This window comes from Halichoeres trimaculatus, unplaced genomic scaffold (genome assembly GCF_033239565.1).
Source record: "Halichoeres trimaculatus isolate MK-OKI-2021-1 unplaced genomic scaffold, fHalTri1.1 fHalTri1_scaffold_23, whole genome shotgun sequence".
Taxonomy (NCBI): Eukaryota; Metazoa; Chordata; class Actinopteri; order Labriformes; family Labridae; genus Halichoeres; species Halichoeres trimaculatus.
The window spans coordinates 20,924,020-21,206,494 of record NW_027437201.1 but is presented as its reverse complement, the minus strand read 5'-3'; the positions used below and the strand labels follow the sequence as shown (position 1 = coordinate 21,206,494).

Genomic DNA, 282,475 nt, shown 5'->3' with positions numbered 1-282,475 from the left:
TAGATACTTTACCTGATTAAGGTACATACATTTTTAATTTATGAGTGTTTACCTTGATAATACTTAAAAAATCTATCTATCTATCTATCTATCTATCTATCTATCTATCTATCTATATCTAAATCAGAGGTCTGCAACCTTTATTTTTAAAAGAGCCGTTTATCCTCAGCTCACCTTGATTAAGTCATTTAGGAGCCACAAAATCTACTTTATCTTTACAATAAAGTGGATGAAATTCTACAAATGTAGTGAGCAATTATCTAAACAAGAAGCTTTTTGAATTTATCCAATTATTCAATTATTATCTTTTAATTTTTTTTTTTTAAATGTGCAAATATTTAAAAAAAAATTGAGTAAAAAAATATTCCACAATTATATTGCAATTTAAAGAAAATAAAAAATAAAAAAATTTCCAAAAATTGATGAATGAAATCGAAAAAATGTGCAGAAAATTAAAATGGAATGAATAATCAAAGATTACAAAAGTTTAAATTTCAAAAATTTGCAAATATCTTTAAAAAAATTGAAACATTAAAATATGCAAATATTTGACACATTTTTGATTTTTTTTAGCGTCAGTGTCTTTAACCATCAATACTCTGTAAGAAAATTAAGAATATTTATTTCAGTAATATTTTTTTAAAGCTACAAGGAGCCACTGCAGAGGAGTCAAAGAGCCGCAGGTTGAAGACCCTTGATCTTATATATATAAACTAAATTAATTTAAAAAAGTGGAGGAACTAAAATGATCGTTCCATTGTCCTTAAAGATTATATAATAACAAAAACAATGACTAACACCCAAAAACAAATCATTAAACACTAAAACAGGAGCAGAGTCTGAGCTGGGTTTAACGCCAAGGAATTAAATCTGATTTTAAGACGTGTTAAAAAATGGACAGAAAAAAGGAAAAGCAAAATAATTTATCTCATAAAAAAATCAGCTGAGACAGAATGGAGAGCTGGACTGAATCCATAACGGCGACCGTCTGTGTCTACCTAAGTTTGTTGCTCACATCTCAACACGCCAAAAACCTCCCTATTACTATCCAACTCAACAAAAAGCTTCAGTGTTGGTGAAAAGGTGAATACGGTGGCTTAAAAATGCCAAAAAACAAATTATGTGTCATATCCAGAAGGGCGTCTGGAGGGACGGTGTAGGGTGGCACTGGGCCCTTCTCAGAACCTGATTGGCTGCCCCAGTGCCACCCCAAACTCTTGGCCTTGATTGGCTGTTTACTCTGACAGAGGCGAGCTTTCTCTAAACTGTGACTTTGGACGTTAATGTTTAGAATCTTACATAATCTGAGAAGAGCTCCATGTTGCTGCAGAGTTTTTGAGGAAAAAACAGGAAGTGTGGAGACAAACAGAGCTAACACTCAATGAATCATGAAGTTTTTCTTAAATAAAGATCCTGAAAATACTTCAGGGGAAACTCTGATGGGCCACCCCAGTCCAAGAAGCGGGACACACCCCTGGTTGTTTTACAGTATTCAGCCTGATGCAAAGACCCACAGAGAACTGACCAGGGAAGACGGTAAATACTCACGGCCTGTGATCTCTGCGGGCGACGAGGCCAGCTTCTCACACAGGATGTAGTCGTTGGGGTTGAGGAAAGGCAGCTGATCCATCATGGACTGTTTGGGGATCAGGTAGAGGACCTCAGCGACTTCACCATCCTCAATGATCGACATCCGCCTCACAGAGTTCTTCCTCTTGACCCGGTCCAGGACCACCACGTCGTTGCTGGAGCCGCAGATCTTGCCCAGGTTGCTGAGGTTGAGGAGGCCCGACATGCTGGCGCTGTCGGGGGCGTCGGCCAAACAGGTGAGGCCGCAGATGGACTCGAAGTGAGAAACCATACAGCAAACGCCGAGAAGCCCCGGGCTGAATGTCAGGTATTAGGAAGTCCTCTAAGACTCTGTGACTGACTCAGCGTGTGAATGTGTGTGTGTGAGTGTGTGTGTGTATATCCATCAGGTAGTCACAGACTAACTCCTACCACACACTCCTTAAGCAGATTAGTAAGGTATATTTTTAGGTTTGATCTGCATGGTAAACAGAGGATGAGGTGACCTTCTTCCCTCCATTCCCCTGACTTTGACTGCCACCACAGAAGAAGAAAGGCTCCTAATCTGGATTAATAACTATAGATTGGATCATATCATCCAGGCAGAATCAGATCATCTTTGGTAAATTACCACCATGTCTGTAAAAGCTGTGCATCTGTCCGGTCTTTCTCTGGATTAGGACTGAAAACAAAGACCCAGCTGGACTCTCAGTTTTTCATTTTAGGAGCTTTTCATAACCAGACGACGGCAAACACTGGACATGAGATTGATTTTTCCTTTTTCTCACTAATCCACGGTTTGATTCTGAAGCCTGCGCTCTGTAAATCCTGGTCTTTAGAGAAGTAGACTCTTCACCTCTGACCTGGAGCTGGGCCAGGACAAGAGCTAGTTTCTCTGAATCCTGGTCTTTATAGGAACTGTGCTGGAGTATTTGAGGCCTGCAGATTATCAAAGGGCAGACGAGACAAGAATAAAGATAAAGAAACACACCTTCATTTACACCGATCAAAGCCAAAACTCTCCCCATGGGACTGATTTTTTTTGTTTTGTTTTCTGATTTTTTACATTAACGCCCACTGAACTTTAAATCGCACAGTTCCACATTGCATCATTTATCATTTGATTCTCATTATTTCTATTATTATTATTATTATTATTATTATTATATTTATTTTCTACATTTATTCTTTGATTTTCTGTAAATATTTTATATTTATATTTTATTTCTGAATTTTTTCCATATTGTATTTTATTTAAGTAGTTGCTCAGCTGCTGTCCACTTTATTTCCTGTTATGTTATTAAGACTCTTTTTCCACATCAAAATGCTTCCTTTATTTTTTTTTTACTTTCCCCTTTTTTCTTGAACAGTTCATAAGCAGGATCTTAAATTCATATTTTTTGCAATTTTAATCTGTTCCAATATTTTTATTTTTTTCCTTTATTTGGTGGATTTTTGCCTTTTACATAATATACTTTTTTTGTTTCTTACGTTTCTCTTTTACTCGTCTTTTATTTATTCCCTTATTTTTTAACTGTTCGTTTCATTTTGTACAGCACATTGTAACTTTGCTTTTGAAATGTGCTATATGAATAAGGTTTATTGTTATTTTTTTCTATATTCTTAAATTTTCTATTTTTTATTTAAATTTTATATTTGATTTTTTTTCCATATTCTATTCTATCTAAGTAGTTGTTCAGTTGTTGTCCTTGTTATTTCCTGTTATATTATTAAGACTCTTTTTCTTCCTTTAAATCTTTTTTATTTGCCTTTATTTTTTTAACCTTTTACTTTTTCTCCAACAGTACATGAGCAGGTTCTTAAATTTTTATCTTTTGTGATTTTTATCTGTTTCAATGTTTTTATTTTTCTGATGTTTTCATTTATTTGGCGGATTTTAGCGGTTTAAATAATATTCTTTATTTTGTTCCTCACATTTCTATTTTACTCCTCTCATTTCTTATATATATATATATATATATATATATATATATATATATATATATATATATATATATATATATATATATATATATATATATATATATATATATATATATATATATATGAATAGTTTATTATTATTTTGTTAATTTTTAGTACCAATGCACCAAGTGAAATTCCTTGGAAATAAAACCTGACTGACAATAATAATAATAATCATCATATTAATAATTATACAATATTTTCTAAAATATTAAAATGTAAACATTTAAGGTGTTACTTTCTGAAAAACCTCCAAAGTTTTCTGTCATGTCTGTCCCAGCTCTTAAAACCCAGCCTCCATTCCTGCAGACAACTGGTGGATGAATGTGACTTGAAGAGCTGTTGACTCAAAATACCCACAATCCCTCACACCAAGGTTTCCTGATATGTTCTCCTTATTCACTGTTAAAAGCTACTAAAGTAAAATAAAACTAGTAAAGTGAAGCTAAAGACACAAACCATAACGTCCTCACTGTCACACGCGTGAGGAGAGCTCCATCTAGTGGCTGCAGGCTGTACTGAGTATTTCACAATTCACAATTCGACTCACAACTTCAAAACAGGTGAACAGTTTTTATTTTTGCTGTTTCAACAAAAAAAGTTTCAAAATCCCTTTTTTCAAAAACACAGATAATTTTGACCACTGTTTGAAAATCATACGACAACAATCACAAATCAACAGAACCGGACATTGTGAGACACAAATTTGGTCATGGCAGTAAAGTTATGACTGAGCGGTGACAGGATCCATAAAATATGAGTCAACTGCAGCACACAGAAAAAATAAGAAAGAATTAAATTATTATTTTTCTGTGGAATTTTTTTTCTTTCCATAATACTGACATTTTTAAAAACACCTGGTTCTCATTGAACATCAGGATTTGATTCTGTTTGAATGTAAATTTTAGTTTAAAAGAAAAAGTAAATTATTTGGTGTGAAAAAACAGTTAAATGTTTAAATGAGGTATTGGATAAAATCAATAATCCATCAAAACTATCACATTAAAAATATAAAGACAGAAAGACAGACGGAGATTAAATGAGTGACAGTTTAGGAGTTGATGGAGTGAGACCTGGCCCCCTCTTCCTCCTCCTCTTCCTCATTGTGCTCTTCCTCTCCCCGTGTCAGCGGCTCTCTGTCAGATTCTCTCGCCGCCTGCTCTGACCTCTTCGTCGTCTTGTTCAGGGTCCCGCCCTGCGTGAAGACACGAGCATCATGTGAACGCTGTTTTAACATCAGTGGATAACACACACGTGTGTAAACAAGCAGCGTGTGAGGCGTCTGACCTGTCTGTGATCGACCACGTTGAGCAGCACGGAGGTGACGATGCAGCAGATCGTGTTGGCGAGCATGAAGATCATCATCCTCTGCCAGCGCCACAGCGGGATTTTAGTCTCACTGAGGGAGGAAGAGGAAGGAAACGGTCAAACTGATTAAATAAGAAACATGATGAGATATCAATGCGTCGATGAATGAACCTGGAGTTAGCGGATTAGCCAGTGGTGGCGTTTTGAAAGCTGAGTAAAGCTCTGATTTCCTGACAACCTTCAACGCATCACATGGTGATCAGACATCTTTAAGCTAACGGCTCCCCAGCTAACCCCAGACGAGCTAGCTAGCATGCAAAATATATATTTCACAGAGTTAAAGCAAATAAAAAGACTAAAAACTGTATTCCTAAACAAAAGAAAACAACAAAAGTTTTTTCTGTTTTAGGAATAAAAAAACATCTTTTTTTTAAGCTAAATTATTACTTTTTAGCTCAAAATTTTGATTTTTAATTTCACAAGTTTTAATTTCTAATTTCATTTTTTGACTCAAATTTTTTGACATTCTATCCCATAATTTAAACTGTCTATCTCAAAATTTTGACCTTTTACCTCACAGTTTCAACTCTTCATCTCTTTATCTTCTAAACTTGACTTTTAATTTTACTAATATAACTTTAAATCTCATAATTTCAACTTTTAAATACCAACTTTTGACAGTCTATCTCATAATTTTAAACTTCTATCATAATTTCAACTTTTTGTCCCTGATTTTAAACTTTTAATCTCACAATTTAACTTCATATTCCATAATTTCAACTTTTTATCAAAAAATTTCAACTTTTTGAATAATAATTTGAACTTTTATTGCAAAATTTCAACTGTTAATCTCATGATTTTGACTTTTCATCTCAGATTTTTATCTTTTTATGTCATAATTTTAACTTTTTATCCCAGAACTTCAACTTTTTTATTTCATAAATTTGACTTTTTATCTAAGAATTGTAACTTTTTATGTGATAACTTAAACTCTTTGTCTCATAATTACAGCTTTCACTCATATTTTTGACTTCGTATATTCTTATTTTAACTGTTTATCTCATTATTTAACTTTTTATCCTATCAATTTGAATTTTTGTCTGTTTATTTTTCTTCTTTTCTCATATATTTAACTTTTTATCTTATAATTTCACCTTTTTATCCCTTAAACTTGGGTTTTTTAACTAAAATTTTTGACTTTCTATCTCATGATTTTGTTTTGTTTTTTCTTTTAAACTTGCAGAAATGGGCTTCCATATGTTATAGATTGATATTCTCTGGTATTTCTTTCTTATGTCGGGTAAATAAATTGCACACCAGAGCCCAAAGTAAAAGTCAGGACAGGACAGGAAGTGCCCGCTGATGCTCGCTACCACAATAAAAATACCAAACACAGGGCGGACTTCACGTCATAGATAAAAATACTGACTGCAGCCTACATCGAAAAAAATAAAAAAAATTATCAAGTCCTGTCCCGAAAATTTAAACATATGGGAGAATATGAGAAGTACATGACATTTTTGATGAATTTACGACTTTTTAAGACCTTTAAAGGATGCGTGGACACCCTGTTCTCATAAACAGTCGGTGTTCCCTACCTGGACTTGGTGCCCAAAATCTGCCCAACAACCAGATTGGAAACCCCGATCCCAATCATCTGTATGGACGTAGCCAGACCCATGGCCGTCCCCAGCGTCGCCTGGGGAACCACGAGAGGGATGGACGGCCACATGCTCGCCTGGAAAACCACAGAGAGGAATAAGCTTTTCCCAAACCTGAGTTTCTAATCCTGTATTAACCTGAAGAGAGACCCACAGCAGCGAAGGAGTAGGTGATTCCAAGCCACACGGTGGAGACCAGAGGGGGGACGAAGGTGAAGGCCAGGAGTCCGAACACGGGCAGCGTGAGGACGGCACAGGACACCGCAAAAATCCCCCGTAGACCCACGTAATCCTGGAGAGAACCACAAAAACAATCACTCCATAAACTAAACGTTTCTACTTCTTCTGCTGGATCTAACCCAGATCAAAATGTTTCAGATACTCACGATGAGGATGCCCACGCTGGCTGAGAGGACCAGAGAGCTGTCGTAAACCGCTCCGGCGATGTAGGCCGCCTCCTTCTGGCTGTAGCCGCTGTATTTATCCTGAATGAACTTACTGGGCAGAGGAGAAACACAGCAGCGTGTCTGAGCCTGGCTCACAATCACAACACGTCTCACAGGGTTAAAGAGTTAAAGAGGAAAACCCTGAAAAAATCACCAGGGAAAGCTTGAAATTTAATCTAAAGTAGAAAATGAGCCGAGCTGAGAAAGAAATAAAGAGGTATTTCATGATCTGTTGGATAACGCTGCAGTGAGCAGAAACGTTTGATCCCTGCTTTACATGAGCAGAGTTTGGTGGATTTCTTCAGATTGATTTTTATCCCTGGCTAAACTTTCCCAGGCTGATGATTCCCAGCTGAGGAGGGAATCAGAAAATCACAAAGCCCTCGAACCGTGTCGTGTTTTCCAGGCGAAGGGTTGGATTTCTAATTCAATCTGTTTTTGAAGACACCGTCCTTTCTGAGGCTGTAACACACTGATTCATCTAAAGTCTCTTTGTTTAGACTCAAAGGGTTTCTAAAACGAGCCGTACCTGGCGTCTGCGATGAAAGGGAAGATGCCGTTGTAGAAGAACATGATGGTGAGAACCAGGAGCCAGTATCTCACCGACAGGAGCTTCACATCCTGAATCCTCTGCACAAACAAACAAACAAACAAACAAGTGAAGAAGCAAAAAAACCCACAGATCTGAAGATCAAATGTTGGTGAAGTGATGGTTCGTACCACTTTACGGGACTCCTCTTGGATGGCGCCGTCCAAACCGAGCTGCTTCATTCCGATCTTGTCCAGCATGCTGACCAGAATTGCAGACGTGAAGCCAAGTACGCACAAAAACGCACCTGGAAATAAAGAAAACAGCTTAATTTGAAACACAGATTAACCTTTTTTTAATGATTTGTTATCAGGGGCTGGAGAAAAAAAATCTACATACCATATATCTGGACTTTTTGTTCAACTCTTGATTTCTTCATTTCAAATTTTTATGTTATATTATAACTTTAAGACTCAGACTTTTTTAATCTCAGAATTTTAACTTTTATCTCATAACTTTGACTTTTTTTATCTCTAAATTTTAACTTTTTTATCTAATATTTTGACTTTTTTCTCATTACTTTAACTCTTTTCTCATAATTTAAAACCTTTTAAGCTCAAAATTTTAACTTTTTATTTCCATATTTTAACTTTTTTTCTCATAATTTCAACTTTTTATCTCTAATTTTAACTTTTTATCTGATAAATTCAAAATTTTATCTCAAAATTTTGAATTTTTATGTCCTGATTTTAACTTTTTATCTTATAATTTCAACTTTTTATCTCATAATCTTACATTTTTATCTCATAATTTTATTTTATCTCATGATTTTAACTTTTTATCTCAGAATTTCAACTTTTTATCTCAGAATTTTGCCTTTTATCTCATAATTTTATTTTTCTATCTCATGATTTTAACTTTATATCCTATAATTTTGACTTTTTATCTCATAATTTTAACTTCTTATTTCATGATTTTATCTTTTTATCTCAGAATTTCAACTTTTTATCTCAGAATTTTGACTTTTTATCTCATGATTTTAACTTTTTATCTCATGATTTTAACTTTTTATCTCATAATTTTAACTTTTTTTCTCATCATTTTATTTTTTTATCTCATGACTTCAACTTTTTATCTCATAATTTTAACTTTTTATCCCATAATTTCAACTTTTTATCTCAGAATTTTGACTTTTTATCTCACAAATTCAACTCTTGTTTTTTTTTTATACTTTTAACTTTTTCACTCATATCTCTGAGTTCCCATATTCTTATTTTAACTGTTTAGCTCTTTGTTTTAACTGATTAAAAGTTTTTGGTTGACAATACCAAAATCGAAATTCTTTGTCTTTGTCAAATTCTTCATTTCAGTGTTTTTTTATGAACTGGATTGGAAAATAAGTTCCACTTTTCTCCAGCAGAGCGCGAAATGTTTCTCTCTGACTGGTGTGATGTGGATTTTATAGGAGGAATTTTTTGGGGAATATATGGCTCCTGATATAGTCTGTATTCATCATCATTCAACTTTTTCACTTGGTCTGATGATAAAAAAAGCAACCAAAAAATCAGAAACTGTCCTGACTTGTCATGATGCAGTATTTCTGTAAACTTTGAGTCCATCCTGTCGTTACGTCACGTACCACCCCAGAGCGTCCACTGCATGCCGAATCGTTCCTCAAACTTCTGGGTGAAGAAGAAGTTCAGGACCGACCCCAGGCGAGAGAAGGCCAGGGTCACGCCGAACGCCAACGCCAGCTCCTTCCCTTTGAACCAAAAGGCTGTGATGCGGTTCTGAACGACTGAGGAAGAAGAGGATGAGACCGTGGTTGAGAAAGCTTCCTCTGAGTTTATTTTGCAAAGACTGGGACTTGAGCTGAGAGGGCTTACTGGTCAGAGATCCATTCCCTGAGCCGAACAGCAGTCGGCCTGTGAGCATGAGCGGCAGCAGGTAGGGCGTCCCTTTGAAGTGGGAGCCCAGAGCGAAGAGCGACGAGCCCAGGACACAAAGAAAGGAGAAGAGGAATACTCCAACTGCAGAGAGGAGGGAGAAAGAGTCAAGTCAAAGTGTGTATCGTAACATGAGACGGCTGTTTGTCACTGATTTAACAAACACACAGATAAGATTTCTGGTAACTTACAGCGGTTTCCTAATTTATCGATCAGGAAACCAGCGAGGACAACAACTATTGCATTCCTGAGAGGAGAGAAAACACAAACTGAAGCTGTTTTCACATCAGTGATACAGCAGGATCAATGTGTGTGTGTGTGCACATACGTCCAAGCGTATATAGCGTAAAGCAGATTATACTGCTGAGGAGTCATCCCCAGTCCCTCCACACAGTCCACCGTCCCATTGATCACTGTGGCATTGGGACACGTCAGGTTCTGTGGGAAGAGAGGAAACCAAAGATTTAAACTGTTACATCACAAAGAAAAACTGAGCCCAGGATCTGTACTCACCCCCTGAAACTGATCCTGCAGCACGCTGGGGATGTCGAAGCAGAAGTAAGAGCCGAATGTCAGCAGGCAGTTGAAGAAAAGCACCACGAAGCGATAATACGCTGCGATGAAAGACAAAGAATCAGATTGATCTGAAATGTCCTGTCACAAAGTCAGACCCCTCTTTAAAATTTCAAAGAGGGGTTGCATTCAGTGGTGCATTCAGATGCACTGAAAAAAATCTGAAATCTGACCGACCAAGTATTTTTGTCTTCTTTACAGTAGAATATGTCTTTTTAGACTTAATTTGAGCCACATTAACCTGATCAGCCCAGAAAAAATATTATTTCGAGTTATTTAAAGACAAAATTGAAGTTACTTGTACTAAGACATTATTTGTGTTTCAGGGAATTTTTTTTTCTTGTTGCATGGGAAGATTTTCTAACTTGTTTCAAACAACTCAGACCTCATTTTTGTCCTTAAATAACTTTGAATAATGCTTGATAAGATTTCAGTTTTTGCAGTGATAGATTTTTCTTTTCTTACACGACATAAAGTTGTAGTTCATTGTGTTTCAGGTGATTATCATAAGGAAAAATTAGTTAGTAACCAATGTCTTTAAGAATAAATAAAGTTAGGTGTTTTGAACTATCCTTAACCAAAGCATGGTTTTATAAAAAACGATCCCAGTCCTGATTTTTTTTTGCATGATTTTTTCCTCTAACTAGTTTGAGAACTCGTTTTTCTCCCCGCCTTAAAAAACAAACAAACAGTTGGGAAGAAAAGCAGAGGTTGTTTTTAGCCTCAGGGCTGTAACGTTATTCTTCTTTTCTGTGTATTTTCTGAAATAGCAAACCATAACTGATGACCTAAGAGTTTTGGCAACTTCCCAGTTCGTCACATGAGCTCTTATGTGGACACTTGACGTTTAAAATGCTGAGTTGGTGCCAGTGGCCCAGTTTTCAGGGAAGACTAGTGAAGGAGACGCGACACAACTTGTTAATTCACGTATTTTTCTGAGACAGAATTTAAATCAGACGTACCTTTCTCTGCCGGCTGCGCCATGGCAAGCGAAAAGGACAATATTCACAGAAGAAAAGTGTTAAATCACATCCCTTCAGCGTTGTTTACATGAAGAAGCAGGTTAGCAAACCGCTGCACTGCTTCTCCTCCTCCCGCTGCTGCCGCTGCTGCGCAGTGCGCACACTGCGCAGCTCTTTAAACACCACGGATCGAATCCCGCCTTTACAAGCACGCGGGAGAGAGTTTGGAAATCTGTGCACTCGGCGGCCCCGCCCTCAACGTTCGTTCTTTTTTTTTTTTTTTTTTTTTTAATTTTCGAAAAACTTTATATACACATTTGAATAAATCCCTTGCACTAATTATTTACACAGAAAAAAAATATAAAAACGTAATATATCAAGTTATATTCCTTAATTAGCATGTGAGCAACGGACACTACAATTATTATTAATAATAAGATTATTTTTTTCTTAAACGTTTTAATATTTGAGGAGTTGATATTGGCTCATTCATTTTAACTGTTTTTTTGTTTTTATTTTTAAGAATATTTTGTGCCTTTATTCAACTTTAACTTTTATCCACATTTTTTATTTATTTATCTTATTGCTATTTCTAGATCTGAAATCCGTTTTTAATAACGTGTATCACTGCTGTGCACTAGCATCCACTCAAAAATATGTGTTTTGAATTTTTTAACCAGTGTTCTGTTTTTATACTATTAATTTTATTTTTTCCAGTCATTGTACAGCACTTTGAACTGCATTTTATTCGTACGAAAGGTGTTTTTTAAATAAAAGTTAATTGGTTGAATGAACGTAGATCGAGAGTTTGCAATCCCATAATCCCTGGACCAACTACAGCCGGAAGTGTCAGCTGTTCGTACGCTCTCAGCCTTCTGCGTGTGAAACGCGTTTTTCAAATGTACCTCGGCGGCCACCGTCCATGGGATTGAAACCACCATAACACTACCAGGTGGTCTGTACAAAAAGTGAAGCACGGACTGTTTGGACGCTAACTCTGGACTTTTGAGCATGTCTTAAGATGAGATGTCTGTTCTGCGCAGAGCTAACACTTGGGAAATATCTGAATCTGAGGACAGCGACGCTGAGACAACAAAGAGTTTAACTCGCGATGAGAGCAGCCACACAGCACAGGGCAGGAGTGCAGACTTTACAGAGGAACAAACTTTAGTCCACAAGCCTGAAATCCTCAAGTCAACATCCAAGTCTGCACTTAAGTCCTCACTGTCCCCACCGCAACGAGATCCACGTGATGGCACAACGAGTCCTGCGAGAAAACGCCGCAGCAAGGAGGAGATAGAGGCGGACAGAGAGAGGACCAGGGAGCGGAGGGAGGAGAGGGAGAGGCAGAGAACAGCCAGGGCCCGGGAGAAGGAGGAGAGGAGCCGGGAGCAGCAGAGGAGGAGGGAGGCTGCAGAAAACCTGAAGAGTCTGAGGCCGGAGAACTGCCTCAGGTGTCTGACGGTCTGCATAGATCCAGGTACAGGGGGTGACTGTGCTGCCTTCAGGGGCTGTAGGAAAATACCAATACGGAACCAGAAGCATGTGCTGTTGTGTTGAGTTTCATGTGATGGATTTCTGGTTTCATTTACAAACTGAATAAATTATTATTATTATTATTATCATTATTATTTTATTATCATTATTGTTATCATTATTATTTTATTATCATTATTGTTATAATAATTATTATTTTTTTATTATGATACATTTTAATAAAACACAACTTTCTTCAAAAGTAGACAATTACGATAAAAAATATTTTATCTTTTTATTATAATTATATATTTTTTAATTATTTATTGAAAAACAGCTATCTTTAAAAGTAGACATTGCAATAGAAATTATTTTTTTATTTATTATTATTATTATGATTACTGTTATTTATTATTATTATTATTATTATTATTATTATTATTATTATACATTTTAATAAAAAACAACTTTCTTCAAAGTAGACATTGCAAAAGAAATTATCATTTTATTTGTTATTATTATTATTATTATTATTATTATAACTATTATTATTATACATTCTAATTAAAACCAACTTTTTTCAAAAGTAGACGATTGCAATTGAGAATATTTTTTCATTATTTTCATTATTGATATTTTTATACTTTTTATTTTAAATGTCTATCTTGAAAAGTAGACAATGCAATAGAAATTATTTTATTATTTGTTGTTATTTTTAAACATTTTATAGTAATATTAATAATTTGTATTATTAATATTCTTATAATTGTTGTAATTATTATTTATTTATTTATTTATTTATTTATTTATTTAACTTATTTAATTTTATTATTTAATTTTAATATTTTTATTTGTCTTCTTTTTTTTAGTTATTCTATTACATATAGTATCCACAACCACAAATACAGTAATAGAGACCTGTTGATGGAGATCATGGCAATTTTAGTGAAGTTTTTCCAGCTAAAAGATGATCGATACAATATGTGTTGTATGTTCCCAGCTCTCCTGCAGCAGAATGGCTCAGACGTCCTATTGGACGCTTTGGTTTCCTTGGAGTGGAGGTTCAGCGTGGAGAGCCAGCAGCAGCAGCTCCCATACAGCATCACCTGGACAAGAGACTTACCTCAGGTATGTGTCTTTTTGAATTTAGGATGCAGATATCCAAGACATTTCGTGGTTTGTGTTGGTAATCTATGGTGGCTAATCTGTATCTCTAAGCAGGGAGTGGATGGTGGGAACATGGTGGAGGAGGAGCAGATAGTTCTGGTGCTGGATCTGACTCAGTTCATGGACGTGGTGATCTCTGTGAAGGCAGTAAGGATCCTCTCATGTTGTTTTTCTGCTGCACTCTCCAGACTCTGACACACTCTCATGTTTACGCTTCAGATGCTGGACAGTGAAGAGGAGGACACAGGGACAGGGTCTGTCCTCAGTCCTCTCTTAGAGTGTCTGAACCGTGATGCAGAGAAGGTGGTCACGCTCCTGGTGATTGACTCTGAGACGCACTACAGGTCAGAGAGATCAGTAAATCCCCAAGGAATTATATTTATTCTCTTAAACCAACTTTATTTACCTCTGTTGGTGACATTCTTATTTTGACTGATCCTCGAACAGGAAGGATGCTTATGACGCTTATTTACTGAATGAGACACTGCAGTCCAAACTAGGAATGGAGAACGTGGACATGGAGGAGGTTAGTCAAATTAAATCTGGTCTTTTTCCAGATTTTTGACAGAAAAAGGGTTAAAAATTTACCTTTGTGTCGCTGTCTCTGCTTCCAGGTTCTGGTGTACCTCCAGCTCTGCAAAAATATCTCAGTGGTGTTTCTGGACGGCTGGCAGGAGGTCACCGACCATGTGTGTGCTGTAACAAAGGCCTTATCCAAACGCCCCTTTAAGTACGCGACCAAACCCCGTCCCTTTAAGAAAACAGTCTTTACCCTTTTCCCCCAGGTTGGTTGTTTCCTAAAAGCTGCGCTCATCCTCTCATGAGATTTCTTTCCGTGTTTCTCACAGACTGCTCACAGAGCGAGCAGAGCTGCCCTTCTGCGTGGATGGCTCCTGGGCCAGCGGGGTCCGGGTGGAGAGGGACGGCTCAGGGCTGGGGCAGGTCTGGAGCAAACAGATCCAGCAGCTGAACAGAGTCAGCCCCGCCGTGGCCTCAGCTGTGACTGCGGCGTACCCGTCGCCTCAGCTGCTCCTGCAGGTGAGACTGAGGATGCAGAGGGGGGGCTGGGGGCGTGGCCTGGATCCCTTGTGAGACCGCCCACTTTATGCAACTCAGGCATTTTGGAAAAACAGGTTTATTATTTCTTTCATGAGGACTTTGAACGTGTGCATGATCATATCCTAAAGGTTGGAACACCCTCATCTGGATTTTGCAAGATAACATTTCTTAATCAGTGAAACAACAAACAATAGAAAGGCAGAGAAAGGGTTTTGTTGATTTTTTTGTTGATTATTTTGTTGATTTTTTTGTTTGTTTTTTAAATTTCTTTTGCTCATGATCAGTGGTCTACAACCTTCAATTTAATTGGCTCACTTGGATTAAAATCATTCCTGAGCCACAAAATCTACTTTATCTTCAGAATGAAAACAGTACAGCGAATAAAATTCAATACAAACTTAAAATCTAGTGAACAATTATCTAAACCATCAGTTTTTTGGAATCAATAAAATTGTACATGTGAATTTTAAGTTTTTTATTTTCAATAAATTTGCAAAATTTTGCAAAAACTTGCAAAATTGTATCTAAAAAATGTAAAGTTTTAAAAAAATTCAAACAATAACTTGACATTTTTAAATATTGAAATTTTACCCTATTTTTTCACAAAAAAATGCTATAAATTTGAAATTCTTTAAAATGTTTAAAAAATTAAAATTTCAAAAATTTTGACATTTCAAAAATCTGGAAAAAAAACAATAACTCAACATTTTAAATATTGAAATTTTACCCTTTTTTTAACAGAAAAAAAATAGATAAAAAGTGCTATAAATTTGAAATTCTTTTAAATATTTTGAAAATTTAAATGTAAAAATTGCAAAATTTCAAAAATCTGAAAAAAAGAAAATTATTTAACATTTTTGGATATCAAAATTTTACCAAATTTTTAAACTAAATTAGTGCCATAAATTTGAAATTCTTTAAATTGTAAAAAAAAAAAAAAAATCAAAACTTTTGAAAGTTCAAAAAAACTGAAAAAATGACATTTGAAAAAATTGAATAAAAATAATTCAAAAGTTTTGAATTTTCAATAATTTGCAAGAATTGAAAAATCAAAACTTAATAAATTTGCTTGCATTTCAGAATTTTTTAAAATAATTATCGAATCTGATAACATAAATTAGTGATATTGATCAAGTCATCATTTTTGTTGTTTGCCACATATCTGTCATGTATATTAATCTGCCAGGTTGTGAGTTAAATGAATCCATCCACACAGAATTAAAATCTGTATTTTCTTCCAGATTAGTCTTTTTGTAGATGTAGTTATCTTCCCAGGGCTGTAAAAGTTGAGGTTAGCCACAGGTGCATGGAAAGTTGGTGGGCTGTTGATGTTGTAGGAGGTGAAGTAGAGCGGTGGCAGGCTTTATTGACAGATGGGATGAAGATGTAGTTCAACTAAATGTTAACGCAGGATTTTATTTAGTGTCAGTGTCTTTAATCATCAATACCCTCTGGAAGAAAAATAACAATTCTTTATTTCAATATTTTTTTGTAAAGCTACAAGAAGCCACTGCAAAGGAGTCAAAGAGCCGCAGGTTGAGGACTGGTTTTTCATGGATGAAACATAAGCAAAGATGAGATACACAATTTTGTCCACAGGGAGGCGCCAAAAACTAACTCCTCACAGAAGAGTTGTCCTAACCATGATGTGCTTTTACTTGTCTGTTTTTTTTTTTTTCAGGCGTATCAGCGTTTGTCGTCAGAGGAGGAGAGAAAGGCTTTGCTGGCCGGTCTCTGTGTGACGAGCGGAGGAAAAGAAAGACGTGTGGGACCTGAGATTTCTGCCAGAGTTTATCGCTGCTTCACGGCTCACAACCCCGAGCTGGTCCTGGACTAACGTGTCCTCTTGAGAGGCGACGGAAGGATGTCAGCGTGGATTATTCTGGTTTCTGACGGTCACCACTTGGCTGCTAATGTGTTGATGTTTACACGCTAAAAATAAGCCTTAGATATCATGTGTAGCTTCCTGTAAAGAAATATTTTCCCTCCTCTGTCTCCAGCCGATGAAGGAAAGAAATTAGGTTTAATTTTGCTGCATTATGTAGCCTATAAAATGTATAAATGTAATATATATCTGGTTTAAAGACTACGGTTAGGTTTGATAAAAACGAGCTGCAACAGACGTTCCCAGTTTTTTTTATTTTATAGAATTTCCTGAGTAAGAAAGGTCGTTACAAACTGTGGATATAAAAACAAAATCATCTTTTCAGCAGGAACACACCAACCCTTGGTGTTCAAGCCAAACACTGATTACAAAACACACGTGAACTGTACAAAAAGATGCATCTTTGGTATCAAAAAACAAAGCAGATCATCTCCTCTCTGGACTCTAACCCTCAGAATAATCAGGGATATTTTTCAGACAATTTTTAAGATTAAAGTCTTTAAAATCTTACGTTTATTTCAGAATCTGAGAAACCAAAGTCAGATTTTTATAGTTTTTCTTTCCTAACATCCAAATAGTTTGTCAGAGGTTGTCATGGTTCAGTGACGCCGGGTTAAAGCTGGGTCCTCTCACGGTTTCTGACAGGAGAGGCTGATGGCCGTAGCAGAGAAGAGAAGTCTGTGCTCCCTGACTCATGTCCAGCGGCATCGCTTGCACTGGTAGTCCTCAGGCTCGGAGCAGCAGCTGTCGTAGTCGCTGCTCGGTGGGGTCGGAGGGCAGCGGCACGTGCAGGGTTGCGTCTGCGCCGACGTCTGACACGAGCACGGGCACTGGTACGGGACAGAGTCAGGGAACGGGCTGGTGCAGGGGCTCAGGGAGGCGCAGGCACTCAGGGTGGACACCGGGCTCGGGATGGGGCTGGAAGGCAGACTCATGTCCTCCTCGCTGAAGTCCTCGATCAAGTCCTCTTGTTCGGGGGCCTCGGGGGCCTCGGGCTCAGGGCCGCCGCTGAGGGTGAAGACCCAGCCGAGCTGAGTCTGGAGGAGGGTCCGCAGGCCCGGGGGGAGCCCCACCGCGTTCAGGACGTCTGGGCAGGAGGGCAACATTTGGCGGAGCTGGGCGCAGCAGAGGTACTGCAGGGAGGTGGGGGTGTAGCAGGCACGGATCACCTTCATACTGCTCTTCGCCGCCGTGGAGCAAACCATGGGGAAGAACTTCTTGTTCTGCAGCCGAGTGGCAGCAACACCTGAGGAAGAATCAGCAACAGTATGGTTAAAACACTGAAGGAGAGGAAAAAGGCTGAGGGGTGATTGTTGTTGCTTCTGTAAAAATCACACACCTATACAGAGTCTGTTCTTGTAAAAGGTGAGGGTGCCGTGCCAGGTGTCCAGGTGGACTCCGATGATGGAGCCTTGACCAAAGCGGGTAGAGAACTTCACTTTGTCCCCTTTGTGCTGGAGGTGACCTTTAAACACGCAAAACACAGAAATAAAAATATAGTTTTTTTTATAGGCTTCTTAAGTTTAAAATGTAGTCTAGACATGACCACTACAAGACATTTCCTTGGACATTTTCACAGTACCCCTTGCTCCGCTAACCCTAAAGAATATATTTTAAAAAAATAAATTAGTAGATAAATAAAAAATAAAAAAGGCAAAGCCAGAAGTTATATACATTATTATATACCAGCTATCCAGCAACAACAACACAAATAAACATAAAAAATAATTAAATACCTCATAGTTAATATTCATAAAATAAATCCATCAATAAATAAGAACATATAAAGATATATACATAATTTTAAAAAATCAATCAAATTACCTAAAATACATATAGATATTTAATGTTGATATATATATAAATATATATAATTTTATTTATTTTTTTAACTCAACAAAAAAAACATAAATAATATAAAGTATAAAATATTCAAATAAATTAGTTAAATATATATATATATATATATATATATATATATATATATATATATATATATATATATATATATATATATATATATATATATATATATATATATATATATATACATATATGTATGTATAAATTTTTTTTACTGAATTTCTTTTTATCTACAAAATTTAAAACACAAATAATATGAAGTATGACATAATCAAATAAAAGGAGTAATTACAAATATCAGTTTCTTTAATAACAAAATATATATTTTTTTCAATTTAACAAATTTATTCTTCAAGATACAATCTTATAATGCTGTGTTCATGTCCAGCATGGAAATTTGCCTTCTCTTCCAGGCCCTCAAATTTACAAGGATGCATTTAGGTACCTTTTTTCGCTTTTAAGAGAATCGGTGCCCAATACTTTTGGGAGAATTTGGTCGATAGCCATTCATGTACCTAACTCGGTACCCATTCCTATTTTTCACATGTTTACATTTCCTTCCCCAGTCTCCAAATCCCCAAAGCTTGCCCATTGTTCTCCAATCACATCATTTCTTGAGTCCATCTTTTCACAATCTAATACAGGTTATGAATCCAGTTATTAATATTCTAAATCTAGATTTCCTCATCTGTGGCACCAAACTTCTGTCCCCAGGAGACACAACTGGGCCGATCTTGGCAGTACACCCATTATAATATATCCAAGGACATAAAATATACCATTGAATGCTTTCTGAAAACTTTTATAAGATGTCTAATTGTGAATATTTCCAGAAATAGCCATGTCCCTCTAAATTAAGTTTCTCCTGCATTATATTAAGAAATAAGGGTTTCAGCCCTGACATATAACAGACATTCCCTTTTACATTTTCTCAGTTTTCCATTTCAATCTGACAAATCAAACTCTTAGTTTTTAAAGAACTGTGATAACTCTGTGTCCTCTGACCTGTGTATGAAAGCCCCCAGCTGTCTCCATCATGGCCTAGCAGGCTCCCGAAGCTGTACTTAAACTTCTCCAGGTTCACCTCAGAGGTCCCGATCCCCACCATCTGCGAGATGAAAGAGGAGAAACAGGATCCAGCAGGGTGAACCCTGAGCCTCTGAAGTGTCTCAAACTTAATGCCAGCATCAGAAAGTGTCGTCTACTCACCATGTCCGTCCCGTAGACCGGCGACGTCATCTTGACCTCCCAGAAGTGCTGGCCGTCTGCGAGCTCTTTGGTGCCGCGGATGGCTGCTGTGCCACAGCTGTAGTCTGAGTGAAAGGTGACCTTCCTGCTGTCGGAGCTGAGGAACGCTCCGGAAGATTTGTAGTGATCATCCCACACCCAGTCGAAACCTGAGAGATTTCACAGGGTCAGGTCTTGGTGTGTGTTTTAAAGCTGTATACTCTAACGTTTGTGATCTGTGTCTGTGTTCTCTGCTCACCCTGATCCTCCTCCCCACAGAGGCAGTCTACGCTGACCCCGAAGCCCGGGCTGAACTCCTCCTGTCTCTCACACCGGCAGAAGGACTCCCCCATCACCGGCTCTGTGCTGGGCAGGGCCGCCGCCGCAGATACCATCTGAGACCTGGCCAGATAATCCACCTCTGACTCCTGCGGGTCGCTGATCTGGTTGACACAAACATGGCAAACAGCATCTGGTGAGTTCATAGACGTGGCCATGGTCCAGGCAGAGACTCAGCTTGAGGCTTTCTGAGGCCTCAGGGAGGAAAACCAGTCTGGGTCTGAGTAAGAGTCCAATGAGAGCGATCTGGCTCGTATGCCATGTTTCAAACCAGGAGACGGTCTTCTCCCTAAATGCTGTTCCTGCTCCTGATTGGTCAGAGACCACACGCGTGCCTGGAGGTAAATTTAGACCCCTTCCAAATATACCGAGCCCCCCTTTCCTCCTTTGGTGACCTGACCTGGTCCTCCACAGCCTTTTCAGACTGGAGACTGTCCCAGTGGAAAACTACTGGCAGAAATCCTTCACGTGCCTCAGGCCGGTCCTCTGGATTAAACACCGATCACATCAAGCGATGAGACGAGTGGGAGCTGCTCTCTGCAGCGGGAAACACATTTTACACTCAGGACGTCCTTCTTTTGATGTTTTTATCTCCTAACATTTGCTTTGAAATGTGTATTTCTGCTTTATTTTGCCTCATTAACTGTTATAATCATGTCTTTTAATTATTCTTTTATTAGTATTTATTATAAATTATTTCTCATAGCTGACACACACTTGTTTGTGCATCACAAATTTGTGTCCCAGGCTGTTAAACTACAGTTATTTATTTCCACATCCTGAGTTTATTTCTTAAGTTTTTTTTTAAACTTTTCTTTTTTTAATACAGACAAAAATAATAACAAAGAAAATAAAAAATAAATCTGACAAGAGGTAATATTTTACATGTAATATATCATTACAACCAGTTTTTTCATGTTTAATAGCTTTAAGTGTATAGTTTGTGTTTCGAACAGACTCAGATTTTTTTATATATAATTGTTAATTAATTCAGTATAATATACATATTTATTGACAATATTTGTGCAATAATCTATAATAATGTCACTATTTTATACCATATTCTTAGTAAATGTTCATACTTTTATTTATCCTTATATAAAATATCATATTCTATCAATCAATATCTTAAAAAAAAAAGATCAAATCCAGATTTCTGAGAAAATACTGTGAAATTAAATAAGGTCATGCTGAGAGGCATAAATGGGGAAAAAAAAGACTTTTTTTGTTTGTTTGTTTGTTTTTAATTGGCTGCTTTTCTTTTTCTTTTTTGAAAAAAATGAAATGTTAAAATGCATGTTTTGCCTGCAGCTGTTCTGTTTTGTAACAGATACAATAAAAGTTTTCTTTTTTCTGCTCCTTTTCATTCAGTTTTGGGGATCTTTTGTTTTTCTTTGTATCCATTTTATCTATTAAAGAATGAAATAAATAAAATAAATACATTTTAAAAAATTATTACACTCATGTTTTCATTTTGTAATTTTTTATTTTTGTATATTTTGTACTTTCTTATATCTCATAACTTTGATGTTTGTGTTTTTTCAGTTTTTAACACTTTTAAAGGGAGTAACTAAAGAGCAAATTTCCCTCAGGGATCAATTGAATATTTCTGATTTCTGATTCACGTGTCCTAATGTTAGATCATGATTAGTTTTGTTTAAAATAAATAAATAAATAAATAAATAAATAAATAAATAAATAAATAAATAACAAAAAAATAATAATATATTGTACATTTAAAATAAAATAATATAAATATGAATAAATAAATATATAAATATAGATAAATAAAAAATATATATATATTTTTTTTAATATACAATCTCTACTCAATTTAGTTTTCATAAAAATGAAAAAAACATTTTTTAAATAAATAATTGTAAATGAAATCAGGCAGTTAGGGGTTAAAAACACACAAAAATAAGTTTTTCTATTGTTAAATAACTAGAACTGAACTGTAACAGTTAGTGTCCTGCTCAAACAGGGGCAGGTCCAGGGGACGGACAGAAGTAGCTCAAGCTGCCCTGGAAACATGACTCCCCACCCCAGATTCCTCACTCAGGCCGGGCTTTTTGTCTCCTCTCAGGTCGTGTGATAAAATCGGTTTTGGTCTTTTGTGAAGAGCTGCCTGAAGCTTTCAATGAGCGTTTGTAACATTCTCTCTACTTCTTCAAATATTGGATTCACTAAGTCAGAAACATCAACTCTGTTCTGTGACTTTTCAGAGGAAGAAAACACGTTGAAGTAACGCAGACTGTGACATTAATAAAGTAAAGTGTGTGCATACATACATGGCGTCTTGTTCCTGAACTCTTGTTGTGTATTTTCCCGTCATTTCTCTGACTCTCAGTGTTTACCCTAGTGTTTTTCCGTTTTATTTGCCGATGGAAAACTGTCTTGTCTTATTTCACTTCCTGTCTCAGTGTTTGTTTAACCTCACCTGTCCTCATACCTCTGTTTGAATACCTGGAGGATATTTAGGGAAAGCCTTCTCTCTTTGGTCACTTTGTTGCATCAACAGTTGTGTCCTTTTGAATTTTTGTTTAATAAATCATACTCTACAGTTTCCCTTTTCCAGATTCCAGACTAAACCAGGAGAGCTGCAGTTTTCCCAGGCAGTGACATTGCTCCTCAACATGGGAACAACAGAGAAAATACCAAGAGTGCTCACATAAAGGTTAAAGAGAGCCTAAAATATCCTCCCTGCTTTGACCCACTTTGCTTTGGCCACCAGAAATACCTCACCTGTGCTGCTATCCGGCCCTCCCACTCCTCCCTGTCCGGTGTCTGGATCCCTGCCATGGCATCTGTCTCGTGCCGTGTTTCGGTGGAGGCCACATGTCGAGCCCGGCCGCTCCTGCCTCTTCTCAACATGGCAGCTCTGTGGACAGCAGAACGGACGCCTTAACACCATATGTGTCACGTCAGGTCAGTGTTGATGCCCCTTTTTTACAGCTTTGCTCTTCTTTTAAAATCCATGCATGTGTCACGCCTCCAAAGCAGGAAAAGAGGAACAGGAACAACTTCCTCTCTCACAGTTAGGAGGGTTTCTTGCAGAGATCGCTATCAGACACTTGTAACGTGTTGGTGCGTGTGAGTTTCTCACATTTCTCACAAACTTGTTCAGCAGCTTGAAGAAGGCCAGCTGGGGTCTGATGACGACACATTCCTGACAGGCTCCTGCCTCCAGCTCTTACACTGTGACTATGAAGCTGCAAAATATCAATGTAAAGGAAAACTTACACACCTACAGCCTGTCCCTGAGTGCTCGCTGCCTCTTTTCCACCCAGACCATATGCCTCAGTTGGCAGCAGGAAGTGTTTCCATGGACTCTTTAAACTTTAAACCCCTGCCACTGAGGCAGCGTGTCTGTCAGCAAGCTGCGCTGGCTCATACACAGACGAGGTCACATGACCTACAGACGGCAATGTGTAAACATCAGAAATCTTACACTTTGATATCCGTGAGCGCTGACTGTTACACCTCTTTTGTGTAATTATCAAGCTATCTCACACACTTTCTCTGTAAAGTTTGAGTGTTTTTGACAGAAAGGCATATAAGTAAGCAAGTAAATTTGATTATCAGATAGAAAGATAGGCTTTATTTTCAGACTCAGGGTCAATATGTGAAAAAAAAATAAAAATAACAAATAAATAAATGAAAAGAATAAAAATACACAAAAACCAACAATCATTGTTTTTTATTGATAATAAAAAATATATGACTTTTTTTTAAATATAGAAATATATAATTGTATAAAAACATTTTCACTATAATTTTATAGATAATCATATATATTGACAGAAAGGCATGTAAGTAAGCAAGTAAATTTGACTATTAATAATAAAAAAATATATGATTTTTTTTAGATATAGTAATATTTATACATATACTTAAATATTTTTCAATATAATAATACATTTGTTTTAAATATAATCATATATAGTGACAGAAAGGCATGTAAGTAAGTAAAATTGATTAATTGATAATAAAAAATATTATTTATTAAATATATATTTTTTCCAATATATTTATATATATTTTTTCAATATAGTTATATGTATTGACAGAAAGGCATGTAAGTAAGCAAGTAAATTTGAGTATTGATAATTAAAAAATGTATAATTTTTTTAAATGAATGCTTTATTGCTTTATATATAAATATTTTTTTCAAATATAATTACATTTAAATCTTTAAATATATAAATTTAAATAAATAAATAAATAGACTAATAAATTAATTACTTTATATATATATATATATATATATATATATATATATATATATATATATATATATATATATATATATATATATATATATATATATATATATATATATATATATATATATATATTTATAAATGTTTCTTTAAAAAAATTAAAATAAAATAATAAGAATAAAATACAAAAAATAAAAAATCAATAAATAAATAAATAAATAAATAAATAAATGTGGCTTTTAAAGCTTTTTTTTAAAATGACCACAGAAAATTTACAAATTCACATTTTTCCATGAAGGATTTGTTCATTTTTTAGGTTATTCTGGGTCAAAGATTGCACTTAAATGGCTCCATGAGCAGTTGCAAAATGACATAATGAACACTGATAACCACAATTGCACTATCAACTGTTCTGTGTTTGTAAAGATAAAACAATCAATAAAGTCGGTGCCATTGATGCAATTACATCGACCAACACATTTAAGGAATTTGACCTCAGTCTTGTCTGTGTTAATACAATATGTAATAAAACATGATTTTATTTTTCTGTTTGTTTCCCATTTATAAACCCTCATCCTGAAGCAATGATCCAACATGTTTAATTAACTGTTATTAGGGTCTCTCTTTCCTCCACCTGATAGCATGTCTCTGTTAATGCCTCCTCTCAACACAGCAGCTGGTCACTGCTTTGCAAGCAGGTGCAGGAGATAACTGCCATTAATTTAGATTAGCTAGTCTGGAGCTAGTCTCAATTTAATTGGTCTTTACCCTACATACTGTAAATGCATCATCTGGACATCCCGCTGTAGACGCACTACAGTACGTCTGTCGGACAAAGTTTTGACTGACATGATTTCAAAACTCCAGCAGGAGCTGTCTGTTAAAGCATAAAAACATCAGATAGAGTCTTTTCTTGGTGATCCACTTCAGAAAGATATTTTTACAACACACAAGTCAAAGCATGTCTGTGTCTACGTCTCTCCCAATCTGACTTCCACCACCAGGTACAGTCCCCTGTGTTTACACTCAGCATTTAACGCTAAAGCTTCTGTTAAAGTGAGTTCACAAAGCTCCCACACATTTCAACAACATGTTCTGCTCTTACCTTACAGAAGTCTTCCTGTACACAGTCTTGCAGTGGCTCATTTGAAGTGCTGTGCCTCTATATCCAACTGTGTGACAGGTGCGGTTTGCACTCTGTCCCACTTCTGAGCAGGCGAGACGTAAACATTACAGCTCCACGCCCTAGCCGTCTTCTGATTGGATAAGAAATATAAAAGGGCGGGGCTTATGTTGACTTCGTCTGGCTACTTTTTTTTTTTAAGTGGATAAACTTATGGAACATATGGAAGCAGGAAACGTTGGCGGAAACGTAAATGAATGAAATAAAGATAAAAATAAAAAGTGCAATAATAATAATAATAATAATAATCATCATCATCATCATAATAATAATAATTGTTATTATTATTATTATTATTATTATTATTATTATTATTTATTGTTATTTATGTATCATTATTTATTTATTTATTAAGTTATTATTATTATTAGGATGTGTGTGAACATACTCTACAGATATCTTTTCACAATCGCCAGTCAGGTGAAAAAGAGCACCAGACCTACAATTAATTAGCTAAGTGAGGTAAAACATGAAATTTAGAAATATAAAATGACTTTCAGTCATGTTTGGTTTTTTAGCAAATGTGTTGTGTTATTTTTAATAATTTATCTATTTATAATTTTATTTTTTAGAATTATTTTTAATTGAACTTTACATCAATACAAACAAAAAAGGCAAAGATCAACATCATACAAAACTAAAAATATTCAGGTTGAGGAAATTCAATCATGAGTAAAGATATGTTTTAACCATAAGCAAAAATAAATTGCAGCATGAACATAAAACAACAGAAAAAGAAGCCATACTATTAAGATTTAACTTAAAAAAAAATAAAATGAAATAAAAACATAGGTCTAACTCAAAGAAAATTAAAGTCGTCAAGTTATTAATTAACTTTCATGGCTTTTTTTCCGTTTTAACCATAGACTGTAAAAAAAACACGTTCTAACACATTTCAAGGATAGGGCGGGGCTTGAGTGCATCTCGCGCTCAGTGGTTGGCTTAGAGTATCGTGACGTTATGCGGAAGTGGACAAGCTCCACAGCGTGCTAGTTTAGAGCCTCAAATCCCAAACATGGACCAAAATAACGGTAAGGCTTTGGTTAAAAAATACATTTTTTTTACAATTTTATAAGTAGGGCTCTTCTTCTTCTGTAGCTGTTCTGTAGATTTAATAATCATCGTTTTTATGAAATGACAGCCGCAATAAAGTGCTATGTATTTGATAGGTTAGCTAACTGGCTAATCACTAAGTAGCTTAAGTTTTAAAACTTAGCTCACCCTTTTTTTGAAACTTCCTTTAAGGAATGAGGTCAAAATGTTGTATCCTTGAAGATCTGTTACGGAACTTCTAACGTGAAAAATGATCCAGAAGAATGACCCACTTAACTTGTGAACTCGGGTGATGAAACATGACTTCAGCCCTCCACTGCCACATTTCTCCCTCATCCTGACCCTTGTCTCCAGTTTCCTGACACTGGACACTTGAAATGGCCTTGTCTCGTGATAGTCCTCACACAGTTTGCAGACAACTGAACCTTCAAGACCCCCTTTTTTCCTCTGCTGGATTTATACTAATTAAATCTCACCTTTATGTATAAAGCACCTTTCACAAACTGACACATGCAGCTCAAAGTGTTTTACAGAGTTCAGAGTTTGATAATGCGTTTCTCTCTTCCACAGATGAAGGTAGCTTGGCTCAGGTCCGTCATGTTGTCTTGATCCTGTCAGGAAAAGGAGGTGTGGGGAAGAGCACCATCACCACAGAGTTAGCCCTGGCTCTCAGGCATGCGGGCAAGAAGGTGAGTTCAAAGACCAGACCGAATAATACACTTAGACATCATGTGTACCGTTTCATAATCCAAAAAAACTTCATGTTACTGACTGGTTTACTAGATTTAAACTATGTTAAAAATTTAAAAAAAAGACTGAAAGAAAAAAATAAAGTCAGACAAATACAAATATACAATGAGAAGTGAAAAATATTAAAAGAAGGTAATATGAATATGGAAGGTTGTAGGATGATTTTTTAAAATAGATAAATAAATAAATAGAAAAATAAGAAAATAAAATTAAACCAAAGACCAGACTGGATTGTGTGAGTTTGACACTGGTTAACAAAGCCCATGTCCATCAGGTTGGCATCCTGGACGTGGACCTGTGTGGTCCCAGTATCCCCCGCATGCTGAGTGTGGGACGGCCTGATGTTCATCAGTGTGACTCAGGATGGGTACCCGTTTATACAGATGCAGAAAAATCCCTCGCACTCATGTCTATCGCATTCCTGCTGGATGACCCAGATGAAGCAGTGGTGTGGAGGGGGCCCAAGAAAACAGGTGACGTCTTCCTTCATTAACACTCTCATCAAAACCTGTTTTATTTTATCATCTTCCCCTTAAACTCCTTCTCAACCCTCTCTGAATCTCTCCCAGCTCTGATCGGACAGTTTGTGTCGGATGTCGCGTGGGGAGAGCTGGATGTGCTGCTGGTCGACACACCACCAGGGACGTCTGATGAGCACTTGGCAGTCCTGGAAAACCTCAAAAAACACAGAGTGGATGGAGCCGTGTTGGTCACCACACCTCAGGTACCAGCTACATATAACCACTTACATACATATGTTTATATTTCAGGGCAAATGGATGAGAAACTGAGCAGCACTGTGGCTCATTCAAGGTCAGTAATATGAAGGATCAAACAAAATGTCACCATCCAGGAAAAATTAGATTTTCTATCATGTTTGTTCAACAACTGCAGCTTATACTGATGATTTTTAGCAGCCTCGTCTTCCATCTGTTGTCTCCTGATAAAAAACTATTCACCCTCCTGGGACCCACCCATCCAATCTCGCCGGCCCATATTTGTTTAAAGACATCATGAAGCTCAAGGGTTTGCAACCTTTACTGTGAAAGGAGCCATTTTACCTCAGCTCACCTGGATTAAAGTCATTCCAGAGCCACAAAATCGACTTTATCTTCAAAATAAAGACTGAAAAGTGTGTACAATTCTAAACATAGTTAAATTATAGTAAGCCAGTCCGTAACCAAAAGTTGTTTTACTTTATGACACTGTACATGTGATGTCTAAGCATATTATTGTGAATAAATATACATATATATATATATATATATATATATATATATATATATATATATATATATATATATATATATATATATAGAGAGAAAATTAAATAATTTACAAAAAGTAAAAAAAAAAAAAAAAGCATTTTTTAACATTTAAAACAATTCAAAAATTCAAAAATCAAAAATCTATAAAAAAAAAAATTAAAACAGATTTGCAAGAATTTGAATTTTAAAATTTATTTTGGGGGGAATTTTGGGGGATATTTTTTTCTAATTTTTTAAAACCTTTTTTTTTTAATAAAGTGTACAACATTCTAAACATAGTTAAAATCTAGTAAACCAGTCAGTAACAATAATTTGTTTTAGGTTTATGACACTGTAAACGTAATGTCTACGAGTATTATTTTGAATACAAACACAAATATATAAAAAAAGACATTTAAAAAACTTGCAAGAATAAAAAAAGTTCAAATTAAAAAAATAAATTAATTAATAGTAAAAGTTTGTTTTTTTTCCTTACATTTAAAAATTTGCAAGAATTAAAAATTCAGAAATATATATATAAAAAAACTTAAACAACAGAATTGCAAGAATTTGAATTTGCGAAATTATTTTTTGCATTTTCTTTCTTTTTTAAATGCAAAAATTTCAAACAATTTGGAAATTCCCCCCAAAATTGAGGAAAGAATATTTTTCTTTTTAAATTAAAAATGTAATGAATTTGCAAAAATGTCAAATATTTTCTAATAATACCTGAATTTGATGTCAAAAAAATTGATAAAATTTCTCAACCCTTCATTTTTAGGTGTTTGCTAATATCTTGGCGTATGTAAATTAAGCTGGCATGTTGGCAGTTGAATGGATCCATCCACACAGAACTAAAATCTGTATTTTTTTCCAGATTTGTCTTTTTGTAGATTAAGTTTTCTTACCAGGCTCAACCACAGAGTGACAACATTTAAAGTTACAATATGTGCACTTCTGTGATTGCTCATGTGGCGTTTGCCAACAAGTCGACCCCTGTTACTGGTCAAACTGTGTACAGACAGATGAAGATCCACATAAAGTGGTTTTCTCTGGTCTCGTCTTGTCTCCAGGCAGTCTCGACCGGAGACGTGAGGAGGGAGATCACCTTCTGTAAGAAGACCGGCGTACGAATCCTGGGAATCATCGAGAACATGAGCGGCTTTGTTTGTCCACATTGCTCCGTAAGTTCACGTTCACACCACATACCAGATCAGTTCTACCCAGAAAGGTGCTCTTAGCCTGGATCAGTGTGAGAGATTCAGGCTTTACAGAAGATCTGTGACGAGTACAGATGTGAATATTCATCGTAACAAACGCTCTGTCTCTGCAGGAATGCAGCAACATATTCTCAAAGGGTGGCGGTGAGGAGTTGGCCAAGCTGACACACTCAGTCTTCCTGGGTAAGATCATCAGGACTGGACTTCATGTAGTGTCTGCTTTCTGCCACAAGGTGACGCCACACACTATGATCTCACATGGCTCCTCTCCTCCAATCCATTCATGATTTAGAAGGCATTTTACATCACCGCCACGCTGCTAAAATGGTCGATCCAGGGTGGCACTGTGATGCGTACGAATCGATAAATCTGTTCAAATTAAGAGGTTAGATCATTTCCCATCATGCTCTGCTGTTATCTGCTTTATGTGCGGATCAATCTGATGAGTAATGGTGCGGTTAATTCAGCTGAGCCCGTGGCGGTGAGGAGGCAGCTGTGTTTGTGTCAGCGTGATAAATCAGTGCTTTTAAATAATCGTTATTATCGTTAGCATGTGGTCAAAATCATTCGTAAACATCGATGTATCAGGTTTGAAACTCGTTTATTTCTTGATGTCTCGTGTGTTTCAGGCTCGGTGCCCTTGGATCCTCTCCTCAGCTCCAGCATCGAAGAGGGCAAAGACTTCCTACAGTCGTTTCCTGACAGCGCCACCTTCAGTGCTATCTGCAGTATTTCTCAGACTCTGCTGAGCAGCCTCCAAACTGCCTGAGTCAGACGTTGTTTCTGGGTCGTAAAGATAGAAATGTCACAATGTGACGGCCGTGTGCTGTAAATTTGTCCTATAAAGCTTTTTACTGTTATCTGGTTTCACAACTTGTTATTTCAAATCAGGACTCAAGCGTTTGTTATCTCAATTCAGAAAGAATAATACAAAAAGAGCAATACAGAAACTGAGCTCCTTTGTTTACAGCAGGTTTATGCATACCGTGATGAAAATCTGTGGCATGTACAGAGCTGGAAACCCTTCGTTGTGTGTGTTGAAGCCACTCAAAGCTAAGTTGGAATCTTCTTTAATTTGATTGTGACACACTTCGACACATCAGGAGAACTTCAACACCAGTGGTAATACAGGATTGTAGCTTGGCGCTTCAGTAACGCGTCAGCAGCAGCAGCAGGTTCGCTTCAGGAAACAAACTCCAGATCAAAACGTTCCCGTCTTTGCATGAAACGAGGCCAAACCTGAGCGCTAAATCTCTGGATTTTTCTGCTACACGCTCCAAAGAGTATGGGTTTTTTTTCTTTTTCGACCTGGGGTTTGATCTCCTGAAACTCTCCCGCTCCTCAGTTTCATATCCAACAGCAACAAGACACTGAAACCCATGCAGGAGTTTAATGGGTGAAATGTGGAGGGGATGAAGCACGGCACAGATGAGAGGAAGGAGGAAGGAAGGAGGGAGGAGGAGGTGAATAAGATGAGGAGATGAAGTTTTGGAAATTACACTTGTGAGACCCGACACGGGGCACACACACCTTTAATGCAAACAGCAGTACTACAGGAAAAACACTGAAGTTTGAGAATGTTTGCGTAATGATTAGAATACAGCTACACACAAAAACTCCCACTTCACCAGCAACATACTAAAGGCAATCTTAATTATTAAACCAAGAGTTACATCCAGAGGAATTCCAACCACTTATCACAATTACCCCACAGTGCATTAAATCTATCTATATAGATATTTATATGTCTGTATATAATATGTATAATATATCCTGGGGAATTAAAGACTTTTGCTGCATTAAACAGTTCAATGAACAATTTCTTATAAATAAAATCAGTGGAAAAAAATCGCAAGTCCATATACATTTCTCTTTACAAATAGATCCTGGATTAATGCAGATTGTGTCGACTCCCGAGTCGAAGTGGGAGGAGAAAAAGCTGTGCGGCCCTTTGGTCAGCTCTCTACGACCAGAGGCCGGGCTGCCTCAGCCGGCCTCAAGGCCTGAAATAAGTGGAGGGAAAAAAGGAATCTTCATCATACAACTGTTTTGAAACACACACACACACACAAGACAGACGAATCACTACATTGCGCATTTACAAGTTGACTATCAAATCGGGACGACTGTACACATTGTTGAGATAAGACCGTATTCACGGAGCCGTTTTAATTCATTTTTTCCCCGCCGTCACTTCTTTCATCGTGTGTGGCAGAAATTTTTTACAATTTTTTCCCGTTTTACACTTTTTCTCCAGCAGCAACATAAAGGACAAGATCTTGTGGTGGAGATGTTTGGGCGCTTTTCTTTTTTTTTTCTTCTTCTATTTCGTGGAGAGGATGAGGGCGACGATGAGCCCGTAGAGACCCAAGACCTCAGCGAAAATCAAAATGAGGATCATGCCCACGAAAAGCCGCGGCTGCTGAGCCGTGCCCCGCACGCCCGCGTCTCCCACGATGCCGATTGCGAAGCCTGCTGCCAGCCCGCTCAGGCCCACGCTCAGCCCGGCGCCCAGATGGAGGAAACTCCTGGAGAACAGAGAGGAGTGTTAGTCAGCGCGAGGACGGTTCAGGATTGTCAGACATTGAAACATCAGTTACAAAATCTTAAACTGGTCAAAAAAGTTAAGTGGTGCTCTTAACTCTGATGTTTCTGCAAAAAATGAAATCTCATCAGGTGTTTTTGTCTTATTTCAAGTAAAAACTGTCTTATTATACTTGATATGAGCCACATTCATCAGACCAGTCCAGAAAAAAGTCTTATTTCAAGTTATTTAAAGACAAAATGAGGTCTTAACAGCTTGTGAAAAATAATCCGCCAATAGAAGAAGAGAAATTTGATTGAAACTAGAATGTCTTGATACAAGAAACTTTTCTCTTGTTACAGCAATTTATACCTCATTTTTGTCTTTAAAAAACTTGAAATGAGACATTTTTCTGGACTGGTCAGGTGAATGTGGCTCATATTAAGTCTAAAAAGACATTTTCTACTGAAAATCAGACAAAAACACTTAATAAGATTTCAGAGGCTGGTGTCTTTGCATCTCAACTTCTACCTCAAACTGTTTCAACAAAGTTCAGTGTAAATACAGATAGGGATGGGTACCTTTCACATTTGAAATGATACGGTACCGATACCCGGTAACCTGGCAATCCGTACCGGTACTCAACGGTACCAATTTTCCGTACTTTTTTGTATTTATGTGGTAAAAAAAAATATCAATTCGTTTTTCAACTCAACATATTTATTCTTCAATATATAACCTTGTAATGTTGTGTTCATGTCCAGCTTGGAAAATCCCCTACTCTTCCACTCCCTCACAGTCACAAGGATGCATTTAGGTACCTAAACATGGTACCTTTTTGATTCTATGTGAACCGGTACCCGGTACTTTTGACAGAATTCGGTTGATACCCATCCCTAAATACAGGAACTGTGTGTGTAATAAAGATAGACCGATATGTTTTTCAGGGCCGATATCAATGCCGATAATCAGCAGCCAAGGAGGCTGATAACAGATATTTGGGGCTGATATTCATTTGCAGTAAAAGTGAAAATACTGGCATCAAAATTTGGGACAATACAAACTCCAACACTTGACTTTGTTTGAAGCCTTGAAGCATATGTTTTTTAAACAGCTCCCAGGCTCAGCAGCTGGATTATTAAGTTTAATAAACATTCAACAAAATAAATAGCTCCCTTAAGTTTTCTACAGTAAGTCAAGTTTTCCAAAAAATGTCTCTGGGTGTCACCTGTCAGATGGTACTGTGGGTGGGACGATGATAGAGACAGAGAGCGGCTGAATTGAAGCCAAAATAACACTGTCTGAAATTTAATTCCTTTTCAGCCGACAGGTTAAAAAAAGGTGGATGACAATGTGGCTCAAAATGCTAAATATCGGCGCTGATAATCAGGCTTTTAAAAACATTACACTCAAACTTTCCTTTTGCCTCAATGTGTTTTTTAATAACAACAAACGATGTAAACACGTCAGGCGTCATTGACTCACTTGTAGAGGGTGACTTTTTCTGACAGGTTGTTGGCAATCAGCACTGCTACTACCAGGCCATAGATGGCTATAATACCCGCCATGACTACGGGAATGATGGACTTCATGATGAGCTCTGGCCTCATCACGGACATGGCAGCGATCCCCGTCCCGCTCTTGGCTGTGCCATAGGCGGCTCCCAAGGCTGGAGAGACAGAGAGGAAAGATTTAGATGCACAGAAGTCTACAACACAAGGCACAATGAGCAAACAGGGCGAGTGACGAAGCAGAAGTGAGGAGGAGGTGGGGCAGAGGTCCTGACAGATGTGACGGTTTCTCTTCCCCTGTAAAGATTCCAGCATAGCCTCACACGGGGAATTTGCTGGTATCAAAGAGGAAATAACAGATTGACGCAGATTTCAGACCAAAAAAAAGCCTTTGTGATGATGTTTGATGGTTACTCAGCCACTCTTCCTCTCATCATCATTATGGTTTTTGAGACTTTTAATGTGTCTTGGCTGTACGGAGCTGATAGGTGAGGTCAATGTCCAGTTACTAATACAGGGGTCTGCAACCTTTACTTTCATAGGAGACATTTCCTCAGCTCAGTCCTTCCAGAGCCACAAAATCTAATTTAGCTTCACTATAAAGACTGTAAGGTGGATAAAATTAAAACAAAATTAAAATCTAGTAAATAATTATCTAAAAAAGATTTTTTTTTTAATATTTAAAATTGTAAAAATTTGCAAAAAAATGTCAAGAAATTGCAAAAATTTAAATTATTTGTTAAAAAAAGGAAAACTTTTAAAGTTTCCAAAATTTTTCAAAAACTGAAAATGTGAAAAATTTGCAAAACATTTAAATACATTTTTTTTTAAAAAATATTGCAATTTTCCAAAAAACTTTGAATTTTTTTAAAATTTGCAAAAAGTAGAATTTAAAGGATAGAAATTTTAACACATTTTTAAAAATAATCTAAGTTTTTTTTAAGTTTCTAAAAATTGCCAATTTTTTTTAAGTAATTTTAAATGTTAAATATTTAAGAATATTAATAAAAATAATAATTCTAAAAAATGTAAAAATAAAAAATAAAAAAAAAAGTGGAAAAAAATTTATACAACAATAATTTAAACAATTTTCAAAAAAGCAAAATAATAATTCTCAAAAATAAAAAAAAGAATTTCATGAATTGCAAAAATTAAAAATTATCTTGATGCATAAATGAATCCACTTGCACAGAGACCTGATCAGATTTGTCTTGGAGATGAAGTGGAGCAGTGACTACTGATTTAGTCTAACAAAATGTTAAAGCAAGATTTTATTTTTTGCCCTCTGTATGAAAAATAAAAATTCTTTGTTTTAATAATTTTTTTTTAAAGCTACAGGGGCTCCAGAGCCACAGGTTGAAGACCCTTGGTGTTAGTCTAAAAGTTTCCTCCTGAATGTCGTTTTCATCTCCTTAAAACGTCTCCAGCTCTTGTAATTTCAGGGACGACTGCCAGACAGCTGCAGCTGTAAATCACTGGGACTGAAAAAGCCTCATTAGGCTTAAGCACACGGGGAAGTGCTGACATCATTAAAGGAGCTGGATACAACGTTACCAGAAGGAGCATCAGTACAGTACAGGCTCTATAGGAGCTGCTGTGTGTCTTTTCCAAACACACACCAGTCTGTGGGCAGCGCCGCTGTAATGTGACAGGGAGGGAGAAGGAAAAGCTTCATCAGCATTAAACTCTGAGGCTGTGACGCTGAGGCAGAGCGCTCCTCGTACGTCACAGGAGGAAAGTAAAACAGGAAATCAGTAATCACGGTGACCTACAGTTAGAAATGATGTGGACGAGCTGGTTCAACTGATGCACAACAGACGATCGGAGCTTCCAGGCGGGATTGGTGTGAGGAGAGGATGCATTATTTACACTAACAGATCACAATCACCCTCCAGGGGTTTCACTAACTGTACAAGGGCTTTGAGGTATTAAAAATAACCTATTATTCACTTTCTGTTCCCTATGTGTCTTCCTGCGTAGAAACAAATAGAAATTAAACAGCTGCTTTACAAAAAAGAGACATACACATCATCAATAACACCGATTACTAGGCCTGTCACGATTATCAATAAATCAATTAACCAAACGATAAATAAAAACGTCCTTGGTAAGTTTGCCAGCCTCGATAAACTGACTGCATGCATGTTTGTTTTCCTCCTCTCTTTCGACCAAAGAGGCCGAATGAGAAGATGGCTCACTACGTCTATCTTTCCTAACATCGGGGTGCATAGGTTCTATAGCGGATTTAGCAGATTTATAGCGGAGTGAGCATCTGTCAAAAATGCGATCTTTGGGGTGAAGACGGGGCTGCTCGCGCGTACACACGGAGAGAGCTAAAGCGAGCGTCCTGAGGGGTAAGGAGGAAACACACGCTAATAAGAGCGATGGCACGAAAGATACGGTTCTTAAGCCGCCTGCCACAGTCCCAGTGTGGGAATATTCTGTTTTTTATCAAAATGAACTAAGTGTGAGCTCATGAACACCAACGAGCTGATATGTCGCATTTGTTTGAATATAGTGGCGACGAAGAAGAAGAAGGGGAGGTGCAGCGGAGCCTTGTTCTTTGACAATCCGCTCTTACTGAGGCTTTTGGTCGGCAAAGTAAAGAGAAATAAAAACGCCAAATGGTGGCGCTCAAAGACAGATACATTGCTAAAGAAATGCAGCCCTTCAATACGGTTGAAAGCCAGAAATGTTCAAAATGTTTGACAGACAGTTCGGATTGACTGGGAAAAAGTACATGTTACAAACAAGTCAGGAACTGTATAAACTCCCTTTTATTTAGGCTATAGTTTTTATTGTTGTTGTTTTTTTCGAGTTTTGTTTTTTCTTTAGGGACAGGGTCTATGTTTTATTGTTTTTGATCAGTATGAATTATTTTCATTAACATGTATTTTTTTCTAAAAGAGAGTCCATTTCATTTCCATTGTATTTTTTTCTCTTTCTTGTTTGTTAAATTTATTATATTTTTTGTCTTATTTTATTTAAAAGATCCTGACCTTTTAATTACAGTTAAATACTCTTAAGAAATTAAAGGTTCTTGCTTTCGATATGGTGTACTCACTTTATTATCCCATTTATCATAATTACATCAATGAAAAAATGGCTAAAAAAATCGAATGATATTGACAATAATATCGTTTATCGGCAATAATATTTTAGAAAATTATCGTCTTGCAAAATTTGTTATCGTGACAGGCCTAGGTGTTTGGAAGTTTTCTGTTCAGAGGTTAAAAAAGGGTTGTGCTCCTGTTGTTGGGGCCAAACTGTGGAAATATAAACTCAAAAACCTATAATATGTGTTATTTTTTAAGAAAAATGGTTTTTAAAGTTGTTTTTCAAAACTATAAGTATTGACTATGTGAAGATTTTAATGTTGATTTCTTTAATCTCTGTTTTTTGGTAGCTTAATTTCATTTTATATATAGGCTAGGCTCAGATTAGCATCCAACACTAAAAATGTTGGTTTGTTTAAAATGTCTGTCTTGTTACAAATATTGTGTTTTGTACAACGAGTGAAAAAATCTTACTACCTACAAAACAACATACCCTCCTTTGCCAGATCCAGAGCCACGAGGAGGAAAAGGAGGAACGCTCCTAAAAACCTAAATAAACCATAATCCATCTTTTGCAACATCCCAAAAAGCTGTGCGCCAAAACCCAAACCTGGTCTGACGAGATTTTCCCGGCGTGGCAGGTGTGTGTGCTGTGTGTGTGCCTGTTTGCTGTCGTAAACATGTTTGTTTCCTCTCCCACACGGAAAGCGACAGCCAAAAGAAACACTGGCAACCTTATCACAAGATCCCATCACTACAGCATCAGATAAATATCCCTCTGGGTGGTAAAAATGAAGAGATTTCAAGTTTGGTCACACAGTTTCTGCATCCTGCTGAGCAAACATGTGAGGGCTTGTTGATGCCTGTGTGCACTTTGCAAACGCAGTCGTTTGGAGACAGTAAACTTATGCAAAGCAGTTAAACATTAACCGTCTTTAAAGGTAGTAAAACGATTAAAACAAATGTGCAAAAAAAGCATTCTTGGGTTGCTGAAGCGGTCGCAGCTTCATAAGCAGACTCAGTGATGGTGATTGAATCTGAAACGTCTCCTGACACAGTATCTTTGGAGGCAGCCCTGTGCACACAGCCTGAGGTGTCCCACCCTCTGATTTCTCTTCATTTCTTGGGACAATGTGTCGCACGCGCCTGGAGATAGTTCTGGTTCACCAAGAGACTCGCTGTGAGGCCTGCTGGCACGGCTATCTGAGAGGCAGACAGGAAGACAACGCAGGCCAATCTTCAAAATGTGCTCATGGCAGCCAGCCACATCCCCCTGCATTTATCCATCGCCAGGCTGATGTCATCAATACAAGGTTAAAGAGCTCCTGACCATTTATAGAGATGTGTCAGAGCATAACTTGGCACAGTTTTCAGGAACGCACTAGAAAAACTCACTCTGCAACACGATGAACAAACAGACCAACGTGTGAGGAAGGAGACAAACCGGTGTCAGCAATTCAGGATGAAATCTGACAAAGAAAAGGAAAACGCTGGGCAGTTTAACACCTGATCCAAACAGCTGTTTCTCTCAGCGTAACATGTTACCGTCAGTAACGTTATCCTCCCCCTCCGCTCTGTGTCAGCGAGCCTGCCCTCATTGAGGTGTGACAGGTGAGGCTGGATGGAGAGCCACCAGAGTCCACAGGCGACGCCATCCCGTCCTGACGGTTTAACGTTTGATGCATGCCAGTGGAAGCACAACCTCTGGGTTTATAATCCTAATCCCTTCAGCTTAGGTGAACAGCTTTTCCCTGTTTTTTCTTTTTTTTTTCCTCCCTGCAGAATATTTCATGTATGGGATGTCCTTGTGACGTCTTGTGATGTCAGAGCGGGAGGTGCCTTACAGCGAGGGATGATCTTGCATGCAATAAGCCCACGCCACTGACAGCACAGACAGGTCTGCTGTGGATGGTGGATACACACAAAGAAAAGAGAAACAAAGAGAGGCAAAGCGATTTTAAGGAATTAAAAAAAGGGAAGGTCATTGTTGTAGAAATGTTTTCACAACTGCTTCCTGGCTGAAACCTCCATGGTGTAAAAATACGAGGCAGCATGCAGAAAGTCAGATTCACTGAGCGAGGTATTGCATCAGAAACAGGGACGTCCACAACAAATATGCTGCCATCATCAATTCTCCTCAAAGACTGACTGAGACACAATGTGCGCATCAAGGAAAAGGTAAAACAAAGCAAGAAATATCAATAACTACCAAAATTCAACCAGGATGTCTCACTTTAAAGACTCCTGCCACTGTACACAGATGATTTGACTGATGAATTATAACAGGGTATCTGCTAAAATCCTGAGGGTAAATTCAAAACCTTTTTAAGACTTTTTAAAAAACCTTTCAAAAAGTTCAAAGACTTAATCACCACTGAGTTGTTGTTGGCAACCCATCTTTAACAGTTGAAGCTTACATTTATACAGAAATTATGCAAACTGGGAAGGAATAAAGCTTGAAGAACAAATGAAACTAAAGTCAGGTTTATCAACACTCTCACAAGTAACAAGACTTATTCCAGGCCAACTTGCAAAAAAAATAAACGTGAAATTATTAAATCATTATCAAAATTTAGGACATGGGCCTTGTGTGATTTGCTTTAATGTTGTATTTAATTTCTCTTTTTAAAACTAGTAGTAATTTAGCTGGTGTATAGACCTCTCACAATCTTTAATGTTGAATCTTTTTGTAACTAAAATCTGTGTTTTTATTCTTTTCAATTTTGTATTTTCCACTGACTCTAATTAAGTAAAGTAATTCTATTCTATTCTTTTTTACAACTTTACTGGCCGAATGTTTAACGTCCTAATCAGGGGACTGTCGCAAGGAGGATAATAGATATTCATGGATATTTTTGAAGTCAAAGCTTGAATACCTATAAAATTTAATACCTCCACAATTAAGACTTTTTAATACTTTTTCAGACCCAGTGGACACCCTATATAAACAGACAGCAGCAATCCTTGAATGGGAGTAATGGTTCAGCCTCGGGTCAAACAGCATCTTGTGAGAGTCACCTGTTCTAGGCCGGGCATCGCTAAAGGGGAAGTCCAAGACAGGACGTTGTCAGCAGACTAATAAAGCAATCCACCTGACACAGCGTCACCAAAAATGCTTATTATGCAAAATATCTCAGTACAAAGATATGAAAATGAATTAGGGCTGCATCCATCCAACATTTTAGTATTCGAGTATTCTACTGAAATTCCATCGATTAATCGAGTAATCGGATAAAACACATTTTTGTTAAGTTAAAGAGCAGTTATTTTTCAAAAGAAAATTTATCAATACGTGTTTTCATATCAGTCTCAAAACTCCAGAAAAGAAGCTAGATTTTGAAAAAGAGGTAGCTTGAGGGGTCTGAAAACTCTCTAAATATGGCGTCAGCTCTATTTGAAATGCCACTCTCTTATCTTTTTTAAAATTAAACGATTCCTCGAGGCGGAGAAAATTCCTCGATCATTTTTTGTAATCGAGTACCTCGAATAATTCGAGGAATCGTTTCAGCTCTAAAATGAATAAGAACTGATTTATAACTCCATATTAAAAAAAACTAAAATAAATCACCTCTTTGTTTCTAACTGAATTATTTACAGTCAAAGCTTTTAGCTACAGTTTATGGATGAAAAAAGCATCACACAACAAACAATGTCCTTTAAATGACACCACAAACACTAAGATCCTTAAAGCTGAAGTCTGAATCACTGAGTCTCCCCGTCCACCCCACCACAACCGTGTCCCTGCTTTGTGCCAGCATGATCCCCTCCCTACCGGCTAATTCCCCAGCTGTCACTCCTTCACCACCACCACGGACCAGTACTGCTGCTAGCCTCCAGGGACGCCGCAGCCGCCACCACGCTGTCCTTTCCTTTCGCTACAAATTAAACCTGAGCTGTGACAGGACCAGCGCTGGCTTTGGCAAACGGCAGCTGCTGTTCATTTCCGGGTCAGATCAAGAACAGTAGCTACAAAAAGCCAAGTTCCTTTTCTTATAGATAACAAAGCCTTTTAATTCAAAAGCAGTTACTGGGACAAATTAATCTGGAACATTTCTGAAATTTTGAAACCAGAAGCTTAGAAAGAATTGAAAACCAGATTTGAGTTCAGCATGCAGCCAAATCTGATTTGCTGAAAGACGATTAGAAATTCTGTTTGCTCTTTGTTCACAAGTCGTTTTCCCAGGTGTGATGGACTCAAAAATAACATAATGTACGGACAAGTCACCAAAAAACACACATGCAGGTCAGATAATGCAAAAGGCCTCAAACTCAATCCATTAATGCTAGTTTTCCCTCGCTTGTGGGTTTCTCACTGAAGCTCCATCCATCTCAACAGCCACCCTGGTCACATGAAGGCCTTTACTGGAAAAATATGACACCAAAGCTCATTTAAAACATCAAAAATGGTAAACAAGGCGAGGAGTGACTGAAGTAATATGACCAACTATAATAAAGATGGTTTCAAAGTTCATTCTCTGTGCCACTTCTCATCTCATCATCAAAAACTAAACTATCCATGAGTGTATTTTAAATGTTATTCAAAAAACAAAGAATATCTTAGCAATATACAGATAACTTGAGGATAAATATGGTTAATTTTTACTAGATCAGTAGCAAAACGGCAACTCCGAGTCAGAAGTCCCATCATGTGATAATCATGTGACCTTGTGTCATTCTTTTCAGCAATAAGGAAGTTGACCAGCTGATCGGGGTTTCTACAGACAGACAAGCTGTGAGAACAAACGAGTGTCATGCCATTGTTTGAAGTAAAAATAAAGAAATCTGTATTACACAAATGGGAATCGATGGTAGAAAGTTGACAGATGGTGCTCTGTGGCTGGACAGCAGCACGTCAATTCAATTACTGTGGGTCTGTGGTTGCTGTCTACCTTAGAGAGGCAGTTTAGCATCCAAAAATTTCAATTTGGTTGGTTTTTTTTAAATTAAAAGGAATAATAGTAGGCCTTAAACTCGTTATAATGAAACCAACTTCCACATTTAAGTATGTGGCAGGTAGACAAGCAGGAAACGGTTGCGTGGAAAATGAAGTACGTGTCGAAACCTTAAAAATATCTGTCAGTTAATAAGCCCTGCTGATATAAAACCATATTTTTATATATTTTTATATATTACAGTACGCACCATCGCCCGTTTAATCCTTAACATTTAAAAAAGCGCCAACGTTGATACGGACGTAGCTAACAGAACAGTGCTAACACCAAAGCTAACATATGTAATCGTCATCAGCTAGCTACGTACTCTTCGTTAGCATCTGTCAACTGTTATCGATATGTGCAGTATTAATTCACGTTTTTACACCTAAAATCAAACTCAAAGAATCAATAAAATCATTATTTACAATATCAAACTGAAAAGTGTTGATATGTGACAGCTCACGGTTAGCTTTGCGATAGCATAGCTAACGTTAGCGGATAGCTTGTACCAGTGGTTGGTGAGATAAAGCAGCCTGTTTGGAATTTAAATGAATGCACACAGGGTTAGAGGGAAAAATACAGAAAGATATTTCAGTAAACAGCTAAAGTAGGAGATAAAAAGTGAGATAGTTACCGCTGAAGACCATAGCCGCAGAGGCTCCCATCACTCCGAAGAAGGGAGAGTATTCGGGGCTTTCGGCCGACATTCTTACTCACTGAATATAAAAATAAACTAAATATACAAAATTAATTATGAGCGTGGACGCAAAAATCGCACTTTGCGAATCCTTTCGAAGGCCACAGGCTTGAATTGAATACCCGAGTTTACAGAGAGAACCGTCTGGCCACCTAACTAGTAGTGTAAACGGGATAGTCACGACTCTTCTGATAAATACCCGGCGCAGCAGCACAAAATGGCGAAGCGGAAAATGTATCACCTGACTGGCCGTATGGATAAAACCTATCATCTGCAGGGTGTGGGGGGCGTACCGTCACCGAGCGAGTTAATGATAAACAGAGATTCAGTGAAGCGTAATACACTCTACGTGTTTGGATTGGAATAGAAAATTAAATGTAACACACAGGGAAAATATTTTACATATTTATTTAATTATTTATTTCCGGAAGGCCACCCCTATCGGACATCACTTTGGTGTACTCCGCTGCAGGCTCCCCCTTTGATATCTACGCATTCACCTTTTAGAAGCAGGAGGGTAAAAATATGGTACACAGCAGAGATTTGAGACATTTCTTTTAAATAGATTTGAATATAAATGTTTAATTCACATTATAAACTGATAAATGAGGCTCAAAGAGAAAAGTGTGATGAAAAAAATATGAGTTTTTGCTTAACAAATCTCTTTAAATGACTTTAACTGAGAGAAAAGAAAGGAGACCCACCCCTTCAACCCACCAAAAACCCACAGACCTGATTCTGTTCATTCTTAAAGAGGGGTAAATGTTGATATAAAAATAGTAAAAAATAAATAAATAAATAAATAAATAAATGGTAATAAAATAAATAAATTTATCAAATAAGAGAAAATAGATAGCTAAATAATAATAATAAAATATGACTACATAGAAAAATAAATCAAATTCAAACATGCGGCCAAAACAAAATTTGAGGGAATTTTCTCTGTTTTTTGGGGGGAATTTTCTTATATATATATATATATATATATATATATATATATATATATATATATATATATATATATATATATATAAATTACAAAGACCATTTTAATGACTTGTTCTAATCTACTTTTTACAAAAAATGTTAAATAAAAATAAATAGATTTAAATATAAATGTTTTATTCACATTATAAACTGATAAAGGTGACCCCTCTAAATGCTGGAATTTTCTGTTACATGTGTCTGCATTTGCACAATGAGACCCAAAGAGAAAAGTGTGATGAAAAAAATATGAATGGTTGCTTAACAAATCTCTTTAAATTACTTTAACTGAGAGAAAAGAAAGGAGACCCATCCTCCACCCCACCTAAAACCCACAGACCTGATCCTGTTCATTCTTAAAGAGGGGTGTATTGCATTTACAACAGATTCCTGACTTGGATGTCAGGACAAATAATTATACGTAGACTAAACCAGGACTCCACCATGCAGCATAGGGTGTTTTTACAGTCAGCTGTGATATGCAGCAACGTGGAGCGTGTCAGTGAGAGAATTTGAGGTTGAGTGTGTGTGTGATGGTGGGGGAGGGAATCTGTGAATCCCCATTTCACTGTATAGCTCCCAGCAAGTGTAGGCTCAGAGATCCAGAAAGAGGAGGGGTCAGGATAGCTGGGACACCATAGGATGGATGAAGAGTGTGTGTGAGTGAGTCAGAGGGAGCTCGTGCAGTCCCCATGCCTCCTCCTCCTCCTCCTCCTCCATCCATTCCTCCATCCTTCTCCCTCTCTGCATTGCCTGGTCTAGTCAGCACCAGAGAAAGACCCCTCCCCCTATCACTGAAAAGCCCCTCCACTCGTGATGCAATTTCTACAGCAGCATCAGAGGCCTTCTCCCCTTGAAACACGCTACACAGCGATCATCCACTCCACTGACACATACAGCTGCAAAAATAGATCATCTATAAAACACGGATGGTGATCATTTCTGTGTGTTGATGCTAATTAGCATTCAGTTACATGCTCCAACTTGATCAGCCGTGTGTTTGTTTTAAGTGTGTGATCACAGTGATTGGATTAATGAGTTTGTCCTTGAGGGACATCGATCAGGAAGACCAGATAGCGCCCTGTAAGCTGACCTTTCAGGTCCAGGTTGTTTAGGGAAGGAGAATAAAGAACTGAGAAATTCTCACAAGGTCATGATGAAATCAGGATACCATTCAAGATGCATCCACCGCCATCTGTTCAGGTATGATGTGATCAGAATACACAGATAAGCATTAATGTGATTACAGGTCTGGGTACCTCTACTTCACGTAAGATCAGACCAGGACACAGTTCATCGATAAGCTGTTTAACACATATCTAACCTTTAGATCAAAGAAGTCAAAGAGCTAAGTTAGAGCAAGGTTAGGTCGTTTTGTATGAACTTGTTCCAGTTTGACAAACAAGAGGCTTTTATTCTGCTTTGATTTTCATCATAAATTACCCGTTAAAGTAACAGTGCAGAGCAAATTAAGAGTTAAGGGGTAAATGAAGTGTGGATTTGAGCATTGGACTGAATCTACAAAACAATAGTAATAAAATAAATAAATCTAAAAAAAACTTTAATAATAATAACAACAACAACAACAATAATTATAATTAAATTAATATGTAATGGTTTACCCAAAATATAACTGTAAAGAAAAAATAGTAATAAAATAAATAAATCAGACAAATAATAGGTAATAAAACTTAAAAAAAAAAAATTTAAAAAACAATAATAATAAAAAATAATAACTATAATAAAAAAATATAATCAAATTAAACTAAATAGGAAAATAAATTTAATTCAATAAGGGCAAAAAAAATTGAGTGCATTTCTCTGTACCTCTCATTGTTGAATGTTCTTTTCTTGGGAGGTGAAATTTTCTAATAATTTTTTTTTTCTTTTAAATTACAGATCCTTTTTATAACTAGTTTTAATCTATTTTGCAAAAAACATTAATTTAAAAATAGTAACAAAATAAATAAATTAATTACAGAAATAATAGAAAATAAATAGTAAAATAAATAAACAAATAAATATATAGTAATAAAATAAATAAATCGAACTAATAAAATAAAATAAATACATAAAAATAATAATAAAATATTACTACATAGAAAAATAAATAAATTCAATTATGGGCACAAAAGAAAATTTGAGGGAATTTTCTCTGTACAGCTTATTGTTGAATGTTTTTTTGGGGGGGGAATTTTCATATATATATATTTTTTAATTACAAAGACCCTTTTATGTCTTTTGTTTTTCTTAAAAATTATTCATTTGATTTTGTTCCCTAAAGTTAAGACAGATTTAGATCAAGATGCCTTTTCAGTACCACAAACCAAATTACAAATTTCATTTTGTGAACGACAACATTGTTTGTCGAGACGTCCTTAGTCTGCTTCCTAATCCCCCTGTCACCTCCCTTTGTTATCCAGGAGTCAGAGGGGCTGTCCGAGCAGAGACCCGTCTCAGTGTAGGGTTAAACACTTAAGCATCTTACTCCTTCAGGCTGGGGAGCGTGGTTTTCAGGAGATGCGCCAGACCAACACCCAAAGGAGGCTAAATATAGACGTGCATGTGCGATTAGCAGAGTGTGAATCCTGAATGGACGGCAGAGTCAATGCTGCAAGGAAGGATCACTTCAGTGCTCTGCTTTCGAAGACTGTACCTTTGTCCTAACACTGCTAATCAGATGTGTGGTTATCAAGCTGAAGTCGTTAAATCAACTGATAAATAAAATGAGATGTTAAACAGAAAAGCGTAAAATCAAACACACAGCAAACAGGAGGGTCTTATTCCTCTCACAGCACGGCTGATATATTCATAGTTTCACTGACTCATCTCTGCCAAATATTTTCCAGTCATGCAGTTTTCTGTCAGCTTCCACAAAGCAGACACATCCACAAAATGTCCAAACAATAAATAGACTGTGGTAAGAAAAGTGTGTGAGTAATTCAGCTGTCACAGTGTTAGTGGTGCAGACCTAGACCAGATCTTTAATGTGCCTGCCTGAACTAGGAATGGGTATTTTATTTAAGTTACAATCTGCAGTGCTGAATATCAATCATGTGCCATCACTAACAGCCAATCACATGGCAGCAACTCAATGCATTTAGGCATGTAGACATGGTCAAGACGATCTGCATCAGAATGGGAAAGAAAGGTGATTTAAGGGACTTTGAACGTGGCATGGTTGTTGGTCTGAGTATTTCAGAAACTGCTGATCTACTGGGATTTTAACCAACAACCATCTCTAGGGTTTACAGAGAATGGTCCCAAAAAGAGAAAACATCCAGTGAGCAGCTGTTCTGTGGGACAAAATGCCTTGTTGATGCCAGAGATCAGAGGAGAATGGACAGACTGGTTGGAGCTTATAGAAAGGCAACAGTAACTCAAATATCCACTGGTTACAACCGAGGTCTGCAGAAGAGCATCTCTGAACACACAACACGTCCAACCTTGAGGCAGATGGGCTACAGCAGCAGAAGACCACACCGGGTGACCCTCCTGTCAGCTAAGAACAGGAAACTGAGGATACAATTCACACAGCAACACCAAAACTGGACAATAGAAGATTGGAAAAACGTTGCCTGGTCTGATGAGTCTGGATTTCTGCTCCACATTCAGATGGTAGGGTCAGAATTTGGCCTCAACAACATGAAAGCATGGATCCATCCTGCCTTGTATCAACGCTTCAGGCTGCTGCTGCTGGTGTAATGGTGTGGGGGATATTTTCTTGGCTCACTTTGGGCCCCTTAGTACCAACTGAGCATGGTTTAAAGTCCACAGAAAAAAAAAGAAAAAGGAAAAAAAGAAAAAAAAAGGCAAAAAAAGGAAAAAAAAAAGAAAAAAAGAAAAAAAAAGGAAAAAAAAAAAGAAAAAAAAAGTCCACAACCTACCTGAGTATTGTTGCTGACCATGTCCATCCCTTTATGAGCACAGTGTACCCATCTTCTGATGGCTACTTCCAGCAGGATAACGCTCCATGTCATAAAGCTGGAATCATCTCAGACTGCTTTCTTCAACATGACAATGAGTTCCCTGTACTCAAATGTCCTCCACAGTCCCCAGATCTCAATCCAATAGAGCACCTTTGGGATGTGGTGGAACGGGAGATTCTCATCATGGATGTTCAGACGACAAATCTGCAGCAACTGTGTGATGCTATCATGTCAATATGGACCAAACTCTCTGAGGAATGTTTTACTCTTTTAATTCCATTTAGTGTTCATTTATTTCTCTGTCAGTCCAACACCAACATTGGTTTTGTATGAGGTTGATTTCGGGTGTTATAATGTTAAATATGTGTCCCAAATTTATGCAACTGTGACTTTAGGGAGTAGACACAGCAGCCAACGGGGAGAGGATTAAGAGGTCTGATTGGTGGTCACCTGACTTTAAAAAGGCATCTGGCACACGTCTGTGACACTCTGAAGAAACGCAATCCTCCCTCTAAGAGATGAGGATGTGTTAGATTTTAAAGAAGAAGAAAGCAGTGAGGAAAGAGACAAAGAAACAAAGACAGCTGCTGAAATTACGCGTCTGTATTTTCATGTAAGGTACATTTTTTTGTTTCTCAACTGATATTTCACTGGAGAACATCTGAACATACACAGCACATACAGTCAGGAGAGGAAACCCCTTCAACACCATCAGGATAATCTGAGGACGGCTGTAACAGGAAAATATGACGAAAAAGAGGAAACTGCACTTGTATCTGTTCGCTGTAAACCAAAGGTTGAAATATTCACATGAATCCTTATTAAGTAGACTGCCACAGGTTCAACAGAAAGCTTTCACATGTAGTGCAAAATGTCAACACTCAATTCACCACTGACACTCACAAATCCTACCACAGTTAGTAACTACACACATCGTCCACGTAGAGTTTGAACAGGCGAGGGAAATGAATATCTTCACCAAACGTTTAAAACCCACTGAATCAACTTTTAACCTTTGACCCAACTCCTTGAACAGACCGCAGAGCTTCCTGTGCGGTACATTTGGCAGATAAATCTCAAAGAACATTAAAGACTGAATTTACATCCAGGTTTTTGAGCTTTTTGATCCAGCAGGAACATCACAGCCGACTTCAAAAACCTCCAAATCGGCTTTTTCTTTAATCCTGAGCGCTTCACTCTCAAACTACCAAACACCTTCACATAACACCGTCATAACACATCAGTAAATACAAAAATAAACAGGAATTATCACATTTTATTCACATGTTGTAATTAAGTGCTATAATAAATAAAAAAAGGGGATAATGAGCGGGATTCCTTAGGACGGATGTTGTTCTCTTTTTACTTTAACACTCAGCTGGCGTTTCAATGTTTACAGGTTTTAATGTTTGTGTATTTGTAGTGACAGTATTATTTATTCATGACATCCTCGAAACCCCACGACTCTAACAGAGCAACCTGGAAGTTCTCAGCACACAGCGGCGGGTTGTCGAAGGTGGCGCATCGGCCGGCGCGCCCGTGGTTGAGCTCGGAGTCGATGTAGAGAGCGTTGCCTTCTCCTCCACCTTAAACACACAAAACGCTCCTTCCTGTCAGTCTCATAACCACAAAACACCTCCATGAATCAATGCTGTAGCCTACTCACCGATTATAAGGGAATCAAAGTTTCCCGCCATGAACATCGACGTGTTCTTGGAGGTGAGGTTGAAGTGGCGAGCGGAGAGGAAAGGCGACAAGTCTCCAAGAGGTTTCTCCGGCTGTGCCAATCCGTTGTTCTCAGAGTTTGGGAGTTCAGACGCCGCCCCGTCCTCCTGCTCCTGAGTCTTGATGGAGGAGGCGAGCTCAGGGTGGCGGATCACGACCCACTCATAACGCTCCATCTCTGGCTTCAGCTGGAGGGAGGAGCAGGAAGTGACACAGCTGAGAAATACTCATTGACTCAACTTTCATATTGTGCAAAAATCACTTTATTAAGTCTTTTAGTGAAATTTCTGGGTCTTTGTCCTACCTCCCTGCCCACAAAATGTGATATTTAATGACCAAACCTGTTCTTAGTAGAGCTTGTGAATGTAAAATTCTGACCTAAAACAAGCAGTTTGGAATTTGGGGATTTGCTGACGTCATCGATTCCCTTTTTTGACCAATCAGGGGCAAGTCTGACCTGATTGGTCCACCAGAGGATGGAGAATGCCAAAGTTGAAGAGCCATCACTGCTCTGTTTTTGCCTGTAAACAGCCACATCATTCCATGCTCAAGCTTCCCATCTCAGAAGAAGACAGACTGAGTGGCTAGAGTTCATTTATCAAGGAAATGTTCCAGCTTCACTCAGTAAAACTGAGCATGTGTGTGCTAGTCACTTCACGGCCGACTGCTTTTCCAACTTTGGACAGTCCAACAGAGGGCTAGCCAATAGACTGGTCCTGAATCCAGGCGCATTACCAACCATCCTCCAACAAACCTGGGACCCTGGAAATGTGAGTATTTTAAATGCTGTGTGCTGTGGAGCAGATGGAAGAGCTTTTTCTCAGTGTCCCCCCTGTCTCTGTGTTAGCTTCAGGATGCTAACTTTAGCTGCAGTTAGCCTGTTGTTTTAGCCTGTAATGTTACGGTAAACGAGCTTCTCTGTTTTCTAAACATTGTGCACTCGGAGCTCGTGGCGCCGCTCTCAGTGACGTGGAAGAGCGGGGCGGTATCAGCGGTGGCTCATTTGCATATGAAGGCCACGCCCACTAAATCAGAGCGTTCTGAACAGAGGGGCTATGAGAGCCTGGAAACAATGCTGCTGTGCTTGATTTATTGGCTTTTTGGACCAAAACATGTTACTATCATTTCATGAAGACATCAATGATCCAGATTAAACTGCAGAAAAGGAGCATAATATGGGGCCTCAAAGACTTTTTAATGCCACCTTGAATGTAATATAAGGCTGAAAACACTGTAAATATATGCGAAGGTCAGCTTTTTTTTCTGCAGTATTGCAATCCACATTGACATCCTCCAACAACCCCTTAATAAATTTGCACTAACCCATAGTCCCAGACTGTATTCAGAAACTTTTTAAAACAGGGACTGAAGCAAAAAAGACTGAAAATTTATTCCTAAAGAAAGAAAACAGAAGTTTTTTTCCAACTTTGGGAATAAAACCGACACTTTTTTTAAGCTAAAGATCTGGGCTGACAGATATTAGCTTACCTCTATTTCAACTAATGTGATCAAACCAGCCGTCTGCTACAGAAAGAAAATGTATGTTTTCAGTGACAGCCTGATTGAGACGAACTGTTAAATACACTGAGTAGAAAAACCTCTGACAGACATCAGTCCGTGCTGACTGTCTCCATTTCTCCTGGTGTCAGGTGAGGACCAGGTCAGATACAACTGGATCAGGTTACGGGAGTTTCCGATCTGTGCGTACTTAAGTATTAAGAGTGTGTGATGGGGGTGTTTTGTGGTGTGCCGGCTCAGACAGCCAGCAGCTGTGCAGCAGCTCAGGAATCAGGTGAATAATTCATACAGAGGCCTTTAGAGAGCCAAGCTGCTTTGCTATTTCCAGCCCAGGTGTTGTTCTGACTGGAGCTTCATGCGTTGCTGAGACGAGCAGATAAACAAGATTCCTTTTTGTTTCCTCAAACAGTATTTGGTTTTAGAGGTCGTCACAATGTCATGTGGTGAAGTTTGACCTTGAAGAGGGCTTGACTTGCTGAATTTGGCTTTAAAACTGAAATCCTGGATGAGAAACCAGATCTAATAGTGCCACCTGGTGGCAGGAAGGTGGTACTGCAAATCTACCAATTTCTCATTATTAATCCTGCCTTAAAATCTCTGTTAAAGTAAAGAAAGACTTTTTTTCCATCAAGAATCAGTTCAGGTTGTTTGAAAATAAAAAGTAAACTCACCCTGAAGAGGAAACACTCCCCTGTCCCAAAGAAGCTCAGTTTGTTTCCTCCTCTCTTCCGCTCCTCCCAGTCCGTGGACAGGAAAGCTCCACAAACCTGAAGCAAAAGCAGAAATAAAGGTCACTATGAGCTTCATAAGTTTTTTAATTTGAAAATTATAAATGATTTTTATTTTATTTTATTACACCGCTGTAAAAAGGGGACCGACTGCTGTTGCTGGAGGCTCTGTGGGATGAACGAAGCCGATCACTATCATATTTTCTGGAACTACCCAGTTATTATGGAGGTAATCCACAAGAAAATCAACTATGTTTTCAGAAGTAACATCTCTTTTAACTGCAACCCAATCTTTGTGGGTGACTTTTTCTGTGATGGTTGGGATACAAGTGATAAGAAATCAATACAAATCCTTTGGCAGCAAGCAGAGAAGCTGTTACTAAGAAACAGCTGAAACCTGATCCCCTAAATATTGATGGGTTGAAATAATACATCAGATTAATATTCTGGAGAAGCTGTCACTTTCTCTCAGGGTTCAGAAAGAATCATTTTACAGAATATGGTCCAAATGATCAGAGTATGTTCAAACTGTGAGGCCAGATTTTAACTGAAGTTGTAAAGATAAGGTGGATTGTTTTTATTCATTAAATCTTTTTTAATTTAGTTTTATTTTGTTTTGTTAGTTTGTGTTATTTTTATTTTCATCTATTTTAATTTTTATCTTTTTTTTTAATTTTTGTCTGTTATTTTATTTATTATTTTTATTTTTTATTTAGGTCTATTTTATTGTTTATTTTATTCTTTTTATTTTAGTCGATTTTATTTTTTATTTATTGTATTTTATTTCACTTCAGACTATTTAATTTTTTATTTTATATTTGATTCTTTATATTTTTTGATTTTTGGCTATTTTATGTTCTATTTTAGTATTTTTAATTTTTTATTTTAGTCAATTTCTTATTTATTGTATTTTATTCCATTTAATATATATATTTTTTTCATTTTATCCCTTTTATTTTTTTATTTTAGACCATTTTATATTTTTTATTCTTTTTATATTTTATATGTCTATTTTTTTATTTATTGTATTTTATTTCATTCAAGCCTATTTTTTATATATATATATTTTTTTATTATTGTAGTCTATTTTATTTTTTTATTTATTGTGTTTTATTACATTTTAGCCAATTTTGTACTTTTTTCTGTTTTTATTTATTATAGTCCATTTTACTTTTTTATTATTTTTTTTTAAATTTAATTTAGGTTTATTAAATTTTTGTGTATGTTATTGTTTTTTGATAATTTTTTGCTTTATTGTATTTAATTTTATTATATTTTATGTAAGGCTTGCCTATGGTTTCCTTTTTGCAATCTCTTCCACTTCCAAAATGGAATCTTCCCACGTTTTGTTGCATCTCTTAAGTTACTTAAAAAAAAAACACTTTGAAGAGCTAAATTGTTGGAAAGATATCAGTACGTTTAACTGCTTTATTTGTTAAAAACAGCAGGAGAATATCTGCTGATTGCAAAGTACATTAAAAAAAGAAAGTTTAAACTCAGGGATGATCTCTGTGTGGAAGATTACTTCCTGTAAGCTCTCAGACTTCCTGCTTAAATCAGTTTTTATCACCAGAATCCAATCAGTGAAGACACACAATGAAGAAGAACATTCACAATGAGGATCTGCTGAGGGCTGATTATAAAATCCCACTCAGAGTGTTTGTTAAGAATGCTCATGCTGTTTCTTTGTTTGTATTTTAACACAATGTGTGTCATGATTCTGGAGGGGGCAGTTTGCTTTCTGTGCGTGTGTCGTACTTACGTCACCATCTGTCGTCCGGATGAGGAGCAGAGTTGGCTCGTAGCCTTCACAATGTGAGTAGAATCTGAAAGTGTAGAGCAGTCGTCATTTTATAATAACTGGGAAGACTCTGTCGCATCAATCCATCAAGTTTTAAAACCTTTATGTCAAACAGAGCCTCTAATATCAATCACAAGCAGCTAAACGAGCTAAATCATGTGTGAGAATGGAGGAATACCTGTTCAGGCTGCAGCCATGGGTGGATGTAGTGAAGAGGAGCTGTGGTTGGCACAGGGCGAAGCGCTCAGGGATCCAAGACCAGATGTCCCGCATCTCTTTGGCGCTGACTATCTCTGAGGAAAAGGTGTCGGGGTTAAGAGCCAGCTGGACGTTCCTCCTGGTGACGACATAAACACGGGGAGAGATAAAGAGGTGCCGACAGAGAAGGAAGACCACGATCAGTCGTTTGATTTACAGAGGGTGTTGGAAGAAGAGGGAAATCATCACATCAGATCTACTCTGGGAACAGATTTTCTGAGTCTTTGTTCAAATAATGAGAAACAGAAAGAGTCAGAGTGTCAAAGAGGAGAGACGACCCACCTAGAGCTGTGAAAACCCCATGAAGTGAACGGTGCAGATGAAACAGAAGATGGTGGATGGAAAAACACAGCACGGACCAAACAGAAAAGACAACAACAGAATATGAGATGAAGATGAAAGAGCAACTTTAACCATTTCCCCAAAGTAAACAGTGGACATAGATCAGGGCGTTCTCTAAAAACCAAATCTAAGTTACACAAAGGAAATTTAAAGCAATTTCATTTAAACATAACATTTCTCTCAATCTGAGTTGTGATTTAATTTTCAGTCCATTTAACTGTTAACTATTCAGTTTAGGGATGCACCGATTGGATCCTGGTATCAGTTGAATCCAGCCCCTCATTTTTCTTACAGAGCGTAATGATAATTAAAGACACTGACACTGAATAAAATCATGCGTTAACATTTTGTTTAGGGATGCACCGGTATAAAAATTTTGTCTGATATCAATATCCAATATTAATTATATCATCTGTTATTATTATGTGAATTATAATATAAAAAATAATAAATTATAAAATTAATTACATTTATTAATTCTATTTTTATTTTTAGTATTAAATATATTATTATTATAATTGAATCTGTTATAATTATATGAATTATATTATTAAATATAATTCATCATATAATTAATTATATTTATTATTTTCATTATTACAATTTTTATAATAATAATAATAATAAAATAGTTATAATTATTATATGTATGTTTTTAAGTAAATTATTATTATAATTGAATCTGTAATAATTATTTTAATTATATTATCTGTTACCGCTGATAACCGATATTTACCAATATCAATATTGGTAAAAAAAATTGATTCATTTAACTGACAATAAGCCTGCTTATTAAACATGCTTGATATGTGGCAAGACATTAGAAAACTACAAAATATGATGAGTTGAGAGATGTTGACAATACATGTTATCATATTCAAGAATTTCTAAAAGATTTAAAAAATTTTTGAAAATTCATTAAATTTCAAATTTTTGCAAATTTATGAAATAAAAAAAATGTTTTAATTATCTAAAAAACATTTTTTTAAATGTCAATTTTTTGGAATTCCTTTTTTTAAAATTGTTTTTTATTTTACAGTTTTTGAATTAAAAAAAAATTAACCACTACATCACATATAGAACTAGATTAATTAAAAAAACTTCTTATTTAGATAATTACTGACTAGATTTTAATTATGTAAATAATTTATTTACTTTATTGTCTTTATTGTGAAGATAAAATAGATTTTGTGGCTGTTGAATGACTTCAATGATCCAGGTGAGCTGTCAGATCAGTGCATCCCTGATTCATCCATTTGACTTTGAGGCATCCGTTCTGCAAAGGCCACAGATCCCTCAGTAAAGATGACAAAAAGCTGCTCATAACACACCACACACAGACTTTACCTCTTTTGCTTGACCGTGATGCCTTTCTGCTGCAGGGACTTCTCGTTGGTGAGCTGCAGCAGAGTAATCTCCTTACGGCTGAACAGACGGATGGAGAACGCCTTCTCCAGTAGCTTCTCCGGCGTGACGGTCGAGGCAATGCCTTTGACGAACGCCTGAATGTCAGCTTTGACTTTGCTTGAATCCTGCTGCTGGTTCGGCTGACCCCCCTGAGCGGCTGCTTTGCTCTTGCGGTAGAACTTGAGCAACGCGATCGCGACACGGAAGAGAATTTTGTAGCCCTCCACGAGGTAGACGTCTAAGACCCGGACCACGTGGCTGAACGGCAGGTCGCCCAGCACCCAGCGCTGCCAGTCAGAGTAGACCTCCAACACGTCCTGGGCGGTGGCGACGATCAGTTTGTGAGCGGCTGCGCAGTACTTGTTGGCCAAGTCTCCAAACGTCATGCAGCCCGACTCGAACGCCAGGAAAGTCTGGTCCAGCATCCGCTTCCCCGGCTCGTTGCACGCCAGCATGCGGCTGACGTGCTCGAAACACTGAGCTTCATCTTTGCTGAAGTGCAGGAGCAGTGACGTGATGGCGGGGAGAGACGGGCAGTGGGAGACGTCAGGAAACTGTCCGGCGAGGCAGTTTATGATCTGATGTGCGGAAGCCACCGCCTCTGCTTTCAGACAGTACCGCGGCACCGGGTTATCGTCCACAAAATCTGGGAGTGGGATGTTTGAGGAGGGCTTCTTAGAGGCCGCGTTCCCCATGATGTCACGGTACACTTCTGCATCTGGGGTGACTGTGCGGCATGGAATGGCTTTGATGAGCTGCTGGTAAACCTGTGCACGTAATTTGTGGTTTTTGGCCCAGTAACCCTGCCGTGCCATCTGTTTGAACTCTTTCAGGTCTTTGCAGTCGACTTTGGTGGGCCCGCTGCTCTTGGCCAGATCCCCCATCTGGTTCCAGTCCACGAAGCTGCCATAGTCTTCCTCCGCCATGGTTGCTGGAGACTCGCTGGTTCGTCAGTGGGAAGAGAGACGGGACTCTCTGGGGTATTTCTAACCTTCTGTCCACCACGCAGCAGAAAACTGTCCGACTTTGATTAGCTGCCCATGGTTGTTACTGGAAGATTCAAAGAGAGAAAAGACATAAAGGAGGGGTTGACAAGATTCATCAAATAAAAAATGAAAGATTAATTGCAAAATCCTCCTCAAAGAGCTCTACTGATGCTGCAAAACTAGTCAGACTGCTTTTGGAAAACATGTTTCTCCTGATGATAATCAACCAGGGAACAGACTCAAGGAAATCAAGTTTTGCTCTTTTCTTTCCATAAGTAGAGACCTGCACTAACTACACTGCAAAAAAATAAACGTTATCAAGTTTGGGCTTTTTAGACTTAATATGAGCCACATTCATCTGACCAGTCCAGAAAAATGTATTTTTGGTCCATCGGCCAATGAAACAAGAGAAAAGTTTCTTGTATCCAGACTAGTGGTGAGACTTGATTAAAAAAATTAATCCAATTAATTTTGCCATTTGTAATTAATTAATCGTAATTAATCGCATTTTAATCACTTCAATATTCAACATCACAAGCAACACTTTTCAATTCAAACAGATTTTGGCAGAAGACTAAATTATTGAAAATTCTCATGCGCAAGTTATAACAACAAAATCACGTTTATTTTGTTCAGGAGATCAGCCGTTATATGGTAAATAGTGCTGTCAGGCGATGAAAAATTAATCTAATTGATTACGGGATTTGTAATTAATTGATTAATTAATCACATTTTAATCTTATATCTGCTTAAGGTCCCCACATAAGGAATTTGATTTCTAAGGCATTACAAAATTATGGTGCATGACTAATCGAATGAATACATGAAAAAAAAGAAGATTTGTAAATCTTATTTTTTTTTCAACTGGACAATTTTAATTAAAATGTCCGTGTTCCCTGCCATTGACATTCGATTATTGTTTACTGCGTCTATAGAAGTAAATTATATCTTTCAGCTGAGGGAGGTGGGGTCTGGTGGAGCTTGTCAATCAAAATCCTGCTCGTAAACTACTGTGGGTGAGAGCGGTGCACTCTTTGGATGAGAGCTCAGCATGGATATGAGGAGAAGATGTGAGATGACAGAGACATAGTGAGATGTGGATGTGTCACAGTGATGGTTGTGTAGTAGTTCAGAGAAAAAGAGCGGCGCCATCGTGAGAAAAGATGACGGAGATCATGGAGAGGATCAAAGGATGGAGCGCCTGAGATGAATGCGATCAACTAAGTTTGATTTGTCTGTTTTTTGGACCAAAAACAGGAAGAGAGACATAAAAGAAGAGAGTCCACTCTTCTTAAGTAACTTTGGTGTTTATATGGTGATAGAAAACAATATTATTTGGGTCTTAAAAGATCGTTCAAGATGTTAATGTGGGGTGTAATTAATTTATCTAATCAACGCGTTATAGTCACAGCCCTGATCGAGACATTATTCTACTACAAGCAAATTTTCTAACTAATTTCTCTTTTTCCACTGGTAGATTTTGTCTTTAAATGACTTAAAACAAGACATTTTTCCAGAGTGATCAGCTGAATGTGGCTCATATCAAGTGTAATGAGACACTTTTACATAAAACAAGACAAAAACACTTGATGAGATTTCCGTTTTTGCAGTGCAGGGAAGCACTACATGATGAAACTTTGAGAGAATGTGCAGAAGGAGCCAATTTCACAAATCAAATCTGCAATTTCAGATCAAGCAAAACATGTGCCGATGGTTCATGGTCTGTGGGAGAAAAAATGAAGTGAAACCAGCTTCAGATCACATGAGATGCACATCTGTTCCTTTGATTTCATCAGTATACACAAGGACTTGTACTTAGGGCATTTTGAGGCTTATCAGCATCAGCCTTTTTTTTCTAATTTGACGGCCGTTACTGTTTGATAAACATATGCTTAAAGGAGTTCGTAACATCCCAAATCTTGGCGCCAATATTTTCACTTTTACTGCAAATGAATATCGGCCTCAGATATTGTCTATCGACTTCCTTGTTGACCGATAACCGGTATCGGCTTTGCAAAAAAAACATATCGGTCTATCTCTACTTCAAGTGCCGACACAGGTAAATATTTTAAAACAGAATAACCAAATACTGAGATCACCTCCTCGAAGCAATCCCAGAAACACTCAGTAAAGCATGTCCAAAGATCATCTCCAATAAACTGGAAACTCTCCTCATACGATAATCCAATCATCTGCCTCTGAGTTCCACCGGTCACATGAACATGCGTGTCCAAAGATCACTCACAATATATTTCAAATGACTCTCATAAAATCAACTTTTCACACAGATACCAACAAGTCACACGGAGCGGCATACCATCCATAACTCCATAACTGCATGTTAAACCAGGAGTGTTGAGATCAAGTGTCCCACCTGGGAAAGATGTTGTCGAACTCGTTCTTCAACCCCGTAAACAGGTTGTTATTGGTTAGAGGCTTTTTATTAATGAAATAAGTTCTCAGATTACATCAGTTTGAGCCGTCTGCACATCCTGAACTGGAAGAACACACTTATACTGACGAACAGAAGTTCATCATTTGATGTTTAAGAACATACTCTGGACCTTTTCCTTCAGTATGCAGGATCTGTCGATCTACACTTCAAGCTCTAGTATGTCTTTCAGCTGACAGAATAATATTAGACATATATTAGATTCCAGATTTTAACATAATGGCCTAATTCTTTCGACTGATGACTTATAGAGTCAGTTTTCTGGCTAAAGAGGGAGCTTAGTCCTGGACTTAAAGGTTTTGAAGGCTCTACTAACTGAATCTGGCTTTAGGGATGGGTACCTTTCACATTTAAAACAATATGGTACCGATGCCTGATAACGGACAGTCAGTATTGGTACTTGCGCGCCAATTTTTGGTACTTTTGTGTGTTTATGTGGAAATAATATTAATTTGTTTAATAATGTAAACTTAAAGTTTTTTAAATTTAACATACTTATTCTTCAATTTGTAACCTTGCAATGCTGTGTTCATGCTCAGCATGGAAAACTGCCAACTCTTCTACTCCCTTACAGCCACAGGGATGTGTTTAGGAACCAAAACATGGTACCATTTGATTTAGCATGAATCCTGGGTCGTGCTCCTTGACATTCACCCTGTGCAGATGGCCCTGTTTCCTGCTCTATCAACTGTCCTCTCTCCTATCCAATTAAAGGCATAAAAGCTGTCTTACCTATCAAGGAAAATTTAATGTAACAATTTATATATGTATGCTGGCTTATATGATGTGCCTTCTCTCTATTACCAATGTATAATGTATAGAGTTACATACTGTTAGAGCACGGTTATTTATTTATTTATTTATCATTATCATCATTATTATTATTATTTCCTTTTTTTTTTTTTTCTTTTTTTTTCTCTTGAGTTCATGTGTAGGTATGTTTATGTATATATGGATACTTGCTTTATTTACCTGCCTCTGTTTTTCTTGTTGTTGTTCTTGGTCTAAACATTGAAAATCTAAAAATTATATATATATATATATATATATATATATATATATATATATATATATATATATATATATATATATATATATATATATATATATATATATATAAGGTATAAAACCCCCCAAACAAAAATAATAAAAAAAAGATCTTACATGAATCAGTACTCAGTACTTAAAGAAGGAATTCAGTCGGTACCTATAAAAGTACCTAATTTGGTGCCTATCCCCAATGCTATTAAGCCTTGAAGTGCAAACAAGAAATGACCAAAGAGCAAAGAGTATAATGTGGTTGTTTAGTGGGAGTGTTTTGATTTTCAAAGGATATTAAGGATTTGGAAATTAGGCCGGCACCACCAACACCATCAATCTGGGTCTGAGAACAAAATGAACCCTCAGTTTAAAAACATCGACTTTGCTTTACTATCTTTGAGCGAGCACAAATCCAGACATCTATACTGAAAGCACAACCTTTGCCTTGCATATCACACAATAAATGACTACATTTAGGGGTGTCCCAATCCCGATCCCTGGTATCGGATCGGGCCGATTCTGGCATTTTTGAAAGTATCAGTGATCAGGAATTCTGGCCGATCCTCTCAACTGATCATTCACGTTAGCGGTCTCAAAGCCAAAAATGCTGCCCAATGCCAACGTGTCAGTAAAATCGAAAAAGAATTTAGCAAGAAAACCGGTCATTGTCTGCAAATGTTCTGCATCATGTGAAGACATGTTTCCAGCTTTATATGTGATACATTCAGGTACCCTCGAAAACCTGAGAATCTGACTATGACCCTGGTGTTTCATGCCAGTTATTTAAAAATAAGTGGTTTTTTGATTGGGGTATCCAGAGGGTTTGAAGTTTAAACCAGCTGGACTAAGTTAAATGGACTTAATAAGCTTCAACTATTATTTTTTTCTATTCAGTATTGTTAACACACAGAACAAAAAGCCATGCTGCTTCACTTTCTCACTTCTTCAGAAAAGTTTATCTCCAAACCCCAAAATTGGATCGCAATACTAAATAATCGGGATCGCGATCAGGGGCAAAAAATTAGGGATGTCCCGATAGTACATTTTCATATCCGATACGATACCGATACTGCAGCATTGAGTATTGGCCAATACCGATATTTATCCGATACGATATCAGCATTAAACATGTATACTTTGATTACTTATTTTGTAGTACGTCTGGCATGTCAGAAAAGGCTTGATTAAGTGATTTTATTCAAACAAAGAACAGTAGTCAGCAACAGTAGGTATGAGGAAAAACTGACCCATTTATTATTAACCAATGGGTAACAGAAATTTTAACATTAAACATAAAAAAGACTAGTAATTGAATGAAATAAAGAATAAATTAGAAGACTCAGAAAATAACCTAAATAAATCAAATAAAAACAGCAGGAGCTGAGTCTGGAATAGATTGCTTATATCGGAGTGCTGATATCAGACATTTTCGATGCATTCGGATACGATACCAATATTTGTTTTTTTGCTGATATCAGACCGATATCCGATATTAATATAGGACTGGGACACCTCTACAAAAAATGCTGATTGGGCCCCGTCTAACTACATTTATAAGAAAAACTAGCTCACAAGCCTCTTTACTGTCTCAGCCAGAATTTTTAACAAAAATATAAAAGATGAAATAAAAACAAGCAGTAAAATGAAGCATTCATTCAGTCAGATAAAACATGAGCTGAATATGTTCCCTTCAGTTAACTGATGCTTCATTTAGTGAATAACAAATTATCAAGCATGCTGATAAATCTCAACAGGGTCTGCAAATATCTTTATGCATCTATAATTCTCAAGATTTTTGCACTGCCTTGAAACTCTCTGATCAGTATATGCATTTTTTTAATTCTCTTTTTTAAATAAGTGCAAACATACTTGCATGTTCAAAGTGACAGCTGTTTTAAGTGCAGTATGACAGAGAAAGCAGTCTCCTAGCCTTCAGGGAAAGCTTACTGGAGCACATGAAATTGTGCGTCTCCAAAACTGTGCACTGTTAGGTAATGTTACTGTAGTCTAAGGAGTATACACAAATACAAGGCATAGCTATTTAACCAGTGTACACTCGAGTACCGTGCTTGAGGCTGTGAGCAGGACTCCAGGTAGACCGGTGTCAACACAAACTGGACTGACAGCTGCAGCCCCGCGTAAAGCTCCCTGAGCTATCATTTCAGTCTAATAACCCATTAACGCCAGCTGACCGGCTCAGGATGATTTTACTAACATGTAAGTAAAACTAAGTGTAAACGGGTCACAGGGTATTTAACATTACCGCCAGACTAAATCTGATTCAGCCCTTTCCGTTTACACATGCCAAGTTAGCCTTTAGCTAACGTTAGCTAGCCACAAGCTGCTCCTGTCAGTGCATGCAAAACGGGATCTCATCAAGAAAATACAGAGCGAGCTGCAAAAACAAGAAGTCAAAACAGGAAAAAGACTCGAGTGGATGCAATAATAATGAAATACAAGAAATAATGCGACAAAAGCATGCAGGCTAGCGTTTCTGCACCAGCTCGCACGGATGACACCGACACTCTCAGAGATAGTTGATTTGAAGAGGTTTTACCTTCATTCCGCAGAAAAAGGAGATGAAATATAACACAGAGCGGACAGCAGGAGCTGCAGTGACCTCTAACACATGATACTGAAGACTGCGAAGACCACAGTAAACCACTTACAGCAAGAAAACAGTCGGTATCCTCACCTGTGTGGGAGATGTCTTGAGACGTGAGGGCAGAATTCATGTGAAGTTGACTCGCGCATGCGCTGTAGCAGCAACCCGGGTCAGTGCTTCTGCAGGCGCGTGCAGCTGCTGCAACTACAAAGGGGATCAGGTGGGCTCAATGCATGGACTATATAGGGTTTAAAGAGACTCTGTGGCTCAAAAAGGAGCTGAACAATGAAAAAAACAGACTTAGTGTAAAATATAAATAAAAATCTGTTATTATTTATACCTTACTGCACCTTAAACTGCACATATTTAACATGTTTACATCCATTTCTGCACAGTACTGCACTCCTGTACTTGTTTACTTTGCCTGTGTACCTTATATTTAGTGACTGCATAGTTTTGTAGTTTTTTTTAACCTATCAATGCTATTTTATTCTTGTTTTTATCTTTTGAATTTTAATTTAATAAGGGATAGCCCCTTGTGATGCGGTGTGTTGTTTTCAATGGGGTCCCAACTCAGACATATAAAACAATGCAATATGATTAAAGAGAAAAAACAAATTAATTAATAAAAAATAAAAAAAAAATCCAAACAAACCACTCTCCCACTTACTGTATCCCTTCAATCCATCTCCAGCCCCTAAATACTCATATACATTTATACATTTGTACATACATGTAGATGTAAATTTAAAGATTATCATACTATTTATGTATATGTGTCGGACTTCTTATGGGTTTTAAAGCTTCCCTACAAACTGTACCACCAGTCCTATGTGCAAATATCCAGTCTTCCATGAAATATAACAGAATGACACACTTTCATCTCAACACTTTTATCACCTTCTCCCTTCAATAGCATAGCTAGACGCCTCTTGAAGCCATCTCTGCTGTGACCGTGTAGAGGTGGCATGACAGATCTCAGAATCTGATTTGTCTTGTTTACACGCAGACATGCCTGCTGTAATATGGCATTGAGACAGGACAGGAAGTACCCTTGCAAAGCCAACAAACCCTGTCTTTGTCCGGGACTCAAAGCAACCACCCAACACATGACAGTAATTACTGATAATTTAATTCTGGAGCTGTTATTGCTTTACAGGACGAGTCAGACTGAAATGTTGTTCACTGTTGTCCTGTCCAATTCTAAAACGGCAGATGTTTGTCCTTATGTGTGTACCGGTCTCTGTATAAGTGCACTTGACAGATTAAAAACTATCTTTTGTGACCTAAAGAGTGTTGCCTAGATGTTCCTTTTTATTTGGTTTTTCATTCAGGTCCAGAAGCCCCCCATGACTAAAAAGGCATCCATAACTTGTACACAGCCTGTGTAGATCATTATGTTGAAATGCTGACTCAGCATTGTGACTTTCCTCTTCTTCTTCTTCATCAAATTTTGCCTGATTTTCACCATTCAAATTTTAAACTATTCAGCTTCTTCTGGTGATGTGTGCTGTGACTTTTCTTATCTCCAACCCTGTAACTTTTTGATGTATTCAGCTTTTTCTGAAAAAAATTCTGTATCCGAAATGAATGGGAATCTGCTCCTCTCCCTCCTAAATTTTCCTCAACTTTGAGATGCTATAACTTCAGCATACTTCTACTTACAGACTTCATTTTTGCTTTAAAATGTTAACTGATCTTTCAGCTCTTCATAAATGGTACAACGTTTAAGATAACTTTAACAGTTTTTGAGATTTAAGTGTTTAAGCAACATTAACTTTTTAGTTTTTCACTCAAACCTCAGCTCCTAGAGTGTAGAACTTCTTCAGTTAGAGTGGAGGAGCCTGCTGCCGAGACATTTCAAATTTGTGCACTCACGTACTGATATTCCCATCACTACTTCAGTTACTTATGACACCATACCTCCCTCTTTGACTTAATCTACATGCTCCACTATTCATACAACTTTTTCCCACAACTTAAACTTCTCAAACTGTTACTTCTTCTTCTATTACTACTGCTACTTTAACCTCTGTGCTTTTTTTTTTCTATTACTGCTACTTCTTCTTTTCTCCATTCCGTATTTTCAGCTCTGGTTCACTGCTTATAGCATTTGTTTTTATTTTTCAGCTTCAGCATTTCAACCCATTTGCAGCAAGGAAATGCATCTTCTCTGGTTTGGCTCTGAAATTTGCTGGAAAAAGAGCATCAGTGTCACATGAGGTAGGTTATGAATTTTTGTGGTCATGATGCTCATGTTATTACAAAAATTTCATATCTAATTTGCAAACACTTTGATCAAAATTAGCCTTTAATAGCCCATCCCAGACACCGTGTGTGTGTGTGTGTGTGTGTGTGTGTGTGTGTGTGTGTGTGTGTGTGTGTGTGTGTGTGTGTGTGTGTGTGTGTGTGTGTGTGTGTGTGTGTGTGTGTGTGGAAGCATGGTATTGGTTGTTAAAGACAGACAGATGGGAGCAAAGCCAGTAAGCCTTTAGGTCCAAGCTTATGGAGATTTACGCTCATCAGATCCTTCCGCTGCCACGCTGCGTGACATCACACCACATAAGCCCCTCCCATTCCTCCTGTCTGGTCGTCTTTATAACAGCTGTTTAAAGCATGGTGTGACTGTAATGAAGACAAATTGAAGACAGGCAATTATTAAATTAATGGACAAATGATGAAATTATCAACATCTGTGTTGATGTTTAAAGTTTTGCTCTTGATAATTTCAACAGATGCAAAGTTGTCTCAGAAAAAGTCCTTGAATGAGGCTTAAATCTGCAGCTGAAACAAAAAACTGAACGGAGGCTTAATTTGTTAATCTTTCAGGTATTAAATCCAGTAAAAGTTGGATTAATTTTATAATACTTTAAAAAAAGTTCATTACTTTAGCTCACTGGCAAACATTAGCCCTATTCACAAAGACTTTTCCTCCCAGAGTTGTGCTTTTTTTTACTGCGTTATCCTCTGAAAACAGCTTTAAAACAACCAAACAGAAATCACAGAACGCAAGGACAGTACTGCTTTTGAGTTTCTAGTGTTTAGCCTTTAAAAGCTTTGCTAGTAGAATAATAAAATTCAGAATTTAAAGTTAAAATAATTGAAAACAGAAAACAAGACAACAAACTGTGGCTTGTACTTAAGCCATCATCTGTTCTTCTCCACAAAACATTGACCAGCAGGGGGCAGTTGACCTTCAAAGGCCCACAGTACATACACACACACCAGCTCAGGGGACTGCTTTTTGTCCAAACTCATCGGATTAAAGTCATTCCGAGCCACAAAGTCTACTTTATCTTCACAATAAGGACAATACAGAGTATCAAAATCTAAAAATTATTAAAATCCAGTGAATAATTATCCATATGAGATGTTTTATTTTTAATTGAATTTTAAAAATTATGAAAGTGTGATGTCTTAGTTTTTTATTTTCAAATTTTATTTGAAAAAAAAACAGAAAATTATTGCAGTTCCCTTTTGAAAATAAAAAAAAAGCAAAAAAAAAAAAAAAAAGAAATTTAAAAAATGAGAACAAAAATCTAGAAAAAAGTTCAAAAAAATTGCAGAAATTACAAAAACAAGTGGAATTCAACAATGCTTAAGAAGTCTGTATTTCATTATCTCTTTAATATCTCTGGGATATTACAAGATTTACATTTTCTAAACGATTTGTTTTTATAAAGGTGCTTCACAATTAAAGTTATTATAATAAAAATAATAGTCATAATAATATCATTAATAATTATTAGTATTTTTATATTTATTTATTTAATTATTATCATTACTATTATTATCATTATTATCATTATAATTATTATAATTATTTTTATTATTTTTGTTATTATTATTATTATTATTATTATTATTATTATTATTATTATTATTATTATTATTATTATTTATTTATTTATTTATTTATTTATTTATTTGTTTGTTTATTCATTTATTGTAAACCAGAGTTTTTAAAGCATGAGCAACCCCAGATCTAAGAATTGGAGGCAACTGAGCAACAAACAACAAATAGCCTGATAGACTGACACAGGATGTGAAGCGTATTCAGTCTGTTTGATCCAGTGTATACTTTAACTGACAGGGAGGAGTTTTGACGTCAGCTGTAACTCGATCCGCACAGGAATGTTATTAATTGGATAATTGGCGTGGAGATGTTTGGCGTGCTTCATGGCACCGTGGTGTGTTGGCTAACCAGAGCTGCGTGTTTGCCCTCATGCTCATTGTGTGGCAGAGTTCAAAGGAGGGGTGATTTAATCCACTCATCCTTTTTTTTTTAACTGAATTTACTGTAGATTTGCTGAATTTTTGCTTTACTGTGGTTTTAAGACCTTTTGACTGAAGCGCAGTTTCCTGGAAATGCTTCACTTAATCGAGTGTTCTGGCAAAACTAAAAAGCAGAAAAGTTAAAAAATATAAGTTACTTTCAAAATTGAGACATATTTAATGTATTTTTAAATTGGCACAATTTCTGTCAAACATTTCTCTCTTTCACTGAACTAAACTAAGATCTCTAAGAAAAACAACCAGCCTGAATTCTTGTCTGACTGATTTATCTGACGACTGAGACACGCCACGTCAGAGTTACAGCTTAACGTCATTTCTCCTAACTGTTATTTATGAAGTTTCCACAGGGTATGTTCCCTCTTTCTTTCCTCTTTCTGTGTTGTTAAGCTTGTTCTGCCTTTTGTGAGCACCGTGCCAGATCTGTGCCAAAGGTTTAAACCATTTGAGTTTTTTAAATGAGCTCTTAGCTCGAGGATCACTTCACAACCACGGCTTAAGTCTAGCCAGCGAGACTAAAGAGAAACTGTGTCACCCAATAGCGTGGGCTCCATTGTGTGTGTGAAAGGCCTAAGTAGCACTCTGGGTATTGTTTTCTTTTAAGGGGAGTCAGGTTACCTTGACAACGGCAGGATGCCTACCCATAGGCCCTGAGACGGAGAAAAGGCCCGGCCAGAGGAGGAGGGAAAGAAAGCGATAAAGAGACAAAAAAGGAGGCAAGGTCTCTTTCCAGATCCCACTTTATTTCTTTTTTTAAAGGCGTGTGTGTTTTAGAAGCGGGCCGATGGCTGCCAGGGGGCTGGGATGGAGACCCAAAGAGGTGAGGATGTGTTTGTGTTTGTGTGTGTGTTTAAACCCATGTGTTATGAGAGGGTGCTGACATCCTTGTGTCTGCCTAACAATGATGCTCACGTCAACAGTTCTGTTGTAGGGATCAGTTCATCTTTCTGTTTGATCAACGTGTTTACCCTCATGGCTTAACATGCTTGCATAATGTTTTATTTCTTGCTCTGATGGTGTCTTAACCTGCTTATGAGAGTGGAGGAAATGTGTTTATATGAATTATGATTTATTTGCATTCTTACCCCTTTAACTTTAATTATTTCTGAGCATGCTACATTCATTTATAACTGCAATGTTTTGACAGTGAGACCCACCATCCTGCAAACTGAGGACCATGCATGTTGCTCTGAGGCCGCGCAGGTACAAAGCTCAACCAAAGTCCCCGATCACACCTCTAAATTTTTAGCTTCATACGAGCCAGCAGAGCCTGAAACTGTCCACGCAGAGATTGAAGCTTGGCCTCTCTCTGTGTTTCTTTGGATAAGGGTTGTAGACTTTATTGTGCTGATGAAAGTAAGGGTGGAGAAACTGCTCCCTCTGGTCCTTTAAATTGAGGCTCAGAGCTCATGAGCAGGCCCAAAAACAGAACAAGCTCCAGTTGTGACCCTTAGGAGGAAAAAATCAATAAAATAAAAGAAGATAAATTCCCTACATCTTTTATCATGTTAAACAGGATGATGCTGTAAAGCAGGGGCTCCAAAACTTTTCATTCATTTATTTTTAATTTATCAATTTATTTTAATTTATTTATTATTGATTTAATTTTAATTTAATATTGATTTAATATTGATTTAATTTTAATTTAATTTAAATTTAATTTGATTTAATTTTAATTTAATTTTAATTTAATTTTAATTTAATTTCAAATTAATTTTAATTTGAAATTAAATTTAATTTCAAATTAATATAAATCAATTTAGATTAAGTTTAATTTAAATTTAAATTTAATTGAAATTTAAAATTTAATTTAATTTAATTTAATTTAATTTAATTTAATTTAATTTAATTTAATTATTTCAAATATGCAATAGTACCGGAATTCCTAATTAGAGCAAGATTTTTGTTTGCACAACATAATAAATAACTGAAAATTTAAGGAAGCCAAATAATGATAAAAAAAGGAAAAAAAACCCCAAACAAAATAATTAAATAAAATATTCTAAAATTATTTGTATTATATACATATTTCAATACTGAAATGTTGAAATATTTTTGCTTTAACCTTAAAATTAATAGATAAAATATTCATGGAAAACACTCATTATTTTCAGGAAGCATTTTGCAACACCCTGATCGGGGTTTTCTGACCCTACCACTATGCAAAAACTAAAATCTTATCAAGTGGTTTTGTTTAAAGTAAAAATTGTCTGATTATACTTGATATGACATACATTCACCTGATCAGTCCCGAAAAATGTCTTGTTTTAAGTCATTTAAAGACAAGATGAGGTCTGAATCACTTGGAAAAAAAATAAAAAAAAATCTGCTCATGGAACAAAAAAATTTGCTTGAAACTAGAATTTTGTCTTAAACCAAGAAATTATTCTCTTCTTCTTTTGGCAGATTTTTTTGTTTACTTGTTACAAGCAATTCAGACCTCACTTTTGTTTTTGTACTTTATTATTTCCAAGTGTACTCCCAAAAGGAACCTGTGCTCTGTGTTGTTCATGCAGTTTCTCTGTGGATTGCTCCCTCTAGTGGATGCCTGGTGCTCTGCCTCTGCCTGTCTGTGCTGACGCTCCTGCTGCAGAGCCTCTGGGTGCCCGTGGAGATGACCAGGGGGGAAGCTGCTGGAAGATCACCTGAAGAACAAGGTAACATACACACACACACACACACACACACACACACACACACACACACACACACACACACACACACACACACACACACACACACACACACACACACACACACACACTGTGAAGTCAGGATATTTAGAAGAAATAAGCCAAAAGTATTTTAACAACAACAGCAACGGCAACAAAGATTCTTTGACTCACACATGAGGAGGTCTGAGGACCACAGCTCATGACCAAATCACACAAAAGAAACTTAAAACAAACACAATTTGTCAGCACACAAATCTCATTCGAATGGGATTTCCTCACACCGAGCTTTATTTTGGAGCAAAGAGCAGAAAGGTTGTTTATTTTTGTCCCAGTTAACCCTCTTCCAGTGTTAGGTGAAGTTTTCTACACAGTGTGTGGTGGGTCTGACAGTTGTGGTCTGTGGCCCAGTTATTACCTTGTCTCTTTCAATTGTCCGGCTAAACTGTTTCTTTAAAGGAGGGTTTGTAAGAAGGCAGCAGACAGGCCTGTTTGGGCAAAAGCTTTTCCCTTGTTTACATATGATAGGCCAAATGTTGTCAACAGTCTCCTCCAGAGTATGTTTTTCCTGTAAAATCAGCGTTCTTTTCTCAGGCAGCCAAAGAATAAATTAGCATACTTTGGCATCCAACACAACACACAGAATTTTTGACCTTTGAGTCACTCGAAAACAAACTCAGAGAGCTTCAGTTTGTGCTGCGGTGGTTTTAGAAATCTCTAATTAACCTCCTGTGGTCTATTTGATGCTTCTGTAAGGAATTTGGGGCTTTGTATTTATCTTAATTTAATATATGAAATGTATCCTAAACAGCAAATCGAAGCACATTTTATCCACGCCTTAAAAACAGATCTTAAACCGAGATTTATATATACATTTTTGGTTAGTTTCTTCATCCAAAGTCTCTTAATTCAGCACATAACCATCAAAACCAATTCATCAAGTCAACTGATGCTGGAACTTTACTTCCTGGTCTTAGAAGCCATCCACCTTTTGGGGGTTGATTATCAGACGCAGTAACTCTTCGTGTAAGACTCTGAATTTGTGGCTTCAGATGAATCGGTTTCAAAACATAATCATAGAAAATTACTTTTTTATCCAAACATCCCAAACCATTCTGCCTCAAATTGTAGGAAAATTGTTTTAGCAGACAATGTAACCCACTGGTGCATCTCAGCCACAGGGCCGCAATTGCTGTGTACTTGGATGGACCCACCGCGGGCTGTGTACAGAGAGAAGCTGCTTGTATTGGAAAATATGCCACATGGGGGAAGTGGTTAGTCAGCTTTTAATCCAGCTCAAATTTATCAACAAATCCTCAGTTTTCAAGCAGTTTCTGTAAAAATCCAGCACAGGACCAAATCAATTCATTAAGGTCCTCGCACTAAGGGAGATGACACTTTAGTATTTTGTGGTCTTTGAGCTGTAATTTGACCCCCTAAAGGTGCTCAAAACTCTGCACTTTCCCCTTAGACTGGGCCAAAAATGTGCTATAATATAAAAATTGACCCCCCATTACACCAAAATCTGCTCTCTAGCACCACCTAGGCGCACATAAATGGCTCTCAATGGCAGAATGAATATTGTAGAGAGATCAAACCAACATCAAAATGTTTGTCTTATCGAGTCACAAAAAAATTATGCAGACACCCCTGGCCTATCTCAAAAAGGAAGCTGGTAATTTGCATTTCCTTGGCCAGAAACAAAAGTTATCTTCTCCCAGGCCGTAAATGTTATTGGCTTGAAATTTGCTCAGATGACACAATGAAACCTGCTTTACAAAATCTGTGTAGGAATTTGTTTTGTCTCAAATGGTTTTCAAATGACAAGCCCTCAAAGTCGGTGAATCCCAAAGACGCCCTTTCAGCTCCCCCTATTAGAATGAATGGGAGATGTGGATACAGCTCCACACAAGCTGCGGCAGTTAGGCCTCTACAAAAAAAAAATTAAAAGTGGTACAGCTTTAAAAACGACATGGATGAATTCCTGACAAAATTTACCGCAAGCATATGTCATTTTTTGATAGATTAGGTAGTAATTGTGGCATCTATAAGGAGACGTTTCAAAGCTTCAGTCAATTTCACTGCTGAGAGGGCAGCAGTTGGTGATGATGTCACACTTATTGAGAGTTCCGCGCAGCTGGTCATGTGACTCACTTAAGGCGGGAAAATGGAATATGTAACACACACATTATAAAGGGATGAAACCTTGACAGTGGAGGTGGCAACTTTTAATTCTTAAATTTACTTTCTTTAAAGAAGGATGTTGTTATAAAGGCCTTTTTAGAGACAACATTTAGAGACATTATGCTGTTTCAACTCTGTCATAGGTCAGCGAGGTCTTGGCTTACGCAGGCTGGCTCTCCGCCTGGAGGCTCTGAGTACCCAGGTCCAGAGACTGAGCAGAGAGCGAGACTTCACCCAGCTGACCAGAGATGACCTCAGTCTGCTGCTGCAGAGGTAGCTCCATCAGAAATACGAAGAGACAGAGATAGTTTGCAGCACTGGTTTGTGCTAACTTCTCTTTGTTTCCAGCTTCAGACAGGATCAGCGAGGCTTGGCTCGCCTGGTGGAGCGGCAACTGAGGAGCGTGTCACAGAGGCTGGACCAGCTCAGCCAGCACCATCATCACCGCCAGACTCCAACAGCACATGAGCAGCTCAGACCACACACAGGTGAAGACTGGACTCTCTCCTTTCTATAACGGAGAAACAAGTTGAAGGAGATGAATTTCTTTTTAAGATTTCAGAGATAAAGGATTTCCAGACCTGATGCTGTAGATATGAGGCACCACAGACTTGTCACAGTTGTTGCTGGATGAACTCCCAGCCACACTTTGCTGCAAGTTTTGTGGTTTGTTCCAGTTGTTATAAGCTTTAATATACTTGATATATGAGGCAAGGCAAGTTTATTTATATTGCACATTTCAGCAAGGCCATTCAAAGCGCTTTACAGCAGTGTAAAATACTGAGATCAGCTCGCCAATAAAATGGCATGTGTGCGCTACAACAAAATCAAAACAGAGGCTTACCTGCAACCAGGCAAATATGAAAGACAAGCAAGCTCAAGTGTCTTATCAAAACTTGGATGACTAATGAAAAGAAAGTAAAACTACTGTAATGAGTCTAAATATTTTTATTTTTTTATTATATTATTTTAAGTTTAAATGCCTGTATACAGTAGTGTATAACAAGGTCAGGTTTTTATTTATTTATTTATCTTTTTTTTTTTTACTTATTTATGTATCATTTGAGTCTAAAAGGAGAAAATGCCACAGAATTAGATATTCATGTAAAGGACATAAAATAAAATATTTTTTATTCAATGAACAATTTTGTTGCATTATACCTTATGTATTGTATAAAGTAAAGTAAACAGTGCTACTACTAAATATAGTTTATATAAAGTAACAAACTTTTTGGGGAAATGTAAGGAATAGGAAGTACCAATATTTATGTTGAAAATGTGACTGAGTAAAGGCAAAAAAATCATCAGAAATAAAAAAAATTTAATGTAAAAAGTACCTGAAAAATCTACTTTTATTATTATTATTATAATTATTATTATTATTATTATTATTATTATTATTTTTATTATTATTATTATTATTTTGTGCAAAACATTACAGAGAGGTTGTGACCCAATAGTGATGAAGAAATAAAAATATATAAATTAAAAAAGTAATAATATAGAAGAGAAGAAAAAAAAATATTACAGACAATAATAATAATAATAATAATGATAATAATAATAATAATAATAATAATAATAATAATAATAATAATAATAATAATAATAATAAGAAGAAGAAGAAGAAGAAGAAGAAGAAGAAGAAGAATAACAATAAAAATAATAATAATAATAATAATAATAATAATAATAATAATAATAATAATAATAATAATAATAATTATAATAATACATCAGTAACTTACCAAATAATGATATTATTACTGTCTTTGTGAGATAATATATAAGATAAGTATTTATCTAAATATGCTTATGTAGCTGAATCCACTGAAAAATCTACTTAAGTACAATATCAGAGTATTTGGACTTTGTTTATGCCACCACTGGTTATTTTCTATAATCTGAGCCTGTGGGAGCGTATAGATGTTAAACAGAAGAGGCCCCAGGATGGAGCCTTGGGGGACTCCACGTGTTATTTCTGTCTGCTCATATGTACAGTTAGACACAAAATAGTCTCTGTCCTTCAGTTAAGATTTAAACCAGTTGAGTAAAACAAACACTTTGTCTCTCTCCTTCCTGTTTCCCGCTGCAGTAATTAGCCAATAATGCTAAAGCTAGTCTGTGGTGTACTGCTGCAGCAGGGTGACACTCGGAGCCAAATACACGGTTCAGAGCTTCAAAAGAGGTTACCCACACAGTTAAGTTAACAAGCTGTGATAATGGAGGGTGTGAACTGGGGGGGTTGAAGGGCAGTGGGTGCAGGTGGTTATGGGGGATGAAGTCCTTGAATGGAAGTTTAACGAGTCCCTCAGAGCTGGTGTGGATCATCTGGCCTCGGAGAGGAGAGAAAGTTTATGTCTACAATACGACCCTCCTGAGAGGTGTCAGGTGAGAGTCGGGTTATGCACCTAAGTGTGTGTGTTTATGCGTGTGTGTGTGTGTGTGTATTAATGTGTGTGTTCTCCAGGCTACACAGATGCTGTAACATGCAGATGTCAGCATGCACTCACTTATAATTTGTACAAACGTGCCACCCACGCACACACAAACACACTTCCTTGTCACCAGCCTGTTCGCCCCTTCCCCTCGTCTTCTCACGTTACCTCACACCCATAAAACACAACCGAATTACCCACGAGTCCTTTCACCAGCCCGTCTACTTATGTTTTTGCAGCAGGAGCTCTTTTTTCTTCGTTCCCTAACAGCGTATCACTGTTTTTAAGCCTTCACACCTCAGCTATGCCTTTAGGTTTTCTTATCGTTTTTTCCTCTTTATGAGGTTGTTTTACAAAGTTTAGGGCTGTGTGTTTTGGCACAGCCTCGCATTGTAAAAAGGGCTGCGTTTGGTAGGAGGCAGGTGGGTCAGGTGTGTGTGAGCGTGTGTGTTCATTCCTCTTGATTGACATTGGCTGCAGAAGGTATGGGGGGGCCTTACGGGAAGGGGCCCTCTGAGAACACACTGCCTTTACTCTAATGTCTGCACACACACACAGCAGCTCTGTACATGGTGCTGATGGCTGCAGAGAGGCTGTATATCAAAGTTATTATCCTCTGTTCTTCATCACCTGCGCCGAGTTAGCTCCACAATGCACCTTTTTGTTACCAACACCTGAGTCTGTGTGTAATGATGTGTTTGAAATAGTGTGTGATGGTTCATGTGTTACCCACAGGGCCCAGCGAGGAGTGCGAGGTGCCAAAGGATCCTGGGTATCCACTGTGTGCAGAGAAAGTCAAGGTGACTATACGCGTTAGCGTGTGTGCTCTGTCGACTTTAAGTTTATTATGTGGTTAAAGTTTACGAGGAGGTTTGAGCTGATTGTAAAAATATCATTTAGAATAAAGAGAATTACAGCAGATTCTTGTTCAGCTGAGCCAGACCTCATCACTTCAGCATGAGCGACTTAACCCCAAAGTACGGGGTCATTACGGAGACTTATCATTACTGTTTTTATGTAAGTGCTTGGTAGTGTCATTATGGAGCTTTACCAGTTTAAAAAGTACAAGAAACAAAGAAATAAAACTGTGTTCTTTAATGTAAAACAGCTTTCTCTTCAGAATAGATCTCCAAGGTTGTGTCTGCAGGAGTTTTGGTGACTTGTTAGTTATCACAACATTCAAACAGCCTCCTCCTTCGACCCACAGCCTCCAACCGTGACTACTTGAACACACTCTCTAGCCCACCTGATTTTGCATGTTAGCACAAGCTAGCACAGGTATTTGACACATACCTGGTTAGCAGAAAGCTAACTTGCGTCACTCTCCAACTTCCTATAAGTGAGTGAAAGTCGAGCCAAGCTTCACCCTCGTTTAGGAAAAAACTTACTACTTACTTCTGCTTACTAATCAAACGTCACTTGCGCTCTGGGTGCGCTGTGATTGGCTGAGATAGCCAGCATTACTCTATGCTAGGGATGGGTACCTTTCACATTACCGATGCCTGGTACCTGGCAACTGGTATCAGTAGTCAACCGTACCAACTTTTGGTTCATCTGTGTGTTTATGTGGTAATAAATATTGTTTTTTTGACAGTAAAATCTCAAATTTTTTCAATTTAACATTTTTATTTCTCACTATATAAACTTGCAATGCTGTGTTCAAATCCAGCATGGAAAATCCGGTACTTTTCCACTCCCTCACAGTCACAAGGATGCGTCAACATCCAGGCAGAGGAGAGGGGTTGAGGCTGATACAGACACTGACACATGTTTAGAGGCCCAGAGGAGACGACTGAGCAGGACATTTTACTTTTTAGGAAAATCCTGCAGGCTCTACCTTTGATTTTAGGATTTTTTGGAGCTTTTTAGAAGCTATATGACATCAAGTGGTACTAAAGTGGCTTTTTTCTTTCTTTTTTTTTAAGTTATTTTTTGGGCTTTTATGTCTTTAAATGGATAGTAGAGAGGACAATGGATAGAGCAGGAAACAGGGTAAGAAAAGGGAGTAACATGCAGGAAAGAGGCCACAAGCTGGGGCACCTGCGCAAGGGCGACCTCATGGAGCGTGTCTTGAACCACTAGGCTGTCTGCGCTCCAAGATGTTTTATTTCTAAATTCACAAAGTGAGATAAAGCTCTTTTTTTTACTACATTATAGTATTTAAGTAAAGATGATGCTGAACCTGAGCTAAAGCTTTATCATAAACATTTGATGAGGCTGGTGGAGTCACTTTAAAACTCTTCTCTCCCTCCCTGGAGATCGTAATCATTGCTGTTGCTACCATAGCTGCTCTAATTAGCTTCTTCCACTCGCTAATCAACACGCAAAGTCACTTGCCCACTGGGCGCGCTGTGATTGGCTGCCCAGAAACGTCCAGATACAACTAAAACATCAACATCCAGGCAGAGGTGGGGGTTGAGGCAGACGCTGACACTGACACACATGTGTAGGGGCCCACAGGAGACAATTGAGCAGGATTATACCTGTAAAAGTTGATGTTTTATTTCTTAGAAAAATCCTGCAGACTCTACCTTTAATGAAAACTGTATACTGTTGTGATGTTTCTTCATGTGCTCCCCCCTCAGTTCCTGCATGCCCGCTGGCAGGCTGATCCGTGTTACGCCTTTTATGGCGTGGATGGTACAACCTGCTCCATTCTGAACTACCTCAGCCAAACAGAAGATTTCTGTCCTCCTCATCCAGGAAGAAACAACTCTGTGCCCCCATGGCACCAGAAACCCCACAACAACACAGCGAAGGTACACCCACATCACCTCTGTCACTGCACGATGGATGAAGAAGGATTAACGAGCTCATGATCCAGTTGATTTTCGCACTAATTTATTGCGTCTCCTTCAGGCTGAGGTACGAACATCTCTGACACCTCTGTTTGAGGTGATCAGTAACACCAGCGGACCTGCTGTGGACTTCATCCGGACCAGAGTGCAGAGGATGTCTGATCAATGGGTACAGGCAGGAGTGAAGATGAGGCAGAGCAGAAACAGGACACAGACGAACCAGCTGAGGGTAAAACCAGCAAACTCACCCTGAGAGCACAAAACATGATCCTCCAAACAGCCTGTCATAGATGGTTGTGTTTATACTGTGGGTTTTAAATGTGTAAAACAAAACAATGATGAAATCTAATGAAATAAAAGTCAAATGTGACCACACCAAATCAAAGGAGACACTAATAACTTACAGCCATGTGATAATAGGTAGCCGTTCTTGCTGTAAATAACATGAAAAGTAAATTTTCTAAGACTCCACTTCCCATCCTCCAGGTGTTGCTTTATCCCGGCGCCCTCGCCGGTAGTGTTGGTCAGCGTTTTGAGACCATGGTGAACAGGGGAGGTCCTCTTGGGGAGCTGGTCCAGTGGGCTGACCTCAGCGCCTGTCTGACGATCCTGGGTCACAACCTCACCTTCAGCACCTCACAGCATCACCTCCACAGGTAGCTATCACTGCCCCACCATACTCACATCTACATCCACACAGCTCCATCCTGTGGTGACAGTTCTGCTGGTGTGTGTTTCCTCTGATTGGTCCAGCCTGATCGGAGCAGCTCCAGGTAGAGGAAGCTGTCCCATCCAGAGACCCCTGACCTTTGACCTCATCTACACCGACTACCATGGCCTTGCTCATCTTCAGGGTGCCATGGGACTGGCTTTCCTGCACTACCAGTATGAAGTTCCTTTTCTAGCTTTCTTTCCTTATGACGTTTTATTTTCTTTTATTTTTTTTGTGTGTTTGTTTATTAATTAATGAATTTTAATTATTTATACTTCTTTTAATATCTTTTTTTATTGATTTATTTATGTATTTTATTTATTTATTTATTTAAATTATTCATATTTATTTTTTTACATCTTATTTATTTACATATTTAGATTATTTATTTATTTATTTAAAATATTTATTTATTTATTTATTTCAATTAATTATACATTTACTTATTTTAATTAATTATATCTTTTTATTTTTTTTATTTACTATTAAATTATTTATTTTATTTATAGATATATTTTTTTTAATTTATTTTTACAGTTTCTATTTTTATGATTGTTTTTTTATCATAACTGTGTTTTTAATATATAGTGTTTAAGAGATTATTTTGAACCCCCGTACAGCACTTTGGTGAACCGAAGTTGTTTTTAAACATGCTCTACAAATGAACTTTGACTTGACTTAACATGAAGTTTGCTAAACCATGTGGATGTACCAAACGTTTTCTGCAGGTGTCGTTTCAGGATCCTTGACTCTTTCGGCACTGAACCAGCCTTCAACCTGGGGAGTTACGCACGCAGCCGTGGATATAAAACGCTGTGGGGCAGCTGGAGTCTGCAGCCTCTGCAGTACATGACCATGTTTCGTAAGTCATGTACTTTTATCTAACAGCTGTAATCATGCAAACATGTGCGTCAGTATGTAAGCAAACCGTATCTGTGACATTTAATGTTTCATATTCACATTTACACACCATTATATCTGGCTGCTGCAGAACTGATCCTCTACACACACTTCGTTAAGCGTCTTCACCGTGACACGATTAATTGCTGAGGTTATATGAACTCGGTGCCCAGACAGGACTTCATTGCAACACCTCTTCCTGTCATCTCCTCCACGCTGCTGGGGGATGGAGGCAAGCTGGACACGCTGGGCCCAGAGCCACCCTTCATACCTCAGCCTGGGTCTCTGTTTATTTGTCCTGCTGAGAGCGGGGAGAGCACGGGCTGTTAGCTGATGGAGCAGAGAGGACAAAGAGAAGCTTGAGAAAAGAGCGGGCGGGTTGTTTGTGCTTCTGTTTGGAAGTGGAGGAGAAGGGGATACGCGATTAAAAGACGAGCTGCTTCAACCATGGAAGAGAGTTTACCGTCAGATAACGTGAGACGGTCACAGAATCAGCTCACCTTTGCATATCTCTCTGAATCTGATGGATGAACGCAGACAGGTGTAGGAGACACGTGATGACAAATGAGTCTAAAGAGGAGGAAAGAGGAAAATCAGTGCTGCTCTGAGGGTCAGTGAGGGCAGATATACACACACACAGAAATGCTACACATGAACACCTTTACCGGCACATTCCTCATAGAGTAAATACTCATCTTTCACACCCTCTGTGGCGTGTCAGAGGGCAGCAGGGTGGCAGCTGCCTATCCAAACACACTCTTAAAGCAAGATTTTTCATTTCCTTTAAGTGTTGTTTTATAAAGCACAGCAAGATCTGACTCACTTGCAGATTTTTAATGTGAAATATTTTCAGTTCATCAATAAAACCTGTCTTAAACTAGTGTTTTCCCACTGTTTCTATTAGCTGCTTTAGGCAAGTTTCTGTCAAATTAGTATCAGAGTATAGAAACTTTTAGGAACTGTTTCTTTGCAGCACACACCTCAGATTTGGCAACAAAAAAAAAAATTGATATAATTAAAGAATTTATCCCAATATACCTAAATGTGCTCTCTAGCGCCACCTAGGCACACTAAAACGGCTCCCAGTGGTAGTAGGAATGGTGCAGAGAGATCAAACCACCATCAAAATTTTTGTCTCATTAAGACACACAATTTTTGTTCAGACACCCCTGACCTGTCTCAAACAGGAAGCCAGCAATTGGCCTTTCAAAATAAAATTTGGCGAAATTTTTGGTCAGAAACAAAAGTTATCTCCTCCCAGGCCGTAAATGGTATTGGCTTGAAATTTGCTTGGATGACAAAATGAACCCTGCTTTACAAAATCTATGTAGGAATTTGTTTTGTCTCAAATTGTTTTCGAATGACCAGCCCTCAAAGTTGGTGACCCCCAAAAAAGCCTTTTCAGCTTCCCCTATTAGAATGACTGGGAGAGGAGGATCCGGCGCCACACAAGCTGCGGCAGTTAGGCCTCTACACAAAAAAAAATAGAAGTGGTACAGCTTTAAAAATGTCATGGATGGATTCCTGACAAAATTTACTGCAAAACTATCTTATTTTTTGACAGGTTTGGTCAAAATTGTGGCAACTAGGAGGAGAAGTTTCAGAATGTCAGTCAATTTTACTCCTGAGAGGGCAGCAGTTGGTGATGATGTCACACTGACTGATAATTCCGAGCAGCTGGTCATGTGACTCACTGAAGGCGGGAAAATGGAATGTGTAACAGACACATTATAAAGGGATGAAACCTTGACAGTGGAGGCAAAACTGGCATGAAACTTTAATAATATTATTGTTTTTATTTTTTCAGTTTGTTTTTTTTTAATTAATTTTTTTATTTGTTCCTAACCTGTATTTTTAAACCATATTCTGAAACACACTGTCGTATTTTCTCTATGTTGCCAAATAACTTCTGGCAAAGGGACTGCTAATGAAAACTAGCCTTTCTTGCTAGCTTGGGTACATTTACATTTATTCATCTTTTGTTCTGTTTTCTTGCATCATCTCCAGCTCATACCCCTGATAACTCTTTCCTGGGTTTTGCGAGTGAGGAAGCAACAAGTAAAGAATCGAGAGAAGAAGAGCTGGAGCCTGAAACCTACGGGAAAGAAAGGATTGCTGTCGTCTACGGCAAACAGGACTACATGTGGCAGGTCTGATAAATAAAATGTGTAAACTCTATCTGTGTGTGTAGATTGTGAATAATTTGCGTCTGTATGCTCATTACAGGGGAAATCTGAGTTTGTGAGGCTTGTCAGTGAAGAACTGGAGACCCATGCAACAGTCTACCAGCCTGCCCCGAATCTGCCTAGATTTGTTAAAAACCACGGCCTGCTGACTCAAGAAGACTTCTTGAGACTTCTCCGCAGAGCCAAGGTGAATTAAAGGACGTGAATCCCTTGTTTTGATGCTAATTCTGCCTGTTCTTCTTGTTTACAGCTAATGATGACTCCTCTCCTCTCAGGTGTTAGTAGGTCTTGGATTCCCGTATGAGGGTCCAGCTCCTATCGAGGCGATTGCTCTGGGCTGTGTGTTCCTTCAGCCAAGATTTAACCCTCCACACGCCTCAGATAACAGCGACTTCTACAAGGGAAAGCCCACCACAAGACAGGTACATGAAGTCAGCCTGGAACACACTTAAAAATGAGATAAAACTAAATCTGTGATGAATTTTGCTCCACAGATCTCCTCTCAGCATCCTTACGCTGAAACCTTCATCGGTAAACCCCACGTGTGGACTGTGGATGTGACCAACAAGACGGATGTTCAAGAGACAGTCAGAGCCATTCTGCGCTCAGAGGTAGGTGATACAAGAATCAGAGAAAAGCAGTCGTGCTGTATTCAAAGGGTTTAAATGGATATGTGTCTGTTTCTACAGGTAAAGCCCTTCATTCCCCAAGAGTTCAGGTGTGAAGGGATGTTAGAGAGAGTCAACAGTTATATCACTCACCAGGTGGAGACTTTGATCTGTGCTAAAGAGTGTGCTAAAGGAGCACAGACTCCTAAAAACTTAAGGTTATGCTGATATTTTCTCACTACGCTTTTTCAACCCTCGCCAGAACTTTTGCACCAAATCAGCTCCGACCTGGCCTCCAGAAAACGCTCTGAGGATCCACCTGGGTCCTCTGGGTCAGTCATGCCAGAGTGTGTGTCATCGTTCCTCCCATGTGTGTGAGCCTGCTTTGTTTCACCACCTGAACACACCTGCAGCATTTACCAGGTATGAACACACACAGAGGGAAATGAGCTCTGGTTTCTCCTTGGTTATTAAACCTCTAACAGACTGTATAAAAAGATACACTGTAAAAAAAAAATCTTAATTTTATAGTTGAGAACCCTTATCCTCCAAAATAGTATACAAAACCGTAAAATTACAGAAATCATCCGTAAAATTTATCTTTTCTGCTTTTTTTGTAGCTTGTTTTGAAAGGTTTTATGTCTATACCAACAATGTAATGTTTTTAACTGGAAACTGCAGGTAGTTTTATGTAGCATATGTAGCTGCACACTTTTTCCTCCTCACTCACGGTTGTGATAATAGTTACGCTTTAAGAATGAACCGTTTTTTGGTCAATGACAGATTTTAAAAACCAAAAAAACCTTTAAAGCCGGACTCACTGCTCTTCTCCTGGAAACACTTTCTACTTTCTCGTGTGTCACTGGTCACTTTGTCCTCGATCAGTGTGGGTCTGAAATGTCCTGTTTTCCTGATATTTAGTGTAACAGTTAATGATGGGAATTGCGGCTCTTTTTAGTGGGCCAGCTCTTTTGGCTTCCAAATGGCTCTTCAGTTTTTTTATGGCTTAAATTAATTACCAACAATAATGTGAAATTGTATGCAAAATTAATTATTGATAAAAAAAGGCATTTTTTCTTTTAGATTGAGATTTATATACGTTGCCTTTATTCACTCACTCTACAGGGTGGTGAAAAAAATATTATAGAATGCAAAAACAAACGTGCTACTGTTTACAATTTAACTTTTAGCTTCTTTCTACTAAACAATGTAAAATGATTAACTGTGTGGTAAGGTCTTTATTTATTTCATTACTTTACCTTATTGTTTATCTTATTCTCTCAGTCTTTCAGAAAATTTTTTTTGGCTCCAATCACTTGTGGTATTAAAAAAAAATAAAAAAAATTGGAACCTGAAAAAAAAAACAAAAAAACAATTGGTGCCCAATCAGGAGCCAGCTCCCGTCATTCACAACCGATACATCACTGTGTGACAGCTTGTAACCGTGAGTGAGGAAGGAACCCTGTGGATACGAGACCCTGCTGTACAGGTGCAGACTGGCCGTCTGTGCTCTGCAGCATGGACCGGCTGTCCGTGCTCAATGGCGTGGACGGGCTGACTGTGACTTTTACTGTGTGTTTTGTGTTTATTAGCGAGATGTGTTGATGGGCTAAACAATGTTTGTCAATTTTAAAATGCAGTTTAATTAAGATTACACAGCTGGGTCTCATATCCACTGTGATCCCTCCTCACTCACGGTTACAAAATGCCATCGCAACTAAAATCAATTTGCTGTGAAATTCTTTTTTCTGCAGAAGTCTTTCCATTGTCACTATATTGAAGATTTTTGATCATAATAATTTAGGAAATATCTGTTAAATTATGGTATTTGTCTGCAGAATTCTTCATGAAAATTTCTGTAAATTTATTTGCATTGATACAGAAAACGTGTCACTCTAAAGTCGACTGTTGATGCACGGTCTCTATATGCAGTAAATGCTCCCATCCACAATAATCTTCTGTGCACATTATAACTTCACCATTAACACGCTGACTTCACTCTTCTTGTAGACTTGGGTTAAGCTGCTCCACCACAGCGCAGGAAGCCAACCACATCTTCCCCTCCTACACCCCGTGGGGTCGACACTGTGGCCTCCAGCAGGAGCCTCTGCTGTTCAGCTGTGCCGGTTCTGACCCGTCACACCGCAGGTTATGTCCCTGCAGGGCTCACCTACCAGGACAGGTGGCTCTGTGCCCCGACTGCCTCTGAAAGACAGCACCAAAGAGCCATCTGCAATGCATGCTGGGTCTGTGCCTCGTGATCTCTTCTGCAAATCGTCCAAGCAGTTCAGAGAAATGTGTTTACATGAATAAATATAACCAAAAGTGGCACGTATGACTCCAAAGCCATTTAATCCTCCGTGTTTGACTTTTCCTCTCCTGCTACAGCTCCTATACATCCCAGAGAAGCGTAATATTATGCTTAATAAGTATCTAATCATTCATTTGCTTACAGTTATACATCACAGTGGTCAGTGTTGCATGGGATTACGGCTCATGTAACCCCCGAATGCAGCCGCAGCCTCAGAGGAGAGCGTGTGACAGCCTAAGTGATGAGGCTCATTATCTGAGTGAATCATGGATGACCTCTGCATGCCTTTGGGAGGTCACAGCCTTATGATTATACTGTCATACAAACCGTCGGTTCCCAACCGTCTGTGATTGAGGAAACCCCCTCAGCTGAGTCCTAATCTGTGCCCTCTGCTAGCGAAAGCAGAAAGTCATTGTTTGTCTTGCAAACACACACTTTGTGTAATGCAGGGTGGAAGAAAAGTCAGTGAAGACAGGATTAATTATGTTTTCTTGAGTTATTTTACTAGAAATTACACCTTAAATGATTTTGATCATAACAGATGACTCACTTCACCCAGAGTTCTCGTGTTTTTCCTTCACTGCCTCATGAACTACACAGACTTGGAGTCCCCCCAGGGTTATTTTACACCCCAGGTTGATACGAACATGGAACATACTGTGTATACAGTGATTTGGCATGCACACAACACAAAGAGAGATTTTATGCTCCAACATTTCGGGACGTGAAAAGCTCACACAGGCTTGTCCAATCACCCCTGCCTGCAGAACAGCTCGTGAAGGAAACAAATGATAACAACCAAAGGCCGAACTGAAGCCCACAGTTGCTGCTGTAAGCGATGGGGTGCTGCACGTACATGGTGCAGCTGTTAGCAACGATGGCGACACGCTGCTGCTCTAAACTGGATCGATGTGAGGTGGTTCTTGGACACAGAGCACTTGTGAATCTTAATTGGCAGAGACCGTTCCAGCCGGATTCGCTCCATGAGACCTGATCAGACCCTCACTCAGAGCTCAGCCTGCTTGGACTGACTGACAGGTAAATGCCTGCGAAAAAATGCATAGAAACAACTTTTATAACGACTTCAGGGGATTTCGCTCGATTAACTTGGAACTGTCACATGTGACTTTTGCTCTACACGTCAAACGATCCAAAGATGATGGAAATCAACTGTTTGGATAGCAGGGAAATAAAAGTTGCTAAGGACGCAGAGGGAGGCCTCTGAAACAAACTTTTGGAAAGTGATGTGTCATTTCTGGATGACTCATGCTAATTCATATCAGTTACACAAGTTATGGCTCAGAAAGCTGTCACTCCCCTCTCAGGGGGCTGATAGCAGAGGGTTCAGGCTGAGGACTCAAAAACAGCACCACGCAGATATGGAGAGTTAATGTGGACAAAGGTTTCAGTGTTTCTATGACTGTCTGATGAGGGGTGGCCTGCATGGGAATGCAAAGCTAGCTTTAGCTCATACTGTTGTTGAAGGTTTCATAGATATATGAACATTTTATGACCATTTAATTTGATGCCAGCAACATTTTCAAAAAAGTTGACTGACAGGAAGTGATTTTAATCCCGTGCAGTGATTTCCACTCCAGAGTCATGTCAAGGAGTCTGCAACCTTAGCTTTCACCTGGATTAAAGTCATTCCTCAGCCACAATTACTTCTTTATCTTCACAATAAAGACAATAAAGTGTATAAATAGTAAACAAATATGAAATAAATTTAATGAAAAATTGTCTCAACGAGAATTTTTATTTTTTTGAATAAAATTATACAAGTGAAATCTAATTTTTTGTTTTTGATAAATTTACAAAAAAATAATTCAAAAAAATATTTCGAAAATTTGCAAAAATTTGCAAAAAAACCTTTAAAAAATGTAATGAAAAAATCTGCAAAAATTGCATATTTTTTTTTAGAAATTTGCAGACCATTCAAAAAATGCAATGAATAAATCTGCAAAAATTTCATAATTTTTTCTTAGAAATTTGCAAAACATTCAAAAAATGCAATGAATAAATCTGCAAAAATTTCATAATTTTTAGAAATTTGCAAAACATTCAAAAAATGCAATGAATAAATCTGCAAAAATTTCATAATTTTTTAGAAATTTGCAAAACATTCAAAAAATGCAATGAATAAATCTGCAAAAATTTCATAATTTTTAGAAATTTGCAAAAAGTTGCAAATTGTCACAATTGTTTGAAATTTCAAAAATTTTCAAAACTTAAAAAATTAAAAAAAAAATGTAGAAAAATACGTTGGAATTTCAAATGATATTGAAATTTTAAAAATTCACAAAATGTAAAAAAAAAAAAAAAAATTAAAATTTTAGAAGAATTCTTGAATTTTAAAACATATATCATACAATGTTGCTCAACTCATTTTATTTTTATTTATTTATTTTAATTTTTTTTGGTAATGTCTTGCCATATATTTGACATGTATATTAAGCAGGCACGTTGTCAGTTTAATGAATCCATTCACACAGAATTAAAATCTGTATTTTCTTCCAGATTAGTCTTTTTGTAGATGTAGTTATCTTCCCAGGGCTGTAAAACTTGAGGTTAGCCACAGGTGCATGGAAAGTTGGTGGGCTGTTGATGTTGTAGGAGGTGAAGTAGAGCGGTGGCAGGCTTTATTGACAGATGGGATGAAGATTTAGTTCAACTAAATGTTAACACAGGATTTTATTTAGTGTCAGTGTTTTTAATTATCAATAAAAAGAATAAAATTCTTTATTTCAATTAAATTTTTTAAGGCTACAAGGAGCCACAGGTTTGGTTTAATCCAAAGAGCTGTGCCACAAGCTTGGCTGACAACCCTGGACTCTGTGCTCGCCACACGCCGCTGCTGCATGTTAAAAAATAACGATTAGAGGGTTAAAAAATAAAGCTTGATTGATGGAGGAGAAAAAAATCTAACCCCCAGAGAAACCGAGGCAGGAAACATGAACCCACGTCAGGGTCAGCCAAACATGGTGGAATTTTCATGCTCAAGTACAGGTTCAATAATGTTTGAGTGTGTTTTAATATTTCATGAGAGACAGGAACATTTTTAACCACATGGGAACTCTTTCTCCTATACTTCTAACTCTGGAATGTGTCTGCAAATCAGGCTTCACTGCCAGAAAAATCAGAGATCTTATAGAAGTAAGTCATACATGAGAGTTTCACTTATTCTCAAACTCTGAACCCGTGTCACGTCTGCTCAGTCGACAGGTGAAAATGTTCCTGAACCAACCCCGTGCTAAAGAGAGGTGAGGCTGTTTTACATTTAGAAGACAGATAATTAGTTAATCTGCATTTAATTCGAATGACTGCACTTCATGAACCTGAGGTTTTATAACCCACACGTGTTTTTTCTAAGAGTTACTGGAAAATGTTTTCAAAGCCCCAAATTTGAAGTTATTGCTGTATTATATTTGCATGACTGTTTAGCATCAATCACTCTGTTTACTCTGGCCTTTCAAGCGTTTCTCAACTTTATTCTCGTATCCTCTCAAACTTCTCGTAACAAATGGAGCATGATTTTATTTGGCCCTTCTCCTACTTTTTCCACTCTCTCCTCCTTCTCCTTTGCTTGTATATCTCTGTATTACTGTTTGTCCATGCTGTGCTATCATGGTGTGGTCTGTCTTGGCCTAGTAACCACTTTTCCTCTTCTTCTTTCTGTTCGATATTGCAGAGAAAAGTATTTTATAAGTTAGAAATGTTGTAAATATCCAGAAGGGGATATCAATCTTAAATTCATGCGGTCTAATGATGTCCCGAGGGCGTCATAAGAGAGCTGAACTCATCCTATTTGTGTGATACAGTTGGATTGGTGGATTCATACTTAATGGTTATGTAACTGTCAGTCCCTATTTGGGTTTGAGACCAGGTTTTGGTTTTGGAAAAGAAAGTGAAAAACAGAGGGAAAGTTTCAGCAATTTTTTTAAATATTTTTTTCTTTAATATTTTAATTCCTTTGCATTTTTTAATTTAGTGGAAATAAGGGAATTTAATAGAAATGTAGAAGAAATAGAAATGTTTTGTGGACCTTTTTTTTCTTTTCTTTCTTTTTTTTTTTCCAAGCAAGAAAAAATGAATTGTAATGTGACATGTTGGCCCGCAGCTCTTTTATTTTTTAGTCATTTTTTATTTTTTATTATTTTGTACTTTGTGATTTGTAATATTTGGTGAGAAAAGAGGCACATAAAATAAGAACCTTTCTTCTTTCTGCTTTCATATGTATATCTTTTTTTTGTATTACATTTTTTTTTTAAACAATTTTTTTATTCAATTTTTAAAGAATGAAATAAAGTCAATAAACCAAATCAAATCCCTTATTTGTTGTCAACTTTATTAAGTATATATGTATATATCTCGCACCTATATAACTATGTAAATACTAATATTTTTCTACTTTTCTATATTTCTTATATTTCTTTATATTTCTTCAAATTTCTAATTTTATATTCTATCATCATTATTCTTTTTTTTTAATTGTTATTGCATTATTGCACTTTTTTGTGAGTTGCTGTGACAAAAAAATTTCCCCAAGGGGGATCAATAAAGAAATTTTCTATTCTATTCTATTCTATTCTATTCTATTCTATTAAAACATATAAGAGTAAAACAGATAAATAGAAAAAGTGATAGTAATAAAATTTAAAAAAAAAAACACGTACAGTTTAAATAAAGTTGGCGTTAAAAAGCGTCAGCCAGCATTAGCTGCATTCAGGAAAACTGTCAATTTGGAGACAGAAACGTGAAGAATGGATCCACAGAACAAAAATCCTCGATATTTTTCATCAGACACCTCATCATTTAGTTTGGATAACTATAAAATAATCATAAAAAATTAACTGCAGCAAGTCTGGTTAAGAGTCTTCTCTTAGATTTCGTTTTCTACACCAACTCCATCTATGAATCTCAAGTTTCGGACTGCATTTGAAAGCATCACCAGGAAAAGGAAGCGTTAGCTGTGATTGCGTTGATCACGATCCTCGTGCAGGTGGCTCAAACAAACAAACCGCCCTGAGAGCGGTTAAATGGAAGTTAACACACTGCTACTTCCTGAAACATGGATTTTAATTTCCGAAGCGCTGAAGAAATCACAATTTGAAACATGAAAACATGAAGGAAAACGAGGAGGATGAGGATTTCTCAAGGAGGGACACGCACACTGGAAGTTGCCGTCAACTCACGCAGGATTTACGAGAATAGCGTCGTAACTATGGAGAAAAACGTCACAAGGTTTGTGCAAACAAAGTCAAAACATGATGAGAAGTGAATTAAGAAGTAAATTTATATGGAAACTCATAATTTAAGAAGGCTGTGTGGTGTATTATTTATATTATTTATGATCACCTAAAGCTAATGTTTTGTTTCCCGTGTAAAGACTCTGTTTCCCGTGAGCACTTGCGTCCACTGTAGTGAATACGTGACTCTAAGCAACGCCCGTGTTGGTTTTGAAGCCAATGAACACTGTGTTTCTTTGTTCAAGACAACTTTTTAGTGAATATAACACGACAAGGTAATGATTAACAGTCACGTAGCGCTATTGTTAGCGCTTTGTAAACTCAGGTTGTAGCTAGCAACAGTGACTTAACTCCATTAACTCCAAAACACCACTCTGTAACCGTCCAAACTTTATAGACGTTGACTCTGTTGTACAGTATCGTTTTCAAAAACTGACCACAGAACAACCGTACATTTTGATGATGCTAACAGGTTGAATTTAGCATTTAAAAAGCGTTAACTCGCATCTTTATGATGACGTAGTCTGATAATCCATTGCATGTGGATTAAGCACACCCTGTTATTGCCAACTCTTTGAAATCTAGTCTTCTGTTTCTTATTTTGTCATGTTTCTTGGAAAGTTATGACTTTTATTTTGCTATTTTACAAGTTTTTTTCTAGTAAATATAAAACATTATTTTCTTATAGCTAGGGATGGGTATCAAATTAGGTACTTTCATAGGTACCGACCGAATTCTGTCAAAAGTACCGGGTACCGATTCACGTAAAATCAAAAGGTACCATGTTTTTTTTTTGAGAATACAGAAGATAGAAGTTTTTTGAGATACAGAAGATCTTTCCTCCCTGCAGCCATCAGAGTCTTTAATTATTTAATATTTGGAAGATGAGCCCAAACTACATTAATTGAATAAAGTGTTTTTATCTTATCTTATCTTATCTTATCTTATCTTATCTTATCTTATCTTATCATGTTTAGGTACCTAAATGCATCCTTGTGACTGAGGGAGTGGAAGAGTAGGTGATTTTCCATGCTGGACATGAACACATCATTATTAATTTTCTATGTTGAAGAATAATATATGTTGAATTGAAAAAAAACAAAAACTTTATTGTAAAAAAAAAAAAGATATTTTTTACCACATAAACAAAAAAAGTACCGGAAATCAGAACCGTTAAGTACCGGCACCAATTGCCTGGTACCGGGTATCGGTACTGTACCGATTCAAATGTAAACGGTACCCATCCCTACTTATGACTTTATTCTTGTAATAAGATGACTTCATAATATCTGTAATATTGTTTCTTTGTTCAATCCTTAATCTGGCTCTAAATGACCTAATGTTCAGTGATTGCTATTATTAAATTGGTTGCCACTTTTTGTTTTCATTTAACATTTTGAATTTATCAGTCATAACTTCTCCAATCACCATTTCCTGTTGCTACATGAACTTAAAAGTCAAGATTAGCCTCTATGTTGGCTTTTTGTCTTTGTTTGTGCCTTATGCAATGGCAACAGGAATTTAAACCACAGTCCAACATCAGCCTCTTTGCTTGAACTGCAATTGCTTGTTTTGCCCCAAAGGGGGCAGTGTGGTCAAACTAAACCAGGCGTCACAGCAGTGTATGAGTTTAAAGCTCAGTAAGCTGCTTTGAGAGGAAATTATGATGAGATGAGACCAAAGAAAGATATTAAAAGAATAAAAAAACTGAGATTAAATAAACTTTGGATGTGGAGTGAATTAGACGGATAAAGGAGCGGGTGTTATTTCGATGTGTTGGGACAAATGGAAACACTTCCACTTCTTTAAAAAAGGGGGAGGCTGGAGAGCGACTTAACTACCATCAGAAAGCAGCTGCTTTTATTGAAACCTGTTATTGGCGTGCCAAGATTACACTGAACAACAACAACCCTCTCCCCTGCAAGCCAATAAAAAGCCGACAACAAACACTTGGCTCGCCTACAGCGCTGCGAGAAGCCGCAGAGGTTGCTCTTAATGATGCTGGGTAACTATTACAGACTGTGGATGAAAAAAGAAGAGGAAGACGCCAGTGAGAGTGAGAAACTGTGATTCCTTCAGACTAAAAAAGGAGCTGACTCATTGCCGAGATGTTCAGGAAATTGGTTTAGCTGTCGAATACAAAAGTGTTTTTGTGTCAGCCTAGAGAGATATGAAGAAGGCTGCGCCTGATGTGCTCTTACATCCATCAGCGGCGTACACTACAGGGCAGAAAGCTGTTGTTTATGCTTGAGCGGTCAGGGCGCCGTGGAGGAGGCCTTTCTCTGCTTTTCCCCAAACGTCTCGTGTCAGTGTTGGAGCAATCTTACCACACCTGAGTAACCCTGAGGCAGATCCCGTCTGGGTCTTATGAGCCCGTGTGTGTGTGTGTGTGTGTGTGTGGGTGGGTCTGGAGTGCTATTAATCCCATTGTCTTTATGTATATATTCATTTAACACATTTTTAGACCGCTGGAGGAAAGGGGAGGTTGTCAACGCAGTGTGAGAGCTGAGCGTTAAAGATCTGGAGAAAATCACACATTTCCGCGCCGGGTACAGAAAAAAAAACGCTTAAGTATTAAAGGTTTAACCCTTGTATCATGTAAAAAACATTTTTTTCTGAATTATGTTGTGCAAATCCACTTGAAACAGGAAAAAAAAATGTTTCAGATTGTATGAGAAAAGAGACAAACAAAACATTTTTGATTCCCGAAATATATTCAATAATTATTCAGTTAAAGTTTCTGCTCTTTACAAACTCATTGTTTTTTTATTTAACATACCACATTTTCTCAGATTTGTTCTCTAGATGTTGGATAGGATGTCACTGTGTGCTTTTTGCAGCTATAATTCTTGCATTTGACGTAAGAGATTATTGTTTTACTGGCCTCTCAGAAACGGCAGACCTGGCAAAACTCTTCTTTGGAGCCTAAACCCGTGCTGAAGTGCCCTCCTTACTGGCTAAAACACAAAAACTGTCCTCTTGGGTGGAAAAAATGCACGCTAAAGTGCTCCCTTTTTATCTGTTTTGGCCCCTCCCCCCCAAAAAGTCGGTGCACACCCCTGGTGATGTTGATGTTTTATACTATCATCTTTAGGGGCTAGTTGTTCAAAGTTAATCCAATCAGATTTTGGTTATCAGATCGGGTTAAATCCTGAAAGCAGGTTGCTCAAAAGGGAAAGAAGGATTTCAAAATCGGATTAGGTCACGTAATTCAATCCTAGTTTTATTCCATATCAAACCTTCAGTTTGTTTCGTTCAGAACTTTTCAGTAGCATTTGGATCAATTTGATCCGAAAAACAGGATGATCCTGATCCCAACAGGGCGCAGGATTTACAGGTGGATGTCAGGAAGGAAATGTAGTAAAACTTTAAAATTTGTTCAATGAAACAACAGTTTTACAATTCAGTGTCAAAACTTTTATTTTGTATTTTGCACTTGACTTGTTCAACCATTACAGTGATAAAGTGAACAAAGTTAGGCTACAAATGAAGCTTAAGCACAGTGTAGTGCTTAAGCATGATTGCCCCCCCGCAGCGCTGTTCCCCAGCTGGAGAGTACGGCCAGCGGTCACACTACCCAGGTATGAACCAGACTTTCGCAGGTATCACACACGGGCACGGCCCGCCTACGTCATCGTGAAGCGTCTGTTAACATGAAGCGCGATCTCATCAGAGTCAGCACAATGAGACACAGAGAGCACTGCTACAACTTTAGAGACTTTTGGACTTAAAGTAAGTCGTTTTCACCTGACACAGCCCTCTAATGCCGCGGCCACACCCGAGTCTCGCCGCTGGACTATTTTGACAAGCTGAGGGGCGAACACACGTTAGCACATGCAGAGTAGAGAGCCCGTTCATTTAAAGACCGAAAGTCCAAAAGAGCAGCTGAAAACAATGAGCTGTGGTTTAAAAAGCATGACAGGAGAGTGTGTGAAAGCTTTGGAGATCACAATCAATGCCTGCTGCCTCTCCCTGGTAATCCACCTCCACTGGCCCTGCCTGGCTGTTCCCTACGATCTCATCCTCGATCCCCCGACCCATGTTCCCGGAGGTCTCCCTGGGGATAATGAAGGGGTGGAGGAAAGAGAGAAGCACAGAGAACTTCCATCTTTTCCCTGGCTCTGCCCCTGCCCCGCTCCTCCCTCCTCTCTATCAGGCTCAAAACTCCACAGTCGGACTCAGTGATGACCCGTGCAGGCAAATCCAGCTGGAAACGAATATTTACAGAACTTACATTCAACACCTGTCTCCTCAGAGACTTTCAACCAAGCCTGCTCCTGTTTTTCTGGTCTCTGTAGAGTACACACGTCGTATCATATAACTCTGGATGATGACACACCGCACAGATTGTTTTCTCCTCCATCCTCCGGCGGAGTTGGAGCCGGAGCAGGCGGCAGTTGCCCCCCAACGTCATCGAATCAATGGCATTGTGGGGGAATGTCATCGCTGATTGGCGGCCACGGCAAGCCTTCACACAAATTCGCGTCAAAAGTTCAATATTTTGAACTTGAGTGAATTTGCGTCTACCACCCAAATGCGTGAACGCGTGAATGCTCCAAATGCGTGAAACGCTCAAACGCGCCGCGCCAAACGCCCCAAACGCCCCAAACGCCCCAAACGCACCGCCGAGGCGAATTGGCGTCTAAACGCGTCTTTGCATTGACTTTGTATGTAATCGTGCCGCAAAGAACCCTGAACATTTTTTTTTACAATTTTGCCAACTATGGGACATTTAACCTCTATTTAAGCATTTCAGACTTTTTCAAAAATATCCACTTTGTCATAAAAGAAATTAAAAATAGAAGTGGAAGAGCTATTTTTTTTTCTCAAAATCAAAAAAACACCTCCAATGACCCCATGTTGGCTCTTCTACCTGTTGTTCTTTACAGAGCTGGTCGCCCACATTGTGATATGTTGTTGTGAAAGTTATGTTAGTTATGTTATGTTATGAAGTTGAATGTGGCTCATCTAAAGTAAAATAAGACAAAAACACTTGATAAAATTTCAGTTTTTGTAGTGCGCACACTGGCTGACTTCCAGAAAGATAAATTTTATGATGATGTTTAGGCCACGGACCTTTTTCAGGCAAATGTTTGTGCCAACAAAGAAAGAGGAGTGGCTGTGTGGCTCCAACCAATCACTTCTCTGCACGTATAGAGTTTAAAAGTTGAAATATAGTCAAGACAATGTCAATTCACTGTTGAATTATCCATCCATCCATCCATCTTCTTCCGCTTATCCGGAGTCGGGTCGCGGGGGCAGCAGCCTAAGCAGGGAAGCCCAGACTTCCCTCTCCCTTGCCACTTCGGCCAGTTCTTCCGGGGGGATCCCAAGACGTTCCCAGGCCAGCCGAGAGATGTAGTCTCTCCAGCGTGTCCTGGGTCTGCCCCGGGGTCTACTCCCGGTGGGACGTGCCCTGAACACCTCACCAGGGAGGCGTCCGGGAGGCATCCTCATCAGATGCCCGAGCCACCTCATCTGGCTCCTCTCAACGCGGAGGAGTAGCGGCTCTACTCCCAGCTCCTCCCGGATAGCCGAGCTTCTCACCCTATCTCTAAGGGAGAGCCCGGCCACCCTACGGAGGAAGCTCATTTCGGCCGCTTGTACCCGCGATCTTGTTCTTTCGGTCACTACCCAAAGCTCATGACCATAGGTGAGGGTGGGAACGAAGATCGACCGGTAAACAGAGAGCTTCGCCTTCCGGCTCAGCTCCCTCTTCGCCACGACAGACCTGTGCAGAGTCCGCATTACTGCGGACGCCGCACCGATCCGCCTGCCGATCTCTCGCTCCATCCTTCCCTCACTCGTGAACAAGACCCCGAGATACTTAAACTTGATGAATTATATGATATTTAAATAAATACAGAACAATATCAAAAATGTGGTGTCAGCAAACGATAAGCAAACAACCACACATGCAAAAATCTGAAAAATCTTGATTTGTCTTTGTGTGACGCACCTGCCCTGAGGAGTGGATGTGTGAGTATTTTTTCTGCTCCTGACACGCTGCACAGGAAAGGAAGAAACAGCTGGATTTTGTGTCCCCTCTCAGGCGCGCAGGCTACCGAGGAGAAAGTTGTGAGGAAACGCAGAGCTACCAGCCAGTCCCCAGAAGGCCTTGTCATCTTTCATCCTACACCTCCAAACGGCCTTCATTTTCTGGGGGCCCATAAATTGGCTCTTATTGTCCCATAAATGGCTCCTTTTGGGGTGGGATTTATAGTGAGGGGTGGCAAAGGGTTGTGTGTGTGTGAGTGTGTGTGTGTTAAAGCACACCTTTTGATGTCCCCCGTGCTTAACAGGCTGTGCAGACGCGCCTGCCCATATGCTCCACGCTGCCTCTGCCACACACTGCAGCTTTCTCTCTCTCTCTCTCTCTCTCTCACACACACTCACACACACACACACACGGGCACATTAAAAGATATTAAACTGCTCTCTGCTTTCATTCAGAGTCATGGGACGTAGCAGCCGAGCAGGGTGGCTCACGTTAAGCTCTGCCACTTCCTCTGCTGTAATTAAAGCCGACCAGGCAGGGGGTCTCTGAGAGTCTTGTTTTGCTACACCCCTGATGTTGACCTTTTAAAAGTGGTGGATGAGTTTCTTTTTTTTAAAGCTGTGGAAAATGTTGCATGGATGGAAGCTGGAGTTTTTTTTTTGTCAGGATTTAATTGGAGACTTTGTCAGATTTTAAAAAGTCCTGACTGAAAACAGTTACTCAACCCACACCAATGCCTTTGAATGCTCAATTAGAAATCTGTGTCTCATGATTTTGTGTCATAAAACATTCAGTATAAAGCGGTACCTGATGAGGTAACCTGCATGAATCATGTGTCTGAATTCATCCTGTTGTTCTTAAATCCTGTTTGCTGACATATGTATAAAAAGTGTCCATCATGCCCCAAAACAACCGTATTAATCGATTTTGTCATTCACACACAGACTTCAGGATGGGACGCACCCGACAGCTGCAGGAGTTCAGCAGAGCACAGAAACAGGTTTGTACATTTTTGTTGTAAAAAGATGACTAATTAGAGGCGTGGTAAAAACACATTATCTAAAACAGGGGTCTGCAACCTTTACTTTCTTTGGAGCCATTTAGCCTCAGCTCACCTTAATTAAAGACACTATGGAGCCGCAAAATCTGCTTTATTTCACCAAAAAAAAAAAAAAAAACTTTAAAATTCTAGGCAAAGTAAAACAATCTAGTGAATAATTGCCTTTATTTTGTCTTTTTTTGTGTTTATAAAATTTTACATGTGATGTCTTAAGTTTTTTTTAAATCTTTATTAAAATGTATTTAAAAAAGTAATGATATACACTTTATAAATTTGCAAAATGAATGGAATTTCAATAAGTTAGGGACATTTCAAAAAATTAGAAATTTAAAAAAAATGCAGAAATAACACATTTTTGTCAAAAACTTGAATAATACAATTCCAAAATTTTGCTTTTTTTCCAAAATTGCAATTTATTTAAGAAATGGGGGTTTTAAATAAATATTTCAAAAATGTGTAGAATTTTGCAAAATTTTTGAAAAAATTGGAATTCTCTTTATAAATTGAAAAAGATTAAAAAAAAGTGGAATTACCCCCTCCCCCAAAATAAATAAATAATTAAATTAAAATAAAATAAAATAAAAAAATTTGCAAAGTCACAGAAAAATCAAAGCTTTATTGCAAGGGGTGATGCATATTAAGTTAAAAAAAATGTAAAGCATAGCCTGTTTTTATTTAGCGTCAATGTCTCTTATCATCAAATTCTTTATTTCAATATTATTTTTTTTTAAAGCTACTGCAAAGGAAACTCCTTGTCTACTGGGTCTGATGAAAAAAATCAATCACACGTGGCATTTGTTTACAACTTTGGTTTTGGTTGGAAAACAAAACTTTTCAGTAAAAAAAAGGACTTAAATACAAGGCAGAAAAATGATATCTTCAAATCACCACAACAATCAAATGTGATGAACTTTTCTACCAGGTGCTTTTATTCTATAAAGTTTTACCACAACCCATTTAGAATGACTGGGGAGATGGATGTTTTGACCTATACTGCAGCCAGCCACCAGGGGGAGCAGTTTTTATGGAGACTTCACTTCGAGTCAAGCAAGATGACATCTTTTTTTCTTTTTTTTTTTTTACAGTCTTTGAGTACTTCAGACAGAATTTGGCTGGTACCTTTAAAATCATCTAACTTGGTACCCATTCCTACGCAGATGGCTGTTTTTTGGGAAATGATAAAGAAAGAAATAGCCCCTGTGATGATTATCTCATCTTTAAAACACATTTTTTGTATTGTTTTCATCAGCAACTGCTTGTAATGTGATAAAACATCCAGACAGTGTTTGCAGGGCGGCTGAATGATGTTTGCTTTGTGGGTAAATAACTAAAAACATGAGAGAGCGTCAGTGCCAGCGCCCAGACACTCTAGAGGACTAGAGAAACTTCTTTGGTTCTGATCCATATTAATATCATATTCAACAAGACTACAACAACTGAACACATCCTTGGTCTTTTGCCTGGGGATAACAGAAGTTAGCATGCTAACATGGAGGCTGCTGTCGTTTGGCTTCAGAACTCCTCTTTAAAAACCAGTGATTGATGTCACAGAGTCGACCACTTTCTCCTCTCTAACACTTTTTGGATGTGAATTCACCATCTGTCAGTGTTTCCTCTATGAGCATCATAACGAGCTGAGTTCAGTTGTCGTTTTGCGTGTTTGGTGTGTTATTTGTTGATACTAGCTTAGCGTGGTGATCCAAAGCAGCAGAGGAAGAGGCCAGAGTTTTTACCGTTGGAATGCTCATCGTCTTGAGGCTAACGAGCTCCGTTTGAAGGCAGCGTGACAAACAAACTCATTTCCCACTCGCTGGCTAACCAGAGCTGTTTGTTGCCAATAAAGCCGCACAGAAACAGCTGTTCATGGATTCAGCAACCGTTCACAACACCGATCCAGAATCAATCAATGGACATCTGGTGTGAGTCGGCCGGACCATATGCTCCCCATTATTTCCCAATTTAACCATTAAATGCTGCAGAAAGAGAGCGTGTGGGATCTTAAGAGCATCTTTAGACGTTTCAGTGAAATTAATGATTAATATTTGTCTTTATTTTTCTCTGAAACTGGAATTTTTTAGCAGCTGATTGACTCAGGAAATGAGTTTAAATGAGAAACTCAACACTGACCCCTAGTGGGCAGGTGGGGAATGACTATTTGAGGTAAAAGGAAGAAAATAAAACATCAAAATGTTCAGAATCCTCTTCTGAAAATCACCTTCGATCTCTTTTTACTCCTTTTCCCCTTCTTCACCAACTCCTCTCTCTGTGAAGAAGATGAGGCAGGTGATAGTGACACGGCCAGCTGTACGCCAGTTACCACGGCGATGACAGCTGCCAGCCCAGGTGCAGGGGCAGCTGGGAAGGTAAGGAATGTGGGCGTGAGCTTGTTTGAGAGAGACGCATCGAAACAGGGAGCTGGGTGCTCGTGAGGACACAGGTGCGTCAGTGGTAGCGTGGGAGAAGAGGGGGATAAGGAGGCAGGGAAGGGGGGCGACGCTGACCTTTGACCCTTTCAGTCGTGTGAGTGGTTTCCAGGATCGATCTGCAGCGGCTCAGATGTTTGTCCATCGCTCAGTGCCCCGGATCGTGTCTCAGCCGGAGTAATTGAGTCAAGACATGAAATCATACACGAGCTGAGTTAGCGCTGGCGTGACATCAGCGTCATTTAAACACGCTCTGTGATGAACTGGGAAGATAACAAGAGAAACCCTGATCTTTCCCACACTCCAGCAGCTTCTCGTTGCTATTTCATTGATGGTTCAGGAGCGATTGAGTCATCACAGCGAGGCGCATTCCTCCGCCGTGCACCTGTGAGACAGATGATACAACAGCCGTCCCTTCAAACGCCGTCTTTCTGTGTCTCATGCTCGTTTTAGCGCTGCCCGTCTCATCTGGGAACATTCCAGCGCGCTCCTCTCTTGCACCTTCACCTCCTCCCCCCTCCTAACCCCGTTTCTCTCCTGAGAGCGGGAGGCCGCCGCGCCATCACTCACCGCCTGGTGATAACCGCCACTGGGACGAGAGAGTCCAGGGAAGTCCCCCGCCTCCCCAGATTCCAGTCCTCCATCGTCCCCTGCTCCTCGGACGATGAAAACTCTGTCAGTGTGGATTAGGAAGGAGCGGTGTGCACATTCGGAGGGAGTAGCGGTGATAAAAGCGGAGCCGCCTCACCTCTGCGCGTCCACCCCTCTGTCAACCTCCTCCCTGTTTGTCACTTCAAACCAATTTTGGGATTTTGAAGCTTTTCATGTTGCTGTCACGTTGCCAAACTGTTGTTAAGCTTCATTTTTTAAGTTTTTATAGGTCACCACTTAGGTTGCTGGTGAATTTTGAAGATCAAAGGTGAGCTCAGTGCGTCTGTGAACGATGCAGGTGTTACACAGTAAAACAGCACGCTCAAGGAAAAAAGAAACTTTTATCTGCGGTGTGTGGTCTCTACTCTCAGAACATTTTAGATAAACCAAAGTGAACAACTTCTGACTTAAAAAATCAAACATTCACACTCATTCTCACAACAAGAACAAAAAGGACAGGACAATTTCAACTCTCAAAGATAAGGGTGGGTAATGTGGAAAAAAAGTTTATATCATGAATTTATTTTTGCAAAATCAAAATTAATCTGTTTTTTTTTTAAACTAGGATTATTCAGACTTTTTTCACATGTTATCTAACCGATTTATTTTTTTTTACCTATTTAAAACCAAAGTTTTCAAAGACAATAAAGTAAAGAAGATTATTTAAGATAATATTGTTCCAACACTTTTTATAGAGTGTCACAATTTCACAATTTTATCTTTGCAAAAACAAGATTTGATCACTTTTTAACAAAAAAAATTAAAATATTCAGAATATGTTTCATGTTATTTGAGAGATTTTTTTTAACCTATTTAAAACCAAAGTTTTGTATGGAAATAAAGGATAAAAGAATATTTAAGATGTTATTGTTCCAACACTTTTTTTTTATAACAGGAAAAAAGTAATATAAAATAAATTTGAGATTATGATTGTATTTTTTTCAAAATCAAGATTTTTTTTTTTTTTTAACAGATTACTAAACTTTTTTACATGCCTTTTAGCAGAGTTTTTTACCTCTCTAAAACCCAAGTTTTCACTGTAAATAAAAAGAATAAAAGATAATGTAATGATGGTTTTGTTTAAACACTTTTTTTTATAAAGGAAAAAAAAATAGCGATATGGAAAAAATATATCATGAGTTTGTTTTTGCAAAATCAAGATTTTATCACATTTTAATTTTTTTTTCAATTATGATTATTTACAATATTTTGTGTCATTTAGCAGAATTTTTTTTTCCTTTTTAAAACCAAAGTTTTCAACGGCAGTAAAGGATAAAAGATCATTTAAGATGGTATTGTGCCAACACATTTTTTATAAAGAGAAAAGATTTAACAAAACAAAATTGTTAATGTGCATAATGTTGAGTTCTTAGTTTTTAGTCATAGTCTTTTTTTTTTTGCTTGTACACAACATTGAAGTTAAGTGGACACTTGCTTCGTAACAGCTAGCTTATCAAGGCAGTGTATCAGTTTAGTTACTTCAGCTTGATTTTGAGGAACACACACATGTTATAAAAATCCAATAAATTTTAAAAGTACAATAAACAGAACCAAACATCAAGGAAATACAAATGTCACCTCTTGTTATAATGCACTTCAGCCATGTAACCTCAAATTTACTTCAGCATTTTTTAAATTCAAAGCTGTGCAAAAATTGAACTTTTACAAGGTTTGAAAAAAAAAATCAATATACTGAAAAACATGAAATGAAAATGAAACTTAAGTTACTGCTGTCACTTTGAAAAGGAATTTAAAACAGTTGTTTTCATTTCAGCTCAAGGATTTTGAGCTATAAGGGGATCACATCCTTTAGAAGGCCAAACGTTACAGCTTCAGTCTCATCTTTACGGTGCTGTCTTGTCACTTTCACTTGTGTATGCAGCCATGCTTTCAAAAGAGGAGGGAGGTAACCAAACCAACACACTCCCTACAGCTCACTATGATTGGTCCATTGGTGTGTCTGTAGTGTTGATGCAAAGCAGATTAGCAAACAGTGTGATTTAGCAGAGAAAAAAAACCAAACTTTTGATGTGGCTGTGCATGGGTACGCAGACGTTTGGCGCAGACAGCATAGCGAGGGATAGAGTGTGCACTACAGCTGGCTCTATCATCTTCGTGCTCACAATCTGAGATCCTCAAATCACACACTCTAAGTCAAAGGGTGTAAATAAGTAGAAAAATGGCATCCTGGAGAGGGAGAGAAAAGGAAAGATGAGGAAAAGGAAAATAAGAAAATAAAGAAGAAAAAGGCTTATATATCAATTTATATTCAAATGATGATAATTTATCATTAAAAGATGCTGTCAAAGAAACAAGGTATCAACATCCTGGATACATGGCGTGGATCAGAGTTAAGGAAGACTGGTGACAGCGCTGAGAACAGCGCCGCCGGATCCTGGGATGAGGACAGGGACGGAGGCTCTTCATCGGGGAGGATGGGCGTACTTATTCTTAAAGCTGGCACAGAAACAGTCTTGCTTCACGGTGAGGGGAAAATGGGCGCTGAAGAAGGGTGGTGGGAGGGTGCAGCCTCTGAAATTGATTTCATGCCGGAGTCAGACACGGCCTGGAGGAAAGGATAATGTTCGTGTGTGTGTGTGTGTAGGAGGAGAGCAGGAGAGTCCAGTGTGAATCTGAGGGGTGCACAATGGTAGAAGTAGAGAGGGTTAGGGGCTGACCTGCATCAAAGAGGCTGGATCTGCATGAGAAAAAGCACGATGCTGTTTTACTGTTGACGTCGGCGGCAGGCGGCGCCGCAGAGAGCGAGTGTTACTTTCATGGATTTCCAGACGACATGTCTATTCAAACATACTTCAAAGACCATTTTTGTATTCACATAAAAAGTCTCACATGTAATTTGTGGAACAGGAAGTGATGCAAGTAAGGATGCACTTGCTGAATATTGGCACTTCCCGCTCCATTGATGAGTCATTATGTCCGTTCGTCATCGTCATGTCATCTGACTACCCTGAGAGCAGCTCTGGGGCAGCAGGCAGAGTGACGTCACTGGTCGGCTTTTCGACTCCACCTGTTACTGACAAGCCATTTTTGGGGCTGAAAGAGCCCAGTCATGTTGAAAAGCTGAAATCTTATCAAGTGTTTTTGTTTCATTTTAAGTAATTGTTTGAATATACTTGACATTAGCCACTTTTAACTGCTCAGTCCGGAAAAATGTCTTGTTTTAAGTTATTTTTTGCTCGGCAAAATAAAACAAAAACAGCCAATGGAAGAAGAATAATGTCTTAATACAAGTAACTTTTCTCTTGTTCCATATAAAAGACAATATTGGATTATATGCAGACATCCCTGACCTATCTCAAACAGGAAGCTGGCAATTTGCTTTTCAGAACAACATATGGCCGAATTTTTCGCCTCCTACAAAAGTTATCTCCTCCTAGGCCATAAATGGTATCAGCTTGAAATTTGCTCAGATGACAGAGTGGACCCTGCTTTACAAAATCTGTGCATGAATTTGTTGTTTCTCAAACGGTTTTCGAATGACAAGCCCTCAAAGTCGGTGAACCCCAAAAGACGCTCTTTTCAGCTCCCCCTATTAGAATGGATGGGGGAGGAGGATCCAGCTCCACACAAGCTGCAGCATTTGGGGTTCTACACAAAAAAGTAAAAGTGGTACAGCTTTAAAAATGACATGGATGGATTCCTGACAAATTTTACTACAAAATTATATTGTTTTTTGAGAGATTTGTTCAAAATTGTGGCATTTATGAGGAGACGTTTCTCAGACTTCAGTCAATTTTGCTCCTGAGAGTTGGCAGCAGTTGGTGATGATGTCACCAAGGGAGCTTCAATTTTCTTTTAGATTAATTTAAGGAGGTTAATAATGAACTACTCTTATTTAAAGCTGCTAAAAATACTTGTGAAGTCAGTATTTTTCCCTAAAAGAGTCATAATATTTACATGAAAGACCGTTCCATTTACTTTTATTCTACATACTGTGCAGCACCAGCTGATAAAACCTGGCAGGGATTGAAACTACAGCTTGAAAAATCTCAATAGTGCACGTCGACATTTATGTAAAACACATGCAGTAGGCTCGCAGTGATTTCCATACGCTGAGGAAAATAGTGAGACCTTGAGGAGAGGATTTGAGGTTACGAGCCATTTAAGAGTCATTTAAAAATCTGGCTGTTTCCTTCAGACACACACGCTCATGAGCCCAGTTTCACTCTCAAGCAGCCTCACACACACACACGTATCCCACACATCTGAGGCGTGAACCGATGCCTTTATTTTTACCCATCACACCTATCATGAACTTTCCTCTTTTCACTTCCTTGGTGGAGTTTTGCCTCCTCTTCCACTGCCCTCGTGCTTTCAGTCTCTAGCCTTGATCTCTCCTTCCTTCCTCTCAGCTTCCCTTCATTCTCCGTCTCTCCTCTGTCCTTTCCCCCCTTTTCTTGGCATCGGCGGCAGCATCTCTTTTAAGGCACATGTCAGGGGAACTGTCTGCCGCTCTCAAAGGCCTTTGTGTCCAGCCTTTCTTCCCCTTAATTTGGTTTCCCCAAAACACTTTCCCATAGCATGGCTGTCTCGCCCCTTTTTTCCCCCCAGCTACCCCTCTCCTCTCATCTCTCCTTCTTGCTTCCACCCGTCCTAAATACTTCTTTACAGAGTAGTATGTGTAAAAAGTTTCATCACAAATCTCGTGTTGGTTGAAGCTTATCTTAAATGAGCACAAATGAAATCTAGACAAAATTCTTGTTCGCCTGCATACGTGTCTTACAGCAGCTTCTTGTCATGGCAATGCTCGTCGAAGTATTCCTCTGATGGGGGAGGAAAAAGCACTTTTATTTATTTGTTTAGCAGCAAAGAGATGAAGGATGCAGAGAATGCGAAAAGTTTTTGGCAGAAGTAGTGCATCCTGGAAAACGAGCGTGCGGCGCCCCTGGTGAGTGCAAGTGACGCCATTCCCCCTCACATGTGCGCAGCTCTGCGGTGTCCTCACCTCAGGCAGACACATGTGGTTTCAATCCACCGTATGTGGACAGGCTCCTTCCCCGTATCTGCGTCTCTTTCTACCCTGAAAACCTCTCTTGTGTCTCTTCATCCATCCTGTCAGATCCCAGTCCTGGTTCCCTGACAGCAGTCCTTCCTTCTTTCACAATATATTTATTTCCTTTTCGTGTTCCTCATATCCCTTGCCAACATCTTTTCTACATTGTCTCACCTTTTTGATGAGCTCTTTTATTCCTCCCAAACACATCGCCTGTCTTTGTACCTGTCATCCATTTCACTCTCAGAGCTTTGAAGTCTTTTCCTGCAGGAGCATCACCACCGTGTCACCTCAGGATGTAACTCTCACAACAGTCCGCTTTGAGAGAGTCATGCCAAAACCATCTCCCCTCCCAGGAGACGCATTATTGTGTGTTTTTTGATGCTAAGTCTTCCTTTTCAAACCACAACGGGTCGAAGAAACTCTATGTTTTTACAACTGGATCGAGAAGTTCAACTCTAGAGTGGATGTTTGCTTTTTTTTATTCTTGCGTCTGTTGGTGATTTGGTAAAGTAAGACAGTTTTAAACCACTGACCACGTCAGAAACCTGGGTGTGATCATGGACTCAGACCTGAATTTTAACAAACACATTAAGACAGTTACAGTCGGCCTACTGTCACTGTTACTGATGTGTCAGCAGGACCTAGAAAAACTGGTCCATTCTTTTATCCTCAGTAGGCTTGACAAGTTTCCCTAAAAAATCAGTCAGACAGCTGCTGCTCGAGTCCTCACTAAAGACCAAGAAAGTGGATCACAATAGTCCAGTTCTGAGGTCTTTACACTGGCTTCCTGTTTGTCAGAGGATAGACTATTAGGATTAGGGCCAAAATATATCAATGATATTTTGATCAGGATCAGGTCTGCTTTCAATCCCCAGAGTCAGAACCAAACATAGAGAGGCAGCATTCAGCTTCTATGCTCCAAATATCTAGAATAAACTACCAGAAATGATCTGGTCTGCTGAAACTCTGAGCTCCTTTAAATCCAGGTTGAAGACTCACCTTTTTACAGCTGCCTTTTATTAGAGTATTTTAACAATTCATTTTTTTCACTTTTCTTTAAAAAAAACAAAAAAAAAACCAAAACAAAAAAAAAAAAACGCACAATTTTGCAACTGCACTGCGACTCTGATTTTAAAATCTGTTTTGAAATCTGTTGTAATTTCTTTTATTTTTTGGTATCATATCATTTTTTTTTAATGTGCTATATAAATAAACTTGCCTTGCGGTGCCTTTAAAAGCATAGATACGTCTAAGTGTGAAGATGTGGTCTTTTGGTGCTAAATTTTTAGCATGATAAAAGAGAAAATGGCTGAAAATCGCTGTTTATTTTTAACTTTGATGGAATTTTTGAGCAATGACAGAAAAATCTGAAGGTTACCTGTTATTTCTACGGCTCAGAAACCCATGGATCAATCCAGTCCATCTCTTTCACTGTTACACAGCCATTCATTAATCACATACTGCACTTGCAGTTCACCTCCTGTCCAGTTGGTGGCGAGCGTGTGTGTAACTGTATTCTTGAAAAACTTCATTCTGGGTTCAGAACCAGGCACAGTACCGAGTCCCCAGAATTTCCTCCAAGTGAAGCCGAACCTGGTAGGATTGGGAAATTTCGTCTTTCTGAGAGTTGCGCCGACTTTTGTGACTTCACCGGGTGAATTGTTGCCAAACTTTAAACGCTGATTGAAGCAGCAGTTGTCATCCCAGTCTTTAGTGCAGCAGCAAAACGATAAAATCAAAACAGACGAGAGAAATTTGCTGTCTAAGGCAAAGGCACAAAACCTATTGCTGAGCTTGTCTTGCTTCATGACCCCGACCAAAACGAACCCAAGAAGAAATGTTTAAGTTCAGGCAAACTGGAATACAAAAAAAGCTGGCAAAAAACTTGACTTGAAACTTATCGTGAAAGCAGTTCTGAGTTTTTTCTGTTTAACTTAAAAAGCTTGTTCCTCCTCCAAAATGACAGACAAGTAAGATATCTAGCCTAATGTCTGAAAAGAAGATGTCTTTATGGACTGGTCCAGCTCAAAGAACTTTCCTCTTCCTGTGTCCCGAAACACTGAGTGGTTCCCCTTCTTGGAAAGAAAACAAATATCTGTCATTTTTGAAGTTGGTTTCAGTTTTGACAGCCAGAAAAAGGACCAAAGCACACCATCCTGGTACCACTTTGAAGGAGAAGCATCAGGAGGTCAGCGGGTGACTGAAACTCTGCATTTCAGCATCAACAACGATATAGCATTACTGTGACTTCAGTAACTCTGCGAAAGCAACGAGACATTAGGTCCTTTTCCAGAGGGATGATGGTTATTGGGAGTGATACCAAGTGAGACTGATACGTCCAGGGTCAGATCAAGTCCTCTCGCTCATAACAAAACATGAGAGTGTCATTCCACAATAGACTGATCATGATGGAGGACATTTGCTTCTAATTGACCTCCACCCTTTTGACGGAGGGCCTCCCAGTCAGGCGTGGCCCATCCCCCTGAGTCACCTCTCACAGCATCTCCACGTTGGTGAATAGCAGCTCCTTCCCTCTCTGTCTCTTCTCTTTTGACTGTTGCAGCCTTGTACCTTTGCCCCCGAGAAGCAGTGGAGAGGTTGTTTTTGCTGTCTGAACTCAACCAACCATCAAACTGCTCACAGCTGGGACCCAGGACCATAACCCAGACACAAGCTGTGGGGAAACTTCCTCAGATTTACTTCCTATAGAGAGACATCGGATACGTTAAATGTGGTGTGAATAAATGTGATAATAGTCTACTGTGTGGACTCGCTACGTGCAAGAATAACCCCAAAATGTCCGTCTCTTTAAGCTCCGTGTTTTGGTTTGTAGTACGAAATTTGTCTTGTTTCACTTTTTTTGTGTGTTCACATGTTGGAAGCAAGAAAGATTGACAAGTAAGGATGTTTGCGGCATTGGCAGATTATGGTTGCTTGATGACTGGGGAAGAGTGCGGTCACACTGGCCATTCATTCCGACCCTAGAGGCCGGTTTGTTTGAGCAGTGGAACCACAATGATACCATGCTTAGGCACGGTACACTTCGGAGAGGTGCGGTACACTTCTTGCACAAGCATAAGCATGCATATGCAATGGGTACATGAAGTGAAATCCATGAGATATAATCCCTGGGACTTCTAGGAAATCGTTCCGACAAAGATGGCGGTGGTGATCGAGGGCTGGGACCAAAAAGTCTCTGAAGTCTTGGCCATATGTTCTCCATTGTGCTGACTCTGGTGACCCCGCGCTTCTTGTCAATAGACGCTCCATGATGACGTATGTACAAGAGGTAATCGTGCTTGGGTTTGGTTTATTTTGGAGGAATGTGACTGTGAGCTGCAGCGGGGGTTGGTGCCGCAAGGAGCCAATCGTGCTTGAGTACGGCACATAGACTGTATAAAGAGTCTAATCTCTTCTTGGCTCCTCCATCTGGAAATATTTTACAAACCCCGAAAAAAATACACAAGAACGTCAGTTGTCAATCATCGTGATGTAAAGCCTCGTTTTTAACCTCTTATAACTAATGAAAACAAAACTTTTCAGAGCGAGAACTTGAATTCAAGGCAGCCAAATGATATCTTCAAATCACCACAACAATCAGACGTGAGAAACATTTCTACCAAGTGTTGTTAAATTGTGACCGGAAAGTGACGAGCAGATGTGACATCAGCAGACTTTCGTACCTTTGACTCTTATGTTAACTTTACAAAAACGGCAGCAGTTGCCTAACGCCATTATCACAGCTTTTTCTCATGTTCCTGTAGTTGTTCGTCTATTGAATCTCAGCAGCTTGATGTGGATTGGTCTGTGGTGAGGCTGTCAATCAGAACGATCGTCCAATCATAAGCGGCTGATTTTTTTGAAGGTCCATGGGGATACATGAAACTGTTTGTCTGGCATGTCAGGTTAATCTGGGATGGCTTGGGAGATGGATTTTTTGACCTATACTGCAGCCAGCCACCAGGGGGAGCAGTTTTTGTGATGACCTCACTTTGAGCCGAGCAAGATGACATCAATTTTTTTTCACAGTCGATGGTACGGCACGGTACAGATGGCCAGTGTGACCACGTCTTGGGTCTGTTGCAGGGATTTCCAAGACGACTTTGGCAGGTACCTCTCATAGGAGATCCAAAGCGGGAAAAAGCAGTGTTTTTGAGACAAGGCAGCCTAAGCTCATTAATGTGGGGTCAAAGGTTAGCCCAGAAGAAGAGCTACTGGCGCTCAAACTGCTCTAAAGGTTGAGGCAGAGCCTAACAGAAAGTTGTGTAAACACTAGGGGTGTAACAGTACATGTATCCGTGCCGAACCGCTCCATAAGGCCGTTTGGTTCGGTACAGTGAGTTTACGTTAGCCACTGCACATAGCTCTTTAATATTCACGTGAGTACTCGTCTATGATTGGCTGAGCAGGGAAGGTGTTTGAATATTCATGAGGAAAGTGGTCTGTGATTCGTGCTTTGCGATCATGTGCATATCATGTGGACGTGACGTCTCACGGTGAGCCAATCAGAAGATGAATATCAAAGAGCTTCCGTAGCCACAGGAGCTTGTGTCTGAATTGTGCATCATGGCTGCTGCTAACGACCAACCGGAGCTTGAAGAGCCTCCCCCCTCGCTGTGTAATGGCAAGTTTTTGGTTTAATAAACATGCTAAACAAGCAAATAGTTTTGTGTTGTTCCATACTGTACCGAAAATGTACCGAACCGTGACCCTAAAACCAAGGTATGTACCGGACCATGATTTTTGTGTACCGTTACACCCCTAGTAAACACTGAAGCAGGTTGTCATCTTCATCATCACCCTAGGTCCCCTTCTGTCCAGGGTCTACCTACAATTGGGCCATGGGGCAATGAGGAGCCCTGTGGGAACTTGACTACAGGTCTTAGATGTTGATCTCTAAATTCTCCAGATCCCAATCCATGATGCTGGAAACCAAGTCCACTTCAAAGAGGCACAAGTTGACCAATAAAAAAGGATTGTTCACAAAAGTCTTGGTGCTAGCTAACCAGGTCAGAGCCAAAGAAGCGCTGACCTGATGCTGAGAGTTACTGGGGCAAGTCTTCGATTTCAGTGTCTGATGGACCTATCTGGGCTCTTGGTGGAGTTTAACCCTTAAAGACAGTTCAGTCAAACGTCCAGAAAACGAATCGAGGCACTGGATCCGGCATAAAAACTTGTATTTTCCACAATCAGTTACAACTGAATCCACAATCAGTTAAGCAGATGTCAAACAACTCAGTGAAATTGGCCATTTATTTGGTTTCCAAATGAGACAGGCGACCACTTCAAAGAGATTGATTACCGCTGCCAAGCATGCGTGAAATCACGAGACGTATTTTCAGTCGCACCTAAATTATTCCAAGCGCTGCATTTTAGGGTCCGACCTTTCCTGAAGAGGAAGGCAGACAGCCCATACACCCCCTTTTCTTCCTCTGACTGTGAAGACTTAAAGTGGAGAGTGTGTGTGAGTGTGTGTGTGCGTGTGTGGAGGGAAGACACAGAGCAAAGGAAAGAGGGTTGGTGATCTGACAGCGTTTTGATGGCTGCAGGCTGGAAACAATTTGTGAAGGAGGAGGGAGAATTTAATACAGATTCCTCCCAGAGCGACCATGTGTCTCCGTCGACCTGAGCTGCCCCGGCACACCTCCCTGGAAACCCACACCCCCTGCCCGTCCCCCTCCTCACCCACCTTCCCAGCTCTTAGGCATGCTCGGCTGTCACTCACGGCTGCCTGTCACATTCCCCTCACGCTTGATGTGTCCGTGTTTGTGTGCATAAGAAACGCGATGTTAGAAGAGGGAGGTATTCTGGGAGTCAATCATCTCCAGGCCCGGAGTGACAGTCGATGGCCCCGCTGGAAGAATTGAGTTTCACGGTACCTGAAGCTGTTTTGTCTCACCACCATGCAGGTCTAAGAACATAATCCTGCTCCTGTCATGAGGCGCTGAGACTCATCAGATGAAGTATTGACTCAAAAGCAGCTCAGCTACTACTAGATATTAATATCAACCAATGAACAACAGTGACAGTGGGTCATTTGGCTGAAGTTTCACTTTGATTTAATACAGGAAGTTAACAGTTTCCATCATTTATTTAGCAAAAAATTCAAATCATGTGTTGGAATTTGCAATTTTTGTGCTGTCCGATTTCTCAAGTGTCAAGTTTGATCTTCAAAATTAACACTAGAATACATGTTTGTGTTGACTAGTTTCAGCATTAATTAAAATAATTAATTTAGATGAAATAATTCACTTTGTGTGTCTGAGAAATCTGTGTCAACTGTGTTACCCATTGAAAAAAAACCCCCAAAAGGTCGTTTTTTTTTTTTCACCAAGCAGTTTAATAGCACACACCTCATGATGGGTAAAGGCAAAGAGCTCTCTGAAGACATTCACAACCTGAGTGTTGCTCAGCATCAGAATGAACTGGTTACAGACTTATATCAAAGCACCTGAATATTCCAGTCAGCACCGTTGGGGCCATTATTCACAAGTGGAAGAAGCACCACCTTACCATCAACAGGCCACGCACAGGAGCTCCTTGAAGATTTCTGACCAGGGAGTCAGAAAGATAGTCAGAAGAGGACTCAACGAGTCAAGGACCACCCTGAAAGTGCTCCAGAAAGACTTGGAGGCAGCAGGTACAATTGTTACAGAGAAAACAATAGGCAATGCACTCCACCGCCATGGCTTCTATGGACGCTCAGCTCGCAAGACTCCATTCCTCAAGAAAAGGCATGTTGAAGCTGGTTTAAAGTTTGCTAAACAGCATCTTGACAAGCCTGTAGAATACTGGGAGAATGTTGTCTGGTCAGATGAGACCAAAACTGAACTTTTGGGCTGTCATACTACACACCATGTTTGGAGGAGAAATGTCACTGCACATCAGACAAAAAACACTACACCAACAGTGAAGTTTGGAGGTGAAGCATCATGGCATGGGGTTGTTTCTCATCTCATGGTGTTGGCAAACTTCATATAACTGACGGAGCAATGAATGGAGCCATGTATGGGGAAATTCTTGACCTGAATCTGCTGCCATCCACCAGGATGATGAAGATGAGACGTGGCTGGACCTTCCAGCAGGACAACCATCCAAAGCACACGGCAAAGTTGACTCTCAAATGGTTTCAGAAAAAGAAAATCAATCTGTTAGAATGGCCTAGTCAATCACCTGACTTCAATCCAACTGAACATTTGTGGAAAGAAGTAAAGAAAAGGGTTCACCAGAGGGCACCAAAGAATATTCCAGATTTAAAGACAATCTGTGCAGAGTAATGGGCCAAAATCACACCTGAGCAGTGTGGGCGATAAGTTTAAACATACAAGAAGCTTCTGGAAGCTGTCATTGCAAACAAAGGCTTCTCCACTAAGTATTAGATGAGTCTCAGTTAGCGTGTTCAATACTTTTTTCCTGTGTTATCGTACTTAATTCACCATAATCATTATTTATGGACGTGTGGATTATTTGAGTTAGTTAAAAGTTGACACATTGAATACTTATTTTCCCCACTGTGTTGTGCATCTCCTAAAAAAAACCTATAAATCAGCAATGGTTTGCTCCAAAGTCACATGATCCAAATCAGCTGAGGTCCCATCCTTTTTGGTGTGAACCTTGAAGAAAGTGTGTCCTGTTTCAGCTCCTCCTCATCAATATTTCATCAGAATGATTGTCTGTACATGGGGCGCATTAACTGTTCATCAACTGTGTTACCAACATTTTCTGCTCTTCTTACTATAGATGTTATAAAGAGCAAACTGTGAAGAAAAGGAGCAGAAATATGAGCTGATGGAGGTCAGGTGGTGGCATGGAGGAAATGTCGACTGTGTTAGCGTCACTAAATGTAGAGTTGTAGAGACAAGTTTCTCTCTTCTTGGGATTTTTGAGCTTTAATTCTTTTGAATTTTGTCTAAACTGTGATATAAATGATGAGGGACATTTCTAGGGAGCGTAGTCTGACACAGAAATGTTGAATAACTCTAAATTCAGTATAACTTTTGTCCATAACAGAGTTGACAAAGCCTGCTTACTAATGAATTTAGTTCATTCCAGGTATAGACTTAAAAACACAGATTTCTTCGCTTTCTGTAAACCTGAAATGTTCCCCTGATTATTGATTCACCTGTAAGCTGAACCGTAAAACGACACCCTCATCAACCTGTTTGCTATTTCTGCATCGTTTCTCCTCTGTTTGATCAAACGGGTCGTTTGTGGTGAGGATTAGACAGAGATCATACTTAGCAATCATTGTTCTGAAACCGAGCGTCTCACTTGAACTTCATCGTCCTCTCTTCTGGTAAAGGGATACCCTACACTTTTCTGCACTGCTGGAAAGCATGATTGACCACAATTAGGCCAATTACAGCCAATTTTAATGACTTGGACAAATTGATGACAGGGTTTCTGGAAGCGGTTGTCTTCTTCTTTTTGGCGTTTTGTGCCCTCATCAGTCTGGACATCGCTGAATGAACCTGAGCAGCTGGAGCAGCGGGGGAAGTTGCAGAGTGGAATCCACCGCGAGGGCTGGAGTCCTTTTCTGTATGAATGCGAGTGCTTGTGTGTGTGTGTGTTTGTGTGTGTGTGTGGGTGTTGAGTCATGTCCAGAGCTGATCTGCAGTTACCGCTGGGCCAGAGCTGCAGGTGTCCCTGTGCCCCGTCGATCGCGCACCGCCTCCTTTTCCCAGGAAAATGCTTTCAACCGGAGTTGTGTTACGGCAAAGCAGCGCAGACATCTGAGAGACGCCAGGAATGTCCCTCCCCATCAAAGGACAGTGTTGGGCAATTTTTATATCTGCAAATTAAACAGAGAACAATAAACGAGAAGAAAGGCAGGCGAGTGCGAGGATAGTTTGAGGAGAGAGTGAAAGAGGGCTGGAAGGAGGGAGGGAGGGATTGTCAGCACCTGCTATGAGCGCTTCTGCTGCCAAAGAAAAAACTGCCCCAGAAAGAATGATGAGGTATGATTGTGCCCCTCACCCTGTATTATTTTTAATAAACCTGCTCATAAAAGGGAGCGACCCCTCCTGACCTCCACTTTGCATCTGGTTGTAGTTTCTGGTAAAATCACTTTGCTGTGTGCAGGGATAAGCAACCTGTGCAGGTGAATTTATACTTTATATAGAGTGTTTATCTTTTGTTTTTTTATTTTATTTATTTATTTATTTGTTTTTTGGGGTGTCGCAGTAACTAGTTTTGATTTTGTAAAATATTTAACTTATTTTTTTTTTGAATGATTAAATGAATGAATCAATGCTTTATTTCAAACACGTGAAAATAATATATAGAGAAATTTGAGAAGAACATCAACAAAAAAAAGAACAAATGAAGACACAAAAATTAATCATAATAATAAAGAAAAAAAAAACAAGCAGGGAAAAGCAAAACAACAACAACAAAACTTTAAATATGAAGTTTGTCTGCAACAAGCACTGGCTAAAAAGGGGGTTATTTCTTTTATATAACTTTAAAAGAAGACAACAAAAATGCTTTTTCAATAAAAGAAAAGACTAACAACAGACATGCGTGTGTTTACATGTCAGGCTTATTTTAGTTAAACATTTACATTGAAATAAAAATAAAAAAAACTTTACATACAACAATAACTAAATAAAACTGTAACTTACTAAAAACTAACAAAAATAAACTAAAATTATCAAGAAATTTCTTAAGTTTTTCCCTATGTCAGTACGTTCTTACATAAAATCTTCCTTCCGCTGTTCTCCTGACGTGTGATTTCTCCTGATAATTTCCTAATTTTAAGTTTGATCCTGTGATTGCTTATATGTAATTTTTCAGTCAAATCAAGCCCTGCACTTTTGCCTTATTTTAAAAACTCAAAAAACATCCACACCTCTCCCGTAGTTGGTTTGGTTTGATCCAACTGCCGCTGCTCTCACTGCAACACCACTTGTTGATGCCTCAGCTGTAAAGAAAACAAACCTTTTAACATACGTCAAGAGTTAAACTCTTGCACTGGTTAGAAGTTGATTCATCCTGGTTCACCCTGGTTTCTCTAAAAGAAGCTCTGAAATGCTCTGACGTAGCGTCCTCTTCACTTTTGACCTCTGACTGCAGGGAATAAGCTTTGCTATCAGTAGCCACATATACATGGACCCAGATATTCAGCTTGCATTCGGTTTATTTACTTAAACGGAAAGAATTTAACCTTTGTATACACCTCAATCTGAAAGAAAAGTGCCAATCCGAATGGACATTTAATCAGTTTCACAGGGGTGGAATATTCCTTTCCCTAAACTGATTGAGGAATCATGTATCCACTCAAAAGGGAAAGTTGTCAGGGTGCGTTCTTTCAGCGCATGCTCAGATGTGATGTGATAATAATGGCGGTTAGCTGTTAGCACTGGACTGCTGCAGAAAGTTTGTTTTTGATCCAAACTTTGAAAGAAATGAACATAATTTCAAGACTGGATGGACGAAAAACTCGTAAAAAAAAATCTGTCGTCCTCCATCTTTGATCCTTAAATCACGTGATGTTTACATTTTCCTGCGCATGCCCCATTGACTATTCTGTTTGATTATAGCGGTGCATGTAGACCAGAGATTGGAATATTCCCATGTATACTATTGTTTTCAGAAAAGTCATTCAGAAAGATTTCATTCGGAAAGACAAAAAACAGTCCCCATGCAACCGTGGCTATTGATGAATTTGTGAAATAAACTTGTAGAAGTTTTCTGAATTATGGGGATAAGTTTGAACTATCTTTGAGGAAAACTCACCGTGCAGTTTTTTCGTAGTAGAGACGAGGTGCTGAGGACTTTTCTCCTCAATCAGACGCAGATTGAAGTGCAAACTGCACCGAGCAGTAAGGCCACTTTTTACGGGATAGAAACCAGTCCAAACACAAATCTGGATGCAGTTTAAACTAAATGTTTCATTAGATTTTCTCCCACTTTAATGGAGGTTTCATTTCTGATTCATGAACTGAGTTTTTGCACTTGGCGATGATGAGGTGGTGTAACTTGGTTGATCCTCTGAGCTGGGTGTGACCGTGTTTGGCAAAGCTCGACAAATCACTTAATGGACTTTTTTGGTACCATGTCGAAATCCTTTGCACGCTCCCTCCTTCTTTGGCTGTCCCCGTCTCTCTGTGACTTTGGGAGCTTTCAGTCGGCACATTGCGTGCGACAGTGGAGCGACAGGCTTTAAAGGCACTCTGCAGGAGTATTAAACAGAGCTGGTACAACACAGAGGTGTGTGTTAGTGTGTGTGTTTCGTATTGATGCACCTGTATTAAACTGGACTATTTTATTAATATATGTGTGTGTGTAGACTTTGTGTTTAAAACACAACCATCTGGCAATCTCCTCTTCAGGTTTAGCAAATCACAGCTTTGCCTGTGACACCGACTTCTGCTGCCAGCTCAAACAGGCAGCTGTGTCCTGGCGCCCCATAAACAGAATTCCTGCCTGATTTTACAGTTCTTTCCTTTTCCTTGTTCCCGTCAACAAACTATGGCAGGAGGAGGTGCCTGAGTCTATAAGCTATGCATTGGGAAGCATCCCTGAGGCATTCAGTGATTCGATCAACGCCACTTTACTAATTTCAGCAACAGCAAAAGCCGTGCAGTGTCCGGTTTAAAAACAAATTCTTCCCGTTTGAGCAACATGTATTCCTGCTCCAGGCTCGTAAATATTATGAGCAGATGGTGAAAATACATAAACTTCTGTTTCCGATGACCACCACCCTGAAGTTTCTGGATCAGTGACCTGGCAGGAGCTGTGACTGTCTCTGTTGTTGTTTTCCTGATATGAATCAGTCCGCCTGGTGAACTTGGGATTCAGGGGGAGACGTCTGATTGGCCGGCTACCTGCTGTGATGCTGTGGTTGTGTTGTTTTATTGCGAGGGACGCAGGAAGTCCCTTTGGATGCTGTAAAGCTCGCTCATATAAAGAGGTAATCCCCAGATAATTACAGGTAGGGTCCCACCCAGGGTCAGGCCCCCAAACCAAACTCCTTCACCTTAAAGCACGCATGATAAAACGCTAACCAGCACACGCTATCACTTGCTCTAATTAAAGGTCCCATATTCTGCTCCTTTTCTGCAGTTTAATATGGATCATTGATGTCTTCATGAAATGGTAGCAACATGTTTTGGTCCAAAAAGCCAATAAATCAAGCACAGCAGCATTGTTTCCAGGCTCTCATAGCCCCTCTGTTCAGAACGCTCTGATTTAGTGGGCGTGGCCTTCATATGTAAATGAGCCACTCACTGAGAGCGGCGCCACGAGCTCCAAATGCACAGTGTTTAGAAAACAGTGAAGCTCGTTTACCGTAACATTACAGGCTAAAACAACAGGCTAACTGCTGCTAAAGTTAGCATCCTGAAGCTAACACAGAGACAGGGGGGCACTGAGGAAAAGCTCTTCCATCTGCTCCACAGCACACAGCATTTAAAATACTCACATTTCCAGGGTCCCAGGTTTGTTGGAGGATGGTTGGTAATGCGCCTGGATTCAGGACCAGTCTATTGGCTAGCCCTCTGTTGGACTGTCCAAAGTTGGAAAAGCAGTCGGCCGTGAAGTGACTAGCACACACATGCACAGTTTTACTGAGTGTAGCTGGAACATTTCCTTGATAAATGAACTCTAGACACTTAGTCTGACTTCTTCTGAGATGGGAAGCTTGTGCATGGAACTGTGTGTCTGTTTACAGCCAAAAACAGAGCATTGATGGCTCTTCAACTTTGGCATTCTGGGCGGGGAAGGGGGTTCGGGGGTATCTGCTCTGGTGGACCAATCAGGTCAGACTTGCTCCTGATTGGTCAAAAAAGGGAATCGCTGACGTCGGCAAATCCCCAAAATCCAAACAGCTCGTATTAGGTCAGGATTTTACATTCACAAGCACTACTAAGAACAGGTTTGGTCATTAAATATCACATTTTGTGGGCTGGGAGGAAAGACAAAGACCCACAAATTTCACTGTTAGACTTAATAAAGTGATTTTTGTATAATATGGGACCTCTAAGGACAATAATGTTTAAGATTACATCAACTATTTTTTTGTCTCATCTGTACTTGCAGTTCATCACACGAAGTAGTGAGGGCAGTATTACTCCCACTGTTTATGTCATATATAGAAACAAAGAAGAAGATGGAGGATGCTTGATAAAGCCGACACAGTGCTTCCAACATTTGGGAACATTTTATTGGAAAAAACGTCAAATGCTCCTTCCATGGCAACACTATGTCAATGCTCTAACACCTCAAACATGCATGTGCACGCCAAATTATTGTGATTGACTAATCGAAAAATAATCCTTAGCCCCAGCTCGACAGTAATGTGAAACTTCATAACAGGTGATGGCTCAGTCGTTAAAGTTGAGCTGTAATTTATCTTTCAGGATTTGATGTAAGGAAAAGGACTTGATGCTTGTGGTTTGACCCAGAAGCCGTTTCCACAGCCGGTGGTTTAACCTCTCCCACTAATGGTCATGTTTCTTCTTCCCTCTCTCATACCAGACATGCTGACATGGTCGCGGCTAGAATTACAAACCAACCAATTTAAAACAACAGTCACTGGTTAGAAGCGAGAAGTGTTGCTTTGCCTTTTAATTTGATGATGAATGGGGATGTGTTGCCAGGTTTGGTTGGTCCAGTTAAGTAAAAGTCCATTTCCATTAAAGATTTGAGTTTCTTCTGCGGAGACATGAGTAATTCAAAGCAGAGTTATGTTTGTGTGTGTGTCTGTTTGTCCATTTGAAAAGGAGCATCAAGTCACCTAGAGGGTTGGATTCTGGATCATAGTGAACCTGCACCGGCTGGCTGTTTGTTGTGGTGTTTTTCTGCCTCTGCATTGCCTTTGCTAACAACAGTGTTAATTTTGACAACAAATAATGATTTAGTCTTAGTCTTTTAAAAAACACACTAATAAGTTTTAGTCATATTTAAGTCATCTAAAACCTTCTGGTCTCAGTCTAGTTTTAGTCGAATAAAGACCATAAGAGTTTTAGTCTTAGTCTACACTAAAGTCTTTTAGTCTTGGTCTAGTTTAAGTTGACTTTATGAGAGTTTTAGTTGTAGTCTGGTCTAAAGTCTATAAGTCTTGGTCTAGTTTTAGTTGATTTAATAACCTTTGCAACTTTAGTCTTAGTCTGGTCTTAAGTCTTTTAGTCTTGGTCTATTTCAAGTTGACTAAATACTGAATGATTTACGGTCTTCATCTGGTCTTTAGTCTTTTAGTCTTGGTCATGTTTTAGTTGACTTTATACCATTACAGTTTTAGTCTTCATCTTTTTTTTGTCTTCTGTCTTGGTCTAGTTTGGATTGACTTGAAAAGAGGTTTGGTTTTAGTCTGGTCTTAAGTTTTCTAGTCTTAGTCTAGTCTAAATTGACTTAATACGATTATAGTCATGATCTGGCCTTTGTTTTTTTAGTCTAGGTCTAGTTTTAAGTGATTTAATTCCAGAAGAGTTTTGGACTCAGTCTAGTTTTAGTTGACTTTTTTTTAACAGTTTTAGTCTTAGTCTAATCTTTAGTCTTTTAGTCTCAGTCTAGTTTAAGTTGCTTTATTACCAATACAATTTTAGTCTTAGTATGGTCTTTAGTCTTTTAGTCTTGGTATAGTTTCAGTTGACTTAATACCTTAAGAGTTTAAGTCTTAGTTGAGTCTGAAGTCTTTTAGTCTTAGTCTGGTTTAGCTGATTTTATAGGAGATTTAATTTTAATTCTAGTCTTAAGTCTTTTAGTTTAAGTCTAGTTTTTGTTCACTTGATACCATAACAGTTTTAGTCTTTGTCCAGTCTTAAGTCTTTTAGGCTTAGTCTGGTTTTAGTTGACTGCATACCGTAGTGTTTAAGTTTTAGTCTGGTCTTGAGTCTTTTCATCTTGGTATAGTTTTACTTGACTTCATAAGAGTTTTGGTCTTAGTCTTGTCTTAAGTCTTTTAGTCTGGGTCTAGTGCAAGTTAACTTAATACCATAACAGTCTTAGTGTTGTCTAGTGCTGCACGATTTGGGGAAAAGGTGCGATTTGCGATTAGGTGGACAATATTGCGATTGCGATTGTGCTTGCGATTTAATAAAAAAAGTTGTGTCATGATGAGTCTACAGACTTGCTTGGTTATCATGGAGAAAAATCTGAATTGCATGTGCTGACATTGCGATTGCAATTGCGATAATCGTGCTGCTCTAGTCTAGTCTTCAGCCTTTAAGTCTTGGTTAGTTTTAGTTGACTAAATACTGTACGAGTTTCAATCTTAGTCTGGTCCGTAGTCTTTTATTCTTAGTCTCCTTGTAGAGACTTAATACCATAAGAGTTTTAGTCTTTATGTGGTCTTAAGGTTTTTAGTCTTAGTCCAGTTTTAGTCGACCAAATATCAGCAGATTTTAGTCAAATATAATATAAACCACCTACCTGCCGTGAAAACATCCTGAAAACTGTGTTAAGTTCTGCCAGTGCCACTCCAGGCCCGGTCCCTCCTAAACATTTAAGTCCGGACGGAAGTGTCCTTATTTTTTGTTATAATGCCTGACTTTTTATTTAATTTTTTTTCATTTGGCATCACTGAAAAAAGTTTGTTGACAAATATTTTTCATCATAGTATTCGTCGACGAAATTAACACTGGCTACCAAACAGCACCTGATAACAATTTCTGAGCTGGTTTTCTTGTAAGTGTCGAGTTGATTGAAACCAAACAGCTTCTTTTCTGTGCTGCAGTTTTGAAATAATGTTACACAATGTCAGTTGAGATAAAGTTTTCAGTTAGCAGCATGGCACTTACACAATTTACATGGAGGTAGGAGGGGGCGGTTGTGGGAGCGTGGTATTCCCCAGAAACACTGGGGGCCAAGTGAAATTGAGCCTAATTCCCTGGAATGCCGCTTCCGTCTGGACACGTCGATAAAAATAAAGCTTATTGTGATAGTGGGGGTTCAGCCCCCAGGTAGAGTAATGAAAAGAAAACTGGCAGAGCTCCCAATGGGAAAAGCTCACCTTCCACCCTGCTGGCCATAAACAAGATATTCCCATGAAGCCGAACCTGCAGGAGCGGACGGAGTGTATTTGTTTTCCTTGTGCGTGAACTGTGTGTTTGTATGCACAATTGTGTGAGCACATGCTGCTCAGAATGTTACACAAACAGGCACTTATCCCGTGTCAGGGGAAGGAGAAGCTGTGTGGGGAAAGTGAATGAAGGGTTTGGAGCCATAACAGGTATTTAGAGGACTGCGCAGGTGTTTGGGGAGGTGAAAGGTGACAGGAGCTGAATTATACTCCAAATCTAACTTCCACACCAGAATCTGATTCAGCAGTGAACCGTACAGTCTTTGGAAAAAATAAAGAGTAGTGAAGAAATGGAAGTTCTGTCAAACATCATAAGAGGGAACTGTGTGTTACGCATCAAGGAGCTAAAAAGCCAGGGAGCAGGACAGGCGGACAGCTGCACAGGTTGCTCTGACTGGAAGCTTTACGAGCCAACTCAGGTGTGCCTCTCTGAAAGGTCTTTACAAGCCGTTTAATGGGCCAGGCTGGGTCTGACAAATTCACATGCACTTACACATACAGGGGGTGCACACATACCACGACGTACCATGAGTTTTAAGGGTGTCGGTGCTAGATATTAAGTCAAAACCAATCTTTTTATAGTTGTGGCGTCCCACAGGGCTCACCCCTCGGTCCTCTCATCATTAGAGATGAAAAAGTCACTGCAAAAAACTGAAATTATATCAAGTTTTTTAATCTTATTATAAGTAAAAACTGCCTTATTAGACCCAATAGGAGTCACATTCAACTTAACCAATATGACAGGCCCCTGCAACCACAGCCGAACACTCCCAGTGCAGAGGGCTCCCCAGAGGAAACACTAGGGGTAGCTAAAAAAATGATGAAAGAAAAAGATAAAACTAAAATATGAATGAGACACAGACTATAAAATAATAAAGGTAGATATAAAACTAAGCTAAAAAGGTGGTTCCTTAAAAACACAAGGGAGCATAAGGTTGGTAAGATATAAGCAGTTCTGAGGTAAGAAGCGTAGAATAGAATAGAATAGAATAGAATAGAATAGAATAGAACTATTTGCCATTGCAACAAGTACAATGAAATTGCAAAAGCCCCTCAGTCAGTGCAAAACAGTGTGAGGTGTTAACATAAGTAAAGTAAAGTAAAAAAAGATACAAAATAAAAATAAAATAAAACAAAATAAAAGGGAAAAATATGAGTAAATTAATAAAAAAATTAATAAATAGATACACACAAATAAATAAATAAATAAATGCATAAATAAATAAATAAATGAATAAATAAATAAATAAATGAATAAATAAATAAATAAATAAATATGTAAAAACAAAAAAAGAGGAAGGAGAAGGCCCAAAACCCTTTAAACATTTAGGGATGGGTACCAAATTAGGTACTTTTGTATGTACCGACCGTATTCATTAAAAAGTACCGGGTACCAATTCATGTAAAATCAAAAGGTACCACAATAAGGCACCTAAATGCATCCTTGTGACTTTGAGGGAGTGAAAAAGTAGGCAATTTTCTTTACTGGACATGAACATAGCATTGTAATTTTATATATTGAAGAGTAAATATGTTAAATTGAAAAAAAAAAAAGTTTTTTTTTTATTAAACAAATTTATAGTTTTTTTACCACATAAACACAAAAAAGTACCAAAAATTGGTACCATTGAGTACCGATACCAGTTGACAGGTACTGTATCATTTCAAATGTGAAAGGTACCCATCCCTCAAAACTTTTAATAAAATGTCCATTATAAATATTTTTTTCAATAGATTTTGGGTCTAAGTGTAAGTAACACCTAATTGCTGTGGCTGATAACCAGGATTCAGGTCGTCAGGAAAAGTCTATGAGTAGCAAAGAAAGCTTTGCCTGCGCTTCTTACACACACTCTGAGCCAATCAGGAGCCATCGTCATGCCAACGCTGCCACAACACAGTTGCACCAACGGAGCAGTCAGTGGTTGATGCTGAGCAGACCAACCAGCAGCGGCTGCAGGGTGCACTGGAATGTGGGCTTTCTGTATGTTTGTGCTGCTGCAGCTGGGCTCGGCCGCAGGTATGCACTGTGAGCCTGTTAGGTGGAGTTCTCCTAATGGGTGGAGGTCTGTGCCATCTGCAGCCAGGCTGTGCTCTTAACCGTGGGAGAAAAGCTGGAGAGGAGACGCAGCGACGGGGCTAAAGAGTTAAAGACGGAATAGAAACACTGATGATCAACTTTAGAGGTGTGTTTAAAGAAATTATCGATACCCCATCAATTTCATTAAACTCTCCTCTGTGTTCTTCAGGATTTCACCCAATCCACCTTCAGTAAAGTATTCATCTCTTCTGCTCACTGTACGGCCACCTCTCTGCTCAGAAAGACCTCACCTCCCAGGTATAACAGTGAGCTCTGCACATGTGTTTCTTACCATCTTTAGGGGGGAGGGTACATGCGCTTTGGGGGTATCCAGATGGCCCCTTAATTAAAACCAGATGGTTGCAGTTAAAAAAGCATGAGAAAAATGAAAGGATGCATTTATTATACTGAGATATATGAAGATAGTCACCTGGATTAGGGCCTGATTATACACCCCGTCCAGCCTTTTGGGGGGTTGTAGTGGCACATGAATAAAAGACAAAGAGCAGTTAACATTCATGTGAATGGTTCGTTCTTCTGGGCTCCTCATTAGTTATGCCAGCAGACATTGAATCATAGGAAATAAATGCGTAAACATACAGTTTATTTTTAGTTTTTACCATTTTTAAATTTGCCCACCTGGCGTACTCACACTTTTTACCAGGAGGGCTTTGTATTCATACCAGGATTTCTCCCCGTCTGCCAGCACTTCTTCCTCTTTTAATGCTAAAATTTTAGTGAAAAATAACAGCAGCTTAAACGCATAACCTATGACAAAACATTTGGTTTGCCACAGGAATTATATCAACAAATCAGACTTAATTTATTAAGCACTTTTCATACACACAAAAGAGAAGTAAAGTAAAAATGAAATAATTTTTAATTAGTTGTAAAATTATAAAATATTAAAAAATTAATAAAAACAATACAATTAATAATACAGTTCTTATTATTTTATTTATTTAATAATAATGATAATTATAAAAATAATAATGGGGAAAACAAAACAAAGTAAAAAATAAAATAAAATAAATAAATAAAATTAAGTAACCCAACAACGACCCACCCAAAAGTCACCAGCTAATGCCCCCTAATGCACAAGGAGAACACAACTTAATTAAAATCTGTGCAGATGAAGTGGGGAACTGTGAAAACGCTATCTGGTGACTTTCATGAGGAAACACTGAAGGTAAAAAAAGATGTTAAAACGCAAGATAAGAAAACAAAAAAAAACTAAAGTAAAAGAAACAAGATAATAAAATATCAAAAAACTAAAATAATGCTAAACTAAACCTTTGAAGTAGAGAAATAAAAAGCTGATAGAAGCAGTGAAGTAAAAAGAATAAATGATCAGGTTAAAACAGATAAAAAGATAAAGCAGATTTATTTAAATCCAGAAAATTAAGATTATATGCCTTTAAACAGAGTGAATTCAGAATGTATGTATATAAAAAAAAGTTAAATTCAGTTAAAAGCTGGACTAAAAAGGTAAGTTTTAAGTTTCCTTTTAAAAAATTTAAGCTCTGCACTGCAAAAAAAATGAAATCTTATCGTGTGTTTTGTCTTTTTTTCAGTAGAAAATGCCTTTTTAGACTTAATATGAGCAACAGTCACCAGACCAGTCCAGAAAAATGTCTTATTTTAAGTTATTTCAAGACAAAAATGAGGTCTGAATTGTTGGTCACAAGTAAAAAGAAATCTGCCAATTGAACAAGTTAAGTTGAATTTGGCTCATATTGAGTCTAATAAGATAATTTTTACTTAAAATAAGAAAAACAGTGAGCAAGTCAGATCAGTAGGAGGGTGCAAAACTGTTAAGACATTTAAAAACAGTAAGAGAACCTTAAAGTCAATCCGACATGACACTTTACATAATTGTTATTTGTCTGTTTTCACCAAGTGGTTTCCTCCAGACTCCAAATATGAAGCCTGATGATTCTGCTGCAGGAGCACTGGAAACTACATCCATACCAACATCCCGTTAAAAAAAGATGAGGTGTATATTTCTAAGCTGAAGTGTGAGGTAATTTCCCCTTCAGATGTGAAACGACTGAGGAATGACTTTTAGTAATAAATGGGTAAAGATTATTTTAGAGTAGGGTAAAACAGGTGAAAGTTGGCAGAGATTTACAGGATTTTCATATTAAAGCTACTTTAAGTTTATGCTGTGTGCAGTTAGCTCTGTTTTCATTACAAGCGCTGCAGTTTTATAAGTTCAGGTTTGGTTTTTTAGGCAAGAAAAACATCATGAAATCCTTTCAGTCTTTCATGTTTTCATTCCTCCTCTTGCTAACTCTGAATCCAAATTTTCATATTTGTGATCGCGCAGAACTTCATGAGTCCGCTCCAGTCCGGTGAACTCAGGAAGCCCTCTCACCTGGTTGTCATTATATCTCCTTTTTGTGTGGTACGGCTCCCCCCTCCTCCCTCAATAACCCTCTCCTCACCTCAGCCTTGAAATAATAATCATAACTTTGTCGTGGCACCCTGGCACACACAGGAGCTCGGACCCTGGGGATAACTGTCATTTGTAGGTCTGTAGCTCTGCAGCACGGGGGATGAAGCTGGATTCAGGAGTTAAGTGCTTCTTCATGATGTGTGCTGTGTTTTTGATTATGCCAAAAGCTGCTTCATCTCTGTATGAAATGGCCTTCTCGTGTCAGTGGGCTGTGTAAACATCTGGGCCTTCACATATGAACATCAGTGTTGACTTTCCACAGTGGAGGCATTAGGGAAAATATATAGATGTAACCTTGAGGTCACGTTAGAGTGCACGGTGGTTCAGTGAGATTGGAAGAGAGAAAAACTAGAATACAGTCTGAAAAATCAGAGTTTCCCCGATCCTCGTTCCCCTCTCAGGTGTCTGGGTTTGCAAAGACAGGTGCAGTATCAGGTGGAGCATCACTCAAAACCTCTCTGCTGACCCTCACATGTATGAAGTCTAGTATCTCATACTTTTATATCTCATGTGTTTGATGCTCACCTGCATTTAGTCTCTTCTTCTCGTGATAAAGTGAAAGTCTTTGGTCGGTGACCTCATCCTCCTCGACCTAAGCGCAGCTTTTGGCGCCATCTCCCACTCCATCCATCCATAGACTGGCATCCATTGGTTTATCAGGCACTCCCCTCAAATGGTTGGCCAGATCATCCAGCTAAAAACATTCAAATCTCTGCCTTCCCCCTCACCTCTGGTGTTCCCCAAGGCTCCGTTCTCGGTCCTTTCTGTTTCATAATCTATCTCCTCTCCCTTGGCCATATTTTCTACAGATATGCGATAAATGATGTACAAACGACATCCTGTCATGTAAAATAGATGAATAACATAAGGCTATGTAGTCTGTTAAATTAACAAAAACAAGGTTTAGACCTGATTTGTGATAAAAGTAACTCTAGATCACTTCTGCCGCCATCTGGCGTAATATGGAATTAAATTAACTGGACTTACGGAGGGGTGGGCTGTTTCCCCTACCATTGTCTCTATACAATGGTAGATCTTGTTTTCTCTGACTATGTAAACACTAAAACTACCTAAGAAGAGTGAACTCTCTCATTTTATGCCTCTCTTCCTGTTTTTGATCCAAAAAACAGACAAAACGTACTTTTTTGATCTGGGGCGCTTCATCCTTTGATCCTCTCCTTAGTCGTCTTTTCTCACAATTACGCCGCTCTTTCTCTCTGAACTACCACGACACATCATCTCAGATTTTTTTTTTTTTTAATAACAAAAAAAAAAAAAAAATATATATATATATATATATATATATATATATATATATATATATATATATATATATATATATATATATATATATATATATATATATATATATGTATATATATGTATATATATATATATATATATATATATATATATATATATATATATTTTTTTTTTTTTTTTTGTTTTGTTTTGTTTTGTTTTTTGATATCGGTAAATATTGGTTATCGGCCAAACTTTTCATATCGGTTCACTTCTATGCTGACGACACCCAGCTCTGCTTTGCCACTACACTGCAAAAAACTAAAATCTTATCAAGTGTTTTTGTCTTGTTTTAAGTAAAAATAGTCTCATTGTACTCGATATGAGCCACATTGGATCAGTCCAGATACAGTTGTTTAAAAACATTCAGTACACACATTCTCTTCACCTGCACCTTCACCTTCCTCATTGTCCTCATCTTCCTCTTAGTTATTTTGTTGATTTCTGCCACCAAACGGCATCATAGGTTGGGATGTTTGATACCACTTTTTTTTTTCAGACTGATACCAGAACGAGTACTCCCTCTTGGGTACTCACCAATACCACTTGTACTCTTGATACTTAAAATTTCAATCAACAGTAACAGATAATTTCTATCAAAGACAGCACAGTCACTCTGGCACTCAGTTAAAATAAAAAAAAATCCCCAATGAGTTTTTCTGTTTTTAATTACTTTACAAAAGTGCAAAAAACAAACAAACAAACAAAAAAAATTTGACAAACATCTGAGTTTTAGTAATTTTTTCCAAATAAACTGAAGTGCAAAATAAAAAGTTTAAATGTAAACTCTCCCTGGTTCATTCATCTTGTCTGAACAGGACCTGGAGCACATTAGCTGTAGTGTCAAACCACAACAATGTAGTGCCAACTACTGGCAAAGAGGACTTAATGCAAGATTTTTTTGCTTTGAGTATCCACTGCTGGTATCAGCCCGATACTGATACCTGGTAACGGTAGTCGCCCATCCCTAATCATAGGAAAATGTATTGTTCTAAGTTATTCAAAGGCGAAATGAGGTCTGAATTGCTTGTAACAAGTTGAAAAAATCTGCCAATAGAACAAGAAAAAATTGCTCAAAAATTTGCTCCAAATCAGAAAAATGTCTTAATACAATTTCTTTTTTAAATCAATCAAAAAATATACATTTTTATTTTTAACCTTTGTTGTTAAAGTGTTTTTAAACTATACTTCGTACGTTGTCCTTGGGTGCCCCGGAAGGCGCCTTGAAGTAAAATGTATTAATTAGGGTCCTCGGCCTGAGCGAGGGCACCTTCTAGCAAGCTAGAAGGTGCCCTCCGCCGAAGGCGGAGGGCACTATTGTATTTCGTCCGTTTCTTTTTTTTTTTTTTTATTATTATTATTCCCTCCTCCAGTAAATCGCTTATTAGGTCCTCTTAACATATTCAAAAACTCACCAAAATTGGCACACACATTATGGATGCCGAAAATTTTCGTTTGGTACTAAACATGACCCCCGACATCCCATAATAAGCTCTATAGCGCCACCTAGGCACACGCTAAGGGCCCTAGCTCGGGCTAGGAATGTCGTAGAGAGATGAAACCAACACCAAAACGCTCGTGTCATCGAGACGCAAAAATCATACGCTGCTACCCTGGACCTATCTCCAACAGGAAGCCGGATATTTGACTCACAAAATAAAAAAAAAATTTTTTTAACCCTTTCTGCAAAATTTTTCTCCTCTGAAACCAAAAATGGTACAGGTTTGAGACTACCATCACATGACAGACTACACCCTGCTATCCAAAAGTTGTGAAGGAAGTTGTTGTTTCGGGCCCGGTTTTCGAATGGCGAGCCCTCAAAGCCGCCGACCGCTTTTGGCCGATTTAGGATTTCTCCATGTTAGCAGATGAGGAGAACCGATTTCAGGTCAAAACACACATACTACTAGTGCAGCATTTGGGCCTCTAGACAAAAAACTAAAAGTCATAGAGCTTTACAAATTACATGGTTGGATTCCTGACAAAATCCCCTACAACAACATGATATTTTTACACAGATTAGGCCAAAATTGTGACCTACAGGACAAGTAGTTTGGACGTTTCTCATAAATAAAAAATCCATTTCCAGCACTCTTCAATCTGTCTTGTGACGCATTTGTGCTTCTAGAGAAAAAAGTATAACTCGTACAGCTTTAAAAATGCCCAAAATGGATTCCTGACAAGCCCTTCTATCAAATATGATATTTTTGACACAGATTGGGGTAAAATTGTGGACTCTGTGAGGATTTCCTCACCAGAAGTTTTTCTTAAACCCCCCTCTCCACTCTACTTCTCCTCTGTCACGCTAATTAGAACTCCACGCATGCAGCTGCTCATGTCACTCAGCATATCAGAGGATACGTTGCCATGGTATCAAATGACTCCCTGACATCCCATAATATTCTCTCAGAGCCAGTAGTCTCAGTAAAGCCTATTCACACCAAAACAGCCCTAACTGGGGCTAGGAATGTCGTAGAGGGATGAAACAAACGGCAAAATGTTCGTCTCATTTTGTTGGACATATTGGAGGGAAAACCGGCAGGAGCCCGAGGACCCGTCTAATGCTGCTTGCAGCTTTAATTTCTTATTATTATTCCACCCGCCCCGAGAACGCAAATTAGACCCCCTGAACATGCTCAAAAACTCACCAAAATTGGCACGCACATCAGGATCGCGTGAAATTGCGTAATGATACCAAACATGACCCCCGACATCCCATAATAAGCTCAATAGCGCCACCTAGGCACACGCTAAGGGCCCTAGCTCGGGCTAGGAATGTCGTAGAGAGATGAAACCAACACCAAAATGTTCGTGTCATCGAGACGCAAAAATCATACGCTGCTACCCTGGACCTATCTTCAACAGGAAGCCGGCTATTTGCCTCACAAAATTAAAAAAAATTTTTTTTAACAATTTCTGCTAAAATTTTCTCCTCTGAAACCAAAAATGGTACAGGTTTGAGACTACCATCACATGACAGACTAGACCCTGCTCTCCAAAAGTTGTGAAGGAAGTTGTTGTTTCTGGCCCGGTTTTCGAATGGCGAGCCCTCAAAGCCGCCGACCGCTTTTGGCCGATTTAGGATTTCTCCATGTTAGCAGATGAGGAGAACCGATTTCACCTCAAAACATACATTCTACTAGTGCCGCATTTGGGCCTCTAGACCAAAAATTAAAAGTCATAGAGCTTTAAAAATTACATGGTTGGATTCCTGACAAAATTGTCTACAACCATATGATATTTTTACACAGATTAAGCCAACATTGTGACCTACAGGACAAGTACTTCGGCCATTTCTCTAAAATACAAAATCCATTTTGAGCACTCTTCCACCGGTGTTGTGACACATTAGGGCTTCTAGAGAAAAAAGTACAACTCGTACAGCTTTAAAAATGCCAAAAATGGATTCCTGACAAGCTCTACTATCAAATGTGATATTTTTGTCACAGATTGGGGTAAAATTGTGGACTCTGTGCGGATTTCTTTACATTACATGCCTAATAAACTCTCAGTCTCCACTCTGTTTGGGGTTCTGTCACGCTAATTAGAGTTCCAAGCATGCAGCTGCTGGTGATGTCACTCAGCATAGCAGAGGATACGTTGCCATGGTATCAACTGACTCCCCAACATCCCATAATATTCTCTCAGAGCCATTAGGCTCACTTCCACCCCACACACACCAAAACAGCCCTAACTGGGGCTAGGAATGTCATAGAGACATGAAACCAACGCCGTAATGTTCGTCTTATTCTGTTGGACACATTGGGGCTAATATTGTGACAGTGGGGTAAAACCGGCATGAGCCCCGAGGACCCGTCTAACGCTGCTTGCAGCTTTAATTAGGGTCCTCGGCCTGAGCGGAGGACACCTTCTAGCAGAGCTAGAAGGTGTCCTCCGCCGAAGGCGGAGGACACTATTGTTCCTGCTGCGTTTCTTTTTTCTTCTTCCCTCCTCCAGTGAATCGCTTATTAGAACCCCTAAACATGCTCAAAAACTCACCAAAATTGGCACACATGTTCTATGTGCCCAAAATTTACGTTTAATACAGAACATGACCCCCGACATCCCATAATAATCTCTCTACAGCCAAAAAACCTCTAAAAACCACTCAAAAACACACAAAAATGGCTCTCGCTCGGTCCAGGAATGTCGTAGAGAGATGAAACCAACATCAAAACGTTCGTCTCATTGAGACGCACAACTTTGGGGGTGGTCTTTTTTCGCGTATCTCGCACAGGAAGCTGGCAATTTGCCCGCCAAAATAAGAGATTTCGGCATTTTTACCCTTTCTGCCAAAATTATCTCCTCTGGAACCAAAAATGGTACTGGCATGAAAATTGCCTCACATGACAGATCAGACCCTGTTCTACAAAAGTTGTGGGGGAAGTTGTTGTTTCGAGCCCGGTTTTCGAATGGCGAGCCCTCAAAGTCGCCGACCACGCAATGTTAACAGATGGGAGAGCAGCCCTCGCTGAGCAGTTGGGCCTCTAGACAAAAAAGTAAAAGTCGCACAGCTTTAAAAATGACATGGTTGGATTCCTCACAAAATGTTCTTTAAGAAAATCATATTTTTACACAGATAAGGTCAACATTCTGGCCTACAGGATGAGAAGTTTGTCCCTTTGGAATTTGATCCTCTCCCAGGGCTGCGGCATTCCAGTGATGATGTCACACACTGATTAGGAGTTCCACACAGCTGGTCACATGACTCAGCAGAGGCAACAATGACTCTCTCCTCCATTAAAGTGCTTATTAGACCCCCTGAACATGCTCAAAAACTCACCAAAATCGGCACACACATTTCAAGCATCAAACTCTTCAATATAATACCAAACATCCCATAATATTCCCTCTGTCCACATTCTGACACATTAAAACAGCCAAAGCAGCCAGTAGGAATGTCCTAGAGAGATAAAACCAACATCAAAATGTTCATCTCATTAAGACGAACAAATTATTTGCTGACACCCTGACCTTTCCCAGACAGGAAGTTGGCTATTTCTCTTCAGCATAGCAGAGGATACGTTGCCATGGTATCAACTGACTCCCTGACATCCCATAATATTCTCTCAGAGCCATTAGGCTCACTTCCACCTATGCACAGCAAAATAGCCCTAACTGGGGCTAGGAATGTCGTAGAGAGATGAAACCACCACCAAAATGTTCGTCTTATTCTGTTGGACACAGTGGGGCCAATACCATGATAGTAGGGCAAAACCGGCATGAGCCCCGAGGACCCGTCTAACGCTGCTTGCAGCTTTAATTAGGGTCCTCGGCCAACGGAAGAGGGCACCTTCTAGCAAGCTAGAAGGTGCCCTCGGCCTTCGGCCGAGGGCACTATTGTTTTTCGTTCGTTTCTTTTTTTAGGGTCCTCGGCCTGAGCCAGGGCACCTTCTAGCAGGGCTAGAAGGTGCCCTCGGCCGAAGGCCGAGGGCACTATTGTTCCTGCTGCGTTTCTTTTTTTTTCTTATTATTATTCCGCACTCCCCGAGAACGCAAATTAGACCCCCTAAACATGCTCAAAAACTCACAAAATTTGGCACACACCTCACAATCCAGAGAAATTGCGATTTGGTACTGAACATGACCCCCGACATCCCATAATAATCTCTCTAGAGCCAAAAAACCTCTCAAAAAAAACAAAAAAAACACACTTAAACGGCCCTAGCTCAGGCTAGGAATGTCGTAGAGACATGAAACCAACATCAAAACGTTCCTCTCTTTGAGGCGCACAAAAAAGGTAGGGGTCACTATGGCTCTATCTTAAACAGGAAGCCGGCAATTTGCCCGCCAAAATAAGAGATTTCGGCATTTTTAGCCTTTCTGCAAAAATTTTCTCCTCTGAAACCAAAAATGGTACAGGTATGAAAATTGCATCACATGACAGACCAGACCCTGCTCTACAAAAGTTGTGGGGGAAGTTGTTGTTTCGGGCCCGGTTTTCGAATGGCGAGCCCTCAAAGTCGCTGACCGCTTTTGGCCAATTCAGGATTTCTCCATGTTAGCAGATGAGGAGAAGAGATTTCAGCTCAAAACACACATTCTACTAGTGCCGCATTTGGGCCTCTAGACAAAAAACTAAAAGTCATAGAGCTTTAAAAATTACATGGTTGGATTCCTGACAAAATCCCCTACAACAACATGATATTTTTACACAGATTAAGCCAACATTGTGACCTACAGGACAAGTAGTTTGGACGTTTCTCATAAATAAAAAATCCATTTCCAGCACTCTTCCATCTGTCTTGTGACGCATTTGTGCTTCTAGAGAAAAAAGTAAAACTCGTACAGCTTTAAAAATGCCAAAAATGGATTCCTCACAAGCCCTTCTATCAAATATGATATTTTTGACACAGATTGGGGTAAAATTGTGGACTCTGTGAGGATTTCTTTACATTAGATGGCTGATAAACTCTCAGTCTCCACTCTGTTTGGGGTTCTGTCACGCTAATTAGAGTTCCACTCATGCAGGTGGTGATGTCATTCAGCCTAGCAGAGGGATACGTTGCCATGGTATCAACTGACTCCCTGACATCCCATAATATACTCTCAGAGCCATTAGGCTCACTTCCACCCCACACACAGCAAAACAGCCCTAACTGGGGCTAGGAATGTCGTAGAGAAATGAAACAAACGCCAAAATGTTCATCTGATTATGTTGGACACATTGGAGGGAAAACCGGCAGGAGCCCGAGGACCCGTCTAATTAGGGTCCTCGGCCTGAGCGGAGGGCACCTTCTAGCAGGGCTAGAAGGTGTCCTCCGCCGAAGGCGGAGGACACTATTGTTCCTGCTGCGTTTCTTTTTAGGGTCCTCGGCCTGAGCGGAGGGCACCTTCTAGCAGGGCTAGAAGGTGTCCTCCGCCGAAGGCGGAGGACACTATTGTTCCTGCTGCGTTTCTTTCTTATTAGGGTCCTCGGCCTGAGCGGAGGACACCTTCTAGCAGAGCTAGAAGGTGTCCTCCGCCGAAGGCGGAGGACACTATTGTTCCTGCTGCGTTTCTTTTTTCTTCTTCCCTCCTCCAGTGAATCGCTTATTAGAACCCCTAAACATGCTCAAAAACTCACCAAAATTGGCACACATGTTCTATGTGCCCAAAATTTACGTTTAATACAGAACATGACCCCCGACATCCCATAATAATCTCTCTACAGCCAAAAAACCTCTAAAAACCACTCAAAAACACACAAAAATGGCTCTCGCTCGGTCCAGGAATGTCGTAGAGAGATGAAACCAACATCAAAACGTTCGTCTCATTGAGACGCACAACTTTGGGGGTGGTCTTATTTCGCGTATCTCGCACAGGAAGCTGGCAATTTCCCCGCCAAAATAAGAGTTTTCTGAAATTTAAGCGTTTCTGCCAAAATTATCTCCTCTGGAACCAAAAATGGTACTGGCATGAAAATTGCCTCACATGACAGATCAGACCCTGTTCTACAAAAGTTGTGGGGGAAGTTGTTGTTTCGAGCCCGGTTTTCGAATGGCGAGCCCTAAAAGTCGCCGACCACGCAATGTAAACAGATGGGAGAGCAGCCCTCGCTGAGCAGTTGGGCCTCTAGACAAAAAAGTAAAAGTCGCACAGCTTTAAAAATGACATGGTTGGATTCCTCACAAAATGTTCTTTAAGAAAATCATATTTTTACACAGATAAGGTCAACATTCTGGCCTACAGGATGAGAAGTTTGTCCCTTTGGAATTTGATCCTCTCCCAGGGCTGCGGCATTCCAGTGATGATGTCACACACTGATTAGGAGTTCCACACAGCTGGTCACATGACTCAGCAGAGGCAACAATGACTCTCTCCTCCATTAAAGTGCTTATTAGACCCCCTGAACATGCTCAAAAACTCACCAAAATCGGCACACACATTTCAAGCATCAAACTCTTCAATATAATACCAAACATCCCATAATATTCCCTCTGTCCACATTCTGACACATTAAAACAGCCAAAGCAGCCAGTAGGAATGTCCTAGAGAGATCAAACCAACATCAAAATGTTCATCTCATTAAGACGAACAAATTACTTACTGACACCCTGACCTTTCCCAGACAGGAAGTTGGCTATTTCTCTTCAGCATAGCAGAGGATACGTTGCCATGGTATCAACTGACTCCCTGACATCCCATAATATTCTCTCAGAGCCATTAGGCTCACTTCCACCTATGCACAGCAAAATAGCCCTAACTGGGGCTAGGAATGTCCTAGAGAGATGAAACCACCACCAAAATGTTCGTCTTATTCTGTTGGACACAGTGGGGCCAATACCATGATAGTAGGGCAAAACCGGCATGAGCCCCGAGGACCCGTCTAACGCTGCTTGCAGCTTTAATATTATTATAAAAACTTGTTTTTCTCATTTTCATGTCAGTTATGGAACAATTAATGAGTCCATACGCTGCCAACACCAGACATGCATTTTATCTTAACCCAAGTGTGTTTAAAAGCAGAGTTTTACAGCCTCACCAATCATTTTGGGAAATTTGGAGCAGAGTCAGACAAAGATGTAAGGCTGAGAGCTCCCGTGTTTAAAGGGGAAAATATCGAGGTGTGGTCGGCATTTGGTGGGTGGGAGTTTCTGCTCCATGGCGCTGGTTTGGACCCTTCCCAGTCACTCGTGTTTGCACAGAGAGGTGCTCTTTCTTCCTGTTCAAAGAGTGCTGGAAAGTAACGATTTACTAACACCACTCAAAACCTCTTGAACGTTTCATGAAGCGTGGCTCTTTCATCATCCTCGTCAGGACGTAAAGGAAAGACGAATCCATGATGCCAGGATGGCTCTCGCCTCCTCCTGAGTACCCGTCTCCTCGCTCTCAGATGGTTTCAGTAATGCCAGCCTGAGGTTAGAGCGCCAAAGTAAAATGTAACGGCTCTCTTGTTTTGTGGCCTGATGCTCGAGCTGCCCTGGCCAGGACTTGGCTTCATCCATTACCGCTGGAGAAACAGGAGTAGAGGACAGGAAATGTGGTTTCCTCTGGTTTTACTGCACCATGGCAGGTCTTGGGTCCTGTTCAGGCCTGTGAGCCACTGAACTGTGACAAACACTCAAAGGAATTTGTTGTATAAAAAAAATGACTGATTGCAAACTCAGTAATTTGATTTAGTTGTATTTTGGTGTTTTGCAACAGCTCAGATTGGGTTGGTGTGTGTTTTCCTGGGTCCAGAATCCTTCACAAAGTTTAGAAATCAAGTCTTTTTGGCGTCCACTCGACCACAAGACTTGAATCCAAACAGCATGGCACAATAACTCTATTCCTGCCTCTATGCCATGAAAACCAGATCTAGTCCTGGCCCTACCATCACGCCAGCAAGGTGTTTTATTGGCCCATGGGCGCTGCTGCCGAGTGGCATCTGTCATCAGAACATGCCCTCACTCCACGCCAAGGTGAGTTTATTTGGTTTGATACGTGGTGCGCTGCCCGTGTTTTCACAGGTGCCTGTGTTGTTGAACCAAGAGCCTGATTCCTGCTTTCCCTGGCAGACACAAGGCCCTGGTTGTCCAGAGCTTCCCGTGGTGGATGGAAGGAGAAAGAGTTCCCCTGAGGAAGTACTCCCCTTCAAGACGTCTCCTCTCAGAAACACCCAAACCCCACCTTTGACTCAGAGACTGAAGGATGGATGAACATACAGTGGGGAAAATAAGTATTGAACGCGTCAACTTTTATCTCATTACATTTATTTCCAAAGCTGCGATTCAAACAAAATTTCTACCAGACATTGGTATTAACTCAAATAATCCACACATGAAAAGAAATCACAACTTTCAGGCCCATAAATAGTGATTATGGTGAATTAAGTACGATAACACAGGAAAAAAGTATTGAACACATCATGGAAAGGCTGTATACTTTGGCAAGGAAATGCACCATACCACCTGAAATCTGTCAGTAATTATTACTTCAACTTCCAATTAGTGCAAACCAACATCAACTGGGCTAGAGCAAATTGATGGTCCTATAAAAAAGGTCGTTTTTTCACCAAGCAGTTAAATACCACACACCTCATGATGGGTAAAGGCAAAGAGCTCTCTGAAGACATTCACAACCTGATTGTTGCTCAGCATCAGAATGGAACTGGTTACAGACTTATATCAAAGCACCTGAATATTCCAGTCAGCACCGTTGGGGCCATTATTCACAAGTGGAAGAAGCACCACCTTACCATCAACAGGCCACGCACAGGAGCTCCTTGAAGATTTCTGACCAGGGAGTCAGAAAGATAGTCAGAAGAGGACTCAACCAGCCAAGGACCACCCTGAAAGAGCTCCAGAAAGACTTGGAGGCAGCAGGTACAATTGTTACAGAGAAAACAATAAGCAATGCACTCCACTGCCATGGCCTCTATGGACGCTCAGCCCGCAAGACTCAATTCCTGAAGAAAAGGCATGTTGAAGCTGGTTTAAAGTTTGCTAAACAGCATCTTGACAAGCCTGTAGAATACTGGGAGAATGTTGTCTGGTCAGATGAGACCAAAACTGAACTTTTGGGCTGTCATACTACAGACCATGTTTGGAGGAGAAATGGCTCTGCACATCAGCCAAAAAACACTACACCAACAGTAAAGTTTGGAGGTGAAGCATCATGGCATGGGGTTGTTTCTCATCTCATGGTGTTGGCAAACTTCATATAACTGACGGAGCAATGAATGGAGCCATGTATGGGGAAATTCTTGATCTGAATCTGCTGCCATCCACCAGGATGATGAAGATGAGACGTGGCTGGACCTTCCAGCAGGACAACCATCCAAAGCACACGGCAAAGTTGACTCTTAAATAGTTTCAAAAAAAGAAAATCAATCTGTTAGAATGGCCTAGTCAATCACCTGACTTCAATCCAACTGAACATTTGTGGAAAGAAGTAAAGAAAAGGGTTCACCAGAGGGCACCAAAGAATATTCCAGATTTAAAGACAATCTGTGCAGAGGAATGGGCCAAAATCACACCTGAGCAGTGTGGGCCATTAGTTCAAACATACAAGAAGCTTCTGGAAGCTGTCATTGCAAACAAAGCCTTCTCCACTAAGTATTAGATGAATAGATGCTGCTTTGGGGTGGTGGTGCCCTCGTGTGTCGTTGCACAGTTTGAGATTAGCGTTAAATAGTTTCCTCGTCTGTAAATGACAAGAATTTATTGAGCCAGTGAATGATTCAACTTCACGACCGTCAAAAAGCTGCAGGAAAAGCACCACGGATCAAATCCTTCGACCTCTGGCTGTTATTCAGATTACATCAACATATTCAAGTGCAAATACCCACGACAGATTTCGACACGTTGGAGGAATAACAGTCCAGGAGCGATCATGACGGGTTTGTGGGTAGAGACATCTCATGAAAGTCGTGGTGAGCAGCTGCAGGGGAGTCACGCCAGGCAGGTTGCTGTTGGTGGGGAACCTTTCCGATCCTTTTTACGACTTGGAGGGAAGTCTGTCACATGCCAAGAGTGGGTCCAAGAACGTCAGATGTGGATGTTCTGGTGCCCGTCTTGTGATGTGGTCCCTGCTCCTCTCATCATCCGATCACTTTCCTTACCTCCCTCCAGTTTTTCGTCACTGCTTCCCAACACTCACCTCCTTCTTTTTTCGTCCGTCTTCACAGATAAGCAGGCATCCCTCACCTTTCACAGATCGTCACATGGTAGCAATCAGAGTGGGCTTTGGCAGACAAATTAGGGCAGTTAATGTAGACCGGAGATCAGTGCAGAGGCGGGGAAGCTGGTGCTAAATGCCAACAGATGGAGCCTGAAGTGGATCGGCCGAGACTAACGCAGTACGGTACAGTACAGCCCGCAGACTGGACCTGAAAGACGGCCTAAGCCTTGAGGAAAGAAGAGAATCTGATCTGGTTTCTGTATTGGCAAAAACAGAAGACTTCAGGCTGCAAAACAATGTGGGAAGACAAAATGACAAATTTAAATCTTCCCCAAAAAGGAAGAAAAAACGGTTTACACTGGACAGGACAAGAGCCTTATCTAAAATTATCTTCAGTCCAGAACATGATTTTTTGGAAAGTGCTTAAAGACGTTTTGTCAACACCATCCCTCCCTGGCTCAAACAACAAAACACACTCCTCTCTGCCCATTTATTAAAAACTGTGCGTCTTGTCCAAAAAAATGAGTCAGATTTATTTTAGACTAAGCTCGCTCTTTGGTTCACCGCTGAATTATGCTTATTTAATCACGAGTTTGGCAGAGACATCGTTTGGAGCTCAAAGCCAGTTCAGAATAGATACTTATCCCATGGCACAATTTCTCCATCAGTCTGTCATCACTTGTCAAATATAAATGAGTGATAACCACTGAAAGTAGCCATGTTTGACCCAGTTTTTAGCCTCATATCCTCGTCTGATTTGTTTTTTTAATATTGAGTATCTGCTGGTTCAGAGTCCCATTCTGGTTCTTCGTTTTCCCAGATCACAGAGCTGACTTCTAACACTCGAAGGTTCAAGTTTACTGGACTTCATGAAATATCAACTTTAACAGGAATAATTCTGCTCTGTCATCTCCTCTGGGCCTCTACACATGTGTGTCAGCGTCTGTATCAGCCTCAACCCCCTTCCTCTGCCTGGATGTTGATGTTTTGGTTGTATCAGGTGAAGAGTAGGTGTAGCTACATCAGCCAATCACAGCGCACCCAGTGAGCAAGTGACTCTTCGTGTTAATTAGCGAGTAGAAGAAGCTAATCGACACGCTAATCAGAGCAGCTAGGATAGCAGACGTCAAAACGCCAAACAGATAAAGCTTTTTCCTAAATAAATTTTCCTAATAAAAGGAACATTAAAAAAAAAAAAAAGCGGGACGGCTCGTCTTGGTTATTTTGAGATCTGTCCCGGGATAAGTCAGTGAAAAGGCCGCAAAACGCGCGTCGTACCGAGATGAGCCGAAAGGAACCGGACTGCTTGGTGGAAACGCAGCTATATATAGCAGCACCCTTTCTTTTTGCGCCCCGGACCGGTTTAATATCGGATGGTATTTTCGCAGACAAACTATTCCTCTGTCTCCTTACTGGCTCTTTTACCTGGCCTAAAAAAACTTTCCAAAGATGTTTGTTTTTGTCCATTTTGCTAGCTTGGTGGGGTTTGGCGTCAAGAATGAGTCATATCTGGGTATGACAGAGAGAATCCAGTCATTTCTCAAAATAAAACATTGTTCAGAAACAGATAATAAACGAAACTGACATGTAAGTTGAGTATTTGTTTTGTGCGGCCTTATACCAATTGACTCTTGGACCGGTACCGGTCTGCGCCTAGGGATGGGTACTAAATTTGGTACTTTTTCAGGTACCGACTAAAATATGTCAAAGGTACCGGGTGTTGATTTTTGTAGAGTCAAAAGGTACCATATTTAGGTACTTAAACACATCCTTGTGACTGTGAGGGAGTGGAAGAGTTGACACTTTTCCATGCTGGACATGAACACAACATTTCAAGGTATATATTGAAGAATATATTTGTTAAATTGTAAAAAAATATATTTTTTAATCAAACAAATTGATGTTTTTTAGGACTTAAACACAAAAAAGTACAGAAAATTGGTACCCTTGAGTTCCATTACCGATTGCCAGGTACCGGCGTATTGTATCAAATGTGTAAGGTACCCATCGCTTTCTGCGCCTCATGGGTTGGGGAAGTGAAGCTTAGTTTTACAAAAATACAAAGAGTTTAACATTAGTAATAACTTTTTAAACCTTTAAAACTAGCTAGCTTATTTGCTATTAAAAGCTACACGAATTTCTCTGATAAACATTCCACGTCCCTTTATCTTTTTACAAAATGAAATTGTGTTTTGTACGATAAAATGTCATTGATGGTATGGAATTCTCAAAACTCAAAACAATACAAAAAAAAAAAAATTTTAATCGCTCTTGGGGGCCCCCTAGTGGTCGCTCTGCATGGTCCCTTAAAAATGAATAAATAAAAGCAGCACTATGCAGCGTCTATGCCTCATAATGACCCGCCACAGGGCCAGGATTTAACTCAAACAATGAAACCGTATAAAGCGCTGTTTCAGGTCAGATAAGTCACAGAGAGCCGATGAAGAATCTATCAGTGTAATTTCTATTTGTCCATCTGCACACAATCCGCTTTTTGTGATCACACACACACACAAACACACGGACACACACATTCCTCTTATGTTACATGCTTTGAAGAGGCAGACTCATCCCCATTTTCAACAGTACCCAATCAAACACAAAGCTGAGGGCCGGATTAGGAGCCGGCTTGTGCTGCACAATGCTCCTATCAGGGACCACACTGGTTTTAAATTACCCCCTACTCCTCGCTCATTTCAATCACTCACTGGCCCAATAAAGTTTGTCTCGCCAATAAAAAAGAGCAACAAAGGAACACTGAATCCCAGTTTTGTGCAACAGCGGTCCCTCACAATCCTTGACACTGTGCCTTTCTGTGCGGAGGATCCTCCTCAGGTACCAGAGACCGGCTCGCCTGAAGATCCGGACAAATAAGACGTCTCTGCTTGAGCCTTTTTAGGTCAGAGTGGAAAGATGGAGAGATTGAAAGATGACAGATGTGCTTGCAGAGGTGTGGTCATTGTCACGCATGTTGTCAGTTCCAGAGGGAGCGGTGTGTCTTCAGACGACAGCTGGTTTCACTCAGAGAGAAAGACACGCAGCGGAGAAAGAGATCAGACCTTCACCTCTGAATATTTATGATCCCGCTCCGCGCAGATTTCTCGCCACATTTTTTGCGGTTTTCAGGGGGGGTTAGCACTTTGTGACCCACACACACTCGCAGACTCTCATGAGTGTTCACAGATACGTTCAGATATTCACACATGCATCCTCTGTCTCTGCGGGAGGAGGAGGAAGAGGAGGGGAGCGAAGAAAGTCACAGAATGGAAAGTCCTGAATGTGGCGAGAAATAAAAGAAGCGCATTATGGAAAAGAGAAGATTTAGGAAACAGACACACACACACACTCACACACACACACACACACACAGGGAGACCCCATGCTGGAAGACGCTGTTGTTGAGCTTTGAAGCACGCTGGTAATGAGGCTCCATTTAAAGCCAATGAAGCCACTTTGGCAGCTTATGAAAGCACGATTGGTAAGCCCCCCTCATCTGCCGCTGCTCGGTGTGTGTGTGTGTGTGTGTGTGTGGATGTGTGTGTGAATGTCAGAAGGAACAGGGGGGGACTGGACAGTATTTGGCTGGATCTGCTTTGCTCTTTTCCAGCCGATCTCTCGAGCTCTGTTTGCTCTGCAAACACCGACACTGTTTCCACAACACATCTGAGGATCGATCATTTCTCACAGCTTGAGGAAATTGCTCGTCTGTTATTTCAATTATTTCAGATAATACTCATTCATTACGTCTATAACTGATGATAGACTACGAGGAGCCACTCAGCTTTTGAGCAGGTCGCCAGAAAACAAAGTGGTAAAGGTGGAAAATGAAGAGAGCAGCTTTTGGTGCTGCTGTACCTGAGGTCTTCAACCTGCAGCATTTTGAGTCCTCTGCAGTGGCTCCTTGTAGCTTAAAAAAATACTGAAATCAAGATTTTTTATTTCTCTTACAGAGGGTATTGATGATTAAAGACACTGTCACTAAATAAAATCCTGTGTTAACATTTAGTTGAACTAAATCTTCATCCCATCTGTCAATAAAGCCTGCCACCGCTCTACTTCACCTCCTACAACATCAACAGCCCACCAACTTTCCATGCACCTGTGGCTAACCTCAAGTTTTACAGCCCTGGGAAGAGAACTACATCTACAAAAAGACTAATCTGGAAGAAAATACAGATTTTAATTCTGTGAGGATGAATTCATTAAACTGACAACGTGCCAGCTTAATATACATGATTGATATGTGGCAAGATAGAGCTAAATACAAAAAATGATCATTTGGGCAATGTTATCAATTTATGTTATCAAAATTAAGCGTACTTTTAATTAAAAAAAAATATATATATACTTATATAATATATAATATATATATATATATATATATATATATATATATATATTTGTTTTTGGAGTCATATATATATATATATATATATATATATATATATATATATATATATATATATATATATATATATATATATATATATATTTTACAGAGGAAACTATTTTTACTATATTAATTTTACTATTTTTTAATTTTCGCAATTTTTGAAATTTCAAAATTTTGGAGTCATTTTTGTAACATTTTAAAATTTCCAAAAATTTCAGAAATTTGGTATATTCAAATTATTATTTACACAAATTGCTTGATAAAAAGAACATAGGATTTTTTTGCAATTTTCTAATATCTTTTTTGAATTTTCTAATTAAAAACATTTTTTTAAACAGTAATCAACGATTGCACCACATATAGAATTGCAGAAAACTTGCAAAAGACTTCCTTTTCAGATTGCTATTCACAAGATTTTGCATCAAATTTATTTAGATTTGTATTGAATTTTATACACTTTCTTGTCTTTATTATGAAGATTTAGTAGATTTTGTTGCTCCTGGACAACTTTAATCCAGGTGAGCTGAGGAAAAATTGCTCCTTTGAAAATAAAGGCGGCAGACCCCTGGTCAGCATAGATGGTTAGCACACACATCAGTTTTCTTTCTTTTTTTATATTTATTTTTATATTTATATTTATTTATTTTTTTATTTATTTATTTGTTTATTTTCATATTGTTTTTTAAATATTTTTTTTTTATTTTTTTCCTTTTTAAAAAAAAGTAATTTAATCAAATTTTTTTTCTGCATGTTTTTTTTTTTTTTTTTTTTTTTTTTTTAATTTAAGAGGCTGAAAACAACCATTATTGATTCCTGCAGTTTGTCCATCATGATGGTTTACACCAAAGTCACGTTTTACGACGCGTAATTTGGAAAAATGAGCGTGGATGAAGAATCAGATCTTTTGTAATCGTCTTTTGTTATCATCAGGTGTGTGCTCTCTAAATTAACCTGTTAGTTACTCTGTTAACTACGTTTGATTTTCCCAGGACCCTGAAACCTGTGGGTACGCAAACAGTTTATCACCTCACCAGACTGACTAGAAAGAGAAACCGAGGGACAAAAACAGGAAATTCAAAAAGCAGAATCTTGTGAAGTTATGAATCTCTCTCTTGTGTCTGTTTTAGTTTCCCTTTAAGACCAAACTGCGAGTCGATTCCCGTTGCTGAATCTCTGAGGACGATAAATCTGGATTTGTACCGTCCATTTGGTTGTTAGCTATTCATGCTGTTTGGGTTTAATGGGGACTGGACAGGAATAGCAGCGAGCTGATGGGAGGCCAGGGATGGATGTGCTCCATGCAGATACATATGTTCTGAGTGTGAGTGTGTGTGTGTGTGTGTGTGAGTGCAGACAATCTCAGCAACCCCTCTTCTCTGAGCCTTGATGGCCATGCCTGGGGAGAGTGATGATAAATGGTGGCTTTCCTGTAATTTACCTCCAGGAGGATGGATGGAGCTGGCTGTTTGGTTAGAGGGTGGGGAGGAGAGGAGAGGAGAGGAGGGAGGAGGCTGTAGGTGAGAGGGGGGAGGAGAGGAAGGAGTTTCCTGCTTTGGACCTGACTCTGGGAGTTGGGTTTCCTCGGAGGTGAGGTGTGTGTGTGTGTGTGTGTGGCTCTCTGTTTATTTACAGAACTGTAGCTCTCGCTGCGTTTGTAAAGCCCCGCCCCCTTCGAGCCCCATCCAGCCCTTGTGTGTGCGTGTGTGTGTGTGTGCATACTTTCCAATGTGATGATTTCCGGAGGAGACAGATGATCAACACGACACACAGCTCATTAACTAATAATTTATTTTTTATCATTTAGATGAAAAAGTCAGTGGTTTCGTTGCCTCAGAGGAAAATGTACAAGGAAGACTTTGATTTAACGGAAGGTAGGAAGACGGTTTCTGTGGGAGTGAGTGATTATCACCAGGACGGGGGGAACAGAGAGTGGTGGCTTTGTTGGACCGGGTCGGCCCATGTCACATTTTTTCTCCTCCACTCTCCTCAAAGTCGTTAGCGATGGGCGCTAGCTGTCTGGAAACGCCATCAGTCCAAAGAGGAATACATTCTGTGTAATATCTGAACCACTTCTTCTGGTGGTGATCACAAAAGCATATGTTTCTGGTTTCTACATCCATATAACATCATCTGGTTTGTACATCCATACACGTGAGTCATCCAGGGCCAAGTGATGCTTCACCAGAGACGGCAGTTCAGTTCGTATTTACAGCATGAAGAAAAACGTGATGGGAGGGAAACACAACGTGAACGATAACACCCTTACCTTCAAAATGAGAGCTCCGTCCTCTCGGTTAATTAGACACACACTCACAAAACACACACACACCTGTAATAAACGCTGCGAGAGGAGGGAGGAGACGAAGCAGTTAGGGCTTCAGTTCCACTGCCAAGCTGCTCGGCTTGTTAAACAACGGGACGGCGCTCCCTATGAGGCTCGCTAAACAGCTTTCACAAGACGACGCTTCCACCCCCGAAAAACACAACATCTGGCTCGCTTCTTCATCTTCGACATTCAGGGTGGGCACAGAGAAAAGGAAAGACAGTCAGGAGAGAGAAAGAGGAGGAATCTGGCTGCAGTTTCCTCAGGAGAGTGTTTGGCACTTAAGCGCCGAGGAGGCCTCAGGGGCACGTAATTTAACCATCAATCATAACGAGGGACACCACGCTCACAGTCCATGAAGAGGACACTTGTGCTACTGTAACTCCATCTGTCTACTGTCGTTACACTGGAAAAAAAATGAAATCAAGCGTTTTTGTCTTATTTTCAGTGGAAAATGTCTTTTTAGACCTAATATGAGCCACATTCACCTGACCAGTCCAGAAAAATGTCTTATTTGAAGTTATTTAAAGACAAAAATGAGGCCTGAATTGCTGGAACAGGTTAAAAAAAAATCTGCCAATGGAACAAGAGAAAAGTTACTTGTACTAAGACATTATTGTAGTTTCAAGGAAACTTTTGAACGAATTTTTCTTGTTCCAACAAGACATTTTTTTGGCCTGATCAGTTGAAAGTGGCCCAAGTTTATCAGTATCAAGTAAACCAAGACAATTTTTACTGAAAACAAGACGAAACACTTGATAAGATTTCTGTTTTTTTTGCAGTGTTGGAGTGATTCTATAATTAGGGGTACATTTCAATTTTACTAAGTATGAATTTCAAGCAATGACCAATTTTACAGTGGGTCATTTAATACAGAAAATTAACAGGTTCCATCATTTATTTAGCTAAAAAATCCAATTCATGTGTTGGAATTTACAGTTTTTGTGCTGTCCGATTTCTCAAAAGTCAAGTTTGCTCTTCAAAAATTAACACTAGAAAACACGTTTGTGTTTATTTTCAGCCTTATTTGTTCAAAATAATCATTAAAACATGCTGTTTTAAAACTTTTTAGATAATTATTTAAGATAAAATAATTCATTTTGTGTGTGTCTGAGAAATCTGCATCAACCATGCTACCTATTGGAAAAAACCCTAGGGATGGGTACTGAATAGGGATGTTTGATTTCACTTTTTTTGCAGACTGATACCAGTACGAGTACTCCTTCTTGAGTACTCACCGATACCGAGTACTGATACTACTAGCATTTTTGACACATAAGATTTCATTTAACAGTGACAGATCTTTTTGATCAAGGACAGCACAGTCACTCTGCCATGAAGTCCAAATAAAACACAAACGACTCTGAGTTTCGAACTTTTTTGATCATTTAAAAAAAATATGTATTAAAAGTGCACAATAAAACTAACAACTGTCAGAGTTGAAGTATTTTTTTTATAGTAAACTAAAGTGCAAAATGATACACTTTAACTGTTAACTCTTCCTGGTTCATTCATATTGTCTGAAAAGGACCTGGTGCACATTTGCAGTGGTGTTAAACTGCAGCAATTGGCAGCATCTAGTGTCGAGGAGGACTTACTCGATGTAAGATTTTTTTGCCTCGAGTATTTGCTACTAGCCTTCTCGAGTACTGATACCGTGGAAAAAAAAGGCTGGTATCAGTATCTGGCCATCCCTAGTACTGAATTAGATACTTTTATAGGTACCGACCGAATTCTGTCAAACGTACTGGCTACCAATTCATGTAAAATCAAAGGGTACTGTGTTAAGGTACCTAAATGCATCTTTATGACAGTGAGGGAGTGGAAGAGTAGTTGATTTTTATGCTGGATGTGAACATTGCAAGGTTGTATATTGAAGAATTATCTTGTTAAATTGAAAAAATATATATTATGATTGAAAAATGATATTTGTTACCACATAAACAAAAAAGTACCAAAAAATGGTACTGTTGAGTACCTGTACCGATTGCCAGGAACCAGGCATCGGTACCGTATGGTTTCAAATGTGAAAGGTACCCATCCCTACCTATAAATCATCAATGGTTTGCTCCAAAGTCACATGACCCAAATCAGCTGAGGTCCCATCCTTTTTGGTGTTAACCTTGAAGAAAGTGTGTCCTGTTTCAGCTCCTCCTCATCAATATTTCATCAGAATGATTGTCTGTACATGGGGCGCATTAACTGCTCATCAACTGTGTTACCAACATTTTCTGCTCTTCTTACTATAGATGTTATAAAGACCAAACTGTGAAGAAAAGGAGCAGAAATATGAGCTGATGGAGGTCAGGAGGTGCCATGGAGGAAATGTCGACTGTGTTAGAGTCACTAAATGTAGAGTTGTAGAGACAAGTTTCTCTCTTCTTGTCCTGTCAGCTGGGTTACTGGGGTTTTTGAGCCTTAATTCCTTAAAGTTTTGAAGAAATAATCACAACTTTTAAACTATTTGAGAATTCATCAGAGCTTCAGCTTGCCAATTAATGAATTTAGGTCATTTCAGGTATAAACTTTGCAAACAAATAGAAAATGTGTTCCCCTTATTATAGAATCACTCTTAGTGTGGTATCAACAGTCTCTCAGTGACATTTAACCGTGTCCACGTTACTGAGCGCGCTCTTCACAGTTTGACGTACATTCTCAGATAAAAAACAAAAACACCGCTGAAGAGCTCGGGCAGCCTCGTCCTCTGCTGCCACTTATCAAAACACTGAACACACAACATGCAGAAAGGGTTAAAGAGGGGGTCTGACATGGAGGAGAGAAGCAGAGGGGAGACATTTTTGGACGGATGACAAACCAAACATACCACCGCAGCCAAAGGAGCGTAACCACAAGCTAGCATGACATGGCTGTCGGCACACTCGCTGCTACGCCGCTGCGTCGACGCGCCCCTCAAAACTGTGTGTTTATCTTGTTCTCTATTTAAATAAACTGTAATGTGCTTTACAAAATGAAATAACAGCAACAGGCAGATAAAAAGCTTGAAAGCAACCAGATGGGTCTCTCTGTGGTTTCACTCGGTCCTGACTTTCATAGTCGCTTAATTGAATTTAAAAACTGACTCTGCTTATTTGGCAAAGGATGACAGGGACTGTGTAAGAGGAGGCAAGTGGGGGGAAGATGACTTGGGAAGTTTTCCTTCGGATCTCGATGCTCGTATTGGTTTAAGGTCTTAGTCTGCTCACTGTAACGTTTTGATGGCCCAGCAAAAAAACCACAAACATGCAAACATAACGAAGCACATGAGGAATGTAATACGATCCTCTCATGTCATAATACAATCAGTGAGCGCTAAAAACTTTCCAGCCTCATTCATTTTGTCAAAATATGCTCGAGAAACACACAACTATTTTGTTTATCCGCCTCGGTTTTTCTTCTTTACTGCATGAAAAGGAACTTTCATTTCAATCTCTTATTTTGGCAAACAAAAGCCTGCCAGTCACCGGACACGTCAGGAAAACGCTCAGACATTTAAATACAAAGACACGACATCGGCCACACAGCGACATCTGAGGGGCCGGTACCCAGCGGAGGACATCGTCCGTGAAGCAGAACGTCTCGTGGGGGATATCTGCATTGTTCTGAAATTCCAGCTGTTTGTCCACAACGCTCAATCTGTCTTCCACAAAAAGTGACAAGCGATGAGTCACGATGGTGATGCATGGCTTTTTAAACCAGCGGTGAAGAGGCGCAACCCCGGAGGGCTGGAGTGTGACTCATGCAAGCTAGAAGTTTGCTTCAAATGCAACAATACAACATATTTAAAGTAAGGATGTGACCAAACACAGGGACATGACGGATACAGAATTGCGTAATTACACAGATATCAGCCTGGTGGCAGCAGCAGTGGTGGAGAGACTGAGGTCTGGAGAGTGTCCCTGCAAAGGGAGCCCTTGGTTCCTCACAGGACACGAGTTAACAGTCTGTAGGAGATACTGCAGAGTCCTGGAGTGTAGGCCCATGTTTACGAACACTGTAGCAGATAAGAAGCCCCGTTTCCACCAAGCAGTCCGGTTTAGATCAGCCAACTGTGCCCCCTTGTGGTAGGCGGCATGTAAGCCAGATGCCGATAGCAGCATCAGTGGCATGATTGCGCAACACAGTGTACCTCGAAAAACGTGGAACGGTGATGGAAGACATCCAGCGATTCATCTTCTTTGTGATTGGCTTGTGGCCCTTTGTGATTAAGACAACCAAGCTTTGTTTCAGAGAAGAAGAAAGACCATTCTGCAGTAGTTCTAGCTCCACCCCAACAGAAGGTTCCCAAAAAGTGAGAAAGTATGGATCGGTTATTTGGTACCGCAAGCATTCTGCGGAAGTGCCACCGAATGCTTACCGTATCAACAGCTTTGTGCGAAGGGAGCTTTAGTGAAAGGTTGAAGACATCCAGCAATTCGTCTTCTTTGTGATTGGCATGTGGCTCTCTGTTACAAAGACAATCAAGCTTTCAGAGAGGAAGAAAACAGTAGCCACTGTTGCACAGGAAGTGACCATTCTTTCCACCAATCAACGGACTGCAGCGTTTCTAGCTCCACCCCAACACAAGGTCCCCAAAAAACGAGACAGTACAGGTCGGTTATTTGTTACGGCAAGCATTCTGCGGAAGTGCCACCGAATGCTTACCGTATCAACCGCTTGGTGGAAACGGAGCTTTCGTGAAAGGTAGTCTGGTGTTACAGACCCGAGCTGTGTTTGTTTCAGAAGTGAAACGCACGACAAACACTGTTGAAGTGTGAGCGCTGATATAGATGTGTGTCAACAAAAAGAAATGGCGGGAAAAAGTCTCTGAAGGAGGGAGCGGAGCTGAGGTTCAGGGAGAAGTCGTTTGAGGAGTGGACGTTTCCGCTGTCGTCGCTGGAGCAGGGAATGGCGTTTGTTTTTACACTTCATACCCTTTTTTATGGTCCCTTTTTAAGGCAAACCAATTGGACACAAACATAACAAAGACAATACTTGAAAAAAAGTAAAATAATTATACAATATACACAAGAAGTGGTCCTTAAATCAGGCAGGGTACATGCAGTCTTTCTAATGTGCAGAGTCTTCATGATGGAGAGAAACAGGATCCATGGAGGGATCCAGGGGGCGCTAGAGGGTCAGGGTTCAGGATGTAGGGAGAGGTAGGGATGGACTTTCCCATCACGCTTTGCTGCACTTCCCCTTCTTCTCTTTGCGCTGGAACTTCCTCAAGCGTCTCGTCCAAACGTCCCTCCACTGGATCACCAGGCTGTTCTTATCAGCCACAAGCCCCAAACGCTCCGCCCCTGGGCTGGCTGCTCCACCACCAGGCCCCACCCCTGGCCCCGCCCCCTGGCTCGTTGTGCCGTCGCTGCCGCCCATCACCAGGAATCTTTTGCTCATCTGGATTTTAGGACACTTGCAGGCGAGGTCTTTCATGTGCACCCACAGGATGTTGTCACCTCTCTTCAGGGGCTCGCCGCGGCTCTTGTACACGGACACCACGTTGACGGAGAACTTGGCCCAGTCTCCTACCGTCTCCATGTCGAGCACGTTCACCTGGACAGCTGTGGAAACATTCGTAAACACACTTTGTGTCAGTGATGGCGTCTCAGTTTCACATTCAATCATCAGGTTTTAGAGTGAAAGCGCTTACCGTAATCCTTCTTGCAGTATTTCTTCATGTTGATCTTCAGATTGCCCTTCACTGGTTTACAGTACGACTCGCAGTCTGTCAGATACGAAGAAAACAAAACAGTTAAAACACGCCATACTTTAACATTTCCTACAAAATATTCCTCCTCCATTTCATTGAGATTTTATTTGAACATTTTCCGTTTCCATTTAGTCTTTATACTTGATTTGTAATCCTTTGGCGTGTTTGCTTCATAACTGCCCTCACACCTGTTTATATCCTCTAATAAAACCCAACGCTACGAGGGAAACCAGAGAACTTTGGAAAACGTTAAGCTTGTGTGACTTTACAGGCCAAAAATACAACTTCTGACAAATCACACAACAAACCCCGGCCACAGCCGCTCCTGGAAGGCAAATGAAACACACCAGAGTAGTAAAAGTGTTCAGTTTGACATGTTTTCTGGGATCTTGAGGAAAGACAGAGCAGGCTGGAAGCAGGTCATGGTTGGATGTATGTGAATAGACCTCGGCTGCCAGCGTGAAAACTGGGACCACACATTGGATGGATGACCTCTGCTGACCACACGTAGGTGGAGCCACCCGTGATGAGGTGATACAGTCAGACTGTGACAGTTCAAATTGAGCCTTTGGCTGAGCGACCCATCCCTGAGCTCCTCTGGGCTGACTTGGAATCAGACTTTGGCGCTAAAGTTGCTATTTATCAACAAGTTTAACCCTGTCCTGAAAACAAGGAGGATAAAAAGATGAAGACTTCACCAGGAAGGCCGTCCTGAGGTTAACAACCACAGAGCTAAACCAAACTCTACATATTCTTAATCATTAACCTGACACTAAATAAAATCCTGTGTTAACATTTAGTTGAACTAAATCTTCATCCCATCTGTCAATAAAGCCTGCCACCGCTCTACTTCACCTCCTACAACATCAACAGCCCACCAACTTTCCATGCACCTGTGGCTAACCTCAAGTTTTACAGCCCTGGGAAGATAACTACATCTACAAAAAGACTAATCTGGAAGAAAATACAGATTTTAATTCTGTGTGGATGGATTCATTGAACTGACAACGTGCTGGATTGGTATACATGCTTGATATGTGGCAAGACTAGGGATGGGTACCAAATTAGGTACTTTTATAGGTACAAAATTCTGTCAAAAGTTCACGTAAAATGGAAAGATACCCATTTAGGTACCTAAACGCATCCTTGTGACTGTGAGGGAGTGGAAGAGTGGGCGATTTTCCAAGCTGGACATGAACAGAGCATTACAACTTAAATATTTAAGAATATTTATGTTGAATTTAATAAATTTAAGATTTAATTATTGTTGAATTTTATTTAATTCATATTTTTTACAACATGAACACAAAAAAGTACCGAAAATTGGTACTGTGGAGTACCAATACCAATTGCCAGGCAAGACATTAGCAAACTACAAAAAATGATGAGTTGGGAAATGTTATTGAATTCAAGTGTTCTTTCAAATTTCTTTTAAAATTTAACAAATTTCAAGATTGTTTCAAACTGTTGAATACTTTTTTTTACAACTTTGTTTAAATTTTTGCCAATTTTGGAAATTGGCCATTTTTGTCACATTTTGAAATTTTTGCAAATGTATTGTTTGTATATATATATATATATATATATATATATATTGCAATTTTTACATTTTTTTTTACAATTTCAAATTAACACAAAGTGCTTGATTAAAAGAACATTAGAAGTTACAGTAAAAAAAGTATAATAATAATGGAAAAAAAGTTACCCGATAACCCCTCATAAACACACATCAACATGCAACCCTCCCTCATCCACCCCCAACACACCAACCCACACCCCATAATGGGCAGAGACCTTAATGAGAAAACACTGAAGGGAATATAAGATGTGAAAACTCACGATAAGGAAATAAAACAACCAAATTAAAGAAACAAATAAGATAATGAAAATACTTAAAGACTAAAATGATGCTTAACTAAAACTTTTAGGTTCGGAATTAAAAAGCTGATACAAGCAGTGATATAAATAAGATAAACAATTACATTAAAGCAGACAAAAAGACAAATTATATGTATGAAACTCTAAATATCAAGACTAAATGTCTTTAAAAAAGAATAAGTCCTGAACTTGTGTAGATAAATAGGTAAATAAGTCAAACTCAGTTAAAAGCATTTAAGCTGTTTTTCAGTGTTGCTTATGGTTACGACTGGAACTGGAAACTCAACTTCACTGTGACTTTCAGACATGATCTTATTTTGTTTACAAATATATGGGATATATTTAGCTGAGGTAAACAGAGAAATTCCGGACTGAAATTGTACGGAAAGCCAAAGGGGTCATTTTTAAAACTGATTTTGGTTTGGTTTTCGTGAGGGGACAAGAAAAACTATCCAAGCCTGGAATGTCTGCATGAAACTGAAAAACCACATGGCACTCAGTGGACTGGTATCTGTGGTGAGGTCTCTCTGTGCTTTCAAAAGGAAAACCATTCAAGTCATGTTGCTTCCCAAAGACTACCAAATAAATTTTAAGACATGAAACAGTCTGATTAGAAAAAAAAAGGATTACACAAGAGGAGAGTCTGGGTGCTGTAGCGTTGATTTTTTTCAAGGAGGAAAGGATGGAGGAATGGAAGGAGGGCAAGAGGAGAGAGAAACAGGGGACTGAGACGCCCATAAAAATGTCCAGGAGGCTTGGCTGTATATCAGAGCGCTGGAGATTTTATTAGCCAGAGAGTGGAGAGGAGAGGAAGGAGGGGGAGCAGATGGCAGCTTCCAATAATCTGGGTGACTTTAAAAGGAAAACTATGAGCGGAGGTGTAGATGCTGACAGATGAGGAGGTGTGTGTGTGGATGGATTTGTGTGTCTGTGTGTTTCTAACCCTGTTCAGACAGACTGTCAATAGATGATGTTAGAGCTCACAACTTGCTTCAAGTCTTGGATTCTGAGCCAGCGTGTGGTTTCATATGCAGATCATTATCATGTAAGCAAGCATGCAGCTGTGACAGGCGTCGTTTGGAGGAGCTGTGCATGGATTTCATTACTGCCACTGTCTGCTGGTGTGTGGTGCACAGTGGCTTGGGCACCGTGTGTGTTTCCCATGAAGAGCCGCTCACTGCTGGCACTTCACCTGAAAAAGCTCTCGGTCAAAGCCCACTGACCCAGAAGACCAGCCCACTGAAAAACACTCACAATTGACTGTGGGGCTCTGGATGCCCTCTTTCCCTTCAGCCCCTCGTACTGTGCCATGACAAGGACAAATTGCATCTCCCGCCCCTTACACAAAAACATTTTGAGGCTCCGGCGACGCCTGTTGTATGGTAGTTCAGGAAAGAGAAAGATGGGGGAAATGCTCTTGAGCCTGAGGTGAATCGGCGATCAACGGGCCTTGTGTTTCAGGAGCCTGTAACATTTTCCCATGGAGGTAGGAAATCGGGACAAAGCTGGCATGAGCGTGTTGGTTTTCATTCGTTAGAAAGCCAAAGACACTTAAGAGGAAACAAAAAGGAGGCAGCAAAGTATTTAATGGGCATTCTGTTATATTTAAATTAATTAATTTTTGCTCTTAATATTGCCCCTCTTTATGCCCTTTCTGTTCTATTTTTTTTTCTATTTTTTTTTTATTTTTCTATTTTTTTTTATTTTATCCATTTGTTTAGTTGTTTATTTTTTATTTTTTTTCCATATATTTTGTATTTTCTTAATTTTTGTTAACTTCCACAAACATTTGATATTTATTTTTAATTTATTTTAATTTAATTTGATTTGATTTTATTATGTTGAATTTAATTAAATTTAGTATAGTTCAATTTAATTTAATTTTACTTTATTTTATTTTATTTAATTTTTGTCCTTGATATTGCCCCTCTTTTTGCCTTTTCTAGTCAAATTCTTTATTTTTCTATTTTTTTATTTTATCTATTTGTTTGTTTGTTTATTTACTTTTATTATTTTTCCATATATTTTGTCTTTTCTTAATTTTTGTTAACTTTTTGCTTTGAAGTATACTAAAACATTTACCAAGAAGCTTGTTTGGTTAACAGCATATTTAATTTTAAGTTTTTTCTTAGTTCATTATTTGATTTTTGTTCATTCATCTTGAATCATGCGGTCTATCTATTTATTTATTTTTATTTCTGTGACTTTATTTTTTTTATATATATATTTTTTGTAATTATAATAGTCCTCGCCTGAAGAGACATGGCCCTCTTCTAGCCCAGCTAGTTATAATTATTTTTCTTATTTTTATTATTATTGTTATTATTCTTAACAACAACTAAGATAAATTATTAATTTAGCTTTTTTTTTCTCCATTTAATTCATTAATCACTTTATTTATTTGTTTGTTTTCTAATTTATGTATTTATTTATTTATTTATTATTGTATTGGTTGCTTTTCAATTCAGTTAACCTTTGTTATCCTCAATGCGAATTACTCTATTATTTTTGTGAACTACATGATTTGCTAGTGCCAGGATGCACATATTCATTGTAACTAATGGAAAAACTTAAGTTGTTTACATACCAACAGTTTAACAAAGAGAGCGTGGGACATTCATTTCTCATATTGGATTAAACTTTTAGGTTGCTCTAGTATCAATATCAGAAGAAACTCTATGTTCTTTCTCTTGCTTCTTGTTTCCATTTGTGAAACTAAGTTTGACCTCCAGCTTCAGCCGAACCCTGTGAAGTTAGCCTCTTAAGCCAATCAAGACATTCTTCTCCAACACCTCATTTCCTCTCACTCTCTGTGACCTTTGAAACACAAGAAGTCCATAAGTCAAAGGTGTAATTTGCACTGAGCTTTCTGACAAATTTGTCATTTGTTGAAGAGAAATTGTATAAAAACAGTAAAACCATACGCTTTAAATAACCCGGCAAAGTGGGGGGCTACGACCCGCAGCCTCGCTGATGATATATGTCATAACCCGGCCAATGAATCAACATTTCCAAATCAACACCGTCGTTTAAATCAGAAAGCCACAGAATGAAAAATACGGGCAGGGTAATCGACTGGAGCCTAAATTGGCCTGTTAAAGGGAGAGACTGAACAAATTTCCCCTCAATGACTTGCCAGCTCCTTTTTCACGCCTCAGACTCTCCTTCCACTGTATCTCCCAGCTCCAGCTAATCACCTCAGCTGTCTATCTGCTGGCTTTGGCTCCAAGCTGCTGCCGTACTCTAAACGCAGCGAGGGCTCCGCTAACTTGAGGTTAGCGGCTCAGGAGCTTGTGCCAAGGACACAGGTTTTTAAGACAATGGAAAACTCTGAAGGCCCCAGTGCGTTCGCTCTCTGTGCTGCACTTCAAAAGAGACGGACCCACCCTTTATTAGTATTTATTCCACACCTCAAAAGTCTGATCCAGAAATATGAAAAATGTGTTTTTGTTCCTCTTGTAAAGCAGAGCTGCTCATGGGTGAGGTGCAGAGGGGTTCACTAACCTGCTGGTTCCTCTGTGCTGCTCACCACAGCTGTCGGGTTCACCACCGGGATTTCTGAAGACGAGACAGAAACAAGAAGCACAAAGTTAATTCTTTGGTTGAGTCTATACCTGAAAATATGTAACTAATCAAACGTTAGAGTCTGTGTGTGGTCAGAGACAGGCAGTGGTGTAAACGGACAAAGTAAAAGGTTTGGGGAGGATCTGTACTTTACTTGAGTTTCTATATTTATGGCAACTTTCACTTTTGGTGTGTTTTGCACAAAAAACTGTTTTTCTCATATCAAGCTGTGACTAATCTCAGAGAGACCGCACCACCGCACACAGTCTGGGAATATTCCTCAGAGGCATCCATGGTGATGGTAGAGACACCACCACACCGCCACCACCTGCTAGTTTAGCTTCAGAAGAACACAGACACCTGTCGGCATATCTCAAAAAACATTTTCGTTTTTGTCTTTCACTTTTATGGGAGTAGATTTCAAGTCAGATATCTGTACTTTTACTCAAGTACGGCTTTCAAGTTTATATACACTGGATACATGAGGTACAAAAAGAGTTGGTAAAGACCAGGGGTCAGCAATCTTGACTGTTAAGGGAGCCATTTTTCCTCAGCTCACCTCGATAAAAGTCACAAAATCTACTTTATCTAAGCAATAAAGACAATAATGTGTATAAAATTCTGAACATTGTTTAAATGTAGAAAATTGTTATCTAACTATCTATCTTTATATTAACAAGAAAATTGTCTTATTTATAAAATTTTACGTTTTTTTAAAAATTTTTTAATAAATTTCCAAAATTTGCCAAAAAATTGAAATTACCAAAATTTCAAAAACTTTCAAAAAGTTGCAAAGTTAAAAAAAATGTAAACTTCAAATATTTGTGAAAATATTACAAATTTTAGAAATTAAATCATTTTGGTTAAAATAAATAAATAAATAAATAAATAAAGAAATGAAATCAAATGTAAAAAATGTGCAAAAAAATTCAAATATATGTAAAAACTTAATTGAAAAAAATAAAACGAAAAACATTTTTAAAAAAGGTCAAATTAAAAAAAAAAACATTTCCTGGAAAATTGATATTTTTCAAAGTTAAAAAAAATTGCAAAAATTCCCCCCAAAAAATGTATGAAAATTAAAAATGTATATATTTTCAAATCTTTGAATGTTTTTGAAATAATACTTGAATTTGATTACCTAAAATAATAATACATCTCAACTCATCATAATTTGCTGTTTGTTAATGTTTTGCCGCATTTCAAGCCTGTATATGAATCTGGCACATTGTCAGTTAAATTAATCCATCCACACAGAATTAAAATCTGTATATTTTTATGTTTTTCTTTTATTTTTGTGTAAATTAAAAAAAAATGAAATTTCTTTTTTTTTTTATCACAAAAGAAATCAAAAACATGAAAAAAATTGTAAGTCAATCAATAAAAAAATAAAAAAAATCTTGATGACATTGCTGAACTCATCATTTTTTATTTTTTGCTAATGTCTTGCTATATATCAGGCATGTATATTAAGCTGGCATGTTGTCAGTTAAATGAATCCATCCACACAGAATTAAAATCAGTATTTTCTTCCAGATTAGTCTTTTTGTAGATGTAGTTATCTTCCCAGGGCTGTAAAACTTGAGGTTAGCCACAGGTGCATGGAAAGTTGGTGGGCTGTTGATGTTGTAGGAGGTGAAGTAGAGCGGTGGCAGGCTTTATTGACAGATGGGATGAGGATTTATTCTTTATTTAAATTATACTTTTTTAAAGCTTCAAGGAGCCACTGCAATTGAGTCACAGGGCCGCAGGTTGAAGACCCTTGGTTTATGACTGGAGCAATAAAGCCACGAAACCAGGTTTAAGAGAAGTGTTCAGAGCTAAAGTGTCTTAGCTCACTGAGGGCAGAGGGAGAAAACACCAGGCGTGTCATTCAGTAGGTTTTGATTGTGATGTACGTCAGTTACGCACATTAAAACACATGGGGCGAGGCAGGCAGATATGCTAGATAAACACTGACAGACTGACGGCGAAGCTTATTGGTGGTTAGAGGGAAGACAGGCTCACATAAACCACGCATTCCTGAGACTAATGTGGTGGTTTCACCATGTTTCTGAAAGAGACGCAGAGATTGTAAGACCAAACCGTCCCCGATTAGAGCACCACATTTAAGCTTTTGGTCAGAGCCAGTTAATTCACCACAGATTTAGAGAGTAAGCCAATGTGGTGAGGTCAGGTCTTTCACAACCGGCACATTTGCTGCATGTGAGGCAGGGTGGACTCTTTGAGGCACTTTGATTCAAACGGGAAGGTGGCTGCGTCAGATTAGCCAGATGCTAGGTTAACTCTGCTGTGCAATCTCCATACAGGCATGCTCAGACAGATGGACAGATGGCAAAGGGGCAATTTGGGTTGGATCATCTTGAGACAGATGCAGCCCTCCCTTAGCGAGCCGTGCCCGTTGGCTTCTCTAAAAAGTGCCTCATGGAATTCCTCCAGGACATCTCTGCTAATCGTATGCAATTTTCCAATACAAATGCTAATGCTAACAACCGGCTTTTACCGCAAAGAGAGTTACTGGAACGCCGGCTTAGCATCCACCCAGAGGATCTGCTTTTGATTGGATTTGGAGGTTGAGGGCTTGAACCAAGTGAGTGGGAGTGTGTTGGCGGGAGGTAGGGAGGGGGGGGCTGTTGGAAAGCTTTTTTTAGGCAAAAGCAGCAGTTGTCCCTCTGACGTTACGGACGCCCTGCCAACAAAAACAAACAAGGTCATGAAGCTTTCTGGAGGCAGGCACAGCTGCTCGAAGCCACTCATCGACAGATGATGAGAGGATCGCTGCCATCGTACTAATTGGCTGCTTAATGGACTTGTCTCCTGTCATGGGGTCTAAGGGCTACACAGTTTTCATTAGCAGCACTCAAAAAGGATCCAAATCTGCGCGTGTACTTCAGCGCACATCACATGAGCGGACTTTGCCATCCATGACCACAGTTGTTTTCTCCTTCTCACCCGTACGCCATCTGCTCCGTGAGCCGCGTGTGAGAGGAACAACATGGCAGCATGTGGCACAGTGTGGCACAGCTCGGTACGACACTGGGCGGCACGGTTGGTGATTATGTGCCGTCTCTGCCAGCGCTGCCTGGCACTCGTGGCGGTGGAAAGTAGTCTTGTATTACACATGCTTGGCTCATGGAGAAGTTTCATAATCCAGGCGTTGAAATGGAAGCTTGTGGCAGAAAATTAAAAGCCTGATGTGGTAAACAAGCAACAACACCAGTGCTATCATAAAATTAGCATGATATAACTGTTTTCATGCTAACTGTGTGAATGCTCTGCCATTATCAGGATGTTTTGCAGTTTTGTGCATTGACCCACTGGAGACAGTGTTTTCAGTTTAACACTGATGGATAGTAGTCGTGAGTCACTCACTGATGCACGGGGCCACAGGCGAGCGGCTCTGCTGGTAGCCCTTAGCGCAGCGGTTGCAGGTGATGCCGGTGACGCCGTCCTTGCAGGGGCACTGGCCTGTGGTCTGGTTGCAGGTCTTGCCGGCAGCGCCAACGGGGTGACAGTCGCAGGCTGGTGGAAGAAGAAAGAGAAAGATATGGTTAACTGCCAATGAATGCAGAGAAAAGGGTGTTGGATCAAACTTGTGTCGTGGTAGGAAGAAAAATATAAACTTCTGTAGATGGGAGCACTGAAATAAAAAAACTGTCTTGGAAGGAAATTGATAGCAGATTGTAATAAAAACAACAGGAACCAGGAAAAGGTTTTGCATTTAGAGCATCACAGTTAGAGATCGAGTCAAACACCTCTGTCCTCATCTCTTCTGGACGGTGACACATGCCCCGCTGTTTCTTCACTTCCCGAAAGTTTCTGCTGGTGCCCGGAGAACGCCAACAGAAACAAGTTATCCTCCAGTCGCCTCGCTTTGGCAAATCTTTTATGGCTTCTCCTGGTTTAAGCCTCTTAAGCAACATGAGTCTTTTTTTGTTTTAAGAGCTGTTAAATACAAGAGCTGGCGTGTTGGTGCAAAGCTCTCAGAGAGTTTTACTAGAAGAGGATGACAGGGAGGGGGTGAAGCAGCACATCAGGCGGTAAGAGAGAAAACCAGAGATGGGTTAGACTGGGGGTCTGCAACCTTTACTGTTAAAGAAACCATTTTGTCTCAGCTCACCTGGATTAAAGTCATTCAGGAACCACAAAATCTATTTTATTTTCACAATAAAGATGTTAAAGAAGATCAAATTCTACATATAATTAGTAGTAGTAGGTAGTGAATAAATATCTTAAAGGGAAGGTTTTTTTTAAATATAAAATTAATGTGATTCTATCAGTGATGTAATAGTGTAAGACTTTTTTTTTTAAAACAACTCCCCCAACTGTTTATAAAATGCAATAAATAGAATAAAATATTCAAAAATTTGCAAAAAATGTTAAAGAAAATTTAAGCTTTGAAATAACTTTTCACAAAATTTGACATATTTATAATTTTTTTCTTTTTTTTCAAAAATTGGGAGTAAAAAAAAATTCAGAAAAATTTTCAAATGTTGCAAAAATTTTTGAGAAGTTTTCATATAATAATAAAAAAAACTGAAAATTCAAAATTGGGAAAAAAATCAAAATTTGTAAACCTTAGAAAAATTGCAAAAATTTAAAAAAAAATCACCAATTTTTAAACTGAAGCAAAGCTGCAAAAGAAGAAACAAAAGACTAACATTTATTTTCATCCGTCACTTAGTAGTTTGTCTGGCTGGTCTGCTGCTTCTTCTGTTGGAAAAACAGGCACAAGCAAGAACAAATGATTAAACTTATAGTGACTCGACTGCAACACGATAGCTGTAATTGTCCAAGATTATCAAGAAAAGACAAGAAAGGCCGAGTTCCAGTTTGGGGAAAAACCCTGTAACCCAACAGTTTGCTGCAGAGCCTGCCAGTGGAAGGCAGCTGCGAACATGCCACGCTTTCTTCCAGCCACTTGACGGAACTGTGAATGTGTTTATTTGCACCGGACATTTTTGAGCTCTTACAACAGAGGGGGGAGCCTGAGGACCCTACCACCTGTTGACTGGGCAGAGGGAGGCTTTAAACGGCTGAAACTGACCCAAGAGTGATCGTGTGTGTCTGGCGGCGGGGTGGGAAGGGGATTAACTGCGGCTCAGATCTTCAGAAACACGTTTGCCTTTTTCCGGCGAGGCCGAGCGGTCCACAGGTGTCAAAGTAGCTGCGCTCCGTTTGAAGCCGAGACGTAAATCTGATGCTCCAGCGTCCGTGCAAAATCCCCACCGCTTGAGTCACGCAAACCCAACCGGGAAACTTAAGCTCTGGGGACATTTTTTAAAAGTCTCTGCCCAACCTAAGTCAGAACACATCTGGAGGGGGAAGAAGCTGGACCCAGATGATGAGGGTCGGTTTGAACAGTGGTTTCTGGATCCTCTGCTGCTTCAACCTCTTGGTACTTTTATTACAGAGCCAGATCTAGCCACAGTCGCTCAGACTTGATGGATTATTGAAGAATCTCTGGTATTTATGGTGTTTGGCCTTTAAGTCATGCTTAGGAGTACGGTGGCCTAGCAGACCAATCAACCATCTGAGGGGGAATGTGCTGCAGAAACGGCTTAAATGCATTAACACATGCAAAGATGGGCTTCCAGCATTTTCTTTTGTATGTGCGTCTATCGTGAGGTTATTTTACCCTCAGATTGCATGTGTCCATTTGTTTCTATTGTTTTTTTTTTGGTGCTTTTACATGAGCATGACAACCTGGACGAGACCCATCTGACGATTCATTTACACATAGTTGTGGTTAATCTTTGAGACTCGACTTTGAGAAGCTAAGAGTTGAAAAAAGACTTTTTTTTATCAATAACAGTAACTCTGCCCTGATTGAAGGTTTGTTTCTCTCTGGAGTGGAAGAACAAAGTCTGGAGTTGGTCTGTCAGAGACATGTGGCCACTCAGCTGAGCCGATTATCGGTACCAATATTCAACATTTAGAGGGATATCAGTATCTGTCTCTTTAGTGAATTTGACAGCCGATAAGAAACCAGTTTAAAACTTTCTTAATTTGGCTCTGATGCAGTCACTATCCTGTCTCTAGTGTGGATGTTTGATACCACTCTTTTTCAGACCCATACCAGTACGAGTATGAAAATTCATTTTGATCAAAGACAGCACAGTCACTCTGACATTAAGTCAAAAATAAAACACAAACAGCTCTCTCTTTGTCCGTTTCTTGAATTTTTTTTTTGTCTCTTTTTCATCATCTTTGTATTTGGAGCGGATCATTACTTTGTATGGTTCATTGTTGGTCATGGACACCAAACTTTTTGGGTCTTCAGCGATATTCTTACTACTTCTTCTCCTGTGTTTGTCTGGAGATCCTACATGTAACCATGGCTGCATTGTTCACATGGGATATCAGCTGTTAGCAGCCTGTAGCATGTCAGTGCTAACTGGTGCAAGGCCGGATGTTTCCCACAAGGTGAGGAGAAGGAGGTTCTCAGGTGTGAGCTAAGAAGTGACGACATGGACCTGTCCTTCCATCCATCGTTATTGGGAACGTAAGATCTATCTCCAGTAAGATGGATGAGCTAGCTGTGCTAACCTAGCAACAGAGGGAATACCAGAGGGCAGAGTAGCATCATGCTATTCACAGACATGGCTAAAGGAGCTAACACCAGACACCAACGCCACATTGGAAGAGCTTCACCTGCTGTGAGCAGACAGGATCCAGGAGACAGAGACTGAACAGACTGCTGAAGAAGCTCAGTCCTGTACCCTGTGGAGGTGGAGGCTGGCTGACTGGACAATGATGGACAAGCTGTCAGCATCTATTTTCTTATGGAGCTTTTTGCACTTTCTATACACTTTCTTACTTTTTTTATTGATTGGTGCTGTGACTTTAATTTTGTTGTGCTTGTTAAAATAACAATAAAGTCCTACTCTTTTCTAACAAAGTAAAACAGTTTAATCGTTAACTCTCCCTGGATCATTCATGTTGTCTGAACAGGAAATGACACACATTTGCCGTGGTGTCAAACAGCAGCAAGTAGCACCAACTACTGGTGAGGAGGACTTACTCCACTTGGGATATTTTTGCTTTGAGTATTGGCTGCTGGTATCGGCAGCCTCGCGAGCACCGATACTTTGATAAAAGGCTGGTATCGGCCCCACTGTACCATCTGATGGGTGACAGGCAGAAACACTTTTTGCAAACTTGATGTCCTGTAGAAAACTTTAGGGATCTATTTATTTCTTTAAGTGTTCATTAAACTTTATAACCCGGCTGTTTAATTAACATATGCTTAAAGGCATCTATTATTATTTGTATTATTCAAAATTCTGACACCAGTATTTTCACTTTTACTGCAAATGAATTTCTGCTCCCAATATTGGTATCGGCCTCCTTGAATATCGATGATTGGTATCGGTCCTGAAAAAAACACATCAGTCTATCTCTACTTAGCATCAAAAGCTATCGTATGGTTTCATCCCATTAGGACAAGGTGTGGGTGATGCTGTGACTAACTTGTTCTCGTTCACTAAACATCCAGAAACTGTCTGATCTAAAGGTCTACAGGCGTCTGGACGATGACGGGGTGATGGTGTCGATCTCCGTCCTCCTTGAACTGCTTTTCTGAAGTTTTATGTGCAGGAGCTCGAGCCGTTAATCAGCAGTAAAAACGTCCTCAGAGGTTGATGACTTTTCAAGCCTCTGCGCCCTCAGACTTGTGCTGGGATTTGTAGTCCTTTGACAGGTATTTGCCCACTTTAACTGCATGGGTGGGTACACATGGCCTGAAATACCTTCGAGGCCTGCTTCATATGTTGTTTGCAGGTGACACCGTTGGAGTGTCGTATTTTTAACCCTTGTTTATAAAGAGATTTTTGACATTCCTTTGTAATTTGGTGTTAAAACCCATCGGTGACCTCACGGCTTTTGTCCTCTGTGTGGCCTTTGAGTTTAACTCTGAATACATCTTCCTATAAAGATTGCATTGTCGGACACAGCAATGATTTGTTCAGGATACTTCAATTCAAGAAACTTTCACCAAAGTCAGCTACAAAATATGAGTGATACCTGAAGAAATACAACTTTTTTAATCTTAAATTTCTCCCGTCTGTCTTTGTGGAGGTGGTGTTGGCAATGGCAGGAAAAAAAAAAAGAGTGTCTGGGCTCTTATTGTCGGAGCAGATTTGATCAGAAACAGACGTGGCCTATTTGTCCGCTCAGCTCTCCACACTCTTGTCTCACCTTTGGAAAACACCTGTATTTTATTGTTTCAAGTCCATTTCAGACACGACACCCTCCCCCTCTGCAGCCGTGACCTCTTCCCTGACCCTCACACATGAAGATAAAACACAGAGGAGATCAAAACCAAGAGAGGAAGGTCTGAGGCTTGAATCAGCCATGGAAAGAGAAACCATAAGTTGAGAGGGAAGAGCAGACGGCGGTTATAAACAATCACAGGAGATGGAGGAGCTGGAGGAGGAAAGCAGAGAGAAAAAGCCGAGGCAGAGGAGAGAACGACGGCTCCTGGAAAGGCTGCGGGATCGCTCCGATCAATCACAGAGCCGGCAGCTCAGCGGAGGCTTTTCGGACGTTTGCTTTCATTTCCGTCACATCTGGGGCCTTTCGCGAGGGAGGGAGGGAGGGAGATAAACTGTTTACCACCTGATCTTTGGGCTTTGATAAGGACAAATTGCAGCGTCAGGGGTCACGTGTGAGAGCGAGAGGGAACCGTGCACGCCGGTGCTACAGGAAATGGAAAACGGGGGAACAATTTGCGCAGGAGGACGCACGTCTCAGGACGGATCTCCAGCCAGGATGGAGGCAGATATCTGTCTCAGCGCTCAGGTCGAATGACTTAACTTTAAAGCATGCGACTAAGCCACGATAAAGTGCGTGATGAATTGCTCGAGTGCTTTGCAAAACCAATAACGTGCTGTTTCTAACCTCCTGGTGTTGTGTTACCTCTCGGGTCGGCTGCAGAAGGAAAACTGAGCGGAAGCCAGTGGGAGATTCTTGACATGAATTTCAACCAAACGATCTTCGCTGGCAACTTTTTCTGGATGTGAGTCTGTACCTTCATCTGGAGCTGCAGAGTGAAATAAAACCACCTCGCTGCCGTTGAGTCAAATATTACCCTGAGTGAGCAACAAGTTCAGGAAACTAGTGTTCCTGCAAAGCGTCCAGCAGGAGAAGAGAAATACTTTCACTACAAATGAAATATTAAAGATGTGAAATATATTTTCCATGAGGAAAGCCTTGGATAAGTGAGTATGCTGTGTGTTTTTAGCAGGATGGCCAGAAAACTATCAGGGAAAGTATCGATTCATTTCCCCCTGCTGTGGTGAAGTCTGTTTTTTAATCCAAACATGCATAACCGAGCATGTTTCCAATCATAACTTTAAAAAAGTCTCTTAGACGTGACATAATAACTGAAGTATTAGTGTAATCAGATTAATTCAGTCAGCTTGTGTTTGAAATTTCTCTAAACATCCAGAGGAAACGAAGAGTCAAACAGAACTTAAAGTCATAATCTGTGACGTTTTCGTACGAGAAAATATTAAACTGGCTACTTTATTCCTGATTCATATTAAACAAAGGGATCGTTTTCACTTCCTGGAGGAATATTACCAAGTATGCTCTATTTATGAATTAAAATGGGACTGATCCAGACGCTCTCAAATATAACTCGAGAGGACGCGGACAGAAACAGATTACAGCTGCTGGAAACGGTTACAGAAGTGTCTGATTCTTTTATTTTTCCCTTTAAAGGAAAAATCTGATGACTTCTTATCATTTTGATAGATTAGAGCAGTGGTTTTCAAAGTGGGGGCAGTGGCACCCTGGGGGGGCCGCCAGGGAACACAAGGGTGAAAAAATAGAATGGAGTTTTTTATAGTGTTTATATTTATATAGTGTTGTTTTTATAACCATTCATCCTGAACATACAAGACGTAAAGTGCTGTTATTGTTGGGTTCACATATTTCAGATTATACCTAAACAAACATCATGGCTGAAACTTCACCATGATGATGTAATGACCCGTATCGACCTGCCAGTTTTGTGCCTGTCATTAAGCGTTCTAAAAAACTGAACTTTGAGGCACTTCCCTTGTCTATAACTGCTGAATAAATGTAAGAAAGGAGTATCCCATCTTAACAGAGCTCTTAAAAACCTTGAAAAGTGAATTAAAAGTTAGAAAAAACCTGCTTTAAGTTGACATTTCTTTACATATTACGAAATGTTGCCTGTTGGTTTCCAAAGGGGGCCCCGGCCAGAAGAAAACCCTGTTTTGTTTTTTTGTTTTTTTTTGGGGTGGGGTTGTATTTCCTTCAACTTGCAACCCCAAAAACAGTGGCGTCAGAGACAGATGACCCCCTACTGTGGGTATACACCAAGAGATCGACCGAAAACAGACACAAACTGAAAACAAAAGCCTGAACTTCTTTCATTTATAAGTAATTTTTTTGGCTTTTTTTGGCAGAAAGAGGAGGACAGTGGATAGAGTGTGAGGTGACAGGCGGGAGCACGACCTAGACTGCTAGGCCATACATGTTCCAGAAAAACTCAATTTGGCTGATCGTTTGAAAACTAGACTACCTATGAGCGCATATTGCTGTTTTTCCTAAGTTAACCCGTCACCACTGACACTGTCGTTACCCTGGTTTGGTCGTCTTGAGGGTCTTTGACAAAGAAATATAGAAACAGATCAAACATTTTTTGTTTGAAGATTTTGTGTAAACTTAGCTCATATATTTGTTAATATTTTAACTATAATGAATGAAAAATAAAGGTGTAAACCTTTTTTTTTATGTTCACCAACGGCGAAAAGAGAAGTTTCAGTAACTCCACAGAAATACAGTTTCTTCGTTTTCAGACTGATCCAGTGATTTTAACAGACCGTCATTAATTATCATTCAAATATTGAATAGAAATGAAGAGTAATGACACATTTTTTGATTATAAAAATGTCCATCAATTTAAATTATTATTCATCTTAAATTATTATTTATTTAAAATTATTTTTAATTAATTTTATTTTTTTTATTTGTTTTAAACTATTATTTAATTATTTTAAAACATTTATTTTACATTCTTATTTATTTATTTAAAATTATTTATTTATTAATTTATTATTTTTATTTTTATTTATTTATTTATTTATTTTTTGAGGATAATGTGCTGAGTCTGCTGCCAGAGAAAATTGTTAATCTTATATTACCTGTTCCTGTATGAAGAAAAATAATAAGCGTGCCGTGTGCCAGCTTTCGGAAAAATTCAATTAAAACTTTAAATACTAAAAAACAAACAAACAAAAAAAAACAATTAAAAAAATGGACATCATCTTACTCGGCTCAAAGTGAGGTTGCCACAAAAACTGCTCCCCTTGGTGGCTGGCTGTAGTATCGGTCAAAAAATCCATCTCCCAGTCATTCCAGATGGGCTGTGGTCAAACTTTAAAAAATTCACACACCTCGTAGAAATGTTGTGGTGATTTGAAGATACCATTTGGCTGTCTATTCAAGTCTTCTCTTTTTTCTGAAAAGTTTGTTTTCATTAATTATAATAATTAATTATAAGGTTAAAAATTAGGTTTTGCGGCATGTTTAATTGATGATTGACTGCTGCTGTTCTTGTGTATTTTTTTCGGGGATTGTAAAATATGTCGAGAGGTAGAGTCAAGAAGAGATTAGACTCTTGAAAGAAAAATTTTATATATATTTTAGTCACCCAACTCCACTCAGATTCTCCCAGAATCCCTCAGTTTCTACTGCATACGGCACACGTGACAGGGGAATTTGGGCTTCAAAACCGTACAATGGTAAAAGTCTATGGCACAGACCTGTAAGTGGAGCACTCTGTGGTGCAGCTTACCTTTGCAGGCCCGTCGGTGCGTGATGGGTCTGGCCATGTCCCTGTAAAAACCCTCCTTGCAGTAGTGGCAGTGGCGGCCTGCGGTGTTGTGTCGGCAGTTCATGCACACCCCTCCGCTCTTCCTCCCTGACAGCTTGTACAGCTCCATGTTGAAGCGGCAGCGCCGAGCGTGGAGGTTACAGTTGCACGCTGAAAAGAGAAAGAGGAGGGTTAAGAGCGTCACTCGTGTGATGACATACGTAATGTAGGTATTTGTCCTCTCTGAGGTGAAACGTAAGTGAGCCTGGATTAAACGCTCACATGGCGTCTGCGCTGAAACATACGTCCATGTGCGGCTCAGGGAGCCGGGGGATTTTTTCCTATCAGGCAGCAGTGAGCGGTTTATAATCTACGCCGCGGCTCGGTGCTTGGCTGCTATTCCAGAGCTCATCAATCAAAAGTGATATTTGCAGAGCTCATTTTCTCCGTTTCATAATTAATGAGTCCAGCTTCTCTCAGCCCCATTAGTTATTAATCACTGGAAAGAGGGACGTTAATTTCATGAATCACTGATGAGTAAAACTCCTAAGATCTATTAAAAGCGAGAGCAGCTCACATAAAGGGACGGGCTCGGGCGGGCTGTCTCCTAAATGAGGCGATCTGCGATATATGGGACGTGTGGAGTGAGGTTATATCTCCTCCCAGTCCCACTTCAGATCCACAAACCCCGTCCGCTCTCTCCACATGTGGGGCTTACGTTTGCGAAGCTGCCCCTTCGTGTTTGCGTAAGATGGAGTTTGATCCAGACCCTCTGCTGGTTAAATCAGAGTCAGACCTGCGGACCTGAAGACTTGGCCCTGGCTTCAAAGACCACTTCAGCCCGGCTCAGCTCCAGTTCAGAGTTATCCGCGGATAAATTAGAAACGAGTAAACAACAGCAGAGCGATTTGACCCAAAGCATCAACAGTTAAAGTACAGAGGGATTATTAAAGGATTACAATCCAGGGTGATATTAATTACTTTAATCCAGAGGGCTGTGTTTGAAAAACATGCTAACAATGGAAGTTTACAGCAGGATAAGACACAACAATGGGCCGTAAGTGAAGACAGAGCGGCTGGAGATGTGACAGACTCTTCTGTGTGGCTCTGCATGCAACACGATGAGCGATGAGTAGGAAGCAGACGATGTTGATTGAGACATTTATTTTCTTTTTGGAGCATTTGCAGTCTCAGCCCAGCTCTCAGCGGTTGTTAGAGCATGTGTAACTGTTTAAGTAGCCTGTATACTGCGTAGGGTCTGCTTGTCATGAGAACGAATAGCTCTGGAAGCTCTCTCCACATTTCTGATATTGAATTTTTGGCCTCAGTTTGACAAAAACGCTTTATTTCAAAAATGTGTTCTGCAGATCGGCTCAGATGCTCACTGTGCTAACAATCAACAGGGCAATTAACAAAAGCCTGAACGTTCTGTGCAGCTTTTTCTGCCTTGGAGGAACAGTTTAACATTTATTAATGTAGATAAAGCAGAAAAAGTGTCACTTCTCTGATTCTCTGATGTTTTTGAAGTTGCATTTGAAGAAATTTTGTGCAGACTAGAGGTCGACCGATATGGGTTTTTTGGGGGCCGATGCCGATGCTTTCCAAATTTGGGCAGCCGATGCCGATATGCATAGCCGATTTTTCCAATTTGATATTCAGTGCGATTGTTAAATAAATATATATTTATCACATTTTTGTGAAACGCAGCAATTTCTGAGCAACTAAAAGAAATCTATTACAACAAGTCGTGTCCAGTCCTCTGAACATTTATTCAGCTTTCAAAACAATGAAATATTTTGTCTGAGTAAACACACAGTGTAACAAGCAGTAGTAAACATTAACACTCTTCTTAAAATGTCAAAAAAGAAATTTAAACTTATTAATATAATCTGAACAAAAGTATGTAATGTATCCAAGTGGTTCCACAAGTTTGAGGTGCTCATCTTTTTTGTGCCTGATCAAAAATTGCGTCATTTTATACAACGGATCAAAAATCGGCTTTTTAAAAGAAAATACGGCCGATGGCCGATAGAGACAAATGTCCAAATATCGGCCCGATATATCGGCCGGCCGATATATCGGTCTACCTCTAGTGCAGACGCTTTGTGTTTTTGCAGCACTTTGCTCCTTTTATGGCACATTTCTGTTGTTACAACTGTGACGTTAGCATGTGTTTTACAATTTAAACAGACCAAACAGTAGACATGCTTAAATCAGCTGAATGTGGCTCTTTTAACGTGGGGCTTAACAGGCTTTTGAAGCCTGCCTCCAACAGAAACTTAAGGACAGATTAAGGGGTAACACTCTACTTTAGAAGTCCGCAAATATCATCACTCTTAGGTAATAATTAGACTTTTTTTTTCTCATTTCATTAAAATTAGCATGTAACTTACTTAAAATAATGTCCAAATTTATTGTCACAAGTCACAATTGGTAGGTCACTGTTTTTTCAGTTTCTTTGAAATTTACTCCAAATCAAAGGTAAGAAGGTGACAAATAGCAAATGATTTATTTGAAATGTTTTTGGAAGTATCCCAACATTTCTGCTGTTTCCAGAGAAGCAGGTGATAAAAAGCTGCTTAGTTCTTGAAAACAGAAGTTAGCTTCATTGTTTCCTCTGATAATTACCTTTGAAATGTGGAGTGAATAATTCAGTTTCCCAATAAGCAGTTGATAGTTAGCTGTTTGTTATTTAATTTCACCAAGTTATTTAGTACCCAGTTTGTTGATATGCATAATTGAGATCACATGTAAAATGATAAACTTTATGATTAGGCCGATAATGTTTTACATCAGGGGTCCCCAAACTTTTTTCCGTCAGGGCCAAACAACTTTTCCCTTCTATGATGGGGGGCCAGGGTTGGTTTGTAAAAAAAAAGTGTGACGATCGTAGAGGTGTCCAAACGTAAATATTTATTGTTTCCCAGAAAGTCACACATATTAATAACCCTTCCTGGGATCTTCACAGGAAAAAAAAATCAGAAAATAAATAACACTACTAATGAAATATATAACACTATTTATGAAGTAAATAATAACTAAATAACCATTTTTAGGTTTTTCACAGAAAAAAAGACCATGAAATATTGACTTTCTTGTAGACACCACTGTTAATAGCTCTCTCATTAACTTCACTATGAAAACCAGAAAGCTAGCAGGCTAAGAAACCGAACTAAGTGATACAATACTTACCAGCAAAACACATTTCACTACCAGTATGGCTGTATCACAGGATTTTTTTTAAGGGAGGGGTTTCAGATAGGGCACAAACTGCAGAAGGCTGGAATAGAAAGTTACGTTCTACGCATGTGTAAGTCTCAATCACTTGGCTAGACTGAAAAAAAAAAAAATCATAATGCGCCTCTGGTATTGTTCAGAGGGCCAGGCAAAATGTGGGGGTGGGCCGTATCCAGCCCCCAAGCCATAGTTTGGGGACCACTGTTTTACATGATACAACAAGGCTTGACACTGCGAGTACAGGCGCACTGCAAAACAGAATCTGGCCAGAAGTTATGGCTAATTCTCATGAAATTTTGGGGTAATTTCAAAGAAATAAGAAAAATCTTTGTCTGATTATTACCTAAGTGCGATGAAATTTGCGGACTTCTAAAGTAAAGTCTTACCGATAAAGGCTATCTGTTTGGTGATGCTGAGCTAAGCTAACTGGCTCAATAGTATAAGAGCTGTTTTTTTTTATATATTTTTGTAGTGATGGTGGACACTGGAGCCTAACTGTCAGACAAAAAAAGTACAGAACAGCAGAAGAAAGCTAAACAGGAAAGTGATACAGCACAAGCTAAAGGCTAAAAGGGCTAAACTGTTTGGGCTAATGCTAATGCAGCAGTTATTCTGCAGTGGTCTGTATCAATAAAATGAAGAGTGAGGTTATGTTAGCTCTGCTTGGTAGATGACTGGGAGGACATAACCAGGATTCACTAGCGTTACACATTACAGACACGTCTCACATACACTACTAACGTACTATTCTGTCCCTGCTCTCCTAGCATGGCAGCTATATAACAGCTTCTCCAAGAAAACTCAGATTCAGAAGCTTCTGGTTGAGGTTTCACTCAGAAAAACGTTGTGAAACTTCACACACAAAGAAATGAATATCATTTTGACAGAAGAGATTTAAATTCCAACTCATGTAACTTATTTAAAGTCTCTTTAAGTATCCAAAACGCTAAAGAAAATATGGCGCTAGCACGATGCTAACGTAGATAGCGAATTACATAGACATGCTAACGGTTAGCATAAATCGATCCTAGCTTACATCTAAACAGATCCCCGACTTTCATCGCAGGACTACATCATAAACACTTCAAGAAATAACAGAAGTGAGCTTCTTAAAGCAAAAATACTCACAGGGAAACGTTTTTTTTTTTCCAACAGGAAGAAAAAAGGAAAATGTGCAGAGCAACATAAATAAACTCAAAACGTGCAGTAACCACTTTTAAACACTAGATGTCTCACTTCTACCATCAACATTTAACAGACAGCACATTTCAAACTGTAATGCTAAGTAACTGCACTGATAGATACTAACTTTGTGGCGTTGTATCTGATAAAATATTGACTTGAACAAAGAAAATTTGTTATGTGTTATTTATTAATTTATTCCAAACTCTTAATGCGCCATGTTTCAACTGACTATGAGAAACTTCTGCTGCAGCCACTTCCAGCTCTGCAGTGATACTCAGCTCAAAGATGAGCCCAATGCTAAATGAGCTCCTTAAACAGATAAATGGTTGCTAACGACCGCAGAGGACGACCACTTGAATACATATGGGATGTAATGAGCCAGCAGCGTCCGCGCTGAGAGGAAACCCTGGCATCAGGCTGGAAAAGAGGCCCAGCTCTCCCTGGTTCTGACCCTGGAAAAAAGGGGGAGCACATTCCCAGACTGTTCCCACTTCCATCTGCTTATTATGGATTTTATGGAATTCTTTCCCTAATGAAACGCTGTTCCTCGTACGGATTCATGTTTTGGACGATAGAGGCTCAGTGCTCTTATGGATGAGTACTTCCAAGTTGTGGGTTGACCTTTGACCCTGAAGAGTAGATCTGGAGGAAGCTTATCTGACGTCCTTGGTTTAAATAAAACAATTGCGCTCAATCGATAACACATTCTCCAGTTCGTGTGCATCTTGCAACTCTTTGCATGTGAACAACCAAACAGCCTGTCCGACCTCTGCAAGGAGGGGAATGTGACGAAGAACACACCAGCTCCGGTGAGCTGCAGGGGCTGCTGGGAAGGAGAGAGCAGGGTGGTGGGTGGTGGATGGTGGGGGGAGTCTGCGATTATGATCAAGCGTCTCAAACACACACACAGCTGTGAGCACTTGTGTCCATTAACACCTTGTAGCAGAACATGAAAGCCGGGGATCACATTTTCTCCTTTGCTGAAGCACCAAACGACGCTCTGACGGCATCTTCTCCGTTTACAGCTGTGCAATAAGATCAGTCTGAAGTAGGAGAGGATGTGTCGGAGTGTGGAGGACGTAAAGAAAGCGCCAGGATTTAACCTCTGAGTGATTTCGCACGTTTACAGCAGCTAGACTTTTCATGTGCAAGGGAGGGATCTGCGTCTGTACAAAACAGTTGTTTCTGAAACTGAAACAAGATCCAGAAGGAAAAATAAATAAGTTAAACTCAAACGGTGTCAAGTAGGTGTTTTTATGTCTGTGTGTGTGTATTTTCAGCAGCCTACATGCTGTTAACTCCAGCTCAGAGCTGCAGCTGCCCAAAGATCCTGGAATGTTTATGGGTTTGTTTTGAAGTGCTCGCACACACACTCACACACACACACCAACTCCCCAACCTGTAACACCCCAGCATCCCCCGCCCACCCGCCCAAATTAGGCTCAGCGGGGATAACCGAACACCGTTGAAGGCCGTTTTTCAATTCATTAACACATCAAAGCCTCGTTGGAAACACTTGCTAACTCTTATCTGTCGGAGGGAGAGTTAAAACAACAGGAGATGTGTGTGTGGGCGACAGCGAGTGAACGCAGCTCCTTTATGAGCAAGCGTCCAAGTCCGGGATGTGTAAATCTGGATCCTGGTGTTGTCGTGGAAATCAAACAACAAACACAGGCCACAGGAGAAGAGTACGAAACCCCTCGGAAAATCTTACAAAGGAGGAGATTTGTCTCCTGAAAACAGCCAAACGTTTCGCTTCTGAGTGAGCGTTTTGTTTCTCAGCCTCCAGGAGCAAACTGAGTGTTTCAGGTAATGAGGATTGACAGGAGGCTTCGTTTCCAGCTTTCATAACAGGTGCATCAACAAGTCGGCGTCCTCCGAACAGGCTCACACACTCACACGCCGGCCTGTCAAAAGCGCTCTGACAAATTGGCCCGTAAAGACCGTGCTCGACGAATAAAACGCGTGTGTTTGCGGAGCGCGCCTCCTCTCAGCTCCCCTCCATATGTCAGGGATAAATCGAACCTCATTTTTCCTTCAGCTCCACCAACGCCAAGCCAGTAAGCACAGCCAATTGATTTTGGATGCCTGTGCAAAACCCAAATCCCATGGCTAAAACTGGTCCTTGAAATCTGGAGTGCCGCGCGCTCAACACCAGCTCTTCCCTCTCGGTCCAGGCCGGGGTCCAGAGCTGCTGGAACCCTCCCCACGCTGGGTGCCCTCCTCGCTCGGCAAACAAGCCCTGCTATATGGTCTGCTGCCATCATGTGTGTGTGTATATGTGTGTGTGTGTGTGTGTGTTTGGGCTGAGTTCCGCCTGGCTGCTCCAGCCACCTGCTCAGGGCACCGGGGGTAACACCCGGTTAATTAGCTCCTCATTAGAGCCAAGGCCGTGTGTATAGTGTGGACGTACACACAGACGTACACACACAGACGTGAGCTCCTCCTCTCAGAGGAAGTTCACAAACGACAAGAGCGGAGTAATAAAGGTTCGGCTCTAACAGGTGGAAACACTTCTCCAGCTTTAGAGTCTTAATGAGCCGCTAACGAAAGCTAAGACTCAGTCTGTGTCCCAGTTCAGGGTCTGCTGCCACGAAGGCTGGATCTGGAGACTGATTACATCACAGATGAATCCGGCCTCCTTTTTGGGTGTCGCAGTGAATCCTCCTTAGCCTTACATATCCCAAGATTCATTGCATGTGAACGCTGACGGAACCCCAGAAAGGGTCCTGTTTGATCCATTTGTGAAGGATTTCTGGCAACGACTATGTGATTGTTTTTCTAAAACACTGAAGATTTTGTTTGGAAAAATTCTATGATCATAAATGTAAATTCTCTAGAAAAAAAAACTTAGATTCATCAAGTCAGTGCGCCAAAAAAAAATAAAAAAACTACAAAAACTTCAATTTTATACATTTTTAAATGTGATCCAACATTCCTCCTAGCGCTTGTTCAAATGTTGAAAATGTACGTTGTTGCTTAACTCTGACATGTACATTGTGGTTCTACACTCTTTCAACAAAGAAAATAATAATACAGTAAAATATTAAACATATTAATGGTAAAAACTATGAACATTTTGGCCGATACCGAAATCCGATATTGATATTTACAGATATCGATATTGGTAGAAACAAACAAACAAACAAACAAACTAAAAACAATCTGAGATGATGTGTTGAGGTAGTTCAAAAAGAAAGAGTGGCGTGATCGTGATAAAAAAAGAAAATGGCTGGCAGCCAATAAGTTAATATCGGTCCATTTTTACACATCAGCCAATACAGATATTGATACTGATATATCGTGCAACCCCAGTAGAAACATCCTGTTTGAAATGTTGAGATTGACAAACAGGAAATGCCATGGTGCTTTGATGGTAGCATAATTGTTTGTGTGTGTAGACTGACTTGCAAATATCTAGACTTAAACGGCTGAAAAGTCTCAGTATTTTTTCTATAAGACCTGAAAACACACACCACGCCTCCCTATTTGCTGTCTGTGTAAATGTGATTTTTGCTACAACCATGCCGTGTGAGTGATCTGCAAATGCGTAGAGAAAATCTGTCTGTAAGAGTAACACTCCACACTCACTTTGGCGCATTTATGGATTTGTTAACACATTTACACACACACTAATCATTTTGCTACCTCCATAAAATGCTCCGTAGACCAGGGGTGTGCCATATCATACCATCTACGACAGGGGTGGCCAACTAGTCAGACCATAACACAAACATAAACAAAATGACATAAAATGAAAATCAATACATTTCCGATTCTCAAACCAAGATTCATTGTCTATCTATCTATCTATCTATCTATCTATCTATCTATCTATCTATCTATCTATCTATCTATCTATCTATCTATCTATCTATCTGTCATCTATCTATCTATCTATCTATCTATCTATCTATCTGTCTATCTATCTATCTATCTATCTATCTATCTATCTATCTATCTATCTATCTATCTATCTATCTTACCATCTATCTATCTATCTATCTATCTATCTATCTATCTATCTATCTATCTATCTATCTATCTATCTATCTATCTATCTATCTGTCTATCTATCTATCTATCTATCTATCTGTCTGTCTGTCTGTCTGTCTGTCTGTCTATCTATCTATCTATCTATCTATCTATCTATCTATCTATCTATCTATCTATCTTTCTATCTTTCTATCTTTCTATCTTTCTATCTATCTATCTATCTATCTATCTATCTAGATAGGTAGGTAGCTATGAGCACATTTAGAGAAGAGAAAATGAAACTTAAGTATCACCCTCATCACCCAAATAGTGATCAATACTGATCCCAATGTTGAATGAATGGATGGAAGGGCCACACACCGAAAGGCAAAGAGCCACATGCGGCTCGCGAGCCACAGGTTGGCCACCCCTGGTCTACGATAATACCCTGTATGACGCTTCCTGCTGCGTAGAAATTACGCCACAATCTTCCACCTTTTCCTTCAAAATTCACCAAAACTCTTCTCACTCTTTTCCTCAGTTGTATCTTTAACTTCTAGCTCTGACACCACGTCTCTTCCCTCCTCTCTCCTCCTCTACCCTCCTCTTCCCTCGCTTAAATGGTTCCTGCGGTTAGCCTCACGTTGTGGGCTTAAGAGCCGGCTCTTGGGAGTCTTTTTGAACTAAGAGTCCTCTTAATTCCTCTCCCAGCCTCCCAGAAACCCCTCCAGCCCCCTTCTTTCTGACTCTCACTCTCCTCTCATGAGAGCCCATCTTACTCACTGCTCCCTTCTTCCCTTTCTTTGCATCCTTCCCTCCGTCCTCCCCTCCTCTCTCTGGATGGCATCAGGCACAGAGAGATTTTAACGAGATTAGGCTGGCGGGTTTCCAGGTTGGGGGGCCTGGTGTCAGCGGAGAGTTGAGTCCTCAGCTCTGGTCCGCTTCACTTCCCCACATCCAAACATTGTTATCTCTGTCCCGCCTCTGCCTCCAGTCTCCGTCTGACTCGGTCACTCTCTTTTCTTTCCACAGACAGTATCCTGAAGTCCTGATCAAAAGGGGGACGGGAGCAGACCGCCGTTGTGTAATCAAGTCATCAGAGAAATCCAAGGTAGAAACAGATTTCATTTGGCATACGAGGTCTACTTCAGCGTTTCCCGCCGTGGTCTAGAAATAGAAAGTGATGGATGGAGCATACGGTGTAAATGCATCACCGCGAGCAGACATCACGGTGGATTTTCTCCCGGTTTGTGTCCCAGGCTGGTATGGGAATGTTTGGAGAGTAAAAGAGTCCTGGGGTAATGATTGAAGACTGAGGCGAGCAGTGAAACAGAGCTAGAAAAATAACTTAAGGAAGGAAACGGATACGAAGACGGAGGTGTCTTTCTCACAGCCTTCTTTCCATCCAGTTGTTTTACCACATCCCTTCATCTTAGCATCAAATAAACTCTTAAAAATCAGCCTCGCCAAGAAATAAACATTAGCACACAAGTCAGTAGGAGCAAAACTCTCTGTCATGACAGGCAGAGTTTAAAGTGTTGATCGTAACAGCTCTGCTACATCGTGTTTCTGTCCTTACTGAAAACAAAGATTATGCTGGGGCATTATTTTTGGCTAACCTGCACAGAACAGGAAGTTACACCAGCGCTGCACATGCTTAAAACACTGTGACTATCAAGACATGGAAGCTACGCTACATTAGCTTAGCAGGCCTCCACATTATAAGTAGCTTGTTGTTGTATGATAGCATACTGTTGTTTCGACAATGATCAGTGTGAGCTTACGTTGTTATTGACTGATTTAGCGAGCGTTCTCTTGTAGTGGATGACAGGCACTGCTGCTCGCTATCTCTTTCTACGGTGGCCAGTAGGTGTCAGATGATTTGCAAAAGCAACAACACAACAGAAGTGAAGAGGACAGTTTTTCTAATGGACACAGAACAGTTGAGAAAGTATGTAAATAATTGTTTTTTTACCTTCAGTAATGATAAATAAAGCTCTAATGCTAACATTACTGATTCACAAAGCTAAATTTAAAATCACATATTTTCCAGTAAATTGAGGAAGGATATTACAAAGTGAGACCCCTACGAAGCTTAATTTATCATACATGATGTTAAAGGTGTTATGAGGAGGATCTGTTTTAATTGCACTCCATCGCCACCTTGTGGCACGGAGTCTCCGCATGTTGTCGTAAATTACTTTTAGTGAGGCATGTGTTTGTTTTTGGAATTAAATGGAGGATATGGATACAACGTGCCGAGGTAAGGTATTTATCAGTACAGTTACGCAGCGCTACGGTTTGAAACATGACGTCAAGCTAACTTTGTAGCAGCTGGCTATATATTAGCCCAGTGCTCGGACGTATCTGTAGGCTAATGTGACAACAATTAACCGTCTATATTTGGCGCAGCTGGCGGTCCAGTGCTCTAAGACATGTCTGTAATGTGTACATTTTCTCATAGTCAGTAGAAACATGGCGCATTAGGAGTTTAAAATAAATTGAGACTTTTTATCAGATACAAAGGTGTAAGGTATTTTTCAGTACAGTTATGTAGCGCTATGGTTTGAAACATGACAACAAGCTAATGTTGCAAGTTTGTACCGTATGTGAGTAGCCGAGTATATGTAGCGCTATCGGCAGCCTGGTACTCTAAGATGTGTAATGTGTAACATTTGTGAATCCTGGTCATGTCCTGCCAGTCATCTACCAATCAGCGCTAACGTAACCTCACTCTTCATTTTATTGATAGACTCTCAAGTTTGAACAGACCACTGCAGAATAACTGCTACATTAGCATTAGCACAAACAGTTTAGCCCTTTTAGCCTTTAGCTCGTGCTCTATCTCTCTCCTGTTTCTCTTTCTTCTTCTCTTCTGTCCTTTTTCTGTCTGACAGTTAGGCTCCAGTGTCCACCATCACTACAAAATTAATCACAGAAATCATAAAGAAATCGAAACTTCATCAGCCAGCCTGTTGTTGTCATAGAGACCTAGATGTGCCGTAAATCAATCTGGTCCTGGTCTACCCAATCGGGAAGCTAAGAAGTAGCAATTTGTTGCTTAACCTCTAATTTCCTGTCAAAAGCCAGACAAGGTCCCTAAAAATGTTTTTAAAAAAATGATGTGGATCATGAAAACAAGAGGAAAAGTAAATTTCTGTCACACTAGAGAGACCGCTGGAGCTTGGATATGATGCAGATAATAATTTTTCTTTTGCTAAATCTGCCGATTAATGCAGACGGTAAGTTGATACCTAAAGAAAAGATAAGGTATGTGTCTTCAAAACTGTTAAACTTTAAGTAGCATTAACTTCAGTTTCCGTCCAATCAAATTGAGAGCTGTGTGGAAGAAAGACGCCTTTAATGACCGTTAATCAATGAAGGAAAAAAGAACGTCGAGCTAACGTGACGCCTTTACATCACTGTGAAAAAAAGATTTACCTTAACGACAATCGTTGTATCCCTAGTCAACACAGGTCTCACTTCTGCAGAGGTGTTGAGCCGTCCATCTTTTTACACCCTCTATGCTTTAGTCATACCAGCCCCGTGTGTTCATCTACAACATCCATTCCACACACATGAATGAATGATTGTGACTGCGTCTTATCAGCCGGCCTGTGGCAGGCTAAAAAACCACAGTTAAAAGGGAGCAGAGCCGCTGTCATGCACTCATAACAAACAGACGTATATTTCCTCTTAACAGCCTCTGAATCTCGCTGCCACCAGCAACACCGGCGTGCAGCCAGAAACCGCGTATTTTCTCAGTCAGATGAGGCCTCGCAGGCAAACTGTTAGCAAAACACAAAGAAGTCAACGAGAGATGGAAAACGGCTGACTCCAGAGAAAAGAAAAATAGAGATCTGAAATAAAAGAAGAGGTCGCAGGCAGGAAAACATCCAGGCGAGGAGTTAATCTCTGACAAGAGTCAGTTACACAGGGATGGAGAGGGAAGGAGAGAGCGCCGGCAGTGACGGGCACCTCGGGAGGTGATTGCTACCATCTGTGAGGGAGAGTGGATGGGGGCTGTGGAGAGCAGGGTGGGCACGCTGCAGCTCCACCGGTTTGCTTTGGCACGGGGATGAAACGCTCATCGGACTACTAGATTACATGTGGCGCTCAAATGCAAGAAGATGCACACACACGAACACACACGCACACACTTGGCCTCAGGCTGCAGCAGAGCATTTCCTCAGCGTTTTAACCCAGCTGACATTTACTCTGTTATTTGACACTTTGCTGTCTTTAACATTTGTTTCACCATGTTCGCTGCCTGCCAGGAGTCTTTATGGGTGGCTTCGTAGGATGAGAAAAGCATCAATCCTTTGTGGGTTTGGTCCTGGACCAAAGATTCGGCACTGACAGAAGGAATAAAGAGAGAAAGCAAAACAAAACTGTTCAAAATCTGATCAAACTGTGTCGTCTCAGCCAGATAGAGGAAGTTCTTCTTCTCTGCTCTTAAAACTCAACTCCTCACACCTCGTTTGTTGGCTCTTTAGCCTCCGCGTCTCACGCTAGCCCCCCCAGAGGCAGCGTTTCATTCCTCGGCTGTGTAATTATTGGAACGCACAGGAGGTTTCTTTTTCACAATCACTTTCTTTCGCACACCCCGCCCCTCGGCCCCCTTTACGACGTACACACACAAACATCTCCTGCTCATTTGCACGTCGTTCTGTAAGTAATTCAAGCGTCGGTTCGCCGTTAGCCTGCAGCGACAGGCACCAGGCAGAGGTGGGAGCACAGAGAAGGTCTTTAAGTCAATTAGCCAAAGTAGGAACATGGCACATATGCCGTAATGTCACAGCAGCTCTGGCTTTTTTCATCCCTTCACGACCGGCAGAGTTCCAGCTGACCAGAGGATGTCACCTCTCAGAGATGAATGCATCAAAAGTTCTGGCAGTTTGGAGAGGAAATGACCAAACATCTAACTTTGTTTTTGCGAAAGAAAAGTCAAACAAACCCTGCTCCGCCTGCAACAATCGAGAAACTAAAATTTAAATTCGCCAACTCATACACAACATCACATTTCCACGTGTGGTGTGAGGTCATTTCTCAACCGCCAGGCCTAAAACCTGCTGCAACAAATCTGCCTCAGGATGGATCCAGGAGCCTGACCTGTACTTGCCCTTGTGAGGAGATGTGGACGGGTGGAGGAGGGGGAGCTGGTGTGAAAGGATGGAGGCCTATTTTGAAATTCTAATCAGCATAAAACAACCATCTGCCGCTTGTCGGAAAGAAAAATGATGAAAGGCAGAAAGAGACGATAAGAAAAGAGAGGGTTTGTCCTTCTGTGGTCGTTGGAGTTTCCAGAGCTTTGTTCAGCTCCAAGGCTTCGATCGAAGCTTCTGTTTCTGAGATTCTGCTCTTGGCTGGACGCTTCCTAAATGTTCACCTCGAATATATCTTGCTGCTAGGCCCAAGAATCACTCTGATTGAATATTCCTTGGGTTAGAGTTTCACGCGATGCGTCCGCATCTATCTAGAAATTAAAATGTAATGTTCCTGCTTATTTATAAGCATGAGCCAGTTTACCTCAAGTCAACTGGATTGAAGTCATTCCACAGCCACACAATCTACTTTATCTTCACAATAAAGACAAACAAATGAAAAAAAATCTAAATTTAGTTACATTCTCATGAAAAATTATCTTAATAAGAAGTTTTCTGAAATGTATTAAATTGCACATGTGATGTCTTATTTTTTTAAAATAAATTTTATATTTTATACATTTGCAAAAATTTTAAAGAAATTCAAAATTTCCAAAATTTGGAGAAACTTTGAAAAAAGTGTTAAAATATTATTATTTTTTATTTTATAAAATTGGTAGATATATAAAAAATGAACAATTGTATTAATTTGCAAAATTTTCTACTTTTTAAAATTCTGATATTTGCATTTTGAAAAAAAATTGTAAATAAAAATATAAAAATGCAAAATTTTAAAAATATTGCAGATTTTGCAAAATTCACTATATATTTTTTTTATCCAAAATTTCCAAAAATAAAAAAATACATGAAATGAATAATTGCTTAATTATGAAAAAAGTGAAATTTAAAAAATTGGCAAAAAAAAAAAAAAGAAATCAAAACTTTTGGAATAATACTGATAACAAAGAATTTGATTACATATATTGATAATGACGCCAAACTCATTGTTTTTTATTTTAAATTCATAAAACTAAAAAGTTGCAAAATTTTTCAAATAGTTTCTGATTTAAAAAATTAGCAAAAGTTGTAAACGTTTAAAAAAATTGGCAAAATTAAAAAAAATTGAGATTTTTTTTTTTTTTTTTTTTTTTTAGTTTTAAACATTTTTGAAAGAATATCTCAGTTTGATAGCACGTATTGATAATGTCACTCAATATTTTCTGTTGTTTGCTAATGTTTTGCCCCATATCATATATGTATATTTAGCCAGCACATTGTCAGTTAAATGAATCCATCCACACAGAATTAAAATCTGTATTTTCTTCCAGATTAGTCTTTTTGTAGATGTAGTTATCTTCCCAGGGCTGTAAAACTTGAGGTTAGCCACAGGTGCATGGAAAGTTGGTGGGCTGTTGATGTTGTAGGAGGTGAAGTAGAGCGGTGGCAGGCTTTATTGACAGATGGGATGAAGATTTAGTTCAACTAAATGTTAACACAGGATTTTATTTAGTGTCAGTGTCTTTAATCACCAATACTCTGTGTGAGAAAAATAAAAAATCTTTATTTCAGTAATGTTTTTTTTTAAGCTACAAGGAGCAACAGGTTGCAGATCCTTGTTCTTAAGTAAACCAGCTCATTCCTCACTGGACCCAGTATAAAATAAAATTGACCATTATAAATATTCAACGCCACACCCTAATGCTGCAGCAGAGCGGGAACGCCCAGCTCCACCAACCGCAGCTCACCGGAATTTGTGAATTTGTGTCCAATCAGTGCGAGGCAAACGGCCTCCGTGTGACCTCGGAGTTTAATGCGATGAATGCATACCACAGCGCTTGGCAAACACTGGGAACAGACCTGGCCTGACTGGTCCATTAGGGATGGATGGTGTCTGGCCCAGAGCAGGACTCTGGACTTCCTGCAGGCTCAGTCCAAATGAGGGAAAGGAAGGGCTTGGTGCCGCAGCCAAACAAGGCCAAGATGGCTGCAGACGCGGCCAAGAGCGGAGAGCTCCTACAGCACCATAAATTATCATCTACTCAGCACGTCACGGTGTCGTTGACTCTACAAGAGGCCTCTTCATCTTCCTCTCTGACTCTGGCAGACTCCATTATGGCATGATATACTGTCTCACAGTTTAAGTCAGCATTAAGTATTTACATTACTCCATGGGCTGTGCCAGCTGAGGAGCCAATCCTCCGTCACAACCAGGAACTAAACAGTTTTCATCCATCTGTTTCCTCGTTCTGTCCTGTGGTTTAAACTCCGGGGAAATATATCACAGCTTTTTCCATCATGTCTCCCTCAGTACAAACAGACACGCTCCTTCCCCGGGCCGCCCTCTCTGACTATCAGAGCGCAGGTTTGTAAACTCATGTCTTGGGGCAGGATTCATGGAGAGGGAGGCGGCAGATGGGCGTGTGTGTGCATGGCTTGCGTTTGAAGGCAGCGCGTAGGCTTTCCAAGATTGTAGGGAAGGATTTGAGGTGCGGTGCATGTCAGAGAAACAGAGACTGAACAAGTGGATCCGCCTTGTAGAACAATGTTCTTGTAAAGATCTGAAGCCTCTGTAAATTTGGCTGAAACTACTGGAAACATGAAATCAGCCCAGCAGCTTTAGGGCCTGTGTCCACTCACTGCAGTTTAGGCAGCAAGCAGGCAGCATCTTTAGAGCTGTCAGTGGACACAGGCCCTTAAGGGGTATATTTCAGGTTAATTTTTTGTGAATTAACACCTTACAGATTGAGCCAGTCAGTGATTTCATATGTTATTCAACCAGACCAGTTCTTTTTATCAGCATAGCAGCGTATGACGTAGCAAAGGGGACTCACATCCCCTTACTCCGCCTTTAGCCAATGTAAATGCTAGGTGGTAGTCTTGTTTCTCTAAGTTTTATTTAGTTTGACTGTTTATTAAGATGATTAAAACGTGTTTAGATGGATGGATGCAGAAATACTAGCTTAACAAGACATGGAGTCCACCTTTTCTGATTTAATGGAGTTAGCTTTTGTGCTCGAATTTTGGAGATCAGGATGGGATACCGGAGCCAGGTCTGGGTGAGACTGACGCGGCTGCTGTCCCGTCAGACAACTGCAGCTTCACCGAGAGCAGTAGCTCCTAGCCTGGCTCCCAGTGACAAACGTAAACAAGGATTGCCAGAGATTCAACCTGAGATTCAACTTGGCGTAAACGTGAGCTTAGCATGTAGCTAAATCTTGGTTTTCTGACTCCATTTCAGTGGAAAGACCTCACTGTTTTTCTCTCTATTGGCTTTATCATGACGGCTAAATACGCTGAGTAAAAATAAACATGCTAATATGTCTCCAGGAGACCCTGTGGTCTTTCATTGAGGAATTTCTTTCAAAATATTATTGTATCAACTGTTGTCTTTAACCTGAAATATGCCCTTTAAGCATAAAATATCAAAGATTATCAACATTATCTCTTGGAAAATGTCACCAACATCTGCCAACATCATCCAGAGCCACGCATAAATTAGCTTATGATGCTAATGGGTGTAAATACCTCAATAACTGCTGTTGGACTCTTTCATCCATTGGCTTCTGGAATCTTCCTCGTTCAAACCAGAGTTTTAAAAGAGCATCTAAAAGCTTATACACAGGGCTTGACATTAAAACCCGTCACTCCTACTAGCCACTTTGGCAGGTTGAATTATTTAATTGTAGTTTTTCTGAAACGGCATCTGAAATACTAAACCCAGACACGACACTACAACTCCCATGAGCACTGCCCGCACACCATGCTAGCTCATTGGTCCATTTGCGAAGTCTTGTGCTGTCAGGCGCCCAGACGCGCTCGTCTCCAGCCTCCGTCTTGGACACAGTGACAGCTCCTGGTGGTTAGCGCATGATAACGTGATTAAAAAGTTAATTTGTGTCTTTTTGACTCTCTATTGTCAACAGATTCCAGGGTTTAAGTCACAAACTAGCATCAAAACTCCTGTAACTTTTTAAAAGTGAGGACGTTCATCAGTTGGAGCTCATTTAAACTCACACTGCACCAATCTCACTGGAAACTGGTCACAGATATGAGGAGCTGTAGGAACAATATTTAAACCTCCTAATATACAAACATTTATTAAAGTTATATTTAAAAAGTTCACTCTGGAAAAACTGTAAACAAACCAAATCATTCTAAATAAATGAAACTTATGGTTCAGTTAAACTTATACATGTTGTTTTTTGTCTGATACAACTTCAAAAAACTGTATGATTATACTAGTATGATACTTAGTTGGTAAATCATATTATTATCATGATATTAAACATTATTATCCATCAACAGTATTGTTGCTAGTGAAAATGCTAAGTGGCTAGCAGCGTTGGGAAACCACTAGCCACAGTGGCTGGTGAGTAAAAAAGTAAACGTCAAGCCCTACTGATGGTTTTTTTCTAATTTAAAGTGATTTTAAATACTTTAAAAGCCTTTTTATGCTCATAAGAAATTTCATTTTATAGCAAAACATCTAAAGTGTGACTTTGGGTTTCCTCACAGCTGCAAAAAGTGAGAGCAGATCTTTAAACAGACTCAGAAGTTTGGTGGGAAACTGTGATTAATCCAGGTCTACATCTGCCTGCTCTGAATTCCTCATTACCCACAACCCATCTCCCCGTCAACTTAACCTTGTCACCACCCCACAAAGGATCGTGACCCCGGCCCGGCCCCCTCAGACCCTACATCCAACCCAAACACCCAGAGGGCCTCATGAAGGCTCTGGTGACACCTGAGGGACTCCTCATCTCTGCAGCTTGCCACTCTCACACACGCTCCCAGTCTAAACACTCGCACCTCGCTGCCACAGCCCGCCACAGCCTGCCACAGCCGCACGCCTCGGGGCTCACGCTTCAGCCCGTCGCCGTTTGTGCAGCGAGTTTAAAGCCTCTCCTGTTGCTTTGAGGACTTTCTGGAACGTTTTCCGCTGGAATAGGCCGTAAAAAACAGCTTTTGGAACATGAAATTGGAGACATCTGGGACTGACATTTGGCGTGTCCGGATGTGTGATCAGGTATAGCGTGCGACTCGCAACAGGCTTTAACTGCCGTGTATCAACACTGGGATTAGGTCATCAGACTTGGCCGGTGGAGCCCGGCTGTTTAGTCCAGGAACCGCGGATAGAAGTGACATATCTACTCCGCCGAGAAGCCATCTACGGGAAGCGTGTGTAACATTTCGGAAACAGCTACGGGACATTTGAAAGAGGGTGTGTGTGAAAGTATGATTGCGAACACACGGAGGGATTCACAGGATATTGTTTTAGAAAGGACTAGGTGTACGTGTGTGTAAGTAAGTGAGGGTGTCAAGCACAGAGGAGAAGCCAGACGAAGGTCAACTCGATGCGTCGACCAGGCCAAAGCGAAAAAGGCCAAACTCCTCTGGCTCTGTCGTTCTCCGTCCCTTTTAAACAGATCTGGCACTGTTCAACGTTAAACACGGACTCTCGCCAGGTCACTGGGCAATTATAGCATGTTAGAAAAATATACAACGTTTTTAATGTCCTGCCCCTGTTTTTCCCCTCTGCCTGTAATTTGATTTCATTACGAGGAAAGGTTAAAGTGAGGACAGTGGTTTTTAATACGAGTTATTTTCCTACGCTGACAAATTTTTATGACAAGCAAAATCGACCTGAATTAAGTTCCTCCTACGTCTATTTATACCAAACCCTGTCAAATTTACCACCAATGTACACATTTCAGAGGATTTCTGCCAAAGCACGTCTGACTTGTGCCTGAAACCTTTGTATCCTCCAGGTTTAAAGCGACTAAATGCAACGACTATCACATCCAAACCCTGTTATCATACAAAAGCCTAATCCAATAAAAAGGTAATCCGTTTACATCAACAAACACTGCAGCAGAAATTGCTATAATTTTCCCTGGCAGGCTTTCAGAGCACGTCTGGATGGCTTTCACAGAGCATGTCTTGAGGTAAAGGCGCACGCTGCCAAATAACATTCTTGGATGACTTCGCCGCAGCCAGGTGCCAATGACTCCAGTTGTTGTCATCCACTGTTTAGACTTGCTTATGAGAAGAGAAGTTTCACACTCCAGTCCAGAAAACAGAGTTTTGTGGGAAGTACGCCTGGTAAATAGAAGGAGCTGAGGGGAAATGCAACGACAGGAGTGCTGCCAAACCACTTTGTGCTACCAGAACTCCTCACCTGTAAAAACACAAACCCATCCGGTGAGTTGTGGCTACGTTCTTAATTACCCCTGTGACAGTCATACTGGGGTCAGTGGAGTTAAATATCTCCGTTTTACCTCCTTCTTTCCCAGAATGTGTTGAAGTTTTTTGGCCTGCATTTTTACTGCTTTCCTCATATCCTGGAAGAGGCTTGTGAAAAGTCATAACTTTGTCCAAAAGACATAAACAACTAGTATTTTCAATCATTTTCTAATTTGTATCTTCCTCTAGAACAAAGGTCTGCTACCTTTAAAAAAATAATGATGATAAAAGACACTGAATAAAATACGATACAATACAATAAAGCCTGCCACCGCTCTACTTCACCTCCTACAACATCAACAGCCCACCAACTTTCCATGCACCTGTGGCTAACCTCAAGTTTTACAGCCCTGGGAAGATAACTACATCTACAAAAAGACTCATCTGGAAGAAAATACAGATTTTAATTCTGTGAGGATGGATTCATTTAACTGAAAACGTGCTGGATTAATAAAAATGCTTCATATGTGGCAAAACTTTAGCAAACAACAAACAAGGTTGAGTGACATTATCAATATATGCTATCAAATTGAGATATTCTTAAAAAAAATCTCAATTCATTTTTTTTAAATTTTGCAATTTAAAAAAAAAAAATCCAAGAGCGATTGAAACTGTTGCATGTTTTTTACATTTTTAGAATTTTTTCAATTTTTTTCAAAACTATTTAAAAAAACTTTAAAAAGTTTTTAAAATTTGTGACATTTTCCCACTTTTTGAAATTTTCTAAAAATTCTGAGATTTTTGCAAATATAAATATTTATAATTAACATTTAAAGAAATGTTTGCAAATTTTTGAACTGTTTTTTTCCTTCTAAATTTTTGAAGGGTTAATTTTGCAAATTTTAAAAATTCAATTTTTAGCAATTTTTCGAAATGTCATTTAAAATAAAATGAAATATTAATTTCTGCAAATTTATTTAGCATAACAGAAATTTTTTAAATTTTTAAGATTTTTGCAAATACATCTATATATTTAACATTTTTTGAAATGTTTATTTTTTTTGCAATTTTTTAAATGTCAATTTTTTAAATTTCAAATTATTTGCAAATTGTTTAAAATTCTATTTTTTGCTAATTTTCGAAATTCTGATTTTTTTTTAAGAAACTTCTGCAAATTTATTTAGCAAATTTATTTAGGAAAACAAACATAGACATCACACGTACAATTTAATTTTTTTTCTTATAGATAATTTTTCTTTAGGTTTTTACTTTATTCTATCTAAAATCCTTTTTGTGAAGATAAAGTAGATTTTTTGGGTCTGGAATGACTTAAATCCAGATGAGCTGATGCTTAATGGCTCCTATGAAAGTTAAGGTTGCAGACCCCTGCTCTTAAAAAAAAAAAAAAAAAGAAGAAGTGTTGTGCTTTTCCAGAGTTACCCCCTTATGGGTGATCATGTCTCTTCATAGGAACAATAGAGGTGTTCTGGGGAGATTTTCTTGACTGATTCAGGAAAAGGGTTGGGACTTGAAGGAGGAGTAGATCTGAACTCATTACTTACATCCTCATAAAACAGTCCCAAACAGAGACTTCACAATGTATGACTGTTTCAGAGCGCATCAGGAATGAAAGGTAAGGGGACAAACTTACGTAGGCACTCGTTTGCCTCGCGGGCGTTGGCCCTCAGCCATGGCCGGTCGTAGTGGAAGGGCTTGCAGCGGTCACATTCAGGCCCCTCTGTGTTGTGCTTGCAGTCGCACACCAGTTTGCCTTCCTTATCTTTCACACAGCGTGAGCCGTGTCCGTTGCATTTACACCTCCCGCCCACCTGGAAGTCTCCCACCGCGTAGAAATAAGTTGGCAGCGTCGATGTCACCGCCGTGGGATCGTCGTCCCTCCCTCCGCTGTTGCTTCCTGCCCCCAGAGCCAGCTCCCTGGGTAGCTGCGGCCGGCTGAAGACCACACGGATGTCTGTTACAGTCACCCAGTCCTGGAGAACCGGGCTGTTGTCGAAGTCTTTACCAGAGGGTCGTCCATCAAGCGTGCTGAAGGCAATGAGTCCCCCGGACAGTGGGTAGAGGTCAGTGTGGCCATCTGTGCAGAGCGCTTCCTGTTCGTTCTGCTTGGTTATGGTCGCTTTATTTGGCCGGTTGTACATGCGCCGGCACTGTGAGGAGTAGAACTGGTAGGGCATCCAGGTCTTGCCATAGTCCATGCTCTTGTAAATGGCCAAGGACTCGGGTCGAGGGGAACAGAACTGCAGGCTGACGTAGGTGATCTCAAACTTTTTGCCCAGTGAAAGCGTCAGAGTCACGTTGTGCGGCGAGGTGTTCAAGTTCTCCGACTGCCAGCAGGTAAGGTTATGGGCTGAGTTGAGGTCAGTGAGGTAGGACGCCGGGTGGGCACGGCGTGGGTCGGCTGCATCACATATTTGGCACGTGCGCACAGATGGTCGATCGTCGCCCCGCTCCACCACGCTGCAGGAGCGGGATGGAGGACGACCGCAGACGCTCGACACCGACACCTCTTTGCCAAAAGCAGCGTTGATAAACTCGGGGATGCAGCGGCGGGCGGCGCCTGTGTCGTCGTAGCACGGGTCTGGAGGCGTTTGCTGTCCTGCGAAGGGGTTGGTGGCACTGTGTGCGGAGGCTGCACACGCCAGGAGGCACAGGCCCAGCAGGCACCTCCAGGGTCCCCTCATCCTGTTGGGAGGGCCTGAGTGTGAATCTGTGTGTAGCTTTATGCACAGACGACTCTGTGTGCTCAAAAGTCTGTGAGTTTAACGTAAACGTGTCGTTTTTCAGATTTGTCTGTACGCCTTTGAGTTCCCTCCTTGTGTCTGTGCAGTTCTGGGTCAGTGCAGGGGGGCGTCTGAGCTCAGTGACCCTTCACTTCAGCCTGGCCCTTCCTGTAAGAGAGAAAACAAACAGAAAGGTCAATGCCACAGACGTGTTTTTACCATAAAAGGATACTAAACGGATGTGATTAAATTAGAAAAAATGCTCGTGCATCCTCAAAACCAGATCATGTCTGCCTTTTAAAGGAGATGGACTTACATCTTCTGGTCTGTACAGTCATGAGTGCGTGTTTTAATTGACTAAAAGCCTTTTAAGAAAGAGACAGTTAGACGGGGGGCCCAAGTAAAAGGATGTGACTATTTAGAGAGAGACATTAATAGCTGCAAGTGACTGCATCCTGAATTTCAATGCTGGTCTCATTCAGGACTCCCATTCAGGTCAAAACTGGCCGAGCCTGCAAGTCATGGTCAGGCAGCAGGGAAGACATTACTCTATAACGGAGTGTGTCCTGTGTGGAAGGGAAACTGTCTTATTTACAAAGAAAACTTTCTTTTTTCAGATCACACAGACTTCTGATGTGGGAAGACATTAGCAACAACAAAAAAAATGATGAGTTAGGCATCTTTATCTTTTTGTTTTTTTTAATCAAATTCGCGTTTTCTTTCAAAACTTAAAAAAAAAGAAAAAAAAGGAAAGTTATCAAATTTCATTTTTTTTTAACATTGCAATTTTTTAAATTCTAAGATTGCTTGAAACTGCTGTGTATCTTCATATTCATTTTTTATTTTTTTCTCAAAATTTTTAATGACATTTTTTGAAAATCTTTTCACCTTTTAAAAATTTCCCAAAATCTTAACATTTTTCAAATATATTATTTACATTTTTTAGAACATTTTATAAACTGTTAAAAATTGTTTGAAACTGTTGCATATTTTTTACATTTATTTTGTAATTTTTAGAAATTTTTTAAATTTTTTGAAACTGAAAATGTTTTTTTTTTTTTTGAAAATTTAAATAAATTATTAGAAAATATTTTAGTATTTTTTAAAAACTGTTTTAAAATTGATGGAACCTATTGCATATTGTTTTACATTTTTTTTAATTTTTAGAAATATTTTAATTATTTTACACAAAAAAAAAAAAAATATTGGCAAATTTTAATATTTCTTTAAGAAATATTTTAGAGTTTTTGAAATTTCAAAAAAAATATTTAAACTCTTGCAAATTTAAATAACTTTTTTAAGAATTTGTTTATAATTTATGAAATCTCAAAATTATTTTGCAAATCTTGCAAATTTAGTAAAGTAAAACACTTAGATATGAAATGTAAAATTTAAAAAATAAATTCTTCTTTCAACTATTTTTCACTGGATTTTAACTAAATATTGAATTCTATCCACTTTTTAGTCTTTATTGTGAAGATAAAGTCGATTTTGTGGCTCTTTAATGACTTAAATTCAGCTGAGCTGAGGAAAAATGGCTCCTATGAAAGTAAAGGTTGCAGACCCCTGCATTAAAAAAAAAAAAAAAAAAAGTGTTTTGTCTTCCAGAGTTATCCCCTTGTGGGTAATCATTTCTCTTAGTAAGAACATTTAGGTGTTCGTGGAAAGTTGAGGCAGCGCAGCCTATTGATGCGTTAGAGCGCTACTTTTCGGCTGATACCATTAAGAGCGGACTGCTGCAGTTAAGTTTTATCAAATACTAAAAGATCAAAGCAGCCAAATCTACTTTAAAACATATAAAGTAACAGAACTAAATCTTTTTCGTAATAGTTATTTACTAAATTTGTCATATAAGGCCCACCGTCCCTGCCTTAGTCTTTCCCTGAACCAGAGCATTCACCAAACATAATTCCTTTAGAAGGGTTTTCAGAAGAGCTGGGGTATAAGAGTCCATTCAAGCTTTATGAAAACTGCAGGTCAAGATCAGTACCTGTATGACATCATTCAAACGCTCACAGTGAGACGGGGGGCACCAGGTCCTCGAGAGCTGAAGATCGAGGGGTGCTCGGGGAAAAAAGCTTTAGAGCAAAGACTGAGACAGAGAAAGAGGAATATCGCCAGAGGCTTTGGTTGCTAATCCCCTTATTACCTCACTGGGTGTCAAATCTGGAAGAGCCCCATTCTCAGACAGCTGATGGCTTGAGAAGGCACCCCGGCCCTCTTTTAGAGCTATTTATTGAATTACCATGAATCACACCCAACTCCCCGTACCCTCAATCTCTCTTTTCTAAAACCGCATCCCTCTTCATCTGAGTCGAACAAAAAGCCGCCTCTTTATCCACTTCAGTCGAGCGGGGGAAGGCAGACAGACAGATTTAAAGGGAGTTAAAAAACAAAAGTTTGGGCTTTTCTTATGAGAGGGGTCCAAAGCTAGCACCCCCGAAGAAAAGAGACCAGTGGCCTGGTAAATAGGACCACTCTTCTGTGCCCAAGTGCTTAAGCTCAGCCATTTGGCCTGTCCTAAAGAAGAGATCGGGTGTTAAAGGGAAATGGTGTGGGGGAATCATAAAGAGCAGGAAGAGGGACCAGAGAGGGGGGACAAGTGTGTGTCAGGGCTTTAAATTCAAGAAGACTACAACAAATCAATGAGTTTCTGTTGCAGAAATGGATGGTTTGCAACCAATGCTGCGCAAATTACTGTAAAGAAGTTATAAGTTATAGTTTCTCATGTAGTGTGTTATTTTTTTGAAAAACCTTGAATTTTGCTAATGAAGTCAGTTTTTGAGCAGGTTTTGCTCTTTTTGACGTTGAAGTGGCGTCTGTTTACTTCCATCCTGAAAACGTCAGTTTTAACCCCTCAGATTGCTCGACACTCGGGCAGATTTAAGAGAGACGTTCCCTCTTTTTACCCCTGTCCCTCGCTCCACTCTCGACTTGTAATTTCTCCAGATTAACCCCTTATTTTTAAGTCTGCTCCTGTCTGATATTATTTAAGTCAAAACAAGTCGGCTACTATTCAAGCCTTGAAAAGCCTCCCCTGTGCTAACCCCCCTGTTGCTGGGTTAGCACGGCTAGCTCGTCCATCTTATTGGAGATAGATTTTACGTTCCCAATAAGGATGGATGGAAGGACAGGTCGATGTCGTCACTTCTTAGCTCACACCTGAGAACCAGCACGTTGTCCTCACCTCCTTCTCCTCACCTTGTGGTAAACATCTGGCCTTGCACCAGTTAGCATTGACATGATACAGGCTGCTAACAACTGATTTCATATGTAAACAATGCAGCCATAGTTACATGTAGGATGATAAAAGGAGCCATGAGCCACTCCAAATACAAAGATGACAAAAAAAGAGACGAAAAAATTACAAGAAATGGACAAAGAAGAGAGAGCTGCTGCAAAAGGCAGCCAGGGGGCGGCGCCTGGCAACCATTTGTGATATTTTAATACTGAAACAAGTAGAAATTGAGTCACTTTGGAACATCCCTCACCAACACCAAACATCTGGTGTGCCTGAAGATTGACACAATCTTGAATCAGTCATTGTTTCCTTACGATGAGACGCAGACGTTGCCACTTCAACCACTCTTAATGGAAGACGATGTCTCCCCTCGCTGAGGACGACTTGTGGCTCGTTGAGCTCAGAGTCGATCCTGGAGGCTGAGTATTTTCTCCCTTGAACAGATTGTTGTATTTTCAAAGGTCAGCCAGCTCCACCACTGCGCTGACATCCTGGCAGCACTTACAGATCCAGATGATGATGCCGAGCTGGCTCACAGTTTTATAGCGAAGAGAAAGTCAGAGGTTTTTAATAGAAACCAGCGATGTGTGCGTTTTTGGACTTTTTCATAGAGATGTTAACATTTACTGCAGGGCCGGTGTGTTTCAGAGGGCACGCAGAGGAATTAAACAGCCCGTCCCTGATGTTCCCTCTCTGTTTAACCTACACACTCATCTGCCAGACTGGCCTGACAGCACCAGACCCTGGAAGAGTCTCCCAGCAGGCCCGGCGGCACACGGACCGCTCCATATTTAGTCATTGAGAGTCCAGACACAGACCAGCGCAGTCCTCCACCTTAATCTGTCTCCCCTCCGTTTCAACCTCCATCCCTCTGGTTTTTTATGTCCTTCCTCCATCTCTGTCACTTCTTCTCTCCTGCTGCTTCCATCCATATCTGTCCTCATTCGCCCTCCCTCAAGTCATCGCTTCTTCATCACTGTCCTCCTTTTTTCTTTCGTATCTCCTGTAAATCATTTTTCCAGCTCGTGTTATTCCCTCGTCTCTTGTCTCTCACGCCTGTCATGGATTTGTAAAACTTTTCTAACTTCCTCTGAGTCCCTCGACAACACCTCCATCATGTCTGCCATCATTCCTCCTCCTCCTCCCCAGACCGTCCTCGCTGTCTTTTCTTTTAGCCGACGCTGAGTCCGGATGCTAATGAGCTGCTAATTCTGCCTCTCCATCCTCTCCCCTGTGGGTGTCAGGCCTGCCAGCTTTACCACAGCCAGACGTTTTTTGATGGAGTGCTTTAGCTGATGAACTCCTGCCTGTGCGCCCACTTTAACCTCCTCGTCCTCTGACACATCACTGATCTGTGTCCCTGTTACCTCTTTCATGCAATCCACTTGTTCCCCGTCTTTATTTCAGGATATTGTTTCTTGGAAATCACATATAATCTAAATCTGCTTGTATTGCAGCAGTGCAGCTCTGTAGTAGAAGAGTCCTGGTGCTGCATTCAGTCCATAGACCCCAAAATACGGTCTTGATGCAGAGTAATAAAGCCTATCAATGGCAGGGGCCATGTTGGATGTGTCGCCAGCTTTGAGGTTCCTTTCTAACAACTATAGGACGATGTGAGTCACATGAGCTGAGTTGTGCCTCTAATTGGACAACCAGGCTGTAAAGTCAGTTTTTTTTCTGGTCTTTCTACAGCCAGACTCAAGAGGATCCTCCATGAACAGCAACTTTAAGCACTCAAGCACAGGCCATATATATATATATATATATATATATATATATATATATATATATATATATATATATATATATATATATATATATATATATATATATCAGGGCTGGGCAACAATTTAAACTTTTAATTGAAATTAATCGCATGATTTCCCTGATTAATCATAATTAATCGCATTGTGAAAGTGCCATAACATCTGTCATGCAAACACTAAATCAGTACTTGTTATACAGTAATAGTTAAATCACATATTTAGTGCAAATCAAATTTACAAAATGTAAATACATAATTAAAGCTTATTGCCACTGTCAGGGCATTAAAGTGATACTCCGGGATGGAACAAGTTGGGTCCTATCACAAGGTTTAGGGCAGAAATTACCCCTACAGCAGTGTTTTTGTGCAGCAGAAGCCCAGAGCGCTCGCACCAAACACCTCCTCCCTGCTCCTCTGCAGGTTTCCTCTGCACTCAGACGGGGCCATATTTTACTTGACCAAAAACACAAATAAACGGACTCCCACTGAAAAAATCTGATATGGGTCTGCATTCACGCTTTATTTAGAGGATTTTCAGCGCTTTACTTTCACACAAAAACACCGCTAAATAAGGCTCTAGTTCTCATCGTGTCTCTTCGTCCTGGCAGACTACCTGCGTTTGTTAATAACTGGCACGCCGTGTGCGGACTGATACACTAAGAGGCGAGCGCCTCTAAGTTCCGTGGCGTTGCCCCTCTTCTCCATGCTAGTTTTGGTTACTCATCGTGTTTTTCCGCCAATTTCACTTCCGGTTCCACTGCGGTCAGCAACAGACATTTACAAAATAAAAGCATGAGAGCAACATGCACTAAGGTGCAATAAAATATTCAACGGCGTTAATAGATTGACGGGTTAACGCGGAAATAACGCGTTAACTTGCCCAGCACTGACATATATATATATATATATATATATATATATATATATATATATATATATATATATATATATATACGCTGTGAGTCACATGAGTTGAATATATATATATATATATATATATATATATATATATATATATATATATATATATATATATATATATATATATATTCTAATATTTTTAACAAATTAAAGAGAATTCCCTTTTTAATTCTCTGAGTTTGTCCTTTTCTTAAAAGTGCGAGTGAAATTATATTTTATCTGAATTTTAAAAAGTTTTTTTTTAACAAGTCTCACATCAAAATTAATAATTAAATAATACTAATTTAAAAAATCTATTCAGATAAAGAATCTCAGGTTTGCATGTGTTCCTAGGTTAAGGACAAACAGCCCTCTGCTGGTTAAAAAGGGTACTGCAAATTTATTTTTTATCTTAGACGATTTGAACCGCCACACATTTGTATTGATTTTCTCGCGATGCATCATTACATCCCTGTTACAAATAAGAATAACTAATAATTTAATCACAGTTGAACAGCCAACATATGCATATTTTTTACAGCTTCTCTTTTTTTTAGCGTTTAGATCCCATGACGTAAATCCAAGGTTAGACCTGGACCCAGCGCACAGATCTACCACCATCTGGTTTGTTAAAGACAAACTGCTCCTGTGGCAGCGAGGTCCGTTTCCCTCTGATAGGCTGCTCACAGCGCGGTGACAAATACAAACTGCACCCACGATTCATCACTGCAACATTCCTCCTTGGATTAATGGTGAGGGAAATGTACTCGTGCCGACGAGCAAGAGTCCCCGGTGGCCGAGCTACTGCGGTGTTAAGTAATTTGCCCATTAGTTTTATGGACAGGGTTTGTAGATGGATGAAAAAATACAAGCTTTTAGAGAGGAAGCCTGCATGAAACGCTGAGATTACTCAGGCCATTTGGCTGCTGGAAAGGATTCAGAGGTTTTAATCAAACAGCGACAGCCCGGTTACAGGAGGAGGCTGACAAAGGGCAAAAAGAGGGAAATGAGAGCTGCAAAAAGGCAAAGGTAAGAGACAGAGCAGGAGATAACAGGGTGGTCTGGGGTTTCAGTAACGTTTTTTCAGCTTCCCCGTCACCAGGAGATCCTCCCATGTTGAGCTGTCTTTCTTTCAAGCGTGGGCGCCTCTGTCAGAGTTCACAGATTAGGAAAACAGAAGTCGCTGAGAGGCTTTATTTGGCTTTGGGTGGAGAGGAGGGCGCAGTGGGAGGTGGAGATAGGAGAGGGACAGCTGAGCCACTTTGCATCCCATGTGGGAGCCTTTCACGCTGCTCTGGAGGGCTGGCGTCGTGGCCCCTCGGAGGCTGGGGAGTGAATGGAGGTCTACTGGGTTAGCGGCCGCAAGCTGAGGCCCAAACTGGTGCCCTGCTGTCCCTGCAGCCGGCTGTACAGTAATCCCTGGTGGGGTTATTAGCGGCTGCCCAGAACCGTGGAGGACTTTTTAATTGGCTAACAACAGGGCCACCTCCGCTCTCATTATCATTACAGCGAGATGAGCTGTGAGAGTAGAAAGGAACAGCGTGAGCAGCGACAAAGTCAGAAAGATTTCTGAGAGAGGGGATGATGCTCGTTATCAAGTTCATTTTCAACTTTTCTCTAGTTTTTCTTTTACCTCAGACGAGATCATAGTGAAATTGTTTAGAGCCGTGGGTGACACCCCATCATGGCCCAGCTGTCTTTAGCCCTATTATGTGTTTTCATGTCATTTACAATAACCTCAAATAACTGATAAAGGAATCTTTTCAGAATAAAAGAGGACTTGAATACAACACAGCCAAATAATATCTTCAAATCACCACAACAATCAGACGTGAGAAACATTTCTACAAGGTGTATCAATTTTCAAAGTTTTGGGGAGATGGATTTTTTGACCTATACTGCAGCCAGCCACCAGGGGGAGCAGTTTTTTGGTGATCAAATTCTGTATTTTCACGTCATTTACAATAACCTGAGGCACAAGGTAGAGCTGCACAATTAATCGTTCCAAGATCGTGATTCCGTTTCCACACACGGACGATTCTTGAGCATTTTATTTCACTGCGTTGTAAACAAACGCCCCCTGAACGCAGCACCACCACTGCCTTCTCCTTCAACCAATCACAAAGTGTCTTTACAACACCCGGGCCTGCTGCTGCTACTGGCTGCTCATTTTTACTTGAATGACTTTGGAGCAGCCGGACCAGATGTTGACTATTCCTCAGCTAGCTTAGCTTAGCATAGCTTAGCAGATACAGTTTTCCAAGAAAATTCTGATTCAGGATTTCAGCTTTAGGTTTTATGCAAGAATCACTGTAACATTCAGAATAATGTATATCCTCTTATGTACCCAAAGACTGTGGACAGTGTGGCTCCGCCTTTTATCATTGTGCGGTTTTAAAGCCAGAATACCCTGTCACAGGCTCCACCAGTGGCAGCCAGAGTCTGCGCATTGAACGCTATAAGGGAAGGCTAATCTCTTCTTAGTTCTCCCTCCAGACATATTTTCAATCCCCAAGAAAAATACACAAGAATGTCATCTGTCGATCACGGTTAAACGTGACGTAAAGCCTCGTTTTTAACCTCTTATAACTAATGAAAACAAAACTTTCAGAAAAAAAAGAGGACTTGAACAACACAGCCAAGTAACATCTTCAAATCATCACAACAATCGGTCGTGAGAAACATTTCTACCAGGTGAATCAATTTTTAAAGTTTTGGGGAGATGGATTTTTTGACCTGTACTGCAACCAGCCACCAGGGGGAGTAGTTTTTATGACGATCTCACTTCAAGCTGAGCAAGATGACGTCCATTTTTTAATTTTTTATTTTTTTACAGTCTATAAATGTACCAAAACCAATTAAGAAAACTTAGTGCTAGCTTGATGCTAATGTATAGGGGAAATTGCATTCATATGCTAACGGTTAGAATACACTAGTAAAACTTTGGTTTTAAAGCAGATTTTTGAGCTTTCATCACAAGAACATATCACAGTTGACATGCAATTTTTTTTAACTGATTATTAATAGTTCAGAAATCTCATCTTCATGTTTTAAGATTTTTAACTTATTTGTTTACGTCCAGAGAAATCTAGATTTATTGACCAATTTTATATTTATTTAATCAATCACCATCCCTTTTGATCATTTTTTAAATTTATTTTTGTTTGTTTTTGGAGTTTTCTTAAGTTCATCAGTGAAATAAACAGTTTGTGAAAAATCTTGATCTCAATTCTAAGCCAAAAAAAGTAAATTGCCAGAATTGTGCAGCTCTAATAGAAGGAAACTGCAGCAATGAATCATCAACGAGAAGTTGTCGCTAACAAATTTTGCCTTTTTTTTAACTTTATGATCGATCACTTATTAAAAACATACTTTTTTAAAAGATGAAAAAATCCCTTTATGACATAATTGGCTCACATCTGTTTCTTTCCTCCCACTTATTAAGCAGGTAAACAAACCTGTCCAGGTGAATCAACAGAGCTGACAGGCTTCAGCTAACAGAGGTCACACTAGAGGATGGCTGTCTGCTCAGTGGTGATGACGATCCCACAGTGTGTGTGAGAGTGTGTGTGTGTGTGTGTGTGGATGGTGGGTGAGGGGGTGCAGGCTCCTTGGAGTTCTCACTGGCATTCATTAAGAGCTGAGGAGGAGGAGGGGGAGGCGCAGGGAGGGCCGAGGGCAGGAGGGGGTCAACTCTCACAGCTGAGAGCGTCATTAGCCGGGGGATCACTGACAAATTTTTAAAGCCTGCTTATGTCTGCTCAGAGGCTCCATGTGTGTGTGTGTGTGTGTGTGTGTGTGTGTGTGTGTGTGTGTGTGTCTTGAAGGTTTAATCTGAATTTCTTCTTCTTCTCTTTCCTCTGATTCCAACTAAAGCTGATCTTTAAATCAGAGGCCTCCCAAACGCAGCAGCTGCTCTCTGCGACCTGGATCCAACCTGTCAGGCTCTCAGGTGTTTGTGAGGCCGGAGACAAAAATCCAAAAAAGGTACCATAAAACATATTCAGGGAATTATTTCCACCTCTGCATCTGGCAGAAAGCGCGGCGCTGCAGGGAGAGACAGAACGCCCAGCAGAGGAATGCAGCAGCTTCTGTGGCCCAGCCCACACGGCTGGCCCCGAGTCCGACAGCGGTTCTTTGAGTCAACAGAACCCGATCCAGAACCGACCAGGAGGAGAGGAGACAGACAGCGCGAGGTGGAATATGAGGTCAAAGCAGTTCTCACAGACTCAAAGCAGGAAGTGGTGCTAAGCTACCTGCTTGCTGGATTAATCCACTCTGAGGGAGTCATGGAGACGTGCTGATGGGAGAAGTCGTGGGGTGTTTTCTGCTAATGAAGCGTTCTGTGAGGTCAGTGCGAGGAGGAGGAAGGACGTGAGTCGACAGAAAGTTCAAGGCAGAATTGACTCACTTGACTCAAGTTTGGATCAGGTTAATCCGAGGGATTAAAATCTAAAATCTAAGATATGGAGCTCAGAGAGAGACCGCAAGTTCGTAAAACCCAAGTGGCTCAGTTTGGTTTGTCTTGGGCCCCGTTCACACGACAAGGTTTCATCTAAAAACGCTAAAACGCAGTAAAGAAAATCTGTGTTTACACGGGAATGCTGAGGGACTGAAAACGCTGTAGTAAGCATGCCAGGCCTCTAGGTGGTGCTATAACTGATTTTTCCAGAAGCAGCTTTTGGTAGATCTCTACTGAAGTAGAGTTGAGCTGATCATCTGGTGTTTTGGTACAAACTAAGAGCAGAAGTGGAGCAACAGATGCACATTTTGTTGAAAGACATTCAGCAGATTGAGCAGTACATGCACAACACGGTAGTCCGTGACGATCGTAACACGGCAACGGTGTCGGCAGCGTTTCAAGAAAATCCCACTCAGGAGGCCGTTTTCAAAGCTTGCATTTTTGGTCGGCTAAAACACCATTTCTGTGTAGACACAAGGCCAAAACGCAACAACAACAAAAAAAGGCCCCTCAGTAAGGTGTGTGTGTTTTATGGCGTTTCCACAGACTAATCCTGGGACAGATCCTCAAATAATCGAGACAAGTGGACCCACTTTTTGGGACCCTTTTGTTGGGGTGGCAGACTAACAATCCAATCCCAGACGGTGGCGCTACAACACTGCAGACTGTTGATTGGTGAAAAGAATCGTCACTTCCTGCGCGACAGTGGCTGCTGTATTTCTCTTCTCTTAAACAACTCTTTGTTTACTGTTTTAGGATTTTTCTTCTTCGTTGGATTTATTAGCCAGGTAAACTAGGGGTGGTTAAAAAAAAAAATTGAAAGTCCATATAGTCAGACTTTTTTTTTGAATTCTTTGTCATATATTTTTATTTTTTTCAACTTCAAATTCTTCATTTCAGTTTTGTTTATAAACTGGATTGGAAAAGAGTTACCACTTTTCTCCAGCAGAGGGCGAAATGCTTCTCTCTGATTCACGCGATAGGCATTTTATGAGAAAATATGGCTCCTGATACAGTCTGAAGACATTATCATTGAACTTTTTCTCATGGTCTAGAGTTTAAAAAAAAACTAAAAATCATAAACCTCGAAGAATAGCAATTTAAATCAAATCAGCACCCAAAAAATCGTAATAGAATCAAAAAGTACCAAACTGTACTGATCTAAACCAGACAGGGCTAAAAATATGTTTGACTGATTGACTCGTTCCAGCAAATGAGAAAGTTTGAAAACTTAAGAAACTGCAACTTAATAAAAGTTGTTTCATAAATTTAATCCAGACTAACTAGCACCTAAGAATCCATCTGATGTGAGTCACATGTGAGGATTAATTCAGGATTATTCGGGGGTGTCACTGAAAATAACAAGAGGCCCAAAGAGCTCCAGTCCCTGCGAACGAGAGATCTGCCTGTGAACTTTGGAGGGTTAGGGTTCCCTCAGATTTTTCCCTGACACAGAGACGGACTTAAGAGGGAAGGGATAAGAGTTCAAGAATTTATTGCTTCCTATGTCAAACTGTGATCTGCTTTCAAATGCAGAAATATCTCCTCCATGTGCCGTCAAGATGAGAGAATGAAGACGAGCAGAGCCCCTCTCAGAGTCTGGGTCTGGATGAAGGCCATGCAGCAGGGTTACAGGGAGACAGAGACATCCTGGAGCTGCTGAGGCTCCCTGAGTGAACATTTCCCATGAACCCCTGCACAACCCTGACCACAGCTTTAAAGCTGAGTGGATGGACAGCGGCGGTCAGGGAGAGGCAGGTGACGTTTTCCTGGATGTGAGAGGAAGTGGCTCGTTTGGAGGGAGAGGTGAGCGCTGCTCACTGGCCTTTGAAGGCTGGCTGCGGTAGGGAGAGTCGTGGTTTTCCCCAAAAAAGCCCCCCTGACAGGAAAACAGCCTCTTTTTTTTCCATTTCACAAAAACAACCTCTACCCCACAGCCGAAAGCAACGACCCGCTTTGAACTCACGAGGGGGAAGAAACCACAAATCATTTTATTAAGTGCCTGGAAGAGTCGCAGGGTTTCGTACATCACACTTTAAACACGCCCGCCGGTGACGGAGAAACACGTGCTCTCGGAGTTTAAGTCCTAATTAAGCTTAAAATCTCACATGAATGCAGAAGATGCCAAAGCTGGTGAGTCATCGGACAACTCCCTTTGAGTCTGAGTCTGCACCGCTTCCAGTTCCCTTTCGATCTACATGTGCAGAGAGGTCATAGGTCAACGATCCCCGAGCGAACAGGAGGCAGAACCGTAACGTCTGAATCTGACTCGGCAGATGTGGAAACTTCTGTGACTAACTTTTGGTTTGTGTTCGTTCTGGTGCTCTGTCTCTTTTTTGGAAAATCCTGCCGACTCTACCTTTACAGAAGTCTGGGTTTCTCCCTGGTTACTGGTGCTTTTTATCATCTGTGTGAAACACTTCACTCAGTCAGAGGTAGAGAAAGTTTGTGTCCAGCTGTCTAGTGTTTTGTTCAAAGTGCACAAAGTTGGATTGTTTTGTTAAGTAATGAACCATCATGTGTGGTCAGATTGTAGTTTGACAGCTCGTTTTCAGAGGCTTCGCTCACAGCCTGTCTCCTGAATTCAATTCATCAGCTATAGAGGGATTATTTGTTAAAGTTTCCATATTATGCTCCTTTCCTGCAGTTTAATCTGGATCATTGATGTCTTCATGAAATGGTAGTAACATGTTTTGGTCCAAAAAGCCAATAAATCAAGCACAGCAGCATTGTTTCCAGGCTCTCATAGCCCCTCTGTTCAGAACGCTCTGATTTAGTGGGCGTGGCCTTCATATGTAAATGAGCCACCGCTGATACCGCCCCGCTCTTCCACGTCACTGAGAGCGGCGCCACGAGCTCCGAGTGCACAATGTTTAGAAAACAGCGAAGCTCGTTTACCGTAACATTACAGGCTAAAACAACAGGCTAACCGCAGCTAAAGTTAGCATCCTGAAGCTAACACAGAGACAGGGGGGACACTGAGGAAAAGCTCTTCCATCTGCTCCACAGCACACAGCATTTAACATACTCACATTTCCAGGGTCCCAGGTTTGTTGGAGGATGGTTGGTAATGCGCCTGGATTCAGGACCAGTCTATTGGCTAGCCCTCTGTTGGACTGTCCAAAGTTGGAAAAGCAGTCGGTTGTGAAGTGACTAGCACACACATGCACAGTTTTACTGAGTGTAGCTGGAACATTTCCTGATGAATGAACTCTAGACACTTAGTCTGTCTTCTTCTGAGATGGGAAGCTTGTGCATGGAACTATGTGGCTGTTTACAGCCAAAAATAGAGCAGTGATGGCTCTTCAACTTTGGCATTCTCCTCCCTCGCTGCTGGAGGGAGGAGTGGGCAGAGAGGGGGTTCAGGAGAATCTGCTCAGGTGGACCAATCAGGTCAGACTTGCTCCTGATTGGTCAAAGAAGGGAATCGCTGACGTCGGCAAATCCCCAAAATCCAAACAGCTCGTTTTAGGTCAGGATTTTACATTCACAAGCTCTACTAAGTACAGGTTTTGTCATTAAATATCACATTTTGTGGGCTGGGAGGAAAGACAAAGACCCACAAATTTCACTAAAAGACTTAATAAAGTGATTTTTGCACAATATGGGACCTTTAATCAATAACGGCGGATGCACGGAGGAGTTAACCACCAAAAACATATTTTTTACTTTAATATCATCACTTTGACGGATGGTTTACAGATCCCAGGTTTGTGAAATAGCAGTGAGTGGACAGATATTAGGTGGACAGAAGTTTTTAGAGGGAAAATCCAGAAAGCACACAGACTGCTGAGTCTGAGACCTGGTTCATAAAAAAACACCCAGAAACTACGTCCAGAGCTAATTATCATTTATAGCTTCACATATTATTTCCTCTCTATATTGGGTCCATGTTTGGTCAGAAACTCAGCCCCAAACCAACTTTTTTTATCAACTAAGAAAAGTCAAATCTGTTTTGAACATCAGCAGTTGCCACAAAACTGCTCCCCCTGGTGGCTGGCTACGGTATAGGTCAAAAAATCCACCTCCCAGTCATTCCAGATGGGCTGTGGTCAAACTTTAAAAATGATTACACCTGGTAGAAATGTTTCTCACGTCTGATTGTTGTGGTGATTTGAAGATATCATTTGGCTGCCTTGTATTCAAGTCCTCTTTTTTCTGAAAAGTTTTGTTTTCATTAGTTATAAGAGGTCAAAAACGAGGTTTTACGTCACGTTTAACGATGGTTGACAGCTGCCGTTCGTGGGTATTTTTTTCAGGGATTGTAAAATATGTCAAGAGGTTGAGTCAAAAAGTGATTAGACTCTCTAAAGAAAAGAAAATATCACAATTTTTGTCACAAACACACCTGCAGACGTTGCTGGTGTTTCAGTGTAAAGTGTGACCCTGTTAACGGGTGACTCTCAGCTGTTAATTGCTGACACCTTCAGCTGAGAGTCACCAGTTAGCATGGTCGCTATTAACTCCAAAACACCGGTTGCTCTGTAACCGTCAAAACTTGACAGACGTCGCCTCTGCATAGTATCATTTCTAAAAACTGACCAAAGAACAACCGAGCATTTTGATGTTGCTAACAGGTTGAATTTAGCGTTAAACAAATGCTAACTCGTCTGAATGAATGAAGCTAAACGCTGCTTCTGCGCATCTTTCTGATAATGGAGACTATTCCCTCTATACCACTCTGTGTTAAATGAACAGCTAATAAAACATAAATGAAAAGCAGGTAAGAGGACTGGAGGCAGCAGCATGGTCCTTCCTGATCCACATAACTGATCACTAACAGTCTCCACTCCCATCACTTCTGTCAGCTGGGAGTTTAACCATCAACCCAAAGGACGTCTCCTTTTGTGTTGACAGCTTGGCTAGTGATAGGTATTCAGTGGGCATAGACTCACACATATGGACCTCACACACACACACACACATACACACACTCCTCTGCATCTGGAGGAAATGTGTGGCCGACACATGCAGACCTGGCAGGGTGCAGGGAGTGGCAGGATGAAGCATGTGAGTCTCTGCCCCTGGATGATCTTCCCACAGAGGGAGACATCTTGGGTGTCATGCTGATGAATGACAGGTATTCTAACAGGAAGAGCACACACACACACACACACACACACACACACACACACACACACACACACACAGACTCTCAATTTGTCACTCAAAGAGAAAACACATGGCCACTTGTGAGTCTCAGACAGCACTTTGTCTTCACTCTCACCTCTGAAGCAGTCGGACTGAGCGTGTGTGACGTTGGTTTTTCCACACCACATTCGTCTTCAGGTCCACAAATCAGCACCCATCTCCTCTGATACATTAACAGACTTAAAATCAGTGTTTAAAGCAGCTCAGAGGGTCATACTTGCTGCGAAATCAGAGTGTCATGGTGAGGAGAAGTGTCTAAATCAACAGGGGTACCCCAAGGCTCAATGCTTGGTCCCCTGCTCTTCCCTTTAAACACCACTTTCAGCTAAATCTGTCCAAAACTGAGCTCATTGTCCTTCCAGCTTGCCCCTCAGATCACTTTCCTGCTTTATTACATTCAACATCTGGGGGATCAGACCCTACCTGACACAACAGACCACACAGCTTCTGGTACAGACCCTTGTGATTTCCTGCACGTCTCGTTTCTAACCAGCCCAAAACAGCACAAATCACCCTGCTGTTAATCTGTCTCCACTTGCTTCCAGTGGCAGCTCCAATCAAATCCAAAGCTCTTCTTCTGGCTTTAAAACATTCATGAGAACAGCTCCTGCCTACCTTGGGTCCCTCATTCAGGTCTACACTCCTTCTGGCCCACTACGCTCTGCTTGTGAAAGACGCCTGGTGCTCCCAGCCCAGCGCGGCTCCAAATCACTAGCCAGACTCTTCTCCTCTGTTATGCCCAAATGGTGAATGAATTTCCATAGCACGTCAAGCATCTGTTTACATGAAGCGCGATCTCATCAGAGTCAGCACAATGAGACACAAAGAGCACTGCTACAACTTTAGAGACTTATGGACCATAGACTGTATAAAACATGGACGTAGTCTCGCCGACGTCACCCGTCTGTTTCTGAAACGGAAAGTGAAGCACATCGGCTATAGCGGCCATATTGGTAGTGGCAAGGGCTTCGCCTACAGCTATAGGGCGCCTGTCGGTCACATGACCCTCAGCTGTGCCTCTTATTGGGGGAGCTCACGATCTTAATATCGTCTGAACAGCCGAGTCAGAAAAATATTCACCTCCCGTACAGTGGGAGCGGGTAGTAAAATTAGCAACTCAGACTCAGGAGACGTTTTTTGAACCAGGCTGTAAATAGGTTAATTTCTGCTTTGAAAACGGCTTTTTTGGCTTGGTGTGTTTGTGACTTCCTGTACTGCCAGAGCCAGCCTCAAGTGAACGCTGAAAGAACAGCAGATTTTAGCACTTCTGCATTGTCTCATATTCTTAGACTGGAGGTTGCTGCTCGTTTTGGACTTCTGATAAGTCGTTTCCACCGGACACAGCCCACTAACACCCTGCTTTGATTGAAATGATTGTCAAGATACTCCGGGATGGAACAAGTTGGGTCCTATCACAAGGTTTAGGGCAGAAATTACCCCTACAGCAGTGTTTTTGTGCAGCAGAAGCCCAGAGCGCTCACACCAAACACCCCCTCCCTGCTCCTCTGCAGGTTTCCTCTGCACTCAGACGGGGCCATATTTCACTTGACCAAAAACACAAATAAACGGACTCCCACCCAAAAAATCTGATATGGGTCTGCATTCACGCTTTATTTAGAGAATTTTCTGCGTGTTACTTTCACACAAAAACACAGCTAAATAAGGCTCTAGTTCTCATCATGTCTCTTCGTCCTGGCAGACTACCTGGTTTTGTTTATATGTGGCACGCCGCGCACGGACTGATACACTAAGCAGCGAGCGCCTCGTAGCCAGCTGTGGCTCTGCAGCGGAGGTAGCGCTAGAGCCTTATTTAGCGGTGTTTTTGTGTGAAAGTAACGCGCTGAAAATTCTCTAAATAAAGTGTGAATGCAGACTGATATCAGATTTTTTCGGTGGGAGTCCGTTTATTTGTGTTTTTGGTCAAGTAAAATATGGCCCCGTCTGAGTGCAGAGGAAACCTGCAGAGGAGCAGGGAGGGGGTGTTTGGTGCGTGCGCTCTGGGCTTCTGCTGCACAAAATCACTGCTGTAGGGGTAATTTCTGCCCTAAACCTTGTGATAGGACCCAACTTGTTCCATCCCGGAGTATCACTTTAAGCACGGCACTGTTTGCCAGTGTGACCACGTCCTAAGAGATGTCTGAAGCCTCATCTGTTCAGGGAACACCTTGGCCCTTAATCTGAGCCTTCTCCTCTTTGTCCTCAGGGATAGAACGAGGGGCCGTTTACACAACAACGGTTTTGGGGTCTTGTTGCATTTTGGCCTCGCATTGCAACGGAAACCTACGACCTGAAAAGCAAACTTTTGAAAACAGTCTACAGAGTGAGATTTTTCTGAAACACTGCCGCCACCGTTGCTGTGTAAACAGTGCGAGTCGGCACAACAGTCTAACAGTACCGCTGTTACGATCGTCGCGGACTACCGTGTTGTGCATGTACTGCTGAATCTGCTGAATGTCAACTCTACTTCGGAGGCGATCTCCCAAAAGCTACTTCCGGACTAGACAGGTATAGCACCACCTACAGGCCTGGCATGCTATCTACAGCGTTTAAAGCAGTTTTTTTTCACTGCGTTTTAGCGTTTTTAGATGAAATGTCGTTGAGTAACGGGGCCTCAGATCCAGCTCTTAGTGAATTTTCAGCACTGATCACTGAATATGTTGAAGGTTGAATTATGTTGTTGCAGCGATGGACTGTGGATTGTTATGGCTACATTATTCTACATGGAAAAACAAAAGTCTTCTTGCACTTGATCGCTTTGGACAAAATCGTCCGCTGAAGCCTGATCCTTCTGCTTGACGTCCAAAACGCCAAAATCTCAACTTGTTGAAACTTTGGAAACCAGAGGTGAGAAACACGCTGGATGTGTTGTATGTACTTGTTCAGGTAAACGGAGCCAAGAGCTCTGAGGAGTCTTGTGTTTCAATGCACAAGAAAAATCACTGCAGCTTTCTCCATCTCAATCCCTCGGCCGTTCTCACACACACACACACACACACTTTGAGGAGTGACTAAAATCTGCTCTATGTTGCTGTGGATTAGCTTCCACATCATGTGCCTCCAGCCGCTCCTGGCTCTGCCTCCCTCCCTCTGTTATTGATGGAAGCGGGGTGTGATGCTGTTAAATAATGATGATTAATTTGCAGAAACAGTGAAAGCACGGCTCATGACGCTCCTCCAACCCAACATTTCCTCCACTTCCTTCTCCCTCTGCACCCAGCGAGGACTCAGAGGCCTTCTTCATGGACTGGTTCCAGTCTTCGCAGTGAGAGTGAGAAGTAGGTCAAGTGGCTGACACTGTTTCAGGGTGCGATAGGGGCATACTCTGAGTCTATTGAAGCAGTTAAGATAAGCAATCTGTACGGGACTCTGGCGTTCACTTCAGGCTTGTTGCTGCTTGTGAGTGAGGAGGATGAGCTCGAAGAGGGAGGAGCTGTGGTTATTGTTAAAAGAGGCTTTTGTTTCCTGTCACACCTTGGACACAATGAGCAAATCAAATCAAGACGAATTTCAACACAGACACAAACCAAAGCTGCACCAGCTCATCTCTATCTGACTCCATTGATGAAAAACTGTTTGATCTCCACTCGTGTTTTCTCACGTGGAGGCAGGGCGCACGGAAAGGAAAGTATTAGAAGTGACAAACGCATTGGGAGACTTGGCGAGTTCCGTGCCGAGGAGGACGGGAACCGAGAAGCGCGCTGCTTGCTTTGGCATCCTCGCTTGGCTCTGAATCCAAACTCACTGGCTTCATAGCTCACCTCTTGTACCTCGTATTAAATTCTCGGCACGGGCTGCTTTTTTCACGCTTCTCCCTTTTTTTTTTATTCATTTTTTTTTAACACAGCCCCACGGGCCAGTTGTAAACCGAGGAGGGTGACACCTGCCTGCGGTGTCCGCCTCTCTCTGATCCAACGCGCCCCGCTGCTCCAGCGACCCAAACACCTACTTAAAGTCGTGCGACCACAGCCTGTAATACAGTAATGACAGTCATTGTCTCCATTTAAAACAAATGGCAGGTAATGGGCGTCCTTAGCCGCAGCAGGCAGCGTGACTCACTCGCTTTTTGAGAAAATATCTTGTGCGTAAAATTCAAATCTGGCTCCACAAACACACAGCCACAGTTCCCCCGAGTTTCAAACTTACCCCACTTTCACGCCGATTGTTGCTGTGCCTCTGGGTTTAAAGGGACGTCCCGGGCATCCGCACAAATGAGGCTTTAGTTTCTCTCCAGTCAGAAAGAAATCGTCCTGTGGAAACCCCGAGGCGTCTCGTGTGTCTCACACCAGACTCGTTAAAGCAGAAAATGAAACGCGAAGCTCTCTGTCAGAAAGTGAAGGGACACCAGGAGGAGCACCCATCCGCGCCCGCAGCTCGAACCAACTGAAAACCGTCCTGTGCATCCATAGGTTGTAAAGCGAGCCCCGGGTAGGCAACTCCCCATTAAAATCAAACCCAGATTTCCGCGTGTGTGTGTGTGTGTGTGAGAGAGAGAGAGTGTGTGTATGTGTGTGAGGAGAGGGAGAAAGAAAAGGGGGAGGGAGCGCCTCAGCTGCGCGTTTTATTAATTCAACTTCACGTTTTTGAATCATTCTGAGATTCTTTGCGCATCCAAAACAACGCGCAATAAAAACCCAACACTCCACCAAACTCCCGCGCGTTTCCTCCACTTTAAACAACACAACTGCTCCCACTTTTACAACAAATACCTCCGCCGCTTTACGGACTCATTCTCACCGCGCTGCCTGCTCCAAATGCCCCATGGCTCGCCGTGTTCACAGGCAGCCATATGGAGGTCGTAATGAGAACACAACGTTGAACCTGTTGGAACAGAGTGTGGCTGGCGGGGCTCCGGGGCTCGCAGAAACAAGAGGCAGATGCTGGATGTTATAACTTATTAATCCTACTAATAGTTCCACACATGTTGGATGTAAGAGCGCGCGCCTGTGCGTCAAGACGCAGCACAAATGTTGAGTTTTAGCGGTTTGGTTCAGCATCAGAGTCAGATAAACACGGCAGCAGCATATTAACATAAACACTGCATTTGTGTGGTTTTATAGCCCTCAATTTGTGTGAGAAGTCAAGAGCAGCAACATTATGTTGCGTGTCATCAGCAGTGTTTGCAGTTGGCACGGGGAGTGTGCGTAAAAGCGCACCAGAGCTCACTTATTCAGCGCCAAATGGGTAAAAAGAAGCTTTTTGGAGGCAATGAAAGGTTTGATACTGCCACAGTGAGTCACAGTTAGAGATTCTGATGGGTTCTTGTTGTAATTTCTTTAGAATAACATGTGAAACACTGTGAAACAAGACCAGCAAAGCCGCAGGAACAGCCACAAACCGCTTTACGGTACCTGTTAATTTAGAGCCGACAGCCTGCGTGCTGCTCTGTGTTGATGCAGGTGCAGCCAACCCACGGGCCCGAGTATCACGCCCCCAGCTCCACCATAAGCTGATCAACATTCCTGCTGTGGTTAATGTACCATCCTCTGGGAGGAACAGCCCGGCTCGGCTCGGCTCGGCTCGGCCCAAGCCCGAGCAGCACTTGAATCGTTTTATTCCGGTATTTAATTTCCAACAAAAGGCGTTTGAAGCAGTGTTTAATCCCTGGGATGATTTTAAAATAATTAGCATTAACCTCAATCCAGCTCGTGTTTTTGCGCGTGCATGTGCGCGCGCTCCTGTGAGCCCAAACACCTGCAGCCCAAACTAATTAACGATGTCAGCGGAGCAGTGGCGCAGAAAGGATGAATATCACACCGACAATTAATGGGTTTCAACACCAGAGGGGACGCTGCAGCCAGCTTCATCAAAAAACGGGCGAAATTCAATTAAAAGAATCAATTAAACGAAAGGAAACAGGGTCAGGGTGGATGAGCAGCTCTGAAACCTGTCAGCCATCAGCCTGTTTGTGCTTCTCTGGCCTCTTGTTCAGGATTTATTTCCAATCCGAGCCCCTCTGTGTGGGTTTCTCAGAGGAATCAGACCCTAAACTCCAAATTAGTCTGAGACATAATCTGTTTTATCCTGCTGTAATTTCTCAGCATTTCCTCGGTATTTTAATTTTATTCTCATCTAAGAACTTTCTGCAATCCTTCCCAGTGAGGAAATGACCGGACACACTTTTATAATTAACTTTCCCCGTGTTTTCTATTACACTGCTGTGTTTAAACAGAGACATTTGAGAAAGTAGGCCACTCAGGAGGATAACTGGAACAATCACAGCAGCAGATTTTTGGTAGTTTGATCCCAGGGATTTCTGTTAAACTGAAAAAACTACAAAGAAGTAACAAGACAGGAAAGTTGACACTAACCTCAGTTGTTCAGACATGAGTAGAGTTCCTTTTTACAAGGTGAGAACACTCCACGCTCACCCACTTTTCCACGCAGGGCCAATTTTGACGCACTGGTGTGAAGTAAAAGAGCCCAGCCAGTCACTAATCTACGTAGATTATCTCTCTGCTAACCAGTGGGAGAGGTTGGACTGTGTTAAAGACATGATGAAAGAAAGCAGCAGCAACAACAGGCGACACACTCACTCGCTGTCAGATGGGATTCAGGCGGGGAGCTCTCCTCGGTCCTCTCCAGTCGCTGCGCTTGGATCAGTCTGCTGATTTTTGTCTGTGTGCTCAAAGCCCGGGGCTCAGCGCTGGTTCCCTGCGGCGGACACCCCGGAGAAAATGTCAGCCTCCGGCTCGTTTCCTCGCTTCATTTTTGGCACCCCTGCTGGTGGGCGCCCCCGCTGCTGGGCGCAAGGAGGGATGCTGGCCTCGGCCAGGAGGGGAAGCCCCCTCGGATGGTTTTCAGTGGAGGAATGGCGCCCTGTTGTGGCAGAGGGCGTGCAATGCTCCTTTTACTCAACCATACACTTTTTTTTTTTTGCATTGCTTTCAAATCGTTTTGTCCTCAAATATCTTAAAACTTCCTCAACAAACCAAAAAATGAAGCACGCTTTACTAATCACTGGCTCAATTAATCAGACCCAGTTCCATTTGGTTCTCTTTGTAAGCCTCCTGAGTCAAAACAGTTAAGTAGAGAGCGTGGAACATGAATGGAATGCGGCCATTGTAAAAACTGCTTAAGTATATCTGATGAGTGATGAAACTCTTTTCTGACATAAATAAGTTTACACATAAACCAACAACGCACCGGTGCAAATGATTTGACTGTAATTTGGTTTTGTTTTATGAATGTGCAAAATGAATTCTCAGGTCATACAAACAATCTTTCAGCAGCAGCATCTACAGTACAAAGGTCTAAAGCTGAGTGTAACAGGCTGTTCTGTCTCTGGGTGGGTTCATGCTTCACGTCACGCGTTTGTCTCAATCAGACAAACTAACCATAGATCAGACGAGGCGCTGACATGTGGTTAATATCACTTCCCTGGTGTCTCTCTGTAACCACTTACAGCTTAAGATATCAAGGACTTTTCAACTGTGCATATGGAGATTAAACAAGGGAGACACTGAGCATGCTGGGCCATAATCAGCCCTCTATGGAAGCCCATTACTGCCAGTTACAGGAAACAACAACCAAAAAAAAGTCAAAACAATGAGATAATAAAGTCAAAATTACGAGATAAAAGTCAGAATTTAAAGATGAAAACTCAAAACTATGAGATAAAAAAAGAAAATTGTAAGATAAAAGTCCAAATTATCGGATAAAAGCCAAAATAAAGACTTAAAAAGTCAAAATGATGAGAAAAAGTAGAAATGATGAGAAAAAAAAAGTCATAAGTTTGAGATGGAAAGTCATAATTTTAGGATGACAATTCGAAACTGTGAGATAACAAAAAATAAAATGATAAGACAAAATGTCAGACTTATCAAATTGAAATTGAAATGATGGCATAGAAAGTAAAATATAACATAAAAGTTCAAAAAATGACATAAAAAGTCAAAATAATAAGATAAAAGTCATAATTTTGAAATACAAGAAATTATGAGATACAAAAAGGAAATTGTGCAAATAAAAAACATAAAAATTATGAGAAAAGGTAGAAATGATGAGATAAAAAGTAATGAGTTTAAGATGAAAAGTCAACGTCATGAGATTGAAAAATGAAATGATAAGACAAAATGTCATAATTATCAGATTTACATCAAAAATTGTGAGATGAAAAGTACAATATAAGATTAAAGTCAAAATAGTGAGACAAAAGTCCTAGTTTTGAAATAAAAAATAGAAATTTTGAGATTAACAGGAAATTGTCAGATTAGTCAAAATTATTAGATAAAAGAAAAGATAAAAGTCGAAATAATGAGATTAAAAGTCAAAACTATGAGTTAAAGGTAAATATGAGATAATAATTCGAAATAATTAGATAAAAAGTCATAACACTGAGATAAAAGTCTTCATTTTGAAATGAAAGTAGAAATTATGAGATAAACAGGAAATTGTGAGATGAAAGTCAAAATTACAAGATAAAAAGTCAAAATTATGAGATAAAGGTAGATATTAGATATTAAATCTCGAAACAATGAGATAAAAAGTCATATTAATGAGATAAATAGAGACAAATTTAGGAAAATGAATCAAAATAATGTGATTAAGTGGAAATAATGAGGCAAAAAAGTCACAATTATGAGATAATTAATAGAAATTATGATATTAAAGTCATGGTTTTGAGATAAAAAGTCAAAATAAAAAAATGAAAAAAAAGAAAGAAAATTGTGAGATTAAAAAAAATGAAATAATGAGATCAAAATGTTATAATTTTGAGATTTAAAAAAAGTCATGACTACGGAACCTGTGACAGGAAAAGTCATAACGTAGTTTTGTTTAAAAACACACTTTGAAAGAGCTCACAAAGAAACACCTGAGTAACCTTATATCTCTACTCTGGTGATAAAAACAGATGTTGATCATAAACCAGAGCTACAGCTCAGACCTCCTGTTGACTCAGAGCGGGAACAACCTGGGACGTAAGTCTCTACATGGAAAGGATAGCATGATTTATTTGACCTGAATAATCCACCTGTTTCACTGGAACCTGAGTTCCACACTACATCATATGTTGCCAACAGATTGTATAATAAACATCATCTCAAGGTTTATTTAAAACTTTTAATTTCTAAAGTTGTTCTTCTTGATCCTTTTAATTTTGTGAAAAATTTTGGATCTGGATCTGGATTTGGTCGGACACGATGGAGTCCAACCAGCAGCTAATTAGCGAAGCTGTTGGTGAGAACCCCATGGAGGATGGATGGATGTAGGGATGGTCTGAGGAGGAGAAGTTTTTGTTTGAGGAGGAGAAAAAACCGAAGGCGCTTCAAACAGCATCAAGGTCTGATGTAAAAATAAACAGCTTGAGCCCCTCTTAGCACGCCGCCTGCTCCAAACGCCAGCCTCTTGGAGCGCCCTGCTGTTTACACTCCCTCTGCCGACTCATCTCGAGCGAGGACGGTATGCTGGCGTTATTGTATACATCCTCTCACACACTCACTCGCTCAGGCCTCAGCTGCCACTCCACTTCAAAGAGCGCTGGGCCTGAGTGGAAACGGAAGGGATATTAATGGCTTTAATGCCGGCGTGTCCTTTCTGCAGCGTGTGTGTGTGTGTGTGTGTGTGTGTGGTATCAACATGTCAACATTAAGGAAAAGGAGCTATCAATAGCTCTTCTGCCAGTATGATTATCCCATCCATCATTTTGACGTTACACCACTGAAGGTGGTCTCTTCTCGCTAGCGCTGATGACTCAACTGCAGCAAGTTTTTTTTCGGATGAGAATACCTCGAGGCCGCGGCGAGGACTCTGCAGTAACCCAATCTGCAATCCTGAAAACTCGAAGGATGTCCGCCGCCTCAGTGTGTGTACATGTGTGTGTGGGATTATTTTTGGGTTGCATCTGACAGCAGCGGCCGTCCAGGATGACGCTGGGAAATTGGCTTTCCCGCTTGCTGCCTGGTTCAAGTGTGATTAACCCACGCAGGGAGGGAGGGAGGGAGGACGGCTTGGAAGCATGTGTGTTTTAACATACGTGCATGCATGTCTGTGCATTGAAGAGTTAGGGGGGTTCAGGTACCTCTCTGGTGGTATTTAGACCCTTCATTTGTGTGGAATCCAGCATCATTATCCCAAAGTGTTGCCAGCTGGAAGCGCTTGGGAGTTCCCATTTGAACTCGATGTGTGTTCTGAAGATGGAGAAAGAGCGAAAGAGCCGAAACGCTCTAATGAAAGCTCACGTTCTGGTTCTCATTCCGCCTCGATATTCATGAGCGGCGGTATCTGGCACTGTCTTGTCGATTAGCTAATAAATTGTAAGGCCAAAACAATGCCACCCAGGGCTACGGAGCTGCTCCGCCATTAGATTTAATCCAGCGCGCTGGAAGCGGATGATGGAGGAGGTTCAGCTCAAGCATCCTGATAGTAAATAATAGCTAAATAAATCTGCAATCAATTACCAGGAAACTCTAAATGTTTCAGTATTTCCTCCCTGCCTGAGTTCATCAGCTTCAAAAATGGTAATCAGCACCAGTTTGGATTGGAGGGGGGGCGTTTGGTTGATTTAGCTGCAATACTGGGAACGACAAGTGAGATTCCCTGGTGATAAAAACGGCGTCTTCTAGCCCCGTGTTTTCACAGTTAATCCTAAACCACCTGTAATTAATCTGTTTTTGAAACTCCACCAACAAAAGGAGTTCATCTCAAGACTTAGGGCGTATTCAGACCTGGACTGTTTGGTCCACTTTAAACGGACCAGGGTTCGTTTCCCACGCTGGTGCGGACTTTTCATGCAGGTGTGAATAGACACAAACGAATCCTGGTGCGGACCAAACAACCGGACCGAGACCCACTTTTTGAGGTGGTCTCGGTCCACTTCCAAACGAACTCTGGTGAGATTCGTGGTTCTCCGGTGCAGGTCTGAATACAAACCAAGGTCCATCCGAACTAACTACAGGATACATGTGCCTTTTGGGCCTATAAAGCCACCGTAACCTAACCGTCTTTGGTTCATACCTGATCCTCCGTCTTCTGTTTAGCCACGCTGTAGCTAGCATGTTGTGGGTCAGGACACGCAGAGCATAGCGCCTCCTTGCTGCGATCATTCGACTTCCTGTTCCTAAATTGTAAACGGTGTTGTTAAGCTGCTTTGAATGAGCTGCTCTTGAAACTGAAAATGATTTTGCAGCTCTAATAAGAGCACAAACACATGTTTACCTCCATTTCTGGGTCTGCACTCTGTGTGCCGCCCTTTGTCAGTGCTGTCCAATGAGAGCACTGATTGTCACACACCTGGATGTGTTTACAGAATATAGTCCACTTGCAAAAAGTACAATCTGAATACGAACCGCACCAAACGAAAAAAATAAAGTCCGCTTTTGGTCCGGACCAAACAAGTGGACTAAAGGACTTTTCTGGTCTGACTACAGCCTTAGATATATCAGCAAAATGTGAATCTCAAAGTTCTGGACCAGAGAAGCTTTTTACGTGGGCATAGATTTAATCTCCCAATTCAAGATTGTTCCAGACGTTGGTAATCCCTGCGTTGTTTCCTCTGGTACGTATGAAGTCAACATCTCATCTTATGTCCAAATGTAAAAGATTATTTGCTGTGTTTACATTTGACTTATCAACTTTTTACTTTACATTTATGTAAAACTTCCTAAATCATGTTTTTGTTGTGTCCCTGTAAGAATATCATTTCACCTCCAACGCTTTTACAGATGGTAGCCAAATTTACGGCTAGAGATGGGTACCTTTCACGTTTGAAACATTTAATACTTTTGTGTGGGTTAATGTGTTGATATTTTTCCTAAATGGTAAAATCTCAAAGTTTTTCAAGTTGACATTTTTGTCTCTCAATATTAGGGATGGGTGAGACTGGCATCGCTATCCAGTATCGGGATGATACAAGCCTTCTTCCAGGTGTTGGTGAAGTCTGGTACATTACAGTTTGGCACGGTTTGGTACAGTTAAGCCTGATCCTGTTTGCATTTCCACAGCAAAACTGTGCCCTCTTGTGGTACGTGGCGCGGAAGCCAGATGCCAAAAGTCGTAGCTGTTAAACAATAGCGTGACGCCGTAGCAGTGCAACACAGTTTACCCCGCTAATAAATCCAACGAATAAGAAAAATGTGACACAGTAAACAAAGAGCGTTTCGTCCTCTCTGTGATTGTCATGTAGCTCTTTGATACAAAGAACAATCAAGCTTTGTTTCAGAGAAGACTGTGTGCTGCCAGGAGAAATACAACCGCTGTCGGGGTAAGTGACGATTCTTTTGACCAATCAACGGTCTGCAGTGTTGTAGCTCCACCTTCCGAGAGCGGATCGGTTCAGCCTGGCACCCATACGAAAGGGTCCCAAAAAGTGGGATGGCTCGTCTCAATTATTTGGGGATCTGTCCCGGGATAAGTCACGAAATGTGTGCCGTACAGAGACGAACCGAACCGGTCTGCTTGGTGGAAACCAAGCGGCAACCTCCGGTCTGAGAATATGAGACAATGCGGAAGTGCTAAAATCTGCTGTTTCTCGAGTGTTTGCTTGAGGCTGGTGTCAGAAGTAGTGGAAGTCACATACACACCAAGCCAAAAAAAGCCATTTTCAAAGCAGAAATTAACCTATTTACAGCCTGGTTCGAAATACGTCTCCTGTCTGAGTCGCTGATTTTACTACCGGCTCCCACTGTACGGGGGTGATTTTTTTTCTAACTCGGCCATTCAGACGATATTAACAACGCAAGCTCCCCCAATAAGGAGCACAGCTAAGGGTCACGTGACCGACAGGCGCCCTATGGCTGTAGGCGAAGCCCTTGCCACTACCAATATGGCCGCTATAGCCGATGTGCTTCATTTACCGTTTCAGAAACAGACGGGTGACGTCTGTAGTTGGCGCAACGTGTTGCAATTTGACACCAGGGCAAATGTGTGTCAGGTCAAGAATGTACCAGGAAGAGTTAACGGTTAAACTTTTTTACTTTGCACTTCAGTTTATTTTGAAAAATACTTAAACTCTAACAGTTTTTAGTTTAATTTTGGACATTTGTTAATTTATAAGAAACAAACAGTAAAATCAGAGAGTTGTTTGTGTTTTATTTGGACTTAATGTCAGAGTGACTGTGCTGTCTTTGTTCAAAATGATCCGTCACTGTAGATTTAAACTTTATGGATCAAAAGTCCTCAAGAGGGAGTACTTTTACTAGTATCAGTCTAAAAAAAGTGGTATCGAACATCCCTAACATCCATACTTGTGACTAGCCAAGACACAGAACTTAAGTGGTTTGCAGCTAATGTTAGCATCACATCCTGAACTCAGATTGCAAATGATCCATAAGCATGTCCATGGTTTTATTTTAACTGTGTCAGCTCAGAGCTTTGCTGCACGCTGTCACAACATCACGTGGCCTCTGATGCTTTAGTTAAAGTGCTTTGATAATTTTCAACCTGGATTAATCTATGACACCTGAATGAAACACTCCAACTAAGAACGGTAACTTATTTAACATGGGGATAAAAGTCATTAAACATTGACAGTTATCCTTTACACTTACAAACAGTTTTGGGGTTTCATTTAAAACCATAAAACTAAGGCTTTACGCTCTTTTTTCTAATTATGATCAGTTTAGTGTCACACTTATTGAAGCACACTTATTATACTTTAAGAGGTGATATCTCACCACTAGATGGCAGCATTGTCGTAGTTTGACGTGCCCTTCCACCTGTTACAGGTCTCATTTAGCAGCTTAAACCCAACTTAGACACAATATTAGTAAAAAGTGACACCAGGATCTCAGCACAAGGCTCCTGGGTAGGTTCTGGTCTCCACTGAGAGCTGTTTTATTGATATTTTCTCAATCAATCCCCTCACACATATCCGTCTTTAGCTGCTGTGTTATTGTTTTCAGTGGGGGTAAAGTCTCAAGTGTCTTTGCAGAGAGAGTATTCTTTGTCAGGGCCCAGTGGTCAGCTTTCCGTAGTCATTTCCGTCCACAAAAGAGGTATTTACCTTCAATATGGTTAGCATGAGCCTTAAGACGGCTCGGGGCGGGTCAGTAATTACAATGCAACTCTAAACCTGCCCTCCTTTTACTTAAAGGATGTTTCTCCTCACAAGTTGTGCAGTTTGAAGAGGGACTTTCTGGTGGTTTGTTTCCTGTTTTTGTGGGAAAATGTTTGGGTTTGTTATGGTTTGAGTCACTGAAAGCAGAACCATGAATTAACCTGACAATCGTCCAGATAATTCACTTAAGAACCACGTCGTCTTTCTCGTTTTGGTCTCGTTCTGTGAAACACAAACCTTTCCTGAAGAAGACGAATGTTCGTTGATTCAAACAGGTTCATAGCGAGTTCCCATGGGGTCAGCAATCTGAGCTCAAAAGCATCTGTTCGTCTCCTTCTTTACGTCTTATTGCATCTCTACATCTAGAGACAACACACACACACAGAGGAACCTGCCCCTCTACAGCAGTAGATGTCCATTCCCTAATTGGTGGTTCCTCTTTCAAAGGACTGATTATGTGTGTATGTGTTTAGAGGCGTCCTCTCTGTGCAAGGCGTCTCGATTCAGTCCATCTCCAACGCCAGAGGGGACAAAAGAGGCACCCGTTCCTCCTCTTGGGGCGAGGGGCCGTTGACACCAATAAATCCACCCCCCCACCCCGTCCACTTCCTCCCCGGTGTGTTGGGGTTATGTCAGGAATGTCCTGGGTCCTATTGTCCCCTGGTGCTCTGTTTTTGGTAACCCATCACCAAGCATTCTCTGCTGCTCACAGAGCCTCCTCCCTCTCCCTCACACACACACACACACACACACACACACAGGCGTCCACACACCCCCTGGGCTGTGTGTCCCCTGGTCCCTCACTCTGAATAGACCACCTCGGCTGAATACGACAGACAGGCAGGCGTCAGGACATCAGGTTCAGCAGCTCGAGTCGTGCACGGAGGTCCGGTGGGGAAAATACGGCCAGTTATTTTCACCTGTTTGGCTCTTTGTCTTATGGGAGAAAGAAAATAAAACAAAGGCCGGAGTGTTTCAGACTCCACTCTGAAAACCCACTCTGTCCTTTCAGTGGGATCCAGTGCACTGCCCTCTTAACCTCCACTACACCACTGTGAGCAAAAACACACTGATTGGATCTCTTTATACTCTTATATCTCATGAGTCTGTCAGTTCTTTGGTGTAACATGAAGAATTTATGACTTTCCCTTTAAATTGATGTTTTCATATTCCTACATGACGCTCAGTGTCTGTTGCTGGTGGTGTGTGTAGATCCAGAGATGGAAGATAAATCTACAGGAGGTAAAAGTTTGTCACGTTTGAAACTGAAATTTTGATGCCACTTCAGTGGAAGCTTTGAAAATTTTGTCATAAGATCTGGATCCCAAGTTCCTTAAACTTTGATTGGCTGGTGGCTGAACTTAAAAGATATACCTTATGCCTGATTGTAATCCACACTTTAAAATAAGATTATCAGCACAAATATAGGTTATTCCCAAATGCTACTTCTTAGCTCCCCGATCAGATCAAGCAGGACCGGTTTGTCGAAGTCTCTATGACAACACCACGCTGGATGACGAAGTTTAGCCGTGAGAAGAGAGATCTGTGTTTTTCTCTGCTGAAAATGATTTCTGTGATTAATTTTGTAGTGATGGTGGACACTGGAGCCTAACTGTCAGACAGAAAAGGACAGAAGAGCAGAAAAAAGATAAACAGGAGAGAGATAGAGCACAAACTAAACTAAAGGCTAAAATATGAGCTGAAGGCTAATACACGAGTGAAAAGATAAAACACAGGGTAAAGGCTAAAACACAAGCTCAGTGCTCAACACTAAACGTCTCACTGCACTGTGCTGTCAGTAGAGCTACATCTGGACATCTACCAAACTAATGTGTGAAATCACAGTTAGCTTGGATACATCATAGCACCTGGCTGCTGATAGCGCTTCATGTAGTCGGCTACTGATGTATGGTTCAAACTTGCAACGTTAGCTTGTTGTCACGTGTCAAACAACGGCACTACTTAACTGTACTGATAAATACCTTACCTCGTGGCCTTGTATCTGGTAAAATATTTACCTGAACAAGGAAAATTTGTTCCAACACAAACGCGTACCTGGTTAAAAGTTGCATCACTATGACAGCGTGCATGAGACTACAGGCCAAAAGGTGGCGCTGCAGTCACATTAAAACACATCCTCCTCACAGCAAATAGAAGAGACATTTTCTCTTTGTAGTACTAATACAATACTACTACAATGTACTATACTACACTTTACAATAATATACCATTTCATACCATACCATACAGTACAGTACAGTACCGTACCGTACCATACTACTATACTAAACCATACCATACAGTACTGTACCGTACCGTACCGTACTGTACTGTACCGTACTACCATATTATACCATGCCATACCATAACATAACATAACATAACATAACATAAAATAACATATCATACCATACCATAGCAAAACACCACCACACTGCACCACACTGTACCATACTGTACCATACAACCAAACCATACCATACCATACCACACTGTACCGTACCATACTACCATACTTTACTATACCGTACCATACCATACCATACCATACCATACCATACCATACCATACCATACCATACCATACCATACCATACCATACCATACAGAACTGTACCGTACCGTACTGTACCGTACTACCATACTATACCGTACCATACTATACCACAGCATAACATAACATAACATAACATAAAATAACATATCATACTAACCATAGCAAAACACCACCACACTACACCACACTGTACGGTACTCCACCATACTACCATACAATACTTAACTATACCATAGTAAACTACACCACACCACACTGTACCGTACCATACCGCACTACCAAACCATACCATACCATACCATACCATACCACACTGTACCTTACTGTACCGTAACATACAACCATACCATACTTTACTATACTATACCATACCTTACCAGACCACCGTGCCGTACCGTACCATACTATATCATACTTTACTATACTATTCTATACCATACCAAACCATACCAAGCCACACCACAACACACCACACTGTACCGTATCGTACTGTACCTTATTGTACCATGCCATACTGCACAGCACTGCACCATACTGTACCGTACTGTACCTTACTAACATGCCATACTATACCATACTTTTTCAAACATTTATCAAAGTTCTATTCTATTCTATTCTATTCTATTCTATTCTATTCTATTCTATTCTATTCTGTACTATACTGTGCTGTACTAACTAATGACATCTTTAGGGTCATAAGAAACCAAAACATGAATATGGCTGCCTCTGTGTAACCTACTTAAAGCTAAAGCGGTCTGTGGGCCTGTTTGGTTCAGGGTTCAGTCATGTGCCTTACATACAGAGGTAATTAACCTACGAGTAGGTTCCCATGTGCTTTGAATGACACAAAACATGAAAAAAAAATGAAAAGAGACATTTTGTGTTCCCTTAACCTGAGCTCTCTACATTGCTCTGCTCCTAACAGGTAATGTTGAACTTGACCTTTGACCCTACAGTTAATCCCCACTGTGTTCCACGTTACTTTGTCCATGACGATGCAGAGTCAGCGATTTATTTAGTTTCCATCCATTTCTGAGATCTCATCCCTCCATCCCTCCATCCCTCTCCCTCCATCGCTCCATCGCTCCATCTCTCTTACACAAACAGGCTCACACACTCTGTTTGTGTACACACATTCACAAATCTCTCTAGTTGCCACATGTCACGCATAACCATTCAGGACATGGTGTGTCCATTCATCGCCAGAGCTTCGTGCATTCATTCAAACTCCTACCAGCACAAACACACTCACACACACACTTACACACACACTCACTGTCCTTATTTCAGCTTTATCTGATTCATTCCTCAGCTCACATCACATCCTGAAGTTGTTGTCACCTGACTGCGTCCACGCTGCAGCCAAACCCCAAATACCAGAGGTTTGGTGCAACGTATGTATCTGTGTGTGTATCTGTGTGTGTGTGTGTGTGTGTGTGTGGGAGTATAGGGAGTAGGTGGGTTGTACACATGTTACGAAGCAAGGCGCCATTGCGGCCTAAAAAACTATTAGGCTCTGTAAATACACACTGTGGCGAAAGTAAACATTCTCAGCATGCCATCTCGGCGCACAGAGGGGTACAGGGAGACAGCCGCCGGACGGGCTACGAGGGGGAGGTGTGTGTGAGTGTGTGTGTACAGCAGCAATCAGTGAGCTGAGAGGAGATGGATATGGAAAATATATATTTTCATTTGGGGAGAACTGGAGTGTGTCGGCGTGTGTGTGTGTGTACGATCGTGATTAGGTCGTGAAGTTAACGTCTCAAAGGTCGTTTACCTTTGTGTGTTGAGCCAATTAGGACTCAGGCGCGCTCTGGGAACACCTTGTGTTTGTGTGGGCTGCTGATGGGTGCTGTCTCACCCTGTCCTGAGGCTGTGTGTGTTTGTGTGTGTTTGTGTGTGTGTGTGTGCAGGAGCTGTCGTTCAGAAACAGTCCTGATTCTGTGTCCAGTTTGACAGACGAGCCACATTTCTGATTTTAGTTTGATGAGGTGAAGACGGTAAAGTCAGCGGTGGCTCGTGGCGTTTATATTTGTGCCTTTACATTTTTAGCATGGCGCTCTCACAGTCCTGCGTCTGTGACAGCAGCATGTACCGAACACGCTCCACTGACTTTAACACACCTTTCCTGAAAAAAGTAAAATTACCCCGTGTTTTTGAAAGGGATAAAAACAGAACGGCGCCCGCTGATGCACAGGGACAATGTTTTTTCTGAATCAGAGACTCGTGCCTGCAGTGGGAGAAAGCAGGAGTAACCATGGAAACAGGGCTCAGAATATGCACTATCCCCAGCCCTGCGAGCGCCACACCACCCACAGCTCTATTTTTAGGCTTTACTTTGAGCTTACAATATCTGTTACATCTAACAAGAGTTAAACTGAGTAATCAGCGAGCATGACTACAGAAATGTGACTCTGACACTATGCGTCTGATTAAAAGGGAAGCAGCGTATGAGCGTATAGGCCAAGCTGCTCCTGCTGCAGGCTGGAGCGGGTTTAAAGCTCAGTGCATGAAGAAGACGGCGTTTAGCTGTTTTTTTGTTTTTAAACCAACGTAATGAAGTTTTAAAGAGCAGTTTAATAAGCTGAATCTCTACACTTCCAAAAACTGAAATCCTTTCAAGTTAAAGTTACTTGTGTTGAGACATTATTCTAATTTCCAGCATTTTTTTCTAATTTCATTGGCAGATTTGTTTTACTTTCAGAGCTCTTTTTCTTTTTAAATAACTTGAAACAAGACTTTTTTCTGGACTGATCAGGTAAAAGTGGCTTGAGCATAACAAGACAATATTTGCTTGAAATAAAACAAAAACTCTTGATGAGGTTTTAGTTTTAGTGCAGTGAAGGGATTCATAACACAAAAGGCATCTCCACCTGTCTCAAAAAGTGAAGCCAAATTTTACTTATGAGGTTTATCCCCCCCGTCCCAGTCATTTGATTTTGAGTATCTGCCGAAAACAGAGTCCTGATCCCAAACTTCTGCTCTAAAATATCACATGACCAGCTTAAAGCGTTTTTTTCTTTCAATTTGTCCTTCCTTCTTTCTTTCTTTCTTTCTTTCTTTCTTCCTTTCTTTCTTTCTTTCTTTCTTTCTTTCTTTCTTTCTTTCTTTCTTTTTTCTTTCTTTCTTTCTTTCTTTTTTTCTTTCTTCCTTTCTTTCTTTCTTTCTTTCTTTCTTTCTTTCTTTTTTCTTTCTTTCTTTCTTTCTTTCTTTCTTTCTTTCTTTCTTTCGTTTTTTGTCTCTTTCTTTGTGGCTTTTTCTTTCTTTCTTTCTTTCTTTCTTTCGTTTTTTGTCTCTTTCTTTGTGGCTTTTTCTTTCTTTCTTTCTTTCTTTCTTTCTTTCTTTCTTTCTTTCTTTCTTTCTGTCTTTTTTTCTTTCTTTCATGGTTTCTATCTTTCTTTCTTTTTTTCTTTCTTTCATGGTTTCTTTCTTTCTTTCTTTCTTTCATGGTTTCTTTCTTTCTTTCTTTCTTTCTTTCATGGTTTCTTTCTTTTTTTCTTTCTTTCTTTCCTCCTTTTTCTTTTCTTTATTTCTTTTTTGTTTGTTTGTTTGTTTCATTCTTTCTTTCTTTCTGTCTCTTTCTTTCTTTCTGTCTTTGTCCCTTTTGATTGCCTCTTTCTTCTTTCTTTTTTTCTTTCTAACTTTCTTTCTTTCGTGGTTTCTTTATTTGTTTCTTTTTTTTCTTTCTTTCTTATCTCCCTTTTTTTTCTTTGTTTCTTTTGTGTTTCTTTTTTTCTTTCATTCTTTCTTTCCTTCAGTCTCTTTCTTTGTTTCTTTCTTTGTTTCTTTCTTTGTCTCTTTCATAGTCTCTTCTTTCTTTCTGTCTTTGGTTCTTTCTTTCTTTCTTTCTTTCTTTTGTTCTTTTTTTCATGTCTACAGGTTTTAAGTTTCTTATTTCCGCTTTCATTTGTCCTTGTGTCTCTTGTCTTGAGTTTCTTTTTGTTTTCTTTGTTTCTTACCTTGCGTCTCGTTGCAGATTGCCTCTTCCAACCATGGTATGGTTTGGTGTTCTTTCATGTGATTCATCTGTGTGTTTGTGTGTAACTGTCTTCCTTTCTCTGGAGTATTCAGACCATGTCCACACATGGCCAGAATTTTAAAAAACGAATCCCTCCCCCTTATTCATTCTTAAAAATACTTAAGTTCACACGCAGCACGCAAATTCGCCGATCGGTGTCGCTCAAGGAATTCCAAACCCATAATTGGCATTTTTTTTTTCAGACATGAAACCTGTGCCAGCCAATCAGAATGAGTCGTCGTTCAGCTGTGACGTTCGAGAACCAAAAACTCTTTTAACCAGTGTCTACACAAAACCATGAAACCAGAGTTTTCCGAACACATTGCTTTAGTGATGTAGAGTTGCAGTTTCTCGGGGACGACAGGCCTAAACGTATAAAATTTAAGTGGTTTCCTAAATACACGGCTTCGTGTGGACATAGCCTCAGTCTTCCCCACTTCCTTCGTTGCAAGTTTGTCTTTTTCGTCATGCTTAAGCTTTATTCCTAAACCAATTTTGAATCATCATTTTTTTATCAAATCAGATAAGATTTGATTAAAATACAATAATAATGAATACATTTACTTATATTCACCTGATCCCTAACTCAGGATCTAGTGTCTGATTCCGATCCAGTTTGTAACCACGTGATCAGCTGTGATTTCCGATCAGCAGATCAGGACATCCCTACCTAATTTCTTCTCTAACTATCTCTGCAGACTACGTTTCGGTTTGTTCCATCCTCAGAGAATCTCCTGTTCCTCTGTTTCCGGTGAGTCTCAGTTTCGCTGTAAATCGTCCATCACAGAGGCGTCTCACTCCTCAGTGCTGGACTCGCCGTGGCGGCCTGATGTGAGAGCCTCAGAGTGAAGCGTAACGCCGCCCTGTGATGGATGACTACACTCATGCCTCTCTGTGGCATCGCATGCATCCCCCCCGCATTACCCGTCTGCTTAATTGTCATAAGCGCTGCGTGTTGGCGATGGCTGGAGTTTGATTACAATCACCTGTTATCCGACTGCAGTCACCTGTTGTTTGTCAGCAAAGATGGCCGCCGTGTTGATGTAGTGGCATGCTGTGAATCCTGGGCCCGCCGCTGCTGACTCCAGGTCAGGATTGTGGGCGCTTGCAGTGATGGATGGATGACATCAGGACGGCGGCTGGATGAGGGTCAGGTGACCAATCATCCCGGACTCGTAAAGACACGCTTCATACACACATGTTCTGCTCCTCACACACACACACACACATCTCCAGACACCACAGGCCAGGGTTGGTGGTCTGAGGGAATGCTGGGTATCATCTGCGGTGACTCCATTTGTATTTGTGTGTGTCTAAGTGTGTGTGTGTGTGTGTGTGTGTGTCTCCCCTCCCCTCAGTGCTCCATCTAATACCCTGTCATCATCAATAACCTCAGCACTGCTGACTCACCGGCTTTTACAGCCACTGGGTTTGGGCCTTACTTACAGCCACAGACCCTTGTCTCCGTCTCTGTCTGTGTGTGTGTGTGTGTGTGTGTGTGTGTGTGTGTGCTGCACACACCAAAAGAAGCATGTGTGTTCCCCTGATTTGCAGCTTGCACACACACTCATTCACGCAGGTATGGATGAGTGTTTCCCATGTTCCCAGACCCTGATCACTGAAATAATTCACCCTCATCATCATCATCATCATCCTCACCGCAGAAGCCCCGCCCCCTCATCCCCGTCCATCATAACCACCTCCAGACGTCTGAGTCGTCTTACAGGAAACAAACACGTGCTTCGTGACGTCTCTGGAGCCTAAAAAGAGACGTGAGCGATAAGTGGCGAGCTGAAGGCCGTCACGTCTTGACATTTTTATGGACAGCGTGTGAACGCGGCGTGCTCTGATGTGTCAGTTCTTCACACGTGGTGTTTGGCGGTGATGAGAGACATTTTCCTCCAGTTTTTGTTTTCTTTTTTGGCGTGACATGTCAATCAAATCTGCAGCTGTAGCCGTGAGGATTGTAGATTCTGGTAAATTTGAGATTCAGTGAAATGTTTGGTTTTATTTAGAGTGAGGATGAGACTTTCTGACAGATGCTCATTTGAGGATTTGGAAGAAAAAACACTGCACAGCTCATTTTTAACCCACAGTCACATTAGATGCTTCTACCAGGGGCGGCATTATGGGTGGGCTTAAGGGTCCCAGGCCCGCACACTTTTTAACACTTTTTTAAACTTTTATCATGTTAGAATGCTGAGCTTCTCCTCCGACAAATAATCACAGATTTTCACCAATTAAGGTGAAAAAAGTCACTTCATGCTAGTTTTGTTTAATATGAGCCATGTTTACCACCTTTTTAGCCTGTTAGGAAAAATAAATAAACAGATAACTGAGTTATGAAACATTTAGCATCATAAGGGCGGGATCAAAACATTATTTTGGGAAAGTCTGGAAAGATTTTTATTTCTTTTTTTAGCTGTTTTAACTGGTTAATATCTTTGCTCGTACAGCTTATAATAAACCCAAGGGGTCAACATCCGGTTAGTAAAAATGAAGCCTTTGCAGAAGCGCTAAAAGTTGCTGTTGGTCGAGAATCCTCTTGAGGCTGGCTGCAGAAAGACTGGAGGACATGTACACACCCTGCTTTAGAAAACAGACTTTAACGACATCAAAAAGCATATTTACAGCCTGGTTCAAAAACAGCTCAAGTCTAAAACGCTGATTTCACTATCAGCACACTCTGTACGGTGAGTGACTTTTTTAAAACTTATTAGAATCGTCTGATTGTCCAATCAGAAACGCAGCTCAGGTCACATGACTGACAAGCGCCCGGAAACTCACATCCGGCGTCATAACTTGTCATAACTTCATTTCATGTGTCAGCCAGAGTCTGCGCAGTAAAGACTGTGAGGGATTCTGGGAGAATCTGAGTGGAGCTGGGTGACAAAAATGATAATTATTTTTTTTCTCTTTTGAGAGTCTAATCACTTCTTGACTCAACTTAAGACGTAATTAACAAGCCCCGAAAAAAATACACGAGAACGTCAGCTGTCAATCATCTTTAACCATTACGTAAAGCCTTGTTCTTAACCTTGTATAACTAATGAAAACAAAACTTTTCAGAAAAAAGAGGATTTGAATACAAAACAGCCAAATAATATCTTTAAATCACCACAACAATCAGACGTGAGAAACATTTCTACCAGGTGTATTAATTTTTTAAAGTTTGACCACAGCCCATCTGGAATGACTGGGGAGATGGATTTTTTAACCTATACTGCAGCCAGCCACCAGAGGGAGCAGTTTTTGTGGAGACCTCACATCAAGCTGAGCAAGTGGACATCCTTTTTTTTTATACAGTCTATGGTCAGGAAAAGACGGGTGCAGTCTATGAATAAACCGTGGCGGTGCAGCCTACTGGTGCGTTAGAGCGCCACTCTGTGGTCAGTAACCTCAACCCATGTTTCCAATGACTGATCCCACTTTTTGGGACCTTTTCATTTGAGTTCCGCTCCTGAAAGGCGGACCGACAACACTGCAGACCGTTGATTGGTCGAAAGAATCGTCACTTACCGTGCAGTAGCAGCTGTACTCCTCCTGGCGGCACACAGACTTCTCTGAAACAAAGCTTGATTACACTTTCTAACAAAGAAGACAAAATGCTGCATGTCTGCCATCTGTGCTCTTTGTTTACTGTGTGGTGTTTTTCTTCTTCGTTGGATTTGTTAGCGGGGTAAACTGTATCGCGCTGCTACGGCGTCACGCTATTGTTTAACAGATGCAGCTTTGGGCATCGGGTTTACACGCTGCTTACCACAAGGGGGCACAGTTTGCTGTGGAAACGCAAAAAAAAAATGCAACTAAAGGTGAAAAAGCAACCAAATCAGTCACATCTACAGTTTTATTAATTAAATTAATGATCTACAAACTTTTTTCAACTCAAGACTCGGCCAAAAGTTGTCTGGTCAACCCAAAACTGAAATCCTGGCTCCGTCCCTCCGTCACACTTCCAGGTTTAGTTTCCTCACAAATCCCTTTTTAAGTCAGATTGTGAGCAGCATAAAACATATCTGTACTTTCCTGATCTCTAACTGTTCACTCCTTCCTGGTTGACCCCTATAAATACCCTCAAAGACCACCTGTAGGTCCCACGACCCCACTTTGAGCACCCTGGATCTGACTGGCTGGCAGGCTCTGTTTCTAAAAGGTGCGCACCTAACTGGCTGGAGCCAGGGCGGCGTATTGCCTTTCACACGCTTCTAAAATACTCTCCGGGCAGAGCCTGAAAGGGTTACTGTTTCCCAAAGTGCCTCATTCTGCGCAGTCGAGAGGGGGCGGCTGAGTGGCGCCGTCGAGTCAGAGACGCAGTTTCTAAAAACCCCGAGACATCATCAAGAAAGAAGCTGACAGTAAGGAAAGCAGCCCCTCTCCCTCCTCCTCCTCCTCCTCCCTCCTCTTCCTCCTCCTCCGCTGGCAGCCTGCCGTTCCTCTCCTCTGCTTACCAAATCCCCTCAGCGGTTCTGTCACAATAACCGGGCGGCAAGTGTCAAATCCAGCTCTGCCCGCAAAACACAAATCACTCTAACGCACACAAGATGCCCTCAGTGGAAATACTACACAGGCCGCTCTCAGACATGCAGTCATGGCTCTGTTCAAGTCGTTGATTGTGTTTAAAGAATAATATAAACACTATAAAAGCCCCGCACACACACAACCAGCTCTAACTCTCCCTGCGCCTTTAATTGGCCATATCTGTTCGAGGCGCAGACAGCAGCTCTCCAATTAACAGTCTGCTAACGTGAAAAACAGTTGACCATTGTTTTATGGGCTTTGTGTCCTCTCCCTCTCCCTCTCCGGGGCGGTCAGACTTGAATAGGCGCCGGTCTGCTCCAGTCCACCTCTATACAAATACCTCAGTGGAACTTGTGTGGAGCTTCCAGAGTAAAAAGCACAGACCCCAGACGCCCCTGGCTCGCGCGTAAACGCTCCCCCAGTTCATCATGTGACACTGTTTGAAATGTTTGAATCATATTTTACGCATTATGTTAACACCTCAGAGCCCCAGAGAGGAGCCTGTGCGCAGACACGGCAGATGAATGTGCCTACCTCTCCTCCTCCTCCTCCTCCTCCTCCTCCTCCTCCTCTCTCAGGGGGAGACAAATGAACGTCAGTTCTGTGGAGGCGCTGGAGGTATGTGTTGCGCATTACGCAGCGTAGTAAATCAGCTCTTTCTGAAGTGACTGTGACGGCGTGGAGCGTCAGGCAGTCCGCACAGAATCAACCAAGTCTGGACTTACTGTGCGGATCAACTCCACTCCTCTCCTCTCTTTCCCTGGAGCCTGGTGCACTGTAAAAAACATCAGGCTCAAACTTTTTCACAAAGTTTTGCTGGAAACTTTTTCAACTCAAGAAGCAAACAAACAAACTCCTCCACTCTAAACAAAAACCTTTAACACTTTAAACTCTTCTTCTACTCCACTCTTCATGAACCACCATGTGCATGTGATATTTTTTACAGTGTACACGCCCCCTGGATACAGACAGCAACATTTCTTGACACTAAAACACGTTGAAAACATTTCTTTATTGCTAAAACGTGTAAACATAACATGTACACTGATATGTTTTACTTTTTTATTTATTTTATTGAATTTTTTTTCAGTTTTTAGAAATATTCAAGTAGACATCTCCCATATTTTTTTCTGGTATACTCTGCTATTCTCTTTCCTTATGCTCTATACTCACAATCGTTAAAATAATAAATAAAACGTACAGATTTGTTTATTTCTACAATACTATGTATTCCAAAAAAAGCTGAGTTCACGCCTTTATATATATCTTTAACCTCAACTTTTTTTTTTTTTTACAATTTAATTATTATTGATATTAATATTATACAAAAACTCTAGGCAGCATTGCAGTGAAATAACAGTCAGCATCAATGTTCAGTTGAAAAAAAAAAAAAAAAAAAAAAAAAAAAAAAAAGGTCACCTCTTGGAGAAGTGTAGCATATGCATTCCACCTTCAATGTCTCATAAAAATATCAAAAAAAGCTCTTCCCTGCGAAGTGCTTGTGTTCCCCCAAAACACGTTTCAGGGCTGAGAATAAAATATGGTCCTGGTTCAATTAGAAAAAATAGCTGCATTTTCTTAAATATGTACAATGTTGGTATTTCACTTAAAATGCTATATAAAAAAATAGATTTGCTATGGTGCCCACCTCTGTAGAGAGTTAACAGTGCAATAGAAACCGTATTTCCAGTCCACTCCCCGCGCGACCACCAGCTCCTTCCTTAGAGAAAGTCAGCAGGAGCACTTGCACTCTGAGATGATTGGGTATTGCACCTGTATCCACGTACAGAACTTCTGTTTTAGAAAGCCTTGACAGTACCACCGCAGGAAAGTCTTGTTGATTGACTTGACGGGTTTGCACGACATCCCCTCGGGGAAGGAGCATGAGCGCTCGGAGAAGCAGTTCCCCTCCTTGATGTAGCGCGGCCAGAACCTCACACCCAGATCCTTCCAGGTGTACACCACAGGGCAGTGCGTGTAGGTCCACAGCCACTGCAGGAATTTCCTGCGGGCCTTCTTGCCCACTTTGACCCGCTTCCCATACGGGGTCTCTGTCAGGTCCAGCTTTTTAATCTCGTTGGGCATGGGCCCCTGCAGCTTCACCTGGTTGTCCGGCGCGGAGAGGTTCACCAGCATGGGCGAGCTGATAGACATGAAGTTTGGGTCAAAGTTGCTGCCGAGCTTTTTCCTTAGAGTCCTCTCGGACAAGTCCTGCTCCCGGGGGTCGTACTCCGGGTCGGGGTCCTCCTTGAGGTCGGGCACGGGGAGATGATCGCTGGGGGAAGGACGGAGGCGAAGGTAATGCTGGGAAACTCCAAGGTGGACGCACAGCAGCAGGTAGAAGAGAAGCGTTTGTGAGAGGCCCATTATTCCTCCGGGTTTTACGCACTGGCGCTTCTCGCGTGAAGTCGGTTCAGTTCTTTTCCCGGTTCCTGATTTCTCTGCAATCACCAGCCCGGGGCTTCATAAATAGTAGAAGTTCAGTCACCAGCAAGGCGATACTTTTAATAGACCACGCCGGGTTTGAATGACATGGAGCGCACCGCTTTGCTTTTTCGGGCTCCCCTGCAGAGCGCGGAGCAGAGCCTCAGCTCTGCGGAGAAAGTGTTTAGTCTAAACAAAAAAGGCACAAAACGAAACGGGGAAAACTCTATTCACGCTCTCTCCAGCCTCACCCCGCTCCCTTGGATTCACTTTGGGTTTCTTTTGGTTGTCATGGTTACCCCGGGGACTCGAAGCCACGACGGACTGTCTGCGCCGGATGACAGCGGCCGAGGCGAGAGCTGCATGGAATGAAGCGTTTTCTAAAGAGACAGAATAGATCCGACGCGTCCACGGAGAGGGAGAAGGGCGCACAAAAGAGCACTTCACCAAGTTTGAAATGTCACGCGCCCGGCAATGAGGGCTGCCTTGGCCAATGTTATTTTTACGCACGGCTTTTATAAACGCGGCTTCTCTCAACGTCGCCTGACGCTCTCAGGTTTGACAGGGTCCCAGGGGTGCACAATCCATGGACTGAGGGAAAAGTCTCTGCAGCCAGTCCCCCTCGTGGTATTCCAGCCGTGGGTTTGTGTAACTCTCTGAAAAAGTCCGAGAACTTGGAGAAAAATGCCCCGCGCCGGGATGCAATCTCAATTTATGAAATAACAGCCATTTATCTTTTCCAGAGGATGTTCCAGCAGTTCTTCAGAAGAAAGTCTGTAACATTCCCACAAACTTCTTGGCTGTGCATGAGATAAAAACAAGGCTGGAAAAAAAGCGCGCAGTGTCAGCGCGTATCAAACTGCAGAAAGTCAGAGGACGCTGTTCGTTCAGAGCTCCTTCCACTTTGGCATCGCTGAATCCTGTCAGAAAAGCTCCGAATCCCTCCGTGGCTGCATGAGCAAAGCGTCCAGACTGTGAGTCTCTCTGCCCGGCCGATGCAAGCGCGCAATTCCTGAGGGAGCGCCTCTCCTCGTTTGATACAGAAGCTCCTACTGAGTCGCTCCTACTTCAGGAGTCTGAGAGACTTGGCGCTGGAGCGTTTCTTTGCTTAGGCACACTGTGTGTGAGTGTGTCTGTAGCGAGTGCTGCTCAGTCCCAAGTTAAATATCCCCCTCCGACGGTACAAAGTGTCAGAGGGGCCTGCCCACCCCGGCCACTTTCACTGTGATTGACAGCCCCCCCTCCGGGCCACCCCCTCCCCTCACAACGTGGAAAATATCAGCCTCAATCACAAAGATCAACTGGGTCCTAAAGCACTACTTTTACTCCTCTTTAACTTCTTCTTCGTGAGCAGCAGAGGAATCACAGAATCCTCCACACTTTAAGGTTTAAAGAAACTTCTCTCCTCAGTCTGTGATGCACTAATAGCTTCAATACGCTGTCGATATCCAGCTCTGAGAGTTTCCTCTGCTTGAACTTTCCCATGAAATTGATGGGAAACCTTTAATAGCTCGTCCACGGAAAGGAGGCATCACATTCCACCTTTGTTCGTCCACATTTTGGCTCCGCTCAGGAACTGGTGCGTTGAACTTTGGGGTCAGAAAATAGGCGCGTAATTAAGGGCTATAAATGGCTACGGATAACTAAGCAGTGCCTTTCCCATGCTAAGCAGTCGTTAAGGTCAGGCTGGAGTTTTCAGTCAGTTTGGATGATGAAACACCTCAAACATGATGGATTTAACACCAAGGTGGCGTCCAAACCAAGTTGTTGTGCATATGATGATGATTTTAGAGGAATAAGTTTGTCAGATTGTAAACTTCATTAGAAAACTCTCTGACTGTGCAGTTATGATGGGCTCTCAGGCTCATTGTGCTCCTCTTTTGTAGTGGTCACTAGAGGGCGTCGATCCAGCACGGTGAGGACCTGCAGCCAGGGGCTCCCCAGACTCTGTCCCTGCTCATGTTTGAGGAATGTGCGCTCATAGTAAGAGTGCAGCTCAACTCAAATTGCTCACTAGCTTTGTGAAAAGCAGCTCAGGGGCCAACACGCCAAACATGAAGCAATAAATACAAAAATATTCCCTCTTTCTGAGTTTTATCACCAGAACTTAAACTTCACTCCGCCTGCTGCTCTTAAAGGCTTTACCGGCACCAGAGGAGTTTTGGGAGTCGTCGGCGCTCTGCAGCATCCAGGGAGCTAATCCAGCTGACCCCTCACACACAGAGTCATAATCTGGTTAATGATTAGGGTGCCAGTGTAGACGGGGCTCAGTGGGCAGCGGGGACAGTAAGGCTGAGCTGGTTACTGTAGAGCGGCCTCCTCTTTTGTCCTCCTCCGCAGGTCTTCAGGGTGGTGGACCAGGAGGGAGAACCCCATGCAGGGGGAGACACTTCCCCTCCGCTTAGCTTCAGTCTCTGCAGCTAAAACTCTCGAGGAACCCGGCGATGAGTCCACCCCCATCCTTGGGCTAATTACTGGAGATAAAGACAAGAAGAAGAAGAGAGGAAGGAGGGTGGTGGTGGTGGTGGTTTGAGCAAACAGGAGCAGGGGATGGAGGGGGAGCAGCAGCAGTGGATAACAGTTTGCTGTGGAATGGCTAATTAAATAACGCCATAAAAGAAACCCGGCTCGCTTTAACGAAGCCCGTCAACCTCTGACGAGAGGCCGAGGTGCTGGGGCAGGGGTGGGGGTGGGAGACGCACCGTGGAGCAGAGAGGTGGGGCCGGCGCTGAAAATTGGGCTTGTATAACAAGAGGACTTAGCTCTTTGGTTTTGCAGTGATTGTTCACGCTCCCTTAGGTCTCAATAGGGCGCACAGTGAGGGTGTGTTGGGGGACAGCCCTTAGGCACAGATAGGACCCCCTTCTCCCCATGTGCTGTGAATGCTACACACACTAACACTCACAAACACACACTCACACACCCCACGGCTCCATACAAAGGCCTCTACCCAAGGTCCAGGCAGGAGCTTATCCAGTGCAGGGGCACAGCAAGGGGCAGGCCTGGCCAGACTGGCTGGCTGTGCCCACTGGGGACTGGTAGAATGGCACAGGGGGGTGGATGGAGACAGGCAGCTTTCTGGGGGGAGTAAACAGGAGAGACTAAGACAAAAACATCACCGAGCAGAGCAGAGCCTCTAACTAGCCCCTGTTTTTGCGTCCCATATCTCCTCCTCGCTTTAAATGAGCTCCTCTCAGATAAGGGAGGTGAAGGAGTTTGGCAAGGTGCTGTGGCTCTTTGGAAACAGTCCTGAGTGGCAGATAGTGCAGCTCTGAAACCCCCCTCCCTGTAAACGCACAGATACGCCTGAAGCATGCCTCCTAATTAGTTTTGTGTTGTGGCGTCTTCAGCAGAACCCTCTCTGTTGGATCTCTGGCCGGCTGACAGACTTCAGAACCAACCAGAGCCTTCATGGGGTTTTTGGAAACGTCAAAACTGCAAAAATATTTCAGCCAGACTCTCCAGATCGAAACCACAGCGTGTTTGTTTCTATAGCTACATCCAGCCTGATACCCCACGTCAGTTTTTCTGTCGTACAGCGCCGCAACAATCCAAAACAGAGAAGCTCACGATACAAATAAATACCTCTCCACCATCGCTTGTCAGAATTGCATTCGCTCTATTCCCCGCTGCCCTCGCCATCTTCCCCAGCCCCTCTCCTCTCCATACTCCGCTCTGTCTCCGAGCCTTAACCCAAAGCAGATGGCTTGGGAAGCATGTCAAAAATCTGTCTCCCGTTAACGCTGCTTCTGAAGCCCCTTCTACGTTTTTTTCCCCCCTCTCCCTTAAAAATCATCATAAAGTTATTTTTGCAAAATACCCCAGTAAACAGCTTCAAAGTGATATTTTCCCCCCGTCCCTCAGACGACAGGAGAAGAAAGATTACAGCCCTGAGTTTACGCCGTGTTATCCAAAGAATGCTGCGCCGTGATGTGCAATCTGAAGTCAATCTGCGCACGGCCCCGCGACCTTTCTCTCCACCACTGTTGATCAAAAGCGGTGATTAATGGTGATCGTATCTGAAATGGCTCGGTGGCTCTGTGATGTGACGCAGTGGCCCGCTTTGAACTCAGGGACTGATGAAGTCGCCAGAAAAGCATCGCTGTAAAACACACACACACACACACACACACTCTGAGTATAAATGTTTGGTTTCAGATTTGGTTTGTATGTAATCAGTCATTACTGGAGCTGGACTGACGGCCTGACTCTGGACTTGAATCTTATTTCACCACAGCTCGAATCTTGTTTTGGTAGTTTCCACCAGAGTTGTCAATTCCTCAGTGACAAACAGGGACAGAGAATTTAGTTTGGAGCTCAGTGGCACAGCAGTTTAGGTAACATGAAAAAGAAGAGCTGATTTGATGTTTTACATCAAACTAGAAATAGACCAGTATGTTTTTTTCAGAGCCGATACTGAAACTGATACCAATAACTGATACAGATACTGATAACTGATACTGATACAGATAGAAAAAACTGATACCAATATTGAAACCGATAAATGATACAGATACCGATAACTGATACCCATAACTGATACAGATACAGATAACTGATACTGTTAACTGATACAGATACCAATAACTGATACCGATATTGAAACCGAAAACTGATACAGATACTGATACAGATACCAATAACTGATACCGATATTGAAACCGATAACTGATACAGATACTGATAACTGATACCCATACTGATACAGATACCGATAACTGATAGTGATATTGAAACGGATAACTGATACAGATACCAATATCTGATACAGATACTGATACCGATATCTGTTACCCATAACTGATACAGATACTGATAACTGATAGAGATATTGATAACTGATACAGATACCAATATCTGATACAGGTACTGATACCGATAACTTAACAGATACTGATACCGATAACTGATACCGATAACCGATGTTGAAACCGATAACTTATAATGATACCGATAACTGATACCTGATACTGATACAGATACCGATAACTGATACCGATGTTGAAACCGAAAACTGATACCGATACAGATACCGATAACTGATACCGATAACTGATACCGATAACTGATACAGATACCGATAACTGATACCTAAACTGATACCGATTACTGATACCGATAACTGATACTGAAAACTGATACAGATACTGATACGGATAGTAATAGCAATACAGATAACTGGTTCAAAAACTGATAGCTTACATTTGGGACCAAATAATACTGTGGGAAATTTCCACCAGATTTGAAAAAAGGATGATGATAATATATCTCAAAATGCTAATCCCAGCCAATAATCGACTTAGTATTTTGTTTGGAGCTAAGTGCCACAGCAGTTTAGGTTACGTGAAAAAGGAGAGCTGATTTGTAGTTTAACATAAAACTACAGATAGAACGATATGTTTTTTTCAGGGCTGATACCGATACTGATACTGATACCGATACCAATACTGATAGCTGATATTTGGGACCAAATAACACAGTCTGATATTTATTTTCTTATCTGCCACCAGATGTAAAAAAAAAAAGGAGGATGACAATATGTCTCCAAATGCTAAAAACCGGCCGGCCGATAAATAGCCGAGTATTTAGTTTGGAGCTCAGGTAACGTGAATAAGTAGAACTGATTTGTAGTTTTACATAAAACTAGAGATAGACCAATATGTTTTTCTCAGGGCCGATACCGATACCCATTCTGATACCTATACCTATAATTGATATTTGGGTTAAAAAAAAAAACACAGAAAAACACACTCTGAAATTTTTAATATATGATATGATTTGTAGTTTTACAAAAAACTAGAGATAGTTTTTTTTAAAGGGCCAATACCGATACGATACCGACACTGATACCGATACTGATACCTATACCGATAACTGATATTTGGGCTAAAAAAACACAGTCTGAAATTTTATTTCTTATCTGCCTTTAGATTAAAAAAAGAGGGGGGGATGTTGATATGTCTCCAAATGCTAAATATCGGTTGATATTTAGCATTTGGAGACATATCGTCACCCTCCTTTTTTTTAACCTGTCAGCTGGCAGTGCCAACGCCAGACCCGCTTCGCCCGGCTTAGTTATGGTTTTGATTAGTCCAAGTGAAAAAGCTACCTCCGTGTGTTACAAGGAAGATGACTGTGGTGTTTGTTACGTTTTCTTCTGACCGGCTTCTTGCTCTGTCGAAGGGGGCGTGTTGTTAGGAGGCCAGGTAGGGTGATGCAAGCTGGGCGGCGGGATCAATATGATTTTTTGGCTTAAGTCTTGAAACCTGCCTCTCGTCTCAGACTCAGCAGCTGATATGGGAAACATGTCTTCAATAATATACCATAGAATCAGTCTGTGTATTCCTCTCAGGTTGCAGAGCTGGCATTAAAACCAAGCCTTGTTTGGATGGATGGATGTTTGGCTCGGCTCCTCTTTGGAGTTTGCAGCCCTGGTGACCCACTAGGCTTGGTAGAGGCATGTGTTACGGATGATAGAAGACGATTATTTATATTAGTGTTTCTCCTTTTCCATATTTCTATTTCTTTTCTATATAATGAATATCTTATGGACTGGTTTCATAACAGAAATAAAGTGTTTGGATTGAAGAGTCTCTGTGCTGCCTTGACTCTTTAAATGTATCGTTCCCTTTAAGACTGGTGTGAAACCACTTTGCTTTCCATTAAGACTCAACTCCGGAGGCCAGGTGAGCTTATCCTATGTCTTTCTCGTTCATGAAACCAGTCCCTAAAACCGGTCCGTCCTTCTTTTCACACTGACTGTGTTATGGTTAGCTTCCTGGTTCCTGGGTTTTCCTAAAACTTTATCCAACCCGTAGCACATGTTGTTTTTAACCTTCTTAACCTCACCTAATGAAGTTACAGTAACATCTTACTCAAAACACTCCTGAAAATTGTGTCTCTTTCTCTGCTATACTTTCCAAAGATGATGCCAACCTCCTTTTAGCATTGAGGCTAATTTTCAGCCTGTGCGATATTTTAATTTCTTGAGTTTTTTTTAAAATTTATTTTCAGACTTGAGAATAAAACAGTGAACCAAATTTCTCAAAAGTTTTTTCAAAAGTCTTCCTTCTAGTTATATACTTGATCCCAGATCAGGTCGTCCAGGACTGGATTGATTTACGGCACGTCTAAGTCTCCATGACAACACCACATTGGCTGATGAAGTTTCGATTTCTTTAAGATTTCTGTGATTAATTTTGTAGTGATGGTGGACACTTGAGCCTAACTGTCAGACAGAAAAAGGACAGAAGAGCAGAAGACAGATAAACAGGAGAGAGATAGAGCGCAAACTAAAGGCTAAATAACAGGCTAAAGGCTAATTAGCCGGCTACTGTTGTTTGGTATAAACTTATGTTCACTCGTTGTTACGTTTCAAACTGTAGCGCTATGTATCCAGTAAAAAGTTGATTTGAACAAAGTCATATCTTCATGATAGTGTGCTGAGACTCCAGGCCAGAAGGTGGCGCTACAGCCCAAGTAGAGCAATGATACAACTAAAAATGTGGTGGCTGTGACTGTTACAAGACTTTGCAGTCATACTGAGGACTACACACCAACACCATGCAGCAGAAATGCTAACTTTCTGATGCTAACGGGTTCATGCTGCCTGGTTTTACACTACTGCTTTAGCTAGCTTAAACATTAGCAGTATTTAAGCTTTAGTTATGAAAGTATTCAGTCATAAACAGAGAACTTTGATGATTTAAATCTTAATAAAAGCCAGGAAGCAGGATTTTTGTGCCAGTGAAGCGGGGTGAGTTTAAACCCTTAACAAGAAAAGTGAACACTTTGATCTGCTGTTAGCGCGAAACGTCAAGACAGTAGGCGCCATTTCCTCCGGGCTGTAAAAGCTTTTATGAAATTTCATGGCCTTCAGTTGATGTTGAGATGTTTCTCTCAGAGCCAAAGCGTTGAGCTGACCAACACGCCATGCTGCCAGTGAAAACAAACCGTGGCTTTTCTTCAGAAGTTATCAGGTAACAGTGACAGGTATGCTGCAGCGTAGCGTGTATCTGTGGTAGGAATCAGTGTTCTGGTGGGGCTGGCTCTCGCGCTGTTTGGGGCAGTTGGTTTCGGTAAGCCGTTCCCCCTCTTCCTTCATGAATCACTTCTCCTCTTCAGAAACGATGCCCGGCAACTTTTAATTGGCGAGGTTAGTGTGACCTCACAGCATTCCTGGGTGATTACCCTCATTCACATCTTACGGAGTTCAAATAAAAACCGATCTTAACAGCCTGGACCATCTCCTGCTCTTCATCTTTTCCCCTCCTTTCTTCCTGCTTGTTGCATCCCGTTTTGGAAGCGTAGGAGAGCGCCCCAGTCTCACTTTGTTCCCTGCACCACCTCCTCCTCCCTCCTCCCTCCTTCTCTCCTTCACTCCCCCCTTGAGGAGCGAGTGATGAGGATGGAATTAAATTGATCACCGCCTTCCGGAAAACAACAGGAAAAAATAGTGCATTCCCGACGCCAGGAGGGCGTTCCCCTTGGTCTTCCCTATGGCGGGATGACATCATTGGCTCGCTGCCCAATTCCCACCGCTCACAATAGGGTCACTGTTGCCTTCTCCACGGTGGCACAACAGCCAAGAGAGGAAGAAAGACACAGAGAGCAAGACAGAGCAGGAGAGGAGGGGGCGAATAAGGATGCCAGAAATGTTGAGACCTAAAGGACTTTACACAAACCTCTTCAGACAACCACGCTGACCGGTTCGCCACATTCCTCAGAGCGGGCTCGGCTGGTTCATCAAATTAAAGTTTGAGCGTTTGATAGTCGAACATCAAAGTCTGTTTGGAAAGTTAAGTCATGTGTTTTCAGAATTCACAACCCACGGTTGAGTCTGTTATTCTAATCTACTTTCTCATCAGTGAAATCACTGCTGGCACGCCGCTTCGGTATCACTCTACATGCTTGTTTTTGTGAAATAACTTCCTACACTCCTGGTTCACACGGGATGACACATGGAAAAGTAACAGCACTGGAATAAAGTTTTCAATCGAAGCACGAGTTGGCTTCAACAGGTGACTCTGATCTCCACATTTCCTTGAGTAAAGATCCAAATTTAAGAAAACTTCATCAAACGACGTTCCTGTTTCCAGGGGTCTGCAATTTTTACTTTCATAGGAGCCAATTAGCCTCAGCTCACCTGGATTAAAGTTAATCCAGAGCCACAAAGTCTACTTTATCTTCACTACAAAGACAGTACAGTGTGTAAAATTCTGTATAAAGTAAATATCTTGTGACTAGTTTTCCAAACAAAAAGAGCTTTGAATTAAAAAAAAAATTAACATGCAATTTCATAGATTTTTTTGATACTATTTTCAATAAATTTGCAAAAATTGAAAAAAGAAAGTAAAAAAAAATTCAATTTTCAAAAAAAGGAAATTTTGCAAAAAAAAAAATAGTTTTGAAATTTTAAAAAATTTGCAATTTTTTTTTTAAAGTTCAATAAAAATCCAAAAAATTTGAACATTTTTGAAACAAGAACAATTTTCAAAATTTAAAAAAAGCTGCAAAAATTAAACATTTTAAAAACTTAAAATAAATAAATAATTAAATATATTTTTAAAAGGTTTTAAGTTTTGATATAAAAAGAAATTAAAAATTTTGAAATTTGAACAATTTACAAAAATAAAAAAAACTGCAAAATGTACAAAAACATTGTAAAATTCAAACACAAGTGAAATTAGAATTTTTTTAAAAAAAATTCAACACTTCTAAATATGTTGATCAAATGGCTTAATTAATTGTTTTTTTAGATGTTTGCTAACGTCTTGCTACAAATCAAGCCTTTATATTGAGCTGTCTAATTGGCAGGTAAAAAAAACCTGTATTTTCTTCCAGATTAGTCTTTTTGTAGATGTAGTTATCTTCCCAGGGCTGAAAAACTTGAGGTTAGCCACAGGTGCATGGAAAGTTGGTGGGCTGTTGATGCTGTAGGGGGTGAAGTAGACAAAATTTAACACATGATTTTATTTAGTGTCAGTGTCTTTAATCATCAAACCCTCTGTAAGGAAAATAAAAATGTTTCAGTAGTAATCAAAGAGCTGCAGGTTGAAGACCCTTGCTGTTTCTCGTATCAGTGAGTACAGAGCGAATAGATGCACAACGCGACCACATGTCTTTTAACAAGCTCTGTCCAGCTTAGGTAAACCCTGACCACAGCACTGGCAACTCGGCCCTTCTCCCAGCCACTAAGCCATTGTGTTGCCACAGGCCATCTTGTTGAAATGAAACGGTTCGCCCACAGCCGCTGACCACAACAGATGTTCCCTCGCCTGACGCTCTCCTCAGCGTGTGTGTTCTGTTGAGTCTAGAGCCAAGATACTTTCATTGACTGGCACTGTGGGACACAAACAGAGGCAGGGAGATTCTACGACGCCGTCTTCATCCGTCTGTGACAGGATCCACAACCAGGCCGTCCTGTTTGAACCCGGCAGCCGGTGAAACCGCATCTGAAACTCCTGCGTCCTGCAGGAATGCAGTCAAATAATCACCACAGGTTGCACGGACATGATGGACCGCATCAGTGTCGCGACCTGTACAAGAACCATCGCCCCTAACCCCTATCAAGCATGTCAACAAACGGGCAGCGCCGGCCCCCGCTGCCCTTTGGCCCTCTGGTATGTTTGTGAAACACGCAGGAGGGGAAGAAGGTGACAGCCTGCCGGGATGCCAGGATGACTGGGAAGGCTTTGGGAAATGTCTCGCCGCTGTGTGACCGCGCACTGCCGCCCGGGGGGTGCCTGCCTGCTTGGGAACCGGACGGAAAAGACCGGGGGTTTGACAACAGGCTAAGTGTGCGCTCAGAGAGATAGTTTGTCCAAGGGATGTACCAGATGTTGACTCACACTGTTTTGCTAATCGGGAGCCACAAGCCCCTGGAGCCATGAGCAAACAGGAGCGTCTGCCTTTCCCTGTCACCACAGAGGAATGGAACGGGGCCGGTGGGGGTGGCGGCAGGGTACACATGAAAACTGAAGGGGAGGAAAGGAGTGACGACGTTATGAGACATTCAAGCAGTGTTGCGGTTAAGGAAAGGCAGGACAGACCTTCAACTCCAACTGTTACGTCTCAATCAAGGATGGAGGTGGTTTTTTTATCCCCATCCCCACCCTTCTCCACCCACCTGTCAGCGTGAGCAAGACTCGCCTCTTAATTTGGCGCCTGTAGAAGAAGACAGCATCATTTATCACATCAAAAAACCCTGGTGTAAGAGAAGGAATACAACGTTACATTTTTTATGTTTGTTATCGAAGTAGAAACCTTCAACCATCGGGTCATAGATGACGGTAAAACAGGAAGCAGACAACAGATCCCGCTCTCGGTACGCACTGCAGCAGACACAGCCTGTTAAACACATTTACACTCCAATAACTTTCACAAGTCAGAGCGCCCAAAGAGAGAGCAGGAGGGAGGAAGAGAGGCACGACAAAACACCTAGCCAAGTCGATCAACAAGGAGCTATTGATGCCAGAGATCTGGGCTGGTGTCAGTCTGAGACTCAGACAGATTCACAATTGTGGTTTGTGCCAATAACCTTGTTGACCCGGTTTAACCTCGGATTGGGGCAGCCCAGAGCTCAGACTTCAAGAGTCCATTCACAACCAAATCTGGGAGATCCAGTTTGTCTGAGAGCGCTCGAGATGCAAAAAAAGGAAAATGTGCTTCGTGTCTTTTTTAGCAGAATCATCTTTTGTTCTCATGTGGGTAGTTCTTTCAGCTCGATAAAACCAGCCTCATCATCTCAGATCCTGCCTGTTCAACAGTCTTGTGGCCAAATCTGGTGCTTAGTTTTCTATTTATTGGTGATTTAAGATCTGGTTTCTAGTGTGAAGGTCCTCTGATGATTGGTCTAAAACAGGGGTCTGCAACCTTTACCTTGGAAGGAGACATTTTTCCTCAACTCATCGGGATTATAGTAATCCAGGAGCCACAAAATCCACTTTATCTTCACAATTAAGACTAGATAGTGTATCAAATTCTATACAGTATAGTTAAAATCTAGTGAAGCAGCCAGTGACCACCATTTTTTTTAAATTTATGGATTAAATGTTTGATATTTTAGTGTTTTATTTTAACCAAATTTACAAAAATAAAAATATAAAAAATTTTATATAAAAAAATCCAAATTCCCCCCAAAATTTGTAAAATGCAAAAAATGTAAAAAATACAATTTTATCTTCACAAAAAAACTACATAGTGTTTCAAATTCTAAATAGTATAGTTAAAATCCAGTAAAGCAGTAAGTGACCAGATTTTTTTTTAATTTATAAAGTTATATGTGTGATGACTTAGTGTATTATTTTAACTTTATTTGTAGAAATAAAAAAAACAAAAAAAAGAATAAAAAAATATATTATAAATTTCCCCCAAAGTTTAGAAAATGCAAAAAATTGTATTATTATTAATTTTATTTTTTGAATTTCAAGAATTTTACAAACAATTTAATATTTGGAAAAAAGAAAAAAAAAAAATGTTTTTATAAATGGAATAAAAATAATTCTGAATTTATTATTTAAAAATGTTTTTGAATTTTTTTAAATGTTTTTAATTATTTTAATTTTTTTTGAAAAATTATTAAAAATGGAAAAAATTCAAACAATATTGAAATTAAAAAATAAAACCCAAAAGAGATTTAATTTTTTTTTATTTAACAAATTATATACATTTGCAAAAATTTCAAATATTTTATGAGGAAAACCTGAATTACTGATTACATAAACTGATAACACTGCTCAACTGTGAGCTGCAGGTTCAGACCCTTGGTCTTATAGTTGCCCTGGTTGTTGTTCCACTTGTCCGCCATCAGCCTTAAGCATCCCCACTTTGAGCAGCTGTTTTTAGCATCCAATAATGGTGAAAATGGTGTAAACCCACTCTTATTTTGAAGTCTGTTTTGTCCCAAGCTGATACTGAGAAGCACATTTCAATGAGACACAAATTTCAGCGACAAAGCTTTGACATGTGACGTCTTGGAAATGAGCTCAGGCACAGTAACAACGTGGATTGATCTACCTCACTGCCATTAACAGAGAATTCAGAAACAAAGGCTTATTTTCACTGAACTGTTGGTTTTGTTGTTTAACCAGCAGATCTATGAGTCAACTCCTGAAGGCTTCACGTATCAGAGTGCTCTCTGACCATCTCGTCTGTATTTTAAGATGCTCTGCCGGTAATTGACGTATCTCATGGCTTCGTCTCTGAGCGTAAACATAGTTCAGAGGCTGCTGGAGTGATAGGGGAAGTCACAGTGGACAAAAAACTATAATGAGACAGAGAGACAGAATCCAGGAGCCGGGCACCTTTCTCAGTCTGTCTGGTAACTGTGTGTGTGTGTATGCTTGAATGTGTGTGTGCGTGTTTGTGTAAGTGTGTGTGTGTGTGTGGTGTAATTACAGCCAGGTCCCCGGCGTGGAGCCCAGTAGAAGTATCGTCAGTCTGTCTGTGGCATGCGGTGGTGCTGACCTTCCCTCTCTCTTCTCCTCTCTTCAGGCCTGGTGACTCTCTGACTGGCTCTGGCTCCACCAGACACCCCCCCTCCACCTCCCCCACCTCCCCCATCCCCTCCACCTCGCCGCTCACACACAGGTGCTAGCAGGACAGCTGGCTGCTCACTTTGTGCGTAGCCTCTTCCGCTTTCAGTGCATCATATTGAATTGTGTGTGCACTGCTAATTTTTCTGTTTACAGGACGCGGTGGCGTGCGCCGGGCTAAAAGGAGGAGCTGCTGTCTTCATTGTTTTGGAAACTTTGTGCTCACGTGGCTCCCTAAAATTAGTTTGATCAGTTCTGGGAACTGTCTGAATCCGAGCTTTACCAAGCCTCTATATTGCAATATAAAACGCTTTATGGTATGTGTGTGAGAGGTAAAACCAGAGATCCCGTCGGCTCCAGACTTTATTTACCTCCTGTTTGTTTAATATTTGGCCTGTTGGTTCAACTATCCAGGTATTTCATCTTCATTCTGGGCTGTGGGTACACACACACACACACACACACACACACACACACACACACACACACACACACAAGGGCAGGCAGCATCATAATGACTGAGTGTGATGTTAATCTTAGAGGCTTTGGTCCTGAACGGGTCAGGGATCAGGGTCCATCTGCACATTCAGTTTAACTAAAAGGACCATTAGTCCTTACATACTGTATCCATCCAGCTAAATACAGGGAAACAAGATCGTTAAAATAAAACTAGAAAAAATATAATAATAATAATAATAATAATAATAATAATAATAATAATAATAATAATAATAATAATAATAAATAAATAAATATAATAATTTTCTTTTGTTTTTTTCTTTTGTTTTGCTGAAAAATGGAAATTAGCATTTATGTTCGTGGATTTGTTTTGTCGTTTATCTGTAAGAATGAAATAATGGAATGATAAAAGGCATTGTTCTGTTTTTATTATTGATTATATATTTTTATGACAACCTGAATGAAATTAAGACCAACGAAACTGAACCAAACTGTTATGGAATGGCCCGTTTGGCTGCAGCTAGCTAGTTAGCTACATGCAAACAATCGTCCAGTTGCACCATGAAAGCGATGCGGGTGCCGATAACGTCATAATTCAGGGTAACCTCCAGGAAAACAACATCCAACAGATTCAAAATGCACTTGCCGAACAGTAATAACAGTGTGACTGAGAGAAAATAAAGAAAAAGCAGAAGAAATGGACATTTCATACAAGAATATACAAATGGCTGTCAATAGTGAGTCAATCAGCTGATTATGAGTATTTTATTTTGGTTACAATTTCCAATAGAAAATATGAATTATGTGCAGTCACTTTATAGAAAAAAAAATATTTAAAAAAAAAAAATTAAAAAAAAAAAATTAAAAATAAATAAATAAAATAGAATAAGAAATGTGGAAATATTTTTTTCTGAAAAAAATAAAACTAAAAATAAAAAAAACAGATTAAAAAACAAAGAGAAAGAGAAAGTTTGGCAATCTTGAATGGCGTTCCTAAGCGCACAGTAGAAAATATAAAAAATAAATTAATTAATAAATTGCTTATTTTATTTTTGACTTTGCACAACTTTATAAGCTTTTTTTAAACTCCAATATTTCACCACACAAATCTTGAAGGACCCAGACGTTTATAAGCAAAGAGCGTATTAAACTTGTAAAACTGACGACAGTGAGCCTCGCCGGTTTGAGACCTCGATTGTCTCTCTTCTCTCAACCTGGCTCATTTATACCACTGACTGATAGTACAAGCGATTTTTCTCGCTAATGGCTGGTCATGCATACCTGCCCAGGATGTTCAAGCCAAGCAGAGATAAACGTTCGAACATAACACCACAGAAGAAGAGAAGAAAAGGTGAAATGTCCCTTTAGTCTGATTCTGCACAGCACTGCTGATGACACTAACTCAGCACGTATTTATCTGCGAGTGTTTGCACGCTGTCTCGTGTGTGTGTGTACAGTTTGGTATGTCTTTGTTCGTGTGTATAATATGTGTGTTTAAGAGTGTGTGTGTGTGGAATCAGTGAGTCTGGAATTTCTCAAAACATTGTGAAGCCCGATGATCAACATTGTGATCCTGTGTTACATGTGCTGCGTGCTCAGAGCGCGTTTACACAGAGACTCACAGAGCGCCTGTGTGGTGGTGAGATGAGCGCTAACAGGTCTGACAGAGGACAGAGAGAGTCACCCAGGACCAGGACAGATGTGGTTGATGTGGTTTGTTCTTCTCTTGTCTCAGTTGTTGGTGGCAGATGGCTGTCTGCCTCTGAATCTGGCTCTGCTTGAGGTTTCTGTCTGGTGAAGGGAGGTGACAGCCACATAACTGTTTGAGTTTCTTCACATGAGCTGATTTACACAATGAGCCGACCCTGTCTGCAGCCACTGGGTTCATGCTGGTTCTCCAACTGGTTTCTCAACAAAAAGGATCGCGCCCATGGGCACTATCAGTTTAAAGCTACTTTGAGTAAGATCTGTTTTAATATAACTGCAGCGCCACCTTCTGGCCTGGAGTCTCACACATACTGTTGTAAAGATGTGACTTAAACCATCAAGTCAACTTTTTACCCGTTACACCGCCACGAGGTAAGGTATTTATCAGAACAGTTAGCGCTGTTGTTTGTTACGTGACAACAAGCTAACATAAGTTTGTACTAACAACAGTAGCCAACTATATGTAGCTCTACTAGCATCTCGCTGCTGCGACTTATCTGTAGGCTAAAGTGCCAACAAGCTGTAAGTTTTTACAGAAGTTTAGTAGTTGTCATTTTTTAGCCTAGCCTTTAGCTCATATTTTAGCATTAAGCTTGTGTTTTTGCCTGTAGCTCTTGTTTTGGCATTTAGCTGGTGCTTTAGTCTTAAGCTCTTATTTTAGCCTTTAGTTCTTATTTTAGCCTTTAGCTCTTGTTATAGCTTTTAGCTGATTTCAACCTTTAGCCTGTGTTTTAGCCTGTAGCTCGTGTCTAAGCCTTTAGCTCATGTTTTAGCCATTAGCCTGTGTTTTGGCCTTCAGATTGTGTTTTTTTGCCTTTAGTCTATGTTTTCGCTATTAGCCTTTGTTTTAGCACTAGCCTCTTTTTTAGCCTTTAGCTTGCATTTTAGCCTTTAGACTATGTTTTTGCCTTTAGTCTATGTTTTAGCCTTTAGACTGTGTTTAAGCCCTTAACTTGTGCTTTAGCCATTAGCCTCTGTTTTAGCCTTTCGACTGTGTTTTAGCATTTCAGCTTGTGTTGGAGCCATTAGCCTGTGTTTTAGCTTTTCAGCCTGTATTTTTGCCTTTAGCTTGGGTTTTAGCCTTTAGCCTCTGTTTTAGTATTTAGCTCTTGTTTTAGCCTTTGGTCTTTGTTTTATATTTCAGCTTGTGTTTGAGCAGTTAGAATATGTTTTAACTTTTAGCCTGTGTTTTAGCTTGTCAGCTTGTGTTTTAGCAGTTAGAATATGTGTTGTAACCTTTAGCTTGCGTTTAGCGTTTAGTCTGTGTTTTAGCTAACTTGTGTTTTAGCCTTTAGCTCATGCTCTATCGCTCTCCTGTTTATATTTCTTCTGTTCTGTCTGACAGTTAGGCTCCAGTGTCCACCGTCATTACATAATTTACCATAGAAATCATAAAGAAATCGAAACTTCATCAGCTGGCCTGGTGTTGTCATAGAGACTTTGACGTCAAGTCAATCCGGTCCCTCTTGACCTGATCGGGAAACTAAGAAGTCGCATTTTGAAATAACCTATAGTGGCGCTGACAATCTCATGTTAAAGTGTAGATTAGGATCAGGCAGATATCTAGAAGGGAGACTTCTCACAGGGAATTTAATTCAGCTTCATGGACAGAACAAAAAAAAATCTGGAAAAGGTAAATAAACAAAGCTAAATTTTGTCGGGTTTCATCATCAGATCTGTTGCAGTGAAGTGGCAGAGGAGATTTAAATCAGTCAAATCCATCAAATATCAGTCAGTGTGAGCAGAGATAGTCAGGTAAACACTCTCACTTTGTGTGTGTGTGTGTGTGTGTGTGTGTGTGCCCTCACCCCCTTCCTCTCAGCATCCAGGGGGATTTATTTGACCCCTTATTGCCAGCGGTGAGCCTGTGGTGGAGATGAAAGCATGCCTTCCCAGTGTGGCCCCAGTTTCTATAGCTATGGACACAGACTCACACTGGTCGGGGACAATGGAGGGGCCCTGCCACTCGCCCCTGCCAGAGCCCCCTCCTCCTCCCACCCCATCCGTCACCGCAATCATATTTTCAAAACAATAACACAGCCGGGGGGGTGGGCATGATTGAAGTGTGTGCGTGTTTGATCTGTCGGTATGTGTGTGTGAATGTGTGTGTGTGATGTTATTTTTAGGGCGTGCATTTGTTTCATCTGAGTGTGAACATGCTCATTTGCCTTGTGTCAGAGTGAGTGTGTTGGTCGGTAGAAGCGACTGTGTGTTGGAGTTTGGTGTTTGTGGATGCAACTGTGTGTGTATTTTGTGTGTGTGTGTGTGTGTGTGTGTGTGTGTGTGCTGTGAGGCGGGCCTTTGATGGCGTGGCCGGAGCGTGCCTAATGTGACTGCTTGCTGGGGTGGGTTTTGGTGGAGGGGGGCGGCAGCGTTGAGCCTCCTGCCCTCGTACTGTCTACCCCACCGTGGCCCAAGGCTCCCCCTGCAAACTTGAAAGGACCAAAGGAATCCCCCCTAAACCCCCCGACGCCGCCCCCCCACATGTTTTCACAAGGCATGACATCATCCTTTGCACAAAGGGGGCTGGAGCTGGGGTTAATATGGATGTATGTGTGAATGTGTGTGTGTCGGGCACGAACCCATCAGTCACACAGCGTTCCTTTCCCCTCTGAGTGTTTTCTTCACGTCTTCCACTCTGAACCACACTGAAAAGATCTCCTCAGGTGTTGGGATGCTGTTTCTCTCCTGACGCCTCATGACATGAATCAATCCTAAACCGTATCTCCCAGAAACCCCTCTCCTGCTCCCGTCTTTGTCTCCTCCCTGAGCTCTCGTGGTCTTCAGTTCTGGCTCCGTTCTTGGCTCTGGCTGCAGAGCCAAGCTGTTGTTTTCCTCCTGCTTTCAGATGCAGCGTGGGTGAAGGAAGTTTGGAGCGCTTTCAAACAAATCAGCGTGGTTCATGAATGTGCAGACGATGACAAATGGCTGACATGGGAGCATCAGAGGCTGCAGTTTGACTCAAAGAGGATGCTGAATGAACTGTTCGCCCTTTGGGCTTTAGTGGGAGAGGTTGCATGTCAAGAAGAGACCACTTTCTGTTTCAAAAACATGAGGCATACTGCTGATGGTGATTTCTGTGTGTGTGACGATTATAGTTCACAAACACTTCACTGTTTATGAAACATCTGCTTTCTTCAAATCCAGCTTCTTTAGTAAAACAAGTCAGAAACCTGAGTCAGGATGTGTTATCCTTTGGTCAAATTAGTCATTCCAGGTTTTCACACCTAAAAACTCACTTTCTTCATATCTGCACCAGATCTTGTACATCCCGGACAAAGCTCCTGAAGTTCTGCAAAAGAGATCATTTTTCATCCCAATGAACGAAGTATTTATCTTGTGTTTTCAGAAAATTACTTTGCGGAAACAGTTAATTATCTTTTGCATGTTGTTATCTTGTGCAAACAAGATTATTATCTTTTGGATGAAAGATAAATGAAGCTATGCACTCATGAGTTAGTTTTCTCGTGCGTGCATGCACATCTTATTTCGTCTTATCTTGTGCATGCACAAGATAATATCTTGTGAGAAATGTTACAAATTGTAATAATCTTGTGAGCACAAGTTGAATTATCTTGTAGAAATCATTTTTGTGCTCTAGTTATTAATCTTGTGCACGGATTGGGTGTAATCTTTTGCTCACAAGACAAAAATTTGTGCACATGAGGTTATAATTATCAGGAATGTCATGGGGCTGTGCACATTTTATATACGCAAAATGCAAACTGGACCGGATGATATCAAATTATCTGCTGTGTAACTTTAAGTAACCAAACTGAAAATAGAGCTCCAACGTTTCATATAAAAGTCATTTGGTTTAGGAAAATAAAGCCTAAGAGAAAGTGCTTTCTGGCTGCAGAAAGACCAGAAGTCATGGACAAACTGAGCCAAAAAACTGACTTTTACGGCATTAAAAACATATTTACAGCCTTGTTCAATAGCAGCTTGGGTCTGAAACGCTGATTTCTCGATCAGCACACACTGTACAGGAGGAGGATTTTGTTCAACTCTGCAGTTAAGAAATTGTCAGGATCGTCAGAATGGAACTGGTTACAGACTTATATCAAAGCACCTGAATATTCCAGTCAGCACCGTTGGGGCCATTATTCACAAGTGGAAGAAGCACCACCTTACCATCAACAGGCCACGCACAGGAGCTCCTTGAAGATTTCTGACCAGGGAGTCAGAAAGATAGTCAGAAGAGTACTCAACGAGTCAAGGACCACCCTGAAAGTGCTCCAGAAAGACTTGGAGGCAGCAGGTACAATTGTTACAGAGAAAACAATAGGCAATGCAGTCCACCACCATGGCCTCTATGGACGCTCAGCCCGCAAGACTCCATTCCTCAAGAAAAGGCATGTTGAAGCTGGTTTAAAGTTTGCTAAACAGCATCTTGACAAGCCTGTAGAATCCTGGGAGAATGTTGTCTGGTCAGATGAGACCAAAACTGAACTTTTGGGCTGTCATACTACAGACCATGTTTGGAGGAGAAATGGCTCTGCACATCAGCCAAAAAACACTACACCAACAGTGAAGTTTGGAGGTGAAGCATCATGGCGTGGGGTTGTTTCTCATCTCATGGTGTTGGCAAACTTCATATAACTGACGGAGCAATGAATGGAGCCATGTATGGGGAAATTCAACACTGTGAAATCGTCACACCCCTAATTATTACCTAAGTGTGATGAAATTACCTGTCAGTGTCTTCATTAAACGGTGAGAACACACACCTTTGTAACAGTGAGGGGTGTGGAGGGCGTAGACAGAGTCAAAGCCACCAACATGGCTAATGTCACGGCCACTGGCTTGTAACTGCCACTGCACACGACATGCACAGATTCAGAAGCAGTCAGGTTTCATTTCACAGGCATATTCTCACACACACACCTCACACACATTTCTTGATTGCTTTTATCTCCTCTCCCTGCTCCTGCGAGTGTTGCTCCGAGGTGAGGCCTCGCCGCCCTCGCCTGTTTAATGGGCCGTTCCATTTGCCAACTGTTCCTTTGAGGGGGCCGGTGCGTCAGGCGTCGGAGCCGGGATTTGAGGAGGGAGGGTCGGTGCCGCTGGATCAGACAGATGGAGGGGGGTCCGGCTCCATTCATTTAGGCTCTATGAGAACAACAGAGCCCCACTTCAAACAACAAGGACGCAACCTGCTGGCCCGATCGTCTGAGAACGCACACATATGTAGAAGCACACACACATGCTTCAAACACACACATGTGCTTTTATTAGAACGGCCTTAACTTTTTACTGATTCAACGTCTGATATCAAAAATGTGCTCTGGAGACGAGAAGGCAGCGATAAAGTTATCACCGCTGCTGTTCACACTGCATCTGCAGCTCATCTGCCACCCTCACACACACACATGTACATGCACAGGGGGGCACAAACACACAGGCTCCACCGTGCCCACCCCCATCCCCAGCCCTGCTTTTCCCTGGGACTACCACCCCCTCCTGAATTCACTGGCACTTCCAGAAAGCTCCGAGGCGCCAGCGGAGCGGGGCTCATCTCTTGGGAACAATAAAGCCAGATCTTCATAAAAACTTCAAAAAGGCCTCGCCAAGTGTTTTATAGGTGCTTTAAAGGTTTATGGGCCCAGGGGAGGGAGTGGAGAGAGAAATGAGTGATGCAGTAGTGGCAGGCTTCACTTTTCCCACCCACTGCACACTCACACACACACTCACACACACACAGAAATGCACGCAGCATAAGCGTACATACATGCTGCTGCTAATCCGTCAGTGAGTGCCAGGCTGAGATCAGGCTGCAGGGGGGCAGGGTGGGGTCGGGTTAGGGTGGGGGTGGATGTGAAGGCAACAGGTGATCGGTCGGTGCAGAAACGGAGTAAAGAGAAAAGGAAAGAAGGATGTCACTGTGGAGTCAGAGGAAGATTGTTAAAGCAGCTCGTGTTTCACGAGCGAGAATCACGCCACAACTCTGTGTCATTCACATGTTTGACGGGAGATCAGGACGGAGGAGACAGAGGTAGAAATGCAGGAAACAGGTGGAGGAGGGAGGTAGTGAGATGCTCAGTCATTTCAAATCAGTCAAAAAGTTTTGTTTCCTGCTGGAAAGTGAAGATAAGGGTCTAAAGGACAAGTTTACTCTGAGGGGAAAGAAATCAGATAGCCAAAATGTCAACATTGTTTTTTTTTTTTTTAAAAGGTCTTCTTTTTATTAAATTTGCTACATATTTTTTATAACTTTATTACATATAGTTATAATTCAAATACAGTTTTATACAAAAAGAAACTTTGCAATTTTTTCCTTGTTTCATTTTCAAAAGAATTAATGATCGAAAAATAACAAGTAAAGAATTCTATACACATTTACATATATACTTAAACATGTAAACATATGCACGTCTAAGCCCATAATTAAACATCTGCAAGCCCACAGTCATATATACATTATACCTATCACTCAATCTGTAATAATACAACTTGAATCAATTTATTAACATAAAACAAAAACAAAAAAAACAACTAAAAATCAGAATTTATTAATTTGCTGTATAGTACTCTCTTAATCGCTATTTTAGGTTGTTACCATAAAGGGAATCAACTATTGTATCTTTTTTTTATTATTGATATTATTTCTAATATTGCTGTAGTTATAAACAATATTATCACAATCATCAATGTCACCATCAATATTATGATTACATTTCTTACAAAATTTTTACAAAATTGTATTTCAAACATTACGTCCTTACTGTTATTGTCATCTTTTTTTTTTTTATTGCTGTTGTTCATTAACTTCTCTTTTTTGGTTTTTCTTTCTAAAGTGATCTTTTATTATTATGTTTACATTATTGCCACAACTGTCACTCCCATTACCTCTTCACAATCCTTTTGTTTATCTGTGTCAGTGTCTTGTATTGTTGCACTATAAAAAAAAAAAAGAACAAAAAAATAAACACGTTAAATGTTTTAATTGCTACAGTCAGGCTGTACGGTGGTGCAACGGTTAGCGCTGCAGCTTCACAGCAAGAAGGTCACCGGTTTGTTTCCCAGCTTGGCCGGTTGGCCTTTCTGTGTGGAGTTTGCATGTTGTCCCCGTGCATGTGTGAATTCTCTGACTTCCTCCCACAGTCCAAAAACATGCTCATCAGGTTAATTGGTCACTCTAAATTGTCTGTAGGTGTGAGTGTGTGAGTGAGTGGTTGTCTGTCTATGTGTCAGCCCTGTGATTGACTGGCGACCAGTCCAGGGTGTACCCCGCCTCTCGCCCAATGACAGCTGGGATAGGCTCCAGCCACCCGTGACCCTGAACAGGATAAGCGGTTCAGAAAATGTATGAATGCTAACAAAGACAGTAGCCACGTTTACATGAGGAGTTTTTCGTCTCTCCGAATGACTTTTCTGAAAACAATAGTATACATGGAAAGAATTATTCCAATCTCTGGTCTACATGCGCCGCTGTAATCAAACAGAATAGTCAATGGGGCATACACAGAAAAACGTAAACATCACGTGATTTATCAAAGCTGGAGGACGACAGTTTGTTTATCACAGTATTGCGAGTTTTTCGTCCGTCCAGTCTTGAAATTATGTTCATTTCTTTCAAAGTTTGGATCAAAAACAAACTTTCTGCAGAAGTCCAGAGCTGACTGCTCGCCGCCATTTTTAAAGTTGAGGAACGTCTCTAGTTGCGTCTTACATCATATCAACTTCCATTTGAGTGGATACATGTTTCCTCAATCTGTTTGGGGAAAGGAATATTCCACCCCTGTGAAACCGATTAAATGTCCGTTCGGATTGGCACTTTTATTTCAGAATGAGGTGTATACAAAGGTTAAATTCTTTCCGTTTGAGCAAATAAACCAAATGCAAGCTGAATATGTGGGTCCATGTATACGTGGCTTTTGTTTCTTTTTGATCCCTAGCTTTGTACCTTTTCCTGAGTGCTGTGAGTAAGGGAAGGTGTTAACTATTTATTGTGTATCTTAAAAAATATTTCAGTTGAATGTGTGTCAAGAAGATTCTGTGATCTTACAAAAACTCAATACCCTTTATTTTCTTTTATTTCTTATTTTCTCTCTTCTACTGCTTGGATGTAATTATGTTTATTCATGTGTGTGCCTCATCCGCAAACTCCTTTCAGGGGCAGTTTACAGGACAGTGGTTTTAGCATGAAACACTAAAGTTATGTTGCGTTGTAGCCTCGGGTTTACACGGAAACAGTGTTTTAGCCGACCTAAAACGCAAACTTTTGAAAAAGGCCTCCAGAGTGGATTTTTTCTGAAACTGCAGCCAAGCTGGCGTTTTCAGTGCTTACAAAAGTGTGTTTTTTTATTTTTTATTTTTTGCCTTCATCGCAGTCTACCGTGTTGTGCTTGTGCTGCTCTATCTGTTAAATCTGCTAACTGTATTCTGCTTTTGCGTTCACCGATACACCAGATGATCGACTCTACGTCAGTGGAGATCTACCAAAAGCTGCTTCTGGACAACACAGTTGTAGTGCCAACTACAGGCCTGGCATGCTTACTACAGTGTTTTCAGTCCCTCAGCATGAAGATTTTTGTGTGTTTAGGGGTAAAACATCATGTGAACCGGGCCTTAGTCCATGCAGGAAGAGATCAGTGAAGCCAGAAGAAACCAGCTGCTTGTCCAAACCTGAAGTCTCAAAGATGTCAAGACCTGGATGCAGAACTCAGTGAAGTTATCGTTCTCGGACCCTTTCAATCAGTGGTGATGTTTTCTGAGCTGATCTCACAGCTCATTCCCCAAAGCTTCTCAGTCAGGGTGGGTGTGAGATGGAGAAGGTTAGGGCCTCGCGGCTGCTGTCGGTTGCTGTTTTGCAGGTGGATATGTTTTGGCACTCATAAACTGGATTAGAAGATCACATTGAACCAGCAGTTTAGACCGTCCCAGTTCCAGTACAGAAGCTTAACAGCCTGTGAACCTCTCTTCTCTGCCAGGGCCGATGCTGATGGAGTCACCTATCAAATGAATCCCACTTCAGTCCGTCCTCGCTGCTCGTCTGCAGACGCTTTGATGAGTCACGGGTCCCAAGTCCCCGGGTGAGCGCGCCCCACTTTGAATCTTTTATGAGCATGAATAGTCACTATTCAGGGTGATTTCTTTTTGAATGTTTTCTTTATAGGTACCCACAGATATGCCAGGGTTATATTTAGCCGGGGTCCTCCTGGAGTCTGAAGGTTTAAAATTAGGAGGTGTCAGAATTCCACTTCAATTCTTAAGTTACTGTCAATAAACGGTAAAGGGCTGCTCTTAAAGGCGTAGTGGAAGCATTATGCTGTGATCTGTGTGTGTGATAAGCTGCTCAGGAGAGTGTGTGTGAATTTGTCGTGATATATAACAAAAGTGTAAATCCTACACATGTGCGTTTTCACATCTCAGTGTCAGGATTCCACAGAGCGTGCCTCTCATGTGTGCGTTTACGCGTGTGTTTGTGTGTCCTTCTGCGCATTAGTGTTTGTAGGATCTGTTGACAGCGAAGCATGCAGCATTTTATTTGCTCAAGGGCTGAAAAAACACATGGCGCTAGCAAGGGAGCGCTGTGATATGAGCCTGCTGAAAGCAAGCTGGCCAGCGAGAAGTCCAACCCCAGATCAGGATTCAAACAAACATTTTAACACACTGTACGTGAAACACGAGGCGTAATCACTGCACGAGGCGGAATGACTGCAAACACATTTTCTGGGATTTAAGACACATTCATTAATGAGATACTGACGGGTACCACTGGGACAGCAGCTCTGGCTTTAGACCCTTGCTCCCCTGAACTTTAAAATAGCTGTTTTCTGAAGTTTTCTGCACTTTTAGAAATTTAGCTTCAGTGGTTCCTCACAAGGTTTGCAAGATGTCATAGCAAGGTAAAAAAAACCCACAATACTGGGGAAAAGATTAGGAAAACCAAAATCTAAACAAATAAATTAAAAAAACAAATAAATAGAAAAAAATAAATTAATTAATAAATTAATAAATTAGTTAAGAAATAATAAAATAAGATAAAATAAAATAAATAAATAAATTAATAAATAAAATACAAAAATAAAATAAATAAATAAATAATAAAGAAAAATAAAATAAAATAAAATAAAGAAATATTGAAAGGAGGTCCTAGGTTTAAAAAAAATCCTAAAAGTGTCAGATTAAAGGAAATACAAAATTTAAGCTAAGTGAAATAAGAAGATTCTGTCTGCCTGTTCTTAAGGGCCTGTGTCCACTAATGTCCTTTCTTTAAGGTAGAAGCTTTTTCCTGGTCCAAACCACATCAGTTTGTCTCAGAGCATTTCAGACTTAGCATTCACCACCAAAAGATGTATAACTGATGTGTGACAAGATGCGTGAAAAGCTCTCTAAAACCTTTTGCACACCAGGCGCATATTTTTCAGTTGAATATTTAGCACATTATTTGTTTTTTTCAAAACTACTGTTTTGCAATGCAAGCTTTGACACCAGCAATGCTCTTTCACTGAGCCCCATTGTATTGTATTACATAATATTTTCAGGCCTAGGTTGATTTTTCCAAAGTTTTTGCTTGCGACCAATCAAAACGCTCGTTGTTGAGAAGTCACATACCAAAACATTCAACATTGATTGCATCTGTTTCCCAGCTCCCAGTTCCTAACGACAAACAACAAAAGACTTAAAAACTTAAGAAAATGGTTACAAAGACATCATTTGGAGGAGAATAGCTACGGAGATTAAATGACACCTCCAAATTTTTCTCAATTTCGTGCCATTAATTTGTGTCGCCATTGGTGTGTAAAGGCCTTTTTGAGTGGGGTCATTGCACTGCTAATGCAACAGTTGCTGTGAGTGGACACAGGCCCTCAAAGGGATAAACTTCCTTTAGAAGAACTGAGCAAAAATGTATAAGGTCAATCAAGACATGCTCTCTGAGAGTTTCTTTTCTTGATTCGAAAAGTCTGCTTCATTGGGGCCTGTGTCCACTATGTCCAACTATATTGGGGCATCATCTTCAACGCCTTAGTCTAAGTAGTAAAAAAGTAAATCAGCTGTTTATGTTTTATTTTTTTGCAGCTCTCTTGGTTGAACAGTGGTAGACTTTTTGCAAGACACTTTAGAGTGTGTTTTGTCCATCCAAGATGAATTAAATGTTAAAGAAGCTGTGAGGCGGATCTGTTTTGATGAGACTGCAGCGCCACCTTCTGGCCCGGAGTCTCAAGCACACTGTCGTAAAGATGTGACTTTTCACCAGGTGAAAGACAAATTTTCTTTGTTCAAGTCAACTTTATACCAGATACAACGCCATGAGGTAAAGTATTTATCAGTACAGCTACGTAGCGCTACAATTTGAAACATGACAACAAGCTAACATTGTAAGTTTGTATTGTACGTCAGTAACTGGCTATATGTAACGCAACTAGCAGCCTGGTGCTATTACATATCCAGATACTATTGTGACAACAGGCTAACTGTCAGTACATACAGTAGTTTAGTAGCCATCCATATGTAGTGCTATCGGCAGCCTGGTGCTGCGAGTTGTGTCTTTAATGTATAACGTTAGCCTTTAGCTTGTGCTTTAGCCTTTTAATCTCATTTTAAAGTGTAGATTAGGATCTAGAAAAGAGACTTTTTCAAGATCACCTAGAAACTCCTTCTTTTCTGATTCCTTTCATCGTTTTTTTTTTTTGTTTTGTTTTGTTTGTCAACAATCAACAGTAAGTGTCAGTGAGAAGAGCACTGAAATTAAAGCTGTGGCTGCTGTTGGTGGACACAGACCCTAACTGTGAGTTGAATCACTGTTATTTAGAAATCGAACACTTGCAAACTAGTAGTATTTACAAATTTTGGTAGACTTTGTAGAAAAATTCTGATGGTGATAAAGGTTTAGAGCTCATAAACACGTGTATGGAGTCTTTACCCCGCTGCCTTGGAAACATGACGCTGATGTATTTGGTGTAGTGTATGTCATTATGTCAAGTATTTTCCCTCATGCCGAGAAAAAAACTCCATTCAATCCTGTGGCCAAATTAAGGGTGAAAACACTCCTTCAACATGTTCAATAGTAACATCATTGTTCATCTCTGCCGAGCGCACACTGCGGGCTTCATGTTGCCGTGCTGCCCCGGCTCACACTGTGAGATTCTGTCTGCAGCTGCTCACCATTCACTTTTCATCAACCGGGTGTCAAACACTAATGAGGTCATTGCAATATAGCATCTGTAGGAACAAGTGCCCTCTATTTGTCATTCGCTCCCATTCAGATCAGATGAATGAGCAGCTTTAGGCAGAGGCGCGTACATGTGGACGAAACTCCGAACTGTGCCAACATTTCCCAAAGATCCTCAAGGATTCCTCGGCTCTTAAAGCAGAAAAGGTTTGAGTTTTCAGGACTGTAAGTGGTCTATCTTTCAACCAGCGGCACAAAGAGGTCACTGTCACCTCTTGAGGACGGCCCACATGCAGCTAGAAACTTCCCACATTTGTCAGAGAGAGAAAAACACATAAACAGAGTCTTTACTTTGTAATATTCATTTATTGTTCAATAAAAATAGATTTTAAAAAAGTGACGTGATGTCTCCTTCATGACTTGCCTGACAGATCTGCCAACGGCTCCTTGTAAACACGGGGCTCTGCTTTATTTATTTACTCTTTAACGAGAGGGGAATTTAACCCCCTTCCCCCCCTTAAGGCAGACGTCTACCTCAGCTCCAGTGACCTTTGACCTCTGCAGCCCCACATCCACTTTATTTCACATTAAGGGCAGATACAGTACATTCATCCCATAGTCTTTTGCGTCTATGTACACGGTCGGTTTCTGGTTGTGTCTTGTTTTTGCGGTTGGTCCTCGTAAAAACAGCTTTAACAGTGCGAATAAAGAAGACATCTAAGCGCCAACACAAGAGTTCAAGCCATTAGTAAAACCAATTACAGCTTATAACATCAGTTTGTCTTCAGACTTCTTTGTACAGTAGTTACAAGTCGACACATCTTTGAATGAAACTCTGTAAACACTGTTGGAGGCGCCATTTTTTCTTCGTCTGAACCTGGAATGCTACGGAAACTGAGGAAAGGTTCACCAACTTCACCTGTCACACAGTCTTTGCTCTGAACAGTGTGTGCTACATTTGTCAAAACAAGTGATTTGAACGTTGCTGAGTCTGTTTTCTGTTTTTGAGAAAGGAAAGTGAAAAAAGAAAGTAAAAAAAAAAAGCCAAACTCTGAGAATGAGTTCCAAACATTTCTCGATGAAAACAGCCGAGGTTGAACAAAAATTGCCACAGGAAAGATAAAAGATTTCTCAAGCTCAATCCAGGATCAACCCTTTGTCTGGTGCGTGTGTTAGTCCTGTCGGCGGTGTAACAGCAGCGTCTGTCCCTTTAAGAAAAGTGGCCCGACAAGAGGCCTTGTCAAGTAGTTTGTTAGATGTAGTGGCAGCGAAAGGGTTTGACTAAAGCACTTGTTGATGTTTCCTCAAGTCTAAAGATCATTCTTCATCCTTTATCTGATCAGTTAACTCAAAGCTATACTGGAAAATGACTGGAGCAGCAAAGACAACGGTAAAAGCTGAACTAACATCTTTACAGTGGCGTATTGCATTCACTAAAAAAAAAAGCTCTAGTTTGACCTCCTAAATGTGCTCAAAAACTCACCAAAATTGACACACACCTCTGATTGAGCCAAAAGTTTGATATAATACAAAATTAACCCCCAACATACCAAAATTTGCTCTCTAACGCCACCTAGGCACACTCAAAAGGCTCCCAATGACAGGAGGAATGTTGTAGAGAGATCAAACCAACGTCAAAAAGTTTGTCTTATTGAGACGCACAAATAATGTGCAAACACTCCTGACCTATCTCTAACAGGAAGCCAGCAATTTGCCTTTCAGAATAAAATTCGGCCACATTTTGGGCTAGAAACAAAAGTTATCTCCTCCTAGGCCATAAATGGTATCGGCTTGAAATTTGCTCAGATGACAGAGTGGACCCTGCTTTACAAAATTTATGTATGAATTTGTTGTTTCTCAAACGGTTTTTGAATGATAAGCCTTCAAAGTCGGTGAACCCTAAAGAAGCCCTTTCAGCTCCCACTATTAGAATGAATGGTAGAGGAGGATTCTGCTCCACATAAGCTGCGGCAGTTAGGCCTCTACATGAAAAAGTAAAAGTGGTACAGCTTTAAAAATGACATAAATGAATTCCTGACAAAATTTACTATAAAAATATCTAACATTTAGAGAGATTTGGTCAAAATTGTGGCATCTATGAGGAGTCTTTTCTAAAACTTCAGTCAATTTCACTCCTGAGAGGGCAGCAGTTGGTGATGATGTCACACACTGATTAAGAGTTCCGTGCAGCTGGTCATGTGACTCATTGAAGGCGGGAAAATGGAATGGGACAGGTTTTTCTTTTTCTTTAAGTGAATGCAATACGCTACTGTATTTTTCCCTTGTGCCATGTAAAATTTCTCCCTAAATACACTGTAAAAAACTGAAATCTCATCAAGTGTTTTTGTCTTATTTTCATTAGAAAATGTATTTTTTGGACTTGAAACAAGTTAAAAAAATATGCAAATCTGGAACAAGAGAAATGTGTTTTAAGACATTGTTCTAGTTTTAATCAGATTTTTCCCGTTCCCTTGGCAGTTTTTTTTTTAACTTGTTACGAGAAATTCAGACCTCATTTTTGTCTTTAAATAACCAGAAACAAGACATTTTTCTGGACTGGTCCAGAATAATAAGACTATTTTTGATAAGATTTCAGTTTTTTGCAGTGTAGTATTTGAGTTTGGGAGACCAGCTTCAAGTTTCTACATTTTTTGCCAAACACTTAAAAATGAGCACTTCTGGTACCCGTAGCTCTGTTTGTACCTGTTTAACTGACTGTACGCACTGTATTTTGTGACCTGTTTCCTTGTTGTTTGGCGCTGGGTGCAGTGACACCTTTGGCCGAATAAAGACTTCATTTCCCATGATGACATTTGATTTGGAAGCTAATGAACGGAGATCAGATCTTTTGAGCACTTCTTGCACAGAAACCAGCTGTTAATCCCTGACCTCCACTGCGCTCGTGTTCGTCCCTGTTAGCTCAGGACTCAGCGTCTCACAGGCTCATTCTTCTTCCATCTCGGGGTTAAATCTTTTTACACGCAGCTCGTTTTGAGGCAGTTTGAGGAGACAGTCTGGAATACAATGTTGTTTTTTTTTCTGTGCTAACAAACACCAGGCCTCTTAACAACTTGAGTCATCTCTTTCACACCAGAATCCCTCTGGGAGACCCTGCTCTAGACTGACGGGCACCGATTTCTGATGCATCTGGGAAAACCACTGAAGCAAACACAACAAAACACTGGACTGGTTAACTTTTAGCACGGCATGAAAACAGTACTTCAGATGTACTCAGCACATTTGTGGAAGAATTACATGCTTTTCTACATCGATTAGAAGAACAGGAGGAGTCAGATATTGCTTGTTTTTTTTCTCGGTTTTGAAAATCCCAATGAGCTGGTTTTGTTTCATGAGATGAGTACGCTACAACTGAGTCGACTATACAGTGGATTTGCTGCACAGGGCAGAAAAAGAGCAGCAGAGAGCTGGTGCCAGGTTCAAAGATGCAACCTCCACCCTCCTCCTCCTCCTCACCCCTTTCTTTCAGGCTGGCTCTCCCTGACTTGGCTGCTTCACTGCCAGACAGTACAGTGGCCAAGAGCAGTTGAGCGACAGGCTGACAGGCCAAATCGTCAGCCGATCGCGTCCCTAAGTGGAGACACCGGCCCCCCTTTGATACTTCTCCCTTCCTTCCTGCCCTCTGAGCTGGGTCCAGAGCCCACATCCTGGGAACAGAGGGCCGGGCAGCTACAGCTGACAGCTCTTTGGGAGCGGCACAATGAGAGAGTTCAGAGGGAAATCTGCGTCCTTGTGTGGCAGGGGGGGACGCCACGATGCTGCTCATGTCGCTTTGGCAACCTGAAAGGTCGTCAATCATTCCAGAAATCAGGGTGACCCCCGTTAACGTCGATCGTTGTTCGTTTGTGTCCACGTGAGGGTCTCTGATGTGCGTAGAAAACGTCTTCTGTACAGGCGAACACATTTCATGGAAACAGAAGCCTTTCAGATAACGAGAACAGCTAGCTGCGACTGGAGACGGCGACACCACGAGAGGAGACAGTGTCCAGGCTGTTTGTACAGATCTCAAAGTTCGTCCGTCCTCTCCTGGAGGAATCACACCGTGGTGGCTCGGCTGTGTTTGAGCGCCAGCGGCGAGTACTCCTTAATGCGGACGCACAGTTTCCCCCTCAGCCAGGGGTTCTGCAGCTCCAGGGGACAGAAATCATCCTGGAGCCATTTTTCTCTGTTGTCCAAAACCAGCACGAGGCCAAAGTGCTTCAACTGTTCAGGACTGTAGTACACACACTGCTCCTGCTCGCCGCCGCTGCCAAGCATCCTCCGAGACACAACGTTCATCTCCTGCACCACGAGCTGCACCATCTCCTGCGCTGATGTCCCCGGAGTCACACAAAGCTGAAAGAGAAGAGGAGGCGTCATTTAGCGTCCACCAGCTCTGCTCAATGAGCCCCAACCAGAATGATCGTATCTCTACCTTAACGCTGGTCTCCTTCGGCAGGCCCGTGCGGTACTGCGGGTACACCCTGAGCGTGGCGTGACAGCCTTTCCTGTGGGCGGCAGGAGAAGGCGAGGAGAGCCTCTGCGTGCCGCTGTCTTCTGATAACGTCCGTGCTGGAGGAAGCTGTGGTAAGCAGCGCTCAGCCGAGCAGCAGCGCTCCACCGAGGAAGGCCGGTGCCACCTCCGCTGTGGCGAGACGGAGGGCGAGGGGCAGGCGGTGTGGTGGCAGTTTGGCTGGTGATGGGCCGACGTGGACGGGGGGAACTCCAGGCTGCTGGTTCTCACGCAGAACGCCTGCCTCTTCTCCGTGATGTGCAGCAGCTCGATCTGCCGGCTGGGCAGGATGAAGTCGCTGTCGAACAGCTCCGGGGCTCCTCTCCGTCTTTCCCCGATGCCGCCGCAGCGCTCGCTTTCCCTCCCGTGCTGCGGTTCTGAAGCCTGGAGCACATCCGGCGTGGAGTCCCTCAGCGCTCCCCCGCCTCGTCCACCTCCGCCGAGACACAGTCCTCCTGAGCTGCTGCCGTCACTGCGCAGATAACCACGAGGCTCCAGCGGGGCGGAGGTTGAAAGAGGCGAGGGCGGCAACAGGTCCAGCTCACGGGGACTTTGGGCACGGCTGGAGTCGTAGTCGCTGTCGGTGGTGAGGAAGACTTCAGACGAACCCTCTTCATCTGACAGCCCGGCGAAATCTGCACCAACCAGAGCGTAAATTAACACCAACATGACAGAAACGGACAGTTACCATGACGGGAGCGCGTTCTGACCTGAGTGCTTACGACAGGGCTCCGGCGACGGCAGCGGGGACGGCATGAAGTCCAGCTGAGAGGAGGTGGAGGAGGGCTTGTCGGGCAACACCTCCTTGGAGAAGTCGATGATCCAGCTTATGGAGATCCCTCCGGTCGGCTGCTTGTAGCGGGCGTACTGCAACGCATCCATGATCCACCTCGCATCACGCCACACCTCCTCCATTTGCTGTAGTGGATTCACGACAGAAGACGTCAGGTTAAAACGCTGCAGCTCAGTCTGAGGGATTATCTTTGCTCTGTTTGCTCTTTCGCTCTGACCTGGATGTGCTCCTGAACCTGCTGGTGTTTCTTCTTGGCGGCGTTGAGCTCAGCTTCAGAAAACGCCTCCCTCAGCGCCTGCTGGGACATGAGGGACTCCAACTCCAGCAGCGCCGACACTCTGCAGTACTGGCCGATGAAACTGGGGCAGTAGGCGTTGAAGTGGACTGTTGAGAGAAGAGACCCCAGATTAGAGAAATGCAAAACCTGATACATTTTGAATCAGAGAGGAACTTTCCCAGAGGAACTTTTGGTTTGTGTGGATTTCGACGCCCCCTGTGGACAGAATGATCTTTGCTGGCTACATGTTGGGTTGTTCCCAGTTATTCTTAGCTAACGATACGATGAACTGACCCAGTTCAAATATCTGCAGGGGCAGGGTGAGGAAGCCAGAGCGAGGAGAGTACGGGTTATTCTGTCCCGGCGCCGTGCACACTTCGTCTGAAGGAGGCAGAAGAAGCAGGAAGGACACTTTCTCCCCAAACTCCACCACCTCCTGGCTGTAGATACGGAAGTCCTGAGCCTAGACACACAAAGACAAGTAACCTTAGCTGACGTATGAATCCACAGAAAACAGGTCACATTAAGTCTGACCTCAGAGCACTGACAGAATGAGGACACGCTGACCCCTCAAATCTTTTTCATTTCTTTCCTTTTTAAAAAAATCCTTGAAAATGTCTTGATTTAGAAGTTTTTATCTGACTGATAGAATTACAAGCTCATGTTTGCACTCAAACCTCAAACAGTCTCAGTTAAAGAGTGGATCACAGACAGCAGGGCCACCATGAAGTCAGCGATCGCTCGTTTGAGTAAATGAAAGCGAAACAAGAGGCTCCAACTCCAGCACTGGAAAAAGAGGGTGGGCTCACCGAGAGCCACGGTGATTAGAAGTTATTGCATATCACTGACTGTTTTCTGCAGCAGATCCAGAAAGCATCCCATCTCTGCTTCCAGACAACACTCTGATGACTGTCTGCTCTGTTGACATGTATGTTATCGTGCGTTTTCATGTTTACATGCACATAACTCCTCTCTGGTCTCTGTGGCAGTCTGTGAAGTTCTGTACAGAACGGGTCCAAACAGTGGGTGGTAAAAGTTTATAGCCAAACGTACAATGGTTGCCATTGTGCTGGAATTCAAACCATGTCCTTTTAGAAAAATCATGTCGAATTAGTGGTCTAACCAGAACTGGCTGACTATCCAATGGAACCGTTTTCATTGCTTTGAGCTCTTGCTACTGCCTCCCTCCAGAACTTGGCTTAAACCCTGTTGAGGACTTTCTCCTGGTTCCATTTCATCAGTCAAAATCAGTCGAACACAGGGGTCTGCAACCTTTACTTTCATAAGAGCCATTTAGCTTCAGCTCACCTGGGTTAAAGTCATTAAGGAGCCTCAAAATCTACTTTATTGTCACAATGAAGACTATACAGTGTGTAACATTCTAAACATCTTTAAAATACAGTGAATAATTATCAATTATCGAAACAGGATTTTTTTTAAATTGATGCAATTCAGAATGTGATGTGATATTTTTTTACTTTTTTAAAAAAATTGCAAAAAATTGAAGAAATTTTAAATAAAAAAAATGAAATTCAAAAAATACAAAATTAAAAAAAAATTGAACCAATTAAAAAAAAATACAAAAATTTTGAAATAATAAATAAATAAATAAATATTTTTAAAAATGAAAATTTTGAAACTTCAAAAAATGGAAATTTTAAAAAAAAATTGCAAAAATAAGTAAAATAATTGAATTGTAAATTTGAAAAAAAAAATTCTGAAAGAATTTTTTATTTACACTGGCACGTTGGCAGTTAAATTTATCCATCCACACAGATGGATAATTATTCACTAGCATAATTATTGCTAGTGAATAATTATGTACACTTTTTCATTCATTTTATGAAATTTTACATGTGATGTCTTAGTTTTTGTTTGTTTTGATAAAGTAGCAAAAAAAAAAAAAAAAAAAAAAAAGTCAAAATTTTTTGAAATGTCAAAATTTGCAAAAAATAACATAAATTAAAAAATATATGCTAACATTTTATAAAAATTTCAAAATTTGCCAAACAAAGAAAGAAATTAAAATCAATACCTTCTGTAAGAAAAATAAAAATTCTTCATTTCAATGACATTTTTTCAAAGCTACAAGGAGCCACTGCAGAGGAGTCAAAGAGCCACATGCGGTTCCAGAGCCACAGGTTGAAGACCCTTGATCTCACGGCTCAGATTGCGAAAGAAGTGGTAGTAATAGGATTAATAACCATAAAGTGACACACAGTTTTAGATCACACTCAGCCAGATTCTGACCTGATTGCCGGGGATGTTGATGTGTGCCATCAGGTCCTTGATGGCGCTGCGCAGGTCCTGCAGGAGTCGATGTGGAGCGCTCTGTTCTTCTTGGTCCATTTCCAGCGACTCGTCCAGAGAGCTGAGAGCCTGCAGCCACTGCCACTCCTCTCTGAGACCACAGAGACCAAGAACACACTCAAAGCTCACAGGTATCTTTTACTTAATCCTCATATCAAGGTGTTTGAGTGAACAAGCTGTGCTTCCTCACCTGGACACGTTGCAGTTGTCCCGAATCTTAGTGTGACAGAGCACATTGGGGAGCTTCTGCGGCACCAGGGCTCGGATCTGCTCCACTGACGTACACAGCTTCAGGTAGCCGAGGTATAAACCAGGAGACAGCATCTTCCTGCTCCGCCTGTGGTACGCCAGCTTCTCCTGAGAAAAAACAAAAACAGATTGACAAGTCTTAAAGCAGCAGCTGAGGCTTAGTGGGAGAGAGGACCATCTCTTAGAGGGAAGGCTGGTGGCTCGACACTGAGCCCCTTGAATTTTCTTTTTGAAGTCATGTGTAGGACACTGAATCTTGTGCCGCTCTTTAAAGGTAGGGTCTGCAGGAGTTTTGGTTACTTGTTCATAAACAAAACACTCAAACTGGGCTCCTCCTCCTTGGCTCAGTGCCAACTGCAGCACACACCCACTGCCTCCAACCATGATTATGAACACACTCAATCGCTCAGCAACCACCTGTAGCATGTAGCGAGTTTCTATGTGAGAGAGACCCGAGAGCTGTGCACCTGACTTAGCATGTTAGCACAAGCTAGTCAAGGGTATTTGACACATACTGGGTTACCATAAGGCTAACTCGTGTCACTTTTTGTCCTGTGCTGCTCTCTAAGTTCCTGAAAGTTGAGCCAAGCTTCACCTCGTTTAGGAAAAAGCTTTATCTGTTTGGTGTTTGTTTCACTTTGTTGTTTTTCTTCCTCCATGCTACGCCTGCTAGCGTAGCTGCTCTGATTAGCTTCCTCTACTTGCTAATCAACACGCAAAGTCACTTTAGCACTGGGTGCACTGTGATTAGCTGATGTAACCACGCTTACTCTCCACCTAGAAACATCCTGATACAACCAAAACATCAACATCCAGGCTGAGGAGCAGAGGAGGGGGGTTGAGGCGGACACTGACACTGACACACATGTATAGAGGCCTATAGGAGACGATTGAGCAGGATTATTCCTGTAGAATCCTTACAAAATCAGGATCAGCTGAGACAAAAGCAATCCCTTAACTGTAAGCATCCTTGTATTCCTTTCAATTAAGTTTTTCCATGTTTTGTTTTTGTTTGCCTTTAAAGACTTCAATCTGTATTCGCTCCAACATGTTTAAAGTGGAAGCCGGGTTTGAAAACAGGCCTGGGAGCACATTTTTATGGATTTCATCATACAATTTGTTCAAAACTGGCCACAAAACAAAATATTTCAGTGAGATGTGGTTTCGCCAAAGGGAGTCTCCACCATTGTTCTGGAGCCACACAGCCAGGCCAAGTTACACTGGAGACAGAGCAGCATTGCAACAACAGGATCAGGTTTACCGGCTGTATAGACAAAATCAACCTGCGGTTCAGCTCCAGATTGTGGTCGCTCTGAACCAAACAACCACAGAGCATTAGTTACAAAACACACAGCAACAACAATTAGCTGGATAACCATCGTAACACCCACAGAGCTGTTTGAAGCTAATGTAGCTTCTCAATGTACAGCCGGTGCAGCTCCGAGATCTGACCCAACATGTGGCGTCTTAATTAATCTGATGGCAGGAGTTTTCAGAACGTGCAACAGACGAAAAGAGGGAGGAGAGTCATGATGATTAATGTTTGTCTAAATAAAGAGTGTCTGCACAAGCTGGCCTCATAATTAGAAGCAGATTTTAATTTACAGTCTTTTGTTTGAGCCGCAGAGTCTCGTGTTTACTGCTGTTCAGTGGATGAGAGTCACAACAATAAATAAAATCTCTTCCAGGGATTTGGGAGCATTTTGTCATTACAGGCTCGACTTTGTTTCATCGTGCTAAAATGCTAAATATGAGCCTGAAAACAACCGACTGGAAGCCGTCTCCCAGTTTGGAAAGCAGGCTGTCGCCAAAACAAACAGAAAATAACTCATTCATCATCGCGTTGGACTCACATGGAGCGTGATGAGGAGCGTGTCCAGGGCGGTGGGCTCGTCGGGGGAGGAGATGGATTTGCGTTGGAGCTGGAGTTTGCAGAGCTGCGTCCAGCGCACGCCGTCCAGGTTGGGACAGGTGTTCATGTCTTTGAGGAGGACGAGGAGAGCGTTGCCGTGTTTGTCTTTGATGGGTTCAAAATACACCTGACCGAGGTCCTGGGTACCCAGCATGCCCTGAGGGAAGACGACAGATTATTACTGATCTGGGGTTGAACATTTTTTTATTCTTACTTCACATCATAAGGTCTCAAAGTTTTCTTAAACACTTTGATATCAGTTAAAAGTAGTGCTGTCAGGCGATTAAAAAAATTAATCTAATTAATTACAGGATTTGTAATTAATTAATCTAATTAATCACATTTTAATCTCATATCTGCTTAAGGTCCCAAAATAAAGAATTTGAATTCCAGGACATTAAAATTACATTAAAAGACATTTAAAAATAAGGTGGGAATATATACAACACGTTTTTAGGTACCCTGATGCATAAGGAACAAATGAAGTGTTATGGTTCTATCTTTACAAAATCTACACAGTCCTGCACCTAAGGTAAGCTGATTTGATTTTCAGGACGTTTTTTACTCGATGTTGACTCAATTTTCACTGCAATATGAACTTCTATACTTCTATGAGGTCAGGAGAACCAGGGCTAAAGGCTAAAAACTGTGAGGAACTATTTACACTTTTTTCAAGTCTTGGATCAAAGAAAAGTGAAGTATTCTCAGTTTTACATGCTCTGAACACACAAACTGTTGCTCATTGGTGCAGAGCAGTCCCAAGCTAACGCATGACACAAGGAAGATGGAAGGAAGTTTTCAAAGAATTCTTTAGATTTAAATACAAGACCTTTTTCGATCATTCAGGGCTTGTTTGATGCAGTAAGGAGTGTAAAATGACCTGTTTTTTACAGAATCGAGCTAGAGCAAATGGTTGATTTTCTGTAGATTTTCAAAAAGGACGAGTGAATAAACGAGATGTGGACGGCAGTCCCCTTAACAGCGCTCTCTCTTCCACCCGGTTCAAAGCATGTTGCTAGTTGTGATACATTCAGGGACCATCAGAAATTTGAGAATCTGACGAGAACACCACTTTTTTCATGTAGGACAAACGGTTTGTAAATACTAGACATCTGAAAATAAGTGCGTCTTTGAACGCCTCGCGGGTTTGGGATCCAGATTAATCTGCGTTAATTTTTATGACGCGTTAATTTGCGGTGTAATTAATTAATCTAATTAACGCATTAAAATGACAGCCCTAGTTAAAAGTGAAGGGAAGGCAGAAGAGTGAGTCTGATTGACCCATGGTGCATTGCAATAGCAGTAAAAGCCTCCATAGAGAGCTTCGTACTAACTTGGAGCAGCGAGACCGCCTGCAGCATCTTGAGGCGAGTCTGCAGAGTACAGGAGCAGGACGACTGAGAGGGACTGAGACACTGCTGCAGCCAGGGGATCTCCTCCCAGAGGTAGGACACCTGGGACACGGATCAGAGCAGGACAGTCTCAGATGAAAAACTCATTTAAGTTCATCCATAAACACCAGACTTTTTACATTTTCTTTACTTTTTTTTTTTTTTTTAACAATATGTTCATTGAATTTTTGACATTTACATTGTAAAACATTTTGACCCATCCTTAACTTAATAAAAATGAATAAATAAATAAAATAAAATAATAATAATAATAAAAAGGACAATAATAAAGATCAGTACAGCAAATACAAATATAAATTAATTTATATGAAACATAAAAATATAATATTTAAACCATATTTTAAACATTTACACTTCGAGAGTACATGCTCAAAGGAACATCTCCTTCTGTAGAGAAATCAGCAATGTATATCATTTCTCCCTATCCTCCTCGAGCAAACTAGACAAGTCATTGTCCCTAAGATATTGAATAAAAGGCTCCCACATGCTGTGAAACTTAATGCTAGGCCTATCACTGTTTTTTCCAATTAAGTGCTATTATTCTTTTGGCTTGTAAAAGACAAATATCCATGAAAATTATTTCCTTTTTTTGTATATTTTGGTTTTTGGGGTAGATTCCTAATATGAAGAGCTTAGGATCCAGTACTGCTTGGAGAGATAAAAACTGCTGTATTACCTGCCGAACCTGTAACCAGAATTCCCTGATATTGGGGCGTTTCCAAATACAGTGGAAGAATGTTCCTATATTTTCTCTACATTTAAAGCATACATCTGGAATAGCAGGATTTAATTTGTTCAGCATTTCTGGTGTGACATATACCCTCATCAACCACTGAAACAGAAGAAGTTTAAAACGGGTGTTTGCTGTGCGAGCCTGTGCGTTACTGCGAGCCTTTTCCCATTCCACAAGTGGTACTCCATGCTTTCAGTTTGCCTTCTGATGATTCCAATGACTTATCTACTTTTTACATTTTCAGTCAAATATCTGTACTTTTACTCCCTACATTTTTAAAAGTAGCCTCGTTACTCTAGTTTCTTTTCTACTTGGAAAAAAAAGAACAACACAAACACACACAGAATTTTTTTTTTTTTAAACCTATCCAGTTAAATTGCGCCATTCAGATACAGTGAACTGGGTTGGAATGATGAGAGATAGGGAAGTTCTCACTAGAACATTTATTTAACCATTGATAGGTGAACACACTGTGCATCATGACAATCAATTAGCATGAAGAAGACCCAGTGCCGGGCTCAGCTGGGACAAAACACACTGCAAAAACTGGAATCTTAACAAGTGTTTTTGTCTTATTTTCAGTAGAAAATTCCTTTTTAGACTCAATATGAGCCAAATTCACATGACCAATCCAGAAAAATGTCTTGTTTGAAGTTATTTAAGGACAAAAATGAGGTCTGAATTGCTCGTAACCAATAAAAAAAATCTGCCAATGGAACAAGAGAAAAGTTACTTGTATTAAGACATTGTTGTAGTTTCAAGCAATTTTTTCTTGTTCCATTGGCAGATTTGTTTTACTGGTTACAAGCGATTCAAACCTCATTTTTGTCCTCTGATAACTTGAAACAAGACATTTTTCTGGATTGATAAGTCGAAAGTGGCACATATCGAGTATAACAAGACAATTTTTCCTTAAAAAAGACAAAAACACTTAATAAGATTTCGGTTTTTTTGCAGTGCAGGAAACAGCTCCTTCTAAGTACAGTGGCTGTTATTGGAAAAAGATAATAATTACTCAACCTTAAATCACTCTTGGGGGCGGGGGCTGCTATTGGATGGCAGAGTGCTCACCAATATAATCATAAGGGAAACACTGCAGGTGTTGTGGTAGTGTCTAAGTAAAGTAATCAATCATTTTGGCTAGCCCAGATTAGTATGAAGTGATTTAGCCATCGTGTTGAGTGTTGTTCAACACGAGCTGTTCCAAATTTTTCAACATTAATATTTTAACGAAAACGAAACTTAAGTCATTATGGCCTTTAGAGTGTGTGTCCTTTTACACTTTTACCTAAGTAAAAAGCTCAAGTGGATATTTCAACTTCTACAAAAGTCTTTTTAAACACTACTATTTGTACTTTTACTTGAGTAATGAATGTGAATACTTTTGACACCTCTGATAAACACTGGTTGACTTTTTTTAATCTAACGCATAAATTGTGTTTTTCCCCACCACTTTCTATCTGTTTCTCCTTTTGTGTATCAGTCTACTAGGGGTGAGAGAAAAAATCCATGTATTGTAGTATTAGTTTTTTTTGTTTAACATTTTTAAATCATGATTTTTTTTCAGATATAACATCTTTATTTCAGTCTTTGTTTATAAGCTTGGTTGAAAAAAAATAAGTTGTTAGTTCCCCTGAATACATCTTAAAAACTGACTCATATGTGATGAGCATTTTGGGGAAAATAAAAGACATCATTCAACTTTTTTTATGTGTTTTGGTGTTTAAGAAGCAAACTATAAATCAGAAATATCGAAGAATCCCTAGAAATCGTCCCAGCTCGACTGTCTACCTTAGTAAACCAGAGGAAGTCCTGCATTAAGGAGCTCGGGTAAGAGTCTTCAACCTCCACGATGGGAATCTGGTCCTCTGGAGTCACCAACACGTTGTCATCTCGGTAGAAAATGGTCGTTAGATAGAGACCTCTGGAAGGTGAGAAAGGACAAACACACGTTTTGATAGGAAACATTACTGCAGTGAAGTACCCACAGGGAAAAAACACATCCACACACGTCCATCCAAGCTGTCACTGGGTGACGAGCTGTTGATCAATCACAGAGCTGACATGAAGACACAAACAACAAGACCTGCTCACTTCCAGGCGCAAATGGACAATGTTAGCGTCACTAGCTGACTTGATGAGCATGTCAGTGGCTCTAGAGAGAGTCCTAAATATGAACAGGATGTACAAACAAGAAGCCACACTACAAAAACTGAAATCTTATCAAGTGTTTTTGTCTCATTTTAAGTAGTAAATGTCTTATTATACTCAATATGAGCCACATTCACCTGATCAGTCCAGGAAAATCTCTTGCTTCAAGTTATTTAAAGACAAAATGAGGTTTGAATTGCTGTAACAAGTAAAAAAAAATACATTTTCTACTGAAAATAACACAAAAACACTTTGTAAGATTTCAGTTTATTTTAAAGTGTAGCATCATTATCTGACCTAATGAGCATGTCAGAGGCATGAAGCTCCAGAAAGGGGCCCATGAATGAACAGGGAGGACAAACAGGAAGGCAAAAGCCGGATTTGAACCACTTTGTCACACTGCAAGGGGAAGACTTCCTTTAATTCACAAACTTTAAGCTTTCTTCCAAAACATTTTTTTTTAATACAAGAAAACTACAAATCAATCTTACACTGGTAAAACTGACATCCGATCAGATGTTTTTGTCTTATTTTCAGGAAAATGAGGACAAAATGAGGTCTGAAATCCCAGTAATATGTCAAATAAATCTGCCAATGAAACAAAGAAAAGTTACTTGTATTAAGACGTTATTTTAGTTTCAATCAAATTTTTCTTGTTCCATTTGCAGATTATTTTTTACTTGTTACAAGCAATTCAGACCTCATTTTTGTCCTTAAATGTCTTGAAACAAGACATTTTTCTGGACTGCTCAGGTGAATGTGGCTCATATAAAGTCTAAAAAGACATTTTCTACTGAAAATAAGACAAAAACACTTGATAAGGTTTCAGTTTTTGCAGCCTAGCATCCCTAGTGAGTATGTCAGTGGCATGAAGCTCCAGAAAGAGGCCCATGAATGAACAGGGAGGACAAACAAGAAGGCAAAAGCTGAGATTTGAACCAGTATGTCACACTGCAAGGGGAACACTCCATTTAATTCACAAACTTTAAGCTTTCTTCCAAAACATTTTTTTAATGCAAGAAAACTACAAATCTGGTAAAACTGATATCTTATCAAATGTTTTTGTCTTATTTTCAGAAAATGAGGACAAGATGAGGTCTAAAATCCCAGTTGTTAGTTAAAAAAATCTGCCAATGGAACAAGAGAAAAGTTACTTATTTTGAGACTTGATTCAAGTTCAAGCAAATTTTTCTCCTTCCATTGAAAGATCTTTTTAAAACTTGTTTCAAGTGATTCAGACCTCATTTTGTCTTTAAATATCTTGAAACATTTTTGTGGACTGTGGTTTATATAAAGTCTAAAAAGACATTTTCGACTGAAAATAAGACAAAAATACTTGATAAGGTTTTTGGTTTCTGCAGTCTAGCATCACATCTGACCTGATGAGCATTTTGAGGCAAGATGCTCCAGAGAGAGGCCCATGCACCAACAGGGAGGACAAATAAGAAGGCAAAAGCCGGGATTTGAACCAGTATGTCTGACTGCAAAGGGACGACTGCCACCAAGTAGCCTAAGAACTTTTTTTCACACTGGGAAAAAATGATATCTTATAATAAGTGTTTTTGTCTTTTTTTTTTTTTTTACTAAACAGGACAAAATGAGGTCTGAATTACCAGTAACACGTTTTTTTTCTCGTTACAAGCAATTTGGACCTCATTTTGTCTTTAAATAACTTAAACTTAGACATTTTTCTGGACTGTTTAGTTGAATGTGGTTCAAACTCAATCAGGGTTCCTACAGCTCAAGTCAAGTTCAATTTAAGACTTTTTAAGACTTTTTAATGACGTTGGAAAATTAAAATTTAAAAACAAGTCCACAAACAACCACAATTGAAACAAACAAAACTAACGAACAAAAACACCACATGAATTACCTGGGTTAGAGGCAATTTTAACCCAATGTTTATTTTACATAAAGCATCACTTTTTACCTTTTTTTAACCCCATTTTTTACAACTGTATGCCTTTTTTGCCCCCATCCACTCTCACAACCATTTTTGGATTTTTTACAGTTTTTTTAAACTTAATTTTAAATTTAATTCTCAATTTTGCTGCCATAATCAATTTTCCTAAGCTACTTTTGTTTTGTTTTTTTGCCAATTTTTCCTAATTTTTTTCTCTCTCCAGGCACCCTAAGTAGAACCAAGACATGCGTCTGCTTTAAAAGTTCCTGGTGCAACCACATCACCGTTTTCTTAGTTCCGCTATTGTGATTACACGATGTTGCCACGAGAGTAATTCAGGAAATTATTTAGTAAAATAGATGAATGTTACTTAATATTTTTTTTTTACTTCAAACTAACATAAATGTGTTCAAATTTTTAAGACTTTTGAAATTTGGATTTAAGACTTTTTAATGCCAATTCAGGTCTTATTTTTAGAATTATGAATTCAATGCCTTTTAAGACTTTTCAAGGATCCGCAGGAACCCTGTCAATAATAACACTCAATAAGATTTCAGTTTATTTAAGGTGCATGACTGTCTGATATATCAAATAACCCACAGCTGACAAATGAAACATCTTGGGGGTCAAACTTTTACCTTTTCAAGCTTTTCACAAACTTGCTGTTGGTTTGGAAGAGGTGTCGCAGACTTTTGGACACAGAGTGTTTCCTCCCCTGTGCTGGAGCTTTGCATTGCTCTGTGAGGAAGAGGAGGAGACGGAGGTGAAGTTAGTTTATCATCAGAGGAACAAACCTCAGGTTATCTTCCTGCTCAAAGCCGAACGGTGAAGTGAGTCTGACTGGCTGTGTGATTTCTGTGCTAAAACCAATGAAGGCCTCTGTCCTGACCGACTCTCACACATCTCACACATCTCCCACTGACAGGCTGTTACTTAATGGACAGCCGACCTGACGTGTCCAACAACACGGGCCCTCTGGAATGTTTTTGGACATTTAATGCGTTCCAGTGGCGCGGCACCGTTTGACAGTCGTGCTGGCTGCCAGCAGCAGACTATGGGCCTTCAGGGACCCACTAGCTCTTATATCCCACAGGGACACTAACTCTGTGTGTGTGTGTGTGTGTGTGTGTGTGTTTACCTGCATATACTATGACTGCTGGAGCATGGCATGTCTTGAGCTACAGCCATGTGAGTGGAGCCAAGGAGCTGTAGTAATTTGTGTGTGTGAGTGTGTGTATGTGTGTTAACCCTTTGCCACTCACTGACAGGGAGGTCAGTGGAGTCTGTGGGGACGTGTTTATTTTTAGTGGGCCCAGAGGGGGTTGGAGGCAAGAGTGGGAGGTGTGTGTGTGTGTGTGACTGTTGGTGAGATAACGCACCTCCCAGCTCATTAGAAATACGAACAGATTCCCTCCCAGGTGATCGTACACCGGCCCCCAGGCCACTTAGAGTCAATAAATCCCCCCATTCAGACTCAGAAAGAGCTAATTTTCTCTTCAGGTGGACGAGTCGAGGTGGAGTAATGTGAAAAAACAGCGCCCCTCGACCCCTCTCACCTCCCTAAATTTCTCCTTACTCACAGGACTGTGGCGCTCCAGTCGCCTTGGCTTAGGCCCCTGTTTGACACTGAGTAAGACAGACAAGTAGGGCCGTCTGCGAGGGTGCCCGCGCTAGTCAAGGCCCCTTTCACAGTTTAATTAATAGTGTTTGGACAAGATGGAGAATGTGGCGCGGGCCGTAAGCCGCGTACATGGACATGAGGGGATGTGAAAGAGGCAGCGTGGACTGGTATCTGTGTGTGCCTGTCTATCTTTATGTGTGTGTATATGTAAGGACAGTAGACAGGACGGCTGTAGGGGGGCGAGGAGGGGGAGTCAGTGTTAATTTATGCCCTCTCCTGACTCCAGCCCTGGACTCGTCTCTTACAGGAATAACAAACATGACCCCGGGACACGCCACCTCGGCTACCGTGCCTGAACTCTTGAGCTCAATCAGTCGCCGTCTGAAGCGCCCAGAGCCACTCAATACCGACTATTATACTGCGTCTCGCCCGTTTGCAAACACGGTCTGGCCACAGCGGACAATAGTAAGTGGGTTTGAGTGTGTTTGGGTGAGAAAGGAGCGACAACCTGAGCCCGTGTGGACGCGTTGGACACTGAGGGAGCAGTGATATAAACAGCCCGATCTGCATTTTGTCACAGAGAGAAGTTTCTCCGCAGAGGAAGGGCTGAGTCATGGAAAGGCGCTCACAGGGGGCGAGGGGAGGGTATTATTTTTGAGCTGGCATGCCGTCTTTGGGCGTACGGCCCCCTCAAGTACTTGTCGTGCTCGAGATTGTAAAGTGTCCGTCAAGGTGAGATGAAAAACAGCGAGCGCTGAGACGGGCTACACCTGCGCGCCGGAGCGTCCATCGCTCACGCTGGTGTTTGTTTACACAGAGAATGTTTCTGAAACGTGAACCGCTGCACAGTGGCGAAAAATTCAGAAGTGTTTGTTTAAAATGTGACAGGCGTAGTGAAAACGACAGAAGCTCGGGTTAATGTCAGAGGCTTACGACACCGCGCTTACAGCTCCTGCGAGGAGGTTTAACCTGTTATTGAACAAACAGGCTAATACTGCTGCCCCTATATGACCTACAAACCCAAGAAGACCATCAAAAACAATTTAACAGAAGTTTAAAAAACTTTGTCTGACTTCTACTTTGGGATTTCACCAATCATCCAAACCACTATAGGGCTTGTATTTATAGAGCTATTACTTTCAGGAGGAGTCACAGCAGCAATCAATAAAACAAAAGTTAGAAAGTGTTAAAAAGTGCAAAAAGCTCCATAAGAAAATAGATGCTGACAGCTTGTCCATCATTGTCCAGTTCAGCCAGCCTCCACCTCCACAGGGTCCAGGACTGAGCTTCTTCAGCAGTCTGTTCAGTCTCTGTCTCCTGGATGTTAGCTCTGTTAGCCATATCTGTGGATAGCATGATGCTACTCTGCCTTCTGGTATTCCCTCTGTTGCTGGGTTAGCACGGCTAGCTCGTCCATCTTATTGGAGATAGATCTTACGTTCCCAATAACGATGGATGGAAGGACAGGTCCATGTCGTCACTTCTTAACTCACACCTGAGAACCAGAATGTCGTCCTCACCTTGTGGGGAAACATCCGGCCTAGCACCAGTTAGCATTGACAGCTGATTTCACATGTAAACAATGCAGCAATGGTTACATGTAGGTTCTCCAGACAAACACAGGACAAAAAGTAGTAAAAATATCAGTGAAGACAAAACCAGGTTTGGTGTCCATGACCAACACATGAGCCATACAAAGTGATGATCCACTCCAAATGAAAAAATGACAAAAAAAGAGATGAAAAAATTACAAGAAACGAACAAGGCAGTCACAACCAACAGGGAGGCACCTAGCAACATCATCTGTGCACACATTTGTGGTTCAGTTGACATATTTGTGGATGCATTAACACACACACACATACATGTAATTTTGCAGCAATATCAGCTTCATGTGTTTTTCTTCTCAGTCATTCAGGTTAACAAACCCAAAGAAAGAATAACACACCATGGCAGACGCAGTGGCGATGAGCCTCCTTTATTTGTCCGAGCAGCTGGTCCAGCGCCTCCTTCTGGCCTCTCTGACGTGGAGCACGGCCGTCGATATCCCTCCAACCTGCACAAACACAGAAGTGTTTTTAAAATCCATGTTTCTGTATAAAATTCTCAGAGCTGTAAGACAATCAGGCCTTTTTTTTGAAACCTTAAGTGAGAAATATTTTCAGCTAGGAGGCCTTGAAGAGCTGTTTGTGAAACATCTCAACACTCATATGATGGATTGTCATGTAAAACTGTAATAATCTGATAAATATTTGTGGCGTCCAGCGCTTGAATCCTGCTGACTCTGATAACTCGTATCTACCCTCCAAGGTTTGGAAACAACAACCGTCTAATAATCCCAAACAGCAGTTTTTACATGAGTAAAATCAAGAGAGACATCTCTCATCGTATTTTCTGAGATGGAGCCAAAGGAAAAATTTCAGACGCCAGATCAGACCCAGACCAGCAGTCTGCGTCTGATCAGGAGTCCAGAATACTTTAATACTTTATCTACAAGCTCTGCAACGTCAGCCAACACAGACTACTGTCCGTGGATGTCTTGTGTTCTGGTGTCTGAGCCTTCTAAGATTTTTATTAAGGGCAGGTTTGTACGATGGAAAAAGACAGGTTGTTCTCACAGTGGAAAATTTGAATACATCAACATTAAATAGTTTATTTTTGAATTTGGCAAACCTGGATCAATAAGCTGCAGAGCACAAACTTTGTTTAGATGAAAATAAACCTGACTTTGGACTATGATGAATACTTTTGGAAGAGGTTAGGAACATGCCTTTGAATCCCAGGACCAAGCTGGAGGCCCCCTGAGACTTTCAAAATAAGAGTTGCTCCACAACATCCTCTGTCTCGTGATTTGGGGAGCAGTAAATAGGAATCTTATTTAATCTTTATGGCACGTTTAAGTCTCTATGACAACACCATATAGGCTGATGAAGTTTCGATTTCTTTAGGATTTCTGTGATTAATTTTGTAGTGATGGTGGACACTGGAGCCTAACTGTCAGACAGAAAAAGGACAGAAACAGGAGAGAGATAGAGCACGAGCTAAAGGCTAAAAGGGCTAAACTGTTTGCGCTAATGTTGACTCCAACCCACAGTCAGCAGTTATTCTGCAGTGGTCTGTTCAAACTTGAGAGTCTATCAATAAAATGAAGAGTGAGGTTACGTTAGCTCTGATTGGTAGATGACTGACAGGACATAACCAGGATTCACTAACGTTACGTTACAGTCACGTCTCACAGCACCGGGCTGCCGATAGCACTACATACGGACGGCTACTAAACTACTGTAAAAGCTGACAGTTAGCTTGTTGTCACGTTAGCCTATGGATACGTCGTAGCACTGGGGCTGCCGATAGCGCTACATATGGACGGCAACTAAACTACTGTATAAACTGTCAGTTAGCTAGTTGTCACGTTAGCCTACAGATACATCATAACACCAGGCTGCCGACAGCACTACATGTAGCCGGCATCTAAACCACTGTACAAACTGACAGTTAGCTTGTTGTCACGTTAGCCTACGGATATGTTGTAGCACCGGGCTGCCGATAGCACTACATGTAGCCGGCTGCTGACATACGATGCAAACTCATGTTAGCTTGTTGACACGTTTCAAACCGTAGCGCTACATAACTGCACTGACAAACACCTGAACTTGTGGCGCTGTATCTGGTAAAAAGTTGACTTAAACAAATAAAATTTGTTCCAAAAAAGTCACATCTTAACGACAGTGTGCATGAGACTCCAGGCCAGAAGGTGGCGCTGCAGTCCTCCTCATGGCTTCTTTAACACATTTATTCCTCAATATATAAACCTGCAATGCTGTGTTCATCTCCAGCATGAATTGCCCACTCTTTCTTTTTCTAAAACATGGTACCGTTTGATTTTACATGAATTGGTTCCTAATTCTGTACCCATCTTTATTTGGGACCCCCCAAAATTTCTCAAATTTCTCTTTTCCCAAGGAGTACGATGTCAGTGAGACGGCTTCCCAAATAGACCCAGTGTGTTCTGTGGTAAAGCGCTCCCACCCCAGTGTGAGAAAACTGTGGTTGGCTGACAGACAGACCTACTGAGCAGCATGGCTAATGGCTGCCCCTGCACATATGTAAACACACACACACACAGATACACACTCACACACATGTACACAAGGTTACAAACATTGGGCAAAAAGTAAGACACCGAACATGATACTAGAACCAAAAAGTACAGGATGAACATTCAGCATCCCTGCCTGCTGGTTGTGTCAGTGATAACCCCCATCCCCTACCAGCATCAACCACCACCCAACCCCCCATCCCCACCTCATCTCCCTCCCCTGGTGCCCCCCGGAGGGTGCGTGGGGCTGAAACACGGTGAGCTCTATTCCCGGAAAGGTGCCTGTCCCGGCAGGACAAGCGGGCCCTTTAATGGGCGTCCACGGCCCGGTATAAGGCCCCCACTGTTGGGGCCGCGCCGCGTGCTACAGCACAGACATGCAAATAT

At 40.5% G+C, this 282,475-nt stretch overlaps 10 protein-coding genes and 1 long non-coding RNA gene across 24 annotated transcripts in view; 4 read left to right on the top strand and 7 right to left on the bottom strand.

Annotated features, from left to right (window-relative positions):
• Positions 1–4,113: 4,113 nt before the first annotated feature.
• Positions 4,114–11,160, bottom strand: mfsd1l (major facilitator superfamily domain containing 1-like). The gene is made up of 13 exons (XM_074663294.1): positions 10,981–11,160; positions 9,959–10,059; positions 9,774–9,883; positions 9,637–9,692; positions 9,386–9,529; positions 9,139–9,297; positions 7,691–7,806; positions 7,500–7,600; positions 6,911–7,022; positions 6,679–6,816; positions 6,462–6,601; positions 4,843–4,954; positions 4,114–4,750 (listed from the first exon to the last, which is right to left on the bottom strand). The coding sequence occupies exons 1-13, from the start codon at positions 11,000–11,002 to the stop codon at positions 4,607–4,609; spliced, it is 1,455 nt and encodes a 484-aa protein (XP_074519395.1). The 5' UTR covers positions 11,003–11,160; the 3' UTR covers positions 4,114–4,606.
• A 682-nt stretch (positions 11,161–11,842) lies between these two features.
• Positions 11,843–16,855, top strand: eme2 (essential meiotic structure-specific endonuclease subunit 2). Of its 3 annotated transcripts, none has more exons than XM_074663959.1 (8): positions 11,843–12,460; positions 13,457–13,584; positions 13,675–13,770; positions 13,843–13,967; positions 14,071–14,149; positions 14,238–14,312; positions 14,472–14,661; positions 16,364–16,855. In XM_074663959.1, the coding sequence occupies exons 1-8, from the start codon at positions 12,007–12,009 to the stop codon at positions 16,456–16,458; spliced, it is 1,242 nt and encodes a 413-aa protein (XP_074520060.1). In that variant the 5' UTR covers positions 11,843–12,006; the 3' UTR covers positions 16,459–16,855. The 3 variants fall into 3 exon arrangements, with proteins under 3 accessions (XP_074520060.1, XP_074520058.1, XP_074520059.1); XM_074663957.1 differs by having other exon boundaries at positions 11,844–12,460; positions 14,238–14,353; XM_074663958.1 differs by having other exon boundaries at positions 11,845–12,460; positions 13,678–13,770; positions 14,238–14,353.
• Positions 16,847–25,438, bottom strand: spsb3b (splA/ryanodine receptor domain and SOCS box containing 3b). The gene is made up of 7 exons (XM_074663960.1): positions 25,325–25,438; positions 22,742–22,877; positions 19,917–20,100; positions 19,640–19,827; positions 19,436–19,538; positions 17,907–18,032; positions 16,847–17,813 (listed from the first exon to the last, which is right to left on the bottom strand). Exons 1-7 carry the CDS (start codon positions 25,363–25,365, stop codon positions 17,260–17,262), a joined length of 1,332 nt encoding a protein of 443 aa, XP_074520061.1. The 5' UTR covers positions 25,366–25,438; the 3' UTR covers positions 16,847–17,259.
• An 893-nt stretch (positions 25,439–26,331) lies between these two features.
• On the top strand, positions 26,332–31,098 carry nubp2 (nucleotide binding protein 2 (MinD homolog, E. coli)). Its single transcript, XM_074663362.1, has 7 exons — positions 26,332–26,433; positions 27,026–27,144; positions 27,480–27,678; positions 27,775–27,929; positions 29,526–29,636; positions 29,786–29,855; positions 30,302–31,098. Exons 1-7 carry the CDS (start codon positions 26,418–26,420, stop codon positions 30,439–30,441), a joined length of 810 nt encoding a protein of 269 aa, XP_074519463.1. The 5' UTR covers positions 26,332–26,417; the 3' UTR covers positions 30,442–31,098.
• Positions 31,099–31,865: 767 nt separating this feature from the next.
• Positions 31,866–42,624, bottom strand: atp6v0cb (ATPase H+ transporting V0 subunit cb). The gene is made up of 3 exons (XM_074663363.1): positions 42,332–42,624; positions 33,682–33,865; positions 31,866–32,200 (listed from the first exon to the last, which is right to left on the bottom strand). Exons 1-3 carry the CDS (start codon positions 42,402–42,404, stop codon positions 31,996–31,998), a joined length of 462 nt encoding a protein of 153 aa, XP_074519464.1. The 5' UTR covers positions 42,405–42,624; the 3' UTR covers positions 31,866–31,995.
• Positions 42,625–47,881: 5,257 nt separating this feature from the next.
• tbc1d24 (TBC1 domain family, member 24) lies at positions 47,882–62,341 on the bottom strand. 3 transcript variants are annotated; one of them, XM_074663613.1, is made up of 7 exons: positions 62,261–62,341; positions 55,027–56,136; positions 53,258–53,416; positions 53,041–53,104; positions 51,222–51,317; positions 48,974–49,220; positions 47,882–48,893 (listed from the first exon to the last, which is right to left on the bottom strand). In XM_074663613.1, the coding sequence occupies exons 2-7, from the start codon at positions 56,010–56,012 to the stop codon at positions 48,739–48,741; spliced, it is 1,707 nt and encodes a 568-aa protein (XP_074519714.1). In that variant the 5' UTR covers positions 56,013–56,136; positions 62,261–62,341; the 3' UTR covers positions 47,882–48,738. The 3 variants fall into 3 exon arrangements, with proteins under 3 accessions (XP_074519714.1, XP_074519717.1, XP_074519716.1); XM_074663616.1 differs by having other exon boundaries at positions 62,235–62,309; XM_074663615.1 differs by having other exon boundaries at positions 62,123–62,261.
• Positions 61,796–84,715, top strand: LOC141785338 (alpha-1,6-mannosylglycoprotein 6-beta-N-acetylglucosaminyltransferase B-like). 5 transcript variants are annotated; one of them, XM_074663610.1, is made up of 20 exons: positions 61,796–62,390; positions 64,301–64,393; positions 67,238–67,283; positions 67,611–67,666; positions 69,005–69,120; positions 71,463–71,592; positions 71,668–71,807; positions 74,493–74,557; positions 76,343–76,516; positions 76,617–76,784; positions 77,042–77,211; positions 77,309–77,440; positions 77,996–78,129; positions 80,175–80,317; positions 80,394–80,540; positions 80,629–80,775; positions 80,848–80,964; positions 81,043–81,117; positions 81,224–81,384; positions 82,972–84,715. In XM_074663610.1, the coding sequence occupies exons 4-20, from the start codon at positions 67,641–67,643 to the stop codon at positions 83,168–83,170; spliced, it is 2,244 nt and encodes a 747-aa protein (XP_074519711.1). In that variant the 5' UTR covers positions 61,796–62,390; positions 64,301–64,393; positions 67,238–67,283; positions 67,611–67,640; the 3' UTR covers positions 83,171–84,715. The 5 variants fall into 5 exon arrangements, with proteins under 5 accessions (XP_074519711.1, XP_074519712.1, XP_074519713.1 ...); XM_074663608.1 differs by having other exon boundaries at positions 61,797–62,390; positions 67,068–67,283; XM_074663611.1 differs by lacking the exon at positions 67,238–67,283.
• A 3,568-nt stretch (positions 84,716–88,283) lies between these two features.
• Positions 88,284–176,280, top strand: LOC141785533 (uncharacterized). Of its 2 annotated transcripts, none has more exons than XR_012597531.1 (3): positions 88,284–88,513; positions 95,461–95,516; positions 176,236–176,280. It is a non-coding gene; the product is annotated as an uncharacterized LOC141785533 (long non-coding RNA). The 2 variants fall into 2 exon arrangements; XR_012597530.1 differs by lacking the exon at positions 176,236–176,280 and adding an exon at positions 97,851–98,118.
• ntn2 (netrin 2) lies at positions 143,322–211,470 on the bottom strand. Of its 3 annotated transcripts, none has more exons than XM_074663887.1 (7): positions 211,324–211,470; positions 188,182–189,439; positions 166,789–166,977; positions 158,331–158,480; positions 154,899–154,952; positions 149,457–149,531; positions 143,322–149,367 (listed from the first exon to the last, which is right to left on the bottom strand). In XM_074663887.1, exons 2-7 carry the CDS (start codon positions 189,230–189,232, stop codon positions 148,982–148,984), a joined length of 1,905 nt encoding a protein of 634 aa, XP_074519988.1. In that variant the 5' UTR covers positions 189,233–189,439; positions 211,324–211,470; the 3' UTR covers positions 143,322–148,981. The 3 variants fall into 3 exon arrangements, with proteins under 3 accessions (XP_074519988.1, XP_074519989.1, XP_074519987.1); XM_074663888.1 differs by lacking the exon at positions 211,324–211,470 and adding an exon at positions 211,099–211,184; XM_074663886.1 differs by lacking the exon at positions 211,324–211,470 and adding an exon at positions 208,934–209,186.
• Positions 211,471–231,036: 19,566 nt separating this feature from the next.
• nog2 (noggin 2) lies at positions 231,037–233,464 on the bottom strand. The gene has a single exon (XM_074663391.1). The coding sequence runs from the start codon at positions 232,240–232,242 to the stop codon at positions 231,607–231,609; it is 636 nt and encodes a 211-aa protein (XP_074519492.1). The 5' UTR covers positions 232,243–233,464; the 3' UTR covers positions 231,037–231,606.
• A 29,241-nt stretch (positions 233,465–262,705) lies between these two features.
• ankfn1b (ankyrin repeat and fibronectin type III domain containing 1b) overlaps positions 262,706–282,475 on the bottom strand; it is a 212,083-nt gene continuing 192,313 nt past the window's right edge. For all 3 annotated transcript variants that reach the window (XM_074663682.1, XM_074663681.1, XM_074663683.1), the window contains 12 exons: positions 279,938–280,045; positions 277,007–277,106; positions 274,106–274,238; positions 271,504–271,623; positions 270,111–270,326; positions 268,199–268,365; positions 267,949–268,099; positions 265,993–266,161; positions 265,639–265,805; positions 265,339–265,546; positions 264,551–265,263; positions 262,706–264,471 (listed from right to left, as the gene is read on the bottom strand). In XM_074663682.1, the coding sequence (XP_074519783.1) occupies positions 264,172–264,471; positions 264,551–265,263; positions 265,339–265,546; positions 265,639–265,805; positions 265,993–266,161; positions 267,949–268,099; positions 268,199–268,365; positions 270,111–270,326; positions 271,504–271,623; positions 274,106–274,238; positions 277,007–277,106; positions 279,938–280,045 (2,552 nt within the window). In that variant the 3' untranslated portion in view covers positions 262,706–264,171. The remainder of the gene's footprint in view (positions 264,472–264,550; positions 265,264–265,338; positions 265,547–265,638; positions 265,806–265,992; positions 266,162–267,948; positions 268,100–268,198; positions 268,366–270,110; positions 270,327–271,503; positions 271,624–274,105; positions 274,239–277,006; positions 277,107–279,937; positions 280,046–282,475) is intronic.

Excerpts from the sequence above, each read along its gene's own strand:
- mfsd1l (XM_074663294.1), bottom strand. The coding sequence starts at position 11,002 with ATGGCGCAGCCGGCAGAGAAAG. Across the intron at positions 10,060-10,980 it reads GGCGCAGCCGGCAGAGAAAG|CGTATTATCGCTTCGTGGTG; the intron begins GTACGTCTGATT and ends CTTTCATCGCAG. Across the intron at positions 7,023-7,499 it reads CCTTTCATCGCAGACGCCAG|TAAGTTCATTCAGGATAAAT; the intron begins GTACGGCTCGTT and ends TCCTCTGCCCAG.
- eme2 (XM_074663957.1), top strand. The coding sequence starts at position 12,007 with ATGTCTGTTCTGCGCAGAGCTAACACTTGGGAAATATCTGAATCTGAG. Across the intron at positions 12,461-13,456 it reads GACGGTCTGCATAGATCCAG|CTCTCCTGCAGCAGAATGGC; the intron begins GTACAGGGGGTG and ends GTATGTTCCCAG. Across the intron at positions 14,662-16,363 it reads CGCCTCAGCTGCTCCTGCAG|GCGTATCAGCGTTTGTCGTC; the intron begins GTGAGACTGAGG and ends TTTTTTTTTCAG.
- spsb3b (XM_074663960.1), bottom strand. The coding sequence starts at position 25,365 with ATGAGCCACTGCAAGACTGTGTACAGGAAGACTTCTGTAAG. Across the intron at positions 19,828-19,916 it reads CTGTGGGGAGGAGGATCAGG|GTTTCGACTGGGTGTGGGAT; the intron begins GTGAGCAGAGAA and ends GAAATCTCTCAG. Across the intron at positions 17,814-17,906 it reads CAAGAACAGACTCTGTATAG|GTGTTGCTGCCACTCGGCTG; the intron begins GTGTGTGATTTT and ends ATTCTTCCTCAG.
- nubp2 (XM_074663362.1), top strand. Across the intron at positions 27,930-29,525 it reads TGTTGGTCACCACACCTCAG|GCAGTCTCGACCGGAGACGT; the intron begins GTACCAGCTACA and ends TCTTGTCTCCAG. Across the intron at positions 29,856-30,301 it reads GACACACTCAGTCTTCCTGG|GCTCGGTGCCCTTGGATCCT; the intron begins GTAAGATCATCA and ends CGTGTGTTTCAG.
- atp6v0cb (XM_074663363.1), bottom strand. The coding sequence starts at position 42,404 with ATGTCGGCCGAAAGCCCCGAATACTCTCCCTTCTTCGGAGTGATGGGA. Across the intron at positions 33,866-42,331 it reads TGCGGCTATGGTCTTCAGCG|CCTTGGGAGCCGCCTATGGC; the intron begins GTAACTATCTCA and ends CTGTCTCTCCAG. Across the intron at positions 32,201-33,681 it reads GAAAAAGTCACCCTCTACAA|GAGTTTCCTCCATCTGGGCG; the intron begins GTGAGTCAATGA and ends TCTGTTCTCCAG.
- tbc1d24 (XM_074663613.1), bottom strand. The coding sequence starts at position 56,012 with ATGGCGGAGGAAGACTATGGCAGCTTCGTGGACTGGAACCAGATGGGG. Across the intron at positions 53,417-55,026 it reads ATCACGGTCAAGCAAAAGAG|GAGGAACGTCCAGCTGGCTC; the intron begins GTAAAGTCTGTG and ends TGTCGTCACCAG. Across the intron at positions 49,221-51,221 it reads GGGAGTGTTTCCTCTTCAGG|CTGAAGCCAGAGATGGAGCG; the intron begins GTGAGTTTACTT and ends TCCTCCCTCCAG.
- LOC141785338 (XM_074663611.1), top strand. The coding sequence starts at position 67,641 with ATGCATGTTGCTCTGAGGCCGCGCAG. Across the intron at positions 80,541-80,628 it reads GACTTCTCCGCAGAGCCAAG|GTGTTAGTAGGTCTTGGATT; the intron begins GTGAATTAAAGG and ends CTCTCCTCTCAG. Across the intron at positions 81,118-81,223 it reads ACAGTTATATCACTCACCAG|AACTTTTGCACCAAATCAGC; the intron begins GTGGAGACTTTG and ends AACCCTCGCCAG.
- ntn2 (XM_074663887.1), bottom strand. The coding sequence starts at position 189,232 with ATGAGGGGACCCTGGAGGTGCCTGCTGGGCCTGTGCCTCCTGGCGTGT. Across the intron at positions 158,481-166,788 it reads GCACCGACGGGCCTGCAAAG|CCTGCGACTGTCACCCCGTT; the intron begins GTAAGCTGCACC and ends TTCTTCCACCAG. Across the intron at positions 154,953-158,330 it reads GCCTGTGGCCCCGTGCATCA|AAATCCCGGTGGTGAACCCG; the intron begins GTGAGTGACTCA and ends TCTCGTCTTCAG.
- nog2 (XM_074663391.1), bottom strand. The coding sequence starts at position 232,242 with ATGGGCCTCTCACAAACGCTTCTCTTCTACCTGCTGCTGTGCGTCCAC.